The sequence below is a fragment of the Furipterus horrens genome, unplaced genomic scaffold (genome assembly GCF_987537825.1).
Source record: "Furipterus horrens unplaced genomic scaffold, mFurHor1.1.pri manual_scaffold_3, whole genome shotgun sequence".
NCBI classification, from domain to species: domain Eukaryota; kingdom Metazoa; phylum Chordata; class Mammalia; order Chiroptera; family Furipteridae; genus Furipterus; species Furipterus horrens.
The window spans coordinates 203,968,367-204,251,209 of record NW_028327173.1 but is presented as its reverse complement, the minus strand read 5'-3'; the positions used below and the strand labels follow the sequence as shown (position 1 = coordinate 204,251,209).

The 282,843-nt window shown below is 49.8% G+C and overlaps 6 protein-coding genes and 2 pseudogenes across 11 annotated transcripts; 6 read left to right on the top strand and 2 right to left on the bottom strand.

The window, feature by feature from the left end:
• Positions 1–4,700: 4,700 nt before the first annotated feature.
• On the top strand, positions 4,701–64,409 carry BTBD7 (BTB domain containing 7). 2 transcript variants are annotated; one of them, XM_090271340.1, is made up of 11 exons: positions 4,701–4,930; positions 24,596–24,783; positions 25,136–26,215; positions 46,323–46,531; positions 48,023–48,098; positions 50,696–50,856; positions 53,056–53,199; positions 54,714–54,903; positions 57,771–57,949; positions 60,457–60,894; positions 62,412–64,409. In XM_090271340.1, the coding sequence occupies exons 2-11, from the start codon at positions 24,702–24,704 to the stop codon at positions 63,225–63,227; spliced, it is 3,375 nt and encodes a 1,124-aa protein (XP_090127466.1). In that variant the 5' UTR covers positions 4,701–4,930; positions 24,596–24,701; the 3' UTR covers positions 63,228–64,409. The 2 variants fall into 2 exon arrangements, with proteins under 2 accessions (XP_090127466.1, XP_090127467.1); XM_090271341.1 differs by lacking the exon at positions 53,056–53,199.
• A 7,646-nt stretch (positions 64,410–72,055) lies between these two features.
• UBR7 (ubiquitin protein ligase E3 component n-recognin 7) lies at positions 72,056–86,491 on the bottom strand. The gene is made up of 11 exons (XM_090271339.1): positions 86,277–86,491; positions 83,999–84,132; positions 83,482–83,542; positions 82,512–82,607; positions 80,455–80,508; positions 80,132–80,237; positions 78,683–78,891; positions 78,363–78,512; positions 77,676–77,838; positions 76,584–76,645; positions 72,056–72,208 (listed from the first exon to the last, which is right to left on the bottom strand). Exons 1-11 carry the CDS (start codon positions 86,424–86,426, stop codon positions 72,116–72,118), a joined length of 1,278 nt encoding a protein of 425 aa, XP_090127465.1. The 5' UTR covers positions 86,427–86,491; the 3' UTR covers positions 72,056–72,115.
• LOC150017197 (nascent polypeptide-associated complex subunit alpha pseudogene) lies at positions 74,790–75,507 on the top strand (annotated as a pseudogene).
• A 131-nt stretch (positions 86,492–86,622) lies between the features above and the next one.
• On the top strand, positions 86,623–95,574 carry GON7 (GON7 subunit of KEOPS complex). 2 transcript variants are annotated; one of them, XM_090271337.1, is made up of 2 exons: positions 86,623–86,894; positions 95,471–95,574. In XM_090271337.1, the coding sequence occupies exons 1-2, from the start codon at positions 86,687–86,689 to the stop codon at positions 95,572–95,574; spliced, it is 312 nt and encodes a 103-aa protein (XP_090127463.1). In that variant the 5' UTR covers positions 86,623–86,686. The 2 variants fall into 2 exon arrangements, with proteins under 2 accessions (XP_090127463.1, XP_090127464.1); XM_090271338.1 differs by lacking the exon at positions 95,471–95,574 and adding an exon at positions 89,172–89,507 and having other exon boundaries at positions 86,626–86,894.
• Positions 89,302–89,398, top strand: LOC150017195 (U6 spliceosomal RNA; annotated as a pseudogene).
• On the top strand, positions 95,560–96,477 carry LOC150017193 (four and a half LIM domains protein 1-like). Of its 2 annotated transcripts, XM_090271335.1 has the most exons (2): positions 95,560–96,110; positions 96,277–96,431. In XM_090271335.1, exons 1-2 carry the CDS (start codon positions 95,602–95,604, stop codon positions 96,371–96,373), a joined length of 606 nt encoding a protein of 201 aa, XP_090127461.1. In that variant the 5' UTR covers positions 95,560–95,601; the 3' UTR covers positions 96,374–96,431. The 2 variants fall into 2 exon arrangements, with proteins under 2 accessions (XP_090127461.1, XP_090127460.1); XM_090271334.1 differs by having other exon boundaries at positions 95,602–96,477.
• A 5,434-nt stretch (positions 96,478–101,911) lies between these two features.
• LYSET (lysosomal enzyme trafficking factor) lies at positions 101,912–103,533 on the bottom strand. Of its 2 annotated transcripts, none has more exons than XM_090271333.1 (2): positions 103,459–103,533; positions 101,912–102,582 (listed from the first exon to the last, which is right to left on the bottom strand). In XM_090271333.1, exon 2 carries the CDS (start codon positions 102,564–102,566, stop codon positions 102,171–102,173), a length of 396 nt encoding a protein of 131 aa, XP_090127459.1. In that variant the 5' UTR covers positions 102,567–102,582; positions 103,459–103,533; the 3' UTR covers positions 101,912–102,170. The 2 variants fall into 2 exon arrangements, with proteins under 2 accessions (XP_090127459.1, XP_090127458.1); XM_090271332.1 differs by lacking the exon at positions 103,459–103,533 and adding an exon at positions 103,023–103,452.
• Positions 103,534–146,259: 42,726 nt separating this feature from the next.
• On the top strand, positions 146,260–282,575 carry ITPK1 (inositol-tetrakisphosphate 1-kinase). 2 transcript variants are annotated; one of them, XM_090271330.1, is made up of 11 exons: positions 146,260–147,056; positions 180,389–180,413; positions 228,247–228,372; positions 244,935–245,052; positions 266,045–266,143; positions 266,565–266,605; positions 269,593–269,758; positions 273,546–273,659; positions 274,846–274,913; positions 279,302–279,464; positions 282,074–282,575. In XM_090271330.1, exons 1-11 carry the CDS (start codon positions 146,962–146,964, stop codon positions 282,409–282,411), a joined length of 1,353 nt encoding a protein of 450 aa, XP_090127456.1. In that variant the 5' UTR covers positions 146,260–146,961; the 3' UTR covers positions 282,412–282,575. The 2 variants fall into 2 exon arrangements, with proteins under 2 accessions (XP_090127456.1, XP_090127457.1); XM_090271331.1 differs by lacking the exon at positions 273,546–273,659 and having other exon boundaries at positions 146,788–147,056.
• The last annotated feature ends 268 nt before the right edge of the window (positions 282,576–282,843 follow it).

The window sequence follows — 282,843 nt, the reverse complement described above, 5'->3', positions numbered from 1 at the left end:
TTTTGTTTCTTAATAAACATCTTGAAATCAATTTCCAAAAAAGCAACTTCAGGGTAGCATAATTTTGGTCCCTTCACTATTAAAACTGAGAGCGGTTTTATTTTCTGACATCACTTTTTCATTTTTAACTTTGACATTTCTCTTCCTCTCTTAAACTATTACACATCCAAAAATTCTTCAGTGGATTTCTGTTATGCGGGAGTGAAAAGAGCTTGGCAGTAAAGCAAAAAGATCAAAGCTCAGACCTCAGCACTATTATTTACTAGCTGTAGAGGCTCACATGAATAAAGTAAGTATAATATTTCTCTTCAAATGTTGAAATGGAGATTAAATGAGATAGTACATGTATCTATTAAAGTTAATTGGATGAATGTTAAGAAAACCTAATGATAAATGAAGTTGATTGGCTCACATCATTGGAAAGGCCAGAGGTGGGGCTAATTTCACGTGAAGCTTATTTAAGCACTGATTTTAAAAATTCTGAAATGCTCTAAATTAAGTAACACTGGCCAGAAAATGAAGGAGAACTGTTAGTCTGTTAATAGATGCTGACCAACTAGCAAAAGACTTCTCACTTCCTGTTTTGCCTGTTGGAATTTCAGGTGGCAATTTTGTAGATTGTTTGAGCCAGGCACATTCTCACTCCATCAGCCTCCACTTGTTTACTGGTGGGATTTCCAGACTGCTGCCCGTCTAGTCCACAGGAGTGACCTTTTCTTGAGGCCGACTCTGCTGTCCCAGAGCTGCCCCTGCTTCACCTTTTCCATCCTCATTGCATATAGCTCATGTGAATCCTTTTGAGACTACCTCATTCTTCCTCCTCCCCCCTACTTGATGTACAAAAATGCTTGCAAAACTCTGGGGTGACAGAAATGCTATCTTTTCTACCTAGCCATGTTGCTGGTGATTTCCACGTGCCATAGCATTTTTGGCTATATAAAACCTTACCAACAAAAAGACTTTCAACTTTGGAAGTTAAACATTTTGTGCTTAACAGCATCTCTAATGATGTCATCAGGGACATGGTTTTTCTTAGGGTATAAGTTACCTGTACCTTAAGGTAGGCTCCCCTCAGGTAGCAAGATGGTTGGCCAAGAGCTCCTGGGGCTACATCCTTTTTCAATCATATTCAACAGAGGTGGAGGAGACTCTTCCAGCATCTTCTGTACAGGGATATGTTCTTTTCCAGAAGTCCTAGCAAACATTTTACCACATCCTGGTTCTTGATGGAGTTACATTTCCTCCCCCGAATCTATCTTTAAAGCGAGGTGAGTAGCATTTGCTGAGAATCTTAACCAAATCAGAAAACTTAGTGGGGTCCCCAAGAATTCCCCAGAGCCTGTGGTTTGGGGATGGATGATGGGGCTCAGTGGAGCATAGCCATTTTTCTAAGAAATACCTAGTTTCTTAATGTGTAAATAGCTACGATGATGAGTAAATGGAGGTATATTCCATCTCTGCGTTTCAAAGGATTAAGGATTGGCTGGTGCCTCGATGATTGTGCTGCAGCTGCCTGCATTTTCCAATGGATGGTATTTTGTATGGGAAGAAATTCTGGGCACAGCCTAGGATTGGACTGGCCTGGCAGAAGGGGGCAGGTTTATCCTTTCTTTGGGTATTCTAGAGGGGACAACCTCTGAGGCAGAAGCCTGCCATTCTTCTAAAATTGTGTAGCTTTTGTTTATTATGTTTGTTTTAGTTTGTAAACTAAACCTACAGGACCCCAAAGTGCTGTTTGGTAACAGAATTACTTAGAATGCTATTGTTGTATTGTTTTAATTTTGTTTTTGAAGTTGTTTCTAGGTAACAGAACCAAAGTCAAGCAATGAAGGTTAGGAATAAATGAGATTGTATGACTAGTGGAGACTGATCTTACATAACTTTTAATAAATTATCAAGAGTTGGTATGTGTCAGGGCAGCCTTGCTCTGAGAAATCACCCGGAGACCACTGTGAGATCAGACAGTGGGTTTATTGAGGGAAAAGGGGGGAGGGGGAAGGATGGGAGAGGCAGCTCCTGGACCAACTCAAGGGCCCCTAAGAGCAAGGGGAATAGGGAGCAAGGGACCAGGGAACGGGGAATGGGGACTCCCAGTCCTCGTCATGGGCCCGTAGTAGTACCACTGCACTGCTGCAGGCACCTTTTTTATACTTGTCAACCACACATTTGGGTTAGGGTGAGTTTGCTCGTCAACATATTCAGTAGGTCATTTACAACTCATTGCTACCTCCCCCCATACACACACCAGGTTAGTTAACATATCTGGCTAGGTCCATTACCATTTCCCCTGGGAATGGTTTCAGTCCATCAGCATATCCTTTGGGAACGACTAAGTCCAAGGCCAGGTTGATCAGCATATACCAAAAGTCCAGGTGTGCATTCTAGTTGCCTCCATGTTCGGATAGTATGGATAACGGAATTTTTAGTTTCCAAATAACAACTCTTTCAGTTAATGCAATATTTGGCTGATGAGGACAAAGACAAAATAATGGAAAATAATGGTAGGTGGCTTTAATTTAGATAAGATTCAATTATGCTTTTAGGAGAAGTATAACAACATAAGGGAATAGGAGGTGGGCATCTAGAGCCAATTCTTTGCTCTAATTAAATGGGTCAATTTCCCTTGTATTTTCTCACTTGGAAACCGAAAAAGTCAGTGTTCAAGCTGCCTGTCACCACCAGAACCAATAAGCAGAGACAGGGATTGAATATTTATGGACACTTTATTCAGATGGACGGTGATCTGGGTGAAGGCGGGTTATGTACCCCAACAGACTGTCTTACATTTCCTTTCAAGCCAGCCTTTTTTATAAGAAGGAAGAAATGTAGGTAAGAGATTTGGAATTCAAGGGGCAAAAAGCATGGATAAGGGACTTGGAATTAAGGAAGGAGTTTAATCAGATAAAAGCTGCAGTCTGGCAATTTCCCTAACATTCTTTCATCTGATGATGGGTGATTTTCTATCTGTGTCCTGTGTCCTGTTGTCCTGTATGATTTTATCTGTGTCCTGGGCAGTGGGACATCTCTCCCTGGAACACAATGGCTCATCCTATTTTGATTGCTTATGGTCTTTTCTGGAACACAAAGGTCGAATTGCTTATGGTCTCCTGGAGTCAGGGTGGATAGTACCTTCAGTTCCTGAAACAATAGCTTTTTACATGTGTTAACTACTAGGCTTATTAACTAGTACCTAAACTAAAGTTTTCCAACTCTTGAGTTCCCCCATCACCTTTCCCATGCACTCTTCTTGTCTGTTGTCTACATCTGTGTACTCAGTTGGAGAGGACTGTCCCAGCTAGAGGGGATTCTTTTTCAGACAAGGGAATACCAGTCTCTGCTCATAATATCCAAACTTTCAAGGACTGTCATAAGCGGAAATGCATGCGGTGAAAGAGGAAAAAAATGAATTCAAATTGGAAAGAGATCTCTTCTCTAGGAAGTAGAGAGGCGATGAATGAGCACAAGAAAGATACAACAAATCTGAAAAAAAGTATAGACAGAAGCAACAATCATATTCAAAGAGATAAAGTGCTCCCATTGAAGGCTGTCAAAAAACATACCCGCCAACGAGATATGAAATGTATAAAAAATATCAGCCCAAGAGATAGTTAAATACACATCACAAAATTTGAAATTGCTCTTATCCTTTGGAGTTTAGAGGTGGTTTGAGAACAAAAAAAATACCGAGTGTGATTTAAAAAACTTGTTTCCCAAAGGGTGAGTGAAGTTGAGAATGCAAATACTTAAAAAAGGGTTTTAAGTGAATTCCCAGAGAACAAATACATACTGTATTGCTAAGGCCTATCAGAGAACTGTGAGGGGGAATGGCCACGTGACCAAGGTCAAAATGTCTGGGTTCTCGTCTTGGCTTGCCTGCTTGTTAACGCTATATATATGCCCCCGGGCGGAGGACTGGATATTTCCAGGCCCGTCCCAACTACCTCAAAGGGTAGTTTCGGTGTTCAAACCAAGAGTTGTATTTAACGGTGTTTTGAAAACTGTAAGATGCTACATAAATATAAGATGTTTTCATTATTGCATCGCTTTAGTTTTTGTAAACTTCCAAACAAGGGGCACCTGGGTTAGTGCAATCTGGCTCTTCCACGTGCGTCTGGGTGCTTTCGTATATTCTTGTCCCTCGTTTATGAGTGTCTTAAGAAAAACTTTTCAGTGTCTTCCAGATTTAACTAGCAAGGGGGTGCCTATAAAAAAAGTACCATGCAGGCAGCGCTTCAGGTAAACTGCCAAACACCAAGAACGTCTGAAAGAACTTGGCGGGAGCGCAGCGTCCCCTTCGAGGCTGATGCATTGTGTGCGATCAATCAGGACGCTGGCCGCCAAATAAGAACATGGCATGGTTGAAATAGTGGTCCTGTGGCATAGCAGTTATCACTGCATTCTGATATCTTTTGTCACCGTTTCCTGGAATAAGCAGGACGCTCCAACCAACTTCAGACTCAGCGCGCCCAGCGCCCCAATCCCAGGCAGGGAGGAGGAATAACGCTCGCGCACGCGGATCCCACGGCTCCCACGGCTCCCGAGCGCAGCGAACGCGCCACCCCAGCCGACGGGTGCGCGCGCCGCCGCCAGCCCACGTGATCGCGGGCGCGTCGACGACAGCGGCGGCGGGAGAAGGCGGGTGCTCGGCTCTGCAGCGCTGCGCAGGCGCGCCAGGGCCGCGCCGAGCCCCTCCTGCTCCCTCTAGGAGTCAAAATGGCGGCGAGGGGAACCTGGAGCAGTCCGGGAGCCTGAGCCACTGACAGGAGCGGAGAGGGCGGCGGCCGCGGCGGCAGGAGGAGGAGGAGGATGGCTGGGGGTGCTGGCGCCGGTGCGGACGGAGGTGCTGGTGGCGGCGGCAGCGGGGGCGACGGCCGCGGTCCCAGCGGCGGCAGCGGCAGCAGCAGCAGCAGCGGCGGGAGGAGCTTCCAGGGTGAGTGTCCCTTGGTGTTTCAGAGGCTGTGAGCTGAGGCTGTGCCCTGCGGCGTGGGGCCGTCCCGAAAAGGAAGGGGCTGTGCTTGGGCGGAGAAGCGTCCGTTTTGGGGCTGGGCCGCCGGCAAGGAAGGGACAGTCGACCGTCTGGGGCTGAGGCGGGGACTACGGCGTCGGCGGACTGGCCGGTCCCCGTGCACTCCGAGGGCGGGCTTGGCCGTGCGCCGCTGTCCCAGGGGCAGAGGCTCGAGGCGTGGCGCTCCGGAGGGGAGAGCAGCCCTGGGTGGCTGCGGCGGTGGCCCGGGCCAGCTCCGGGCTCCGGACTCCGGACTCCACACTCAAGGGGCTCCGAGGGGCGGACCCGCCGCCTCCCAGGACGCCAGGAAGCAGCTCCCGAGACTCGGGCGCGCGTTTACCGGGGCTGCGGGGCTGCGACCGCCCCGGGGTGGACGTGAGAGCCGCTGGCCCGAATTGGAGAGCGGGCAGGCCTGCCCGCGGCTGCTCCCAGGGGGAGAAGTTGGAGAGCTCGGGTAAGTTTGCGTTGCGCGATCGGACTGGATCTGCGCTTTGACAGGTTGGAAGGGAGACAATACCGAGTGTCTGATAAAGGAGTCTGTGCCGGGAGGGCTTGAATGGCTAAAAGCGTGCCTTTTTCAGTGTTGCCATTTACACTGTTTACTGTCCTTACCCCGGCGTGAGAACTTTCTCACCATTTTTTTTTTTAAAGGCATCTTTGAGTGTCGCTTCTGCTTTGAACCACACTTAGAACGTCTTCACACACCAGCACGGATAGCAAGTACTCCGGATCAGGCCCGATGAAACCTCTTACTGTAACGCGGACGTAGGCATTTCACAGAATCGCCTTGTTGTTTCAACTAACGAAATCTTTCGTCTTTGAATAGCATCCATTTCTTTTAGATTGCGGAAATCAATTCCTTCCTTCCGGAAATGTGGAAGGAAGATTGGAAATGGTAAGACTCCTGCGTGTTGATGGCAGCTGTGGTTAAACCTGTCCTGGGTTTTGGAGGCAGAAAAACCTTTAGAGATGCGGTCTGACTTGCTTTGGGGCTGGGGAACTGGGCACAGGGGTTAAGTGACCTGGTCAGGGATTGGACCAAAACTAGGATCTAGGCCTCTCGACCCCCATTTATAGAGAGCCCTTTTCACTACACCCCTAATCCTCTTATTCATTGATGGCACCCCTTTACCCTCAGTGCCAGTCCCTGGGTCTCTGTGTAGTAAAGTTGAAAGCAGAAATGAGAGAACCTTGCTCTGGTGCTGACAGCTACCATCAAGTTGCCATCAGTCACTGATGAGTTTTTTTTTCCTAACCTGAATTTAATGAAAACTGACATTTAAAGTTTTCATAGGCCTGTGGCTACATTTTTGCCCAGTTATAGCATGCATGGCTCGTTCTTGCATCCAGTAGAACTGAAAGGTCAACATTCTGGCCCGCAGCTTAACTGCTGTATGATTCCGTGTCCCAACACCAGCGTTTAAACAAGTTTTTTTTGTATCAGAATCTAATTTTAGGATTTAAAACGTCTGTTTTGTGTTTGCCGAGTTTTAACACCTAGTTTCCCTGTGTCTTGTTGAGTCACAGCAGGTTTCTTTGTTGTGTCACAGGTTAGCCTTTAGAAATGCAATCAGGTTGAATGATTCTGGTTTCATAACCTAGTCAATGAAACGCACAGATCCGAAGTTGTACATTGTGTTCAGTGAAACGGGATCTGCTCCGTGTTTTGCGTTGCGCTACAGGAAAAAAGGAAAAAGTAGAATCTACAGACTTTACCCCCCAGAAAATAAGATGTGCCTCTATGAGTCTAGAAGACAGTCTAGTAAGTTCTCCCAGTGCAGAGAATGCTGCGGGCACCCTGGTTAGAGGGAGATGATGGAGGCCACCTCGTCAGTTGTCCCCGTGCAGAGAATGCTGCGGGCACCCTGGTTAGAGGGAGATGACGGAGACATCTCGTCAGTTGTCCCCGTGCAGAGAATGCTGCGGGCACCCTGGTTAGAGGGGGATGACGGAGGCCACCTCGTCAGTTGTCCCCGTGCAGAGAATGCTGCGGGCACCCTGGTTAGAGGGGGTGACGGAGACATCTCGTCAGTTGTCCCCATGCAGAGAATGCTGCGGGCACCCTGGTTAGAGGGAGATGACGGAGGTGTCAGGAGTCTAAAGAACTTCCTGGAACACTTGGGACTTGAGCTGGCCTGTGAGGGTTTAGATTTACAAAGAGATTGGAGCAGTTACTCTGTGAGGTAAAAGCAAGAGAATATGTGGAGATTAGCGTTGGGGGAGGGGTACAAAGGGAAACTAGGATGAACTGACAACTGAATTTCTTTGGGGGACTAAAAGGACAACAGTGGATGGTTTGAAGATACCTCTCTGCATAAGAGGTTGCGTACCGGATTGAGAAGATTTAGATTTTTCTAAATTGAATTTATGGGGGTGACATTATTTAATAAAATTGTATAGGTTTAAGGTGTACAGTTCTAGGGCACATCAACTGTATATTGTTTTGTGTGTTCGCCACCCCGAGTCAAGTCTCCTTGCATCACCATTTATCCCCCCTTTACCCCTTGCCTCCGCTCATGACCAGACTGTTGTCTGTCGGTGAGGGCGGCTTGGTCGGTTTGATCTGCTGGACGCCCTTCCCTGTTTGACGCAGCGCTCCTACCCCTCCCCTCTGACACGTCCGAGGCCGTGTCCGTCTTGTCTGTTAGTTAGTTTTGTTCACTAGATTCCGTATACAACTGAAATCATGGCATTTGCTTTGTTTGCCTGGCTTACTTCGCAGGAGGGCTCGATTCTGGTCCTCGTTAGCTGGATGCGGGGAGCCTCTGAAGGTTCAGAGGCCACGCGTCCATGTGATACACCAGCGAGCTGGGCCTGCCAGGTATCCGCAGATGGAGTGGGAATGAGACGAGACTGCGATGAAGCAGGGCCCACGGCAGCTGTTAGTTACCTGGGTGGGAGAGATGAGATCTCAGGCTAGGATGGCGTCAACAGGAAGGACACATAACAGGTGCTATTTTTATTGTAGTAAATGTAACATAAAATCCCCTTTTAACCCGCTTTAAGCCTGTAGTTGGGCAGCGTTGAAGATTGTTGTGCAGCACCACCGCCATCCATCTCCAGGGCTCCCTTCACCTTCCCCGGCAGAAGCGCTCTGCGCATTACACGGTAGCTCGCCTTTCCCTTTCCCCACAGCCCCTGACAGCCACCATTCTACTTTCTGTCTCTTAATTTACCTGCCCTGGGAACCTCATATGAGTGGAATTATGCAGTATTTATGCTTGTGTGACTAGCCTCTGTCACTTAGCATAATGTCTTTAAGGTTCATCCGTCTTGTAGCATTTGTCAGAATTTCCTTCATTTTTAAGGCTGAATAATATTCCACTGTATGTGTGTACTGCATTTTGTTAGTGCATTTATCAGTAGATACTTGGTTTGCTTTCATTTCTCGGCTGTTGTGAATAATGTTGCTATGAGCCTGGGTGTACAAATATCTGAGTATGTGCTTTCGTTTCTTTTTGGCATATGCCCATAAAACTTTACATTCCTACCAGCACTGTATAAGGGTTCCCCTTCAGCACGTGTTTTATTTTAATAATAATCATCCTGATGGATGTGAAGTGTCCGTTTTGGGGAGTGTTTTGTTTGTTTGCTTGCTTTTATTGATTTGAGAGTGAGCGAGGAATGGGGAGTGGGAAAGAGAGAGAGAAACATCAGTTTGTTGTTCCACTTATTTATACATTCATTGGTTGATTCTTGATATGCTCTGACATGGGATCGAACCCGCAACCTTGGTGTATCAGGATGCTCTTAACCAACTGAGCTACCTGATGATTAGTGATGTTCACATCTCTTATGCTTATTAGCTCTTTGTATGTCTTCTTTGGAGAAATAGCTATGTAAATTATTTGCCCATATTTAAATCAAATTAGTTGTTTTGCTGTTGGTAGTTCTTTATATGCCCTGGATATCAGTCCCTTATCAGATACATGATTTGCAGATATTTTCTGCCATTCTGTGTATTGTCTTTTCACTCTGTTGAGTGTCCTTTGATGCATATAAGTTTTTAATTTTAATGAAGTCCAACTTATCAAAGTTCCCCACTCTAAAAAGAAATAGACAAGTGAGTTTTTTAAAACGAGGTATTTTTTAAGGAAATGAGGTAACATTTTTCTTTTTAAGTTGATACTAGGGCAGTGGTTCCCAACCTTCCTCATGCCGCGACCCTTTAATACAGTTCCTCATGTTGTGGTGACCCCCAACCATAAAATTATTTTCGTTGCTACTTCATAACTGTAATTTTGCTACTGTTATGAACTGTAGTGCAAATATCTGATATGCAGGATGTATTTTCATTGTTACAAATGGAACATAAAGCGTAGTGATTAATCACAAAACAATAGGTAATTATATATGTGTTTTCTGATGGTCTTAGGCGACCCCTGTGAAAGGGTCGTTCGACCCCCAAAGGGGTTGCGACCCACAGGTTGAGAACTGCTGTACCTAGTGGAAGGAAGTTATCACAGTCCAAAATTTCAGAGAAGCATAATTTACTTAAAATTTATAATGAAATTCAAACATCCAGTACCTAGTTTATTTGTGAAACAAGTTCAAAAAACTAATGAAATCTGGAAGATTTTAAGTTTTTTTATTTATTAAAATTTTGACAGTGTAAATCTGGCATTACAAATTGAATTTTTCACAACATCCCGACTATCTTAAGTAACATAGAAACTTTAAAAACATACCAGGTAAAGTTTTATAACTAGCATTAAATTCATGTAGTGAACATTATGTTAAGGTTGGGATAAATAGGAATCATCTTAATCCAGTACATATAACATCCTTTAAATCACAGAATTCAAAAAAGTTCCCTTTTTTGACCATTGTTGGGAATATTTATAGTTGCAGTGTAATAAATAGAACACTGGACTGGGATTCAAGCCTTCATTCAGAATCTGTTGTTTGTGAAGTTGAGCCATTTAATCTGTCTGAGGCTTACTTTTCCTGATCTTTAAAGCTAACTGACGAAGTAAGTAAAACATATGTATGTGTAAGCTGTGCCTTACATAGAAGCCTTGCCACCTTGTAAGTATTTATTCCATCCTTTTCCTCCCTGTTACCACTTCCTTGCTAGTCCGGACTATTCATTGAACACCCCAACGAGCAGGTCTCTGCCAGTTGGTCCCCCACTCTCCCTCTTTCTCAGGCTATTCTTTGTTGCTGCCATACTTACCATATTGGAACATGTCACTTCCCCACTTAAACCTGTGTTAACTTTCCATTTGTCTGTAGGATGAAGGCCAGATTCACAGGAGTTTGAGACTGTGTCCAGCCTTAGATTTCCCCTCACTCCAGGCATACCAAACTGCTCAGCGTCTTCTGTGCTTCTGTTTTTCATGTTTATCCCAGTGTTTGTCATCCAGGAGACTGAGAAGATGATTCATCACCCACCCCAGGGCTAGATTTTGATTACTCCAAGCCAATCAGCTCAAGGCATTTCCCTGTGAATTGTTTCTTGTCCCAGTCAGATTGAAGGGAAGGAGATAATCTTATTTCTGAGGGAGGGGATTTTTTCCTTTTTCATATATGAGCAAGAGAACGCGTGACCCTAGTTGTCACTGGGATGATGAAGCATGCCCTAAGGATGGCAGAGCAGCAAGGTAGAATGCACTTGGGTCCATGATAACATTATTTTGGGCATACATTGTAGTGGGCCTGGGGCTTTTTCTACCATGGGCCTTCTCCTTGTGACAGATAAATTCCTTATTGTTTAAGCCAATTCTTTGAAGTTACTTGCCATCAAAAAATCTCCTAATTGTTAGAGTCATCTTTATTCTTCTAGACCCAGTTCAAACATTACCTTTACCAGTAGTTCTACACTCACTCCCTTAGAACTTCGGACCTCTCTTCCAGCTCTCACTGCATGCACTGTAATCATTGGCTTGTAGGTCGGCTTCTCCACATCTCGCTGTGTGCTTTGGGCCAAAGCCTCCAGTATTTAGCAGTGTCTGGTACATTATAGATACTCAGTGGACGAGTTGTTAGGATGAACCGTCGGCAGCAGCCGTCCGTCTCGAGAGACGATGGTGTAGCTTCTTAAGAGTCTTATCTGCACCGCCGAGAATGGCTGTGCAGTCCGACTCGGGAGTGACACGGTATCTGTCTCCTCCCGTGTTGAATCGACATCTTGCGATGACGCTGGAGTGTCCTCTCCAGTGAAGCTGAAGCTACAGAGCCTGGGCAGGGTGATATGGAGGGTCTGCTGTTGCCCATGCAGCAGACCCCCCCTCTCTTCACAGCTGAAGGGTCCAAGGGAAAGACGGAGTCAATACAGCTTGGCTTCAGGTGCGCCGCAGGAGTTGCCGGTGTTGACTACAACGTCAAACCGCCTTAGGGACTCCGGCTCCGGATTTTCTGTCGGGGTTTACTCCCTTAGCCTTTCCCCTGAAGAGGTATGCCGCAAGGCAGCGGAGGTTTTTTGGAGTCAGAGTTTTCCTTCTCTGATGTGCCCTGACTGGAAGATCGAACCAGCGACACTTAGCTCGCAGGCCGACGCTCAGTCCACTGAGCCAAACCAGCCAAGGGCCATAGGATGAACCAGTAACGTGAAAAAGTGATTTATAAACAGTTTCTTAATAAATATGACTTATGGTATTGTCTTTAAATTGACATGAAAAAATCAGTTAGACCAGACATGCAAAGTGGTTGCTTTCCCTTAATTATTTTTTAAAAGTGTTCAATTAGATCAAAAGTTTGACAGTCCCTTAAATGTTATGAAATATAAGTCTTACCTACTGAAGAGAAATCCTGGAAGGAGCAGTGAATGAATTGTGTTGTTGCTGTGTAATTCCCTCTTGCCCTCCCCCCTCCCTCTTTTTCTTCCTTCTTTCTTTAGAGGGAGACTTGAATGCCAGAACTAACGTCAAGTATAGTATGTGCCTTTTTCCTCTATATTGTGAACTTATATTAAACCTGTTTTATTTGGGATTTACTTGTGAATTGTTATTTAGAGGAAAATTCCATAATTTGCTTCATAAGGCCTAGTTATTCTTGTCTTCAGGCTTTCCCAAAATATTTTTTGCTTGCTTGAGACTAGACGTGAAAATTTTCTGGTAAGCAAAAAAACTTTGTGGCAAAACAAGATGGATGAGTTTGAAGCCAATGTTAGTAATCACTTATGACAGAGAAGTCTCTTTAGCCTTTATTTACTAAGTCAGACTTCCGTCACGTGCTTCAACAATAAAGCCTGACAAAGGAAATTTAAAATTCCCAATTGGAGTGATTGAAATCCATCAAATATGGTTAGCTCATGAATCTATAAAATTGTATTTAAAAAGCTTGCTGATGGCCCTGGCCTGTGTGACTCAGGTGGTGATGTGTCTTCTGGCAGACCGAAAGGTCCTGGATTCCATTTCCAGTCAGGGTACATGCCTAGGTTGCAGGTTCGGTCCTTCGAGGTATGTAAGGGAACCAGCCATTCGATTTCTCTCTCTCTCTTTCTCCCCCCCCACCTCTTCCTCTTCCCTCATTCCCCTTCTCTCCCCCTTCTCCCCCATCTCCCCCCCCAACGTGCTTTAAAAGCTATGAAGAAAATGTCATCGGGTGAGGAAATAAAGACACATGTACATACATACATACGTTCTTGCTGATCATCTTTAGAGGATGCTGGGAAGTTAATTGTTTTGAAAATCAGTAAATAGAGGTAAAGAATCATTCATTCATTCTGCCTTTTCTGTACAAATTGTACATCAAACAATTGAGTAAGTTGACCTTCTCTTACAGAAGTATTCCAGATAATGAATAAAGAAGAAATAATAGAGGGACTTCCAGCTAAGATGGAGGCGTAGGTAGACATGCTTCACTCCCTCAACAACCATAAGAAGAAATACAACTACCTCAAAACTAAAACCAACCAGAACTACCAGAAAACTGAACTGCATGGAAGTCCAACAAACAAAGATATAAAGAAATAATACTCATCTAGGCAGGGAGGAGGGGTGGAGCCAGGGCAGAGAGGATTCAGTGTGGAAAGCACAGTCACACATAAAAGTCAGGAGGGAAACCTGGGGAGCGATTCCAGCCCCAGATCAGACTGCACAGCCCAGAGTTCCAGTGCAAGGGAAAATAAAGCCTCATTGCTTCTAACTGTGAAAGCCAGTGGGGGTTGAGGCAGCAGAAGAAACTGCTGGTCTCTCAGCAAAGTCTGTTTGTTTAAAGGCCCCCACGGTCCTAGAACGTTTGCAAACCCTCCCACTCCAGGAACCACAACCAGGGCAACAGCTAGAGGTTTTGCCAGTCCCATACGGAAGTGGGAGAAGTGCCTGGGAAAGGGGTGAGGGCTGAGCAAGCGGCATTGTTCCTTCTTGGACCCCTCCCCCACATACAGCGGCACATTGTGGTGAAATGGGTCGCCTTGTACTGATGAATACCCAAGGCTCTGCCCCTTATAACAGGTGTGACAGCTCTACCTAAGACATAGAGGCAAACACAGGAACCTGAAAAATTGAGAAGGTGGAGAAGTGTGGTCCCCAAAGAGGGAACAGATCAAGGTTCCAGTGGGAGGTCTAAGCAACAAGGAGATAGCCAACCTAATGAATACAGAGTTCAAAACACTGATGATAATGATGCTCAGAGACTTGACATACATGATTGAGTACAGCAAACGCATAAGGGAAAAAGTGAAGGCTATGCTAAGTGAAATGAAGAAAAATCCAAATGAAACTAATGATGAAGGGAAGAAAGCTGGGGTTCAAAGCAATGATATCGAACATAAGAAAGAAACAGTCAACCAGTACAGAATAATGAAACAATTGAAAAAAATGATGTGCTTAGGAACCTCTGAGACAACTTTTAAACGTGGCAACGCCAGAAGGAGAAGAGGAAGAACAAGAAATGGAAAACCTACTTGAAAATTAATGAAGGAAAACTACCCTAATTTGGTGAAGGAAATAGACATACAAGTTCTGGAAACACAGAGAGTCCCAGACAAGCTAGACCCAAAGACATATCATAATTAAAATACCAAAAGTTAAAGATAAAGAGAGAATCTTAAAAGCAGCAAGAGAAAAGAGAGTTATCTACAAAGAGATTCCTGTAAGACTAGCAACTGATTTCTCAGAAGAAACTTTACAGGCGAGAAGGGACTGTCAAGAAGTATTCAATGTGATGAAAAGCAAGGACCTACAACCAAGATTACTCTATCCAGCAAAGCTGTCATTTAGAATGGAAGGGCAGATAAAGTGCTTCCCAGACAAGGTAAAGCTGAAGGAGTTCATCATCACCAAGCCATTGTTAATGCAATGTTAAAGGGACTTACTTAAGAAAAAGAAGATAAAACTATGAACATTAAAATGACAACACACAACTATCAACAACAGAGTAAAAAATAAAAACAAAAACAAATTAAGCAAACAACCAGAATAGGAACCAAATCATAGGTATGGTGATCATATGGAGGGTTAGCAGCTGAGAGGGGGAAGGCGGAGAAATGGGGAAATGGCACAGGGACTAAGAAGCATAACTGGTAGGTACAAAATAGGGGGATGTTAAGATTAGCATAGGAAAGGGTGAAGCCAAAGAACTTACATGACGACCCATGGACATGAACTAATTGGGGTGGGATTGCCGGAGTGAAGGGAGGTACTGGATGGAGGAGGGCAAAGGAAAAAAATATTGTGACAACTGTAACAGCATAATCAATAAAGTATACTTTAAAAAAGAAGAAATAATAGAATGTATCCATGTTGCAACCTTTAGTGGATTAATGACTAGTTGGTAATCATTGCTAATTCTCATTATCACAGACTGAGAAGTAAACATTTCGTACCTGTTGGGAGTATACACCACCACCTGTGAAGTCATCTCGGCAAAATAAACTTTAAAAAATACAACAATGATCCCGAATCTAATAAAGTCACTAAGTCTGATGATCAATTACAGGAAATAACGGGGGTTAGAGGAACATATTAAACGATTGTGGCGATTCATTTGCCAAAATCCGGACTATGAGGAAACTACAAATAACCTGACTTCAACAAAATCACAAGAGGGAAAAGGAGGGACATGGGGAGGAACCTGTTAAAGGAAACTTAAACATATTCATCATCCAGAATACATGAATTTTATTTGGGTTCTGATTAAAAAAATAATAAGAAAATGAAATAATTGGGGAAATGTGAACCCTCTTGGGAAGTTCTTATTAAGATATTATTCATTATTTTAGATGTGATAATGGTATTGTAGTTCTTTTTACATCCTTTCTTCTGGAGATGCATAAGGAACTATTGACAGATGGACTAATAGGCTATCTAGGACTTTCTTCAAAATAATCCACAGGTGCCCTGGTTTGTGTGGCTCAGTTGGTTGGGTGTCCTCCTGCCTAGTGAAAAGTTGCCAGCCTGATTCCTGGTGGGCACATGCCTAGGTTGTAGGTTCGGTCCCCAATTGGAGCACAGACAAGAGACAACTGATCAGTGTTTCTCTCTCATGTCGATGTTTCTCTCTTTTCCCCTCTCTAAAAAATAAATAATCCAGAGGGATTGGATGGAGAGTGAATTGGGATGTAGAGATACAATACTGCCACAAGTTGCTAATTGTTGAAATTTGGTGATGGGCAAAGGTTTGTTTTACTGTTCTCTTTACATTTTTTTTTCTTTATTAACAGAAATTGCAAAGTGTCTCCTGCCAAGGAGGAAAAAACAATAGGAAGGAGTGAAAATAGAGAAGCATAGTCATAATTGTCTTTGCTATTTACATGCTAGGAGGTTAAATGTAGTTCACAATCTAGAAACTTTATTGTTCACCAGCAATGCAGAACACTAGAGATTATTTAAGGTCTGTCCTTTAATTTAGATGGGGGTGATGGAGTGGAACTTCAGCAGTTTAAGACTTGAGTAACAAATTGGCAGTGCTGTAAACATATAGAGGACCAGAGGGAAGACATGGCTGTTCTCTTCAGAAAGGTTGGTATAAGACTAGATACTTCTGAGATATTTTCTTGTTTAGGGGAGAAAACACTAAACTAGGGATCAAAAAGCCTGGGATCTAGTTTGAAGCTTTACCATTTTACCATATATATTTTACTATATATGTTTTATTTTGGTTAAGTCACTTCACCTTCTGCTATAACTGCCTCATTCAGAGATATGAGAATGAAGCCTGTTCTGTTTACATTGAAGACTTAATGTGAGAATAAAATGACGTAAAGTGTGACAAAGCGCTTGTAAACTATATATCCCTGTTATGAGATACTTGCCTTGCAATTATTAAAAGAATGTAAAAAAGCCCTGGCTCATGTGGTTCAAGTGGATTGAGAGCTGGCCTGTGAACCAAAGGGTCACCAGTTCGGTTCCCAGTCAGGGCACGTGCCTGGGTTGTGGGCCAGGTCCCCACTTGGGGGTATGTGAGAGGCAACCGTGCATTGATGTTTCTCTCCCTCCCGTCCACTCTCTAAAAATAAATAAATAAAATCTTTTTAAAAAAATGTAAAAAAGGAATGACGTATTATTTGCTTTCCCGCCTGTTTTAGTGAGGTTTTAAAATTATGGTTAAAAACATATAACATAAAATTTACCATTTTGGCCAGTTTTAAGTGCTCTGTGGCTTTAATTTTGTTGTGCAACCATCACTACCATCTGTCCCCAGAACTTTTTTCTCTTCCCATCTGAAACTCTGTCCATTTAATACTCATTGCCCAGCCCCTAGCAGTCGTCATTCTACGTTCTGTCTCTGATTCTAACTGCTCTGGGTACCGCATGTAAATCAGCTCACGTGTTTGTCCCTCTGTGACTTGCTTTTTTTCACTTAACATAATGACTTTAAGACTTATCCATGTCGTAGCATGTATCAGAATTTCCTTCCTTTTTTTTTAGATTTTACTTATTTTTACAGGGAGGGGAAGGAGGGAGAAAGTGAAGGAGGGAAACTTCAATGTGTGCGACAACTGCGCGCCCCCAACTGGGGACCTGGCCCACAACCCAGGCATGTGCCCTGACTGGGAACCGAACCGGTGACCTTCCCGTTCTCAGGCTGGCACTCAGTCTACTGAGTGACACCAGCCAGGGCTCCTTCCTCTTTTTAAGGCCTAAAAATACACCAGTGTTTATTTCACATTGTGTTCATCATTTATCTGTTGATGGACACTTAGTTGTTTTTACCTTTTAGCTATTGTGAATAATGTTGCTATGAACATGTGTGTTCAAATATCTATTTAATCCTTGTTTTTATTTTTGGGGGGTTTGTAGTCAGAAGTAGAATTGCTGGATAGGGTGTTGTGTTTAAATTTTTTAAAGAATTAGTGGTGGTGTTGTTTTTAAAATAATTACTCTACTGCAACCCAGGCATGTGCCCTGACCAGGGATTGAACCAGCAACCTTTTGCTTTGTGGAATGGTGCCCAACTAACTGATCCATACCTGTCAGTGCTGCCCTTGTACGTTTTTTAACATCTGCATCCGAAAATGTGATTTTTTTGTTTTGAATGAAGTTGATGAGAAATTTCGTTTTTTTCTTTTAAATTCAGCTTCTGTTGCCCTGACTACTGTGGCTCAGTGGATTAAGTGCTGGCCTGCGAACCAAAGGGTCACTGGTTCGATTCCCAGTGAGGACACATGCCTGGGCTGCAGGCCAGGTTCCCAGTTAGGGGCATGTGAGAGGCAACGACACATTAATGTTTCCCTCCCTCCTTCTCCCTCCCTTTCCCTTTCTCTAAAAATAAATAACTAAAATCTTTTAAAAATAAATAAATAAATTCAGTTTCTGTTCATGTGTTCCCTGGTTTTAGCTCTTTCTCTCTTCAAATCTTCTGTAAATGCAAATCTAGACTCAGATTTCTCATTGCCTTCTCTGAAACACCCAGAGTCACTTTTCTACATTCCTCTAAACCAACAGTAAAAACAGTTGTCCCAGTTAGAACAGTGATTTCATTTATTCACTCAAATATTGTGTGCCTGGCTTAAAACTAGTCTTCCTGTCGTGAACCAAATGGCAGTTCCCTGGGTAGGTTCTATGGTCTCTTGGAGAGCCTCATCATCGTCTCCGCCCTCTGCTTGCAGGCCCTTTTTCTCAGTTGCTGGAGAAAACGTGTTTGATCCTCCCAGAGCTGCCCTGGTTTGCGGGGATCCAGCTGCTAGGAGAAGGCAACGGAAGCGTTGGTGTTGGGAGTGGCAGGGCCCCGCAGCCCCTGTTCTGGCCCGGGCTTCCCCGTCAGGTCTCAGCACTGCCAGAGGCTCCGACCGGGGACAGGCAAGGCCCAGCACTGAGAGTCAGGCTCCTGGACCTTTTCACGTCTCTGTTCCCTTTTTTTTTTTTTTTTTTAACTGTTACTTAAGGAGGGTCTTATTCTGAGGTCTTCAGTCTGGTGCAGCATTTTGAGTGTGAGCTCTGAGGTAGAAGTGGCAGAGTGAGAGGTCTGATTCTGTCTTTGTAATATAGCTGCGTAGGTCCTTTATCCACTTCTAAGTGTCTAGAAACCGAGTTTTTCAAAATACCTGAATATCTGATATGTTCCATCCAGGCCAGGTCAGACCTGGCACAAGATGTGTTCCTCCTGAAATCCATTCTCTTGTGATGAGGTACTTCTGCTTCCCACTGTCAGTCCGTGTTTATTATCTTATTTAACTCTTAGAAGAACCTTGTAAGTAGGTGATATTCTCATTTTAGAGATAAGGAAAGTCATCCTTGTTAACACTTTCCTGGACTACGGTAAGAATCCTTGGATTGGTCTTCTTGCATCAAGTATCTTCTGCCTTGAGGCCATTTAATAATCTTTCTGCAACACAAGTACAGTATTGCTTCTCTCCTGTTCTGCGCTTTGCTCCAGTAGTTCCTCCATGTGTTCTTTTTTTAAAAATTTTTATTGAATTTATTGGGATGACATTGGTTAATGAAATTATATAGGTTTCAAGTGTATAACTGTGTAATACATCGTCTGTATATTGTATTATGTGTTCATTCCATTGTGTTCGGAATAAAGGCCTAACACTGTGGTATGGGATTTGAGGCTTTTTAATCCAGGTCCTACCTATATTTTCAAACATATGTACTCCTTAGGCCTTAGACACATTATTTATCAACATTCATGTTACTCAAATAATTGTGTGTCTACTTTGTGTTCTGTGGTGGATGGTAAGGATTCTAAGATAAATAAACTGAGTACCTACCCTTGGGAAACTTAATAGTTCAGCATATGTGTAATGATGCTGCAATATTAGCAGACAATAGAGAAGGTATAGCTTTAGAAGAACCGGGAGTGGGACGTTGACTAGGATGGGAGTTATTCCTATTTATTCATTGTGTGTCTGATACCTTAAATGACCTTTTCTTTTTCACTCAGTGCTGTCCTATTCTTGAAGATCTGGCTCTAAACTAGGAAGCCAGAACAGTAGTCTTTTTTTTTTTTTTTTTTTTTTTAATTCCGTAAGATATCTCATTCAGGGTATAATCACTGCTGTATTGCCAGAGCCTGTCTTAACTGCCTAGCAGATGATAAATGCTCAGAATTGGATGGATAGTAGGTGGAGGGGTGGGTGGGTGGATGATTAAGCATGAAAAAGTGTCACTTTTGCTTTGATTTCATGAGCTGTCCTTTCAGTTAAGTCATTTTGCTTAATGTGAAAGACCCTTTTAAGTAACAAAAGTCACACTGTTAGGTGTGTACTCACTTCCCATTTCTGGAATGGAACTATATTTTTCTGCTCCAGAAATTTTTCTTCAAATATTTAGGAGGAAAAGAAATTGCGAAGATAACGTTGTTTATAAGAGCCTGAATGCCAGAGTGGTTTTGCAATTTACCAGCTATGTGACCTTGGTTAAGTAAGTAAGCCTTCCATGCTTCATTTTCCTAACCTCCCCAGTCTCTGTTTGTGTAAAATGCAGATAAACCCTGGCCAGGTAGTGCAGTTGGTTAGTGTTGTCTCGAAATGCCAAGATTGTAGGTTCAGTACCTGGTCAGGGTACATAAAAGAAGCAACCAGTGAATAAATAAGTGGAACAGCAAATTTATGTTTCTCTCTCCCTCCCCCCCTTTCTCAAAAATCAATTAAAAAATAAATATAGTGGGAAAGTGGGGATAATAATAGACCTACACCTCACATTATTGAGAAAATTAAAGGACTTAATTCATGTAAACTGCTTAAGAATGGCTGGCTCATAGTACTCAACTTATGGGTGTTATAATTATAGTATTGTAATCACAGTAGATATATCTCTAGATTTTTCTTTCTGTGAGAAGTTGATAGTAAACATTTAAATGCTAGCTATAAGCTTTACACATCAAATTTAAGCATTTAACTATAAGCCAAAACAATTTTGATGATTCTGAAATCTGGGTAGTGGAGGTTTGGTGGCTCAGTATACTATTTTTTTTTTTTTTTTTTTTTTTTTTTTACTGTGTGGTTGCCTCTCACTTGTGCCCCCAACTGGAGACCTGACGTGCAACCTAGTAATGTGCCCTGACTGGGAATCAAACCAGCGACACTTGGCTCGCAGGCCAATGTTCAGTCCACTGAGCCACAGCAGCCAGGGGCTCAGTATACTATTAATCTCTTGTGTATTTTTGAAATTTTTCATGATACAATTTAAAATCAGAAATGTGGGGCAAAGGTGGGGGCACCTTTAGATCATGCTAAGTACTTGCTTTTGAAGATTCATAATGATTTGAAAGATAATGCTAAACAGTCCTGAAGTAAAGACACCTATTTGGCTCTATTTAATTCTGCATTTTTCAAAATTTCGGGAAGATTCTTTGGAAATGCTGGTCCGGGGTTTTTTTGAGGGGAGATGTTGTTTTTTCTATTTTATTTTGTTTGTTTGTTTTTTATAGGGTTGTTATTTCTCTCTGATGCATTCAACATGATTTTCCCCTCAGTTAGGTCTGCTACAGTCACTTTAAGCCAGTTAGGTCATCTGACTGAGAATGGTGAATCTAGAAAAGAGTTTACCAGCTTTCTAGGGCCATTGCGTCCTGTGGGCTTTTCCTGGTCCCATAGGCCCTCTTTCCCTTTCCTTTCCTATCGTATCATCCAAAATTTGGATTTCTTACTGTTTTGCTTAGGAGACAGGCAAAGCTTGCCTGGAATAAAAACTTTCCTAGAGAGATTAGACTGTGATTAACTCTCATTTCCAGAATGTAAAGGCAGTGAATTAGATTAATAAATAAATAACATAATACTGTGCTCTGTTTGGTGGCATAGGGTTTTTGTTGCCTAAGAAAGAAATGAATTTGTTCCCTGAAAATTTTGAGAAATACAGCTTTAATATTAGAACTGCATCAAGATTACGCCCAGGATTTGGAACTAGGGACCCAGGGTATACTTATTGGTTATATCTGATCCAGAAAAATCCCTCCTACCAAGTCTTTCCAAGGCCTTTGTTTATTTTGGTGTTAGAGCTCCAGTAGGAGAAATGAACATCACCCAGACCAGTTCGTCTTGAAGGGAATTCATTCCCATTGACCAGGAGCTACCGGAAAGAGACTCAGTCCCTAAGTCCCAAAGCCTCCCCTCCATGACAAGACCCTGGCTGTCCAGTGGTGCTCATTATGGGGGTAAATGGCCAAATCATCCTTATCGGAACCTGTGACTTCCCTAGTGCTTGCTAGCTGTTCTCGTGTCTCCGGCAGGACGGATGACGTCTTAGAACCCGTATGTGATTGCTTTAGATTTAATTGAGCTCATCATAACATTGAGGGAGGTTTTTGAAGGCATTTTTAATGAGTTTGAAATCTGAAATGGACCAATGTAAAAGTGTTTTGTGTCCCTACAAATCTTAGCATATTCCGATGAGAACAATTCTCGTGGGTGTGTGCACGTGCACTTACAGCGTAGTGAAGTGGGAGTGAGGAAGTGCTGCAGTAGACACTGGCTTTACTTCATCTGGGAGCAAGGCTCCCTTCTTCCTTGTTCTGTTTCAACAGCATCCTTTGTGCTACATCAGTGAGTTTTTTCCTGCAGTCATTAGAAATTACAGGGAAAAAAAGGAAGAGGATTGCCATAGGAGTGACACTTTAGAACACTTCACCAGCACTTTTCACAGTCCACCGTCACTTCCGGAGTCAAAGCTCATTTTTTAAATATTTTTTTCTCAATCTTCGTAAAGACTTTTATTTTTCCTAATGTTTTTATTCTGAATTATTTTAAATATATTTCAAATCTGAGAAGAGATTGTCTTTGCCATTTTTGTGATTTAAGTACAAATCTTTAGTAACTGAGAATAGGATTTGACTTGTAAATGAGGCCACAGACTGGGCTTCCCAGGACCCTAATTTCTTTTAAAGAACCACTAAAAATGCTTGAATGAACCTTGAAACTTTTAAGGAGCTGAATTTGAAAATGAAGATTTATTAACTTTTTAAAAAAGTTTGAATTGAAATTAACACAGGCAGATTTAGTTTTTGTTTTACAAGATTTGACAACAATAAAAGTGAATTACAAAAGAAGGCAGCCCTTTCTATGTTTCTAATACAGTACTTCCTCACTTATCACGGGTATTACGTTCTAGACCCCCCAACCCCCGCAATAGGTGAAAATCCGCGAAGTAGGAACCTGACATTTCTTTTACTATTTATATATATTTTAAGGCTTTATAAACCCTTCCCACACACTTATAAACCGTTCCCAGTCCCTTATTAACCTTTCCCACTCCCTTATTAATCTTTTCCACACTTTTATAAACACTACTTACATTCTTAAACATATTCTACACTCTTAAACCTACGTAACTAACAACATACATATACAGTACCGCAAAATCCCACGATATAGCGAAAAATTCGTGATAAATAATTAAATATAATATTTTTACAAATCCCATGATACAGTGAGGACATGATAAGTGAACCGCGATATAGAGAGGGACTACTGTATTTAAAAATAGAAGACTGAATTTACTTACAGTAAGCATCACACTTTAAGAAAACTGATTTTGCTGGAAGAAGTAGTTTTCTTGACCATTTAACATTTACAAAACAGTCAGTATATTAAACTCCCAGATTCCTTACTGGGTAGTTCTTACAGAATGCACTGCCACATCTCTGACTGCCCTTGTAGCCTTTCTGACTTCAGTAGCAAGCACTAAAGTACAAAATCTAATGTGCTCTGTTTTCCTCGGTGGGCAGCTAAATTTCAAATAGGAAATTTGCTTGTATAAGTATGTGATTTGATTGAAGTTACTGCTACTTTACATAGTTATCTAATTAGTGGAAAGTTTCCCAGCCTTTTCTTGGACACTATGGATAGATATGTCTATGCTTAAATAAATAAATTTTCCTATATATGGTGGAAAAGGAATGAAGGAAAGCACAATGTTAATACTGATTTTTTTAAACTTAAATTCCTAAGGTTATGTGTCAGTAACAGAGGGGAAACTTAAGTTTCAAGAATCTTGGCACAATTCTGTTTTCCAGCAGGTGTTTTGTTATTGTGTGTTTGTGTTTAACTGTATTTGTTAAAGCATTTCATCCTTTCTTATGAAGCTAGATTAACTGCCTCCTTGTTGGTTTCCTAACAATTCCAATAATAGATTTTAAATTGTGTTTCCTCTTTAACCATTAACCTTTTTAGTCAGATAAAATTTATACATCCAGATGCAGTAAAGATTTAGAAGTATTCATTCCTATTAACCCTGTTCTCTCTTAGGGTTTCTGCTCTGTACAAATGTAGACCTCCTGCTGGCGCTTCTGAAAGTTAGGGTTCTAGAGTGTGGAATTTATTTTATAATTGTTAAAATGATCTCTTACTGGTACTTCCCTGTCCGTGTTAAGTCAAAATGTCAGGTAATTGAAAGCAATGTTTTTATTTCAGGGCTCTATGGGGAGGATAGGTTAAAGTTTTTGTTTTTTATTCTTGTGTCTCACTGTATTTATAATAATTTCCTTAAATGACGAACAAGTAACCTAAAGATACAGTGGTACCTAGGTACTCGACCAGTGCCGAAACTGACGAGTGCCAGACGATGAAGCATTTTGCCTTGCCCGGTGGCATCCTGACTCACAAGTTCTAGCAAGTATGACAAGCCTGAGCAAGCACCCAGTGCCGAAACATTTTTTTTCTTATCAAAACAAGATGAGTACAGGGTTTGATGAGTTCTGAAGCCAGTGGGTACCAAGGTGTGACTGTGCTTAGTTTCAACTGCTCATTATTCCTTCCCCCTCTTTCAGTAAAATGCCCAATTTTACACATTAAAAAATAAATTTAAGTAGTAAAACAAACCAGTCACTTAATTAAATCTGCTTTGTATGTCCGTACTGGTATTGGTCTCCTAAGGGTTTGAAAATTGTTTCAAATATTACATTAAAATAACTAGTGGCTGTGTCTGAGGATTTTAAAAATACAAGTTTTTTCTAGTCTAAATACTTTTCCCTGTGATTTGAATTACTTTCTATAACTATATTTGCATTAGTCTGATGTGTTGCTTTTTACTGTCATAGAAAGTATATAATTGGTGTATTTTATGGCGCAGAATTGCAGCTAACACTGATTCATAATTCATGTTTATTTGTTTACATTTTCTGAAATTTTTACATGTGAACTTGACAGCATGTCATTATTTGCAAATAAAAGCAGTTTTCAGTAGCTTGCTTTTTTTTTTTTTAATTGTGCAATTTGAGATACATCTGAAAATAGGGATAAAATTATTTTTGTTTCATATCAAGAAACGGATGAGAAGAGGCTGCTGGATCCAGAGTTGAAAGTTCGGAAAGGCCTCTGGGATTACACTCTGAAGAGCCGGCAGATGGAATGCCTGAGTGACTGAAGAAAATGGGTGCTAATGCATCTAACTATCCTCATTCATGTTCCCCGAGGGTAGGGGGAAATTCTCAAGCCCAACAGACTTTTATAGGTAACTGTTTTCGTTTTTCTAACTTTATTTTGTGAATATAAAATAAAATTGTGTTTTCAGTGGTCTTTTTCAATGGAAAGAGACTTGAGCTGTGAAGAGGTTATTATAGCTAATTCTGCAGCATCCAGGATTTTTTCCCAACACATGTGAATTTGCTGTTTGTCCTATTCCTTATCTAATATAAAAATGAGTTATTTGAATTTGCCTCTTTATAAAAACAAAATTAGGGTTGTTTTTTTTTAATGGTTCAGAAATATCTATGAAATTTTTTAGCTTGACACATGTGTTAAAGTGAATGTTGAAAATGAATGTTTTAAAAAACACATTTTCATTTGTTTTATTTCCTTCTTAGGAACATCATCCTATTCTCAGCAAGGCTATGGTTGTGAATCAAAATTATATAGCCTTGACCATGGCCATGAGAAACCACAAGACAAAAAAAAGAGAACCTCTGGCCTTGCCACCCTCAAAAAGAAGTTTATCAAGCGTCGGAAATCTCACAGGTCTGCGGATCACACCAAGCAGATGCGAGAGCTGCTCTCTGGGTGGGACGTGAGAGACGTCAATGCGTTAGTGGAGGAGTATGAGGGAACTTCAGCCTTAAAGGAGCTTTCTCTACAGGCCAGTTTGGCTCGACCGGAAGCTCGGACATTGCAGAAAGATATGGCCGATCTTTATGAGTATAAGTATTGTACTGATGTAGACTTAATATTTCAAGAAACTTGTTTTCCCGTTCATCGTGCCATTTTGGCGGCAAGGTGTCCGTTTTTTAAAACACTGCTTTCTTCCTCACCCGAGTATGGGGCAGAGATCATAATGGACATCAATACAGCTGGTATAGATATGCCTATGTTTTCTGCGCTGTTACACTACCTTTATACTGGAGAGTTTGGGATGGAGGACTCAAGGTTTCAGAACGTCGATATCCTGGTTCAGCTTAGTGAAGAATTTGGAACACCAAATTCCCTTGATGTAGATATGCGTGGACTTTTTGATTACATGTGTTATTATGACGTTGTCCTTAGTTTTTCTTCAGACTCTGAACTGGTTGAAGCTTTTGGTGGCAATCAGAGCTGTTTAGATGAAGAGCTCAAAGCTCACAAGGCTGTTATTTCAGCACGGTCCCCATTTTTTCGAAATTTGTTACAAAGGAGGATACGGACTGGTGAAGAAATCACAGACCGAACTTTGAGGACTCCCACAAGAATTATATTAGATGAGTCCATTATACCAAAAAAATATGCAAAAGTTATATTACACTGTATGTATACCGACGTGGTGGACCTCTCTGTTTTGCACTGTAGCCCCTCTGTGGGGAGTCTCAGTGAAGTTCAAGCTCTAGTCACCGGGAAACCAAACATGGCCAGGGCAGAAGAAGCCATGGAACTTTACCACATAGCACTCTTCTTGGAATTTAACATGCTGGCACAAGGTATGACATTCTGATTTTTAATTTTGATATCTAAAATTACACGTTTGTCTTCCAGATTGAAAACACAACCAGTACATTCCATGATTTCAGTGTTTCAGATGTGAAAGGGTCAGTTTATTTTGAATGTGTAGTTACAACATCTGAGACAGAATTAAGGGTTAGTATTAATGTGGCACTTCGTTTAGTATTAAAATCAAGCGTTCAAAACTAGTGACTAAGAGCAGTAGATGGGGCTTAAGGTTCTTTCTTTCCTAATGTAAGACGATAGGTATGGGAATATATAATTACCCAGCTAACACCCACTTACACCCTGTCTGCACCCAAGCTTTGAACTAGCCGTGTTTCTGGATTTCAAGGTTATACTTGATCTAGGACTTCTTATATTCTCTTATTTACACTCAGTGCCTTGTTGATGCTCAAGTGTATAGACTGAGAATTAAAGTTCATAATAACGATGAATAGAGTCACATTTGGGTACAAATTTATTTGAATCAAAGAATTAGGGTTTCTCATTTAAATTCTAAAATATTCATTATCTTTCCAAGCTCAACTTGCACACCAGGCAACAGCCTACAACATGTAAGACACGTAAGGCATAGTTAGTGCTAGATTCGTGTGCCTTCTTCATTTAATTAAAAAATTTTAAGTTAGGGCAGCACTTTTTCTTATTATGGCCAAATTAATACATGGAAGTTACATTAAAATAGGTGTATCTGTTGGTAAACATTAGAGTTTTAACATTTCAGAGCTGAAAAGAGATCTTCCGTGGGAGAGCAAAGGGTAATTACTATCTTGGCAGAGTGCATTCTTGGCTTTCTCTGGCCATATAGTAAAAGAAAACAAGTTATATGATATGAAATTACTTGAAAAGTTTTGCTAATGAATATTCGCTAAAAGAACATTAAAAGTTGCCAATTAGAATGTTAATGATTTGAGTAAATGACATAAATTTAAAAAGGAAAGCTAAGCACATTTTCCTAATTGAAAATAATGTGTATTGTATGGCTAAGTCAACAAATTAATAGGACTTTGAGAAAGAAAAAAATAAAATAAAAGCCCCAGTTAAATAACAAATGTCAGGAATAAAATGAGAAGAATTACATGGAAGAAGACATTTGATAAAGATGAGTGAAAAAGTTGAGATTTCTACTGCATAAAGAATTTTTTTAAATCTATTTCACCATGATCTTTTTAGTAATGGTACTGATTTTGTTTTAGTACAACAGTCAAAATGTCATTAAAATATTTTCCTACTAATCATTATACTAATAATAGTAGACCATTTAGATGTCAGACTGTAAGAAAATATGTTATTAAAAATAACCTAGCAGCAGCCCTAGCTGAGTAGCTCAGTTGGTTAGAGCATTTTCCCAATATGCCAACGTTGCAGGTTCGATCCCTGGTCAGGGCCCATATAAGGTCAGCCAGTGGAGGCATAAACAGGTTCAACAACAAATTGATGTTTCTTTCTCTCTCTTTCTCTTCCTCCATCTCTCTCTAAAAATCAATTTAAACAAAATTTCCTTAACATAAAAGCAAAGTATTAAAAAACAACAACCTAGCAGCTCGACCTTTTATTCTTTTATTCTATAACGCTGAGTTTGTCAGAAAGCCCCTCCACCGAAAAAGTTGATGGTTGCAACATTACTGAAAAGGTATAAATAATATGGTTTTATTTTTGACATGTTTAAAAAATAAGAAACTAAAGTGTATTTTTATATTTTTCTGTTTTAAAAAATGGGAAAGCATTTTTAAATATAGATATTTATTGTTTTAAATTTTAAATGAAAAGTAAAACTGTGAGCCAGCTCTTAGATCTTAAGTATTGCTTGATCTAGAGTTATTTTATATTAAATGAGAATTTTTTAATCACTGAGCTAGAAATTGAGTTGGGGGGGGGTTGGGTTTTTTTTTTTTTTTTTTTTTTTTTTTGGTATATTTAAGACAGAAAATACCCTGACCCGTTTGGCTCAGTTGGTTGGAGCATCATACCATAAACCAAAAGGTCACAGTTCAGTTCCCAGGCAGGACACATGCCTAGGTTGTGGGTTCCATCCTGGTTGGGGTGTGTACGAGAGTCAGCCAATCAGTGTTTCTCGTGTGGATGTTTCCCTCTTTCTCCCTCCCCTCCCCTCTCTCTAAAATCAATATGCATGTCCTTGGATAAGGGTTGAAGAAAAAAAAAAGATATAAAACAACATTGCTTCATTACCTTAGTCTTGATTATGTATTTAAAAATTCCCATAAGCGTGGGCGTATATGGCTCTCTGTTTCCATTCATTATTTAAAATACAGAGTTGAGGTTACATGGTCTTTTGTTTTCAGTACTCTGTGTAGCCCTTTTCTCCGTAGTAGGGGACTATTCATACTGAGGTTTATAACAGACGGTACCTTCAACGTAATTCTTTCCTCATTTCCATGGGAAGGAGAATATTTAGTCACTTAGAGAGGGATTTTTATGCCAGAAAGCTTAAGAGCTCAGGTGCTGGAACCAGGCAAACTGGATTGCAGCCCTTCAGTACCATGTTTTAACTTGTATAAAACTCTGAGGCATCTATTGTGTGCTGTGAATTAGCATCTCTCCCATGCGTCTAGCACAATACTTACTACTTATGTGCCCTTTTGGAATAAATTAAGGAAATAGTCACCAACATTTTCTGTGAAGAAAGGCTATGAGACCAGCCTCTTTGGCAACTTGAGGGTGGAACCATATTCTCATCTTTGCATTCCCAAGACCTGGCACATAGTAGGCACTCAGTAAGTGGTTTTGAATAATTTAATGAGTTAAAGCCCAGTTTTGAAAAGACAAAGTCTATAAAGGGAGGCTGGGACTTTGAGACTGATATGCCCTTCGTGGTGGAGAGGTGGTTTAGTAGTTTCAAGAGCATCAGAAAAAGAGGCATTATAGGCAGACAGCAAGAGTGGTTTGGCAAGTGGATTAAAGGGGGGAGGATCCCTGGCTGGCTCTGGGAACGCATTTTATTGGGATAGGTAAGCAGTCACTACTAGGGAGGCGAACTAACAGGTAATGGGGCTTCAACTTACTTGTATTTGATTTCCTACATAACAGATGGGACATAAGGTTATTTTTTTCCCTCCAAAGCCCTAATATTATAGTAAAAGGAATAAAAATATAAACCCTCAAGGACAAAGATACCTTAGAAGAAAACAACAGTGGGAAAAAGGGATATTGAAATTTTTGGAAGGTGCAAAGCACATAAAGAACTGATGACTCGCGTAACGAAGGAGAGAGCTCTATAACTCTATAGCCTTTAAAGGGTCCACTGAGAAGAAGGGAGGCTCCGAGGGCACTAATACTCTGGAAAGCAGGGATAAGCACAGTGCAGAGCTAGAGGTTCAGGTTTAACTCCTTATCCTGAATAGTGGAACCTTTTCCCGACCCTGGAAATCACCGTCATGTGTGGTGTCAGGAAGGGGTGAGGTTTTGTTTTACTCCATATAAAGATTTGGATTCTGAGTACCCCCCAGTACATGATCCATTTCCCCTCCCTAATTTGTACTTTAATTTTGTTTTAGTGGTCCATTTGTTGTTACATCAATATCACTTGCCAGCCAGGTGGCCAATCCTGACCTGTCCCTTCAGTTCTCTTCGCCGCCACCCCCATAACTAAACACGAGACCTGAGATTTACTTTCTAAAGAAATCAAACTAGAAATATTGCAAATCTGGAAATAGCCCCATCTTAGCTGGTAGGCACTGTATCATCAAACATCACAAAAAGGGTGAGTATAGTGTAGGCTATTTTGAGAGAGACCACATTCGCATAACTTTTATTATAGTATATTGTTACAATTGTTCTGTATTATTATTAGTTATTGTTGTTAATCTCTTACAGTGCCTCACTTATTTATTAAATTTTATCACAGGGATTATGTGTAGGAAAAAAAATAGTGTATATATAGTGTTCCATACTGTCTTTGGTTTCAGATGTCTACTGGGGGTCTTGGAACGTATCGCCCGTGGATGAGGGGGGCACTGCTGTAGTCAGCAAGCCTGCTTGGGCAGCAGAGCTTCCAAGCAGCTTGTTACTGCCTCACTCTTAAATACGAAAACCCGTCTAAGGCTCACTGGACATTTGAGAAAACCTTCCTAATTGAGACAGATCAGAACAGAAAGAGCACTAGAACTAAGAAACAGTGAGGGAAGGAGAGAAACTTCAGTAGAATAAAAATATCTTTATAGAAAAGAACATTTTATTGAATCAAGACATAAACTGAGTGCTATAAAAGTAAAAACAGGAGCTCTTGGAGATGAGGTAGCACAAACGAAATATGTAACAGAATGATTGAAAAGTAAGATGAAAGGAATTAGGAAAGTAAAACCAGAAACAGGTGGACAGTGGTGGAGACAAGTAAAACTACAGTGTTCATCTAGAACGGCGGTTCTCAACCTGTGAATCGTGACCCCTTTGGGGGTCAGACGACCCTTTCACAGGGGTCGCCTAAGACCATCGAAAAACATATAATTGCATATTGTTTCTGTGATTAATCACTATGCTTATTATGTTCAATTTTGTAACAATGAAAATCCATCCTGCATATCAGATATTTACATTACGATTCATAACAGTAGCAAAATTACAGTTATGAAGTAGCAATGCAAATAACTTTATGGTTGGGGGTCACCACCACATGAGGAGCTGTATGAAAGGGTCGCGGCATGAGGAAGGCTGAGAACCACTGGTCTAGGAGGAGTAATATCTTAGCAGGTAGTGGTTTCAGAGACATATCCCAAAGAAAATGGAAGAGAAGACAGTATGTTGTCTGAAGAGTAATACAAGAAATATTGCCAAAACTAAAAGATTATCTATATTAAAAAGTTTCATCCCTCTCACTTGGGAACACCAGGAAAAAGAGAAGTTTCTGAAATACTGCACAGAGTGAAAACTTAGGTTCCATACAAAGAAACAGGAATCAGAACGGCACTGCAGTGTTCAGTGGCAAGTACTGAACCCTACAGTACAGTGGCGTCGTGCCTTCCAAAAGCTGGTGGGAAAGTCTGTGAAGCAGTTCTGTGCTCAGCATAAAGACCCTCTTCCTACTTCTAATTCCTCACTGTACAGGTCTTGATAGAAGGCAGAGCTCAAGTCCTGGTATAAAAATCTGAAAGGTCAGATACTTGCTTATTCAGCCTTCTCTGGATTAAGCACATGACCTAGACTTTTTGATGCTGGCGCTGAAAGCAGGAACTATAGAGAATGTTTTCTACAAGGGAAGGAGCAGCAGCATGTGGTGGAAAACGAGAAATCAGCGGTAGTGGTGCCGGCGTGGGCACTTGTTGTGCAGGGCCAGGGCAGGGGCTGCAGTGGCCGGGGTCCCGGGGCAGCACAGGGGCTCACTGGGCTCTGCCTGTGACGGAATCCTCACTCCGCAGCCTTTCGTTGCTGTTCTTGGTATCCTGAGCCTGATCCCCAGCTTTCTCAGCGACTCTGGGCTAACAGTATCCTTTCAACGAAATCCCTTTTTGTGTAAGCCATCAGAGTTGTGTTCTGCGGTTGCAGCTTCGGAGCCTGGTTGCTAACAGTACTTGTGTTAGAAGGACTAGTGTGTAGAATTCCAAAATGGGCGACTGGCCTAGAAGGGCCTCAAACGAAGGGTCAGGTGTTTGCCCACTGACTTTTCACAGTGACCTCAGCATACACTGAGTACACAGCGCTGAGAAGGTAAGAATATACCATGATTCTATAGTTCTCTGAGTAAAAACCCACTCTTTAAGAGAACCATAGGTTTTCTTATGAACTTGAACAGTCCATGGACCTGCCGTAAGAATTTGTTTTCTTGTCATGAATACTGTTGACCTCAAAACAAAATAGCCCAGAAATAGCACCAGGATCTATGTGCATATTCCAGTACAGGGCATTTTACAGTAGTAGTAGTACCCTTTAAACTGCAGCTTTTATTTTTTCATCTTAATCAAAAGTTTTCTTCCAGGGGGTCAGGGGGTGGAGGTGAAAGAGGATATGGGGGGAATAAATGGTGATGGAAAAATAAACTTAAAAAAGGAAAGAAAAAAGTAGTTTTTAGTCTTTGGAATATGAAATTTATAACTTTAGTTCCAAAATGGACTCTGTAATGCATTGCCCTTATTTTTAGTCGTCATGCATGTGATATATTTTATTGAATTAAAAATCTAACAGAAACAACTGAAAGCAGTGACCTAATATTTTCCCTTAGCAGCTTGGTGAGATTCCAAGAGTGTGTGACTTGAAACAACGAGCTAAGACTAACTGTCCTCGCTCACTGATCAGTTGCCCCAGCCCGCCATCCTCTCCATTGTTCCTGTGTTGACACTCTTCCTTCTGTCTCAGTTATTTGTGCTGGCAGTTCATTTGAGCTCTGTCTATAATTGTTTCCTCTTCAGCGAATTATTCCGACTATACTTCCTAGAGGATAATGGAGCTAAGTTAAAGGCCATTATCAGCAGATCAGAGTAGTAAATGAAGGTTTCCGTTAAACATGCAACATGGATGAAGAATTAATCCCAGTTTCAGGAATGGCAGTTCAAGTGACTCTCAAGTTATACATCTGAAATAATGAAACTGAGAACTTAGTATCTTTTTACACAAAACTACTACTGGAGTTGTAACATGTAGTATTTAGTTACATGTTTTTATTTTACAACTTAAGCCATTTTTCATATAGACTACAAACGCTCCGCCGCTCGCCTTCTGCTCACACTTTTCTTTTGTCTTGGAATAGCTTTGCCTTTGATCACTAAATGTCCAAGTTCTACCCTAAACTTTAAAACCGAACTCAGGACTTCCCTTGTGTTGTCTTAGGCATTCCAGATTATCTTCTTCTTCCTGAAAACTTCTGAAACACTTAATTTATTTTATTTTTAGGTTTTTACATCCTCTCACTTGCTTTGGAATTGCCTGTGTACCTGTCTCATTTCTTCTCAACTAGTGTATTGTATACTCTTGAGGAGAAGACCAAACTTTTGGTCACGTTTGAATTGCCGTGAGAACCTAATAGTGTTTTGCTTAGTAGAGTCTCAGTTACATATTTTGAATGATCTTTAATACCTGTGGAAACCAAGCAAGTTTTCTTTTTAAAAAAGGGGGGGGATTTAATCATTGTTTAATCTTAGAAGTTGAAAATAAAAGGAAAGCACTAAACCTCAATCTAGGAGATAAAATACGAAGTATTACTTGTGAAAGTATGTTTAGATATGGTCTAAGTGGTGTATAACTCTACCATTAAATTTGGTTTCTTAAGTTTCAAATAAAACTGTGTCATCAACTCTTTACTTTTTTGGTCCATTGATATAAAATAGAATGTCAGTTGGTTTTAAAATATTCATTGAAGCCAGTCAATGCTATTAATCTTTGAAGCCCAAGATTAATTGAGCAAAAGAGAAAAAAAGAGAAAACTCATGGACATGGACAGCAGCTTGCCGTCTCCAGTCGCCATGAAGATAGCGTAACAGAACCCACGGGCTGTTCAGTTAGGAGGGGCCCGACCGCCCACCGCCAGAAGCATAACTCTCAACACCAGTTTGGGGAAAAGAAAAAGGATTGTTTATTTAAAGATTATGTGGATTTAGATCTGTGGAGTTCCCAGCTTCCTTGCAGAGAAAGCATGGGTCTCCCCTCTACCTCTCTGCAATACCGCGGGATTCTCTTTGTGAACTGCCCAATTCTCCTCCTCTGCCAGCCACATGGAACTCCCCACTTTCCTTCATCTCCTCTTTTCTTCCTTCCCCAAAGCCTGCTGCCCTCTCCTTAAATCCCTGACTGTGGCCTGTGACGCAGTAGGCGTGGTAACTGGTTCTGACCACTCACAGAACCTTCCACAGGCCTTGCTTATTCCCTGCTCATTATTTCTTGGAGCTGTGGAAGAACCGAAGCTATTTACATAAGCAAGACCGTAGCTACCAGCCGTAGACATGCAAAGGCATCCTGAAAGCTGTTTCCCTTCCCCCATCCTCCAAACCACAGGCGCTGGGGTTTTCTGGGGACCCCCCTCTGTAATAGTAGCAGGTAACATCTCCAGTGGTGCTGCTCAGTGCAGCACGTTCTGAAATAGAGAAAGGCTCATAAACTTAGGGTATCACACTTTGTCTTGAATGATTGAGATTCCTGTTTTTTGCTATAATTTGCATGTATCACCATTTATATGTGACTTTTACAGTAAAACAATAATTATGTGAACTGATCCAAACTTTTGATGTCAGTAGGCCTAAAATAAGACACATAGTTCTTTCAAGACCTTAAAAGCTGATTTTTTAAATTTCAGGTTAGCCCTGGCCATTACGTCTCGATTGGAGCCCTTGGGTGAGGATTAAAAATATTAATAAAATTTTGGGTTAGCCGATGTTTCTGTGCAAGATGCAGTACCTGGGAGAAGAGCATTAGAGTTTTGGGTTTTTTTTAAATCCCACTGTGTGCCTAAAGTTCATGACAGGCACTTGACATACGTTGTTTGTTTTATCCTGATAACCCTGTGAAGCTTGGAGAATGCGTTTCCAACTTGCACAGAAAACTTCAGGGCTAAATAACGGTGCCCAAATTTAATGGTGTTTTATAAATACGAGCTTCCAGTCCTGGCTCTGCCACATGCTAACCATATACATTCTGCCTGGGTTCCTCAACTTGAGCTCATTTCTTCTTCATGGAAATGCAAGCAGCACACATCATGCCTGGCTTGTAGTTGGCAGTGCCTTAATAATGCTTTAAAAACTGAATTGTGATAAGTCCTTAGAAAATTTATATAAAGGTAAGAATTGAGTTATTTTCCTTACACATCATTTGAAAACATAGTTTCCAACTTTCCAAAGTAAAAAAAAAAAAAAACAGATTCAGAGTTTTTAAAAACTGATAAACATGATTATAATTTTAGGAAGCTTTCACTCTTAGCTGGCAACACAAGGCCATAAGAAATGGCCCAGAGAGCTTTCCTGTGGCGGTGGGCTATTTGGTCTAAATTCCCACTTGGGCCCATTGATAGCAGTCCCATTTCTCTTAGAGACACTGGCAGATGGCTTGATTGCTGCCTTTTCCTAAAGTCCCAACTTATTTTTAATTTTCTAATTTTCTGACTCTACTGTAGTTGAACTTTGAATGTTCTTTTATCTTTCATTGCCAAGAAATATAAACAATGTGCAATCCAAGAAGCAGGTGGTCTGGTGTAAGGAAGGTAGGATCGGGGGAGGGCGTTGGTGACTGAGGGGGGGAGGTGATGGGAGGGAAGACCCTCTGCACTGCACAAATATCCAGGCTTTTCAGACTCAGTATTGAGATGCATAGAGTTAAGTTTCTGCCTTAAAAACAAATACTGCACTTACCTCCTAAAATATCCAAAGGACTCCGGCCAGACAAAAGCATTCTGTCTACTTTTGGTTTTAAGAGGTGGCTAGAATAAACTATTCTAAGAATTTAGATAGATTAGTAATGATATTATTTAGCTATTGCTATGTGCAAAACGGGGCTAAGCTCTTTCTGTGGAATACCTCACTTAATCTTTACAGTAACATACATGGTAACTACTGTCATTTTTCCCGCATTGGAGATGAGGAAATAAAATCCTCAAATTGTTAACTTCCCCAAGGTGACGTCTAGTGATCAAAAGACAGACTTCAGGAATTTACATTCAGTGGCTAAGTTTCCTATATACTTTGCATTCATAAATAAACCATCTCGCATCTCTCGTAGCAATTTGGATGAATTTATTTCAAAAGCAGTTCGTGTGTGTTGTTGGAAAGGATGTGATACAGACACACAGCCTAAGGTGTGTCTTCTCCCACACCACTCCTCTCCCCAAATCCTTATTGATGACATACTTTGGACAGTTAAAATCTCCTTACAAACCTTTATATGTGCCAGGAATATGTGTCTGTGTTTCACGTGCATATCTTTTTAAAATATATGTATTTTATTGCTGTTCAATTACAGTTGTCCCAGTTTGTCCCTGTTGCTCTCCCCTGCCCCACCCACCCTTCCATCTTCCATATTAAAATGGCTACACAAAAATTCACCAATTTCGACACTTTTTTTAAATTCATCCTGTCACAATACAAACAAGCAAAATTGTTTCGAATAAAGTTCAAGACAACTAAGTGGTACTAGGACCATCTTATGGGAAAAAACCAAACAAACTTTTTGGCCAACCCAGTATAAAGAGCACCATGCTATACACTTTATTCTGTGTTGCTTTTCCTTTTGTAAATTTCTCCTGAGGACTGGGTCATAGTTTGGAGTCTATTTATGGAACCACTGAAACAGTGAATATAAGCTGTCTTGAAAGTTCCTTGCCTCCAACTATTTTTTCATATATTTTAATGAAAAGGAGTACCAGTGTCTGTTATAAATTAACACAGGCTAACCTCACTATGTGTCTGCAAAGGGGATGACAGATATACTAAAAGATTTTGAGCTGTTTCGGTACTTTCCACTAAAACATTTTCATATGCCTCATATCAGCATTGACGTGTCTATAAAACTTCTGATAAATGCTTTATATGTCATGTCGCTTAAAGTTGAAATATCCATGCATGTGAAAACAGTGCCAGAAAATGGGAAACAGTTTGCACACTTGAACATTTTTGTTTCTAACCGTATTCCTCTTCACACATAATAGAGTTGGACCTATTCGAAGTGGATTGGTTTTAAATGTACATTCCCACTGTCTGTGTTCTTCCTAAGTGAAATTTTCATTCAAGAACATTGCTGAATTTTGACACTGGTTCACGAAAATATTTCTAGAAAATACTGGGTTTTCCAAACCTGCTGATGTCAGAGCGTGTGTCTCGGGCTCAGAAAATGTTCTAAGCGAAATTGTGTGCTTAGTAGTTTCTTTGTCATTCTTACACCTCATCTTAAATTCTAGATGGATAGTTTTTAAAATATAAACAATAAAAATACTGTATTTAAAGTCTACGGTGGTATGAACTGCACTCCTAAACTACATTTTGATATGAGATGCATTGTTTTTAAGGGAGCACATGATCATATTTAAGAGGTAACTAACCATTGGTATCAAAAAATTTCCTGAAAGTCATAACATGTTTCTACCCACAAAAGCTTTGGATTTTCCTTTTATTATAATGGAATTAAGGATGCTAGCTTATGTTTTGTCCCTAGTGGGAAAATGGTTTTAGGGTAGTAAACAGGTACAGGTGTAAATGGATATATTTTGTTTTTCAGTAAAGAGCTGTGAATCTCTTGAGTTTTTCACGTGCTGAGTACTAGAATTGTTTTTATTTAACAATGTAATAAATGATCTTTGAGAGGAAAGTGCTCGGTACATTTAGGTTGTCACTGTTTCCTTTATGACCTTTGACTTGCTCTACTTCCTTGAGACGGCTCCCTTCTTCACCTCTCCCGTCCCCTGCAAATCCCAGGGCTTGCACCCGAGTTGGAATGCGCCAGTACAGTGGGTACCTCATTGAGGAAAGAATTAGAGCAACAGCTGTTTATTTAATGTTTACCTGAATTTAAAATAGCGTACTAATGTTATGAGTATATTATTTTATTTGACCCTCAAAATAATCCAATAAGTAAATTTTGAGGATGGGAAAACATTTTTCAGATGAGGAAATGGGCAGTTTTACACCTCACCCAGCTGAAGGGAACTGGGATCGGCCCTGGTCAGCCCGAGTCCCGAGGTGCATTTTGCATCTCACCTCCAGCAAGGTGCCTGCCACGTAAGAACTTGTGTTCACTTTCAAGGGGTCCAGGCATCCTGTAGGTTGCGGATAGACCCCCTGAATTATACTGGAGCAGAGGCTTACTTGTGCTGCCTTTGCCAGAGAAATGACGTCCCACGAATGCCTTTCCTTTTCCTTATGCTGTTCTCACTGCCCTCCCAACACTGAAACATAAGTATTCAGCTGTGTCAGGGAACCTTATAAAGTAAACATTAAGGAGGTGATCTGTATTCAGTTAAACTCTTAAAGTCTTTTTGTTTGTGTCATGGCTTAACAAGAAATCTTCACTCTCTATGAATGGTTGTCTGTGTGCTTTGGCCTCCTCCTCTATTTACTAAGTTAAAAGTTATTCCCGAGAAGTTTCCAGCTTCTTTCCCCTCTTTGCTTTTCCCTGTCACACAGCTCAGTGTACATTTTCGCACATGAGCAGCACGAATCTCACTGATCACCCCATTCCCAACAGAGGGAGGAATGTCCTCAAAGGAGAGACAATTCTCATTTCCTTTACAGCATTTACTAGATTTTGAGCTCAGTGATTGATTTTATACTGAACCCTGAGGGAAGGAGCACCCAACAACGTTCATAGTCTGATGGTTTTGAGTTTTGTTTTTTTTAATAATTTGACTTCTTGAACAGGTACGTTCACATGAAACAGAATTCAAAAGGTAAAAAAGGGAACTCACTGAAGAGTCTCCTGTCCTTCCAGCTGTTTGTCCCCCAACCACTCAGACTCCCTTTGCGGAGGCAACAGTGTTATCAGTTTCTTGTCTATTCATCCTTTCAGAGACTGTCTCAGAAGAGAACCTTTAAAATACATTGCAAAGGAGTATAGAAAGATATTTGGGATAGGTCTATAATATTAGTGATGACTTCTGGCATCTAGCTATTGCAAGGAAATCTTGTAACTTATTAAAAGGGGCAGAAACTTAGAAGATACACTTCCATGTGGATAAGTATGTTACACTTTGACTCTGCTTCTACATTGTACCTCTCTACCCAACAGGGACAACCAAACTGTGAACATTAGCCAAAAGGGAATGAGAAACAAAACCCAGAAAAACTCAGCCTACTGTGGTTTTTTTTTTTTTTTTTGTAATGGAAATAGATTTAATCTAGATTTTTCCTTTTTTTCCAGCCCTATTGAGATACAATTAATATAATATGTAAGTTTACTGGTCTACAGTGTAATGATTTGATACATGTATGGATTGCAAAATGTTTATCATAAGGTTAAAACATCCTATACCTCACATAATTAGCATTTTGTTAATGTGAGAACAGTAAAGCTGTATGTTCATAGCAACTGTCAAGTCTGCAATACAGTTTCGTTAACTATAGTTACCATGCTATACATGAGGTCCCTGGACTTGATTCACCTTATAACTGCAAGTTTGGAGCCTTTGAACAATGTCCCCGCTGTCCCCACCCTCAGCTCCTGTAAACCACCATTGTACTCTGTTTCGGAACTTGAGGTTTTTAGGCTTCACATGTATGTGAGATCGTGCAGTGTTTGTCTTGCTCTGTCTGACCCATTTCTCTTAAAATAATGCAGTCACGGCTCATCCATGTTGCCACTAATGGCAGGATTTTCTTTTTATGGCTGGATAATATTCCACTGTATACAGACAGGGTGGGGCAAAAGTAGGTTTACAGTTACTTCTATGGAAACTAATACAATAATTAATAATAATACAAGAATAAATCATGTTTTGCATACTCACAACTGTAAACCTACTTTTGCCCCACCCTGTATAAACACATTTTCTTTGTCCATTCATCTATTGATGGACACTTGCATTGTTTCCATGTATTGGCTACTGAGAATAATGCTCTGATGAACATGGGAGTGCAGGCATCTCTTTGAGATGGTGGTTTCATCATCTTCAGATACATGTAACTGGTAGTGGGATTGCTCGGTCATAGGGGAGTCCTATTTTAATTTTTTTGAGGCACCTCCATACTGTTTTCTGTAGTGGCTGTATCAATTTATATTTTCACTACCGGTGCACCAAGGTTCCTTTTTCTTCACATCCTCACCAACACCATCTCTTGCCTTTTTGATAATAGCCATTCTAACAGGTGAGATTATATCTCATTGTAGTTTTGATTTACATTTCTGTAATGATTAGTGATATTGAGCACCTTTTCATGGACTCGGCCATTTGTATGCTTTTGGAAAAATGTCTTTTCAAGTCCTTTGTCCATGTTTTAATCAGATTGTTTGCTGTTGAGTTGTATCTGTTTTTTTATATTTTTGAATATTAACCCCTTATTGGGTACATGATTTGCAAATATTTTCTCCCATTCTGTAAGTTGCCTTTCATTTTTCTGATTGTTTCTTTTTCTGTACAGAAGGTTTTTAGTTTGATGTGGTCCCACTGGTTGCTTTTTGCTTTTAGTGTCATATCCAAAAAGTCATCGCAAGACCAATGTCAGAAAGCTTTTTTCTGCCATTTTCTCCTAAGAGTTTTACAGTTTCGGGTCTTGCATTTCAGTTCTTACTTCATTTTGAGTTAATTTTTATGAGTGATTTTAAATAGTGGTCCAGTTTCAGTGCAGGAGATGAATTTAAAATAAAAAGAGTGATCCGCAATTGATGGAATCTTGGATCTGAGCTTTGGGAGAAGGAATCAATAATAGTACTCAGGTTTCTGGCTTTTGGTGACTGGGGAGATGAGATATCCTTTAAAATGGATTAAAAATGGGGTAATAGATTTCTCAGAGAAAATGAATGACATCTGAATTTAAGATGTCTGCAGAATATCTGTGCAGACCTCTCCAATGGGAAGTTTAAGAAGTGAGTCAGGAGAGAGCTTCGGGCTGGAACCATAGGCTTGAAGTGCATGAGAGTGCAGTGAGAGTGAAGGGCATAGAGACGGACGACATCGCCCGGGACCGCGCCGCAGGAGGGGCTGCGTGCTCACGGCACTGGCAAGCAGGTGCTCCACAGCGTGGGAATGAACGCAGGGTTTCAAAGGTGCAGGCTCATTTCAGCCTCCAAACCACCCGGAGACAGGAGTTTAATCCCAGCTTTACAAACGAGAACATTCGAGCTCAGAGAGGTTAAATGATTCGCCCAAAGTGGCTTTGCTGCTAAGTGGTCAAAGTGGGATCTCAAGTCCAATCTGTATGGTTTCAAAGCCCATTTCTCTTCTTACCGTGTCTTACTTCTTTGTAAACCTCAAGCTTAAATAATATGATGATGTCATTAATTATCTTTCTTTACATCTGCCAATATTCTGGTTTAGTAGGATTGTGATACCTCCTTTTAAATAACCATTTTTTCTCTCATTTTCCCTGCTCCATTCCCAAACACATCTATCAGATTGCCTTTTCTGTGAGATTGACTCATCATGCTCAACTCTAGTCCAATGCCCACTTTAAAGTCTTGATTTCCGGGTAAGATGGCAGCATAGGCAGACGTGGCTTGTCTCTTCACACAACCACATCAAAGTTACAACTAAAATGTAGAATAACCATCACACAGAACTGTCAGAAATCAAATTGAATGCAAGTCTGACAACCATGGAATTAAAGAAAACACATCCATCCAGACTGGTAGGAGGAGTACAGATGCAGAACAGGCTGGTCCCTCACATATGTGAGGTGGATAAAAATTTGGGAGGTATGTCTCGGGAGCGAGGAGTCCCACTCCACACCAGGCCCCCCCAGTCCAGGGTTCCAGTGCCAGGAAGATAAATCCCCACAACCTCTGGCTGCAAAAATCAGTGGGCATTGAGTCAGTGGAAGAAATTTCTGGAGCCCCAAGCAGTTCCTCTTAAAGACCCACACAGAGACTCACCTACCCAGACTCACTCCCTCTGAGCTCCAGCACCTTGAAAGGCACCAGGTACACAGGGAGGACCTGAAGTGTCTGACATCAAGACGAGCAGAGGCCATTGTTCCTTTTCTGAACCTTCCCCCACAGAGCTGGGAAGCTGGTGCCGTATCTGAGACTCCATCAACCTGGCTAACAGTTTGACCCGTCTTGGAGATCCCTAGAGACTCCAACCCACCCAACTTACAGGCCCACCCAAGCTGCTTTCCATATGAATGGCTGGTCTTGGCTCATTTTCACAACTTCCTAAACCCTCTCAAATAAGCAACAACTGACCTCAGTGAGCCCCAGGCCCCGCACTAGCAGCAGCCAGCCTAGATTCATGGCTTGGCTTCACCTGGGAATCTCCAAGCCCAGCACAAGCAGCAGCCATTGCTTTATAGCTCAGGCAGGGTGCCACGGGCAAAAAACACAGGTGGGGGCTGACCTTGGCCTGCACCACCCAGGAAACCCCAGGGCCAGCACACCCAGTGGACAGCTACAGACCACGTCAGAGCACTACCACCCTGCCCCTGCACAGCTGATCCTCCATGGAAAGTAGAGGTTGGTAGTCAGTGGTCACAGCCACTCCTTACAGCTGACTGTCCTGGGTAAATCCCTCCCATTGACCTGCCAACAGCAATCAAGGCTCAACTATAACAGGAGGGTGCACTGAGCCCACATGGAAGGCACACCTGAGCACCCAGCTTGGATGATAGGGGACGCTGTACCACTGGACTGTATAGGATATCTACTACACTAGGCCACACTACCAAGACACAGAGTCAAAGCAGCTCTACCTAATACATACAAACAAACTCAGGGCGGCTGAGAAAATGAGGAGACAAAGAAACATGGCCCAAATGAAAGAACAGATCAAAACTCTAGAAAAAGAGCTAAATGAAATGGAGATAAGCAATCTGCCAGAAACAGAGTTCAAAACACTGGTTATAAGGATGCTCAAGGAACTTAGGACTTTAAGAGCGTAAAAAAGATCCAGTCAGAAATGAAGGATTCACTAATTGAAACAAAGAATATTCAGGGAAACAAAAATAGAGCAGATGAAGCTGAGAATTAAATCAGTGATTTGGAACATAAGGAAGCAAAAACAAAACAAAACAAAAGAAGAAACCTATCAGAACAACAAAAAGAAAAAGGAATTTTTAAAAATGAGGATAAGCTAGGCAGCTTCTGAGACAACTCAAGAGGTCCAATGTTTGTATGATAAGGATACCAGGAGGAGAAGAAAAAGAGCAAGAAGTTGGAAATCTATTTGAAAAAAATAATGAAAGGAAACCTCCCTAATTTGGTGAAGGAAATAGATGTTCAAGTCCAGGAAGCACAGAGAGTCCCAAACAAGATGAATGCAGAGAGGCCCACTCCAAGACACATCATAATGAAAATGCCAAAGGTTTAAGATAAAGAACGAATCTTAAAAGTAGCAAGAGAAAAGAAGTTAGTTACCTACAGGGGAATATAAGACTGCCCCCTGATTTCTCAAAAGAAGCTTTGCAGGCTAGAAGGGACTGGCAAGAAATATTCAAAGTCATGAAAAGCAAGGACCTACAACCAAGGTTGCTCTACCCGGCAAAGCTATCATTTAGAATCAAAGGGCAGATAAAGAGCTTCCCAGACAAAAACTAAAGGAGATCATCATCACCAAACCATTACTATATGAAATGTAAAAGGGACTTTTTAAAGAAAAAGATCAAAACTATGAACACTAAAATGGCAAAAAAATACAAATCCAGCAACAATTGAATCTGAAAAACAAACTAAGCAACCAAGAACAGAGACAGAATCATGGATACAGAGCGCGTTTTGATTGTTGCCAGATGGGTGGGGTGGGGTGGGGGATGGGGGAAGAGGTGAGGGGACTAAGAAGCACAAACAGGTAGTTACAGAATAGCCATGGGGGGTGTAAGTACAGCATAGGAAATGGAGAAGCCAAAGAACTTATACTAATGATCTATGGACATGATCAATGGTGGGGGGATTGCCTGAGGGAATAAGGGGTGCTGGGTGGAGGGGGGTCAAAGGGGGAAAATCAGGACAATGTAATAGCATAATCAGTAAAATACAATTAAAAGTCAAAATAAACATAAATAAAACGACAGCCTGGACAGAAGTCCTCCACTGGCTACTGAGAGAGGCCTGTCCTCAGCTTGGCGTTCAAGGCTCACCATAAAATCACTAGAACTGTTCAGAACGTTTCCATATGTCCTGGTTCTCATCGGCAGGTAGTCATATATTTGGATGTTTACATGCTGATTTCATTGTGGTGATCTCGGTGTTCTTTATAAAGATTTCATTTAAATGTTTAAATTTTAATCTTTAGATTAAATTACTCATGTTTACAGTGTTATCATTTTTCTAAAAATGACTGCCTCTGTGCTGGAAGCAGCTAAAATGTCATCTGACCTTAGCTCTGTATCCAGTGTAGGGGTTTTCTGTCCTGTATGACTAATGTGATGAGCCAGCCTTTTGCTCCTGTACTTTTCTAGAGGGATCCCTTTTTTTGTTTGTTTTTGAGAGGAGGGGAGGAGAACAATTTAATAGTTAGAAGCTTGAAATTAGAAATATATATGTATATATATATTTTTTTAGATTTCAAAGAATTGTCTTATTTAGGGAAAAAAGGGATTTTAACACTTGGGGGACTAGAAATATTCTTAATATTGAGTCAAAATCCTCCTTTTAACATGTTTGTTTCCCAGAACCTGCCCTGGGGACAACGGAGAAGTTGGTCCTTCCTCCTTGGCCTCCTGAAGGTTCATCAGACTTTTAAAGATAGCTCTTAGTCTCTCCCCAGAGACATAAGGCAAATAGTCTGTTTGCTTGGACCTTTTCTCCTCTGACAGGTCGTAAACTTTCTCCTGAGGATTCTGGAGTTCTACTGGGGCTCCGTCTTAAAACCCAGGGCCCGGAACCCAGCACCCCACAGGAGAGGAGCAGGCAACGCTGTTCCTTTGATTAGGGCTCTGTGCTTGCATCTTAAAAGCCCGAGATTGCTTCAGCTCCCTAGCAGCCGTGTTACATTTTACATTCATTCACCTAAAATACCCAGGTGTTACTTTTACATGGGAGGTGGTTGTGCTCACTCTCCCCTCTCATCTACAGTGCAGTTGGTTTCTTTAATCTCAATATAGAACTTTCTGACTTTCCTGGTTCATCTTCATTTTGACCCATCATTTTAGCCAGTTATGATCATGTTATCCAGTGTGGTGTTAACTTGTTAACCGTGTTTTCCCAGTTTTAGGGCATCTGGAAGTTTTGAAGCATACTTTCCATGTCTTCAGGTTCTTAATAAACATCGCAAAAACAGTAACTCTCCAGTCTGTCCCCCAAGTTAATCAGTGCTACTTACAAATGATTCCGTTAACCATTTTTCTGTCATCCACATACATCTCTTCATCGTATCTGCAAAGATCTCATTTGTACATTCAACAAAATTTCATTCTGTACCTTCCACATGCAAAGAGGTGAAGAAGACAGCAGCCCCTGTTTTGTGGAGCTGACAATTTAGAGAGAGCAGGAAGCATTCTGCGAAGTGTTCTGCAGAACTTGGATTACACAATTCTCCATGATGTTCTCTATTTGGTACCATATCAGGAAAGGGAATAATGAATCATTACTTTTTGCAGACTTGATATTGGCTACTAATGACCTGCCACCTGAAAATGGGATTCATTACCTTTCTCTCGTCGCCTTCCATGGTTTCCTGATTTGGATGGAGCTCTGGAAGTCTTTGGAGTTTGGCTGTATCTTGCGAAGCTCCGAGCTCATTAGAGAGCAGCCTGTTTAGCCACATTCTTGTTGTGGGTTGTATAAACATCTCCTTTTTTTCTCCCCACATTATCAGGATCCTTTTTATTTTTTAGTACACTTAGTTATGAAGAATTTCTGTTCACCTTTAGTCATTTCCTCTTCCGCAATCTTTGTCGCTCAGATTTTATATTTCACCTTCATATTTTGAAATGATCTTTCAGAGGGAGATGAATGGAGTAGCCTCAGATTTTTTTTTTTCTTTGAGCTCTTAAAGTACCATAGTCACTTTCTTCGGGATCCCTTTTCACTTAAACTGCTTATTTCTTTTTAATTCACCAGAATTAACCCCAGATGAGTTTAACACTGCAAAGTTTTATCTGTATTCTGAAAGATTAATCTATCAAGTGCAAGTCGTTTTTTATTAGAATGCTACAAAGAGCAGATGTCCTCATAGTCCACAGGTAGTAGCCCACCGTCTTCTTCGCAAGTGTGGGTTCTCCGTATCAGTCAGGTGTCGTCCATAGTCTCCCTCTGGCCAGTTCCCACAGCCGGATCATTTCTCCCTGCTCTTTCCCCTTTGGTCCAGTGTCCTCCCCTGTAGGGTCTTGCTCAGAGTGGGAGGATTTCCTGCCTTTTTCTGTGGATCTGTCTGTGGAACAGCCGATTTCCTATAGAGGTCATAGTCCATTGTTACTTATTACCCATCCCTCCAGGTCTTGGTGATTTCCATGAGATTTTATTTTATCTCCTTGTTCTTTTTTACTGTTGCTGCTTTTAAGTATAGTGTCTAACACACTAATGTTCAATAAGGTATATTTGTGATTAACCTCAAGAAGTATTTGCCTTCTCTTTTAGGCTGTGAGGATATCATTGCCGAGAGCATCTCATTAGATACCTTAATTGCCATCCTCAAGTGGAGCTCTCATCCATATGGCTCTAAGTGGGTGCACCGGCAAGCTTTACATTTCCTCTGTGAGGAATTTTCCCAGGTCATGACTTCGGATGTTTTTTATGAACTCAACAAAGACCATCTGCTTACTGCTATCCAGTCTGACTACCTGCAGGTAATCATTTATACACCTCTCAAATTCATCGTCATTCACATATGCACCACGAATCCCATCTGACCTCCATTCTCACGACTAGGGAGATCAGCCCACCTAGGAATGTCCCTTTCACATCTGTACAACAAAGCCTTCTAGCGCTCTGGCCCTTCGTGCGCTCTGCTGCTACGGCTCAGCACTGTGAACCATACTGTGTCCTGACCAACCACGCCAGAGGGGTTGAAACAGTAGGCAGGGTCAGAAGCACATCCCAGCAGGGATTAGTGGCTTCCACTAATAGTTAATTCACCTTATTAGTTTCTTATTTGTGGTGGAGTGTTAGATACTTAGACTGTAGATAGTAGCTTAAGCAGCACAAAGTAAGAATAATTTCTAATCTACTCTAATGCTCATTAAAACCCTGTATATGTGTACCGTCAAAGTAAAATAATGTTTTCAACTACTTATTTTTAATCAGAAGCAGTTTTTAGCAAATTCTGTGTTCTTGACTTACAGATCCATCTAATTTAGTAATTAAAACTAACAGTGCGTTTAAAATATTGCAAAAATATTTTCAGGTAAGGTATGTTCAACCGTAATTTCCTTTTGCATCGGTTGTATAAATTCTATGCTGAAAATTGTACAACAGTTTTAGCGTTTTGAAGACACAAAAACCCAGTGGTAAGCCATTCCTTATTTTTTTATAGTTGTACTAGAGAAGTTACAAAATACTTCCATCTCAGTCAGAAATGCAGTAAAGAGGTAAAGAATCCACTTAGCATTTGTGCTTCGGTTGCAGTACAAATGTTGTCATCTTGGGATTTGATTTATTTAGGATCTGTGTTTATTAACCCTGTTTTTCTGTCCTGATCCAGACTACGTGCATTTGGGGAATTAGGATTTGTCAGTTTTCTCAGACCATTGGCTTCAGTAGCTCTTTGTTCCCTCTTAGAAAGTAAAAACCACGGAGAGCAGCTTAGATTTGCTTTAAATTTTTAGATAAAATACAAAGAAGTGAGGGGCGCAGCGCTGTCTCACGGGGCATGCTTAGCAGGCCTCTCCCGGGTCAGTAGGGGAGTGCGTGGGGGTGGTCCCTGGGGGGGGGGGGCAGGGGCCGCTCTGCGTCCGTACACTTTGGCTTCTGTTTGTTTATCCATCTTATTCCAAAAAGAATTCAGGGCAGCTGTGTAAAGACCATATAGTAAGATAAAATAAAGTTAAAATAGGTGAAGAGATAAGATAAAAATAAAATAAGGATGGAAATAAGAATAAAAATTTAGTTGAAGCCAAGAGTGAAGTTACTGGACGAAACTCATGTAGTACATACAGTCTTATGTGTTTGCTGTTGATGGACCACAGGCGTAACTCGAACATCTCAGCCAGTGTAAAGAATGAAATGGGGTAGGTAAGTGGCCTGCTGTGTTTACTTTATGACCTAGGAGAAGTCATTAATGAAATTAACCATTTACCTAATTTCACCAGAATTAAGTATAAACCATTTTTTTATTTTAGGCAAGTGAACAAGATATCCTTAAATATCTGATTAAGTGGGGTGAGCACCAGCTGATGAAAAGAATAGCAGACAGAGGTAAGCTCGGAAAATTAGCTTGCACTATTCTTCCCAAAGCTCACATCATGCTACATGTCAGTCTTGACGATAACCGCTATTGCCTGGCGAAAGTAAAAATTTGTACAAGTCACTAAATTTCTTTAGTGGAGAGGGTGTGCTTTGTTGGAGATAAATATACCAAAATTATATGTTATAATTTTAAAACGATACTTTGAATGTTATCTTTCTATGTGCTTAATATGAAATGTTGACTGATTTACAGAAGTAGGATGGAATTTTCCATTTAATGATTAAAGTATTACAGTGCATATTGTTGATGAAACGGTCTGGAACTAGGTAGTGGTGATACTGTAGCTACCCAACACTGTAAATGTACTAAAAGCCGTGGACTTTGTGTACTCTTTAAAATGGTGAGTTTTATGTTATACGAACTTTACCTAAATAAAAAAAAGTATGTATGACTACCCCCAGAAGGCATATTTGCTGTTTATTTTTAAATTTTGTGGAAAGTAAAGGAGAAATAATTTTGAGTGGCCTCCAACTAGGGTTACTCCAGAAAAGATGGTGGCATCCTAAGTGAGGAGGAGGGCCTTCAACTTCAGTAGTCTATGGTTCTTTTGTTTCTGTCTAGGGTTGGTCCATCCCCTTGCACGCCTTCCCTCGTGGAAAATTTTATTGCTGTATAATGAACACAAAACAAAAAACTTTAATTTGAAAAATTAAATACAGGTTTTCCTTCCCGGTCATTTTTCAACAGCTTTATGTGTTTTTGTGATTGTTGTTTGTTTTTTAGAGTTTGAAGTGGAAGAGTTTATTAGGGAAGCAGTGATCAGAGAGGGACTGTTCCCCAGGCAGGGCAGCTCGGCAGCTTTAGGTGTAACTTACCAGAGGATTCGACTCTTTCCAGTATTCCCGTCAGTGGTTTCAGTAGTAAGTTTATAGAATTGCTCTGCTGCTGTGTGTTTAAATATATGAAGATATCAAGCTAAACTGCCTGTAGACTTTTTTATGTATTCCCGTAATACGCTACTTCCCAAGTACTAAGGAGCAAAAGCAGTCTCCCCGCCAGATCTCTCCCAGTGTGCCTCTGTCCTGCAGAGGCCTTTAGCGGTTCTCAGATTTGAAAGTGGCGGTCAGTGTACAGTCTGTCCCCCTTACCCACAGGTTGTGTATTTGCAAATCCACCTACTTGCTAAAATTTATTTGTAACACCCTAATCAGTACTGTGGCACCTCCATGCGTATTTGCAGGCGTGTGCAGTATCAGAACATTTGAATCCCTTGGTGCACATGTTCGCAGCTTAAGGTGAAACAAGGTGATACTCTGCCTTCCGGTTTCCATTCTCATAGTGTAAGCGTGTCCTTCCACAGTGTATTTAGTGTATTTAGTGCTGTGTTCTTCACATTCTTACGAGGCTTGGGGGGTTATCTCAATGTTTAAAATGGCCTCCGGGTGTAATGCTTAGTGCTGTCTAGCGCCCAAGAAGCCTGTCATGTACCTCAGGAAGAAGACGTGTTACATAAGCTTTGTTTAGGTACGAGTGTCAGTGCTGTTGGCCATGAGTTCAGTGCTAATAAGTCAACATATGTATTAATAAGGTGTCATTAAACAGCAGCACACATAAAACAAAGTTATGTCTTGACCAGTTATCAAAAATGTGGTGACCAGAGGCTCCCAGGAATCTAACCCCTGTGTTTAACTTAGGAGCAGTGGTTCAGTATGTGCTAGTTAATTGTTCTTGGTGACTTTGTAGAACAGAACTACTCCAAATAGTAAGAACTGGGTGTACGTAATGTTACATAATCACTATAGGCCATAGGTTTTTTCCATTGACATAAGGTTGGTAATGTCATATTTATTTTGGGCAGATGATGAGCATCCTCGATAAAACTCCCCTGGGTTAGAAAGTCAGGCTCTTCCCCAGGAACGAGGAAGCCAGTCGCCTTCGTAGATCAGGGCTCTGCCCTTACTTGTCACATATTTGGGGGTTGAATGTCAGATTTCGATGGAAAACAGGACACTGCTAGTGAAAAAAAATGTTTGAAAAGCAGTGCCTTGTGTAAGTATGAAGCCAGATCATAGCAAGGGGAGGACAAAACCATTTTTTACATACTTGCAGCAGTTTAATTTCAGACGGCTCCAGTAAAAGCTTAGATACCAGGAGATTAATATCTTGTTAAGTTGCTGTTAAACAAATGGCAGCCTGATGAGTATACCTTTAACCTGCAGCGACCAGGAATAGCACTTGCCTTGCGACGTCCTAAAAACTGGTCACAAAAGTGAGGCAGCTTAAGAAAAAGCCCTGGGTCAACTTAGTTTTAATAGATTGTCATATTTTTTTCCCCTTTGAGTTAGTATATGGAAAAGAACCCTTTATTCCTTAGTGCAGAACAATCATAAAAGACTGTTGCACTGTTGACACCATGCTTTTTCTCTGTCCAAGAACATCTTTGTTAACTAAACTTTATAAAACATAATTTATAACCCTTTTTAAAGCATATGTACTAGATGTACTTACGGACAAAGAATGGTCCTGAAAGTGTACTAGAGAAGAAGGAGAGCCTTTCTCTGAAAATCTGGATTTGGTTGGAGACTTTTCGTTTTCTGCCTCTTAGAGCCAAATGTGCTGAGTGGCACTGCTCACAGTGTGAACAAAAGGGGTGTCAAGCGACGGGACCTGGACGTGGAAGAGCTCCGAGAGGTTCTTTCTCCGCTCTTGCCTTTTGTGCGAATTGAACACATCTTACCAATAAACAGTGAAGTCCTCAGTGATGCAGTAAGTCTCCATCTTCATTCATCCCTTCCTGAAAAGAAAATGCACTAAAACATACAGGCTTATCTTTGTTTATCATTGAAAATAATTTCTGCTACTACCAGAGTGTTGTGAGACTGTAAAGTTCATGAGGTCAGAGACAGGTGTCTGTTTTGTACTGTATTGTATCCTCTGTGTCTAGCACTGAAAAAGGAAAGGGGAGAAATTACCTTTGGAGACTCTTCAAGAACAGCAGTAAATAAGCAAACAGGAGGAAAGGAGAATAGTTCCGTGTAAAAAGGATGAGTAAATCTTACAATGGCATTTCATTTAAAAATTAATGGAGCTGATCATGTTAATTTTATAAGTTTTAAGTGACTTTTTAAACTAATAGAATTTTTTAAATTAATGGGAAACTAAATATTATAAATGTTCCTCATGCATTGATTTATAACTTTAATGTAATGCTGTAAACATAATAGTTTTTAAAAGTTCTCTAAAAAGAACATAGGACTAACTCTTCCCAAATGTAAAATATATGTTAAAACTCTTTTTTTTTTTTTTTTGAGCCCTCCCCCCACCTAAAACTCTTAATACAATATTTAATCTGTGGTGCTAGCATAACAGGCAAGGCAAGATAGTCTAGAAAAATATCCAAATTGATAAAAGAATTAAGCATAAATGACCTATCACAAATCAGTGTGGTGCTAGACTAACTGATGAGTGGCGAAGAGAGGAAATGTGTTTAAAGTTAAATCCTAATTTTATATGCACACAAAATTAATCCTTGTTAGATTGAAAAAATAAATATTAAATTAAAACAGAAAAGTAGAAAAAAACAAATATTTATAGAATCTGATTAGAAAAATGTTCAGTCTCACTAATAATCACATACCCCAAAGAAAGCGAAATAAAACAATGTTACATTTTTTCACCTCTATTAGGTCAGTAATTCTTGAAATAATATTACTATCCCATAGGAGAAGTAGAACTGGTACATTGGTATCATTGTCATTAAATATTTGGATATAATCTAAATATATAAGAACAGGGAAAATTAGTAAATTATACTGCAACTACTCAACAGAATATTTTCCTGCCCTGAACAATGGTTATAACAACTAATATAGCAACATGGAAAATGCTGATAATGGAACATAATTTTAGAAATAAGGATATAAAATGTGTATTTTATGTATTCTAGAATGCAGTTATGTTAAAATTCATTTGAAAAGAAGGAAATGTAGCAACATTATTATAGTTATTACAGATTAGAATTATGAGTTTTCCCTCTCGTAAACACTATCTAATGCTACATTTTATTAAAAATAATTTTAACTAATACAGCAATTAGACATTTATTACGTTTAACAAAAACAGTATTGGAAAAACAATGTTTGGTTTTGTTTAAAATCTGGGATTCGAACCAAGTTGAACCCTGAATTTGGTTTAGAAAAATATTTTAGAACTTTGGTTTAGAAGACTTAGGAAAAATGCATCGCGCGCTTAATTCCATGGCTACCACATAATAAGTCCCCAGTACAAGTTTGCTAATAATAGCCGTTAACCGGAGGTGCTGAGCACTGCCAGACTTCATTTAGTCCTCACAGCCACCTCGTGGTCTGGGGGAACTTGATTGATATTCTCCTAGCGTGGATGAGGAGGCAACAGGGCCACCGCGTTGAGTCAGCTGTGCGGTGCCTCATCTGCAGGGCCGTTTAGGAGCCCTTAAAGTGAGACCCCGGTGAAAGATGTCCACGGTCACCAGGCTGTTGAGTGGGGCGTTAAGGTTTGACCAGGTCCGCCTCCCCGTAAAGTCCCTGCTCTGTGTCCTTGCGCTGCAGATAGAAGGCCTCTAGGTCTTGTTTCGTCTTGGGGGGGCGGGGGGTTGAGAATAGAATCAGTTCCTAGATGAGTATGAAAAAAATTGATTTTCATTAAGAATTCTGAAAGTTCATGCAGTTTGTTGCATTTTTTATTAAGATAGCTCATTTTTAAAACATCTTTCCTCTGTGTGGAGAAAAATGGGAAATTGTACAACCTTTTATTACTGAGTCCTTCAAATATTATTAAACACTTGAAGTATTCTTAAATTTCACATATATTCCTAAATTTTTATACAAATGGTGAAGTTTGAATATTTTGACTTCTAGGTATAATTACTTTTATCTTAGTATGTAGTGCTCCACAAATCTTTATGTAAAAAAAATTTTTTTTTCCAAGATGAAAAGAGGCTTGATTAGTACTCCTCCATCAGACATGCTTCCTACGTCAGAGGGTGGAAAGTCCAATGCCTGGTTACGGCAAAAAAATGCTGGAATATATGTTCGTCCGCGACTCTTCTCTCCCTATGTTGAGGAAGCAAAGGTAAAGACATTTTCAGACATTAGAACACTTCCTTACAGACTACAGGCACAAAGGCATCCACTGCGGATTATACAAGTATTCGGAAATGGCCCGATTATTCAGTAATTGGGAACGTGAACACAAGTTCTAGTTTGACTGCTCAGCAAATACTTTTCTGAAATGTTTAATTATCGAGCATGTTTTTATAACTTAGGTCATGTTAAATTGCATTTTATATTTTTTTCATCTTAGTTGTCTTGAAAAATGTTAACTTGAAAAGGAAGTTTTATTTTATTGAAGCGATTGTCTGTATTTTGTGGTCTTCAGGATGGGAAAAATGTCCTAAAAGCAGACTGCACACATTTTTATCTTCCTTCATAAACTGAAGAAATGCCATAATTTCTTGTAACATATTTCTGTGATGGCTAATTGTTGGAAATTGTGTTTCGTCTTCGAATAACTGCACGCACTAAGAAAAAAAAATTTAGGTCTATTAAGTAAATAGTTGGCATTATGTATATTATAACAGTTCTAGAAAATATGGTAATGTAAAAATGAAATACTGTAGTTTTTATTAAATGTATTTCAGGCGTAAGAACTCTGGGGTGGCTTTTTGAGGAACAGACAATCTTTGAAAGTTAGAAATCACCATTAAGCGTTATGAAATAAATTAACAGGCAAAATAATGTATATTTGGATATAGAATTGATTTATCTTAATTTTTTTCTTGGCTTTTATTATAAGGGTTTCTAGTTTAAGATACATGAAAGGATTTGTGAGAAGTTTATTTTGTTGACTAGATTCACTAGATTATAATCTACCTCTTATTGACTGGTTGACGTTATAGTGGTTCTAAAACAGGGAAAAAGCAGAATGGTTGCACCTGGTCTGAAATAAATTCAGTACTTAAACTCACTAGAGTAGCTGAGGCCTTTACAGAAGGTTGACTGTGGTGATAAAAGGTCTGTAGTAGCCTGGACCCACCCTCCATTCTACTCTCTCTCATCCGTAGTCCTCCATGCTGCTCAGGTGGCTGTACCTGCACACAGGGAATTGCCCCAGCAAGTGTGGAAATGTTTACGCATTATGTGATTTTGACCATTCTGCAGTTTAGTGAAATAGGTTCACCTGAAACTGATACTAACATTGGGTTTATTGGTAGGTCTGTTGAATTTTATGTCAGTCTGTAATATCTTGTCTTTTGAGCATTTGCTTTTGGATCTGATAATTAGCCCATGTGTGCGTGTTTTCTTTATAGTAACTATATCTGTAATTTACTTCCGTCCTTCAAATTTCAAATACTTCAATTAAAAGAAACTTTACAGAAGATAATTTATTTTTTTTCCCCAAAGATACTCCAAAAGATCATTTAAACATTAAAGAGGTAGGGGCAGTACTTTCTCCTCTCACCACTAATTATAAATTTCATACCCTGGAAAGAGTGAAGTAATCCCCTTTTAACACTTTTTCTCTAAATGTGATTTAACAGAGATGAAACATTGACTGCTTCTGTTAATACTGAATTGTTGTTTCAGTCAGTGCTAGACGAGATGATGGTGGAGCAAACAGATCTGGTGCGGCTGCGCATGGTCAGAATGTCCAATGTGCCAGACACACTGTACATGGTCAGCAATGCCGTGCCACAGTGCTGTCACATGATCAGCCACCAGCAGATCAGCAGTAACCAGTCAAGCCCTCCTTCGGTGGTAGCCAATGAAATTCCAGGTAAGGCAGTAACCTTGTTTTAGGCATTTAGACTTAAATAAATAATCTGATCATTTTGTAATCCCTTTCTATATGCTAATTATCTCCCTGTTCCAATACCCAGTATGCATTGTTCTCCTCAAAGAATAAATCCTTACAAGCTATGTTTTTTGTTTTGAATTTTATTTTATAGTAACAGATATATACAAATTTCAGTTTTGCCCAAGGTTGACAGGGCTGGATAATTCTTTGTTGTGGGGACCGTCCTGTGCATCGTAGGGTGTTCAGCAGCGTTCCTGGCCTGGACTTACTAGATGCCGGTAGCGTACATGCGCACATCCCTGTTTATAACCTTTTGGAAACATTTTATGTTTCTAGTTCTAGACATTGCCGAATGTACATGGCGGGCAAAATTGCCTCCTGTAGAGAACCACTGGTTTAGAGGAATTCACATATTTTATCACATAGGGTATTCCTTATATTAAAAGACCCATTGGGAAGAGTATTGTAAACTTATATCTTTGAGTCTACATATGCCCCCCCAAAATGTGACCATCATTGGTGTTCTGGAGATCCAGTTTCCCAAGATCTGGTCTGTGAATTTTATTGTAATGCAGTCTTACGTCTTACGACTCTGAGGAGAGTGGCCATAGGTGCAGGTTTAGCCGTGAATGTCCAAAAACTTCTCAACGTCGGTTAACGTTTCCTTTAACCAACGAGCTCGAATGTCATTTTCTAAGGTATGGAAATCAATAGCACAAATCGGGTCAGACATTTTTAAAAATTCAGCAAACTATAGCATTATTGGAAATGGCACCCTTCATTTTCTGCTCATAAATGTCTGTTTCAAATAAGGTTAATAAAAGACGTGATGACAACTTTTAATTGAACACATACATTTTGCTCTGGGACTGATATCTGACCAGTTGTTGCTTTATGAGATTTGTGTGCTGCACGTTATTTAAAGTAACATTGGATGACATATGAAGAGAAATATTTCTGTAGCTGATTTGTAGAGATCTTGAAGCTTTTGTAATTAGCATTGTTTTTATCATCTTGAGTTAATACTTGAATAGCAACATAATTTAATCCTAGAACTGAATGTGGAAGGCCCAGATGTTCACAATTAGGTGTGCCCAGAAAAAGAAGACTTGTCCTTCTGCTGTCTGACCCTGTTCTGGTGTCGTCCGGGCTCTCACTTGCTCACCACACTCTAATGAAAGGCGCTCTGACTTCTTGGAGAAGGCCTGTGGGCTCATATCCTGGCTCTGCTCCTTCGTTTGTGTGACTTTGGACAAGCTGTCTGCGCCCCTGCACGTTAATTTCCTTGTCTGCAGAATGGGGCTAAACACTTAAGGAGGCACCATGGGTAATATGCTTAGGAGTTTGCCTGGCACAAAGCAAGTCCTCCGTAATGGCTTCGTTTTCCCCAAAATAATAGTTTGGCTCATCATGTTCATAGACTTGGTCCCTTCTTTCCCAGCCCTCTGCTGCAGCGTCACTCCAGGTCCCTGACCCGTGTTCCTGCCTCTCACCTCACTCGCTCCCCTTAAGGACTGGACCCCAGGGCTCAGCAAAGTTTTTCTGTGACGTGCCAGAGAGGAAACACTGTAGGCTTGTGGGTTATGCAGTTTCTGTCCCAGCTACTCAGCTCTGTTCAGTTCTGCCGCTGTAGGCCAGAAGCAGCCAGTGACGGCACCTAAGCAGGCGGTGTGGCCGTGGGCCAGGGAAACTGTGCTTGAGAACAGGCGGCAGGCCTGGTGCGGCCTCCGGGCCGGAGTGCGCCAGCCCTTGCTGGGCACTGCTCTCAGAGGGCACTTACCACGTCACGGCTCTGGTGCGGTCCTCCCTGTGCAGGCGACGACCTGTCACACATACGATACGAATTCCCTTACTGTGACACGCAGGGTCGTTCGTGATCTGCGCCACCCATCTTTCTAGTCTTCTCTCCTCGTGCTCTCCTTGCTTACACAGCAGGCCCTTTCTATATCGCGGTTCACTTACCGCGGCCTCACTGTATCGCGGGGTTTGAAAAATGTTATATTTAATTATTTATCGCTGATTCTTTTTGCTGTATTGTGGGATTTTGCGGTCCTGTATATGTATGTTGTAAAAGTTACATAAGTTTAAGAGTGTAGAATAAATGTAAGGTTCCTACTTTGCGCGGTGGGGGGGGGTCTGGAACATAATACCTGTGATAAGTGAGGGAACACTGTACTTTTGAACCCTAAGTTCTAGCCATGCCAGGCCCGCGCGCCACACTCTCACTTGCCTACTTTACACATGCCTGGTCCTGCTGCTCGCGTTCTCCACCTGCCTGCTTTTTGCCCGTTCTTCAAGGTTGCGCTCAGGGCTCACCCTCTCTGGCAAGCCTTGGCCGCCTGCCCCCAGTCTAGGCTGGGGACCCCTTCCTCCACATCCCTTCCATACCCTGTGCATGTTTCTCGCCATGACTGCACTCTACTGGTTTGTTTGGTTTCCTTCACTGAAACCAGGTTCTGTGAGGACAGGGATGATGTCTTTGTTCTGCGCACCCTAATGCGTAAGGCCGGTCCCTGGTGCATAGAGTGAATACACTTTCAAAACTTAGTAAATATCCTAAGATTCAGAAGAGAATGTATGCAAGTAAAATTTTATTTAGTCTGGGGACTAATAATACAGCTCAGGAGCTGTTTGGTATTATCAAGAGCCTTTTGGGTACAGTGAAATTTTAGAACCTTAAAAAGTAATTGGACATATGTATAGTACTAAGTTGCTAGGAAATTAAAATATTATCAAAAAATTATAAGAAGATTCTGATGTAAAACACATGCTTTTATCCTGGTGCTGAATGGGTGGTCGTGTGTGTAGCTCGGGTGTTTGCTTACAGACAGTTTTCCCTCTTCCAGTGCCCCGGCTCCTCACCCTGAAAGACATGGTCCGGCGCCTGCAGGAGCTCCGGCACACGGAGCAGGTGCAGAGAGCCTACGCGCTGAACTGCGGGGAGGGCGCCACGGTCAGCTACGAGATCCAGATCCGCGTGCTGAGGGAGTTCGGGCTCGCCGACGCGGCTGCGGAGCTCTTGCAGGTGGGGCTGCCTTTGGATCGGGGAGCCTGGCCCCTCCTGCAGGCGATGCCGGAGCCGGCGCGGGCCTTGGCGGGGTCCGCACGCTCACTGCTCCTCGCGTCTCGGCCGACCTTGGGCAGCCGCGTGGGAGCGGGCCGCGCTCAGGCTCGGGGTGGGGCGGTCGCGGAGCTGGGTGTGTGCCCTGGCGCTGCTGCTCACCACCGCCTCCCTGGAGCAGCCCCGTAGCCGCTCTGAGTGCCAGCGGCCTCGCGTGTCACGGTCGTCGCGAGGGTGAGAGACGCGGGGTCCCGGAGCAGCCGTGTCTCTTGCACGTAATAACCATGCACGCGGCCGCTGCTGGAAGTTGGCAGTGCGCGCTCCGCAGGGCAGGGCAGGGCCGGGCCGGAAGACGGGGGAGGGGACTCGGGCCTTCCGCCGCGCTCCCTGCCTGGGCGGGCCGCTGCCGGACTCTCACTGCTTCCAGGTGCCCCTCTTCCCTCTCCGCCCCCTGGTTACAAGAAGTGTTTTGTATGACGGGTTCAGACCCTAAAAACACTGGAATCAAGAAATGAGGTTTTTTGTAACTAGCGGGAAAAACTCATTTCTAGCACTTAATTGGGTACAAAAGCAATGGCATTGGTTTTTCAATGAAAATAGAACTTGTAAAGTGTAGTCGCTCACCTTCCACAGGGAATGCATTGCAAGACCTTTAGTGGGTGCGCAAACCTGCAGATAGGTACCAAATGAGCCCTTGATGTTCTGTGCTTTTTCCTGGGCATACAGCGCTGTGATGAAGTTAAATTTATAAATTAGGCACAGTAAGACATTGAAACAGTAATACAATAAAGCGTAACAGTATACAGTACTGTAATACAAGTTACGTGAATGGGTCTCAAAATATCTTACTGTACTGTGCGTACAGCAGTGGGATGCTGGAGAAGGGGATGGTTCATTTCCCAGGTGGGACAGGGTGGGCGATGCAAGACTTCATCATTCTACTCAGCACAGCTCCCAGTGTAAAACTTAACAATTTGTTTATCTCTGGAATTTTCTGTGTACTGTTTTTGGACCTTGATTTGCCTGTGGATAATTGGAACCACAGAAAACAAAACCTCTGACAAGAGGACACCACTGTACTTTGTTCACGGCCACTAAATCAGAGCCTAAGACAAAACCTAATTTCATCTGATCAAGTGATTGTTTTCTTGCCACAGACTGCAGACCCCTGTAGCCCGAGTTGTCAAAGGGGAGCGCAGTGCGGTGTTCTCGGGCAAGAGAGCAGGCCGTCTCAGGGCCCAGATGTTCCTTTGTTTGTTAGTTTTATGTCTTAAATTATATAAAAGTTTTATTAAGCATTCCCTTACAATGTTTATCAAAATATTAATTCAGCCTATCCCTGTATAATAGGAAAAGAGTAGTATTTTGTAGTTATTATTTCAGACTGAGAGCACAGCTGTCAGAAAGTTCTAGCAGGATCCTCACTTGTGCCTTTTCTTTTTTTGGTGTTTACTGGTGATTATTTTTCTTATTTTTAATCTTCACCCAAGAATATGTTTATTGATTTGAGAGAGAGGAGCAGAAATATCAATGTGAGAGGCAAACATTGATCAGTGGCCTCCCAAATGCACCCCAACGAGGGATTGAGTCCACAACTTCGATATGTGCCCTGACCAACGATCAAACCTGCAACCTTTTAGCATGTGGGATGGTGCTCCAACCAACTGAGCTACCTGGCCAGGGCAGTGATTTTATTTTCTTACAGACACTTTTAAAAATTTTTTAATTTATTGATTTTTTTTTTTTTTTAGAGCTAGAAACATGAATTTGTTGTTTCACTTATTTATGCATTGTTGTTGGTTTTTTTAATCCTCACCCAAGAACATTTTTGTTTTTCATTGCTTTTAGAGGGAGAGAGAAACATCGATGTGAGAGAGAAGCATATATTAGTTGCTTCCCATACAAACCCGGACCGGGGTCGTAGTCACCCAGACCGGGGATTGGACTCACAATCTAGGTCTTTGCCCTGACAGGGAATCGAACCCGCAACCCTTTGGTTACGGGACAGTGCTCCAACCCACAGAGCCACACCAGCCAGGGCTGTGCATTCATTGTTTGATTCTTGTATGTGCCCTGACCAGTGATCGAACCCACAACCTTGGTGTATTGGGATGACGCTCTAACCACTGAGCTACCTGGCCAGAGCGCCAAAGATGTATTTGAATTAGGTTTTACTTCCTGTTTGTTTTCATTATCGCAGAATCTCGCCAAGAGATTACTGCCCTGCATGCTGGAATAATCAGTCAAGCAGCTCTTTTTGATAGCTGTAAGACGTCTACGGAGGCTGCCCTCTCCTCTCCCTTTGTGCTGTTAAGGTCGTTTTTTCTTGGAAGCTTCAGGCCTAGAAGAGTATTTATGCCTTTTATTCTTGCTGAGTGTGATATTTTAAGTCATCACTTAACTCTCAGTCTGTGAGTTTTCATCTATGAAATCTGCTAATCTCTTTTTTTTTCTTCTTTTTAATCTCTTAGAATCCTCACAAGTTCTTTCCTGATGAACGTTTTGGGGATGAAAGTCCGCTCTTGACAGTGAGACCGTCTGGGAGGTGTCGCGTTAACAGCACCCCCACCGCAGAAACCATGTTTACAGACCTGGACTCTTTCGTGGCCTTCCGTCCACCCCTGCCGCCGCCACCACCTCCGTACCAGCCCCCAGCTACCCCCATTCACAGCCAGCCCAAAGCGGGCTGGAAGCCAAGGCCGTCCAGCCAGCACCCTTCACGTTCCTTTTCGTACCCCTGTAACCACGCGCTGTTTCACTCCAGAACGGCTTCTAAAGCGGGCCCGCCTCCAGTCTACCTGCCGGGTGTCAAAGCCACCGCCCCGGACTGCACCAGCGCCGCGGGGCTGGGGAGACAGATGGTCGCTGCCGCCACCGCGTCCGCAGCGGCAGCGTCGGAGAAACCGGCGGTAAGTCAGCACTCCAGAAACTTCCCTGAAATGACAAGTGCGTGGGTTATTAGAAGCAGTTGCCCTGGCCCCAGGAGCCCTTCCGGAACTCAGCAGTGCCTAGAGCTGTTCCTGACGAGCTGAAGGCACAGACCTGAGTGGTTGGGGGGGGGGGCGTGGGGGAGGGAGAGAGGGCAGGAAGGGGCGGGGGGGTGTGCGTGGGGCGTAGTCAGGAGGCTGCCTCACCTGTTTTCCTTTGGGAAGGGCTGGGCTCCGGGGCAGCCCAGGCGGCTCCTGCCAGCCTCCCAGTGCTCTCCCCGGGCCCTGTCTAGGATCTGTCACTAACCTTTCTGTTCTGTAGAACCTCCTGTTCTGCCAGGTGCTTTGATGGGGCAGGAAGCAGCCGGTCAGGAACCATGTGGCAGAGGACTTCCCATTTAAAAAAGCAGTCCTCCTGCCTGTCTCTCCCTCTGGCAAGCTGTTCGTCAGAGAACCCGCATCTGGGAGCCTTCGTAGCCAGTAAAGCGAGAATTCTTTGCTTGATTTTACCCTGTTTCCGAGGTTGAATTTGTTTTATATAATACATTTAGGAAAAAACAGTAATGCTTTTAAAGTCTTCCTGCTCCGTCACATACTGTCAGTAGTGCTCAGTAGAGAGAGAACAAGAGCCACGTGGGTTAGTTCAGAGACTCGTCATTAAAATGGGACGTTTTGGAATCTGAGGACTAGTGTACGCCGTGGGTCAAATTGTGATCCTTCCTCGATTTATAACCCTTCCCCCACCCCCTGCTGGGCCTCCCAGCCCCCTTCCAAAAGAAGGAACAACCGAGGTTGGCAGTATTTGTAAGCCAAATCCCCGTCCTCTTGGCTTGGCCCTAGTTCCACAATTACAGAACTTCTGCTGCTTTGTATTTTACATAAAACTCGCATAAAGGTACCTTATTGTGTGTTCATTACAGTTTTAATTATAATAATTAAGAATTGGCCTTGGCCTTGGAGCATCATCCTGTGCACCAAGAGGTCGCAGGTTTGATCCCCAGTCAGGGTACGTGTGGGAGGCAACCGATCGATGTTTGTCTCACACCGACGTTTCTGCTCTCTCCCCTCCCCCATCAAAATCAATAAAGCATATTTTCTAGTGAGGATTTGAAAAAAAAAAAGAATTGGAAACAGCCTTAATGTCCAACAGTGGGAGAATGGCTAAGTCAGTCATCAACACATGGAATGTTTTGCAGTAATTTAAATAGTCATAGCAAAGAAAATTTGGTGACAGAATTTATATATACACTGAATTTTGTGATAATTAATATATGTGCAAAGAAAAAAATGTGAGAGAAATACCCCAAAATGCTAGCAAGTGGTTACCTCAGGGAAGGTTAGAATTTTTTTTTTTTTTTTACCTTTAGTTTTCTGTATTTTTATCTTTCTTAAAAGTAAGCATGCATTTTATCATAAGAAAGCAAAGTCAGTGCACATCGTTTGTACGAAGGCGTCCTGGGCCGCTTTCTTTAACCGTCCCCTTCTTTATCTGTTCGCAGTGCATACAGCCCGTGCTAAATGACCTAATGCCAGACATCGCCATGGGTGTGTCCACACTGTCCCTCAAGGACAGGAGGCTTCCAGAGCTTGCTGTAGACACAGAACTAAGCCAGTCAGTTTCTGAAGTAGGACCAGGGCCTCCCCAGCATCTGTCATGTGTTCCACAGAGACACACACACACGTCTCGAAAGAAACACACACTAGAGCAAAAAACAGATGCTCGAGAAAATCAGCAGGAATATCCAGATTTCTATGACTTCTCAAATGCCGCTTGCAGACCTTCTACTCCCGCTCCTGGCAGACGCACCCCCTCCCCCTCGCAAGGTGGATATTTGGGTCCTGATTTGTATAGCCACAATAAGGCACCACCAAGTGGCTTAAAGTCTGCCTGCCTACCTGGCCAGCCCTCTCCTCAGAAGCAGGAAGAAGCTAGGAGAGAATATCCACTTTCCCCTGACGGGCACCTGCACAAACAAAAGAATGAGCCGATACACCTCGATGTGGTTGCGCCGCCTGCCCAGCGGGCAGACCTCCCTCTGGCGGCCCCTGAGAGCGCTGGCGGCGGCCCGGCGCATGTCAGGGGACGGGCAGCAGTAGAAACTGACTTGACTTTTGGGCTTACTCCTAACAGACCTTCACATTCTGCATGTAACTCTGAAGCTCCAGAAGAGAGATCCAGCAGAAGACTGGCAGACAGCGAGTCCCTGGGGCACGGAGCCCAGCGAAATGCAGACTTGGAAAGGGAAGATTCCGTGAGCAGAGGAAGGCGGTCGCCCAGCAAGCCGGACTTCCTCTACCGGAAGTCTGCGCTCTGAGCAGCAGCCTCCCAGTCGTCCGTGCCTGCGATGGGAAACGTCCCGCTTCACGATGTGACCCACTAACTTAAGAGACCAGTTCATTGATGCCAGCTGATAGCTCAGTTCCACATTACTTTATTCTGGGTTCTGTACATACATGTTTATTAGACGTGGCATGCTAAGAGGGTTGTTTTGAATGCTGCATTTGTCTGTTTTATGTTTGAACAGTTGTGTGGGGAAGCATTTTTAAGAGCAAGCAAGCTGGCACTTTTTTTTCCTCTTTACAAATGATGGGATTTTTTTGCACTTGTACATTTATTTTATCTGTATTGATTTTATATCAGTATGTTAAACTTTATTGCCACATTTAAAGGACTGTATTTTCATACTTTTTGCATTTTACCGTTCATCTACCAGTTTCCACGTGCATTGGATTGCACACTGAGATGTATTTTCTTATGAAATAGTTCTGTTTATTTTTTAATTATAGAAATTCCAAAGAACAGCACATCAAAATGCTCCTCTCTTCTCAGCAATTGTTTTGATTCAGAAATCTTCCTGCTCAGTCTCTATATACTCTTGTCATTCTTTTTTAATGAGTCTTGGGAGCTGGTCTTGGTCCCTCCAGTGGGAGTCCAGTCAGGATCCTGGAGTTCCCTGGTTCCGTGGAGAACAGGAAGGAGAAAGGCCGTTGGCGCCCAGGCTGGGACGCTGGCGCTGCGCTCACAGCGGGGCCGCTGTCGGCCCGCTGCAGGTGCTGGCGGTGTGGGTTAGAGAATCTCGAGGTGGGAGTCTAACGGATTCTTTTTCCTTATGATCAGAATCAAAGCCTGGCCATAGCGAAGCAACTTACAGTTCGCGCTGCGGGGTGTCTGGCTCTGGCGTCGCCAGCGCTCCTGCTGAGAGGGGGAGGCGCCTGCCTGCTGCCTTCAGTTGTCCTGCTCTCTATGGGGGGGAACACACACACACACAAAGGGCTTCAGACTTACGGATGTCACTTGGTGTTTATAAGCGTATGTTTTCTTGTAAATGTTTTTAAAGTGTGTCCGAATTTTGGTGTCCTACAAAAAGTTGTATAATGCATAATGCTTCATCACCAAAAGAGAAAACCCCCCTTTTTCCCCCAGTGAAACACACTACATGCCCTACTTGAACTTCACTCGGGATGCTGGTTTAGGGTTTTACCGAACCGTTGAGCACGTGGGACCCTTTAAGGTCCTCGCCCTTGGAAGGGCGGTGTGTGAGCTAAGGACTTTCTCTTACTCTCCAATGTAAATACATTAGCATTTGAGTTTGTAAATCACGTCAGCATTATTTGAGCTTTCACTTTGTATTTTTACAGAAACATACACACACAGCCCTAGCACTTAGAAGAAAAGAGACTTTCTGCACATTCCATCACGCAAAGGATGCTTGGGAGCCTCTTTTCTGTGTATGTGTATATATATATATATATATATATTTAAAATACTATGAATCACTGACGCTCTAAAACTATGCAGGGCTAGGGAGCCTTTACAAGCTACCATATAAATTAATTACATGCACTTTTAAGTCAATAGGTTTCTATTGGGTGTCATCAACTCTGATTTCTCCCGAAACTGTAGATTCTTACAGTCTTTTTGTATGTTACCCTGTGGATATACACTCAGGAATAATCTGACATTTTTAAAAACCCTAACAGTAGATCGTCTCAAAGATGGGAAACACATCAGTGTATCTGTACACGGCCCGCGGCTGCCTCTCGTTCTGCCACCTGGCTCGTTAGCTGCTGCTGGCGCATCTGTCCCCGTTGGTGGCGTTGCGTACTGAGCGCCAGAGTTGACACTAACCTACTGTAAGGTCGGCTGCGCATCGCCTTTGAAGCTCCCGTTTTTAAAGCAAGAAAAACATAGGACTCTGTTCTCATTTTTAGGAGTCTTGACCCTGAGATGATGGTGTCTTTTTGAAGCCAATCTCCGTCTGTCCCTCAGATTGTTAATCCCGTTATATTCTTTAATGTGTGTTTATATACCAGTGTTGACGTGAATTATTTTGATGTAGTTTTAAATGTCTGTTCTGATTCAGACTGTACTGTGCTGGTACTGCACGTTAGGGTGGAAAAAGCTTTCTTATTGCAGACCTTTAAAAAATACATACACGTTAGATAAGAGCTATTGATGCTGCACATCCGTTTTTCTGAAAATATTAAATATTCTTTCATATCCCGAAAGTGTAATTGTACAAACAAGTGGCCACCGTTCATGATCTTGTTTAATTTATGAATTTTGCTTTTAATAACCTAGTAGCTTAGCTGGCTAAACCATGTGTATAAAGAGAAGCTTGCTTTAACCTAAGGGGTTGCCGGAGGTGAGCAGGTCGGAGGGGGCTGTTCGGTGGGTGTTAGCAGACTGTCGGGGTGTCTTGGGAAGTGTGCTGGTCTAAGGGCAGGTTGAAGAGCTCTGCGCCTCTGGCTTCTGAACCCACCCAGTCGGTCTTTTTTCACGCGTCCCGAGAATTCACGCCCCCTGAGGCTGTGCTAAGATGAATGTGAAGGCTGAGCAGCACTGCTCTCCGGAACGCAAACCTACGTGTAATAAAGTTTGGCCACAGGACCGGGCGTTTTGCTTGGTGGAGAGATTTCATGAGAATCCCATTTCGGAAAACCAGCTCTTATCTTGAGGCCCCCGGACAATCAGGCCGTCAGACAATCGCCACCTTGGGTGCCCGCCTTGTTGAGGTTAGAGAACTGCCCTTTAGATCGTGGATCGCAAAAACATCGACGTTTCTTCAAGATGCTGCTGGCCTTTTTCTACTTCCTTTCGTTATGTGATTTTGATAATTTTAAGTTCAGAGTCACCTGTGACTCCTAAGGGAAGGAAGTAGCATGAAAGGCAAAAAGTATCCCTGGAAAGTGGTTGCACGGCTTCCCCACGCACCGCACGTTCTCGCACGCCCTTTCAGCCTTTCCTAGGCTCGGGGCGCTGGACCTGATGAGCGCTCCTGGCAGTTTGATAACCAGTTAGATTTTAAGGGCTTTTAACTCGGTCCTTTTATTTTAGTCTTTCTGTAGAACTCTCTGAAACTTGACCTAATTCTTGTTTTTGCTTCCTCAGAAACTCTTGAGTTTACTACAGTTGCCATCCTTTATTGGGTTTTCTTTTGTTGTTCAGGTTCTAGCAACAGGCAGTCCTTGTCCCTTTGAATTACGGTGACGACGATGACACGGAGCGTGAGGGGAACAGCGTGCGGCACAAGGCCTGCTTGTCTCTCTAGAGGAGAGTTAGCATTTCTCAGTAACTGTCAGCAAAATACGTCTTCTTGTAATGTTTGACCCACTTTTCGGGGAAAATGGGTTTCCCTTGTAAGATACTGATCTAGCAGTTTGAAGGCATTCATGTTTTTATCGTAGGACTGAACTCAAAGGAAAATGTTTATTGGGCTTTTAAAAAATTATTTGATTGACTTTCCACTTCCTATTGAAAGTTCCTATTAAAGCAGCAGTGATGGGTGCTATTCCCAATTCTGCAATGGTTTACTTTGTCTACTAAGTAATTTACTTTCAAACCTCATTACAGATAACCTTACCAAAAGAGGTACCATCACACGCTGAAAGGTATTTTACTATTTTCCATAAACACTATTGTATCGACCTTTTATGACTATTTAGTTGTCTTTTTGTCTGATAAATTGCAATAGCTGTTATATAATTGTTATATTGGCAAGTCTTTTTTTTAATCTTCCTTTAGGAAACTCAGAACGTGTGTCAATCTTCCATATTCTAAACATTATTATGCTGTGGCCATTTCTGAAGAAAGATGGCTTGCGAGTGTTGTGTCTTAAAAATAACCTCTTGTGTCTGTGTGTTTACGTGGGTTCTGAGAGATGAGATAAGCTCTGGAAGCTTTCTCGTGTACCTGCACATGACTGTGTTCCCAGGGCAGGTGGTCTGGAATCCTGCTTAGGTGGGGTCGGCTGAAAGGTCAAGATTCCTGAACCCCACTTGCTGTGAACGTGCCACGTCTGTGCTTCAGCGAGGTGGCACTTCTCCGACACTGCATCTCTTGTGCTTGTGCTGTTACCGGTATAAAGTCAAGTGCCTTCAATGCTAAAGGCTCAGAAATTTTTCTTAAACTGATTTCATGTCCTATGCAAGTGTTTTCTACGACCTGCATAACCAGTACTTTGTAAAACTTGTTTACGCTTCAATTGTACATAGTGTTTTTTAAGGAAATATATAGTATTTTTATTTAGGTACCTCCAAACTTGAATTTGTCTGTGTGAAGCATTGTAAAACGATACATTTCTCTTTTGAGTATCATTACAGTTGTACAAAGGTTTTCACTGGTTCTATTTTTCTACTGTTACTGATAAGCATGTAACACTGACTTTATCCTACATATAGTTGGCATTTCAAATAAATGGCTTGTATAGAACTTGCTGCGTTGATACGGTCTGTTAAACAGCAGTGTGGCCTGCACTCATCCACCCCAGAAGCGACGGTGGAATCATGACGTTTCCTTTTATTTTTAAGATTTTATTTATCTTTTTAGAGGGGAAGAGAGGGAGAAAAACAAGGAGAGAAACATCAATCGGCTGCCTCTTGTACTCCCCCGACCAGGGACCGGGCCACAACCCAGGCATGTGGCCTGACTGGGAATCAAACCAGCAACTATTTGGTTCATAGGCTGGTGCTCAACCCAATGAGCCACACCAGCCAGGGCAGAATCATGAGGTTTTCTACATGAACTTCCCCTCTTGTTTCCAGGGTTTCATTTTCCAGAGACTTTTTTATTTTTTTAATTACTGTGTTTTTCTTGGAAATACGTTTTCATCTAAATCAAGGTCATTATATTTTCTATTTTTTCATTGGGGCATTTCTGAGAAGTTTTATTTTACAAATCTGAGCAAAAGGTTAGTTGCACAGGGGTCTCCAGAGGAAGCTCAACATTCCACCCACGTGGATCCAGCACCTGGAAAGTGCCAGGCGCCATGGTCAGTCAGAGACCCAGGCATACCCCGAGGTACACAGAGCTCCAGGTGTCAGAGACCTGGCTTAGATTCTGAGCTTTTTTTCTTTTTCAAACTCAGGCTTACTAATACTTCTCAATTTGAAAGGGAAGTGGAGTCGTGATCTAGAATCCACATTTCTGAAATAATGTACAAAATAGTTCTCTAATTTTCATTTTTTAATTGCTATAAAATAGCTATTTAATCATTTTACTAAGTTCCATCCTTGCACCCTTCATGCCTCACGAAGGCCATTCTTTATATTTTGTAACCATCTTAGATCCAACTGGGCAGGAAGGAGCAAGATGAGTGAACATATTAAAAACCTAAAAGGAAAATTAAGTCCACTTTCCTGTCTACTTGAGGCTAACCCTGGAAAAGGGAGTTCAGGCTGGCTTCCCTCGCCACCTTAGCCCTGAGTCCTCCTCAGTGCATCAGGGAACGTTTGAGTCCATTCCTGCCAGTCTCCACAGCAGACAGGACACCTTTCCGAAATGACTTCTGAGAAACAATCAGAACAGTACCTAGCAGTAGGAGGCTTATGGCTGAGGGGGAGGCTGGCTTGACATGGCCCAGGAATGAATGGGGAGAAATATGCTGGTCTCAGTACTGTGTTCTTTAATCCTTGGTTAGTTACACACTCCTTTTAGGGCCATTTTGCAAATGAGAAAACGGAAGCATGGAGATAGCAAGTAATTTGTCCAAGGTCATACAGCTAGTTCGTTGGCCAAGACTGGGCTCAAACCCTGAAGATGTGGTGACCTAGGCAGAGGGGACAAGCACAATGTGCAGGGTGGAAGTGGGTACAGTTGTGGCATTCATGTCTTCAGCAAACATTCATTCATCAAGTAACCAACTTCTGTCAGACACGGCTAGATCCTGAAATGACAGTAATGAACAAGACAGTCACAGTCCCACCCATTACAATTTCAGGGTCTCGGGGAGAAAAAGAAGTAATGCCCAGTGGTTCAGGGGAACAGATGAGGTACCGGCACAGCTTTGGCCCAGCGCCCAGTGCTGGGTGCCCAGTCAGACCAAGGCTGGTGTCTGGCAGCTGTTTTGAGGTGACCTGACTGGGAGGCAGCCGCACTGGCTCCTGGGAGCTCTGCTGGGTTGGTTTCCGGCATGTTCCACATTCCCCAGAACACACTCATCTTCCACAGGGAGCTGAACCGGGCCACTGCCAAGGTCCAACACTCACATGGGTTGCTTTCAATTTTCTTAAGTTGCACTAGGAACCTTCAAGGGAGCCAGGAGAAATGCAGCTTTCCTGGCAGTGATCACTACACAGCCTGCATTTTCAGGTATTTGCACTTCCTTCACCAGAGCGTAACTCGGGGGCGACGAGTCTGAACAATTTCCAACGAAGCAGGAGCTGGGGAAGGCCAGGGATGAGCCTCTCCATTGGCTTTTTGGTTCCACATTTGCTTTTGAAGTAAAGGCTACCATGTGGGCTCCTAGCTCCTAGCTCTTCTGCACACAGCAGCACCTGAACAAACCGAGATCACTCACAGCCCATTTCTTTGTTCTACTGTTCCCCTAGGTCCCAAAGGATTACGGAGCCTCCCTCCCAGGTGGTGTAAACCCAGGGCCCTCAGGTCAGCCCACAGTTATGGAACAGCAGGGGATATGAATCAGTGCCCCCTACTTGAACAGGACCCCAGGGCAGTAACCGCTGTTGGAGCATACTCATCCTCATCTTCTGATAACCAGTACAGGGACGCTTGTGTATGTTTAAATGACCACAAACCATCTGAAAAGCTTCTACTGTGAATTGGTTTTATTTAATTTTACAGAAACCTGATTGGAGTTTAGTATGTAATTACAAGTCCAGCTACAATTCTACAAAAATGGACATACAATGCTGGAATTCCTTAAAAGCAACTATCATACTCTTCTTTTGCATAAAACATGCATTAACTGCCACATGTTGGCCAAAATCAGTCTCTACAAGAAGAGACAGTCCAATACAGTCAGTAAGAAAACCAGTTGTGAACAAAAGGGTAAAAAAGAGGTTTCCTGGTTAATGTAAAAGAAGGAATAGTACCTTTCATAAAACGGGCCCTTCAGCACTGGGAGATCTGTACCTGTGTGCTGGACAGTAATGCATCACCTCTGAGACCTGGTCCTGTCCTGACCTGTCATGGAAGGGACTTCCTGGTAGTTAAACACTTGAGAAGATACAAACTTTCAGGCCACAACAATCTCCTACTTGTGCAACCTCGCAGAGCGGGTGCCAAAATCCTGACTTGGAAGAGTTCCCAAGCTGGGAACTGTCAACGTCAAAGACGCCCTGACCTTTCCAACCTAGCCTGTTGACATTTCTCTACAAGGCCAGCCCATGGCACGCAAGCTTCTCCTGTGGCCATAAGACCTTCCAGCTCCACACATTACTCTTCCTGACCTGTGATTAGGTGCGATGCGGAAAAAAGATGGGATGGACCACTCCTTGAGGCCTTGACTTTCTGTAGTTCTCGTTCATCTCACTCAAGGATCAGTGGGTATTTGTCTAAGTGGCTGCTGAACGCACAAAGCAATATTAATATTAACATCTGTGGCCCCAGAGCCTCAAATACTCGTTGTCACATACCTCAAAGCATGTCATCTACTGTCAGGAAAGACCTCATTCCTCCAATGAGCAACTGTTTATCAAAAGGTGTTTTCCACATAGACTGAGGGGCTTTAGAGATTTCAAGCCAACTGAAAGGACTTCCCTTCAAATATGGGATTTTATACAACATTCGTTAAGGTTTTTTATAAGATTTCACAGTCATGAGAGCCGGCTATAGGCGTGAACTCTTCTGTACATAAAGCTCATCACTCGCGCAACCTAGGATCTCATTTGGAATCTCCACACATCCTGCCTTTCCAAAACGGGGGGGGGGTGGGGGAGGGGGGGCACACTGCCCTGCTCACTACAAGTAAGCTAAGGCAGTATCTCTTTCTTCAGCACAATTTGAAGGTGAAAATAATTTACTGGGGTACTAGTAACATTTTCTTAACAATATCAAAATAGGCTTGTTTTTAATATCTGCTTATGAATATCCCTGATAATACAAAGAGATCCAGAGGGCTCCGTAAACCGCCACGGCTGGTTTCACAGGGTAGCGCCGGTCTAGCTTCTAGGCAGAGAAGGGGCGCGGTGCTGGCACGTTTTCTCAGGGAGCCCTGCGAGCGCCACAGGACTGCCCTTGGCCATGGGACTGGGAATGAGACGGTCACTTTAAATGTATTAGTAAAACTTGTACCCGAGGTTGGCTTCCTCGGTCCTGCCTCCTGCCGTCAGCCAGTCTCTGCCTGTGACAGACACCCAGGCGCCAAAGCCCTCAGTCCTAGCTGCTCCAGAGGCCGGGCCCAGAGGAAACAAGTTTCAAGATCCCTTCTAGGCCGTGACCAAACCTCAGAAAGGAGGCATGTGAGAGAAGTAGCAGATCAGGCTTGGGGAAGCTTTGACCCAAGGCACCACGATCATGGGGGTGAGGGGACCAGAGAGGTTCTAGCTGACAGGAAGACGCCCCCAAAGCAGGTCCCGGAAGAGAATAGCTCTGTGGCAGAGTGGACACGTTCAGAAGTTAAACATGAAAAAATTAGAAAAGAAACTAGTTTACTTTCTCAAAACCAAATCAAACTTCTTAAAACTTATAAGCAAACAACCCTGGGGAGACTGGGGGCATGGTGGGGGCTGACGGCTGTGGAATGAGTTGCTTTCAGCTGAGTCAGAAAGAAGAATGCTGGTTGTGAAATCGGCATGAACGCTGTGGCTACTGGCGTTAAGGAGAGGGAAGGAAGCTCAAGGTCAGAGGAGGAGCCCCTCCAAGGCGAGGGTGGAAGAGGACCAGATGGGAAGCACACCCTTAATTCCTGGAACGGCAAGTGGCGCCTCCGCCAGCCCGCGTGAGAGGGAGCCACGCTCCCCTCTAGCTGCAGTAGTACTGCATCCCGTCCATTCGCCTTCTCTTTTTTGACTGAAACTCTTCAAAGAACTGCTGGATGTCCTCTCTCTTTACAACCTGTTGATGAAGAGCAAAGATTAGGAAAGAAAACGACATCACAGAACGGCAATAACCAGTCACAACGTTCACAAACAAGTCAAACGATACTGCTGCTAAAAACTTTTAATGGGTAATTAATTATCCTCTCCCCATTTTACGGAGCTCATCCAGGCTCAGAGAGCCTGAGCAGGGTAGACACGCAGCTCAACAGAGCAGCCGATGGAGCCAAGCAGAGGTTCCACCATCTCACTCGGCTTCCTCATACAAAACAAGATAAACGCGGCACCTATGTGACAGGGTCATTTGACAAGCAGACAAGACACAATGCCTGTGGAACACTCTTGGCACATAGTAAGTTCTCAGTAAATATTAGCGAGAAGAGAACCCTGGCTAGTGTGGCTGTGGGCTGGGCATCGTCCCACAAACTGAAAGGTCTCCCAGTCAGGGCACATGCCTGGGTCATAGGCCAGGTCCCCAGTTGGGGACGTGTGACAGGCAACCGATCAAGGTCTCTCTCCCTCTCTTCCTCCCTCCCTTCCCCCTCTCTAAAAATAAATAAAATATTTTTTAAAAAAATAGCCAGCACAAAACCTGAGAACCCAAAGGTCTTGTAGACCACTGCCGCCTCTCATTCCACAGCTGTCTTTTGGGAATGTCCCTTAGCTCTGCATGAGCGCATGCGCGCGCGCGCGCACACACACACACACGCGCGCGCACACACACACACGCACGCACACACACACACACACAGGGGTTTTATTTTGAGATTTGTGCTTGTTTCTTTCCTGACAAAAAGGAACCTAAAAACTTTTTCCTCTTCAAGAGTCCAAAATTAAAGATGCCTGTATATAAACAAAAATATAATTGGCAAAAACTACAGAAGCACTACTCTTAGTAAATGAATACCCATTTTATGTGATAAATGAGAAGCTTATCTTCCATTTTACTGGACAAACAGACTGGAGCAGGACACAAAGGTGTTTATGACAGAGCAAAATAAAATACTACGAGTAAGAAAATAAGACAAAGGGAAAATATGGACAAAAAGTAAACTGGGACAGCCCAGGAGTCCCTGCTCATGCCAAGAGCCAGTCTTGCCAGTGAGCCGATCTAAAGCTGTCTAACGGCCACTAGGGACAGGTTTGTTAATTATTTTTAATTATAAAGGTCAGACATGCTTATTGTTGTAAAGAAATTAAGGCGGGCAGGGAAGACAGGAAGTAGTGAATGTACTGTGAGCAAGGGGGAGAAAGGTAAGGAGGAAATGAACTCCTGAGCAAAATGCAGAGCCCCCTCTCTCACTCCCCAGGGGTACGTGCTGCTACCATGCAAACGGCATGCCATCTTGAAGGGCTTTCTTGGGTAAGATACGTATTTAATCCTCTAAGTGAAAGAGGCTAAGATTTTGCCAGTGCTCTGCCCCAGACCAGCGGCTCACATGCCAGTTTCACAACCACTAAGAGTAAAAGTGCTGGTCAGCCAGCGAGGAACGAGAGCCCCGAACCGATTCCAGATCTGGGCGGCTCCCACGCTCTGAAATACCTGAGGCCACTGGCTAAATGGCTTGGAAGCTTACACTTATAAAATGCTAGTAAACAGGATACCTGGGAGTTCCGCTAGCAAGGATTTATCCTTACCTGGGATCACAAACATTCAACGCTGAAAGGTAATAAAAGGAAAACGTGTCTCCTGCAAGATATTGCGGGAGGAGACCTAAAAGCGCACAAATCAGTGTGTGCCATTTTTAGTTTCTAGACATACGCAAATGGTCACAGCTAACATGCAGAGTGGAAATCTTAAAGAAAAAATTCTTGGTTCAATAATAAATCGATTGATTTGTCACAGAAAATCTGTGGTTTCTAAGTGGTTTCTATAATAATCAGACACAAAAGCTAGAGAGGCAGCGTAGAAGTTCTTTAGCATTACCTTCTGTGGACAAATAAAACCAAAGAAGATAACTCTTACGTCAGCTTAAGGATGTTGTGTGTTTGGTAAAGATCTGGTTAGCAATGTCATGGAACAAATAATATAAAAATAATATTTTCTGTCCTTCGAAATAATCACGTCAGATTTTAAAATTCCCTTTTACGAAGACTCATAAAGAGCAACTCTAGTGTTAACGAAGATATATATGTTAAGGATGCACGTGAAGACTTTGGATAAAACTGTTTCAAATGTGAATGGAAAAAGGCAACATGTCTTTTTCTCTCTCACGCGAGTGTAAGTGTGTACATGTCAAATAAAAGCATCAAAGAGCTCTGTGACCACAAAAGCACGAGAGCACAGGCTCACAGCTGACTTAAGAGCCCACGGCAGGACACCCCTGAAAGGCTTCCAACGACCACTACAGGTGCAGTTTAACAGTTTCACCCATGAACATACTTATCCTTAGTCCTAGCAAGAGAAGCATGTGTCTACATTAACCAGAGGACAGTCACTACAACAGAAATAAGAATAACTCCAGAAAACTCAATTACAACACAGAATACCCTTTTTAATGCTACATGCAAAGTTGGTTCTCCAATTCTTCCCAATTATATATATTTTAAGATCAACATGAATGGTTGTTAATGAAATTCAGTATCCGAAAAAGGAATAAATGAAACTAACAAGCAAAAAGAAGAATAACTCTAGTCTCTGCCGCCATCTTGGTTCTCCATTCCCTGCACAAAATACCCGGGAAGCCACAGAAACCGTCCCTGCTACAGAGCAGGGGCTGCCACAGCCCCAGGCTGAGACGGGGTCTGGAACAGAATCCGACAGTGAGGAATCAGTCCCAGAGCTCGAGGAACAAGATTCCACACAGGCAGCCACACAAGAAGCCCAGCTGGCGGTGGCAGCTGAAATCGAGAAGAACCAGTCGGGAAAGCAGAGCTGGAGGGAAAAGGAGGCCGGGTGGCCATGTCCAAACTGGGTCTTCAACAGGTCGCAGGCGTTACTAGGATCACCACCCAGAAATCTAAGAATATCGTCTGTCATCACAAAACCAGATGTCTACAAGAGCCCAGCTTCAGATGCCTACACCGTTTTGGGGGAGGCCAAGACCGAGGAATTCTCTCAGCAGGCACAGCTGGCAGCCGCTGAGAAATTCGAAGTTCAAGGTCACGTTGTCGCAAACATTCAAGAAAACACTGTATTCCAACTGTACAAGAGGAGAGTGAAGAGAAAGAGGCTGATGAAACTGGTGTGGAAGTTAAGGACATAGAACTGGTCCTGTCACAAGTGAATGTCTCAAGAGCAAAGGCAGTCCGAACCCTGAAGACCTGAAGAACAGCGGTAATGACAGTGTAAATGCTATTATGGAATCAACAATGTAACCATCTAAAAAGAAGGACCTTTTTCTTTTTGGTTTTTGAAAAGATTAACTGCAGCGTGGTTTGAAATTTGTACTATTTCTATCAATAAAATCATGGCTTCTTGTGGGATGAAGGAAGAAAGAATAACTCTAGGTTAAGAACTGCCGGGAGGCAGGACGATGCTTTCAGTGACAGTGAAGAACATACTCTAAGAAACAAGAGAACTATTTAAGAGAGGGCTCTTTTAACTTCTGAGTTTAAGATTCATTTTGCAGAAAGGCAGCAAGCACTGTGACCCTGTCCAGAAGTCTAGGCAGCTACAAGTTCTTCTCCCATTTGTGAAAAAAAAGAAAATGACCTAAAGTAGGCTAGCAGAGACTTCTCCCAAGAGTATCCGTCAGACCCTGCCTGACTGGATTTGCACTCTGCCTGTAACAGAGTAAAACATACACTGTCTGTGAGGATAAACCTTAGGCCATGAAAAGAAAAGTTAAATTTTGTTTTATATCTGCCTTAGGAAGATAGGAAAGTATTTTAGGAAAAATTCATCACAAACATGACTAGTGAAGGGCTAGCAAGTATTTATAAGTTCATCTGGAACGCTATTTAAAATATTTCACATTATAGACTCAGTGTCCCCCTTACGAGTATACAGATTTTCTTGCAGGTAAGAGAAATGTTTTAGCTTCAAATTATGAAGTTCTTTTACTTTTTAGAACCCAGAATCCCCAAAACGGGGTCTGGCTTTACATTTTTCCTGCCTGGTCAGTTTTCCTTCCTCTTCCAAGGCTCCCTACTTGAAGGTCAGGTCCACGGAATGGAGGTGGCTGGTCCAGGGGCCTTCTCCTAAGCTACACCTCCACTCTTCAGATCCTGTGGAACCGCCCCATCCCTCATTCCTTCTGGCCGAGGGCTGGGAAGGACGCCCAGTGGGACTAGTCTGTGGGTGTTTCAGCAGCTCCTACTGATTTCCACTAGCTCTGCCAGCCTTACATTCTCAAGTATCCAGTTTAAGATGCCCGTTTTGTTTCAACAAGGAAAATAAAGTTCATGCAAAACATACAAGGCCGCAATTAAAAGTCTTTAACTCAACTTACCGTGCCTTCATCAGCAAATCTCTTGAGATAGTCTTTCAGTTCAGTCTTCAAGTCATTATATTCTAAAGCAAAACAACAAAATAGATAAGCTATTTGCTTTAAGAAACAAAATATTTCTTTACCACTGACTTTTGAGTATATAGTTTAAATTTTACTTAACTTCTTTAGTTAATAGTTTCAATTTTTATTTAAATGAAACTTGCGTAAGAATCTTATCCTGTTTCTCCCAAATTCCTTCATTTTGATATCAAAAATAAGACTTTTCTTATTAAAAAAAATAATTCAAAAACCAGAGAAAGCCTCGCCCCATAAAAGATTAGGTAAGGATTTTTAAAAGGCTTTCCTATCTCTCTGGAATTATAATATTTGAAATCACTTCAGATTTGCCCAATACTAAGTTTTAAAACTTGTTCAGTCACTCAACAGTGTGTATTATTTATGAAGCATCTTAAGGGCTACAAAAAATCATTTATATGCAGCCTCCATCTTCAAAAACTTTTTAGTCTAATAAAGACAAAAGGAAATTAATCAAATAGTTATCAGTAAGGTAGAAATGATCAATGCCATAAGAGAGACACAAGGGGGTGGCAGCCTCGTAGGAACTGGTGGGGACAGAAGTCACTAAAACAAGTTGGACATGCTAGGGGGATGTAAAAGCCTGCAATCAAGAATGTGGGGACATTTTTTCCTCTAGTAGGTTGCTGTGAACCACTGAAGCAACCTCACGACCTGTCAAAAAGATGACATGTCATACTCAGAGAAAACTATTTTTCCTTGAATGAAAAAAGAAATGCATTCTCTAATATTCTTAACTCACACATCTATCCTTCATCAAAAAATAGCACATGCTGTGGTTTCTTAAGCATGTAATTATTCTAGCACGTAACTGACTCAAAGATAATAGCAATTAAATACCCAGCAACATTACCCTCAAGCAAGTATAGCTGAGGTCTACTGTGCAATTCCAAATGTAAAGTTTCTTTGTATGAAATTAAAACAATAGGTAACACACGTCCTCCTTATAGATGTGTATTTTCAACAGCAGAGGAAACTTCTGAACTTCGTGAACTCTCACACTCAAACAGTATTTACCACAAATAAGCTCCACTTGCTGGACCCTGTTCATGCTGTTGAGCGTGTCCATTAAAGGGTCCGTCCTGTCAGCTGCCTGGGCGACCTTGCCCTTGTTTTCATAAGCCAGAACGGTGTCGTACTCATCCGTCAGGAACAGGACATCAAGATCGCCATACATTTTCTTTAAAAAAATAAAACCAGGTTCCCCATTAGAACAGCATGTTATTCTCAGAAAGTCAACCTCACGAGAATCACTAAAAATTGAGGGGTTTTTTAGATTAACTGCAGAAAACCTGAGCCTTTTACTCGAGTTGCTTGAGTGACTTATTCTTTTTGCACATATCTCTTTTAGAAATCTCTGAACTTCCTAGTAGATATTATATAGTCTAAGAGATCTTTATTTAAAAACCAATGACTTACTGTAACTCTTGAGCAATTTGTGTTTTCAAGCAATTCTACAATATAAAAAAGCTAAGAATTGCTATTTTTCCACTAAAATGAAGATAAGTAAATAAAAATAATGCACAATTCATTTCTTCCACAAGCATTTAGACTGCAAATACTATTTCATAAACCTGCTTAATACAAGAATTTTAAACTTCTCTACACTCCTAACATCAATTTCATAAATATACTTTTCAGATGTTCTTATTTTAGGCATCAATCCACAAAACACAGTAACACTGAATTTAATCAGGTCCTTACCATGCAGTCTTTGCAGGTACATAGCTTGCTACGCCAGTTCAGGGGCCAATAGGTGGCAGTGTCTTTCTTTATAAAATGCTTCGTTTTAAGCTCCTGAAGTTTGCAGCCAGACTGTGATTCTGCATTGAGACTCTGATTCTTAAACACTGTCTGAAATAAAATTAAGTTTTGAAATGTGATTTTTAAACTATCAGTTTTCATAGTTTATATTCGTAAGAGGATCTCTTTAGGCAAAGTATATAACTGAAATCCAAGGCTATAGAGCTTAAAGAACTAATTTTGCTTAAGTTTTCGTTCTTTTATGGCTCCTACTTCATTACCTGGAGACCAGATTCAGAACCAGAGCTGGTACATGGTTCATTAGTCTGTTCTGTTTTAACTTCCTTGACGGCATCCTTTGCATGTTCTGGAACATCCTCTTTCAGGGTACTATCTTGATGATCACCATTTTCAGGTTTGGTAACTTCTTGATCACCTATTCCATCGACATTCAGAGCCAACCCATCATCCTCAGCAGATAGTTTGGTTACTGTAGGTTCAATGGAAAAAAAACACACACACACATGCACATATCCACAAATGAAGTCACTTCACCTGACTAAAAAATATTTCAAATTCTGGAAAAGGAGAGAGTTAATATTAATCTTTGAAATAATGAATAAGAAAAAAACATCAATTTTTTTAGGTTAGACCTGCCAATCCAAGAGTTCAAAAAACTGAATGGTTCATTTAAAAATATAATCACTTCTTACGTACTTTTTATGTAAAGGAGGAAGAAAAATACCGCAGATGTTACAGAGATAGGATACCTCAAGCAGCAAGAGGCAGTAGGAAGAGATTTAACTGCAAACACAGATAACAGGGTGGTTTTGAAAAAACAAGTTTTCTTTTTCTTTAATTAATTTATTTATTTGAGGGAGAGAGAGAGAAACAACTATTTGTTGTTCCACTTATTTATGCATCATTGGCTGATCCTGTTTGTGCGCTGCCTGGGATCAAACCCGCAACCTTGGCGTATTGGGATGATGGTCTAACCAACTGAGCCACACAGCCAGGGCCCAACCAACTTTTCTTTATGAAGAAGAAATCAAAAAGGATGGGTTCGGAGGCAGAAATCCTGTGAAGGAGCACAAGGTATATGCTGGCATGTCAGTTTAATAGGAGATGAAGCCATTGCTGACAAGGAAGGAAATGAAGTGGTGGGGGAATCAATTAAGAAAACCCAATGAATGGGAAACACATGCAGGTGCAGTGGAAAGTGAGCGCGAGACCTGAGAAGGGCATGAACAGAAAGAGGGAGCGCCAAGCTCAAGAACTCTGAGACAAATCAAAGCGCAGGGTGAGCTCTTAGTTACGGCTACGCTGTTTGTGGTTTACAGGTGAAACGTTCCCGAAGGGGGAGAAGAGCAAGAAATTAAGAGGCCAGAGCAGCAGACACTATGAGAAACTGCCACTTAAAAAATTAGGTAATAGCCCTGGCTCGTGTGGCTCAGTGGATTGAGCGCTGGCCTACAGGCCAAAAGGTTACCCGTTAGATTCCCAGTCAGGGCACGTGCCCGGGTTGCGGGCCAGGTCCCCAACTGGGGGCATCTGGGAGGCAACTGATCAATGTATCTCTCACACATAGACGTTTCTCTCCCTCTCTTTTTCCCTCCCTTCCCATCCCACAAAAATAAATAAATAAAATCTTTAAAACAAAAACTCTGGCCTGAACATGCAAACTCCACGGGAGCAAGCTGGGAGCACACCAACCCCACGGAGACACCCACCAGCCAGCTGCGCAGCGTAAGCCCACAGGAAAGAGCAGCGCTCCATGCAGGCCTGGCACACCATCTCTTGGAAGTCCCCGCTCTCCGGGGGAACGGCGCCAAGATGCTGTGAACACAGAAAGCCGAGTTATTTTCCCTGTGACCTCCAGTGGTCCGAATGCTCGTTATTTTATAAACAAATACTGCAAAAGGACGCTGACCATGTCTTTATTGTATATTTTTGGAAGAGTAACTATAATATAAAATGAAACACAGTTCAGAAAGAAAAGACCTTTTTTGCTTTTGTAAAGACAACGGCTTTGAAAGAGGAAAGCTCTCCTTACCCTTCCGTGGAACCAGTCTTCACAGACTACACACTGGATCATCTCGTCCGGGACCTACCGTGGAAGAAGTCTGTATGTGAATGATTACACCGAATTCTGGGACGTGGAAGTACACCTGGCACACAGGAGGGCTGGCTAGTAACTAATTCTCCCCCAGATCCGTGAGACCACTGCCCATCCGCGGAGACAGGAAAAGCCACAGACCGAGGGGCCAGAGAGCTCACGCTATCCGAGCCGGCGCCACGGAAGGGTTGTAGCGCATGCAACAAGCAGCCTGCAAACAACCGCCAAAGCTCTTTCACATGAGTTACTTAACATCTGATTCTCAGAGAACTTTATAAATGCGTAGCGTATCCTCATTGTATACATAAACCCAGGCCCGGGGAGGTAGTACGAATTAACCAATGTAGAACGTGACAACTGGGACTTTTTACCACATCATGCTGCCAAGTAACTGCAAAATAAGTTACAATCTCTTGATAAACTGGACAGCAACAACTTCCCTAATTTAAATAAACTAAACAATTAAATTCTAGCCTAAGAAAATTATATACCATAGGGCATCAAATATTTTCACAATGATTTTCCTTTCATTCCCAGGTTTTCACAGCTAGTGATTAACACTCCAATATTATTCTGTCCCTTCTCTACTGTGGTATATTACGGGAAAAAACCATACATACATCAACTTTATTCTTTCTTCTGCCTTTGTTAACTTATAGATCTTTAATTTTTTCCTCTAAATAATTTGGCTTAATAATTAAAATTCCAAGACAAAAGGAAGACAACTAATTTGTCTAAATTAAAAAGATACCTTTCAAATCAGTAAATACATAAACAAAATTCAACCCAATGACAATATGGGCCAAAGATATGAAAGAACAATTCAGATAGATGGTTATTACAAATTTCCAATAAACTCAGGAAAAGATGCATAATCTTACTCATGACCAAGGAAAGGAAAGTTTTTAAAAGATACTGTTCTTCACATATTAGAATGGCAAAATTTTAAAAGACTGATAATATGTAAGGATGGCAAGATTGTTGGAGAAAAAACAGGATCCTTTGACAGTAACCCTTTCACAGACATGATCACAATTTTAAACACAAATATTCTCTGACCCATCAATTCTGCCTCTAGGTACCCATTCTACATAAGTCCTCCAGGAGTTCACTCAGTTGTAATACTGTGTAAGTGTGTTCACTACGGCTTTCTACATAATACTGAAAAAACAAACAGAAAATGCTGTTCTGCTAAAGAATATTTAGTAACTTATGGCTTATTAAAGATATACTGACAGTGAGAAAAGCAAGTTGCAAAAGTGAATGTACAGAACTTTCACTTTTGTTAACAGGAAACTGTAAACTGACACATACTCACTGACTTGCATAGGGACACGTCTAAAACATGTGCACCAAAGTGTTAACAGTGGCTACGCCTGGGAGAAAGAAGGTACAGGAATGAGGAAGAATTCTTTTAAAATTTTGTGTATATATTTCTTTGGTTTTTTTTGATTATAGAGAGAGAGGAAGGAAGGGAGAGAGAAACACTGTCTTGCTGCCCCACCTACTTATGCGCGCATTGGTTGCTTCTCCCACGTGTCCTGCGGACTGCACCGCAACTTGGGTGTGTTGGAATGATGCTCTAACCAACTGAGCTACACAGCCAGGGCAAATTTTGTGTGTATTTCTAACCAAAAAAGTTTAAAGGATCATTTATATACGCTATTTCTTTCCTTCCAGGGAGGCAAGAAATTTAAGGTAATGTTTTGGAAAGTTTTGGGGGGAGCAGAGCAGGCAGGCAGGCAAAGAGGAACAGGATAGAGTAAAGTCCTGGCTTTGGGAAAGTTCTATTCAGTATTTCATTCTCATGATGTAAGAATAAAAACAATTGAGATCAATACCAGTTATAAATCCAGCTCAGATTCGTCAAAAGGGATAAATCTAGAATCCTTCACAATCCCCAAATTTCCCCTGAACAGTTACAGAGGCCCAGACATGACAAGAGGCTGAGGAGTGAAGGTTAGAGATTATATAATTAACCCCAATTCTCTTACCTCATCTTCAGGATCAGGATAAGGTCTCTTGCAAATGCAATACAATCCAAAAAAGTTGTCATTATACTTATTGCCAGAATTTATCTTTGCTTTGTCCTGAAAGATATTAATTTCAATATAATATGTTCTAATGTTAACTATAATTTCATACATCATGACATTTCTGCACTCAACAAGTTTCAGCATTAAATATACAAAGAAAAAGAATTCATTCCTATTAAAGGGATACTTTTTCCAGGACACAGGCAAAAAAGAAAATTCAGTTTTTGTACCTTCTTTGTAGCAATTAGGGGAAAATGAATATACTCATTTAATAAAATAGTAATGAAAGTTAATCACAAGTATTAATTATCAATCTATGTGAACAGACATTGGCCTATGATTTCAAAATACTTCTTAACAGCCAGCTGTATGCTATAGAGCTAAAGCCCCCAGGTTACTAGGAGGTAAAAACAAAAAGCAGACAATTATCTAAAAATAACTTTCAAAAGAGAAAAGCCTAATAGTTTTAGCAATTATGATCGAACAATGTAAAATCCCTTACTTTCATTTCTGCTATTTCACTAAGTTATTGTGTAAGCGTAGTTTTTATTAGCCAAAAAGCTGTGAAAACCTCTTGCGTGCATCCAGCCCACCCTCATTATTACCAACTTTTATTCACCCAGTTGTTAGTCATACCCTTTGCTTTTAAAAGCCTCAGAGCATGAGCACAATCAACATAATTTAACCTGAATCACGGCGAAGGACATTTGCCCAAAACCTTCCACGTTAATTACAACATATACTGTAGGCTCTGGACAGGTTACTTAGTTTTCCAATAGAATAAAAAGTAAAGTCTAATAATGATTTGCCCATTTGCAAAGAATAAGCACAAGAACCCCCTTTTTGAAAAATGTTCAGTTTTTATCCACTCTGTCAAATATAAATTTCAGCTATTTTCAGTTTATGTATAGTTATAGTGCTTACTTACAGGAAATAGTTTGCATTCCAAATTTTTAAACTTGCTGTTTCCACAATCACAACAAAAATTTCTGAAACAAAGGAGGAAGAGCCTATTTTAATTTTTCTTTTAAATCTAATGACTTTTTAAAGTTTGTATCATAGCCTCCTCCCTTTCAAATCATTTTTAGGATCTAAAAACTGCCCTTGGTTGCTGCTCAGGTGTCCAATTCAGAATTTCTCCAAACACATAACAGTAAAAGATTTAATAATTCTGGAAATTAACATGCAGAGGTAAATATCTATATAACACCCAGAGACATGAGTAAATTAATGGCAGAGAATGAGTAGTTTGAGTTTATACCAAAATTATATTTTAAAAGGCCCTCTAGAAAAACTATGTCTTGAATCATATTATATAAAACAACTAAAACACATTTTACCAGTGCATAGCTACTCTGAATGGAAGAGCAAAATTAAGAAAAAAGTGTAGCTGGGAAAGTATCTAAAATGTAAAAAACACCCAGCCCCAGTCTGACTGTCTTTACCTCTTTGTGTATAGCTCAAATAGTTTATGACTTCCGTGGCATTCGTAACTGCAAGCTAGGCAAATTCCAGCCGGTTCTTCTCCCTCTGGGGTACAGGTACTACAGGCATACAGTGCTTGTCTCTTCACAGAACCCTAAAGACAGCCCCAGAATTGAAGAGGAGAATTAATGAGCATGGCATAATTATCTGATACCCATACTACGATCTGAGAAGTAAGCGAAACCATATTATCTGTGGTTACGATCTTCCTGTAAAAACCACGAAGACTAATTAAAAAGCTCACCCGAGAGAGTGCCAAAACACTGTTCAATGTTTTGTATCACTGTGTATGTTTTCCTTCCCTTTTTATTTACTGATTTACAGAGAGGAAAGCCAGGAGGGAGAGGGGGAGGCAGGGAGGGAGAGAGAGGAGAGAGAGAGAAACACTGATTCTGTTTCGCAGGCATCACTGGCTGGTTCTCATGTGTGCCCTGACTGGGATCCAGCTGCCACAATGGCGCATGGGGACAAACTGATCAACTGAGTTACCTGGCCAGGGCCTTACTAGTGCGTGTTGTCACAGAATTTTTCTTAAAATGACAGAAAGTTTTGCTCTGGCTGCTGTGGCTCAGTGGACTGAGCGCGCCGGCCTGCAAACTGAATGGTCACCGGTTTGATTCCCAGTCAGGGCACACGCCTGGGCTGTGGGCCGGGTCCCATTGACGTTTCTCTCCCTCTCTATAAACAAACAAATAAATAAAATGATAGAAAGTTTAATATTTTCAATCAGCTGTGAATAAGCCGGTCTGCTTAATCATTTTAACACATGAGAACACAGGAGAATGTGTGCAAGTTTATGTAACATCGCACTTTAAATGTGGAAAACGCTTGCGATTCCACCGAAGAGAAAACCACCGCATTAGGAGACTCCGCTGTAACATTTAGAGGCGCAGTGTCGCGACATCGGCAACTCCTTTTCAAGTGGAGAAAGGTAAATGTAAAACGTTAAAAAAGGAATATCTGTAAGAGAAATTCAAGTCTATTACTCTTTCAACTGATTTGTAGATTTAAAAAGGCTCACTATAAAAGCTGGTAGAGAAAAACGGGCAAAACTTCTACAAATCCCGCTGCTCGCCCTCCTCCAGGAAGGAGGGGAACATGGGGAGCTCCCGGAGCCCGGGGGGATGTCCTACTTCCTGATCCGGCCGGTTCGGGCTGGCCCTTGTGGGTTTGTTTGCAAGCCCTACACGTGACTTGTGCAAGTTTCCATTTATTTTACCACAATGAAAAGAAAAATTTACGTAAGTCTATTTTATAAAGCTGACTACATTTCAAAAATAGTTTTATGCACTTTTTTTTAATAAAAAAAAAGGAAAGCAGAGGAAAAGTTGTCCCAGTGGGAACCAAAGGTTTTAAAATCCCAGCCAACATCTGGGCCGGTCTCCGGACCCCAGGGTTGGAAGTCCAACCACGTCGCGGCGTAAACGCCAACAGCCGGCATTATGAACTCAGTCCACGCGTAACCCCCGAGGCTCGTCCCTCCTTCCCCAGCGTCCCCGCCCTCCCCCGTGGGAGCCACTTATCCATCCTCCCAGTCCGCACCCTTTGTTAGCTCTCTTCTCCCCACCTCCATCCGTTTTTGTACCCAGAAATAAACAGGATGAGTCAGGCAACACCGCATCACACCCCCTTCCGTCCTCCACAGCGGCTTCCCAACGCCCCCTTTCCCCTTCGAGCAGCTCCTTCTCGCCCCTCCTTCCCCCTCTGCAGTGCCATCTGGCGATCGGGTCCCCGTCCCCACGCGGGGGTAGGCTGCAGAACGACACGGTACTTGTTCGGTCTCGCCAAAAAACTACCAGCGAACCGGCTGTCAAGGAGCCCAAACCCGTCCGGGGAGACGTTCAAATCCAGGGCTCTCTCCTTGAACTCTGCGTCGTCTCTCCCATTCGGTTCCTAATAAATGCCCTCGCATGGGAAGCGTAGGGACAAACGTAGGAGAGGTCACGGGAACGGTTCCGTGAAAAGCAGCCGGGCCCCGAGAAGAGGCAGGCAGGAAGGCGAGAGCAGCTGCTCCGGGGCCAAAGCCTGGGGAACCCCGAGCGGCCGGAGGGGGCCCGTGATGGACACTGGCTCAAGGCAAAAGGGCACCTGGGCCCGGGATGGGGAAGCCTACGAAGAACGGCGGCCCGGCCCAGCACGGGGAAGACGGCCGCGGCGGGCGGAAACAGGGCAAGCCCTGCGGGGAAGAGAAGGTTCCGCGGGAGCCCGAGGGGAGCGAGGCCCCCGCCGCGCGCCCACCTGCGAGTAGGAGCACTTCTCGGAGTCGCTGCCGCCCAGCACGGCGCACGCCTCATTCTCCAACTCCTCATCCTCCTCAAGGACGTCGACCAGCGACACCACGGGCTCCAGCTCCGACTGCCGCCCGCCGGACTCCTCGGCTCCAGCCATCCTCAACTGTCACAGGACCAGTGCTTTGCCCTGACGGAGGCGGGAAAAGCGGCCCCGAGAGGCGTGGCCGGAGGAGGCGGGTCCCGAGTGCGAGGAACCAATCCCAAAGAAAGAAAGCTAAGAAAGGGGGAGGAGCGACTTCCGTTTGTCGGACAACGGAAGTCGCTCCTCTCCTTTCTCCCGCCTATGCCAGCGGCGGGCTGGCTTCCGCTTCCGGGTGGTAGTTCCTCGTGGCGCGTTCTTGAAGTTCAGTGGTTGCCATGGAGGTGTTGGGCGAGTACGTCGGGCCGGACGGACAGTGGCAGCAGCTGCGGGTACCCTGTGATGCGCCGGGCGACGCTGACGCTTTCCAGGGCCTATTGTCAGGGGTGGCCCAGATGAGGGAGCTGGTGGCCGAGCTCTTGGGTCCCCAGACACAGCGGGAAGCACAGGAGCGGCTGGCGGCGCCTCCAAACGAGGCCCTGGACGGTGAGCTCTGAAACGGTGGAAGGCGGGGAAGAGGAGCCCGGGAAAGAGCTGTTCCCGGGAGCCCGTGTAGAGTAGCGGACCTGAAGAAAGTGAGCTTCAGGGGAAGAAGAATTCCACCTAAAAATTGTTCATACCGCCTCCCTCCCACCCTTCTGGGCGGGATCGGGGCTGATTTATTAGGGCTGCTTCTACCTAAACCTTTTAACAACTCTATTTCTTTTCACATATATATATATTTTTTAAAGTGCTGAACGCCTGCTTTGTACCAGGCACTGGGCTGAGTTCTGGAGCAAGAATGAGGTGAACGCGACTCAGTTACTCTCCTTGTGGACCTCAGGGTGATGCGGGGTTAGGCAATAAAGAGTGTAAGTAGGACCCCAGGATCATCTCTACCTGCAAATAGAGAGGCCCCAGGAAGGCTTCAGAGAGGGCATGACTTGAACTGGGTGTTGAAGGATAAAAAGGAGTTTTACAAGGTGTAAAATTACCAAGGTGTGCAAGATTGCCAGCTATCAAAGAACAACAGGTTCTGAAGATTGGGACAGATTTCAGTTTAATTAACAAGCCTAAAGACGTCCAGGCACTGCTCTCCCGTATCCCAGTTTTGTAGGTGCCGCTTGAAAGTAGACGCGTGAAATTTAACTGATTTAATATTTTCAGAATCTTATCTTGAATACAAAAATAGGTGGGTACATTTGGACTGCCTGGAACTGAAGAACCTAAGAACTAAATATTGGAGTCAGGGCTTAATTCCCCTGTAGAATAGCTTAAACTCTGTACTTTCCTTTTTCATCTTGATTTGTTTTTGATAGTTCAGATAATGTGAAGGAGATATTTTGGAACACTACATTTGAGTTCAGAAAATAGATTGTTTCTGGTTCACATATATCTAGAGTAAAGTCCTGTTTTTTGGCTCCAGAAGTACCTCTCTAATCTGTTGAAAAATGTTATCATTGGCAGAAGGACAAGAGTATAGCTAGAGTCATTTCTTAAAAATCTGTCATTACTTATTGGAAAAATAACTGCCACCTTTTCTACTAATGGTGCATCAGTAATATCTTTGCATAGGTGGACATGTTTTTCTATTATTTGCTTAATGAAATCTCTATAAAGCTTAGGTTTGAATTATCTTTGTTAAAAATGATAAAGATAAAATGGTGAATTTTATGTCTTATGAATTATTATGTCTCAACAAGTAATTACAAAATAAAAAATTATAAGTACTAAAGAAAAGTGATAGAACTTAACACTAAAAGTACAAATAATCCAATTACCAAATATACAAAGGATTCAAGTAGACAATTCTTCCAGTATGCGGGGCAAATAAGCACATGAAAAGGTGTTCAGCATCGCTGGCAATCATGGGAATGCAAGTCAGAACTGCAGTGAGATACCACAACACACCCACTAGAATGGCTATAATCAAAAAAGAGCAGAAACAAATGTTGGCTGGGATATGAAGAAATTGGAGCCCTTGTCCATTGCTGGTGAAAATGTAAAACGGCCTACTTCTTTGGAAAAGAGCTTGGCAGTTCCTCAAAAGGTTAAACATAAAGTTACCATCTAACCCAGCAATTCCACTCCTAGTTCAGCCAACTGAATTGGAAACATATGTTCACACAATAACTACACAGTAATGTCCGTAACGGCATTGTTCGTAATAGCTAAACAGTGGAAACAACATGGATGCTCACCAGCTGATGGGTGGTTAATCAAACTTGATACATCCAAATAGTGGAACATTGTTCAGCAGTTAAAAGGAATGACGTACAGATACATGCTACAACATGAATGAATGAACCTCGAAAACATGCTAAGTGAAAGAAGCCAATTCAAAAGGACACATATTGTATGATTCCATTTATACGAAATGTCCAGAATGGACAAATCTGTAGAGGTAGAAAGTACATAATGGTTGCCAAGGACTCGGTATGGAAGAGACTGCTGGTGAGTATGGGATTTCTTCTAGGGTGATGGAAGTGTTCTAGCATTAGGTAGTGGTGGTTATGCAACCGTGTGGATATACTAAAAATCAATAAGCTGTGGACTTTAAAAGAGTGAATTTTATGGTTATATGAATTATGTCTTCAAAAAAAAGTGATAGGAAAGGTTTTAAACACCAGAATTACTGAAATCTTTGTAATGGGACATACTTCAAATCTGGAATATGCATGGTTCTATTAATCCTAAAGTGAAGTGGTCTCATTTTCAACTGTTTTAATTAATTTCTCTCAACCACAGAACATATTGTCATACAACAAATATTTATTTTAAAAGGTGATGATGAAGATGATGCAGAAGATGAAAATAACATTGATAACAGAACTGATTCAGATGGACCATCTGCAAAACGGCCAAAACCACCATCTTAACAGTAGCTTTCTTGAAATTTAAAAGACTGCTTGCCATGCTCGCTTCGACAGCACGTATACTAAAATTGGAACGATACAGAGAAGATTAGCATGGCCCCTGCGCACACAAATCATGAAGCGTTCAAAAAAAAAAGGAAAGAAAGACTGCAACCATGTCTTAGTTATCACACACTGACATTTAAGGAAGACTTCTACTCTTAATTTGTTTTGTTTTCCTGGGACAGTCTTGTCAGGGAAAAGCAAACTTCTGTTTTCAAGAAAGATAAAATAAATGTTTAGAAATTAATGTATTTTCTTGAATAAGAAATTTCAGGCTGTGGAAATAACAGAGAACACTTGATAATGTATAAAATCCTCTAAGTTGGTAACTGAATTTTTATTATCTTCTACTTTTAAAATAATCATTGAATTAATTTGTGTGATATCTACTTCGTTTAACTTCGACTTCTGTTATAAAAAGTATTGTCATGGTTCATGGCCAAAAATATTTCAAAGAATTGACGTGAACAAGTGATGAAGCTGGGCATTGAGTAAAAGAATGGCAATCTTGTCTGAGGGACTGAGGCATTTTTTATTTACTGTGCATGTTTCCTGATTCATTTAGATAACAAATGCAGAGAGATCAAGTGCACTTGAAACCTATGTAATTTTATTACCCAGTGTCACCCCAGTACATTTATTTTTTTTCAAAAAAGAATGGCAGTCTGTTTAAGTAGCAGGAAAACAGGAATAGAGAGAAGTACTGAATGAAAAAAGAAGAGCCCCTGAAGGAAACCTTGAGTCCATGCTCACACCCAATATACAGACATCCAGAGATGATACCATTCAGTGAATATACCTCTAGATTAGGACGAAGTATGTTTGCTGTTGTGAGTACGCAAAACAGAGTTTGTTCTTGTATTATTATTTATTAATTGTATTTTCCATACATAAAACTGTAAGTCTACTTTTGCCCCACCCTGTATGCTTAACTTGTACCTTAAGAGAGCTAAATGAGGTGTTCTTTTATGCCATGGTATGTTATATATATAGGCATAAGTATAACCTGTAAATAAATCTATGTTGGCTATAACTTATATATTTCCTGTCAGTCTGTAGCCGTACTGATTTTGCTTAACAAAAAAACTACCTTAAATCCTTGAAGTGTGTGTATCCCTTCTTGTCAGTGGGACTAAAGCATTTTTTGTTTACTGTGCATGTTTCCTAACTCATTTAGATAACTAAAATGCAGACAGATCAAGTAGCATGTACCTAATAAAATATAGTCATAGCTTTTTAGAGTTGGGAGTAACCTCATGTAAGTATTATATGATTTATTTTAAAGATAAATTGAATCTTAGAACATGTGTTTGCCCTGAGTTACGGAACTATTCACAGAGCTGGGTTATATACGTAGCTTTAAAAAGATTACCATTCCTGGCTGGTGTGGCTCGGTGGATTGAGTACCGGCCTGCAAACCAAAGGGTCACTGGTTTGATTCCCGGTCAGAGCACATGCCTGGGTTGCAGGCCAGGTTTCCCAGTTGGGGGCACATGAGAGGCAACCACACATTGATGATTCTTTCCCTCTTTTTCTCCCTTCCCCTCTCAATATAAATAAATCTTAAAATATATATATATATTTTTTAAAAGATTACCATAGTACTATCAATTACATATTCTGAAATCTATAGCTTACAAAGTAAATGCTATTAAAGAAACGATTTACATAGCTTTTCATATTTTTAAGATATTGTTTTAGTTGGAACATCAGCCTTCTACTAAGTACTCTTATGTAATCAAACATTTCCAACTAGCCCTAGCTGGTGTAGCTCAGTGGATTGAGCACCAGCCTGTGAACCAAAGGGTCACTGGTTCGATTCCCAGCCAGGACACAGGCCTGGGTTGCGGGCCAGGTCCCCAGTTGGGGGTGCACGAGAAGCAACCACACACTGATGTTTCTTTCCCTCTCTTTCTCCCTCCCTTCCCCTCTCTCTAAAACAAACAAACAAAAAAAAAACTTAAAAAACATTACCAACTAAAAAAAGTTTTGTCTTTTTTTAAAGATTTTATTTTTTTATTTTTAGAAAGGGGAAGGGAGGAGGAAAGTGAGAGAAATGTCAATGTGCGGTCGCCTCTCATGAGGCTGCATCTAGGGACCTGGCCTGCAAGCCAAGCATGTACCCTGGCCAGGAATCAAACCAGTGACCCCTTGGTTCTCAGGCTGGTACTCAATCCACTAAGCCACACCAGCCAGAGCTAGAAAAAGTTTTATATAGATGCTCTTTGACTTGCAATGGGGTTTACATCCCAATAAACCCACTATAAATTGAAAATATGTTGAAATGCATTTAATCCACTTAATTTAGCAAATACCATAGCTTAGTTTGGCTTACCTTAAACATGCTCAGAACACTTACATGAGCCTATAGTTGGGCAAAATCATCTCATTTCCACTGCCCAGCACAAAAAGGAATGTACCACATATTGCTAGCCCAGGAAAAGATCAAAATTAAAAATTTGAAGTAGGATTTCTACTGAAAGCACATTGCTTGCATATAATCATAAAATCAAAAAATCATAAGTTGAACCATCGTAAGTCAGGAACTGTGTAAATGATCAGAAATACCACGTTTGTTTAGTTTGTTATGTCTTAATATTGGGACCTAAACTTAGTGACTTTTAATGCTCTTTTATCTTCATATAACCTGTAAAAGCAACATACCTGTGTAGTTAAAAATAGTTCATATTTTTAAATTAATAGCTAAACTTCACTCCTGAATATTTTGCTTCCTTCTTTGTTTAGTAACTATGTTTAGAAAGAAGAAATTTCAAGATACTTGCACTTCTGATTCAGTGTTTTATGGCCTGGGTTATAGGTTTTATTGATATTTTCCTTAACTTTAATACTGATTTTAACTCTTAATACTGTCTTCTTCATAAGTGAGCCATTTGTTTGGCAAAAAAAGATCAGTGTGAAGGACCAGTATAGAAAAAATGCCTTGCCTGGTTTTCTAATCTGCCTCGTAAGGGTACAAACAGCCACAAACAAACGGAACACAATCTAGGCGCTTTTCAAACCCTGGGCCAAGGGACCTCCTTTGCCTGCCTAGCTCTTCTCATCCTTTAGGTTTCAGTGTAAACATTTCCTCCAGTAGGCTGCCCTGGCTTTCTAGACAATGCGAGGTCCTTGTGCTGTGCGATTCTGAGTCAGCAGTGCCCTCCACTTCCCCCTCATAATATGAAGTGTTCTATATAAGCATATTGCTTCCGCTACTCAGATTTTTTTAACTTTATTAAGAAGGCCTGGACTTTTCAAGGAAATAAAATTTATGGTTCCTTCCAAATGAGAAAATCAGTTAAGAGACATCTGTGGCCCTTAATTTATTATGTCCTCTTTATCTAATTCCTGTTTAACCTATTAAAAATACACCTATCAGTGGCATCGTTCAATCTGTACAAGTATGGACTATTCCTTTTTTTTTTAATTAGTTTATTTTTATTGATTTAAGAAAGAGAACATTGATTTGTTGTTTCACTTACTTATGCATTCATTGGCTGATTTCTTGTAGGTGCCCTGACCAGGGATCGAACCCGCAACCTTGGTGTATGGAGATGACACTAACCAACTGAGCTACCCAGCCAGGGCTAAATTTTTATGAGAGTTTATTTGAGCCAAACTGATGACGTGCTGGGAAACACAATCTTAAGTGCTCCAGAATATCATTTCTTATATGGCAATAAGAGTCATACCTAAGATATCCTGAAAACCTAGGCTTTTTAACTCAATTGTCAGCCACCACGTGGTAATAAAATGTTTACAAGAAATTCCTGTTTGAACTGATTGTGGTTGAACACTGCAAAGTTCAAAGCTGTATATTACCTTAAATGCAGCTAGTGATAGTTTGAAATAAAATTAGCATGTTAATTATACTACAGTCATTCCTGTGATAATTATTTCTTAGATATCTAATATAGTAGGTACAGTGTAAAATTCTTATCAAAACTGAATACAGGGGTAGGCAAAAGTAGGTTTACAGTTGAGCCCTGACTGGCATAGCTCAGGGTTGGGCATCACCTCGCAGATCAAAAGGTCACCGGTTCGATTCCCAGTCAGGGCACATACCTGGGTTGCAGGCCAGGTCCTCAGTTGGAGGCATACTAGGGGCATTCAAGAGGCAACTGACCAATGTTTCTCTCCCTCTCTTTCTCCCTCTCTTCCCCTCTCTTTAAAAATAAATCAATAAAATTGTTTGTTTTTTTTAAGTAGGTTTACAGTTGAGTATGCAAAGTGCAGTTTATTCTCATTTATTGTATTATTTCTGTAACCGTAAACCTACTTTTGCCCCCCCACCCCCATATTTGTAAAATAACATTCAGTTTTATTTTAACAAATGAGAAAGAAATTGGTTTTTGTGGTGAAGTTGGGTTCTTTTCTCACTACTTAGAACATAATATTGGGTTGGGCAAAAAGTGCATTACATTTTTCTGTAAAATAAATGACATTTTTCATTTTTACCAATAACTTGATTTGGATATTTTGAGCATGTCAGCTGTCTCCCACTATTGGCTTCTAGTGGGTAGAGGCCAGGGCTGCTGATAAACATCTTCCAGTGCATAAGACAGCCCCACAGCAAAGAATTATTTGGCCAAAATGTCAATAGTACCAAGAAAGTTCACAAACCACTTTGACACATTGGATCGATCAGTCATAGCAGCTTCTCCAGGCACTGCAGAGATTTATTTATTTTTTGCATTTCAGATGTGTTTTTACCTTCCTTGAAATAATAAAGCATAACACACCAAAAATGTTGCATATCTTCTTCCATCTTCAATATTAAAATGGATGCACAAAATTTCACCAAATTTGATAAGTTTTTTTAAATGCATGCTGATATGATAGCTGTCACAATACAATCTAACAAAATGTTTCAAATGAAGTTAAAGACAACTAAACAGCTACTAAAGCCATCTACAGAAAAAATGTAATGGACTTTTGGGGCAACCCAATAAATTTCAGGTTGATTCAAGAATTTTAATGTAAAGAGGAAAACCATAAAATAAAATGGATTAGTTTTTGTAATTCCAGAGTGAGAAAGGTTTCCTAGAGTTTTTTTGAAAAGCAAAAGCCATAATCAAAAAGATTAGTAAATATGATTACATAGTGAAGTTTCTGAACATTCTGTGAATAAGGTTAAAAAAAGGAAAAAGGCCCCAGCTGGTGTGGCTCAGTGGATTGAGTGCCAGCCAGTGAACCAAAAGGTTGCCAGTTTGATTCCCAGTCAGGGCACATGCCTGGGTTGCGGGCCAGGTCCCCAGTTGAGGGCATGTGAGAAGCAATCACACATCACTGTTTCTCTCGTACATCATGTTCCTCTCCCTCTTTCTGTCTCCTTTCCCCTCTCTAAAAACAAATAAACTTTTTTTAAGAAAAGAGAAAAGGTATTTTGTATTTTCAGCACAAATGACTAAGAATTAATTTCTTTTATGGACCTCATGTGTACCTGTCAGAAAGAATGGAAATGGGCAAGAGAAAGAAACAGCAAGAGCATAAGAAATACACATGACTTTTAAATGAAAATTAAAACCATAATGCAGTATCATTTTTCAGACTGAAAGATCAAAAGTTGTGATGCAATATTGAGCTGGAAAGGATGTGAGGTCTGTAATATATATTGATGGTGTTAGCGTAAACTGGTATAAGCTCTTGGAAAGTTAAGGTGAGAATTCTATTCAAATCTTAAATGTATGTGCTCTTTGATTCAGCAGTTTCACTTACAAATTTATCCTATAGGTAATAGCATCACGTGCCCAGATCTGTTTACAAAACTATTGACTGCAGCGTTATTCTTCATAACAAAAGGCGGTGCACAAACTAAATATCCATCAGAAGACCCTAGTTAAATAAAAACAGTATATTGGTCATATTAGAACATTTGTGCGGGCATTACGTGACCAAGGTATAGCTCTGTGTGTTGTTAAGGATCAGTCTCTAGGCTGTGGTGTTAAGTGAAAACGAGCAAACCACAGAAACAGTGTTTAGAACGCTACTTACTGCTGGAGACTGCTGGCTGGGTGGGTATGCCTGTAATTTCTCTGAAAGGGTAGTCAGACTGCTTCTAGAGAGAGCAGGGGTCGGGGCTGAGAGGGAGGTTTTTCATCCTATACCCTTTTGTTGTCTTTGCATTTGAAAAAACGTGTTACGTGTTTTTATACACAAATGCAGAAAAAGTCGTGGAGCCCGCCGTGCCACCGCAGCTGCTGCAGCCCCCCAGGACAGCTGGGCTGACGGCCCTATCCAGCGTCTCGTTGTCCACACAGCCCCTGTGAGACCCCTCCAGGCACGAGGTGGGCGCCATGGCTGAGAATGCTGCCTGCCCCCACTGCAAGGGCCCGCTGCAGGGGAGGAAGTACGTGGAGAAGGACGGCCACCGCTGCTGCCTGGACTGCTTTGACAGGCACTGCGCCAACGTGTGCGTGGAATGCCGCGAGCCCATTGGCGCAGACTCCAAGGAGGCGTGCTATAAGAACCGCTACTGGCACAGCGGCTGCTTCCGCTGCGCCACGTGCCTGCACTCCTTGGTCAGCGAGACCTTTGTGGCCAAGGACGACAAGATCCTGTGCAACAAGTGCGCCACGCAGGAGGGCTCGCCCACATGCAAGGGCTGCCTAAAGCCCATCGTGGCGGGAGACGAGAGCGTGGAGTACCAGGAGTCCATCTGGCACAAAGAGTGCTTCACCTGCAGCCACTGCAAGGGGGTCATCGGGACTGGGAGCTTCTTCCCGAGAGGGGAGGACTTCTACTGTGTGGCTTGCCATGAGGCCAGGTTTGCCAAGCGTTGCGTGAAGTGCAGCAAGGCCATCACGTGTGGGGGAATCATGTACCAGGATCAGCCCTGGCACGTGGACTGCTTTGTGTGTGTTAACTGCTCTACGAAGCTGGCTGGGCAGCGTTTCACCACCGTGGAGGACCAGTATTACTGCGTGAACTGCTACAAGAACTTTGTGGCCAAGAAGTGTGCTGGATGCCAGAACCCCATCACTGGGTTTGGTAAAGGCTCCAGTGTGGTGTCCTATGAGGGACAATCCTGGCACGACTACTGCTTCCACTGCAAAAATTGCTCCATGAATCTGGCCAACAAGCGCTTTGTTTTCTATCAGGAGCAAGTGTATTGTCCTGACTGTGCCAAAAAAGTTGTAAAGTGACAGGGGCTCCGGTCCTGTAAAATGGAACTGAGTCTTGTTCTTTGTGTGCTCACCCTCTGCCCCGCACCATCCATGGGGAGAGAGCAGCCTTTCACACCTCTTCAGAGTTGTTCCTCTGTCTTTTCTCCCATTTTACAGTATTGCTCAAATAAGGGCACAATGATCAGTCATACTAGGATTTAGCAAAAAACAACTCTGCAGCAAAGTTAGTTTTGTGATGGCTGCAGTTAAGAAACAAACACTTCAATAGATTGACTCCTCTGCATGTCTGTCATAGAGCAGAAAAGTGCTCACCATTTAGGTGCTTAGTGATGTGAGCAAGAAGCCCTTAGAGATAAGGCCCCGCCGAGACGCCCTTCCTGGCTCGTCTGGGCCGTGTGTTCACATGACACAGCAGTTGCAGCACCTGCTCCAGTTCACCGCTCACCCTGCTCTGTAGTGGAAAGAAAACTTACCGAAAAGCATGGTCTGACTTCCTCATCAAAACCTTCCTTCTGCTCTTTTGTGCTCTTGATTCACTAATACAAATTTCCATTTGTATTAGCTGGGATTCTAATATTTTTATTTTATTTTTTTTAGAGAGAGAGGGGAAGGGAGGAAGATGTGAGAAACACCAACCGGTTGCTTCTCATACCCGCCCCGAACAGGGACTGAACCCACAACCCAGGTATGTGCCCCAAGTGACCTTCTTTCACTTTGTGGGACCACAGCCAGCCAACCAGCTGAGCCACCCCAGCCAGGGCCTGAGCCATGACCCTAAGCGGGCCTTTGCCCCGTACTAATGTTTGAGGTCCCCACGTGCCATGTTTTCTGAACGTTCTACTTTCGAACGTGGAACATCAGGCCATTTGGGAAGTGTGAACAGGTCTGAGAGAGAGGGCCTGTTTCAGAGGAACATCGTCCCAGTGAATACCTCTGGAAACGTAACAAAACTAACCCACCTGTCTTTGTTTTTGCACTGATATTTTTGTTGTAACTAACAGCATAGTTTACAGGTTTGGAGACTTGCATGGAAACATTTTAGGGCCCTCGCATGTTCCTAGTTTTGAGATCATCCCACAGAAGCAACCATAACACTGGAGGGGTGGCTGAGCCGGCACCAAAACTGTCACCGACGTGGATGTGGCGAGGTGACTCCCTTGTAACATAGTTGTCTGCTCTTTGTCCCTGTTGTTAAAGAGGCCCTCCAGCGTCGCTTCTCTTGTGATCGCTAGGACCGTTTGTTCTCAGGATCTTAGCTGCGCCTGTGGTAGAGGGGCACGTCACCATCCTCCCAGGCAGATGTCCAGGCAGTGCTGACCTGAGCGGCAGGACCCCCTGCTTACCGTGTGCCAGCTACACTGTCATATCACATAAGAGAAGGGGACGAAATCAGCGTGCGCGTGCAATGGCAGTACCTATTAACATTCCCATGGTGGTGGTTAGAGAAGCCAGTGCTTCACTCCCACAGTTTGTCATTAGCTGTTACCTGTTAAGGTTTCAGTGTGTCCTTACACAAAAGAAGCAGCATATAAAGAGAAGGTTTCTTGAAACTTCCAAACACTTTTTACTTTTCAAAAGTCATGCTTTATTTATTTATCCTTACCCGAGAATATTTTCACTGATTTGAGAGACAGACAGACAGACATTGACATGAGAGAGAAACATTGATCAGTTGCCTCCCATCCACTCCCCAACCGGGGATCAAACCCACAACCTAGCTATGTGCCCTGACCAGGAATTGAATGCACAGCCTTTTGGTGTACGGGATGATGCTCCAATCAACTGAGCCACCTGGCCAGGCTCAAAAGCCATACTTTAAATAAGGACAGAAAAGCCATATTAACAGTTTAAAGTGTCACTAAGTAATTCAGGGCAAAAATGAATCAACTCAGACTTAAAAAAAACAAAAAAACTCCACATTTCCCATCTGACTACTACTTTGCCAGAATAGATAATAGGGTGTGACTTATAAAGAGGTGAGAAAAACTGGACTAAATAGGAGGTAGGATACCGGTAAAAAAAAGGTGGGAGGTGTTTCTAAAACTGATGTGCCCAGCGGTAACCATGAAAATATTGCCTTCTGCCAGCGCATTATTCACAAACTATTAAGCAGATTTCAGTGTTGCTGCAACTATTCCATTCTCAGGTGAACTTTGGGGTCAGAATTGCTCTATTTAAAGACATGGCCCAGGAAACAGTGAGTGCTAGACAGTAAGCATCTATTTAAATCTCTTAGAAGTACCAGTTCACAGTGGAGCCATTGGGGTACAGTTTTAAATGGAAATTTACTCTGGTGCCAGAAATTCTGCTGGCGATAGAAGCAACTTGTAGAAAAAAATTACTAGTGTAAACAAGTGCCTTAGGGCCCAGGCGTGGCATTGAGCACCAGCAGACTGAAAGTGTTGCAGCTCTGAGGCCGCCACGGTGCTTGGTGCACACATTCAGTGGTCTAGGAACCAGCATCACGATTGTAAGGAGAATCTCCCAAGGCTCTGACCACCACTTAAAATATACCACTTGTTGGTGAATGTGGCGTATGTTTTCTCTGCATCAGTAAGGAAAATCCCAAGACAACCAACACAACAAGAATTGTCAGAAATAAATTGGGACACTCATTTTAAACCTTGGCCTTGAATATATCCGTACATGCTGCAACCTGAAAGTTTAATAACCAAGCTTACCTAGCACAGCCTAACACATGTGACAGTTTATGCTCTGCACGTAGTGGGAAATGTTAACTTGAACCTACTATGTTCCAGGCACTGTTCTCAGCATGGGGCATATAGCAATGAACAAACACACAAAACCCCTCCCCTTGTGGAGCTTAGATTCTGACAAAACATATGTCTTGTGATTAGTCAGGTGGTGAGCACTGTGGAGAAAACAGGGAGGGGAGGAACGCAGAATCTTTAATAGGGTGGCTAGAAGCAACCTCATTAAGCTGACAATTCAGCAAAGGTCTGAAGAAGGTGATGGAGCAGGCCAGGGCCAAGCACCCAGGCAAAAAATACAGAGTGCAGAGGCCCTGAAACAGGTTTTTCTGGTATGTTCTAGAATCAACAAAAAAGCCATTGTGGCTGAAGTGGAGTCAGGGGTTGAGTATTAGAAAATGAACTAAAGGTCAAGGTCCACTTACTTATGACTGTATGTTATGTTAAGGACTTTGGCTTTGATTCTGAGGATTTTTGAGAGGAGTAGCATTTTTTGGAGAGTATTTCAATTAAAGTGAATTACTACTTTACAAGACAGGTGACAAATTCACAAGCCTTGCATTACATCAAATATTTGTAAAGAAAAAAATAATTTTCTTAAATCATTTCCAAACTATCACTGCTTCAAGACTAGGCAAATAAGAAACTGCTCAATGATCTTCCTCAGGTCACCCTTTTTGTGAGAAGCAGTCTAGTGAAATGATAAGAGCTGGGGATCTGAAGCCAGGCATCTGGAGTTCAAGTCCTGGCTCTTCCACTTGTGGTATGACCATAGGCAAGTCATTAATTCCTATGTGGTCAGGTTTCCTCATTTTCCTCTCTCTAAAATGACACTAGTACCAGTACATGCCTGCCTCATAGGGCTATTGTGAAGAATGAATGTAAATCACTCAGAGCAGTGCCTGCAGCATGCATACTACATACGGCTCCTTGACTCATGTTCCCATCATGAATTGAAAATATAAATCGAAAAGGCATTTAACACACCTACTGAACCTCAGAGCTTAGCCTAGCCTACCTTAAACGTGCTCCGCACGCGTCAGCTTACCATTGGGCAAAATCATCTCGCTGCCTGCTGCCCAATGTCACAAGAATCATACCACGTAACGCTAGCCCAGGAAAAGATCAAAACTCAAAGTACGGTCTCTATTGATCATACTGCGTTCACACCATCATAAAGGAAAAATCCTGTCAAACCATGGTAAGTCAGGAACCGTCCGTAATTGGTACTCAAAAGATGCTAGGGATTGGGCTGCCTGACCCTCACAGAAACACGAGTATTTCAAACCTCCACTTATCTGGAAGATTCCATGTACTGTAGCAGAAGGTACGTCATTTCAGAAACTAGACCTATGAAGGTAGTAAAAGAAAGGAGGCTAATTAGAGAAGAATCTGATCTCGCTGCTTTTGAATTGTGAAGTTGCCTGCTTTATCTTTCAAGTAAAAGATTGCTGTGGAACACGCAGCCTCCCACTATGGTCAGAGCAGGCTAATCTAAAGTTTGAGGTTGCTAGGAACTTTCAGGTGTTCAATAGCTCATACAAACTGAGGAAAGCCTTGGGTGGCTCAGTTAGTTGGGCGCTGGCCCACGAAGCAAAAGGTCGTCACTTGATTCCCAGTCAGGGCACGAGTCTGGGTTACAGGTTCTTCCGGGTTGGGGTATATACAAGAGGCAACCGATGGATGTTTCTCTCCCTCCATTCCCCTCTAAAAATAAATAAAATATTTGTAAAAAATAAGTTTAAAAATTTTTTTCTCAATAACACTTTCATTATTTAGCACAGCGAGGCAGACAGTACCCAGTGCTGACACAGCCATCATGTGAGAAGCACTACAGCTGTGGTCGGAAACAAAGGCATCGGATGCCTGGTTATACCTCTGGCTTTGCCACCTACCAGCTGCGTGACCTCTGGCAAGTTACTTAACTTCTCCAGCTCAGTGTCCTCATCTGTAAAACCTAGATAATTGTTAGCTCATAGGGTTGTTGCGTTAAGTGAGTTAATTCATGTTAAGGTTCTCAGCACAGGGCCCAGCTGACTAAGCACCAAGAAATGTTGATAATTAAAATCTGTCAGTGTGAAACACTTCTCTGGTATTAATGACATAACTGTAAAAATATTTCTTGATCTCACCCCAAAAAGAAAGAAATCCTAAAATCTCGTATTTCCATCTTTTTAGTTATTCGTATTCATACCAGACATGAGGTAGTAAGTACAAATGCACAGGAGGAAGTACAAGGATTACATCTTCATGCAACTAACCTTTCGCCTGAGGACCAGCTCATAGGCTAGAGAGTATCAGGATGACGACTGGGCAGCCCCGTTTAGGGAGCTATCTACCACACATCTGACAGGCACTGGGCCAAATATTTTCACTGAACCCCTTGTTCCCATATTCTTTGTGTACGTTAGCCTTCTCAACATTCAAACATTTAGTCTCTTCTCCAGATTTTTTTTTAAGTCTGTACCATTAATAATGGTAGTTAAGTAATAATGCCAGCAGCATTACCAAAAGGAGGAATAAATTCTGCATATCAAGACAGCAATCACTTCAATAATTTTATACCGATTTCTCACAAGCATAAATAGTTGGCTCACTCACAGAAGGATGAACTGGTGTTTCAGTTTGAAGAATTTTAAAGCAAGCCAAGTAACTGTATAAAATTTAAATTTCATGACCATGTTTGGACCTTCATACATGTTAAACACAATGGAAATGTTCATAGTCATTTTCCCCCCCAAGAAAAAAATTTCTGAACCATCACTATGTTTCACAGTAGAATAAAAATAACAGACACGATTTTACTTCCAAAATCTGAAGTCATCAACATGATTTTGTAGTATTGTATCTCAGGCTTTAGCTAAAAATTCATTATTATTCAGATAAAGATAGCCGCCTAGTCACATTTTTTTAAAAAGCCTCTGCCCCACCACAACTTCCTGAGATCTGTGAAAAACTGCAGTCTTGTGATAAGGTTCCATTTGTACCAGCAGTTTTGTAATCATATGGAAAAAATGGTGACTGATTTTATGTGTCAATCAATTGCAGTCTGCTGATCTGATTAGAAGCCTTGACAAATGCCTGGTGGCGATTGCAAATAACTGCCACGCATATGGGAATAATACAGTAGCCCACCGTTTTGGGGTCAGCTCTTGTACAAGAATATAGGAACAAAAACATCTGTAGGTAAGGTATCAGAAAAATAATTGTCCAAAACCAAAATGGCAAGGAGAGCAACCGAGCTTTCAAGGAGTGTGTCCATGTGGTTCCTTCAAGGGGCTCATCCGGGTGCTGCTGGATGTGCTCCAAGGCCAGTCTGTTGTAAGTCTCATTGATTTCAAAAACGTAGTAAAACGCTGCTGCACTTGCCAACAGGTACAATCCCACTCCAATCCATCCCATCCGCTGGCGGAAATTCATCATTCTCCATGCTCTGTGCCTTCAAATTCAAAAAGTTAAAAAATACATTTAGGGTCTAGTAATGCTGCAAGGGCAACTATTCCAAAAGTACTTCCTTTATTTCTAATGAGTTCTAAAATACCCTACTGCTGCATTTACGGTTTAAGATAAAATTACATTTATTAAGACGTAAACAACTTACAGGTTGCTGTTTCATGTAAGTTACGAGAAAGTATAAAAAGTTTCAGTATATATTGACTCTGCTTTAATGTGAATCCCACTGAATAAATCACTCTAATCTGGCTTAAATAGGTCCAGGATGCCTCCCGTTAAGAGACTAGAATTAAAGTGGTTTCCTACGGAACATTTCACTTTCACAGTTAAAATACTTCTGACTTAATAGTATTGCTTCAGACGTGAACACTTGGTCCTACAAGCCAAACCAATATCGGGGCCCCCCAGTAACTCTTAAACACTTACAATGGTCCCGAGAATCTTCCTGTTCCCACAGCAAGCGTTAAAGAGTCACTCAGTTCTGAATAATCGGGTAGCTTTGGCATGTCAGAGAAAGCCACCATAAAAGAAATCGCCGGAGTCACCGGCTGGGAGAATGGTGAACGCGATCAGCCCGGAGCATGAGCTAGTTGTGATTAAGCACGGCGTGAGTGCGGAGGGTCACGCGGCCGCTCGGCCCCAGTTGCCGCTCCCGGAGCCCCCAACCTATGTCACCCGGCCCAGCCGGGAGATTCCCTAGCTGACCCCGCCCCCTGTCACGCTGCAGCGCCCGCGGGCCGCGACCAGGGCTGCGCGCGGGCGGCCCCAGGCCCGGGCCTCTCCGCCTTGCAGCACCGGGATTCCAGCGCCGGGCAGCGGCCACCGGCCGAGCCTGCCGAGATGGGCAGGCCCCGGATCTCACCTTCCTGTCCGGGTTGGCCCGCCCGCTCGCCGTCCCGGATGCAGCCACAGTCGGGGCTTCCGGCTCGGCCCGGAAGCACGGTCGCCCCGCCCCGAAAGGTCCTCCCTCGTGACGTCAGAGAGGCCTGCCCCCCCCCACGCGGCACCGCCCCCTCGGGCACGCCCCCAACAGCTCCAGCTGGGACGGGGCTGGCGCGTGCGTGCAGGTGGGCGGATGTCTGGGCCTGGCCACCTGTGAGCCTCTCCGGCCTTGGCACCCGTGCCTGGCTCGCGACTCTGATCGCCCAATCGCTCCTCGCCGGAGAGAGAACCGCGGCGACCAGGCGGTCCGCTAGTCCTCCGTCGCGCCTCTGCAGAGCTCCGGGTTGCCCTCTCCTGTTCTTGTCCGAGTGGAAGAGTGGCCACCCTCCCGCTCCTCGGGCCTGGCCTCCTGGGAAGCGTCGGGAGCTGTCCCTGGCGCTGCAGCCACTGGCGGCGGACACAGACATGGGCAGCTAGATAACGACGGGGCGCCCGAGGCTGAGGAGGGGGTTAAGATGGGTGCTTTGCCGCGGTGGGGCGCCCTGGCATCGCCGGCCGGTTAGGGTACGAGGGGCTTACCGAGCCCTGGGTCCTCGCTTGACACCTACAACCGACCTGACCGCTTTGTCCTCGCAGGACCTGGAACTCGGGACGTTGAGGGGACTTATCTGGGGGACTTCGAAAGAATACTATGAGTTGCGATGGATGCCCCCAACAAACTGGAAGTTAAATAGATTGTTTTGGGCATCATGACGCTGAGGCTGTTAGAAGCCGGGTGTAGGGGGGTGGATAGGAATCCTCGGAAAGCGCTGTGGATTGCCAGCATCCCCCAGCCCTGAAATGTGGCAGAAATCGAGGAGACTGTGCGGTAGGCTTAGCTCCCTTAGGCGAGTAGACTCCTCTGGAGGAGGTTCTAGAGCAGCGGTTCTCAACCTGCGGGTCGCGACCCTTTGGGGGTCGAACGACCCTTTCACAGGGGTCACCTAAGACCATCGGAAAACACATATATAATTACCTATTGTTTTTGTGATTAATCACTATGCTTTAATTATGTTCAATTTGTAACAATGAAAATACATCCTGCATATCAGATATTTACATTATGATTCAAAACAGCAGCAAAATTACAGTTACGAAGTAGAAACAAAAATAATTTTATGGTTGGGGGTCCCCACAACACGAGGAACTGTATTCAAGGGTCGCGGCAATAGGAAGGTTGAGAACCACTGGTCTAGAGGGAGGGGAACAGAAATGTAGCTTTAATAGGGCTCACCCGGGAGACACACGGAAAAAGGGGCTTCTGGACAGTGACCTTTAAGCCCCCTGACCCAGATAATGAATTATTAAGCAGATTAACAGAATTTTTAGGAGAGGACGTGACATTGGTTGAGTTGACATGAGCTTTTGGGTGTGGAAACGACCCTTTTGACCTAGACCAGGACATGATCCCAGAAATAAGGGCCCACATGTTGGCATAAGCATTAGATGAGGCTCTTCAGCCTGCCCTGCAATACTTGAAATACAGAAAGCTGAGGGTATTCTCGGGCAGCGGTCCTCCAGAACCTGAAGAAGAATTATTTAAATCCCGCCTGTTTCACACTACTCGATGACGAAGCCATGGCAGGTGTCAGATGCAGAGAACAGAAGGTGATTGCCAGAGAGACTTAGAGGCCCAGCATATGATGTTAGTTGTGTCCTCAAGATAAACAATCTTTTCATCACAGTCCCTAAGTGCCTGCAGACTCTTCAGCAGGTTTTTGGGGTTATTGATAATCCTGGGGAGTTGCAGATGAAATACCTGACCACTTAGCAGGATGAAGAAAAACTGCTTACATACCAAGGCAGGTAGAACAAGGAGCAATTGAGAGAGAGGTTGTGAACCAGGCCCACCTGGACTAAATCATTGCTGGAGCGTCAACATTTGCAGGAAGCCTGCTCTACCAGAGGACCAGCGGCCCCTGGCTTATTGGAGGTACTGGCACTGATAAGGGATGAAGAGGCAGCTGAGAGGGCCCTTCCGAGGCAGGATTAGAGAGGCATTTCAGCTGAATGTTAGGAACCCAGAATCATGACCATGAGCAGAGCAAGGAGGTAGAACAATACATATACTCCTGTGACAGACATCAACCAAGCCCTACCTTGTGATGCTAAGCAGGTAACTAATTTTTGTACAGTTCTCAGTGGAAATCCCTCACCATTTTTGTGCCTATTTAATACAGCAGTCCCGCTCTATATCTCAGTTCACTTATCGCGGCCTCACTGTATCGCGGGATTTTTTAAATATTATATTTAATTACCGCGGATTTTTCTCTATATCATGGGATTTTGCGGTACTGTATACGTATGTTAAAGTTACATAGGTTTAAGAGTGTAGAATATGTTTAAGAACATAAGTAGTGTTTATAAAAGTGTGGGAAAGGTTAATAAGGGAGTGGGAAAGGTTAATAAGGGGCTGGGAACGGTTTATAAGTGTGTGGGAAGGGTTTATAAAGCCTTAAAATATATATGAATACTAAAATAAATGTAAGGTTCCTACTTCGAGGATGTTCACCTACCGCGGGGGGGGGGGGGGGCGGGGGGCCTAGAACGTACTACCCGCGGTAAGTGAGGGAACACTGTATCTCCAAGTGTGTCATTGACTAGGAAGGCTGTATGTGGCTCTGCGCTGGCATTTATGTATTTAAACTCACTTGTGAAGTTTTTAGCGTACAAAATTGCACAGACGGCCTGTCACTGCGTATGTGTAGTGCTCTGAGGAGAATCAAGGGGGCAGGTGCCTCTGCTGACCTGACCTTGTGGAGATGTCCGCTTGTGCGGTAACAGGTGCAGGTGCAGCACGTCAGATGGGATAACGTATCATAATTTTTAGGTGTGTATTGCCCTCCATTTATGATGAAGATTGTGAGCAGTGGTTAAGGTATTTTCTGTATGAGCCAGAATTTTACTGATTCTGTGCAGTCAAAACGAGAGGCAGAGCTAACTGCTCAGGTTAACTTTGCAGCTGCCGTGTCCAGCCCGAGGTTCCTGATGTGTGGCATCGGAACATCTAGGGCTCAATGTCACTTTACTGGGTGTGATAAAATTATAGGTATGGACTTATAAATAAAGGAATGCTGATGAAATGGCCTCTTTTGTCTGTTTGGTTTATATCAAATTTCCAAAAGAGATTTTATCGGAACAAAGGGTTCCAAAAGCTTGAATCTGAAAAGCACTGGATTTACACAATCTTAGTCCCTAAGCGAGATTGCTGGAGGGAGCTACTGAAGGACGGGGAATGAAAAGACAGAACACAAATTAACACACGTAGTAGGTGAGTACATTGATGCATCAGTGCGTTGCTTTGAAGGGTTTCCCAGCTAATAAGTGCAGGGCCTGGATTTACACTCAGGCAGTCTATTTCCAGAGTCCTTGTTCTTAATCTGTTCTATGATTTAGTTCTTACAGAAACCTGTGAGAAACACTGTCATTGCTCCTGTTTTACAGATGAAAGCCTTGAGGCTCAGGAAACCTGAGCCAGGTGCAAGGGCACATGCCTGACGTGTGTCTGATAAGAGCTCTTCTCAAGGTGTTCTGACATGTGTACTTGATAAACACTACATCATTGTCAACATGGCAGTTATGTTTACGAAGTCATGTGAATAACCTCTGTTCTTTAAAAGCTATGTTCCAACATGAACAATGAAACCCAAAAATACTATAACTAGTTGTGTTGGGATGATAAGGATGATTTAGGGTTTTGTTTGTTTCCTAAATGTGTTTTTAAAAATAAATATGCAAAGGAAGTGCTCAAAAAGCTAAAGGAAGTTGGCATTTCAAAAGCACACAGGAACGAGCCTGAAAGAGCTCCCACTGGCGAAATCTACAATTAGAGCAACAAAATTGGATTATAATCCAAAAAATAAAATAAATGTCTACAAGTTCATGCTGATAAAAAGAAATGAATAAATAAATATGAGAGAAGAGTCAAATTTTACTTACAGAATAATTTTAAATCACTTATGTGGATCCTGCCCCCTTCAGAAGATACAATTTATTCCCTGCCACCCTTACGTGTGGGCCGAATTTAAAAATAATGGATGGGCTTGGCACGGGCGGCTGGGAACCGGAAGTCATGGAGGATGAACTGCTGGGCACCCGTGCACTCGTTTGTCTCTCGTGGACCTTGTGGCGGTTGGGCCGTGGCAGGAGGGCCCAGCCCAGACCTTTTGCATGCCCTGGGGGGTGGAGGGGCTCCTGGCCATGTTCCCTGTCCTGGGAGCCACAGGGGTGGCCAGTAGGTCGCACCAGTTGTTAGTCTGTGACTGGAGTGGAGAGGGTGTTAGCCTAAGTCAAAAAGAAAAAGAATTGGGGTGAATAGGAATAGCGTGTGGAAAGGAAAAATAGTAACTTTTCAGTGAAGAAACCGGCAAGGGCTAAGCATGGCTAGGTGATCAGGGTTAATTTAACATGAGTGCTTCATCATGTGGACAGCATCTATCCCTCATACCGTATGATGACAAGGACTCTTCACCTCTGGCGTTCTTCCTCAAAACCCACAACCCAGTCTAATCATGAGGAAAACACCAGACAAGCCCAGATTGAGGGATGGTCTACACAATACCTGATTGACACTCCTTAAAACTGTCCAGATCATGAAAAACAAGGAAAGACTGAAAAACTATCCCAGACCAGAGGAGACTACGGAGAGAAGGCAACTAAATGTGACGTGGTATTCTGGAAGGAATTTTGGAACAGATAAAAGACATTAGTGAAAAGTGGCATCAAGTATAGTCTGAACTTTAGTTGACAGTAATATATCAATGTTGTTTTCTTGAAGGTGACAAATATACCATGGTAATCTAAGAGGTTAAGGGTAAACTAGGTGAGTATACAACAACTCTATTATCTTTGGAACTTTTCTGTAAGTCTAAAACTATTCTAAAATAAGATACTCGTTGAAATACATGCATAGATACATACATACATATGGACGCCAGCCAGTGAAGTAAGTGAGTAGGAAGTTAAATGGGCCCCCCACTCCCGCTTTCCTAAATGTGGTTATTCATCTAAACACCTCTAGGTGGCCGTAAGCACCCAAGTTAGGTCTCGGCCAGGCCGAAGCAAGGAAAAGGATTATTTCTTACATAGGTGGCATCCTACCTGACCCCCGTGAAAGACTGGAAAAAAATTTTAAGCGTTTATGTGGAAAAAAGTACTCACTCAATGAAGGACAGTGATTTCCTCTCTAGATCTGTGACACTGCTAGAATCTCAGCTTGTCAGAAAGGCCCCCCTTGGCAAATGGACTGATCTGTCTATGCGAGTGAGAACATTCTTAGCAATTCTGCCTCACTCCCAGCCAGAGCATTTCCTAACACTGGAAACTGGATGGCTTTAGAGATTAACTTCTGCAGGTCTGTTATTTCAAAGAGAATGACATTTAGGTCAAAAGTATTCTTTAGCCATCATGGGTTTCTTACTCACCCTCCTGTCTCTGCTACCAGCAAGCCTTGCTATGCTTTTAGAGGTGTTCATTTTCTTTCTTTCTTTATTTTTTAATTTATGTTTAGAGAGAAGGGAAGGGAGGGAGAAAGAGGGGGAGAGTAACATAGATGTGAGAAATGTTAATCGGTGGCCTCTCGCATGCCGCCAACCCGGGACCTGGCCTGCAACCCAGGCATGTGCCCTGACTGGGAATCAAACCAGCACCTTTCCGTTTGTGGGACGACGCCCAGCCCACTGAGCCAGACCAGCCAGGGCAGAGGTGTTCATTTTCTTGTCCACATTTGGGTTACCATTTAAACCAGACCAGTTTATTAAATAACTTAATTCAGTGTAAAGCAGGGTTTTTAGTCACAACCCTGAGAGGTAAGTTGGGAGTCAGAAGGATGCTCTAAATTAATAGAATATTGCGAAGGAGCCAACTGAGGCTCAGAGAAGGTGAGTTGCTTGCTCAAGGACACACAGCCGGTTAGTGACAGAGTCATACCTGAACCCAAATCTGAGCCTGCCTCTGGATTGCTCTGTGACCTGAAGTAAAGGCACTTATTCCTCTTAGACTGAAGCTTACTTATCTACAAAATCTATGGTCCCTTTTAGCTTTAAAACTGTGTGACTCAAAAGATCTGTCTTGCCGGCCAAGATGGAGGCATAGGTAGACATGCTTTCCCTCCTCTACAACCATAAAAAATACTACATCTACCTCAAAACAAAAACAATCAGAACTACTAGAAAATTAGATTGCATGGAAGTCCAACAAAGATCTAAAGAAGCAATACTCATCCAGACAGATAAGAGGGGCAGCACCGGGCTGGAGAGGACACGGTATGGCGGCGGTGGCAATGGCAGCAGCAAGGCAGTGGCTGTGGCCAGCCATCAGAAAGAGCAGTCACACATTATAAAAGCCAGGAGGAACACCTGGAGAGCAATTCCAGTCCCAGGCCAGACTGCGCCATTCACAGTGCCACTGCTGGGAAAATAAAGCTGTATTGCTTCTGACTGTGAAAACCAGTGAGGACTGGAGCGATGGAAGAAACTGCCTGTTTCTCATGAGTCTGTTTAAAGGCCCCCCATCCTGTCCTAGAACATCTGCAAACTCACCCACTCTGGGAACCATCACCAAGGCAACAGCTAGAGGGGTGCCAATTGTATATATGGGAAGTGGATGAAGTGATAGGAAAAGGGGTGAGTGCTGAGCAAGCGACATTATTCCCTGTCTGACCCCTCCCCCACATACAGCACCACAAAGTGGTGAAACAGGTCACGCCACACTGATGATACCTAAGGCTCTGCCCCTTACAATGTAACAGGTGCAACAGCTCTACCTAAGACACAGAGGCAAACACAGGAGCCTGTCAAGATGAGGAGACAGAGAAGTATGACCCAAAAGAGGGAAGAGATCAAGGTTCGGTGAAACAGGTCACGCCACACTGATGATACCTAAGGCTCTGCCCCTTACAATGTAACAGGTGCAACAGCTCTACCTAAGACACAGAGGCAAACACAGGAGCCTGTCAAGATGAGGAGACAGAGAAGTATGACCCAAAAGAGGGAAGAGATCAAGGTTCCAGTGGGAGAACTAAGTAACAAGGAGATAGCCAACCTAACAGACACTGAGTTCAAAATACTGGTGACAGTGATGCTTACAGACTTGATAGACATGGTGGAGTACAGCAAATGCATAAGGGAAGAAGTGAAGGCTATGCTAAGTGAAATGAAGGAAAATCCACACAAAACCAATGGTGAAGGGAAAAAAAACAGGGTTCAAACCAATGATTTGGAACATAAGGAAGAAATAAACATTCAACCGGTACAGAATGAAGAGACAAGAATTGAAAAATCCGGGGAGAGGCTTAGGAACCTCTGGGACAACTTGAAATGTACCAACATCCAAATCATATGGGTGCCAGAAGGAGAAGAGGAAGAGCAAGAAATTGAAAGCTTATGTGAAAAAATAATGAAGGAAAACTTCCCAAATTCAGTGAAGGAAATAGACATACAAGTGTAGGAAGCACAGAGAGTCCAAAACAAGCTAGGCCCAAAGAGGGCCACACCAAGACACATCATAACTAAAACGCCAAAGGTTAAAGATAAAGAGAATATTAAACACAGCAAGAGGAAAGAAGAGAGTTACCTACAAAGGAGTTCCTATAAGACTAGCAGCTAATTTCTCAAAAGAAACTTTGCAGGCAAGACGAGACTGGCAAGAAGTAGTCAAAGTGGTGGAAAGCGAGGGCCTACAACCAAGATTAACTCTACCCAGCAAAGCTATCATTTAGAACAGAAGGGCAGATAAAGTGCTTCCCTGACAAGGTAAAGCTAAAGGAGTTCATCATCACCAAGCCATTATTTTATGAAATGTTAAAGGGGTTTATTTACTATGAACAGTAAAATGACAACAAACTCATAACTATCAACAAATGAATCTTTAAAAAAATAAATAAGCAAACAACTAGAACAGGAACAGAACCATAGATATGGAGATCATATGGAGGGTTGTCAGTGGCCGGGGGGTGGGGGGAAGAATGGGGAGAAAGAAGCATAACTAGTAGGTACAAAATAGACAGGGGATGTTAAGAATAGTATAGGACCCTGGCTGCTGTGGCTCAGTGGATTGAGTGTCAGCCTGCAAGCCAAGTGTCACTGGTTCGATTCCCAGTCAGGGCACATGACTAGGTTGCAGGTCAGGTCCCCAGCTGGGGGTGCAAGTGAGAGGTAACCACACAGTGATGTTTCTCTCTCTCTCTTTCTCCTTTCCCCTCTCTCTAAAAATAAATAAATAAACAAACAAATAAATAAAAAGAAAAAGTAAAAAAAAAAAAAAAGAATAGTATAGGAGATGGAGAAGCCAAAGAACTTCTATTCGTGACCCATAGACATGAACTAAGTGTGTGTGTGTGTGGAGGGGGGGGGATTGCTGGAGGGAAGGGAGGTACTGGGCAGAAGGGGGCAAAGGGGAAAAAATTGTGACAACTGTAATAGCATAATCAATAAAACATACTTTAAAAAAAGAAAAAAAATATTTACAGACCTGGGAAAAAAATCTCTATTTGAATATCCTTAATTTAAAAACTGACTCTAAATTCTTAACATTCCTATATTTGTCACTTAACATGTGTTCCCAAATATTATCAGAATATCTTTTGATGAGTGTGCTTTCTAACTCCCTAACTAGATTCTGTTCCCCTCGATAACAAGGTGTATTATATCCCCATATAAGCCCAACATGGTGTTCTACACTTTAAAGATAGTACATATTTCTTAACTAATTAGTAGTGCTCCGGTGTGCCTTATGTATTATAATAATCATGGCTATCATTTGTTAAGCTCTTCCTATGTGCCAGGCATGTTGCTAAATGCTTTACATATATTACCTCATTTAATTTTAACTACAAACCTTGCGGGTATATTACTATTCCTAATCTCAAGTACGGAAACAGACCTTCGGATAGGTGAAGTGGCTTGCCCAGAGTCACACAGCTAGAGGTGACAGGCTTTGAACAAACCACTTCAAGGGTGGGTCTGAGTATGTGGAATACGGTCACTGGTAAGCCAGTTTCTGACCATATAACCTGAAATCCTATCTCTCACTGCTCCCAGCTGTCTCCTTCCAAAAATAAATAATACAACCCAGATTATGCTGCCCTAGAGACCACACTGTTAGCCCCCCGACCTAGCAACCATAGCCCTCTTCCTCCTTTGTGTCTACAGCCAGATTTGTTCACCCACTTTACAGAACTGTGAATTTCATGGGAAACCCAGTCTCTGCCGGAAGTGAGGGTGGTAAATCTTGATTAGTTTAAGATGATTCTGTACCCTTTGCTTGTCTGAAGCATGGGCAAAGTATGCAGTTCTATCCAGTGAAATATGAGCAGCAGTTTTTTAAAATCTTTATTTATGTGAACATGGTCCAGCCCCACCATTTTCTAACTCTGACTTCCCACAAGTTTATTAATACTTGCTGGGCTTTGGTTTCTTAAAGTGAAAATGGAGGTAATAATGGCACTTCCTTGCAGAGTCATTGTGAAAACCGAATGAATGAATAACGTAAAGTTCAGAGAACTGTACCTGCTACCCACTAAATACTCAACAAACAGCGGTTGTATTTCATCTCTATTGCCGTACAGCGAATTACCCCCCAAACGTAGTGGCTGAAAACTAATAGTCATTTTCCCTCAGCTTCTTTGAATCAAAACCCGGAGAGCAGCTTAGCTGGGAGGTTCTGGCTCTCTGACAGGCTGCAACAGAGGTGTGCGCCAGGACTGTGGCCATCTCTTGGAGATCGTCCAAGCTCCCCACGAGGCCTCCCCACCAGCTGCCCCATGACAGGGAGCTGACTTCCACCGGAAACCAGCAGTCCAAGAGAAGGTGAGAGAACACCCAAGCCAGAAGCCACAGTCTTTTTATAATCTTATCTCAAGGGTGACATCCCATTACTTCTATCATGTTCTGCTCATTAGAAGCCAGTCAATAAATCCAGCCCAAGGGAAGGAGATTACACCAGGATGTGAAGTCCAGGTGAGAATCTTGGGGGGCTGAGAATCTTCGGAGGCCATCTGGGAGGCTGGCCACACCAGCTATTTTGTGTGTATATATATATATATTTGTATATGTGTGTTTGTGTGTGTGTGAACAGATCTATAGTTTTGTTACTTCTACTTGATATTAAGTAAAATTCTTCTATTAGATCCAAGTTAAAAGAAAAAAAAAACCCTCCATGTATCAGAGTAATAAACACCGGGTTGTTCTGTCCGCAGGCTGCCATGGGCCCTCGTAGATTTTACAACCGACATGCGTTCAGCTTTTTAGAGTACTACAGGCATAATTACCTCCTCAGTCTCCCTCTCCTCCAAGCAGTAAATGCCCAGCTGCCTCTCAGTTTCCAGCTCCCTTCTGATCTCACCCCCCTTCCCTTGGAGTGCCCTTTAAGGAGAAGCAATGACCTCCAAGCCCCTGACACACCCGTCCTCCTGGGGGTGGGAGAAGACTTACCTTTTACCAACCAGCTCTGGCTTCTCAGAAGCTGCCCTCACTCGGCAACAAAAGCCTTTAAAATGTGCCTTTCTTTTATCTAATGTATGCCATTTATAAAAACGTATTCTAAGAAACTAAGTAAGAGTGTTCGCAAAGAATGGGCTAAAAGAGGTTCCCTTGCAATACTTTTTACCACTGTGGGAACAAATGGTCATCTTATAAATGCCTAATAATATGTGAGAAGTGGAGTGAATGGTGCCTGCCCAAAGGACTATCTAGACACTTTAAAGCCATTGAAACAAAATTGTATTGGGTGAAACAATATGTACTTGCCATTTTTTATAGGTCGAACTAGGTGCATTTTGGTAATTTTATATGGTTCAACCTAATAGAAGGATATCTGTTGGCATATAAATAGGCTTACAACAATATTTATGGACTGATCTCATTTTCGTGTTCACTAACACCCATAAGCATATCTGTGAAGAAAAATGTCTGGAAGAACATACACCAAATGTTAACAGTAGTTATCTCTGGGTGGCAGAATTATGAGTAATTTTATCCTTTTTCTTTTTCTTTTTTTAAATGAAGTTTCTGCTCTTTTCCAGTGAATACTTCCTACTGCTATAATGTTTACAGATTCTTAAATAAAACAAAACGAACCATAAGAGATAAATTCCAAGAGGCAAACCCTACTCTCGTATATGTTATTAGTAATTTATAATTCCGTAAGCAAAGCGGGGGCTGAACAACTTCTCCAAAGAGAGTCCATGTCCCCGTGGGAGCCAGTGGGAGGGGATTCATCCTAGACGAGGAGAATGGCCCAGCCTGGAACGCTCAAAAGACAGACTTTTTCTCTAAGTGACCGATCCCCATTTGTGATTGGTTGAGACCAGAGCAGCTGAAGAAGTGTGCACACGCTACAAGCTGTCTGACTAGACTCTTGCTTTTCTCTCCAGCGTCCATTCTGCCTTCTTCCAGCAATACCCGCTTCTTACTGGGGGATCCTCTCCCCCATAGCTCAGCCAGAGTTTGGAATGGGTCGACGGCCTAGGCCTAAAGAATCGGTGAGTCCCGAAGTGGGCGTAACACAGGATCAGAGCTGCTGAAGCTCAAACCCCATTCCTGAGCTTCCTCTCTCAGCCTTTCTGTTGAATTTGAATTATTATTTTTTATTTTTTTATTTATTGATTAGTTTAGAGAGAAAGAGGGGGAAAGAGAGAGAGAGAGAAACACATCAATTTGTTGTTCCACTTATGCATTCATTGGTTGATTCTTGTATGTGCCCTGACCAGGGATTGAACCCACAACTTTGGCGTATCGGGATGACGCTCTAACCAACTGAGTTACCTGGCCAGGTCCTGTGTTGAATTTCAAATTGTTCTGAGCACTCATTTTTATTGTGTGATTATTCCATTTTTATTAGTTTTCACTCTTGGCTGTATTGCTATTACTACCTAGTAACTATTACTGCTTAACTAATCACCCCACAACTTAGTGGTTTATAACAACAATAATCATTTATTATCTCTCACGATTTCTTTGGGTCAGGAGTTCAGACAAGGCTTCGTGGGGATGCGTCCTCTGTGACATGCTCTCTGGGGCCTCAGCTAGAAGACTCCAAGGCAGTGGGGCTAGAACCGCCTGAAGCCTAGGCACTCACTTGTTTGCCCATCGGCGCTGGGGTCAGCTCAGGGCCGAGCTGGGGGACCACCGCCTGCCAGAGTGCAGCATTTTGCCTGCCAGGCCTTTCCTGTGGCCTGGACTTCCTTGCAACATAGCAGTTGGGTTCCGAGGGCAAACCTGCCAAGAGTCTGGATCCTTGTTTACGGCCCAGCTCCAGAAGTCACAGAGCATCACTCTGCTGCTCTCACGTCCCCGGTCAGGCCCCTGCCCCACCCAGACTTAAGGGAAGGGCAGAGATCCCACTGCTGTGACCGGGAGTAATTGGAAAAGGCAGCCTGTCTCAATGGCTCATTATCCTTTATCACCACTCTTAGAATAGCGGTTCCAGTTTTTTTGTCTGTTTGATTTTACTTTACTGTTTCAGTGTTCCACTGTTTCCTCCCTTCCTGGGGCTGTTGCCCCCAGTCAGATTCATCCCTTGGGCGAGGCAGCTGGAGGGTTGTCTGAGCCCCTCACCTGGAGGCAAGCCATAGGGTCTGTATCTTACGATGTTCATGTCCCATCGATAGGTAGCCCCACATCCGAGTTTCCTTTCTGTTTGTTTGTTCTTTCCTGTTGAAAACTTTTCTAAATTGAGTCTGAGAAAATGTGTTGTGGATTCTCAAAACTGTGAGGCTCCTTAGCTATCAATTCCCATCATTTGTTTGTTTGTTTTAATAGAGAGGGAAAGTGAGGGGGAGGGAGAGAAGGAGAGAAACATCAATGTGAGAGAGAGGCATCAATCGGTTGCCTGTTACATGTGTGACCGGGGACCAAACCTGCAACCCAGTCATGTGCCCTGACCAGGAATTGAACTGGCAACCCTTTGGTTTGTGAGAGGATGTCCAGCTCCCTGAGTCATACCTGGCAGGGCTCTATTCTCACTCAATGTGGGGCATGAAATAGCTGATGGTACTCGAGTTTTCACGAGTGGGGCTGTAGGCCTCACCACCAGATGACAGAACAGCACTCAGCCCTGACTGTCGGTAGCTAAGGTCTTCCTTCTCAAAGTCACTTTCTCCGGGCAATGACCCTTAGATCTCCTTCCCTCCTGCCATTTGAGAAGCCAGATGGGAAAAAGGCCCCTGGCAGCTCTTGGAAGGCAGACTCTCCTTCCTTGTCAGGAGCCTCACCTGCATCCTACCCCATATCTCACATCCCTGAGTCAGGAGCGTCTCTGGTTCAAGGTCAACTTGTCTCGAGACTAAACCTGCCATCTCCTGCCAAGGTAGGTAGCTCAGGCTGGGGTGGAGCTCTGGATGTCCTACAGTTCCTTATATCTGACTTTCAGTCAAACTGTCTGCATGCTCCCTGTGGCCGCTATAACAAATTACCATAAACTTGGTGGCTTAAAACAATAAATATGTATTCTCTTACAAGTCTGGGGGCTCCAAGTCCAAAACCAGTTTCACTGGTCCCAAATCCAAGTGTGGGCAGGGTCACGCTCTCTCTGGAGGCTCTGAGGGAATATCCATTCCTCGCCTCCTCAGCTTGGTGGCCGCTGGCATTCCTTGGCTTGCGGTCTCATCCGCGCAATCTTTAAGGCCATTTATTAATCTCTCTCTGCCCCATTTTCTCTCAGCCTTTTCCTCTGTGTCTGAGTCAAATCCCCCTCTGCCTTCCTTTTCTAAGGACACGTGATTACATTTATGACCCACCTGGGTAATCCAGGATAATCTCTCCTCAGGATTCTTAATCACACCTGCAAAGTCCCTTTTTTTCAAGGAAGGTAACATTCACAGGTTCCAGGGATTAGTAGGACCTGACATCTTTGGAGTCACTGCACAACCTATTACACCTGCTCTCTTTAGTCCCAGGTCCTGGCCACACCTGTTCTGTCTCCAGTACCTTGCATGCTTTTTGGAAATTCTGTGAAGGGTGCAGATTTACCTTCAGTTGCCCCTGTCTTCGGGGACTTACAGTGCAGCTGCCTCTCTGCTCTCCTGGGGTCAGTTACCATTCCTTCAAAACTGCCCCATAGTCCAAAAATGTGTGAACACCTTGCAATCATCTGAATGTTTATCCCCCCTCCACCAAAAATGTATATATGTTGAAGTCCTAACCCCCAAAGCTGGTGGTGTCAGGAAGTGGGGCCTTTGGGAAACACCTAGACCAGAAGGGTAGCACCCTCAGGAGTGGAATTAGTGCCCTTGTCAAAGCGGCCCCAGAGAGATCCTAGCCCTTCCCTCCACATAAGGATATGGGAAGTCTTTGCCCCAGAAGAGGTTGCTTCCCCAATCACTGTGACACCCTTATCTTGGACTCCAGTCTCTGGAACAATGAGAAATAACTTTCTGTTGTTTCTCAGCCACCCAATCCTACGCTGCCTGCACAGACTACGACATGTCTCTCTTCAACGGCAGTCACAGTCCCCTTCTCCTTCTGGTGGGCTTACATCTGTTTCAGTTCTTGACTGTCATTTTGGATGAGTTTCAGGTGGAGAGAGAGATAAACATATGTGTTTAACAGACAGTGTTTAACCAAATATCTCTCCATGGCTTTTAAATATTTTTACAAATAGTTTTATTGCTTCTTCCATTTATTACAATATTATATGCAAAATTTAAAAATAGTCCCATACTCAGGGCAAGCAGACAGGCCAGTAGAAATCACACTGCTTACCTAAAAGCAATGGTCAAAATTCGAGTCTACCATTATAATATATCTTTTTTAATGCGTGGACAGGTTTTTGTTTTTTGTTTTTTTTTTTCTTTTATTGATTCTAGGGAGGGGGGAAGAGATGGAGAAAGAGAAGGAGAGAAACATTGATGTGAGAGAGAAACATCAATTTGTTGCCTCTTGTGCACACACCGACCAGGAACCAAACCCACAACCCAGGCATGTGCCTTAACAGGGAATCAAACTGGCAACCTTTCCAGTTGCAGGATGACACCCAACCAACTGAGCCGCACAAGCCAGGGAACCCTTATAATATTTTAAAAGCATATCCCAAACATTATGGCATTCATTTCTACATACTTCAGTACCTACCTCTTAAAAGTAGCCCTGTTCTGAGACAGAATCATGGAGACAGAGTGTGTTTTGATGATTGCCAGATGGGAGGGGGTTGTGGGGGAATGGGTGAGGGGACTAAGAAGTACAAATAGGCAGTTACAGAATAGCCATGGGGGTGTAAGTACAGTACAGGAAATGGAGAAGCCAAACAACTTATATGTATGACCCACGGACATGAACAATGGTGGGGGCATTGCCTGTGGGATGCTGGGTGGAGGGGGGCAAAGGGGGAAAATCAGGGCAACTGTAACAGCATAAGCAATAAAATATAATTTAAAAATAAAATGTCTACTTACCCTTAAACAATAAAAATAAAAATAACCCTGTTCACCCTAGCTGGGCCGCTCAGTTGGTTGGGCCCGGCGGCTGGCGGACCACCCCTCTACCTGCTCTGCGACTGGGACTTTGAAAACCACATTCCAGATTCCTTGGCCACAGCCCATCTAGAGAAAGACAGGGAGGAAGAGGGAGGGGACATCTGCCCTGCTGCTTGACCCTCCTGTCCTTGTCCTCTCACAACAGTGGGCAGTTCCAGCCCCCAGACCCCTTCAGCACCTAGAAACATGCTCCCTTGCTCCGTCTCCCGTGGGCCAGCAGCAGTGTCTTCCTGATGGGCTGATTGGTGACTGGGTCATCTCCAATGATTGTCCCGGGTTAGGAGCCTCTGGCTGTGAGACCCCCTCCCATCCTAGCGTGCGCTTTGGCCCTCAGGGGCCCTGGAGCAGTTCAGGGAGGCACCTACAGAGAGCAGCCACAGCGGGACAGAACAATCTTGTGGCATCGCTGGGTGTTGTCCCTGCTGGGCAGTCCCTGGGGAGTCCCTGACTCCTTCCTGGGTGCAGAGGACTGAGGCGTCTGTATTTAGAGTTTCCAGGCGGAAGCTGCGGAGGCTCCAGCACCACCCCAGGCTCTCCTTGTCTCACACACAGCCCCCCACCCCAGTCCCTCTGCATAAAAGCCCTACTCTTTCTTTCCCTGGTGGACACTAATGGGCCAGTAAAACCGGCCACTAAGTCATAACCCATTGAACAACCGGCTTCTTTGTCTCTGAGGGCCGGATGGACTCACTCCCCATCTGCTACAGGAAAGAGAAGGGAAATGTTTGGGAATATTTGCTCAGGGGTACGTGTTCTCTTTCTGGGTTGGGTTGAATCTTTCCAAGGCAGGAAAAAAGGGAGAAAAACAAAGCTGTTAAATTTCCATATTTAAAAAGCTCATACGCTGCCTCAGCTTTTAGCTAAAATAAACTAGAAACAGCAAACAGAAAGTCATGAACTTCAAATTTCCACCTTTAATCAACCTGATAATTGATGAATCTGAATCCCTGGGAGTCACTGGTGTGTGGCTTAATGAGGGAAAGATGTAGTTTCTACTTTGGGGGGGGGGGTTTGGGGGAGGAGATGGCAATAATGGACCATTATTTGTGTCACCGACATTATCATTGTTAACTTTTATTTTGAATAATAAAATCCTTTTTAAGCATCTGTCCATTTTTTAATGAGCCAAATAATTTAATTATGCACCCCCCAAATATAATACAGAAAACACTTAAATAGAGTTTAATGCAACTTCTTTATTGTTTCTTTAGACCACACTCTCTGCTAACGCACACTTTCACAAGTTGGATGGCAGGAGGCGAGAGCTGTGAAATCCATCCCTCCTAGGATGTGCAGTTCCGTTGCCGCCATTCTCTGTTTGAACTCCCGGGACGTGTTTGCCTCTGATGAAACGGCACACCGATTCATCTGCCATGAATACGACCTTAATCCACATGGAAAAGCAGGGTTTAAAATTGTGAAACAGCACTTGGTTCTAGGGATGGCCACCCAGATGATCCAAAAATGAAAACACAGCAGTTAAAACTTTTGATCAAACTCACAGACCCCCTGGAATCTGCCCACATACCCAACCTGAAAATTACCCCCTGAGTTACGTGGAGGGAGGATTAGAAAGAAAAAGAGATTGTGCAGTGGCCACATGCAGGGGCCTGGAGGTATCCATCCACTGCCGACCTGCAGAAACAGCATAGGAAGACTCCAGCGGATGGAAAGAAGGAGGGGTGAGCTTCCAAGGACAAGTGGAGACACCTCCTACATGTTTGCAAAACAGGTGGCCTCTTCCAGGAAGCCTGGTACAATCCTGGTCAGAGTGGGACTCCTGGAAGTTAACAACATAAGATTGCCTTTCCACAGTGCTCCCTTGAAACTTGAGCTGCAAATTTATCAAAAAAAGTTAAAAACGAGTGCAGTGTGAAAAACCAAACAAACAAACAAAAAACAATTAACAATGCTTTCCTCTCAAGAGTAGGAAGGAAGCAGTCAAGGAACTTCTTTCCACCCTAGTATACTTTGTGGGTTGTTAACATAAGCATGTATCGTTTATTTTAGAATTCATTTTGTTAAATAATAAAGAGCACCTCAACCTTCTCAGGCCAATACTGCGCAGAGCGAATGGCAGCTCCACATCCTGGATTTTCCGGCTCAGCACCAAAGTCTGTAGAATAGCCGTGACCGGTGTGGCTCAGCTGGTTGGGCATCACCCAGCAGAGTGAAAGGTTTGATTGCTGGTCAGGGTACATGCCTGGGTTGCGTGTTCTGTCTGCAGTAGGGATGCGTACCAGAGGCAACCCACTGATGTTTCTCTCTCTCACATGGATGTTTCTTTCTCTCCCTCTCTTCCTCCCTCCCTTCCTCTCTCTCTAAAAATAAATAAAATCTTTAAAACAGAATAGCCTTAGTACTTAAAGTATTTTTCACAGTAATGATACAAACATCTTAATTTCTGTAGATCTTTGACTATTTAATATCTTTTTGTTTTTAACCTTTCAGTTACAGTTTACATTCAATATTATTCTGTATTAATTTCAGCTGTACTGGATAGTGGTTACCCAATCATGTGCCTTCACCATGAACTTCTGGATTTCTCTGCCCTTCTTTGACACATACATTTCCTTTCATGGACTAGAGTTGTAAGCACGCTTTGAGTGCAGCTCAGTAGTTCTTTTTTTCTTCAAGCGCATTAGGACATAAGCATTTCCCTCTCATTCAATAAAGAGCAGGTAAGCACCAACGTTTGAAAATATATTTTGGGGGGAGGTAGAAAAGGGTCAAGGGGGTCAATTATATGGTAATGGAGGGAGGCTTGACTTTGGATGATGAATACCAGTGCAATATACAGGTGCTGTATTATAGAATTGTACACTTGAAACTTACGTAAGCTTATTAACAAATGTCACCTCAGTAAATTTAATAAAATAAAAAATAAATTGCAAAAAAAATATAATGTAACATTTATGCCATTAACTTTTAAGAAGGAAGAGGTAATGAATTTACAGTAAATGTAAACACATTTTAATCACTTAGTTATCTTTTTGGGTGTGTTCTGTGAATAAGTACCTCATCTAATTAGGAGAATAGATCTTTAAAAAAAGAGAAGAAAATAGATTTTGGAGATGTTCTTTATCAATACATTACCTAAATTTTTCAAAATCTTCTTGTTTGAAAATCATCGGTCTCACAGGAAGTTGCAAACATAGCACAGAGCACCCTGTGTACTCTTAACCAGCTTCCCCTGATGGTGACATCTTACATAATAAAACACCATATCACAACCAGGAAACTGACATGGGGACAATCTACAGACCTTATTCCGATTTCACCAGGGTTTTTTTTTTTTTTTTGTGCACTTGTATGTCTGATGACCTCAATTTTATTGGAAAAGGTAGAGAAACCTACTTATCCCTGCTCTCCTGGTGAAGCTGGCAAAGAAACCCAGGTCTGTCTGTGTTGAAGCCTGCAGGAGCAGCGGGACATAAAAATTAAGAAATGACAGCTGAAACATTGAAAATTTAAACTTCAGCATTGTCGGAGGATTGGTTTTAGTAACCAGGAGATCCAGGCTTAGTTCTGACACTAACCATAGCAGGTTGGGCAAACTGTTAAATTTCTATCAGCTTCTGAGTGCTAGTCATAAAATAGGGGTGACCCGCACAGCACCCCCCCAACCCCAGCCAAGGCTATTTGTAATGTAGACACAATACCCACAGAAAGAAAAGTTTCTCTCTCTCTCTCTCATCTACACACACACTTGCGCGTGTGGGAGCACGCACGCACGCATACACACACACACACACACACACACACACACACACACACACACACATTATTTTAACCCCAGCCTTTAGCAGCCCTCCTAAAACTGTTCTGGTTGGGAAAACGAATAGAAACATCTGAATCTGGAGCTCAAAGGTTTAAGTTAATCAAGAATAGTGCAGTTACATTTTATGTCAACTTGAATTGTGGAAATCTGAAGTAATGTACAAATATGAATAAGGTCTCATTTTATGCCCCATAATTAAAAGAGAGAACCCCACCCAATTAAAAAATTAGTCAAGAATCCCTCCCTGTCAAAACCGGTGGACTGAGGATTTGTACACCGTTCATAACGTTGCCACAGGGTGGCGCCGGCGGCGTGGAGACCGCTGGTTGTTTAGTGCGGGTATCGTGTAACGGGACTTCCTGAGTTCATGTGGTCTTAGAAGCGCTGGGGCTGAAGAACGCATCGATTTGGTATAATCCCTCTTGCGGGAAGGTGAGCTGAGCTAAAGCGCTGGAAGAAAGCCAGGCACTGTGATTGCAGTTTTATCAATTTACGGGTGAGCCTTCTGCAAAATAACAGAGATGGTGCGGTCACAGTTCCATGGCAGCACAGCACTGCAATGGTTGTACGTTGTGCTCTGGGAAGCGTGCCTCCAGCCTTAGAGTCATTCTTATGGGTAAGTTATTCTTGAGTGATTGAATTTGAAATGATGCAAGTTTCTAGAAATCCATCCTCCTTAAATGTGAGCAATCAGATTCTGATCCCCAGTAGATCAGCTCTGCTGGAAAGGAAGACCGGCCCTCCCAGCCTGTCCCCGGAAACCCAATTTGCTCCAGGATGCAAGAGAAGAAACAGTTTTTTAAAGCTCCACTATGTGCTAGGCTATGGTTATCTGCCTTCTCTCGTTTCATCCTCACAGCTCTGCCTGGTTCTGTTACTCAGCCACCCACTCCCACAGCTGATCTTTTATCACTGTCTTTTACTTCCTGCAACAGATGAGGAAACTGAGGCTCAGAGAAGTTAAGTAATTTGCCCAACACCCCACAGCTGGCAGTCTGTAGAGCTGGGATTTGAACCTAGGTCATCTAGACACCGAAGCTTGCGTTGTTCCTGTGTACCCGGCGCCCCTAAGCTATGCTTGTGCTGTTACCTCTGCCATCAGAAGCTCGGCAGGAACGAGCAGATGTCCGTCGGTGATGAGGGTGGAGGGAAGGTATGTGTCAATGAGGTATCACTGCTCTTTCATAAATGGCTTCAATATTTGGAGAGGATGACTCTGAAGCTGGTTTTGGTGGAAGTAGTCGCACCCCCTCTCCAGACGCAATGTCACCATCCGCGCTTAGTGGTGTGTCTGTCAGTGTCTCAACCCGTGATTCACCTGTGAGATTCTGTTTCCGTTGAGTCAGCAGCCTTTTAATTTCATGGAGTCAAGGAGAGGCTGACGTAGGCAGGGCAGAAAGGGCAGGAATGGCAAATGCTTCCCGGTTTTCTTTGGGAAATTGTAACGCCATTCACTCACCCAATCTCCAAACACAGCTGACCAGGAGCGTGAGATCCTGGACGATGCGCCCGTTGCCAGAAAACAGGCCAGCACCTGATTGCCTTGTAAAACGGCATCATTCCGAAAGTAGGGTGGCTGCGTTCTTGATTAGAACGAAAGTAGAAACGCAATTCAACTTCCTATGTATGATTTTACGGGACATACACGCCATGGTTTTCTTTTCAAAATGTTTTGATATCTGTTATCTTAATTTCTCTGTGCACAACCTCCTTGTCTTGAACAAACTTTTATTATAGCACTCAGGCCCCGTAGTTAATGTTTAGTGTGTATGTCCATCTCTCCTGCCGGTTTATGACTCTCTTCAGGAAAGAGACCCTGCTATATTTTATGCATCTATAAAACCCTAGCACTTAACAAGGTATTGGCTAGGGCTTGTTTCGTTGCAAAAGACAGAAACCCACTGGATGCAATTTAAGCGAAAAGGGGGCTTTGTTTCTAGGAGACCCAGGGCAGGGGTGCAGCCACGTCTTGGAGGAACAGAAATCAAGTTCTCTTGCGGCTCCTCATCTCTCGCATCAGTCACATCAACCTCCTTTCCGCAGAGTGTCTTCCACTGCTTCCTGGTCCTCTAGGCTGAAAACCTGGCTGTCGGCACCGCCTAATAGACGTGCGACTTCTCCAGCCCTGCGCTGAAAGCTTTATCACACTCTCGGTCCCAATTTGCCAAGTCTCCAGGGATCGAGACTCTGATTGGTCCAGCCTCCGTGAGATGTTCACCTCTCGTCCAACCAGCTGTGGCCTGAGGGGTGAGCTCCAATCGTAGAGTGGACGCTGTTCCTATGGTAACTACAAGGCGTAGGCTGGAAGGAAGCAGGCAGAGTTCCCGAGAAAAGGAGGAAGGGGCGGGGCAACCAATGTCACTGGGGCTGTGTCCTTGTATATACTTGGTGCTCCATAAGTGCTTACTGATCTGGCTTGCTTTAAATGCTGCAGGATGCTGGCCTTCCTGTAGTTCCCCAGACACACTGCCATCTACTGTCTTCTCTTCCTGGGGGTTTTCCCCACCTGCACCCCCTCAGCCTGGCCAACTCCTGTTCTTTCTTTGGATCTTCATTTGGATTTGCTGCCTTTTCCAATGGTCTTTCCTGTCCCCCTTCCAAATGTCCTGCTCTGCTTCTGCCAAACATCCACTGCCTAGCAGTTATTTGTTTGATTCTGGTCTTCTTCCCCAAATACTGTAAGCTCCAGGGTTCCCAAAATCTCCATAAGCCATGGGGAACAACTTGGGGTTGGGGGACAGTTGGGAGTTTATCCCCCTTACGCAAACCTTTAAGCAATGGGAGACATAAGAAGTGGATCATTTCTTACCCTCTTTCCCTCCATGGATTTTCTTGAGATGAAATTGATGTGGCTTTTGAGAGGAGGGCCCTCCAAGGTGGAACATCCTCCCCATTGACAGTGACTCCTTCTCCTCCACCCTCATTTCTGCTCTTAGGGATCAGGTCCTAAAAGCCCACAACTCTTGGCTTTGGGGATGGGGGAAGAAGATAATACAGCTTTTAAGGATGGGGAAACAAGATAATACAGCTTTTAAGGTACTTTGTATCTCTATGGTAGGCTGGTAGCTAGACAATAGCTGTGCTACTGCCCAGGTAAAATGTTGGTAAAAGGCAGATGATAAAGTTTAAGATACTTTGCATATCAATGACAGGCCTTTCCTGCAGGGAAGCTGTGCCAGGGTACGCTTAAGATACTTCTCATAACAATGAGGTATGGTGCCCTGGGTCAGCATTTAAAATTAGGGTGGAGCCATAGGAAGGGGGCCATGCTGTTTTAAAGGCTGAAGAATGGCCCACTGGCCACCATGAAGTCTGATGTGAAAGAAGGGGATGCTGTTTGAAAGGCTGAAGAAGACCCCCGTCCGCCATGAGAAGAAGTGCGATGGAAGGGGCATGATAGAGGAGGGTGACGGAGCAGCAGGTTGTAGCAGCCGTGTGACAAGGAGCAGCTGTGCAGTTTGTAGTCCGGATCCGGCCGCACGGCCTGGGCCGGTAAGAAAGCAGGCGTGATGCTGCTTTGGTTGTGCCAGCTCTAGCTGACTCCGAAGCCACCGAGGACTCCGGCTTGCAGTCCTGGACTCTATCTGGACTCTTGGAACTCAGGACATGTGGAAAGGACACTCTCTTAGGACGTGTGCCTTTCCTGGACTCCACCATGATCCAGTGCAACATGGCACATGCATTTCTGGACTGTTACATGGAGGCTGAAGACAACGTACCCCAGATCCTGAAGGAGAGAGCTGACAGATAAGGGATGGGGAGCCATTGGGCTTGGTTTTGGCTTCTAGCCTTTTGGGGAGAAAGGGATGTGCTGGGTCCCGTGGGAAAACAGGGTTCTGGGCAGGAGTGCTCCCAGGCCCCCCCAGGTTGGAATATTGTAAATAAAGACCTGCTTTTCTCAACACTAATTGTTGGGTCATACACCAAGGCACCACGTGAACGGGCGACACTTTTCTCGGGAACAGTCACACTCCCTTATAAACGAGTAGCAAATAGGTCCTCGCCCCAGGCTCTGCTTTCTGGGGGGCCTCAGGTAAGTGTCCAGCTAGCTGGCGTACATAAAAAAATCAAGTGTGTTGACTTTTCTGGAATCACCGTGTTTAAACAATGTCAGAAAGCCCACCTCCCTCCAACTCCAGGCTCTGCTTTCCTTCTTTGTCTTTCTCCTTATTCAGGCTTTTGCTGAATGAAGGCAAGTTGCCCCCGGCAGCTCCAGGATGCCTTTGTGGGTGGTTTCCGCCTCAGTCCAGCTGTAGTGTGTGAGTTCTTGCTTTCACGTAGGAAAGACGTCACAACACGCATCCAGGTGACTATGAGGGTACGTTTATTGAAGCTGGGGACAGTGAAACAAGGAAGGGCTTAGCATAGAAGCAACAGAAGAGCCTAGGCTGGGCTGTCTTACCTCCCTGGAAAGTCAGAGGAAAGGGAGCCTTGGGGACAGGTTCAGGGGATCAGCCAGCGAAGAGCTGCCAACTGCCCATTGCCTTAGTGTTTAGGAGGCTCATGCCTGTGAAGAAAGGAGTGTGTGGGGGGGGGGGGAAGGGAATGCCTCACGCTGCTCCCCAAGGGACAGCACATGTGGCGGGTCCTTCGTCTCGAGGCTTTTATCTCTTTCTTGCAAGTGGGAGTCTTAGGGGAGGTCTCAGGGGAGGGTATGGGCAGCACAGCCATCGGTTCCCCAGGTGTGCCCTTTTAGGGTCATGTTCTCCTCTGATTGGTCAGCGCCCAGGCAGGGGTCAGAGCGGTCGTTGTGTTTGGTTCTGGCTTCACCTACCTGGTTTTGCTGCTTTTCTGGGCCTGGAACTGAGATACTACTGAGGCCTAGATGTTATCTCCAGGGAGGAAAGGCCAGGGGAGAAGAGGTTACCCTGGCGGTAAGGTCCTTACTTTCTTGGTTTTGCCCCCTGCCAGGTCTTCTAGCCGCCTTGGGGACCAACTGCACCTGGCTGTAAATTACTGCTCAGCCACTGTGCTCTGCTATCTTAGTTTCCCTGTTCTACTTGCCAAGGAATTTCCCTAACTTTTCACTGTCCTGGCTAAACAAAACTAACAGTATCCTCAGCCCTTCTCCTGCCTGGCCCATCTTTACAGCCATATATTCTCTCTCCTCCCAACCAGCTCAAGTTCCAGCCACACCAAGCTCCCGTTCCCCATTCATGTCCTGCACTTCCTTGTCTACAGTTTTGTACAGGACACTGCTAGAGTGACCTGCTTTGTTCGCCTTTCTTTGTTTCTGCTTGGTGAATTCATCTTTTGAGATCCACCTTGAATATCACCTCCCGTGTCAGTCATCTCTGGCTGTGTAACAAATTACCCCAAAACTTTGCAGGTTAAAACAACACGTCTTTATGATCGCCCATGTTTGTGAGGGTCGGCGATCTGAGTGTGGCCCCAGCGGGTGGTTCTGGCTCAGGGTCTCCCGTGCGGTTGCCCTCGAGCTATTGCCGGGCCCGCAGTCTGTCTCATCTGAAGGCTTGACTAGGGCTGGGGGGTGCATTTTCAGGCTCACTCACATGGCTGTTGGCAGGAGGCTTCAGATCTTGGCCACGTGGACCTTTGCCCATGCCATGGCAGCCGGCCTCCTCCAGAGGGTGTGGTTCAAGAGGATAAACCACAACCACCCCACGGCTACCACCACCATTAAAAAAGGAAAAGAGAGAGAATGAGCACACCCCAGACGGAAGCTGCAGTTTTTCATGCCCTAATCTCAGAACTTGTGTATCATCACTTCTTTATTCTATTATCCACACAAACCAACTCTGTGCAGTGTGGGAGGGGACTTCACAGGGCTGTGAACACCAACAGGTAAGGATCCCTGGGGCTGTCTCGGAGGCTGTGGCCACATGTCCCCATGGCAGTCCTCAGGGGATCGGTACTCTGTACACATGTCTTGCAAAGCTTTTCCTTTTTGCAGTATGGATACTTTGTGTCAGTCCCAGATTACAAACTCTGTGAGGGCAGTAACTAACTCTTATTCATCTTTTCCTTTATTTTAACCCTATACGGTGTCTAATACAGACTGTATATTCAATAAGTGTCAAATTAAGACTTGGGGTGATGACCACACAATACAATATACAGACGATGTATTATAGAATTGTACACCTGAATCCTATGTAATTGTATTAACCAATGTCACCCCAATAAATTCCATAAAAAAGAAAAAATACTGAATGCATGACTGAATGAATAAACACATGAATGAATTTGTGACTAATTCAGTGAATCGATGGATAGTTCCAAAGACTAGAGAAGATAACATGAACTGTTCTATGATTCATTTCCCTGATTTTCTGCTGGTTAGGATACCTAAGGAGTTGGTTGCTCAGATCTTGCTTCCTTTTTCCTCTGGTTACTTCTCCTTCCCCACCACCCTGTGGTTATAGCCTCAGAGACTGTGGTTATAGCCTCAGAGAGCTTGGTTGTTATCTTGGTATAACAAAACCTTACTTCCCTGTCACAGCTGATTGGACCAGGGCTAAGCACCTGACCCGAGCTGGGCCAAGAGACTTTTCCAGGGAATCTGAAATTGGCACTAAGAGAGGCCAAGCTTGAGTCTGACTGCTTCCTTGTCGAGAGAGAGATCAACAACTGGAACCTGTTGGCATGAGCAGTTCTTTGCTCAATGGACTGGGGAGCAGAAGAGGCCAATCTGCCACAACAGAAGAAGAGAACGCAGAAGAATGAATGAAGAAAGAGAGGAAGGGCAGGTTGCAAAAACGTGATCCGAGGGCCAGCTGCGTCTCCAGCTAGGTCCCTTTATGTTCTGATGATAGTTTAAGCAATGGTGTGTGGGAGCTGTCTCACCCTAGTTCATGAAAACCAACTGTATATATTTCGTCAATGACATCACATTTCTAGTCTGAAATAGGCCATGGCGGCAGTATTTACATCACAGAAACTGGCCAATGCTGCAAACCAGGGATCCCCACTAGGAGCTAGTTATTAAGACATTTACAAGACTGAGGCATCTGCTGAGCAAACTCCCAGAGTAGCCTCTGCGGGTGTTTGCAGGAAGTTAGTTTCCTGTGTACTCACTGTGCCTAGGCGACCGTATGAGACAGTCCCGAACTCTGAGGGTTACATGACATAAACCAAGGGTAAAAGAGACACCCCAGCTAGACAACCCCTACTGCCCCTGGAGCGAAGTCCATACTCCTTGGCATGGAGGCTGGCCCTCCTTACATCTCCAGGCTCTTTCCTGCCAGCTCCTCCCCTCAACTCTCCCCACCCCCTCCATCCCCACACCCTGACCTCCTCACCCTCCAGGCCAGAGACTCTATCTTCCTTATGAGCTGTCGCTCATATGGAGAGTCTTTCCCCCCCCCCCAACCATTAAAGAGCTCATAGCATCCAAAGAAGAACCAGCCAAATGTTTAGACTGTTTTGACTTTGATAATTGAGAGCTTACTTGGTTCGCTCTCGTGTTATTTTGATATACACACATGATTTTGCTTTGTTTTTAATTGTTTAAATTGATTTTAGAGAGAGTATGGGGGAGAGAGACATCGATCTGTTGTTCCACTTACCTGTGCATTCACTGCTCCATTCGTGCGTTGCCCTGACCACAGGTCAAACCCACAACCTTGGTGTATCAGGATGGCGCTCTAACTAACAGAACCACCTGGCCAGGCCCATCATTTTGGTTTTTTATTATTTCCGTACACTTAGCACAAATGTTCCAGGCTCATCTGGTCATTTCCATGGCCCAGCCTTGGAATCAGCCACTTCAATAATGAGTTTTGTTTTAGTGGAGAAAGGTCATTAGAAGCCATGACCCGTGTGCTAGGTGTGCTTATTGCTACTGAGCTGCCACTACTTCTAGGCTTCCCAGCCGATAGAACTAGGAAATGTATGTGTGTGTATGAATATAGGAGTTTGTGTACATAGATAAGCTATACATGTAATATCAAGTTTTATATCTCTATATATCTAAACACCAAGAGTTTATACCAGCATCTCTAATTCCAATTCAATGCATAGGGTTCACTCCAGTCTTTCCCCTTCGCATAGGAAGTTACTCTTCTCTGGCATCGAGAAACCAGATCCCATTGTCTACACCATTTCCATGTTTGTTCAGTCTCAGGTCCCTCCTTGGGGCTGACCCTGCCACATCCTCAGTCTGACCAAGGGAAGGGGGAGACCAGAGGTAATATCAACCCCTTTGCTTTCCCCTGCTCACTAAACAGCCCCTCCTTACAATCTGACTTTCCATTAATTGTGCTTACAGGCACAGGATGGTAACTGAACTCCTGGAGGAGGTCTCCCCACCCCATCCTGGGCCACAGGGAATCAGGGATGGATTTGCCTTCTGCTTGAAGAAAGAAGGTACGGATCAAAGGGGCTGGACTACAGGACACCCTGGAAAGACGACGCTGGAGGCACGAACCTGGATGCCTGTTCAGCACTAGCTCTGGGTGAGGGGTCCGATGTCTGCCATGGAGCCCGACGTCAGCTAGCTGCTCTTCAAGAGCGTCCAGCTAACCAACCCCCTTTTCGTCCTCTGGTCCATCGTCCAGTACAGCTGAACCGCAGCAACGAGAGCCGCCTCTGTGCGGGGGTGGTGCTGGGGGCTGTGCGTATATTCTCTCTCCTCAGTCTCCATGGCTGTGCTAGCAAGGCAGTATTATGGTTCCTGTTTGACAGAGGAGAATTCAGGTGCTTGGAGAAGGGACCGCGCCTGCCTAAGGCCACGTGACAAGCACCAAGGCCACAACTTCAACCCTGGCCGACCAGCTGCCCTGTCCTGCTTCGAGCCCTTGGCCGCTCTTGTCAGTGTTCTGTTGACCTTCACCTGTCAGTCTGAGGCTGCTGCCCATGCTCCGGCTGGTTCCGGTTTTGCCCAGGAAATAGCGTCCTGGGCTCCCAAGAGATGTCGGTGCCAAGCTTTTTAAAAAAAATTACTGTTATGTGATATTTAACACATACAAAAGAAAATATGTAACGTACACATGCAAGTTACAAAGTACTGGGTTGACCAAAAAGTCTGTTCAACTTTTTCCATAAAATAAAAGACGTATTTTTCATTTTCACCAATAACTTTAATTGGTTTGGGTATTTTGAGTATGTTGGCTGTTTCCCACTATTGGCTCCTAGTGGGGAGAGGCCAGAGGGACTCCTAAACGCCTTCCAATGCGTAAGCCCCGCAGCAAATAATTATTTGGCCAAAATGTATTAAAATAGCTACACAAAAATTCACCAATTTTTATGTTTTATAAGAAAGATTTTTTAAAATTTATTTACTTTTAGAGAGAGGGGAAGGGAGGGAAAGAGAGGGAGAGAAACATTGATGTGAGAGAGAAACATTAGTCAATCAGTTCCCTCTCAAATGCCCCCAACTGGGGGCCTGGCCTACAACCCAGGCATGTGCCCTGACTGGGAATTGAACCCATGACCTTTCAAATCGCAGGCCAGCGCTCAATCCACTGAGCCACACCCGCCGGTGCAAATTTTTTTAAATGCACACTGATACAACAGCTGTCACAATACAATCTAACAAAAATTGTTTCGAATGAAGTTAAAAGACAACTAAGTGCTACTAGAGTCGTACAGAAAAAAACTAAACAAACTTTTAGGCCAATGCAATATAATAAATAATAAAACAACACACATACCTCCCATTTTAAAAATACAATAACACATTTTTTAAATTAGGCTTAATCTTTTATATTTTTAGAGATTTGTTGTGTTTCCAAAATGCAAAACCTTTCTCAATCCAGCCTCCTAACCAGAAACCTGAATACTCCCTGTGGGTGAGCCAGTTGGCTCCCTCTGTCATCCTTTCTCTAAGGGTCATGTCCTTGACTACTCTGTGTGTGTGTGTGTGTGTGTGTGTGTTTACTCACACTTACATCAGCAAATCCTGTGGGTTTCACCCCCAAAATACCTCACACATCTAATCGTCTCATTGCCCCTCCGCTAATCCAAGCCACGGCCATGCTGGACTATTGCAGCAACACCCTAGCTATTCTCCATCAGGAAACCAAAATGAGCTTGGAAAGGGGGGTGGGGAGGGGGCGAGGAGAGCAGATGGTCAGATTATCTTCCTTCCCGGCTTGATCCTGGCCCTAGGGACATGCTTGTCCTGCTGCCTGAGACCTGAATCTTCAGCTATGACCAAGGGGCAGGGCTAGAGTCTGTGGTGTTTGCCACGGCTGACATGCCCTATGGCTGCTTTCCCTGGGTCCCCCTCCACGCCTATGTCTTCACACTCCCTGTTCCTTCTGCCTGGAACACTCTACCCCAGATAGGCTCTGGCTCCTTCCTTCCCCCAGCAGGACCTCTACCCGTTAGCACATTTGCCCAAATGCCTCCTTGTATAACGTTTTACAAGCGTGAAGTAAATTCACAGATAATACAACTTACCTAAGTTCCTACTTTTAAAATCTCAATAGGATGTATTAACTTTAAAAGAGGAACAAAAGAAATTTAATGTTAAATAATTTAGAACGTATGTTCACATATAACTGTTCTGGCAGCGGTCTGCATTTATACCTAGAGTTCCTATAAGGGCAACAGTAACAAAGATGGGATGTGTTGACTGAAATTCCACTACTGTGTGAGTTCCTAAGACAGTAAACATCTCTTGGTGGAATCCCAAACCAAGCAAAGTATAACTTTCTTCCTGTGTACATAGTTCTTGAATTCCTGAAAATACAGTGAGTGATAAGAGATAAATCTGTGTACAAAATACCTTGTGTTTGATCATAAAACAAAGTTAGATTTCAGGCTCCTATCATTATAAGCAGATTTTTCACTTACATGGATGTTTGCTGGGACATTCCACACTTGCGCGACAGGCGTCAGTCTTCAACCCGTCATCGCTTCGTCTGTCTTGTGCATGGCAGGAAGTCTGGCGTCCCTGACACCGGCCAGCGAAACACTCGGTGTGCCCCCGATCGATGCGACACCCGGAAAAAAGCCCCCGGAAATTTCAAAACTGTCCGTTAGGCGGCGCTGCCGTCCAGGGCGAGAACTCGAGCGGCGCCCTCGGTGTGTCTTTCTGTTTCGCACCCAGCCCTCCCAGACACCGGCGTCTGTGTTTTCTGTTGTGTGTGGCTTGCGTGCGGACTCGAATGTGAGCTGCAGGAGGGCAGGGTTCGTTCCACGATGCATCCTCAAAGCCTAGATCACGTGGGCCCGCAGCGAGGGGTGGATGAATGAGTGGAGCCCCGGATGGGCCTAATTTACCTCCTGGGACCCTTCATTACAGTGCGTTCAGAATCATCTCCAAGAGGATGCAAGGCTGGCAAGTCCAAGCTGACTTACATCCAACTCCCAACTTTATACAGCGCTGATATTTTTGACCAACGATCTGGTTTTGGTTTCTGTTTTTTGTTTTTTTCCCCCCTCAAATCACCTTTTAAGCAGCTCTTACAATAACAGCACTGGGACAAGGAGTGCTCTCTTTTGATCCTCTGGGAAATCTCTTGAGTGAGGTGCCATCATAATCCCCATTTTACAGATGAGGAAACTGAGGTGCAGTAGAGAGGCTAAGAAACATGCTCTACGCCACATGCACACCAAGTACAAGGCCGGGGATTTGAATACCAGCTGCTCACCATCCACACGCAGAGCCACCGATCCATACAGCCCTCTTGGTACCCTCTGGAGCCCTGGCCCTGGGGTCACAGTATTGTTTGGCCACCAACTTGCTGTGTGACATTGGGCAGGCCACGTAGCCTCAGCCTCCTTATCTATGACATGAAGGATCAGAACCCGTTTAAAAAGCTAATTTGACCTGAAGCTACATAAAGATACATATTACTGTCTACTTCAAGAGAAGAGAGATTCGACACTGCCTGGAAGTGGCCAGGTGGGCCCAGGGCCTGGGGGGGGGGGGGCGGGGGGGGCACCCTGCTGGAAAACAAAGCTGTTCTGGCCTGGAGATAGAAGACCAGCAAATGGGTAAGGGTGGGTTGACAATTTTCTCCTCTCGAGAGCCATCAGAGGGAAGAAGAGTTTTGCTGGGTTTCCGTGTGCCAGTGATTCCTGGCACTCCTGCCCAGTGGTTACAGACCAGAAAGGAGGTCAGTGTTCCCGCCACAGAGGTCAGAAGGGGAAGGCTCCTCAGGGTGACCTCAGTCTTAAGTTAGATTCTACCCTGAGGGAGTGTGAGATTGGGCTCACAAGAGACAGAAGAACTTTCTGGAACTCAGGGTGCTGATGCAAGATGGGCTGCCCTGGGTGAGCAGAGACCAGTGGGTAAAAATTGTCCATTGAGCTCCCAGCAGGTCTTGAGTCAGTCATTGCACACCAAGATGTTGGGGAGATGGTCTCTGAGGTCACTTTCAGCTTGACTCACTCCCACCCATGGCCCCCAACTGTAAGATTCTTCCATTCTTTTTCTTTTTTTAGATTTTATTTATTTAATTTTTTAGAGAGAGAGGAAGGGAAGGAGAAAGAGAGGGAGAAAAACGTCAATGTGTGGTTGCCTTTCACACACCCCCAAGTGGGGACCTGGCCCACAACCCAGGCATGTGCCCTGACTGGGAATCGAACTGGTGACCCTTTGGTTTACAGGCCGGCGTTCAATCCACTGAGCTACACCAGCCAGGGCTAGCTTCTTTCATTCTTTTTTTTTTTTTCTTTACCTTAAAATTGACTTGAGAAAGAAAGAGAGATCAGTTTGTTGTTCTACTTATTTATTCATTCATTGGTTGCTTCACGTATGTGCCCTGACTGGGGCTAGAACCTGCAACCTTGGCGTACTGGGACTATGCTGTAACCAACTGAACTATCCGGCCAGGGTAACTGTCTCCTCCTTAAGGCTAAGATGCTCTTTTCTCTTCCCACTGAAAATCCTTGACGGGCTTTCATCTGCGATGACATTGGAGGAAGCTGCTCTGACCTATGCCACCAACCCTTCTGGGCCCAGGGCTGCCTGGATATTTCTGGCTTTCCCAAAAGAAAACAAACCTTTTCCCACTAATATAAGCAGGCAAAATCTTTACCCAACAAAACAAACAACCCTAGCTCTTCCAGGACAAACCCCGTTTGCCTAATACGGCATTAGGGATTACACCCTTGGCATCCAATCAGCGCACTAGTCCCACTCCCAGGAGAAGAGGAGGGACTAATCCCAGGTGGCAAGTAAAGGTCACATCCACACAGAGGTGGCTTCAAATGTTGGATGGGGGCGCGCTCTCCCTCCGGGGAGCACACCCGCACCTTTCCCTTCCCCCTCTCTTTCCCCCGAGGCACTTTACCTTTGCTTTTCTTCCTGCTAAGCTCCAGGGGCCCCCACTTCTGCCTCTATAATGTGCTTCCTGAGCCCACGCAGCCCCGCTGGCTCAGCTCTGCTGCCTCTGTAACTTTCTAAACAAACTTTCTCTTATAATTTGAAAAAAGAACAGAAACAAAAACAAATGTTGGATAGGGCTCTTCAGGGATAGGATTGCCAGATAAAACACAGGTGTCCCAGTTCAATCTGAATCTCCCATAAACAACTAGTACTTTTTAAAAAATTAAGTATATCCCTCTGCTCATTTGGGATATACTTACACTAAAAAAAAAAAAAAAAAAAAAAAAAAAAAACGGTTCATTTTTGTATTGGAGGTTCAAATTGAACTGGACTCTCGTATTTTTATTTGTTCAATCAGGCAGCATTTTGGGCTGCATATAAATACAGTAAACAACTGTTGGGGGGGGGGCTCCCCAGTGTCCCTAAAGGCAGTGCACCCCTGTCAAGGAAGGGCAGCACTGGAGGAGGCTTGATTTCATTTATAAGTGAAAACTCAGCCCCATTTGTACTAAAAACAAGTGAATCTGACGTGGCTGCTGCTGAGTAGGCATTACATTTAAAAAGCTACCGGGAGGTTGAAGTCTGTTTCAGCCTTTGGGAAACACCTCTGATTTTTTTGTTACCGAGGAAGTTTGAGCCCATAATTCCCCTCCAAGGAGACATTTGCAAGGACAAAACTGTATGTAAGCTTTAGGGATGAAGACGTTCATTCAGCACTACCTGTAATAACTGCTCTCTCTCGAGACAGAGATATAGAGAACTGTATCTGTAATAATTGCTAAGACTCACACAGCAGTGCTGTAAGGAGATTGCCGAGTTCTCACAACAAGACTGAAAACCAGAGAATTAACTCTGTCCAGGATCAGGGGACTAGTTCAGTGAGCTGATGATCTATCACCAGGTAAGATATTAGGCTGTCATTACAACTAATGACTATTAAGGCTATTACAACCGACAAGATACTTAAGGTAGGCTGTGAGATGGGGAAAAGCAGGATATGCAATTAAAATAAAATATCTTACTTATTTATAGAAAGCATACCGGCAGAAAATAAAAGCTGTGAATGTTAGGTAATTTTTTTTTTCTTCCATGGTTTCTTTTTTTTCTAGAAATTCTTTAATGAGTGTATATTAATTTTATCATAAAAATAAAACCAAATTGAAAAGTCATCCAGAATCTTTCCTTTCTTCCCAGGTATAAAAATAATATTTAATAAATGCCTCCTGAGTGCCAGGCACAGGCCCATAGCAAAGCAGTTGGAATACAGAGTTGAGAAACACACAAAGCCCATCCTCCAGGGTCTAGAGCCACAGCACTTTTATGTAGTACCTGCTAATTAGCCATTCTAGACACACCTCCTCCAGGATGTCTTCCAGGACACCTTCATCTTATGGTCCTATACAGCTCTATATCCACTTACCTAATTTTCCTACTAGATCATGAGCTCTTTAAGGACAAAAACTGTGACTCTTGCCTCTAACTCCTCAGAGCGTGTAATTAGCCTCAAGAGATATTTTCTAGCTTGACTGGTGTGGCTCAATTGGTTGGGCTTGTTCCGCAAAGCAAAAGGTCAGCAGTTTGATTCCCAGTCAGGGCATATGCCTGGGTTGCAGGCCAGGTCCCAGGTTGGGGATATGTGTGAGAGGCACCTGATCTGTTTTTTATATGTTTCGCTCCCTCTTTCTCTCTCCCTTTCCCGCTCTCTAAAAATAAATAAATAAAATCTTTTTCAAGCCACGTTTGCTAAGTGAATGCGTCCTACAAATGCATGGGGATAACTTGGAGGGTTCATCCCTCATCCTCTTTGGTTTGTCATTTTGATTTTCTTTCCTTTCTTTCTCATCTTTTCCAGGTCTGGCCAGCCCCCAGGAGATGGACAGTTGCCACATACACAGATAAGTGAACGGTGAGACGGACGGCCTCACACACCTGACCTCTCACTACGCTGGCATTCAGGGACTTGAAATGATCCACCAGAAATCATGAACAAGCAACCACAAGTTTATCGTAAAGCAACCCGATAAAAGTAACTTGATACATGCTGTAATTTAGCAGTTTGGGGGTAAAAGCAGGACTCACCTAAGGGTTTAAAAAAGAGAAAAGTGGAGAATTAGAGTAGGGATCGGCAAACTTTTTCTGGAAAGGGCCAGATGTAAACGTTTCAGGCTCTGCCGGCCACACGGTCTCTGTCACAATGACTAGTCTGTCCTTGAGCAGGAGAGCAGCCTCAGACAAGATGGGAATGGGTGGGTGTGGCTGGGTGCCCATAAAACTTGATTTGTGGGTGCCGGAATCTGAATCTCATGGAATGTTCACATGACGTGAGTGATTATTCTTTGGATTCACCCCCCACCCTCACCCCCACCCCAACCATTTAAAAATGGAAGAACTATTCTTAGCTTACTGGCTGCTCAAAAACCAGTGACGTGTAGGATTTGGTCTGGTTGTAGTCTGCTAATTCCCCATTTACAGCATGGGCTGGGGGGTAGGGGGGCGGTCACCTGCCTGGGTTCAGCTGCAGCCTCGCCAGCCACTCACTGGGACCTTGGGGGAGTTCCTTAACCTCTCATTCAGTTTCGTCAGGTGTGAAATGGGACACAATGCCTGTGGCCTCAGCATTGGGTGTAGGAGAAGCGAGTGTGGTGCTGAGTGCACACTGTAGGAGCCTTATAAGTGCAAGTGTGCTCATGATGGTTTTTATACTGTAGAGAATATTAAGAACCTAGCCCTGGCTGCTGTGGCTCAGTGGATTGAGCGTCGGCCGGGAGCCAAGTGTCGCTGGTTCGATTCCCAGTCAGGGCACATGACTAGGTTGCACTTCAGGTCCCCAGTTGGGGGCGCGAGTGAGAGGCAACCACACAGTGATGTTTCTCTCCCTCTCTTTCTCCTTTCCCCTCTCTCTAAAAACAAACAAACAAATAAATAATTAAAAAAGAATATTAAGAACCTGATTATAAACGCTGACGGTAATTTTGTGATTCATTCCTCGCCATGTATTGTACAATGCAATAGCTCTTCATCTCCACGTGCTCCCAATACCTTGAATCAGGACATACACTCACAGAGCCCAAGTGACCTGTGTGCTCGTTTGAGCTGCAGAAGCACACAGTTCCTGTGCTTGGAAGTGTGCTAGGAAGTGACGTCTGAGACCCACGACTGCTGATGGCATCTTGTTTTAAACACAAGGGTGTGGGGCTGAAAGAGAATCAACTGCTGAGACCCTGACTGGCGTGGCTCAGGCAGTTGGGCATTGTTCCACAAAGCCAAAGGCTGCCAGCTCGATGCCTGGACAGGGCACATGCCTGGGTCGTGGGTTCGATTCTCCGTTGGGGCACATACAAGAGGCAGTCGATCGGTGTGTCTCTCTCACATTGATGTTTCTGCTCTTTCTCCCTCTGTTCCCCTCGCTCTAAAAATAAATAAAATCTTTTTTAAAAATCAACCGCTGAGGCGCATGTGCTGGGAGCTTGCTCTTTCTTTTTAAATCCAGGGTTCTCATGAAGAGAGCACCAGGGTTGCTCTGCAGCCCTCTGTCTGGCACGGCCTGACAGAGGGCCGGACTGTGCCAGGAAAAACAATTTAGGACCTGAGAGGCCACCCGGGGCCTCTTTCCCCATGACCCCAGAGGGTGGACGTCACTGGGGCTCATGGGGCTGCCAGGGGTGGGCTGTGGATGGCATTTCTTAATATAGTTAGTCAATAGCTTTGTTTTGTAAGTGACGCAGAGGACTAAAGGAATGTCACTAAATATTTGGAATGGAGGGAACTGATGGCTTTGAGAAGGACATTTCCCAGGCCTTGGGAGGAGAACAACTGTTAGAGAAAGGGACTGACATGGAGACAAGTCCCCACGCACAGGCCTGGTCAAGCCTTTCGCACGGCTTTGGCCTTGGGCATGAATATAATGGCGTGAGCAGAGAGCCAGCATTGCCCAAGGAGGGAGGCTCTGGCCTTGCCGTCCTAGGGGCCTGTTCTTGCTCAGGCCGCAGGCAGAGCTTGCCGCTGCTGGCTTCTGCCTCCTGCCTTGGTTTACTGGCCTCTGCAAAGGGCGCGTGGCTGCAGCTAGCTGCGTTTCGAAACTCAATTGCCCTGCCTTGTTTCTCAGAGCGTTTCCTTCCTTCTTTCCTCTGGAGGTTCGAAAAGGGCACTCCTGTCCTCTACCCTCCTCCCCCAACCCCCCTACCCCCGCCCTGGTCTCTTCCCACAGAAACAGGGAACGGTGGGAAAGCCCAGAATGAGGAGTCAGGCCCACTCAGCCACCACCACGTGGCCTTCAGCTGGCATTTCACCCATCAGGGCCCTCAGCCAGTAAAACGGGGAGCACGCACCCTTCTTTGCAGGGTGGCTGTAGAAATCCTTACAGCAACGTGTTAAGGAATTCTTTGAATACCGGGGTTCAGGGGCTCAGTTGTTGTGTATACTCTAAATGAGTATCTCTTGAATTGAATCATCTCTCTCCCCCTAAATCTGCAATGTCCATTTAAAGCTCTTCTGTCCCACTTTTTCTGGGGATGACAGTGACTTCAGTCTGACCAGCTTCACAGCCTCCAAGGAAATCATGAATTCAGGCAAGATGATCAATTAGTGTTAAAACCAAAGGCGGTCTATCGTCATATTCACCTAATGAAATAAGACAATAATGGGGGAAAACCTTGATACACACAACAGTATGTTTGCATCACTGATAATACTGAATGAAAGAGATCTTCTTTTAAAACTACAGCTAGCCCTGGCTGGGTAGCTCAGCTGGTTAGAGCTTTATCCAGATATGCCAACGTTGTGGGTTCAATCCCCTGCCTGGGCACATACAAGGATCAAGCAATGAATGCATAAATTAGTAAAGCAACAAATCAATCTCTCTCTCTCTCTTTCTTCTTTGCGCTCTAAAAAAGAAATCATTAAACATATCCTCAGGTGAGGATTAAAAAACGTTCTCAAATGACCCATGGACCTGGACAACAGGGTGGGGAATGACTGTGGGAGGGGGGGAAGGGGGGAGGGGGGCAGAGGGGTGGGACACGGGAGAGAAATGGAGGGGGAAATGGGACAATTGTAATAGAAAAAAAGACAAAAAGAAATTCTCTACAGGTTTAGATGTTCTTATGTCAATACAGCCTACCATTCATACCGTAGTTTCTGGTAAGCTATTTACTTATTTATTTTTAATGTAATCTTTACTGTATTTCTTTTCCATTACCCTTTCGCCCCTCAAACTCCCCTCCTCCCGCTCATACTGCATTGCACTTGATCGTTTTGACTTAATATACCTGACTTCCATATTTGCTCTTCTGAAGGCCACCAATGATCTTCCTGGTTGTCAGATCCAAGGCCACCTGTCAGCCCTCCTCTTCCTTGATCAGCTGATCGCTCCTTCCCCCTGGAACCCTCCCTGGGTTCTCCCCCGCCTCCTCAGCTGGCTTGCTGGTTCCTCCACCCCTCCCTAACCTCTGGACCTTGTCATGCCGCTGGGACCCATCCTTGAACTTTACTCTGACTACACTCGCACCCTTGCTGACCTCATGCCATCGCGTAGTTCTAAGTTCTGTCTCTACGCTGACTACTCCTGGTTTTACGTCTCTAGATTCCTGCCCCTCAACTCCAGAGTCTGAGCTCCACCTGCCTACTTGACGCTCCGCTCAGGTGGCAGGTGTCTCCGTTTTAACCCGTCCCAAATAGGATTCCTGACTTCAGCTCGCAAGCCTTTACCTCCTGCCCCCTTCCCGTTTCAGTCGCGGGTAGCAGCTCCTTTTTCCCAGCTGCCCAGGCACAAAGCCTCTGCCGGCCCGGGATTCTCTCTGTCTCTCAAACCCTGCATCCCACCCAACAGCAAATCCTGTTGACTCTCCCTTCAAGCTGTCCCCAGAACCTGACCCCTTCTTGCCACCTTCACTACTACCCGGCTCTGGGCTCCCTCCTCTCCCACTCTTCCCTCCTGAGCTCATTCTGCTCCAGCCAGACTGGCTTCCTCACTGTCTCTGGTCAACGCCAGGCTGGCACCTACCTTAGGGTACTCACTGCTCTCTGCTCCAGAGCTCTTAAACCACATATCTATCTGCAGGATTTGCTTACTCATCTGTGCCACCTTTTTACTCAAATGCCACCTTCCAGTAGGATCTGCTCTGAGCACTGGATTAAGACATGACCCCAGGGTCAAATATATGGTGATGGAAGGAGACTTGACTTTGGGTGGTGAAAACACAATGCCGTATACCAATGATGGATTATAGAATTGTACACTAGAAACATATCTTATTGATCAATGTCACCCCAATAAATGTAATAAAAATTTTTTAAAGTTATGCCAAAGAAAGATGGCCGCCCGTTTCCTGTCTCTCTTCGTATGCTTGATTTTTTTGAGCATGTATCACTTACTAATATGCTATAGAATTGATTCACTTATTTTGTATATTTTTGTCTACCTTGTCAATGTAAGAAACATCCAAACCTGTGGAGAATTTTTTAGTTTGTTTGTGCCAAACAGAGGATACATCTGGAAGCAAGAGCTCAACAGACTGAGAGAAATGCTTTCAAGAAATGCGCTTGCAGCTGCCTTTATGCATTTGGGATTAAGGGGAGAAGTAAGGAAGATTACAAGGAGGGAGAAAGCAAGACGGGTCGGGTTGGATCACATGGTTGTTAAGGAGATTGTGTGCTCCCTGGAAGGGGGTCAGGCTGTGGAAGGAGGAGCCTGAAAAGTAATTTCAAAGGTGTGTTAACCTAGACGCACAGAAACAATGGACAGGGTTTACTTTAGGCAAAGATTAACCTTTTACTAAAGAAGTTACATGCCTGGGATATGACTACCCACCGTGACCTTCCCAGTGAGGAATTTATGATCAGATTACTTTCCATAAAACCTCTTTCTTTTTTTAATCCACAGCCCCATGAGAAAATAAATTCCAAGAGGACAGAGATTTTTCAGTATCCTAGTGCCCAGAATACTGCCTGGCACACAGTAGGTGTTTCATGACTATTTTTAGTGAATGAATGAATGAACAGATATCATCAGATTGATCATTTTAAAGGCAGGCAGGGGTTCATGTAATAACAGTGGTGCCTAACACTCATTAGGCATGTCTGATACAGCCCTTCAGGAATTTAGTTCCTTCACAAATCTACAGTCCTTTATGAATTTACACTCATTTAAACTTCTCAACAATCTTATGCACTGGGTTTGAGAGTCACTTCCATTTAATAGATGATAAAACCATGATTCATATAGATTTATTAACTCTCCCACAGTCACACAGATAACAAGGCCATGCCCATCTGGCTGCATCTTGAACTAGCACATTTAACTACTTGTGCCAAACTGGTGCAGGATGGTATATACCACAATTTACTTAATCAGTCTCCTACTAATAGACAACATCTTATGGTTCTCAGATGAGGCAGGTAAGGCTCAGAGAGGTTAAGACACTTGTTCAAAGTCACACAGCTAGAATTCAAGTCCATCAGCTGAATCTGATGTCTGAATTCTCAATCACTACATCGGCTCACCTGCCAAAGCCACCGCCATCTCTCCCAGGAGAAGGACTAGCATTAGCAGAGCTTTCCAGGTGGGCCCACTTCTGCCCCTTGGCAACATCCTTCCTCCCCAAGCCTCTCCCTCTGCCACAGTTCCTCTCCCAGCTCTGGAATCCTCTCCCAGGTGCCTCTAGCCATGGACATACAACAACCCACTTTGTCCCTTCATGGTTCACCCGTGTCCCAGAGCAAATGTAGGTGTCGCCGGGTTCTTGTTCTAGAGTTTACCACCTTTGCACCTCTTGAGTCAGAGAGCCCAGGGACTACCTGGGGGACTTATCTGACATTAATATATTCAGTCACTTTTATTGAGCACTTCCACCTGCTAGGCACCATTTGAGGGCATTTGGCTTCACCTAAACCCAGAAAGAACCTGCTGTGTTGAGGGATACAATGGTGAGCAGAGGAAAACACAGTCCCTGCCCTTGAAAGGCTGACAGTGTAGTGGGGGGACAAACATTGTCAAGTATTCAGCCTAAGAGTCCAGTGTGACTTCCACCGTCACTGAAGGTGCAGAGTGCTAGATGGCTGAGATGCCAGAAAGATACCCCTGGGCTGAGAGCTGGCAGATGGATTAATAAGCAAGGAAAGAAAAGAATTTTTTAGAAAAAGGGACTGCATATGTAAAGGCCCTGGGGATAGCAGGGACCACAGGAAGTCAGGATGGCTGGGGCAGAGTGAGCGTAACTTGGTGGGAGATGAGGCTGGGAGGTCTTGGCCTTGCCAAGTTTTGGTGTTATCTCAAGTACAGTGGGCTCTGTCTGTGCTGGAGTGGGGTGGAGGATGGTAGTGGTGCCTATGGGCCGGATCAAATCCCATTTACATTTGAAGACAGTTCTGGCTGAAAAGCAAAGAACAGGCTATCAGGGACTAAAGGGAACACACAAGTGGGAAAGGTCTATGGGCTTAGTAGCACTGAGGAAATGGAGGAAGTAGTAAATCTGAGAAATATTGGACCCAAGGCAATGCTCCTCTCTGTGGTCAGTCCATGTTCAAAGACCCGTTGATGGGCAAGGCTGGGGTAGGCAAGAAGGCCCACTTCACTGGTCAAGGCGGAATGCTCTAAAGGGTGCTTCTAGCCCTGGAGCTTCCTGTGGGATAACTAGGATCTTAAAAGACATAAAAATTTACAAGTTCCCATTCTCAATGGAGAAGCCTGAGGCCAGGACTTGCCCAAGGCTGGAGAACCGTAGGCTGAATCCCTGTCCCAACAGTGCCTGGGGAAGATGCTGCTCTACCCTGGGTAGGGGTCCCAGGGTTCAGAACCGGTTCTTTCACGTCCCTCTCACAACTCCAGAAGGAGGGGGAGCGTGAGTTTGGGGGGACCTCTTGGTTTGGGGATGCTGCTCCTAGCTTCCTCACCCACGTACTTGCTCTGTGACTTTGGCAAGTCTCCTTTCCTCTCTTACCACTTCTTACTGGTAACACAGGAAGTTGGAGTAATCAATGACTCTTAACCTTTGGAGATTAAAGAACCTTTATTGAAAGCTATGACCATTATGCACATAATTTCTGGCAGCTGCAGGGGTCCTGAAGCTCTGAGGTTGGGCATGGTGGCGACTTACCTGGGCCTCAGGTTAAGAGTCCTTGGTGAGGCAGAACGGGCACCATTTCTGAAGGCCTGCTTGAGGACCAGTGTACTAGCCTGTTCTAATCCTCACCAAGGTCCTTCTAAGGCAAGCATCCCTTTCCCCACCTGGAGACAGAACTTAGGCTGGAAGAATCTGAACTGGGACCCCACCACCACCCCATGCCGGGTCTTTGTGAAGCCAATGACCATTCTCTCCATTACAATGACAGACATCTCTACTCTCCTTTCCCCGCCCCCCACCACACCCCCAGAACACCATACAGTTTAGACTTCACAGCTGGAGCCCCGATAAGGCCTGAAATGTTCTCTGGAGGCAGGGCTTATTTGAGAGGTAAGGTGGAGAGGACCTGAGGCTCAGAGAGGCTAAGTGGCCTGCAAGGTCACACAGCAAGTGTGCAGTCTAGCGGAGAGGTGGAGATAGAGGACAGGTATCATCATTACTTCTTAAGTCCCAGAGTGGAAAAGCCTCACCTCGTTGGAACTTGGAAAACCAAGGGAAAGGGTGGGGAAGGTTGCAATCACGGGAAGAAGGCACGCCCCTAGGGCTTGGGCACGGTGGGCTGAGGCTGTGAATCAAAGGTGCTGAGGCTGACGCGGACCTCGCACCCCAAAAGGAAGGGGTCTCCTGAAAGTGTAGTACCCTTATCCTTTATGTTTTTAGTCCCGCTCCTTTCCCCCCTCGGTGGAAAGGGACCCGGAGTGTGAGTCAATGGCCTAAGCCTGAAAAGGGTCCTGGGTGTTCAAGTCCCCGCCCCGGGGACCAGTATCCTAGGCCTGAGTCTGTTGTCCTCGAGGGAAGAGAGGTGATCTCACTGGACGTCTGGATCTCCCACAGCCTGCTATGGCTCGCGATGAATTAACCTTGGGGGAGGGACTCAGTACAGAAACGCTTTTGATGAATGAAAACTCAGTGGCTCAATCACTCCTAAAAAGCAGGCAGAGAATGCTCACACCGCCGCTTTTAAGAGTAAAGCCATTTAGAAAAGGCCGCCCTAAATCCAGCCCTACGTCCCCCTGCCGCAAGCTCCGCAGCCTGAACCCCGACACAGACAGGCACCACGTTACTAGGCGGGGAAAGCGCGGCGCCTTTAAGAGGTGGCGGGCGGCACTGCCCCCTGGCGGTGGACGCGGCCCCGCTTCCTCCGCCCCGGCGGGTCCCGCGGGCCTGCCGGCTGGGTCAGCACGCCGCCGCCGCGGGGGCCGGATTCGGCGAGTGCGCGCCAAGACGAGGACAAGAACGTGGAGGAAGTGGCGGCGGCGGCGGGTGAGGACCGCATGCGGCCGCGTGCGCCCCGCCGGGGTCCGAGCTCCGGGAAGGGCACGCGCCCAGCTCGGAACGGCCGTATGCGCCGCCCGGGGCTGGGGGGTGGGCCCGCTGCACAGGCAGGGCAGGAGGAGGGCCTGGAGGCGGCGAGCAGTCCGAGCGCGGGGCCGAGTCTCCGCCGCCGCCGCCGGAGGGCGGGTTGCTCGGCTTTGGACGGCCGGAGGGACACGGGCTGGGCGGCGCCGGTGAGCCAGGGCCTCCCATTTCTCCTCCAGGCCCGGCCCCGGTGCGGCGCTCGCGAACTTGCGCGCCGGCGAGCCCCGCGGGCGAGCGCCAGGGGCGGCCCCGGAGCGGCTGCAGCCAGTAGCACGCCGCGCTGAGCGCCGCTCCCCCGCCCGGGCGTCCGCCCCGCCCCGGCCCGCCCCTCCCAGCAGGACTGCGCCGGGAGCCCCGTTCCGCGTCCCCGCCGTCGGGAGGAGGTGCCCGCACACTCGCGGCGCGCGCCGGGCCGCCAGACTTGGCCTGCGGAGCATTTCCTCCGGACCCGAGCTGCCCGCCCGAGGAGGAAGATGCAGACCTTTCTGAAAGGGAAGAGAGTTGGCTACTGGCTGAGCGAGAAGAAAATCAAGAAGCTCAATTTCCAGGCCTTCGCCGAGCTGTGCAGGTAAGGAGGGACAGGGCTCCGGTGCCCGGGGACCCCGGCCCGACTCCCGCTCAGCCCCGGCGGCTCTTCTGGGAGGTGAGAGCAAAACGGGAAGGAGCGGTGCGCGAGGACGCGAGTCCGAGGAGCCAGGTGGCTGTGCTGGCCGCCGGCTGCGATCGAGGGAAGCGGCGGCCAGTGTGGGCGGTGTGGCACGGACCAGGGCTCTCAGGTGCACTGTGACCCCGGTGGGGAGTCCTGCAGCCGCCCAGGGCGCGGTGGGAGCGCTGCTAAAGGTGGCAGAGGGACCTGAGAAACGGGGGGGACTCAAGCTCTCTGCCTGTGGCCGGAGGTTACTTTTGGGTTGGAGTGTTTTTCTTCCGTTGTTCCGTTCCCTTCTCATGGAGAAGAGCGCCAGTGGTCGTCTGTTCGCGGACCACCTACTACGTGCCCAGCGAGTGCGGCTCTCGAAGCTGTCATTGCATGTGGCTGGGTTAAGTCCACGGGAAGCGAGTAGCAGCCCTTGGCAGGTATCGTGGTGATTTGCTGTCTCATTAGAGCCTCACACCAGCCTTGAGAATTGGTGATGATTCTGGGCCACGTGTCCGAGAAGGGGGATCGACTGCAAAGAGGTGGGGGTGCCATGCCAGGGGCCCCGGAGCTAGACAGTGGCAGGTGCAGAGGAGGTGCTCAGCGGTATAGGATAGCCTTTCTCTGCTTGCCCCCCTCCCCACCCCCCATGCTGGTGCTCAATGGTGGAGGCTTAAGTGTTTGAATAAGATGGTATTCTTAATCCATTACAGGAGCAGCCAGTGTTGGGTCAGGTATAACTCACCTTGCCCAGCAACTGTGGCTTTGCCGTTGAGAAGCTGTGAGTTAAATCCTGTTCTCAGTGAAAGCCTAACAATTCCGGGTTCCACAAGCCTTTTGCAAACTCTAGGTGGAAACCTTTCGTCATGCTGGGTCTCCAGTTGGTAGATCTGAATCTTTTTTTTTTCCTTTTCTTTTTTGGGATCAGGCAGTGGGTTTATTGAAGGAAAAAGGGGGGAGGGGAAAGGGGAGAGGCAGCTCCCGGACCAACTCAAGGGCCAGTGGGAGCAAGGGGAATGGGGAATGGGGACTCCTGGTCCTCCTCGTGGGCTCGTAGGAGTCCCCTGTAGATCTGATTCTTGAAAATGGGCCCTGCTTGCATTTTCATCCCTGCTGGGTCCCCAGACATCATAAAGAATCAAACAATTGTGTTTCCTTATCTCCTGATGCGAGGAGCAGTGGCTGTTCTGAGCCAAACTGAGCTAGAGATGCTCACAGCACCTCGGTGCCCCTCCTGCCTGTCCCAAGGGCCTGGTGCTCCTGTGCCCTGTGCCAGCCCTGCAGGCAGAGGGGGTCCCCTTTGCATAGAGCAGCCCCTGGGTCTGCACCCTTGGTCTGTGGACGGAGTTGGCTGCCTTCTCTCGGCCCACTTCCTCTGGAGAAAGCAAGCTTTCCGTGGTCAGTAGGGCAGGATGAATACGTGAGGAAATCAGGAGGAACTCGAAGCCAGAGCTCTGAAAGTGGGTCTGAGGTCTTTTGGAACATGAGTAAAGTGTACTTGAACATGCCATGGGAAATACACTTGTAGAAAAGGCGTTCTAGACACTGAGGGATGTGGAGAAGCCCCCTGGTTGTGTTCTTGAAGTCTGGTTCTGGTGTGAGGTGTGGGAGCTCCCCCTGCAGTCATCTAAGCCTTGGGAAATTCCATTTAAGACCTTGCACCTCTTCCTGAGCTCTGGCTGTATTTGTGTCACCCGAGTCTGCAGCTAAACCAGGAGGCTTGTCATCTGGTTGGTATGTTTTGCTCGGTAATTAGGAGGCTCTCGTAAAAACAGTTCTAGCGGAGGCGGCTGGGTCCTCCTTCTAGACTTGCAGATTGGCTTTCCCTCCCGGTGGACCCCCTGCCTTTAAACAGGGAGTTCGTGGGAAGCTATGATGTCAACCCTCCTGGGGGAAATCCAGCCTGGAGTGTTAATTTCTCTAAAAGGGTTGTTGCCCTCAAAGTCGAATGGCCTTCTGGCCAAAGTAATGGCCTTGAGGGGAAGAAAGAGTCTTAAGTCATTCTAGAACCTCAGGAAGCCCACTTTGTGTTTTCATTGGGGAGGCTTTAGATATTTTGTTACTGAAGCTTAAGAAGGCAAAGAAAACACCAAAAAAAAATTTTTTTTTTTGTTTCTTCTCTCCTTTATTATTTTTGGAGCAGCGCCGCCTGGTGGTCACGTTTCTCTACTGGGTGCAAAATGCTGGCCCCCTGGAGAGGGTGGCCGGAGCCCTTGGCAGCCGCTGTGTTTGGTGGGAACGCTGGTGGGGTTTTACTGGCCCAAGAGGTGATGTGGACGGACAGTGTTACATTTTCGACATGCATGATGTGGGGGTACAGCGCTCCTCTTTTGATGGATGATGAATTGTCCGTGAGTTTCCCAATGAAAAAGTCCAGAGATGTTTGAAAATGACTTGAGGCCCTGTTCTGCTTGTTTGAGGCAGTGTCAGCGCCAGAGCGGCTGACCCGCGCAGACTGGGCTGAGTTGTTTAGTTGAATGTCAGGTCTTGTGAAAATCTCAGAGCAGGACGGGATGTTGGAGATCATCTCCTTCAGCCCTTTGTTTTACAGATGGGGAAACAGGTACAAGAGAGGGCAGGTCCTAGAATGGATCCAGTCTGGTGACCTTGAGACCCACACAGAAAGCCAGTCCTTTCTCTTTGAGCACCTCTGACAGTAAGGTGGGCCCCCTCATTATTTTCACTGGAGTCTCGCGGCTGCCATCTTGCCCTGGGGACACTTTCCCTTGCAAGGCTGAGCCGTGCCCTTAGCAGGTGTAATGCCTTGTTCTCCCAAGGGACATCACACATAGGTGGCATCAGACGCTCTTTGGAGCCTGGTGCTGCTGGGCCACCTTAGGTAGATATGTGGGCCCACCCTCCAAACCCTCGGTGCCCCCTGATAGGAGGGCCCTCTGACTAGTCAACAGATGAGCCTTTGACTCAGCTTGTTTTTTCTGATGCTGTGTGTTCCTGTGACACTCCTGTTTCTTCCCCACTCCCCGGGGACCTGGCTTGTTCCCTTCTCAGCCGTTTCCCCTTTTCCTAACACTGGAGCAGCCTTGCTGCCTCCTCATACCCACTCTGCGGCTTTTTCAGCTCGCCCAGAGGGAATTCGGGACGGCGAAGAAGTAAGCTGTTGGTGGGAAACACTGGGCGATCTCTGCTGTCGCACTGCACAGCGCCCGTTCGGAAATGCTGGCTGAACCCGATTTCCTTTGTGTTTCTCTGGGTCTCTCCTTCCCACTCTGCTCTTTCCTATGGTGGAGCCTGTGTTGCAGGAGGTGGTGAAAGGACGTGTGCCTTTATGGCACAATCTTTCTTTTTTTAAAACAGTTTTTATTTTATTTTTTTATTGTTTTGAGCTTTTATTTATTTTTAGAGAGAGGGGAAGGGAGGGAGAAAGAGGGGGAGAAACACTGATGTGTGATAGAAACATGTATCGGTTGCCTCCCGCATGTGCCCCAACCGGGGACCCTCACCCTGGGGACTGGGCCCCACAACCCAGGCATGTGCCCCAATCTGGGAACCGAACCGGCGACTCCTCGCCAAGCAGGACGACGCTCAACCAACTGAGCCCCAACAGTCAGGGCAGCTTTATGGAGCATTCTTGTATGAAACGGGAGTAAACCGCTGCCCTTTGTTGTAATATTCACTGACTTTTTAATGTGGTCCTTCCAGCTACCTTATCTTAATTGGTCCTGCCAGCAGCCCAGGGATGGAGGGGTAGGGAGACTGGAGATTGGGGAGTGTAAGGGACTTGCACAGCCCGCTGGGCTTCCCTGAGGCCGGTCCTGAGGCCTCTGCACCTGAGAACGGGGCCTCCTTGTAGAAGCGACTCCTCTTTGCCAAGGTTAGCTTGGGGCTTCCTGGAGGCTCCAAAAGCAGAAGAATGTCTAGGAGGTCCTTGTCCTTGAGAAACTCGGAGGCCAGCTGGGCTGGCTAAGTTTGCAGGAAATAATATGTTTATGGTGCAATCTCAGACCATGTTACTAATGCTGGCCTTCCCACAGGGGACCCTTGGTCCAGTTCCCCCAGAAGGAACAAGGCCGGGTGCCTGCTGTGGCCCCAGTTCACGGAGTGTCCTCTGGCGCCCCGGCCTGGTGTCAGGCAGTGGGGCGGAGCCCCTGCCCCCCCAGCTCTCATGAGTGTGGCGGTAAAGTATCCTGGCCTGGAAGGCATACCCGGGAGGTTGGGCTGCCCGGGTCCCTTCCTCTCAGGGCCTGCGTTTCTTCAGAAGGGGTTGCGGAAAGGTCCCTTTCTGCTGGGGTGGCCTACCATTCTAAGCTGGAAATCTGTGGGGAGGTTGGTAGGGGGGCGGAAGGAGGATCCTTTCCAGGATTAAGCGATGCTGGTCTGTTTGTCTTATTGTCTGGACAGGACACCACGGCGCAGTGTGGGGGTGCAAGTGGAAGAGGGAGGAGGACCTAGGCTTCCTTTGCCACAGGGCACGGGGACTGTTGTAGCGAGCCCGACGGATCAACACTTCCACCAGCCCCCGGCGTCAAGGGGACTCACAGTGGGAGAACATGGCCGTCTGGACGCTGATGTCTGTTGATGAGACAGCCTGGGTCCCAGGCCTGGCTCCACCTGTGACCCTGGGCATGTGACGGAACCTCTCTGTGCCTCAGTTTCCTAATTGTAAAGTGAGGATAGCAGTGCTCATTAGTTCAGGGATCCTGTGCGCAGTAAAGGAGTCAGTGAGGACATGCGAAGTGCCTGGAACTCTGAATGGTGGTCGCTGCTATTCTTTTTTCTGTTGCTGCTGCCCTTGGGGAGTGGGGGAGTGGGCTTCTGCCCACGGATGCCTCTCTCTCGGGATCCTTGGCATTTGCAGCTGCAGTGTTTTGGTTTGGGCAGTTTGTGAGCGACCCTGAAGTCCGTTATGGATGCTTACCGATCCTCCTGCTGGGGGTGGGGGGTTTGGGGCCGGCATGCTAAGGAGGGTCGTGCCCGATGTCTTCTCCTCTCACACGCTGCCCATCTGAATCTTCCAGCCTGCGGGGGCAGGGGGTTGTCCTCACCTCTTCAGTACACGGGGAACCACAGACAATTGGATGTTAATGTAAGATGCTACTTTCACTTTTTTTTTTGTTAAGTTTGACGATTCAAGAAGAGTTTGTTGGGTTTCCTGTAAATATGCCAAGAGTCTCCATGAGCAGTTGTGTTACTATTATTAGCTAACAGTTATTTTTTCTTTCTCTTGGAATATTTGATACATGTATATGTTTAAAAAATTCAGAGGACTCAAAGTACACAGTGAAAAGTCAGCTTCCTCCCTGTGCTTGATTCCGGTCACTCCGGGACAACGGCTTTTGGCCGTCTCTCTCCAGAGGTGTTTTGTGCAAACACAGGGGCACACGCGTGTGCAGGTCTCTGCATACGTACTGTTGTTTGTTCCCCAGAACACCATGACTTGGAGAAATTGCACATTGCTGCTTCCTTTGGAGAGCATTCTGTATTATTTGTCTTATTCCTTTAACGAGTGTGGGACCCCCCTCTTAAAACAACGGACCCTTTTTCTGGCCTGTGGCTGCTTCTGCCGGGGTGGCCAGTGGGCAGTGGGTGCCGGGTCCCACTGCCTGGTGCTCACTGCCAGGCGAGGGAGCGCTGAAACTGCTCAGGGACACAGCACTGCTCACACGTGATGGCGGATGGGAGGGTCTGCTGCCCACACCCTCCCCAGTGCTGCGGACAAGCGGTTGTGAGCCTGGCCGCACACACAGGTGAGAAAGGATACTTTTGATCTGCATTTCCCTTAGGACAGCGAGCCTGAGTTCACACAGTGGGGGCAGAATGCATGAGGCGGGCACTGCCCGGAGCTGGGCTCTCACTGGCACACAGGCTGCCCCCCCCCATTGGACCATCCTACCCCCCCCAGTTATTTCTTCCTTGTGATTTAGCAGGTTCGGGGCATTCAGTAAATGCTTAATGAGGTGCCTCATGAGTGCAATTCCTGAACAGTTGGTTGTAAATGGGGTTTTTGTTCCTACTCGTATTTTGAATTCAGCTGATACACTAGCCTTTTTTTTTTTTAAGGAATGTTCTGGTACCTCCTTTTAAAAAGTAAGACTCATTTTAGAAAGCATATCATTCTGGAGCTGTGTACCTCCTCCTTCCCTGGCAAAGGCACGGCCTTAAACACCCCAGCCTTTCCCCCTCCGCGGGTCCTCGGAAGGCCTACTGGGTGTGTGTGGCCTTGTTTTGGATACAGTGTTGGGCTGGATTCCCCAGAGGGAAACCCAGACTCAGGAGGGTGGGGTGGCTTGCCCAGGGTCACACAGTGGGGTGTGGCAGGAGGTTTGCCAGCCCGGAGACCAGCATCCCGTCCGGCAGCCAGCAGCCTGCTGAAGCCTCCTCTCAACCAGCACCCCCTCGGGGCTTGCGAGCCGAGTCTGTTAGGGCATCTAGGCCATTCCCGCTGGGCCGTTTGGATTCCGCCTGCTGCTTTGTCTTGCCTGCTCCAAGCTGCCCTCAGAGAGCAGCTGCCCCCGTGGCCTGTGCCTCTGGAGCTGGGCCCAAGGGCTGGATGGATTCTGTAGGCCCATCATGGTGCCTGGCTGAGGATTAAGACAGCTTCTGGGGGGTGCTCAGGTGGTGGATATGCCATTGGCTGTGGAGATTTGAGAAACATTCTCATGAGGGACCCCCAGCCTCCTGCCCGCCCCCCCCCCCCAGGTTCCTGGGTGCTGGGTGCCCATCCTCGGTGGCCAGAAACTGTCCTAGCTTATTCCCGGGAAGCCCTACTGTCACTGCCTAACCAGGTGGGTCCTTCTAGGGCACCAGCTGCCCCTGGAGAGAGGTCAGGACACACAGGGTGAAGTCCCTCCCAAAGACGGCTCTGGGAGACGCCTTTCCCCCCCTCACTCGGAACCCGGCCCCCTGTGCCCCCAGCGGCTGGCTCGTTTCCTCTCTGCGGGCTTGCTCGTGGTGTGTTCCTGCTCTGTCTCCCCTTTGACCAGTTGGCCCCGTGAAAGTAGAGACTTCGGCAGTTTTATTTGCTGCTGAAACCCCGGAGCCTGTACCAGTGCGCATAGCAGGAGCTCAAGAGCATACCCGTTAGTGGGTGAAGGAACTGATGGGGGGCTTTGGAAGCCTTTTCCACGTCCCTGTGGCTCAGCAGAAGCTGCCTGTGGCTCTGGAGCGCTCTGTGCCCGGAGGGTAACCCCGGGGTGAGGGGAGATGGGTGTGGGGGACGGTCAGGTGGTGGGTCCCAGGTCCGGAACTAGCTCAGTGGCTTCAGTCCTTTAGTCTTTTATTCACTCAGCAGACCCTGAGCACCCACCCCGCCGGGCCTGTGCGCACCCTCCGCCCCCTGCCCCGTGCACCTGGGTGCTTGGTAAGGAGAGGAGGGAGAGACCACACACAGGGGCATTTAGAATGCTGGGGGCTGTCGTTAGAGCGGTGGCAGGGGGGGCTGCAGCCACTTTAGCCCCGCGGTCAGAGACGGCCTCTCTGGGGGGTGACACGTAGTGAGGAGGTCTGAGCGCCTTTTCCTCTGGGGGCTAAAGAGCAACAGGGCCGCTGCTCTCAGCGCCCAGAGGGGCCCCCCCCCACCCCCCGGCCTGCCTCTGCCGTGGCCCTGGGTTCTGTGGACCTAGGGCAGCCGTCCAGGGAAGGGCGGCCGCTTTCCGCATTAGACGCGTGGTCCACAGAGGCAGCAGTGCGTCCTCTGTAGCCATGCTCCCTGACAGTGTGAGGGGGTCAGGCAGGGGTCCCGGGCTGGTCCTCCACCCGAGGCGGCCGCTGTCCTGTGGGGTCAGGACTGGAGGCCAGCCCAGGTCCAGCCTTTGTGTTCAGGAATGAACGGTCCTGGGCCTTGAGGGCCAGGGGAATGGATGGGGATCCCATGGCCGTGAATTGGAGGCCCTGGGCCATGAATTTGCTTAAAGCTCAGGTTAGGCCTCAGGTGCCCAAGGGCCCTGGATAGAGGCCACACCAGATGCCATTCCCTTGAATAGTCCTTGGCCTTTTTCCAGGCCAGCCTGCTCAACGAAAGAAGCTCCTGGGGCGCGCATGGAAAACACATCCCCAAGTCTCCTCCTCCCCGTAAACCTCGGGTCACGGGGCTGGGAGTCTCTTCTTAATAAGTGCCTCATGGTTCCTCTGGGAAGCTAGGCCTCACCCCCAAACTGTCAGGCATGTTTAACACCAAGTTAAACAGGCTGAAGTGGACTCTGTAGCAGGGCCTCGGGGGCACAGGGGCTCTCAGGAGGGCGTTTGGGGTGTAAACAGTCCCAGGCTGGGCAGTGCAGGGAGCCGCCGGCTGGGACTAGAGACTCCTGGAGGGTCCCGGAGCTCTGGCCGGCTGCTGCCTCCTCTGACCCTTGTCACAGGAGGGAGGCAGGGCAGGAGCCCCAGGTGGTCTGCCCAGCCCTGCCCTGCTGGCTGCCTTTCGGGCAGTCCTTGTTCCCTTTCAGAAATGTACTGCCTCTGGCTGCTGGTTTGCCCTGGAATGTCCTTAACGGTGGGTCCCGAGTCTGGACTGGAGCTGGGTCTTGCAAGGAGACATTCCTGGGGACCGGCCTGGCACGTGCAGATTGTCAGACCGGAGCTGGGAGCGGGGCGCTAGCACAGCCCGCGGCGCTGTCCTCTGCAGTTTGCCCTGCAGACCCAGCAGCTCCCCTCGGCACCTGCGTGCCTGGGTCTTGGAGCCCAAACCGTGAAAGCAGGACTGAGGCACGTCCAGGTGGCCTCTGCGCCCCAGAAGGCTCTGCTGAGGTTCCCCTCTGCTTTCTCCTAAGTCAGCGGCTTGCACCAGATTTCAGAGCATAGTGAGGCCAGGCCCTATTGCAGATGGAAATCTACAGGCCCGGTGGTGTGTCTCCCTTTGCGGGTGAGGTCTGCGAGGTTCAGGGAGGCGTGAGGTGACACCCCGGTCACACAGTGGGAGTGGCAAAGCTGGGACTCCCCCTCCGGCTGGTTGATGCCCGAAACCACGCTGTTTCTACCCTGCTAGGTTACCTCCTTGAACTTCACACCCAGGCGCTATTGTCTTGATAACCAGTTTCATAAGAAAACCAAAGCGGTTCTTCTCTGAGCCTCCTCCGCAGGCTGTTGTTGGGCCCTGAGGAGGGTGGGTGGGGTCTTGGCAGTGAACTTGGAGCACAGGCCTTGCCCAGCTGGCTGCGGATGACTGGGCAAACTACTCCATGTCTCAGGCCTCTGCTCCTCCATCTGTCAAGTGGGCGAGTATGGCGTGAGATTGGTAACAAATGATGGGATTTCCCGCTCCCCGCAGACTGCCACCTCCCACCAAGCTGGGGCCTGGGACCGTTGGCATGTTTTTGGTGGGAGCCCTCCCAGTGCACGCAGACTGGTAGCCTCCCTGCCCCCTTTCCCTGTCCTCTCCTGATGTGGGGGTCCTCCAGGGTCGGTGACCAGGCCAAGCCCCAGCATTGCAGCTCCCTGCTTCCTGGGACGGCCTGGAGGACGCAGGTGGGTACAGGGAGGACGCCCCTGTGGGAGTTTCGCTTTCATTTCTGCCTCACCCTGTTTCCATCCAGCAGATGAGGGCTGGGGTGTGGAGGCGAGGGGACATCCGCTCCCACCCTGGGGCGCTTGTCCTGGTGCACGTTCCCTGCGCCCCCCGCCCCCGCCCCCTGTGTTTGGGGTGGGCTCAGCCATCCCTGTAGAAAGCACCCTTGTGTTTCTTTGTGCTGTCCCAGGGTGTGCCAGGCTCTCTTGGTTTCTGGGGCTCCAGTGAGCCCTGCCGAGTCCCCACCGGCCCCGGGAACAGCCCGAGGCCACGAAGGTTCCCCCTGCAGTGCTCAAGGGTGCCCCCTGTGTGTGGGGCTCTTCTGTACATCCAGGGGGGATGGAGGGGCTCTTGGAGGGGAGAGAAGGGGGGCACATTGGCACGTGTGGGTGTTTGTGAGTTCCTGAGTGCTGGTTCTGGAAGGGCAGCTCTGCCCCTGGGATCCTGGACTCGGTGGGCATCTCTCTGAGGAATGTTCGGTGCTGGGAGACGGTTGGTTTCTCTCTGGATGGAATGTCTTCCTTTCTACACACCCAGCCTGCGTTAGAGGTGGGAAAACAAAGGCCCAGAAAAAAGACACAGACTTAGAGCTAGTTGTTGTAGAGCTAGTAGGTGGGGCAGCTTGGATTTGAACCTGGTTTGGCTGATGCTAGAGCTGCTTTTCTTTAAGGTTTTATTCCTCAGGTTCTAACATTCATTATGGGGTCCTTGGAAAGAAAAGTTCTGGCCGTTCTGTCAGATGTTTCTGCCTCCCTTGGGTGTGTCTGGGTAGGAGCTTCAGGTCCTGTTGGGAAGGAGTTGAGTTTCTGGCAGAATTGGTCCCCAAGTCCGTGACCCTCACCTTGACCTGGCTGCATCCCCGGCGAGGGCCTGTGCTTAAGGAGGGTTGAATGCTGGGTTCCTCGCTGCTGTGGGAGGAAGGTCCAGGCCTGAGCCTCCGGGCCTCCCGGAGGCCTCCCTGCTGCGGAGGAATGAGCTTTGTTCCCTTGGTGGGGGGACTGATGTGGCTGCCTTGGTGTGTGTTTGGTGGGGGTGTGGGGGGGCAGCGGCGTCCTCCTCCCAAAGTGCACGCTTTGCTTGAGATTGCAAAGTCGTCCCTGCAAGGCATTGTTTTCAGTGGCACGAGACCAGCTCAGCCCCAGAAACACCAGTCGCTCTCGCTCTCGTTGCTGGGGCTCCAGCTCTGGGCCTGACGCCGTGCTGGGAGGTTCTCCGTCGCTTTGCGGAAACTGAGGCTCCGGGAGCCGAAGTGACCTTCCCAGGGTTTCGTAGCTGGTCCCTCCTGGGGGTAGGGTTTGAACAGCTGTCTGTGTGGACTAAGCCCATATCTTGACCATTACAGAGTATGTTTTTCTTCGTAAATGAAGGCAGAGGACGAGAGGGTGGCTTTCCTTTCTTCTGAGCTCTTCTCCAGTGCCCCGTCCTTGGTGTTTCTTAGCTCCTAGCTTTTCTCCTTTTCCTTTTCAATTTCAGTCGGATGCCTTGCTTGCCTAGAGTCAGGAAACGTCAGCGCTGACTCAGTTGATACCCGCTCAGGCCAGCCACGGCCCTGCCCAGCCCCCAGCCCGCAGCCAGCAGCGTCACCATCCATCCTGTGGCTTCTGGGTTTGGGCCGCCCAGTCTGTGACGCGCTCTGTTCCAGATGGCCTGTCTGATTCCCAGGACCCTGCCATTCTCACCTCATCCTGCTCCTTCCTCGTAATGTTCTGAGCTGGTGTGGACAGGGCTGTGTAGCCCACTCTTCTGTGTCAGCTGCCTCTCATGTGCCTTCCTGGGGGTCACCTTGGGAACCTTGGAGCTTTACTGAAGCTAGAGGGTCTTGGAAGCTCCTTGGCAAGACTCCTAAAAGCCGGGGGCCTGACCCTCAGCTTCAGAAGGGGGGAATGCTTGCTGCATTCTGGCTGTGTGACTCTGGACCAAGTTTTTGTACCTGAAATGGGAATTTTCCTGCCAGCCTGCAGCAGGATAGTTTCGCACACTAGGTGAGCTATGGCAGCTGGAGTCCTTAGCACTGAGGTGGCCCTTGGTAAGTGCTCAGTAATCGGTGACTCAGTGGTTCGTGTCTGGAATCGGCCGTGAGAGGCTGATGGAGCTGTTTACCAGGAGCGTATGTGTGAGCATCCCTCACATCTGGGAAGAAGATGGGCAATGGAGGAGGAACGCAGTGCCAGAAGGCTCCTGGGTAGGCCAGCGCTGCGCTCCGTGGGATGTCTGGGGGACAGCATGTGGTTTGGTCAGGGGTGGGATTTGAACCCTGACTCAGCCTCTTACTGGACGGGTGGCTCTGAGTGTGTTTTGGCTCTTCTCTGGGCCTTAATTTCCTCCTTGGTAAGAGCTGGGCCCATGCTTGTGCATAGGAGTGGTTCAGCATGCACAAGGCCCCCTTTCTTGTGAGGGCCAGAGACGGTCTTGGTTCCTCACGCCCCCAACTTGTAGTCACGCTGTCATGACTACAGGTGATGACGCCGAGGTCCACGATCTTGGAGCTGAAAGGGGCCTTTGCAGGTGAGGGCTCGCAGCTCAGAGCTGCCGGCCTTGCTGGGCCGTGCACCCAGCTGTGCTGCCAGATGGCAGGGCCGTGGCTCATGAGCCCACCAGCACTGCTCCTTGGGCTTCCTAGGAACCTCAGATCAAGCACGGGGCCAGGGTCTCTGCTGTTCTGGGTCATTGCTGGCGCATGCTGCCCCTGGCTGGCCAGGATGAGCGATTTTGGTCCATGGGCTCAGGGGGTCAGGAACCCCTGACCTCGATCCCGGTGGTCTGTCCTGTCTTTCCTCCAGTTTTGCTGAAAGTGCTGAAGGGATGAGGTCTTTGCGTTTGAGACGTGCCCCTGGGAAGGGTGGGCAATTCTGGGGGTGCTGCTACACCAGCAATGAACTGGGACTCCCCTGGGAGAGATCTGTGGACTGGGCAGTGCACCTCCAAGTCTGCCCCCATTGCCTGAAGACACCAAGGGGCTGGCCGTGTCCTGGGGCTGTCTCTCAGCCAGCTGGCAGGTGCCGTAGGGGGTCAGGAGGAGGTGAATGTCTGCAAGGGAAAGCACTGTAGGTTGATTCCTGCAGGTCGCTGGGGTGTATTGGTTCTAACTGAAACTCAGGGCTGGCTGGGTTCAGTCATCAAGGGGCTTCTGCCAGTGACCTTGAAAAGGATGGATCCAGGGGTTCAGTCGCTGTCCTTAGGACCCAGGCTCCCTGCATTCCTGGTCTCTGCGAGTTGGCTTCATGTTCAGCCCGGGTGGTGGGAGGTGCGTCCTCACAGCTGAGCTTCATTCTGAGCAAGGCACACACTGAGGAGTTCCTCGTTGGTTATCTTCGTTGATCTTCGTTACGACCTGTCAGGGTGGGGCGTCGAGTGCCCCTGTTTTCTAACACAAGGAGGCACAGAGGGGTCCCAGATGACTGGCCTGTGGTCACACATGCAGTGGGTGGCAGAGCTGGAAGTCGGACCTGGGCAGGTTGGCTGTGCCTCAGGCTCAGCTCCTGAGGGGCCTGGGATTTATTCTAATTGCCTGATGGGTCAGCCTGAGCCACACACCTGTCCCTGAACCAGTGGCTAGGACTGGGAGTGCCCCATTCCCTACCACGTGGTCTGGGTGTGGACAAGGGGGACCCTGTGCAGGAATCTGGGGCCGTTCCCTGAAGACAGTGGGCTGGCTGTTGGGCAGCAAGGGGGAGGTGGGTGCCTTCTGCTGGCCTGAGGGTTTGCCCACAGTCTCCAGAGCCAGGGCGCTGTTTCCCAGAGGGGAGTGAAGAGTGCCCCCCGGCCCCCTGAATGTTGGAGCCCAGGGCTTTCTCCTCAGATAAATGTGAACCAGGGACGCAGGCAGATCTGAGGGCCCTGGATGGTGCTTGCCCTGGAGAAAGGACTCCTGTAATCCTGCCCCGAGGGTTGGGGACAGCTGAGGGGGGTCGGGGGGGGGGGGCACTGGCTGGAGCTCCCTGTGCGCGGTGCTGTGCTGAACCTCGATGTTTTGACACTGAGCGTTTTGGGTGAAACAGTCCTGCGTTACCATCACCTCTTGCTGCCTGTTCCTGTCCCGTGTGGGGCGCCTTTAGAAGGTGTTGATGCCCCTAACTGGGGACCTGGCCTGCCACCCACATGGGCCCTGACTGGGGATCGAATCAGTGACCTTTCAGTTTGTGGGGTGGCGCCCAACCCACTGAGCCACAGCGGTCAGGGTGCAGCTGTGGACTGTTTGTTTGGGGTTGTCAAGCTGGAGGGGAGCGTACGTGCAGGACGCCCAGCGCTCCTGTCCTGGTGCCCCGCACCCCACCCGAGCAGGCCTGCTTAGGGCTCCACCTGGAGGGGAGGAAGTGGACGGGGAGGGACTGCCCACACACCCAGGCCCTGCACACCTGAGGCCTCCGGGCGAAGGGGGTGGGCTAGGGGCTGGGAGAGGGCTCAGGGCGCCGGGGCCAGTGGGGAAGTGGGGACCCTCTGCCGTGCCAGGAGCCCGTGCCCCAGCTGCCAGCTGCCTCTGCTTGTGTGGCCCTTCAGTGGTGGGGCCTTTGGTGGCAGATTGAGGCAGTGCTGGTGGGCAGGCAGTGGGGAGAGGGCTCTCCTGGACCCTCCTCTTCGCTGTGGCAGCCACGGACAGGCTGCAGGGCTGGCCTGACCTTCGTCGGCCCCGAAGTGGCTTCCTGGGGCCTCCTGCGGCTGTACATCTGGGAGCTTAGGCCTCTCCCTGCTGTGTAGCTGTGCGGCCTCCATCAGAGTCCCAACTCTGAGGCCCTGGGGGGTGAAGTTGTGACCCACTGCCTCTGGCTGAGCTGGTGGGGCTGCTGTTAGGGCCCTTGCTGCCAGGTTGTTAGGTCTGTTACGTGAGGCTGCACGGAGGGGCCATTTTAGTTCATCAACTGATAAAAACAGAGCGCTCGAACGCACAGACCAGGCTCAAAAAGGTACGTCTGTGACGTGGCCGCGTGCAGCTCCGTAGTCTCTCCTGGGCAGGCTCACATCTGACTTGTGAATACCACTAAAAACTTTTGTTAAAAAGTAATAGCGTCCACAGTAACAAATTAAGCTGCGCCAAAGAGTGTGCAGCGAAAGTTCGTTTCCCTCACCCTCAGCCCCTGGTCCCCAGGGGCAGCCATGTGCCCATGGCCTTGGCGTGTGCTGAGGCCTTAGAAGCCGTGGGTGTGACATTCACAGGTGCACGCGGCCCGTTCCCCATGCTCTCCTGCTCTTCACCTTTTGTTGTTTAATGAAGCTTATTGATTACTAGATCTATACTGACTTCGAACCACCATTGTCTGGGAAGCAATATGTAATTATAGCTTCCTTTTCTGTTCTAGTACGACCGCGGGCTTGGGAAAGATCCCTTGTCAGTCTCTTGGCGTCCTAGGCTTGCCCCTGGGCTCCCGGTTCATCTGCGTGGGCTGCCATGACGAATACCCCACTGGACTTGGCCTTGTGTCTCTGGGCATCCAAAGCGAGGCTGTAATTAGAGTTGTCAGTAAGCCGTTGGGGAAGGCTGACCTTGGGTTGTCCTGCTCTGGAGGCTTTCAAAGCAGAGGGTGGGTGGTTGAGGGAGACCGTGTACAACCAGGGAAGTGTTATTTTATTATTTTTGAGAGAATGTAAGTGTTGTGAAATAGTAGTCATGTGGTTCAAGTCAAGACAAGAAAGAACTGAGTGAAAGGGTCACCTGGAATCGGTCCCCGCATGCATATGTATAACCACTTTTACATAACACACATGTGCATACACATGCATGTTTATTTGAATGTGGGTTTTTTTTTTTTGCAGTTTGATAATTCTAATTTATTTATTAAAAATTTTCTCTATGGGCATAAGGGAAGGGAGTATGACACACTGAGCAATCGTGACAAAGCTTTAGAGTCAAACCCCAGTTTGTTTGTTTTTTTAATTTTATTTATTTACTTTTAGAGAGGGCAGAGGGGAGGGAGAAAGAGAGGGAGAGAAACATCGATTGGTTGCCTCTCGCACGCCCGCAACTGGGGACCTGGCCCGCAACCCAGGCGTGAGCCCTGACTGGAAACTGACCTGGAGACCTCTTGGTTTGCAGGCAGGCGCTCAATCCACTGAGCCCCACCAGCCAGGGCAGCAGTTTTATAATTTTATTTGACAATCAGCAGTTAGTTCTCATTCACAGTAACTGTTGGTAGACTTTGAAAGTGGTGACAGGTACGGAGGTGACCGCTGCACAGAGCTTGTCCGGTGAACCGTCATCCTTACTGCGTTTCCTGGACAACCGCACCCGGCTCGGACGTTCCTTCCTCCTGGGGCGCAGACAGCTCTGTTGAGCCTGGTGCCCACGCACACACCTGGATTCCCAGCTCCTTCGTGGCTGATTTCCGGGTCTCTGGGTGCCCAAGGGGCCGCTCCTTGAAACCCAGCCCATGGACGTGCTTGTGAATGTTGGTGGTGTGTTTATTCTCTGGCCACTGCCTCACTGACGGCCGAATGGCCCTTCTTCCCCTCACCTCCTTCTTTGTGGGAACCATTATACTGGGCCCTGGACGTTTTGTTTTTTGAGCCAACGCAAAGCCCAGGCAGATCCAAATCCTTGTTCACATGTTCTCGTAGCTTGGGGTCCCTTGGCCCTGCCACTGTTGACATTTTGGGTGGGTCCGTCTGTCTTGTTAGGGGCTGTACCGTGTATGGCAGGATGTTAAACAGCATCCCTGGCCTCCAGCCACTCCTCGCCCAGTGTTGTCTCCAGGGATTGCCAGATGTCCCCCCAGGGCAGTCAGCCAGGACCACTGGAGCTGAAGGTTCTGGGACAGCTCCTGTCTGGTTCCCAGCCTGGCTTTGTTGCCACCCAGCTACCAGGTGTGGGTCTGGCCCACTTTGGCGGCTGGCTCACTGTCCTCACATGCCAGCTGAGGCTTGTGTGGCTGTGTGATCGTGGACACTCAGTGTGGCCTGTTCTCCAGCTTGGGGGTCGGGAGGCCTGGGTGGACAATCCTGCCTCTCCTGTTTCCTTGTTGGGGACTCTGAGCTTGTTCCTTTAGCTGAATTTTGATGTTCTCATCTCTAAAATGGGGCTGTAATAGCCCTTGATTTTGGGCCTGGTATGGATCGGGGACGCCAGTGTGTGGTGCCTCCCTAACCCCCAGTGCTGGCCTCGTCACATGTGCCTGGTGACTTTCCTAGTGACCTTAGGTCCCTCTCAGTCTGGATCTCGTTTCTTTGTATAAAATGTGGGGACCTTGGGAGGTGAAGGCCCCAGAACTGGAAGGCACCACCCATTGGGGGTAGAGTGAAGTGATGGAGGCCAGCCCCCACCTAGAGCCTGTGACATTTCAAAACCCAGAGAGCTGAAGAGGGTTGTGTGCCAAGGCTGGGAGGGCTGGGCTGCCCGCTGAGGTCAGGGTGCACCTGGCTCTCCCAGGAGAGGCGTAGGGAGAAGCTCAGAGTGGCGCCTTTCCCAGCCTCCCCTGAGCCCGGCTAGGACCCACTGTGGCAGGAGCGCGGAGCTTGGCCCCGGGCAGAGCTGGGTTTGCACCCCCACCCCTCCCGCTCTGAGCTTCAGGTCCCACGTCTGCACAGCCGGCCAGTGCTGTCCTGGGGCTTGCATGGGAGGGGGCTTGTGGCGATCCACACTGGCTGGATGCTTGCTGGGTGCTGGGCATCATCCTGTCCCCCTGCATGTCGTGAGTCACACACCACTGTCATGCCCATTTTACAGATGGGAGACCCGAGGCACAGGGTACGGGCACCTGGCCATGGGAGGCGTGCAGTAAGGGAAGCTGTCCTGCTGTCCTTGTTGTCATGAATTACGTGATGGACTTGGGATTTGAGTTTGAACATCAAAAACCCTGAGGATAAAGAGTAGAGAGAAGAAAGACGTGCCTCCTGCCTGCCTTCTTTGGGAAGGATTCTGAGCTAGATGTGGAGGGCAGCGAGGCTGGTCTTGAGCTGAGTTTCCGGGGCAGGTGCTTTCCCTGGGCAGCTGGAAGCCTTTGTTCTCCTGCCCCCCCCCTCCCCCCTGCAGGGATCTGAATGATAAAACATCGTGGGCCTGACGATGTAATCACATTGCAAAGGACACTTGAAATTATATCTGCGTTTGGGAAGCTAATTTTAAAGAATGTTTCCCTCTTCATAATTATGTGCAATCAGCCAGCCCTTGGGAAGGGGGGAGTTCCCTTTTCCCTCAGCTGAGTGGCATCTGCTTTTCTCTTCCCGCGTCTCTTCATTGTGCAGGGGGCCACCTCCCTGGCGCAGGGACTGCCAGCCCTTGGCTGCCTAGAGGCCCAGATGAAACATTTCTGTGGTGACCGAGGGGACAGGGACGAGGGAGAGGAGTAGGGGTGATGCTGGGCCTGGCTCCGGGATGGGTGGTGGCAGTGGCTTTCCAGACTGAGGTGCAGGCTGGTAGAGAAGGTGGCGGAGTGTGATGTTTTGGTTTGGATGTTGTGGCAGCCAGGGTTCTTGTGGATGCAAGTGAGGGAAGACCCAGATCAGACAAGCACAAGCAAAAAGAGAATTCCGTGGCCCAGGTTACCAAATGGCACAAGAATGGCCCCTCAGGGCCCAGAGACATGCCTCCTGCCTCTCTCACTCCCCACTGGGGCTCTGCCACCATGATCATTTCTCAGCTCTTCAACCCCTTCTCTTTCCTGCCTCCGGACCTTTGCATATGCTGCTGCTGCCACCTAGCAGGCTTTCCCCCTTGTAACTTTATTTTATTTTATTTTATTTTTAACTAAAATATTTTATTTTTGATTTTAGAGAGAGGGGAAGGGAGGGAGAAAGAGAGGGAAACATTGATGTGAGAGAGAAACATCGATTGGCTGCCTTCCATATGCAGAACCTGCAGCCCAGACGTGTGCTCAGACTGGGGAATTGAACCTGTGATCTTTCGGTTTGCAGGACTGTGCCCAACCCACCGAGCCACAGCTTTAGATCTCAGCATCGCGCCCCCCCCCCCCCGCCCCCCTTGTCTTGGCCTCTCGCATACTTCCGTTGTGTGCTTGTTCACCCTCCTCCCTCGGCGGTCAGCTCCTCCAGGACAGGTGCCCTCTCTGTCGCCTGCACAGCTGTGTGCCTGGCAGGGAGGCTGTGCTGGGCAGTTGCAGGTGCTCAGAAAGTGTGCATGAGATAAGTGAATGAACAGAAGGGTACCTGGGATGGAAAGGCGGTCCGTGGGAAAGTCAGTCATCAGGAGGAGTTTGGTTCAAGAAAACCTGGTAAAACAAAACAAACGCCCCCCCCCCCCGCCCCTGCCCGTCTGGTGGCAATTACAGTCGTTCCTGGGGAGTCTGTCCGTCTGTAGATTAACATCCTGAGTCAGGGAAGTGGGCTCGCCCTTTAGAGACCCCCTCCCCCAACACACAAGGGCTGGGACAGGGTGGGCCGTGGGCCTTGTCCTGGGTAAGGAGGAGTTTTGTTCAGGAGAAGGCATTGGTTGCTGGCCCTTCCAGCCTTTGCCCTGATCCTTGGGCTCCTCCGTGACTTGAGCTACCCACTGGCAGGGTCGTGCGAGGAAGAGGCCAGTGCGGTGGGTGATGGGTGAGGGGTGGGTGTTCCAGATAAGGTGGGCAGGTGTCCGAAAGTGTGACAGGACCAGCCTGTGAGGGGAGGGGGGGGAGCCAGGCGTGCGAGGAGCAGAGGAGGTGAAGATTGCCGGACAAGGAGGTGGCACGCTGTCGCGGAAGCCTTGGTGCCAGGGTGGGTGAGCAAAGACGCAGGGAGACTTCGGGGGGCAGTGCGGTTATGTAGAGATCAGATGTAGAGGGCCGCAGGCTGGAGGGGGTGTGCAGGGACAGCAGGGTGGTGACCTGGTGGCCTTCAGGGCAGAGGTCCATGTCTCGTGGGGCAGGGAGGCTCCCCTTTGCTGTGCTCAAGCGTTCTTCTCCTCTGGCTGGAACCACAGCTTCCTCCTCTTTCGGGCATTTCTCACTTCGGCCCGGGGCCTGGCTCTTGGCTTGAGGTTGGCTGCTGCTGGGACGCCCTATGTGGGGCTCTCGGAGGGATTCTGGAGCTGTTTGGCACCTGTTGCTATGGCTCCCAGCCGCAGAGGCTGGGCAGGAGGGAGGTGGAGGCGTGTGCCCGCCTGCCGGGAGCAGGCCTGGGGCCCTCTGAGGCCTGGGGCTCATTCTTGCCTCCTTGGGAGGCCAGCTGGCCTACACCTCGCAGGCCCGGCTGATGGCTCTCTCATTGGTGAGTTCTGAAATGGGGAGGGGCTCCTCAGACACCAGCCCAGCCGCCTTCCCCAGGTACTGGTCTCCCTTCCTGACAGCGGGCATCCTGCCTCAGCCTGCGTCCTGCCCTCCACCAGGCGGCTGCCACCTGCCCGACAGCCTCTCTTCGGGAGCAGGCACCCTCTTGCTGTGGTTGAGCTGAAATCGGCTTCCTTGCCTTTCTTCTTTGTAAGAAGGCTGCCTTCTGCTTGCAAAGAGGGCATTCGAGGTGACATTGTCAACCCTATGGGGAGGAGAAACAGGCCAGCTCCTCCTGCGTCTGGGCCTTCAGTGATCCAGGGTGTGTCTGGTCCCCACCCGAGGCTGAGGCCAGTCACAGCTCCTCAGGAAGTACCTTCTGGTCTCCAGGGGCCATGGCTCCCTTCCCCCAGCCTCCTGGGGGTCAAGGTCAGAGGCGGGAGTTCAGCCCACACTGGGGCCATGGGTGGGTGGGAAGGAACAGCAGCGCTGTCCAGGACAGTTTTTACCCAGAAACCCCAGAAACCTCACCCCCAGCAGACGTGGCTGGAGCCCCAACTCTCATAGGCAGGGTGGTCATATAGGGTCACGTTGTAACAGAACCCTTGGGCTGCTCCGATTGAAACAGAACCCACGGGCTGTTTAGTTAGGGGCCCGATTGCCCGCCGCCAGAATCATAACTCTCAATACCAGAGTTTGGTGAAAAGAAAAAGAATTGTTTATTTACACATAGTCCTGCCTCTCCCTCCCAGACCTGGCCAGTCTTAGGAAAGTCAGAAACACCGTTACTTCCTAGGCACAGTTCAGCTTTACCAGTAGCTGCCAATCACTCAGTTCTGATTGGGGAGGTCCTTTCTGTGCTGTGGTGCCCTCCAGCTCTCAATGCAGAACCGCCTGGATTCTCAGCCTCCTTGTAAACTGTCTCAGCCTCCTTGTAAACTGCCTTCTTCCTGTAAACCACGTGGATCTCCTCGACTGGCGAGAGCTTCTTCTTTAAGCAGCATGGAGACCCCTTCTCCAAGCCACATGGAGGGAGCCCACAAGAGCCAGAGAGTGAGGGCGTGAGGACCAGAGAGAGCCTGAGAGAGAGAGCCTCCTAGAGCCAGAGCCAGCCCAAAATCTCTGCAGCTGCTTCTCTCTTCCTCCCTGCCTCCTCTCTCCCCCTTCGTCCTCTCACGCAGTGGGTGTTACAAACCGTTATGACCATTCACAGAACCCTACATAGGCTCTGTCTGCCTGCTTCTTTGTACCAGCGCACAGTCCAAGATCCCTCCCATCTTCCTGAGTCTTGGAAGTAAAGCGGATCTTTGCAACAATGTTTCCAGCCACTAGCTCCAGGCATGGAAGGGCATCCTGAAAGCTGCTTCCTGCTCCCTATCTCCCAGCCGCAAACTCGGGGGTTTGTTTTTGGACTCCCGTTTCTGTAACAACGTGATGAGGGTGATCTTTCCTGACAGCAGACCTGACTTTAGATTATGGTTTTGCTGTGACTTACTTGCTGTGTCTTTGAGTGAGTTCATTTCTTTTATTTCTGTATGTGTATATATATTTTCCAGCTTTATGAAGGTATAACTGATAGAACAGCAAGCTATTAAAGTGTACGGTGTGATGATTTGATATACGTGGTCTGTCTGGAAAAAGTCCAACCATTATTAATGTGACAAGAACGGTTTGCATGACATCAGTGTAAACTGGCAGCCAAGGAGAGTGACTGGAATGCGCATGCGTGAACAATGACGACCTCACTGTACTAGTCAGTAGGGGCGGCAGATGCTGTTGAGTGAGCATGTGTGCTGTGTGGCTGTCGCATTCAAAGCGAGTGAGTAGAGCAACGAATCTGCATCCAACTTTGTGTTAAGCTTCAACGTTCCTCTGTGGAAACTATTCAGATGATTCCAAAGGTCACAGCTACGGGCAGCTGGTGATTGGCAGCTTCATCATTGTGAGAAACGCTCACAATGAAAACCGGGACACAGGACTTGAGCAGCAAAGCGAGGCATTTATTCACGAGTCCGCAGAGCTGGGGGCACCTTCACAGCCAGGAGAATGTGAACGCCAAGTAGACAAAGATGGCTGGTTTTATAGTCTTGGCTTCCCCACCCTGAAATTGCCACCCTAAAGTGAAATTGATTAGCTTCCTGCCCTAACGCAGTTAGCTCCCCTCTCCCCTCCTCCTTTCCCGTTTCTCCATTACTGGTTACTCCTGAGTTACAATCTAAGGCGATCATCTAAATGCCCCTTTTGTGATTTGTGAATATACTAATGCTGTCAACTCCCCTCTCAGAGACCCTTTAATTACATTTGCCCTTTGTTGTTACTGATCTTGTACTGGTTTGGGAGTCACTATTTCCTTGTTTCCTACACCATGACAGCATGTCCGCTCATGTATCACGTCTCATGCAGAGTTTTTTTTTGGCAAAACATCAAGTCGCCCAGGTGACTTTGCCCCCCTACAGCCCAGATCTGGTGCCCTGTGACTTCTGGCTTTTGCCCAAAATTAAAATTGCCTTTGAAAGGGAAGAGATTGTAGGCTGTTGATGAGACTCAGGAAAATACGATGGGCCAGCTGATGGCAATTGGGAGAACTGTGAGGTCCCAAGGTGCCTACTTTGAAGGGGACTGAAGGCATCATTGTCCTATGCACAATATTTCTTGTAAATTGTATCTTCTTCAATAAATGTCTCTTTTTCATAGTACATGGCTGGATACCTTCTGGACAGACCTTGTATGTACACAATGTGGAAGGAGTCTCACCATCAAGTTAATTAAAACACCCGTCCCCTCACATATTTATCTTTTTTATTTTTACTTTCTTGGTGAAACACCTCTTGGCAAATTTCAGTTCTATAATACAGTATTATCCACTAGGGTCACCATGGTTTTCATTAGCTCTCAAGGCCTTATTCATCTTATAGCTGAAAGTTTGTACCCTCATTTCCCCCACCCCAGTCCCTGACCACCACCATTCTACTGTTTCTAGGAGTTAATTATTATTATTTTTTTAAGGATTCCACATGTAAGTGTTACCATGCAGTATTTGTGTTTCTGTGTCTGGCTTATTTCATTTAGCATAAGGTTTGGGTGAGTCTCTTAATTTCTCTGAATTCCCTCACTTCCCTCAATGTACAGCCAAGTCTTCCAGACCTGGGGCCTCAGGCCTCCACCTCACAGGCCCCTCCTCCCTGGCCCTAGGCACCTCCTCCCATCAGGGATCCCTGTGTCAGTGTCTGGTTATATCCAGTGCACCTTCGGAACCCCATGGGCACTGTGGGGGCTGAGCTCCAGTCTTTTCCTTGTTGACGTGTTGAGTCACCCAGCAAACCCTCTGGATGAGTCCTCATCTGCCCACGTGGGGACACTGCAAGGGAGCATCTGAGACTGAGGGGATGGCCGATGGCGAGAGCCTTGGCTTCCAGGTAAATGGTACAGTGCCACCCCCCCCCCCCCAGTGCCCTTCCAACATGTCCTCAGAACCTGAATATGGAACCTTACACAGCAGAAAGGGCTTTGCAGATGTGATTAAGGTTAAGGATCTTTTAAAAAACTTTTTAAATTTTTATTATTTAATTTTTAAAAATTGTTGTTAAATGTTAATGATTTTGAGATGGGAGGTTATCCTGGACAATCTGAGAAGGCCCCGTGTAACCAGAAGGGTCCTTAGATGAGGCAGAAAGGAGGGTCCGAGTTAGAGAATATCTGACAATAGAAGCAGAGGTCCAAGTGATGTGGCCACAAGCCAAGGAGTGCAGGCAGCCCCTAGAACTGGAAAGGCAAAGGCACAATTTCTCCCCCAGGAAGGAACCAGTCCTGCTGACCTGTTACCATCTCCTCACCTCCAGAACTGTAAGAGAAACATGGTGTTGTTTTCAGCTAGCATGTTTGTGTTGATTTGTTAAAGGAGCAATACAGAATGAATACAGTACAGTGTTCATATACCATATGTACATGGGGCCTGAAAGGGGAGCGACTGGGTCAAGGTCAGAGCCAGGCTCCCTACCCTTAATTATAGACCAATGGATAAAGTTGTCACTTGACCCCTTGGACCTGCCTTCCCACTTGCTCTCCTGTAAATACAGGTGAGGTTGGCGAAATATTTGAATAAGGTGCTTCAGGGTTTAAGTTTTCTGGGAGTGGGGGTGGGGGTAACTCTACCTTTACTTTGATGTGACAGCAATCCTAATGCTTGGGGCAGAGGAGCCCAGGAAACTCCCAATGCCCAGAGGCCCTGGCTCTGCCCCAGCTGCTCTGGCACTGGGCAGGCCCTCTGCGGGTGCCCTGCGCCGGTGACCTCTTTCATGGTCACCCCCAGGACTCAGCTCGGAGCAGTCTTCTGTCACCTTCCCATGCTCCCTGCTGTCTACCAGATGTTGGCTGTGTTCAGGGGCCTGTGGCTCACACACCAGTGTGCTGACTCCGTCCTTGGCCACCTGCTTCTCTAGGCAGCGCTTGGCTTGGAGGTCCCCCTGTTCCTGGGCAGAGAAGCCCAGCGCGTATCTGATGGCAGTCAGACCGGGAACTCGGTGCCTGTGTGGTCGGAGCCCTCCCACCCCCGAACTGCAGGGTCTCAGAGAACCCTCGGGCCAGGAGGGAGTTTTCGGTCGTGAGGGAACGCTAGCAGCAGGCAGGGTGGATGGAGATGTTCCGTCTCCTGTGGCGCATGGCCTGCCCAAGTGCAGGCCGGACACGCGCCTGTGCAGTTATTATTTTCAGAGCTTGTGGTACCTTGAGGTCAGGCGCTAAAAGATGATTCGGACCTTCTTGGACAGGGTTCTCCCTCCCCCCTGGGTTCCAGGGAGGGAAATGTCAGCACCGGAATTCCTGTCATCCCCCTTTCTGCTGTAGCTTACCTTGCTTTTTAGGCTGATGGTAAATAACTGCATTCCTGGGAATAAGAAACCGGCTTGTGAAGGGAACAGACTGAATCATTAACGGGCTGAGTCATGGGCCCTGAGGCAGGAGCCTGACAGCTTGGAGGTGGTGGGAGGCTGGAGTCAGCCCTTCCTGCAGCCCCTGGGTCTCTCCTGCTCCTGGCACACCCCTCCCCTGCCCCTGCAATTTCCGGCTCATCCTTCATTAGGAGAAAGAAAAATTACAGTGCCTGCAAGAGGGTAGGAAAAGCCTTAAAAAGACGTCCAAGTGGAGGATTTTTATGTTAAAAGGTGAGGGTGTGTCGAGTGCCATTAAGTGGAATTTCGACATTAGCTTTTAGATGAAAATTTGGGTGATTTCCAGTCTGAAGGGGTGACGGGGGGTGCAGCAGAACGTGTCCGTGGGTAATCTCCAGCGCACCTCTGCCTCCGTGTCCCCATCCTGAATGTTGAGGGGGTGTTCAGGGTGCCTCTCCAGCAAAGGCCTCTCAGCCAGTCCTGGGGGTTCGCTTTCCTCCAGGAGGTGCTGGGAAGGTGAGTCACTTTCTCTGCCTTTTGCCCGCATCCTGGGTTCTTAGGAGAAGCCTCCTCCCAGGCCCCTGTGGACTTGATATGGGTCTGAAGGAACACACTGACTCAACACCATGGCTGCCCTGGGTACCCTGTGGCCCACCTGCCTCCTGCCTGCCCAGGTAGGGCACCTAGTGTAGGGGAATGTCTTCAGGCAGGGGATTTGGTGACTCTCCCATCAGGAAAAGGGTGCCAAAATCCTGTCCCCACCCCTCCAAATAAAAAGACATATGGCGGTTTCCAGTTTATCTGGTTCTTTCCTGGAGCTGTCCAAACAACTCAAATGTTTGTGCTGGCTTTAAGATTCTGTTCATATGTTTCCTTTATATTGGGTCACTTCAGTTTCTGACACTTAATAGGAGGAAAATCCAAATTATGAAACTTAACAGCAGGTGAAGCAGCCTGCCCAGGAAGCAGACCAGCAGGGACAGCTCAGGATGGGAGCCCTGGCCCGGGGAGGCTGGGACACTCCGGGAAGTGCTTGCAGACGCCGGCCAGATGGGGGGTGGTCTGTGGTGGGCACAGGACGCTTAGTGAAGAACACAGTCTCAGCCTCGGGCTCACGGTTGGAAGCAGGCCACAGAGCAGCCTTCAGTGTCGGGTGGCTGAATGGCTAAAGAGCCGACGTTGCTGCCCTGGGAAGGGACCCCGAGAGCCTCTCTGTGAGAATGGCCTGTGAGCTGTACTTGAAGGATGAGCAGGCGTTTGCCAGGGAGGAAGCACATTCTAGTAGCGGGAACAGCTTGGGCAAAGGCACAGAGTTGTGTCTGGCCTAGGGGTTTTAGAGAACAGGGTCCCTCATGGGAGGGTTTGATGAAAGGAGGGACTGGTACTACCTCCCACCGATGCCTTATGTACTGTACCTCCAAATGCCGTGTGTCAAGTATTATGATAAGAATTTGGGGTGTAGCCCTGGCCTTTGTGGCTCAGTTGATTGGAACGTAATCCCATAAACCAAAAGGTTGCGGGTTCAATTCTTGGTCAGGGCACATGCCTAGGTTGCAGGTTCGGTCCCCTGGTCAGGGTGCACATTGAGAGGCAACCGATCAATGTTTCTCTCTCACATCGATGTTTCTCTCCCTGTCCTCCCCTCCCCCTCTCTCTAAAATCAGTAAGCATGTCCTTGGGGTGATGATTAAAAAAAGCCCTGTTTGCTCAAGGAGCACTTATCAGTCAGGATAGGCCAGGTTAGGCTGCAGTAACAAGCAGCCCTGAGAGATTCGCAACAAAGGTTTATTTATAGCTCATTCAGAGTTCACTCTGGAGCTGGGCAACTCTCCAGGCAAGTGTCCTCCCTGCAGTGGTCTTCTGTATCCTGCACTTCTTAACCTTGGCACTATGGACAGTTCAGGCCAGGTAATTCTTTGTTTAGGGGGCTGTCCTGTGCATTATAGGGCCTTCACCTTCTGGATGCCAGTAGAACTTTTCCCTAGTTCTGACAAAAATGCCTTCGGGTGTTACTAAATATTTGCTGGGGGCAGAATTGCCCTGGGTAAGAACCATTGCCAGCTGAAGGTCCTCTTTTCTCCTTTAAAAAAAAAAAAAAGATTTTATTTATTTTTAGAGGAAGGGAAAGGGAGGGAGAAAGAGAGGTAAAGAAACAATGATGTAAGAGAGAAATATTGATCAGTTGCCTCTCATATGTGCCCTGACCTGGGATTGAACCTGCAACCCAGGCGTGTGACCCAACTGGGAATCGAACTGGCAGCCTTTCGCCTTGCTGAACCAACCCGGGTCCAGGCTGAAGGGCCTTTTAATAGTTCCTCTCTGGTTCCCAGCCTGGCTTCATTGCCACCCAGCCAGATTTCTTTGTAGGAAGCGGTCTGAACTGAGTTTGGGAATCATCTGTGTCCTCATGCTCCCTGTCTCTGAGGTCCAGGAGGACTGGCTGCATGTTGGGCACTGGCAGTTGAATGCTTCTACTTGGAAGTGACATTGGCCAAAGTAGGGCACATCAGTATACCTCACCTGGGGGTGGGGTGTCCAGGGCCATGGCCAGGAGGAGGAGAGCTGCCAGCACTGTGGCCACCGCTGATGTCCCTCATGGGGCTTTCCCAGGCAGCCTGCGTATCTGTGCTTAGTGCTGGGGTGCTGTGGCGTGGGGGCTCCGGGGGCGGGGGAGTGAAGGAAGGCTCCTAGGGAGCTGACCACGAGTGTGGGCTAGGTCGTGGTGCTGGGGTGGCACCCGAGGCAGCGGAAACAGTATGTCCCTCTGCATATGCAGGTGACAGAGGAGGCCTAGCCACTATTCAGGGAGTCCCAAGTCCTTTGCAGGGCAGGGAGAGATGGGAGGGGGATTGCCTGCAGGCCTTGTGGGTGCTGTAGGGACTTCGTATTGGGGCTTCAGAAATCTGGTGACTACCAAAGTGTGCTATAAATGGCTTGGGTGGGAATGCGCCTGGTCACCGCTGGCATAATTACACAGTTCCCTCTCTAAGTGGAATTTAGCTCCGGGTGCAGAGGCAGCTCCTTTCTCCTTGCCCATGGGAGGGAGCCTGCGTTTCCGGGTCGATTCCTTCTTGTGACCTTGTTCCTTGGAGGCCTGACCTGGCCTCCTCCACAGCCGGGTGGTCCTGTGGGCCCCCTTGCAGGGGTGACTTGCCTCTGCTGTGGCCAGCCCTCAGCTGTACCCGGGTGGGAGAAAGTGGCTGCAGCCTGGCCTCTTGCGGGAAAGCAGTCTGCACGCAGGGCCCTGTTTGTACAGACTTCACTCTCCTGTGATCGCTGCTCTGCCTTCTCTGACTCCTGGACGTCTCCCAGTTGTCACTGGACACGCTTTCCTCGTTGGTCGGAGGGGACCTCTGTCCTCGGCTTGGCTCTCTCCCCGGTACTGATGCACCGTGTCGCATGCTTCACTTGCCTGTAGCCGTGGGGTCTCATACCTGCCCAGGAAGGTCCTGTTGGTCTGGGAAAGTCATGCCCATTTAACAGAGGTGAGAGCTGAGACGCAGGGTGGCTCAGCGACGCGTCCTGTCCCCGCTGCTGGGTTTCATGGGGCCCTCCCGCAGACCTGCTGCTCGGTGGGGGTCCAGGATAACCTCCCTGATGTCATAGCCAGTGGCCTGTGTTGAGACCTCTTCATTGGGCTCCTTTGTCATCCCCTCTCTCTGCCTGCGTCAGGTCATCCAGGGTAACTTCTGTCATTTTCAGGAACTGGTAGCCGCTGTCACTTAAAGAGGATGTGCTGTGGTAAGCAAGATAGGCCGTGGCCAGTGACAGCAGCTCAGTGTAAACTGGCGGCAGCAAAACTTTGTGGCTGCAGGTCCAGAGAAGCCCGGCTCCAGGCCGGCTGGGTCAGGGCCTTGATCTCTGGCGAGAGAACGCTGCTGGCCTTTCCTCCTGGCACGACCTCAGGAGTCTGGCACACAGAGGCCGCGGTGGCTGTGCCCTTTGTGCTGCTGATGCTATAGCCCCCCAGGACCTGTCCTGGGAAGGATCAGGGCTGGCCTGGCTTGGGTCCCACACCCATCCCAGAACTGTGAGGTTCCAGGTCACCTACTCACCCTTGGAGGGGGTGTGGCCCCTCAGTCGTTTGATTGCCCATCAGAGTCACATGGGACAGAGGAGGGCAGAGCAAGAGTAACAGAAGCTCAGAGTCCTGGTGTGGGCCCAGCAGCCCTATGGGCTGGATTCACTCGATAGATAAGGAAACTGAGGCACAAGGTGCAGTTGGGTATGGTTCCATGTTCTCCTTTGGGGACGTATCTCATGTCTTCCATTTCTTCCTGTTGCTCAGACAGTCCTGAACTGTCTGCTCAGCTCAGTCCGGGGCCTCTAACCACCTCCTGGCACCACCACGGTTGAAAAAATGGAAAAGTGACGGGCTCACACCTGCACCCAGAGTGTGAGCATCACAGCCGTTCCTGGTTCTTTCGTGCCCTTTACTCCTGTCCCCAAGACCTGAAAGGACTGTCCCTGAATGAAACCCTTCCCCTTCCCCTTTCCTCCGGCAAATCTGGTCCTGCTGCCAGTAGCACCGGGAGTTGCCCCAGTGGACTAGCAGCTGTTCCCGTCCCTGGCTGCTCCTGAGCAACACCCGGGTGCTTGACAAACCCCAGACTCCCCTCCTGCCCCCCACCCTGCCCCTAGACCTCTGGAATCAAGAGTCTTCAGGACTGGACCTCAAATGAGTATTTTGACAAGCTCCAGTGGTGATTCTGAGTCATCTGCCCTGGCATTTGGGATCCACTAGCCCACGGGGTAAAGGCCAGACTGTGCTGTGACATTGCCGGCTCTGCAGCCTGCCTAACCTATGTCTTCGATCCCACTTCTCATCACCCTGCTGCCCTGTGGGGAGATTATGCTCCCACACCCCCAAACATCTTTTGGGAAGTGGGCACTCCTCATGTTATTCATCTTTAGCTTCTCCTCCCCTATGTCTGTCTGTAGTTTCTCTTCAGTTTTTGTCCAAATGGCAAATGCTGCCTCCTCCATGAAGCCTTCTCTGATTGCTCTCCTGAAAGGATAGTTTGTTTTATAAATGAGTATTTTATATTTCCCCTGGCTGTGCTCTCCTTGGACTTGGGGGGAGGAGCACAGTGGTTCTTTTGCAAAATAGATCCTCCCTTTGGTGGTTATCCAGTTTTTGGAAAAATAGGTTTATATTTATGAGTTGTGGGGTAGACCTCTTTTCTAAACTTACTGATATAATACTTAATCAAGAAAGCAAGAAAGAGTTTTAGAGCCTGTAAAATTCTCCAGGTGTAGGTTTTAAATACAATTTTTAAATCGTTTAAGTTTAAATTTTATTGTTACGTTTTCTTTTGTTTTGGGAGCAATATCTGTGCTTATAGAAAACTAGAAAATACAAGAGTATAAGGGGAAAAAACCCACACGTCCCCTGACTGCTGCAGCCACAGCTGATACTGCAGTGTGTTCCCGCCTGGTCTGTTTCCCAGGTACCTGAGCCTGTAAATGGGGCTTAGAATCCGACCCCAGTGTTCCCACGTGTGACAGCCCGATGGCCCTGGCCTGGGTGTTATTTCAGCTGCTCTTTGATACTTGGGAAGCTTTCCGAGATAAATCCCGAGCTCTCTGCTTCCCTTCATCAGCCAGTCGGTCTCCTCATGTCGTTATCAGGCATGTCCTTTATGCCAGGAACTGGGCGTGCTGGCAACTAGAGTTTTACCTGTCATTGAAAAGATAATTCAAAAGAAGTTACTCCTCTAGTTTTTGAGATTATATTAGAGGCCCATGGTGTAAAGGTCAAGTGATGCAGTAGGGTACAGTGAGAAGGAAGTCTCACCCCGGCCCCAGCCACTCTTGCCTTTGACAAGAGGCCACCCTGTGACCATTTCCTTGTAGTACTTTCAGATTCATTCTGTGGACTGGATCTTGCGCGTGACCCAAATAATCGTAGGGTGCACATGGGGTTTTACAGCTTGCATTTTCACATAGCAGTGTGTCAGGGACAGGTAATGCTTACATGTGCCCGGAGCACTGCCTTGGTCTCCTGAGGTGCTGCCTGGTCCTCTTTCAATGTGGGTGCCCCTTCTGGGGGGTTCAGGTCACTGCTGGTTTTCTGCTGTCACAGACAGTGTGGCAGTGAACAGCCGTAGCCGGAACACTTGGCACGTATTTTCGTGTCTGAGGGGGGGATCCTGGAGTTGGGGTTTCTAGGAGGAGCAATGAATCACTGGACAACCAGCTCCCTGGTTTCTCTTTCCTTCTCTCCCCTCCTGTTGGGAAATGAAGGCTGTGGATGTCCTGTGTCCTGCAGGATTCCTGATGAAGAAGGGAACCCCGCATGTTCACGTCGTGTTTTCCTGCCCCCTCCCCGTCACCCCATTACACGTGGCCCTGGAGTGTGGAGGGCAGGCTTGCCCCAGCTCGCTCAGCTTCCGTGCTGTGCAGGGCGTCAGTGCGGCGGGCACTCGGGGCGCCTTAGGTAGTTCACGTGGGGTGGCCTGGTGTGGACAGGAAGGGGAGCTCAGCCCTCCTTTGCTACCCGAGTTGCAGTTTCCGCTGTTCTTGGGGCTGTGAGCTACAGAGAAACTGCTCTCTCTCCTGGGAGCCCCGCGCCCCCTCAGGTTTTCAGCCTGTCCCCTCTCAGGATTACTTTGTTTCTTTCATGTTACAGGTTCCATCTGTGTTCAGAGTTAGAGACCTGTTTGCTTCTGGGTCTGGGGGAGGGAGCGCTGTCTCGGGGGGATGTCACACGTGGACGGAGTGGGATAACTGCTGTTGTCGGCTTCACAGGGAGAATGGCAGCACACGGGGTTAATCTGGGTGTCGCGGGCGTTAACTTGGAGGGGAGAATCAGGCCCTGGCGGGAGGCTGGTGGAAGCCCTCTGCCCCTGGCATGGGTCACGTAGACACACCCTCTGTCTCCTTCTGTGTCCTTGTCTTTCCCATCATGCGGTCCCAGTCTTGTCATTTGGAGCTTCCCCGGGGACTTCTCCCTCAACCGTTCAAGATTTCCGTCCAGAAGCAGCAGCAGAGGCAGGGGTGAGGGGTCCACTGATCGCAGCCTGGCGAGTTACGGTCACATGCCAGGTGACCGTGGCAGCACTGTCACGGGTGTTCCTGTGGGGCCAGGACAGCCTAGAGTGAGGCTGGGCTCAGGAACGGGGTGGTAGTGAGCAGTGACGGGGGTGGCACTGGCTCCTGGTGAGACTGCCTGTCCCCCTGCTCTGGGCTTTGGTGGCCCAAGGTTGCCCTGTTGTGTCCAGTTTGTCCCCTCGTGGAATCATGGAAGCAGATGGATGTGGGCCACCATTCCTTCCAGAACTGCAAAGAAGCTGCGTGACGGTGTGGACCTGTGGATTGACTGCTGTGATGTTCAAGTTGGGTTCCTTGGGGTTGGGGATTGGGGGGTGGGGGCTGGGCACCTCCAGAAGGATGACCTCATTCTTGGTGTCTCACGGAGTGGCTTCCTTGTGAGGTCCCTGTCCTTGCTGGCTCTCAGATGGCGCTGGGGAAGGAGCCACCCAACAAATGTCAGCTGTGCTGTGTGAGGCCAGGCCCAGAGGATTGCCCGGGAGCATCGGGAGCATCGGGCCGGCTCCTCCCTTAGCCTGGGAGCCCCCTCCCCCAAGGGCCCCCCAGAGTGCCAGCAGGCCGGGCCCAGGAACTGAGTGAGCCATGGCTCACGCGTTATGTTTGCAGAGCGTTGGTATGCCAGGAGGGCACTGTCTGCTCCAAGGAAGGAATGGGGGCAAGTCAGCTCAGTCCCTGACCTCTCCTGGTCACCGCCTGCCGGCGTCTGTGGGAGGCCCCGCCTTTTCCCCAGGAAAGTACACGTGGCACAGTGCTTGGCATGACGTCTGTCTGCCACATGGACCCCTGTGCCTTCTCCTGCACCCAGCCCAGTGGCAGCCCATCGATACTCTGGAACAAAGGGCTGAGATGGTGGTACCCCGAGTTCTCAGTGGCGTTCGGGCTCTGTGTGGATTGGGGGAAGGTGTTATGGGTCAGGACTGGCTTCTTGGGGGCGTTTGTGTCTGAGCTGAATTTTAAAGGCTGGGATGGAAGGTGGGGACCAAGGTCGGCAGATGTGACCCAGCCCTGTAGTCCTGTGTGCCTGGAATCTCAGTTGGAAGGTGGAGGGTGGGTCAAGGTGAGTGATTTGGCAAGGGAGCCTTGGTGTGCTCTGTGGGGACCCCCACCCCGCGACGCCCTGTGCTGGGGTCGGTCAGGGCACTGGTGGTGGGGACCAGAGGCCATGGGGCTTGCGGGGGACAGAGGGTGACAAGGCCCAGGCTTGGGTACTATTGGCGAGGGCTGAGAGCGTTGAACCAGGGACAGAGGGTAGCAGGGTGTCCGTGGGGGCAGCAGGGAAGGACTGAAGGTTTGGGGGCCTCCTGCATGAGGCAGGGGGTGGGCTGGAGTATGACCAGCTGGGGTGGACCTGCGGGGCCAGGCTGTGGGGTGTGACCCGCTGAGGGTGGTAAGTGGGGGGGGGGTGTCTTGGGCATTCAGGCTGGAGCTGCGCTGGCAGAGGCCTGCCCGGGGCTGGGGAGGCGGGTGGCTGACTGTGAGGACAGCAAGCGGGGGTCTCTGTAGGGCCGTCCAGGTCCTTCGAGGGAACCCACCCTCTCTCTGCCAGAGGGTAGCTTTGAGGACCAGCTCGGAATTCATAGACCTTCCCCATGGAACGGAGGCCGTTCGGGGGAGCATGGCCTGAGAGGTACAGCCGTTGGCGCTCCTCGCCTTCCTGCCTTCAGCTGGCTGTAGAGAACATTCTGGAAGGATGCTCCCTGCCTGCCAAGTAACCTGTGTTTTCTTTGTTTTCCTCCACAGGAAGCGAGGGATAGAAGTCGTGCAGGTGAGTACGACCTTGCCCTCACCATCTTTCAGGCCAGGGGCCCCTCAGCACTCTGCTGTCCCCTCTCCCTGGGGTCTAGGTGTCGGCCTCTCTTCATGCACATCTTGTCTTTAAGGTCTCCCCAGGGGAATCTCCACGATTTCCTCCCGGGCAGAGCCTGGGGTGGGGCTGGCTTTGTCCATGGAGGGAGCTGGCTGGGCGAGAGAGGGGGCTCTAGGTGGGGGTGAGGGTGGACAGGCATAGCCGCCCAGCAGATGCTGGGCCCTGATGCCCCCATGGTTTGTTGAGCCCCCTGCCTTGGCTGTCCAGCCCTCTGGGGATGCGCCCTCTTCTGTGGCAGACCTTCTCATGATTGGCATCATCTCTAAGACCACACGTGTTCCCTCTGCCCCAAGTCAGGGTACACACCTTCCCCAGTGATACCCTTTTTTGATGTCAGGCCACATCTTACCCTCCCTGTGGATCCCTGGCTCCTGGGTGGACTGAGTCAGTGGGGGTTCCTGACCCCCATGTTGCATCACCAGGGGTGGACTTGGGTCAGGTGCTCATTGGCTGGAGCAGGAAGGAAGGTGGTGAAACTGGAAAAGCCGGTGTTCATGCTGCCTGTCACCTGTCAGACCCAATCAGCAGAGACAGGGATTGAACCTTTATGGGCGCTTTATGCAGATGGTCGGCGATCTGAGAAGACAGCAGGTTTGTACCCTAACAGGCTGTCGTAAATTCCACTATAAACGGACCCTTTTTATAAGGAGAAGAGAAGTGTAGGTAAGGGGTTTGGAATTCAGGGGAAAAGTTAATCAGATAGAAGCTCCAGTGTTCTTTCATCTGTGTCCTGGGTGGTGGTCTTTATCTGTGTCCTGGGTACCCCTGGAGCACAGTGGCTCAGATACTGCCGTGCGTGCAGTCCTCCTGAGGTGGGACTGCTTATGGTCTCCTGGAGTCAGGTTGGGGCATAATGTCAGTCCCTGAAACAATGGCTTCTTACATGCATTGATTACTAAGCTTATTAGCTATTACCTTGAAATTAAGCTTTTTCCGTCATATGAGTCCCTCACTAGAGGGAGGAAGAAGGAAAGAACGGAGGGAGGGAGGGAGGGAGACAGGGAGGGAGGTAATGAAGGAAGGAGAGAAGCTCTCCTTGGCCTGGAGCTGGTGCTGTGGCCCTGAGGTAAATGCACAGGCCTGATAGCACCCATGGGTGGGGTGGGGTGGGGTGGGGTGGCGAAGTGGGATGAACTAACTCTAGCACCCTTGGGCACAGGCTGCTGAATTCTTCCGTCTGGCCGTCCTCTTCTGCAGCTTGTGGGTTGAACCTGCCACTCGGAGGCTGAGGTTTGTTTGTGGGGAGGAGGCAGTTCCCGGTAGCCTGCTCATCAGCTCAAGAGTTTTCATCCAGGCTCCCTTGTCTCTGCAAAGGTGCATGATCTGCCCTGAGCTTTTCTGTGGCCGTTAATTTCTCCATCCAGGGGGAAGTCAGAATTCCGGAGTGGCTAAGAAGTTTGCCTTCGGGGCCATTTCTGATTGATTGGTAGCGATTGCCCCTGGAGAATTCTAAATCTGTGAATGGCTGAGGGCAGGGATTGATTGATAATGCCTGTAGAGGGCAGAGGGGATTCGGTTGTATGTTTCTCATTCTGGGGCTAGGCGTCTCAGGTCGTTCCTGGCCCGGGATCCTTTGGCTAGTTTTTGTCTCTTAGTCCTTTCCAGTGGTTACTTTGGAGTCCCCGGACCCTTTGCAGATGCCCTGTACCCACCACCAAGGCCTGGACCCGTCCTTGGAGCTTAGCGTGCGAAGCACCAGGCGCTTCCCTGAGATTAGCTCCAGCTTCGAGATTAGCTCCAGCTTCGTGCCAGGGTCCACAAGGACATTTCTGTTGGGAGCCGTTTTTAGGGGAAGTGACTTTATATTTTTAAAGATTTTATTTTTAGGAAGGGGGAAGGCAGAGAGAGAGGGAGAGAAACACCGATGGGAGAGAGAAACATTGATCGGTTACCTCGCGCACGCCCCCAGCCAGGGGACCTGGCCCGTAACCCAGGTGTGTGCCCTGACCGGGAATCTAACTGGTGACCCTTGACTTTGCGGGATGATGCCCAACCCACTGAGCCACCCTTGGTTAGGGCTAGAAGTGACTTTACATGTTCACCAACAAACACTGCTTAAAAGGGGAAAAAATGTGGCCTTCCCGTAGTACCTGATTCCTGTCCTTGAAAGATCACAACGTGGCAGGTGGGGAAGGGAGGGACCTTGGCGCTTCGGGGTGTGAGGCAGGGTATGAGCAACACCTGGGGTCAGGGTTTAGACTAAAGCCCTTAACTCACTTAGTCTGCGGGTGGAACTGGGGACCGGAGCCATCGTTTTAGAATGTACCAGGCAGAAAGTTATGAAATCTTTATTGATGTATCTGCTGTTCATTTTGGTGATGCCTTGGGGGAGGAAGTGGTGGCTGGGGACCACAATGAAGCCAAATGGATGCTTTCCACACTGGCATCTAAAAATAAAACCCACCACGACACCTCTCTGTTTGCTCTTGCTGGCGTCCCTGAGTGTTTGGAGTATTTGAAATTTCAAGACAGAGAGAAAAGCTCTTTGCAAAAATTGGAAGCGAATCCACTCAGCTGGCTTTTCAAAGTCAGCCAGGCATCTGCGCCAGCTTCCCAGGCTGGTGGACCGCCGGATGCTGGAGATAGATGAGCATTGGGCCGGTCAGTAAATGTCAGCGACGGAAGAGGGGGAAACAGGCATGCCACCTGCCACCGCCCATTATTTCCTGTGTCAGGTGCCCTGATGGGCTCTCCCGTTTTGTGCAGTCCCCTGGCGACCTGGGCAGTGTTTTCATGTCTGTTCTAGAGATGAAGAAACAGGCTCAGCTGCTGTGGCTTCTCTGGGGGAACTCCTCTGGCAAGTGGTTAGAGTTGGGATGTGAATGCAGGTCTGTTTGTCCCCTAAGCCTGGTGGTAATAGACTGCCCCATGAACTAAATGCTGGCAGGCCTGTCAGTGCCTGGGAGTTGGCTGCTATTGAAAAAAGGGCGTTGGGGCCTCTGGTCAGGAATGTAAACTAAAACTGAATAGGCCTGCGGTGTTTGTCCCTGTCACGGGAGTTATTTCTCCTCCTGCTATATAGGGAATGGCAGGAGCGGCAGTATGAGTGTCTCACATTTGTTGGGTACTTTGGGATGCCAGGCATTGATGGCATTTACTTAAAAGAAGCGTGTATGTGTGACCTGTCCAAGGTGGCGGCGGGAGCACATGTAAGAAGTCACTTGTGCAGCTCCTCAGCCGCCTCGTGTTCATTCCCACGGCTGAGCTGCCGGGGAGGGAGCTTATACACCGTCCTCCCGGCTGCCCCTTTCGCATTGGTCCCCTTCCCACGTCCACATCCTCTACAAGACGCCTGGGGTCACGGTTCTGGCTGTGTGACCTCGGGCCAGTTGTCTGACCACTCGGTGCCTCAGTCTCCCCACCGGGGTCCTGGGGTTGTTGCTAGGACTAATGGAGTTAATTCGGGGAAAGTAGTAGGTACGGTGGCTGGCACACAGGAAGCTGCTTATCTACCAGAGAATGCATGCTGTCATCATCAGGTGTGAATCTGGCGTGTGACATGGGACACAGAACCTCTGGACGTCATTCCGCTGGATATTGTGATCTTGGGGCGTGTGAGGGACTTTGAGTTCTTTGTTTGCAGTGAAACTGAAAGAGCACTTGATTGAGTGGTCAGTGGATAGGACATCAGCTGGTAGGACATTAACAGTAATTTTTGATCATTACTATAATTCTTGGCATATAACTGAAAGAATTCAGAGGATGTGCTATGATAAATCTATTTAATCCTATTTGTTTATTTGAATGAGTGCTCTCAGCACTTATAGCTATAAAAATTGAAAAATAGAGATAGAACTGATAATAAACTCAGTCTTATTCTAACAATAGGTAATGTCCATCTGTGGGTGCATGAAGCAGTTAAAAAATTTTCCATTCATCTCTTCTAAGATGTGTTTCTAACTGCATTTAACATTTTTGTGTTTATTACTTACATAAATCTGTAATATATTTCTGTTGTATTGATCAGTTATATACTATTAGTAATTGTGATAACAAATATGTTGAGAAGAATACTTTTGACAGTTTTATACATGAAATTAAAAAAATTAAAATATTAATATACTTTATTATTATTACTATTTTTGCCTGGTAGTATAATAGAATATTCAGTAGAAGGCCTTCAAATGGAAAACACTGATGTGGATTGGAAATTGGAGAAGGCAGCAGGAACACTGCTAACTTTCCAGGTGTTTTTAAGAAGAGTCTGTTCTGTACTTTTAAGATGGATGATGGTTGATCTCAAATTGCTATGATATTTAGATTCCATTGGATCCATTTAAAAGAGAAATAGTAACAGTTTTATTTTGAAATGTTAATATTTACAATATGTTGGAAATTACATCCTCTACAAGTATTTAAACTTATGATGAGAAATCTTAGATGTCAACTTGAAAATGTGCAAATAGAAACATAGCTTTAAACATTTATTTCGGAGGTTTAGTTTGAAGGTCATTACCCTGTTTATGTCTCAAAATCAGGCTCTGAGGCAGGTGCCGCCTCAGAGAGGGACAGCGCCAGGCTCTGAGGCCATCAGGCAGGGCCCCATGGGGGCTGGGACACTCAGACTCTGGGGCCTATGTGTCTACAGAGACCCAGAAAGGCCTGGGCAGAGGGCTTGTCTGCCGGCCGACTGGCCTCCCTAACCTGGGTCTGTTAAGCCAAGTGATGCTTAATAGTCAGGAAGACGTGCTGGCCTCTGCTCCCGTACCGTGAGGCCCCCCAGGTGAGGCCGAGGCTGGCAGGGCCCAGACCAGTGGAAGTGCAGCTCTATGTCAGTGCTGGGGCTCAGGCTGGGGCACAGGACAGAGGGGACATGGGCTGTGGAACAAGATGTCCCTTACCCCCATGTCCTGAGAGGCTACCTGCCATCATGGTGATGGTGTAGGTACCTGTCCTGAAGGTGATAGTTTCCGACACGTGTCTTGGAAGTGGTAGTCTGCAGGTCTTCTTCCTCAGTTTCCTCCTCTGTACTGTTGTAATGAGGATGCTGACTCTGTCATAGCAGATGTTAATAGTAGGCCTCACTAAGCCTTTGGAGTAGGGCCCCTCCTAGCCGGCAGGTGTGGGTTGGCAGACTGGGCTCTCCTCGCATCAGTATTCAGCAGTCTTCCCTGGGTGTCTGCTCTGTACCAGGCTGCAGGGGTTGGGGATTCACATGGGTCAAGGCCAGGTCCCCTCAGCTCTGAAGTCTGCAGTCGGCAGCCAGAGGCCAGGGTGGGTGGGGATCACTGGCATAGGCCCAGAGGAGGGTCGTGACCCAGCCTGATAAGTCAGGAAGACTTCCTGGAGGAGGCAGGGAGAGCTTGGCTAGTGGCGATGAGCCTTGTCCCCCTGATAGAACCTCGTCGAGAGGCCGGTCCAGGCCCAGAGCCTGGACCAGGGCTTGACCTGCTCCCCAGGCTTTTGTGCTCCTCCTGCCCTGGAAACAGCTCGTTGCTAAAATGACCGGTTCCAAGCAGGGCACGGCCATCACTGCCCTCCACCAAGTGAGCCTTTATTAGAAGAAGAAAGCATTCTTTGGCTACTTGGGTCACGTGTGGCCTGGCAGGGCTCTGCTGAGAGCCTGCAGGAGGCCTGTGTCCGCCTCATAGGACATGTCCCCTAGGCGTGTTTTCCACTCTGACCTGATCTGTTGGGGAGGCTGTGAGGTTTCCTCAGCTCTGGTCTCCTTCGCCTCTTTCTAGCACAGCCCTGGACATGGTGAAAACCGTGGAAGAACATGTACGCACGGCCCTGCCCGCCCCCCGCCCCAGCTTGCTCTTCAGCTCATCTTTCCCCTGCTGTTTTCAAAGAGCAGGGGAGGGAGGGTGACTCTTAGCATCCGAGGGGTTGGTGCTTTATTCTAAAATGCAAATGAGCAAGCTGTAAGTGTGAGAAACGCTGTGGCTGATTATAGATTCGCTGTCCTCCTTCCATGCTCCTTGAGAATTCAGACATTACGAACCCCAGTCTTTGCAGCGGCCACTGCTCCCCAGGCTGCCCGGGCGCTCCCGTGGGCATGGGCCTTGCTTGGGGTCCCTCCAGAGCAAACTACTCAGGGAGGGGAGTTGGGTGGTGGATGATCAAGCAGGAGCGGAACATCAGGAAAGGACACACTGGGAGCAGGCCCAGGGCTGGCGGGCCGGGCCAGGCACTGGGGCTGGGGACGCGGGGATGGCTGTCCCCGGCTTATGGGCACGCCCAGAGGACGTGGGGGCCTGCGAGGACGTGGGGCCAGCACTTAAAGGGGGGAGTGGGCCAAGGGTGGGGAAGGCCTTATAGGGAAATTGATGCCTCTCGCTAGGGAATGAACTGGGTGCAGTTGTGGGTGGGGAGGTGAGGTAGTTGAATGTCATTTCAGGCAGGGAGTGCCGTGTGAACAAGGCCCCAGAGGCTGGGCAGGCGGGGAGGGCCTGTTGACCTGGAGTGGTTCAGAGGCTCTGTGGCCTTGGCCATGAGGGAGTTGGCAAGCGACCAGGCCATAGTGGGTGGCAGGGCCAGACCACAGGAGTGCCCGGTGAGTTGTTCATGGGGCCCTACGTCACGGGGCGTTGAGGGGCTTCCGTTGGGGAGAGGCGACTGCTCCAATTAGAGGCCACGGGTCAAGGTCCCGTTGGGGGGTCCCAGAGGAGGTGGTTGGACAAGGCTGGAGTGGGGGTCGAGGAGCTGGGTTTTCTGGTAGGAGGCTGGGGCCACAGCCAAGTGGGGGTGATGGGGTCTGGCAGGAATTCATGCTGAGGAGACAAAAGGCAGGGAGGTGCCTGGGTGGATGTGGGAGTGAGAGAGTGAGGGGTCCGTTCCCAGACTCGGGGTGCAGGAGGGGGAGCGGAGGGCGAGAAAGCTGGTGTAGGTAGGTGTGCTGAGTACAGCAAGGGAACTTCCGTCACTGCCCTCGTCCCTTGCGGCCAGAGGGCGAGCCACGTGGCTGCCAAGTGTGCTTCTTTCCAAGGATTATAGACGCTGAATTCTCTGTTAAGGGTTAAGGGACGAACTTGTTATTTAGGTAATATTTCACATGGTTCAAAAGTTGTTCTATGAGTTACGCAGTTAAAGGTGTCAAATGACTATCCGCAGCTGGCTTCCTTCTGCCTCCCGCATGCTCCCCAGGCTGCCCCAGGTCACTGGCCTCCGAGCCCTCCCTGGATTTTATTTCCACGTAATTGAAGTCCAGGTAGAGGTGAACATGCCTTCCTTCCATCTGCTCCCTCTGCCAGCTGCTCTGGAGCCAGGTGGAAGGGACTTTGGGAATATTCGTTGCTTTGGAGTTTATTGGGAGCCTGGCGTCCTTGTTGCTGAAAGAGCCCATGACCGCCATTCAGCCACTTCCTCATGGGCACCCAGGCGCGACGCGGATCCGCACCCCAACAGCAGACCCAGCACCTCCGGGAGGGTGACCCCAGGATGGGGAAGTTGGCTCTGCACAAACTTTACTGTGCGGTTGTTTGGGGCCGCTACTGAGGTCTGGGCTTCTGACTTGTGTGTGACCTCGTTTCCCTCATCTTTAAAACAAGGTGACACTCACCACACAGGACCTAAGACACCTACTCAGTGCTTAAGGAATGAGTTTACTTTTTTCGTATCTTCTGTCACGGACAGTGCGGCTTATGAGCGGGGGTGGCGGGGTGCATACAGCCTGGGAGTGAACCTGTGCTGTTTAGAAAGATCGTTGCTAGTGTAGAGAATGCCGCTCCCCGTTCCCCATAGGGCCACTTTGGGATTTCTATTGTGCGTTTTAGCTTCATTCCTTTTTTAAAGATAGATTTTATTTTGTTTAAAATTTGAAACACATTTTTAAAAAGCGCATTGGAAATTATTTTCATTCTCAGCCATTTACTTAGGCAGATATTTAACAAAGAAGTTTCTGCGTAAGCATGGCTGTCATAGTGTTTATAGTAATGATACGTGGGGCAGCAGGAGGACTCGCGTGCATTAGTTTCTCTCATTCAGATGTTCACAGCAGCCATTAACAGAGATCCCATTTTGGGGGACACGCCTTGGGAGCGTGCCTGTGAGACGGTGTTAAGTGCAGTCGACGTCCCTGAATGGTTTCAGTTCTGACCATTTCATTTTTATTCTCGAGCCTCCTGGGCTGCTGTTGCACAGACGCTGCCCCTGGCGTTTGTGCCGGTCTGCGTGCCCCAGAGGCCTGCGGGTCCCTGTTCTGGGTGTTCTTTCCCCACCTTGGACTGGCTGAGTCACATGAGCAAACCCCTAAAACAAAAAGAGCACTCCTGCCAGGGAAGCTGGGTGCCTGACCCCCAGGCACGTTGGGACCCCATCTCCCTGATGGCAGCGGCCTTTGGAGGGGAGCAAGCAAGCACTTGACGTAAACACCAGGGGGTGGAAGGGGCAGAGACTCTGCTCTGAAAGCAGCCGCCTTCTCTGGGGTTGGTCTGGGTGAGGCTGTCCAGAGGGGTGTTGCAGGGGTGTCGGCAGGGCCCCCGCCCGCAGCCGGCTACTGGGTAGAGAGTGCTGGCCCGTGGCCACTGGATCCAGACCCCCCGTTAAGTGGGGTGCACACTACAATAGCAGAGGCTCTGGTGCAAGGAGCGGGTGCTCATTTGCGTTGGGGGCCGCCTCCTGGGGCCCGCTCTGTTCCAGGGGCACGGGAAGGCCCTGGACCACACTCCGGGCCCGGCTGGTGCTGTGGAACGCAGGATGGGGACAGGCATTGCCCTCAGTTCCGCATGGCGGACCGTGAAGCCTCTCAATCCTTCGGTCGGCTGAGAAGCTGGCATCTCCCTCTCCGGGCCCCTCCCCATTCTCCTGTTTCTGTGTGTGCTGTTAGACCTGCTCAGGTGTCACCCTGCCCAACACCTTCCGGGCTCCCTCAGCAGTCCCGCCCCCTAAGCTGGGGCTGGCTGCCCGTTGACGTGTCCTGAGCCAGAACTTTCTTTTCTGTGTGAGGAGCGCAGGACGCAGCCCCGGTGTGAGCTCCATGCTTGCTGGGTGAGCACGCTGAGCCCTGTGCTGTTCTACGCAGGACAGGACAGGCTCTGAGGGCCGTGCGTGTTAAAAAGCCATGATTCTGCTTTCCTGATCAATTAGTATGTGCCCCTCATTGAAATCTTGGGAGATAAAAAGACAGGCCTAAAGATGAAAACGCGGAGATAATTATTAAAACAATTACTGTGGTATATTTTTCTCACTTTTTTTCTCATAAACTTACAAAAAATATAGGCTCTTCGTTACATAGTGCATGAATCCAGGCTGGGGTATTCTGTGTCTGCGGTTTTGTGACCTGCATTCAGGGGAAGGGCGGCCATCTGCTCGTACTGCGTAATCACCTCTGAGACGGGCACGTTTCCGCTGTCCCTGCGTCTCAGTGTCAGGAACCGCATCTCTGCTCTGGCGCCCCGAGTTTGGGAAGTTTCCGACTTGCTCTTTCTGACAGTGCTGCCCTGGGTGACTTTGGATGTCAGTGTTTGTTCCCATGTCAGTTGTCTCTTTGGACTGACGTCTGGAAGTGGCATTGCTGGGTCTAAGGCATCAGGGGCTCAGGACGTGGTGGGGCCCATGGCTTATAAGCTGCCTCCTTCCTACCTGCTCTGCGTGCACGGCTGTATCCTAGGCCGCTGACTCAGTGGTTGCTTCTTGCTGTGTCCCCATACCTGCCTGTGCTGGAGGCGGGGGGCTGGGGTGTGCAAGCAGCGTTGGCAGCAGTTGACGCCTCTGTAGGGGCGATTGTGAGGCCATCGCTCTGCCAAATGGCTCACAAGTATAGGGTTGGCCAAAACGTTGGTTTAGTTTTTTTTTTTAAATAAAAGACACATTTTTCATTTTCACCAAGAACTTTATTGATTTGAGTATTTTGAGCATGTCGGCTGTCTCCCGTTATTGGCTTCTGGTGGGTGGAGGCCAGAGGTGCTGCTAAACATCTTCCAGTGCATAAGACGGCCCCACAGCCAAGAATTATTTGGTCAAGATGTCCATAGTACCAGGAAACTCTGCAAACTAGTTTTGACACATTCAGTCACAGCACCTGCTCCATACACCGCACAAATCTTTTATTTTACTTTTCAGTTGCGTTTTTACCTTTCTTTAAATAATAAAGCGTAATATGCTGAAAATGTTGCACATCTTCTTCCACTTTCAATATTAAAATGGCTGCACAAAAATGCACCAGTTTTGATAAGTTTTTTAAAAAATGGGCACACTGACGTGACAGCTGTAACAATACAGTCTAACAAAATTGTTTCAAATGAAGTTCAAGACAACTAAGCACTACTACAGCCATCTTAAAGGAAAAAGACAAACGAACTTTTTGGCCAGCCATGTAATGGCTGATGTTGATTGAGCACCCACTTTGTGCCAGGCAAGATCAGAGGATTTACGTGTATTAGTTCATTTATTCCTTGCAGCAGCCTTGTGAGGTCCGTAGTGTTTTTGTCCCCATGTTGTAAACAAGGAAACCGAAACAGAGAGGTTAAGTAGTTTGGCCAACGTTGCACAGTAACCGAGACGAGGCGCTGGGATTGGAATCGAGCCTGGTTCCAGGAGGCTTATTTACTGTTACTAGTTTTACTTTCTATTACAGGAAAAAAAAATCTCATGACACACCAAACCAGAGAACATAGTTTGATGAGTCCCTGCATGCCTGTCCCTCAGCACGATGTACGTCAGCACGTGGTCAGTGCCCTTTCGTGCAGGCCCTGTTCCCCGCTGACGGTTTCCAGGCAGGTCTTCATTCTGTGGTCTCCCCTGTAAATGCTTCAGTGTGCGCTTCTGCGCAGTAAGGACCAGTGCTTGTTATTAACTCCTAAGTGGGCCATTCGTGGGGCCGGTAGGACCCTCCCAGGTGGTGAGACCGGCTTCCTGGGCCTGCCTCTGCACTGTGGGAGTTTCTGGCCTCTGGAGGTGCATGTGTTGTGTGGCACCATTTTGAAAGCTCAGGAAGTACACATGAACTGGGGAGTTTTCCTTATTCTTATGAAGGCTAATTTGCCATTGTAATTATTCTTAGAAGAGATGAGCTGCTTCTTTCATTAAGTTATTCAGACATGTACCTGGCTTCTAGGGTTCTGTATGCTTTTTTATACTCTCTTTCCCCAAAGGAGAGGTTAGTAAAATAGAAGTACACCAAGGCCGAGCTGCAGAGGAGGATGTAAAACTAATGGACAGGCCTGCTGCTGCTGGGAGGGAACGCCGCCGGGGTACTTCCGAGCTTCCCAGCGGCCAGTGCGTAAGGGGAAATGAGATTGGCTACCACAGAGGAAAACTCTTTAAGTTGTTAGGAGGGAGAGTCAACATATGCAGAAGATTGAATCTTCTTTCTGAAAATGTTGAGGAACCTTGTCAGTGCCACAAATAGGAAATCTTTGTCTGGACCTGGATGAAAAGGGAGAATTATAAGAAGCAGATGCAGGGCAGTCATGAGTCTCTCAGGCAAGGACATTGTACTTCGTAGGGGCCACTCCTGGACCCTAGCCCCCAGCCCCTTCTGCCTCACCAGCTCCTATTCTCCGATACCCTGTCCACCCGTAGCTTTTATGCTGGAGCCATCAGGACTTGCATTCCGCAGCCAGTAGCCTAAATAAAATAGTACATTTATGTCTGGCTGTGTCAAAGCAGCCAGTGCCTGCAGCCCCGGGCTGATGCGGGGGCTCGGTAGTGTTGTTCCGAACCCTTTCTCTGTGCTTGTGCCACAGTGTCCTCCATGCGGCGGCCTGGCTCAAAGCCACCTCCTCGCTGAGGATGGCTGCTGAGGCTTTAGGAAGAAGGAAGGTGGTGAGGGAGCGGAGCACCCCCTCGTCTGTTCTCATTAGGTGGCCTCCTTAGAAGTCCCAGCTTCCATGGCTGCCTGCACGGCCTTAGTCAGAACCGAGCATCCTGACATCTGGCGGCCTGCAAGCTGGCAAGTGTTGTCCCTTTACTGGACACATTGTCACCTCACATGAACTTGGGGTTCTGTTACTAAAGAGGAGGATGGGGAGTGGGCGTTGGGCTACATCCAGCTGTGTCCAGCACACTCGGGCTCTGGACTTTAATTTGGACAAACTACATGAGTCTAAGTGGGGTGTTGTGTAGTTGACTGACTGGGTAGGTAGATGAGCCAAAATGAAAGGAATCTCTCTTGTTCGGTTGATTGTCACCGGCAACGAGAAAGTCAAGAAACCAGAACTGTCTGCAGAAAAAATGCCATCCATCTGGAGAGCAGGGCTGACAGGGCTGCTTGTCCTGCTGGGGTGCAGTGAGGTCCTAGCTCAGGTGTCCTCGGGTGTCCCCTCCTGAACTTGGCACCCCGAGGCAGTGTCCGCTGGGCTTGGAGCAGAGCAGAGTTTGCCCTGGCTGGGTGCATTTGAGGTCACAGGCTGATTGACATCCTCCCGCTTTCTGGGTCTCCCTGGGTCCAGCCAGAATTGAGTCAAGGCATCGCCTCCAACGGGTGCAGACCCCCGACCCTGGCCACCAAAGGCTCCCTGCTCGCCATTGGCTGGGGGAGGCCCTGGGAGTCCTGTGTGCAGCTGAGATTTCATGGCTTTTCCAGAAGTCTGTGAACTCAGAGCTGTCACTTGGCTCCGTCTTTCTGCCCATTTAGCCACCTGACCTGCAGAATCCCCCGGCAGCCACTACGGCCCCCATCTTTCTCCGAGCTCTTTGATGTCCTGTGCAAGAGGCAGGCAGGGGCAGCCCAGTGGCTCCCCTTCCGCACGGGCCTGTTTCCCAGCACAACTGTCAGGCTGAGTATTTCTTTTCGAACTTTCTGTGGTGGCCTCAGAGCAGGCCCTATAAGGAGATCCCGGCTTGCACTGAGTCCGAGAACTTGGCCGTGGAGCAGGGCCCAGCCACCGCCGCCACAGAAGCCCCTTGGGAGGTGCTCCGCGGTCCGATGGGAATGGGGCGGGGGCGGGGGCCTTTGGTCAGGTGTCCTGGGGGAGCATTCAGGGTTCTCGGGTTCTCAAGAACGCTGGGCAGTAATCACCTACTAAGATCTCATCGGCGCTCTGAAGTGCCCACGTGACAGTTCCAATGCTGTGGTGTCTTCGGGCTGGGCTTCTGCGGACCAGCCCAGGTGACTGTGTCTGTGCCTTGTTTGCACCCTCACTTGTTGGGTGGGGTCCCTGAGGTCTGCCCTGGGCCGCCTGGCCAGCGAGCTGTGGAGCGAGGGCTGGGTTCCAGGGTGCACAGCGGCAAAGCCAGTGCCTTCTCCCCTCAGGAGGCTGCCGTCCTGGACCCGAGGCTGGTGACCTGGCCCCTCTGTAGCTGTGCCACCCTGGGCAAGCGGCAAAACCTCTCCCAGGCTCACCTCCCAGAAAGCGCTGACGAGGGAGGCGAGGGTGGAGGGAAGGCCTCCCTGGGGGCAGATGTGGGGCGGGAGGGCCCTCCCAGCAGCTCTCTGGTTTTCTTCCTCCTGAGATCACGTTAGGGGTCTTGGGGAGCCCACCCCTTGCTTGGTCTCATTTGGCAAAAATTTGGCCTCTGAGCCTCTTCTATCCCTGGTGGGTGGGTTTCCTGGCATGTGGCAGCCTCGGCTTACTCCCTTCTCCCCGCCTGGGCAGTACTTTTGCCACAGGGCCTGCCAAGAGGATATAAGTTATTTGCAGTGTTTTGACAGGATCATCAAAAGCCTGGATGGGAACGGATGCCTTTGGGACTGAGCTAATGGCCTAGGTTGGGGGCAGGGGAGCCTGGCCCAGGAGAGAGAGGGGACCTCCCGGGTGGGGGCTGGGGCACGTTTACTGAACTTTATAAAGGGGGCCCGGCCCTCCCCTCAGTGCAGGGCTTGATAAGATTGGGTGCCGACTGAGTGTCCCATGGTGACCATTTCAGGCTCGCCTTCATTAGAAACGCAGGCGTCCCTAGGCCAGCTCTGGGTCTCTCTTTTGTCTCCTTACTTTGTTGTCTGAGGCTGTAGTGCCCTCCTTTGTCTCATGGGAACGATGACCCATGACGGGGAGAAGATGAAAATCCCTGAGATGTGATGGCAGCCGGGCCTTGGCCTTGACTGTGAGCCAGTCTGTTCCCAGCATAGCCCAGGGACCCTCCAGCGGGGCCACAAGGGACTGTGCGCTGCCGCCAGCTGCGTGGAGCTGCCCAGAGGCCAGGGTCCCTGGCCAGAGCTCACCTCAGGCCTGTGCGATTCCCTGACCCTCCTGAAGGGAGTAAAGATGCCTTTCCAGAAGGTCCAGAAGGGCCTCCTCCACTGCTGGTGAGAGCGGGCATTTCCCCGCAGCCCAGAGATGACCGGCAGGACACATCACGGTGTCCTTTGGGTTTCTCTCTGTGCGTAGAAATAGAACACATTTATAGCTTTTAAACAAAACTGTTATCCTTTGTAATCTGCCGCCCACAAACACACTGAGCATATTGGTTGCGTTTCCCCTGCTGTAAAGACACCCTCCTTAGGCCTGTTTTCTGAGTGGCTGTGTGATAGTCCCTCTGTGGCTGAGGCTGGTGAATTCTCCTGGAGGGTATCGGCCACGGCGCTGGTGGTGCTGTGATGAGTATCCGGCTCTGCTCTCGTTGGGGCAAGCTTGTGATTATTTTGTTGAGCTATGTAAATAATAAAGCATTTATATTGTCTTTGACATTTATAAAAGTAATATGCGCTTCTTTGGGGAAAAAACACAAAGGGAATTGTGGAAAGGGACCATCGCTTTGCAGTTCTGCAGATAGAGCATCAAGCCGCTTCCTCCAGAGCTTGTCACAAGGTCCAAGTTCAGTGGTGTAGCTGCTGGTGTGGGCGGCGGCATCCCTGCCCTCTGGTCGCCAGTGCGTGTTCAGGGACTCGAGGGCTGGGACTGAGTGTTCAATGTCAAATGCCAGCTTTCGGGGTGGGGGCGTTGGGTGCAGCCCTGAGTTGGTCCCTGTAGCGCTTCCCTGGTGGAGGGGTCCCAGCCGGCTTTACAGGAGAAGTTTCTGTGTGGATGTGGGTCACGGTCCAGGGAATCCTGACCCCGTGACCAACTCCTTGTCATCGCCAAACCTGTGTCCCCATCTTTCTTGGCCATTTTCACTTTGATCTTGTCAGTCCTCAGAACATCTCTGTGAGAGGTGCAGATGGGAAGCTGATTCTCGTATCTGAGAGCACAGAGCTAGCAAGTACCAGCCACTGTGGTGTTTGAACCCAGATGGTGAGGGTGGTAGGAGGCTCTTTCTCATCAGCTCTAACCAGATCTCCCTGGTTCCCATAGAAACCTACTGTCCCTCCCTGAGGTTTCCAAGGTTGCCACGAATCCGGCCCCAATATGGTGCATGGGCCTTTGCCAGCAGAGCAGCATCACCCTCATTCCCAAGATCTGTTCCCTCCCCCAACAAGCTGCTGCTCCCCTGTTCCAGCCTGTGACCCCTCCGTCTGCCCTCCCTGCTGATGAGAAGGTCCCTATCCTGCCTGCTCAGCACGGCACAGGTGTCTGTCCCACTCAGGTTTGTTCCTGATGCTCTGATCCTGGAATGTTTCATGACCTGGACCTGTCCCTCTTCCTCTCAGCCAGGGACCCTGGTGGGAAGCAGAACTTCCCCAGGTGGTGTGGATGAAGTGACTTTAATGTGGGGACTGTTCACAGAGCTGGGGGCAACGTGAAGGGACCTGCTGGGGCTGGAGTGGCACTGAGAGCTGAGCTGTGGGAAGCTGTTACTGCTCCTGGGGCCCATGGGGTGGGGCCTGCCCTTGGGGGTCCCCCAAGCCCCTGCCCAAGGCGTGTTGCTGAAGCAGGGGGAGGCTTCGGCATACCAGTCTCTTGTCCCACTGCCCTCTCATTTTACCCCAGGGGCCCCTGTTGGCCAAATGGAGCTGGACACGTGGGATCCTGAGTGATTTAGTCCTCAGAGGTCAGTCTCCCGGACACAACAGGGGAGAAGGGTGGAGGTCAGCAGGGAGAGACCAGTACCCCGCTCCCCTCTGCTCTGTGACTCTGGACCTCAGGGCACGGCAGCATTGTTTCTTGTGCTCCCTCAAGGTGCCATCCTTGAGCAGTCGGGTGGGGAACCCACGGTTCTCTGTCCCTACCCAGACTCCAGCAGGGCAGCCCAACTCCAACTTTCTGTTTGGCTGTTATTTATTGCACGGGCCCATTTTCTGGTTGTGATTGATTCTTGGAGGAAGCTGATAATACTCGCAGGACCGAGGCTGGTCCCTTCATTTTTCCTGTCACTGGATATTCACCCAGGTCCCCAGCAGCAGGCCCTCTCCTGTCCTCTGGGGACACTGAGATGACCAAGCCTCTGACCACCTTGGTGTCAGTCTCAGGGAGACAGACAACCCTAGGTCTGCCTCAGAAGAGCCAGAGTAGGTGGGGGCTGCCCACCTGGAAGCTGGGGCCCAGAGCTGGTGAACTTTTCCCACCTGTTTGTAGTCACTTCAGAGACCATTAGTGGTTGCTCAACCGGAAACTTGGGCCCTGGAGCCTGCAAGCCTGCAGAGAATGACCAGGTGGGCACCTAGAGGTGTTGCCGAGGTGTGGGACACTCATGGGAGGTGAGGGCATTGAGTCAAGGCCGCTGACGCCGGAGGCCCCAGGCCTGGGCAGCAGGAGCCCCGGCATCTGGGCCCGGCTCCAGTTCCTCCTCTGTGAAATGGGCTGGGGTTCCTGCAAATCTGACTCTTCAGAAAACAGGGGGAAACCTCCCAGCATTCTCTCTGTCGCTGTCTCCTTGTGGCGTCGCTTTTCATCCTGATGACGGCCTGGTGAAGTTGCCACGCTCACACTGATGAGCCCTCCTGTCCCCTTGGGTGGTGAGGGGGTGTGTATGTGCATGAGAATTCGTCGATCCGTTTGAAGGAGGCCCCTTTGATGCTTTTTAGACACGGCAGATTTCTAGAGAATTCAGCCAGCTCCCCACATCATACACTTCATTCGGAGCAATTTTTGTGTGTCTGGCAAATGCACACGTGGTTGCCTGTGTGTGCACAGTGGTGCCCGGTGTTTTTGTGGGTCTGCATCCTGTCTCTGACCTTGACCAGCTGTGTGACCTTGGGTGAGTCCCTGTGCTTCAGTCCAACTGCAAGGCTCGTAGTCACAGTGGCGTTGATCATACTGGCCCCACCTTCTCCCAGATGGCGTTTGGGACGACCTGGTGGGGGGCACAGGTGCGGGTGCTTCGGACAGTGGCGCGCACACCGTGAGGCGGGCAGACCACGTGCGGATGCGCTCTGCCCGGCAGCCCCGGAGGCCCGGGAAGCATTCCTGGCCGCCCCGTCCGTAGCCTTGGAGCATCATGCTGAAAAAATGCTCGCGTACGGTTTATTTAACGTTAAGTGGGGCACATTCTGAAATGTGTTTGTTTATTGTCCAAGTTGAAATTTTAATTTCTCATAAATTCCCCACAAATTGCTGTAGTACATTTGTATTTATTGAATCCGTCAGGGTTGTTTATGGCACTGAGGCCTGGGCTCCTGTGTTTGTGAGCTGTTGCCACGGTGATGCAGGGCCTGGGGTGCTGGAGGAGAGGCCCTTCTCCAAGGCGTTGTGGAAGCTTCTGGAACAGGCTGGTGGTGTGAAGTGGAGCTGTGGTTGCTGTACTGAGGTCTGGCCTTGGAGAGCTGTTTAAGACTCAGTGGGACCGGAGGCGGTGTGGTTGCCTTTTGGGAACGGGTGCTGGGTGCTGGGGTCCTGCAGGGTGCTCTTCTTGTTTGGCTGTTGGGTGCCAGTTTGTGACTATTCATCAGGTCACTCACTTAGGGTTTGTGCTTTTTCTCTTATTGTATATTACACTCCAATAAAAGGCTTGTGAAACATAAACAAAAGGTAAAAAAAAGAAAAAAGAAAGCCTTGGGAGGCAGAGGATGTGCTATTTCCGGTGGTATGTGCCCTTGGGTTCCCTCTAGAACACTGGTGCACAAGCAGCAGTGCCTGTCGGGAGGTGGTGGCCCCTCCTGCGGCTCCCCTCTGGGGGAAGGCTCCCCTTGCCATGGGTGACCCAGACTCCACAGAGAGGCCACCCTGGCAGGAAGCCAGCACCCCAGGGACGTCCTTCTTGCCCTCCCAGGGCTGGAGTCTCCCCGTAACCAAAGGTTTGCAAGTTCCTCACTCCCAGCTCCTGGCCTGGAAGAGGCCCTGGGTTAACACTGGTGGGGTGAAGGGTGCTTCTGTCCAGGTTCCAGCCTGTCTGTGGGAGCGTGGGCGTGGAGGATCTCTCTGGTGTCCTCTTCTCTAACCCCATCTCCAAGCCCGAGAGGAGGTGCCGGCAGGACACGCAAGCATCTGTTGTCTGGAGGCGTGTCCTGCGCAGCAGACATGGGCTCCAGGCTGCACCAGCCAGTCTGCCTGGCTTGCGTTTGCTGTGTGCTTACCCTGCGCCAGGCCCCGTGTCCCCTCCAAGATGCTCGATGCCCTCCGTTTGCAGGTGGGGAAGCCAAGGTCAAAGCAGGTACAGGCAGTGACTTGCTCAAGTTCACCTGCTAGGAAGTGGGGACTGTGGTTGACTATGTGGAGTGACTCCTTAGGCCAGGAGGTGAGTGGGGGGAGGGCGGATGTGGGGAAGGTGTTGAAGCAGAGCTGGAGTGAAGGAATGGTTGGGTGGGCTACAAGCAAGTGCTTTTAAAGAAAGCCCTCCTGCCCCACTTCCTTCCCCAGCCCATCTCTTCCTCCTTCAAGAGTCATGGATAGGACTCCCCTCCTTCTAGCATCTTCTCTCACGGCTCCAGCCCTGTGTGGTCTTCCCTGCTGACTGTGAAGCCTGGCTGTCCCGCTTGCCTGGCCCCCGGGCCATCAGCCCAGGCCCCATAGACCACCTGAATTACAGTCACCGGGGAGCTTTGTTTTTCTTTCACAGACTGTCATTTAGAGCGGTTTTAGGTTCACAGCCAGATTCAATGGAAGGAGCAGAGGCCCATGGGCTCCCTGCCCACAAAGCACAGCCTCACTCTTTGTCAGCACCCCTCACCCCGTGGGGCACTTGTTACAGTCGATGAACGTCCACTGACCCATCAGGGGTTCGCTCTGGGTGTTGTCCCTTCTGTGGGTATTGACACACACAGTGACATGTGTGCATCGTTGTGGTATCACATCACAGCATCATATCTTAGCACCATACACCTTCAGGTATCATCCGGTATCACTGCCCTGAAAATCCTTGGTGCCCCTTGTATTCTTTCTGATGTACTTAAAACAACCACCCACGGGCAGGCAGCATTAACCAAGTCAGTATCGGGGTGGGGGGGTCCCTGAGCATTGGTTTACATTGATGTTCCCCCGGCGATGCCACCGTGCACCAGGGCGGGGCTCGTTGGATTAAAGCCTTGGTTCCCAAACTTAAGTGTAGTGTGACCAGAGTCCCCGGGAGGGCGTCTTCAGCCAGGGGAGGCCTCCCTCCAGAGTCTGAGCCATTAGGTCTGAGGGGCTGAGAATTTGCGCCTCTGGCAACTTTCCTGGTGCCCTGTTGCAGGTAGGCTCCTGCTTCTAAACAGCGGTGGCGAAGTGGGGTCTGCAGCACCCCCTCAGCCAGCCGTCGACGCCCTCTCCAGGTGTTTGTGGGCGTCTGGGGGACGGTCTTGCTCCTTTTCCTAGAGGGCCCTGCTTGCTCTCTGTGTGGGGCTCTGGGCCCAGGTATGGGAGACAAAGGCAGTTTCCTCTGCACCTTGGGGATCCTGGGCGTGGGGGCAGGGCGGTGGTGCAGGCTGGTGTTGTCTTGAAAGCAGGGTGGGCCTGGTGAGGTACGTGGGTCGGTCAGCAGCCAGAGGCCAGGTGAACTCTCCGCCCCCTGAATTCCTCTCAGGCAGTCTCAGGAGTTCCCTTAGTACTCCTGCCAGGACACACTGAGCCCCTTCCCTGGGTGGGGGTGTCAGCCAGGTCTGACATCAAGGCTTGAACCCAGAACCCTGGGGTCCTGGTGGGAGAAGCAGGCTGCCCGAGGTACCTGGCCTCTGTATCAGAAGACCTTCAGTGGAAACCAAATCTGCTAATGTTTGCCTTCTAGAACCCCAGTAATAAAGTGAGTGTAAGTAAATACAGCTAATAATTGGGAGTGTTTTATAAGGCACTTGAAAGATTCCTCAGATAAACCCCAAGACAGCGCTCTGGGCTGTAGGGATGATTAATTATTCTGCCTTTTAATGTGGGAATTTTAGCGGCACAGCTACTAATTGGCAAGACTGGGATTTGAACCCAGGGTGCTTTCTGCTCTGCCAACCCCCAGGCAGAGACCGTGGCTCCTCCCAAGCAAGCTCTGGCTGGTGCTCTCAGGAGTGGAATGTGCTAGAATTTCTCATGACAGAGTTGTTCCTGAAGTAGGTGGTGGTTTCTGACATTCCTCAGCCAAAGGTGTGGAAATGGCCACAGCGCACCTGGACCGGTGGCGGGCACCGGTGGTTACGCAGCTCTCAGACCGAGCTCCCCGTTCCCCACGCTGAGGCGCAGGCTGCTTCTCCAAGCTCATGGGGTTGGCGCGGGCCAGAAGGGTGCACAGTGTCCTGACTGGGCTCTGTGAGGAAGCTGGGGGTCTTTAGGAGGGGTGTCATTTATTTAGGGGGGTGGTTGCTGATCCCCACACACCCTAGGCTATAGCAGCAACTTTTATCTGTTTTTGATTGGGGGGGGTTCTCCATGTTAATTTCCTTCCAAGCAAGACATCAGAGGTCAGACAGAGAATGTTTGAAAACCACTGGTGTGGGGGGCAGAGCCAGGACCCCAGAGCCCGGGCGACACCCCTCCTCTGGGCCTCTGTCATTGAGGTGCTGCGTATGCCGAGTGCTGGTGAGCTCTGGGAGAGCAGGGGGAGCTTGGGGAGCAGAGCCCCGCCACGACGGGCCTGCTAGATTCATGGTCTGTTTGTTCGTCTGGCGCTTGACTGGCTGTGTGTCGGTCCAGCCGGGTCCTATGCTGAGAGCAAAACTCTCCCAGTCCTCAGTGGGCACTGTTGTCAAAGAGCTGACCCAGCACATCAATCTGCCCAGGTGCTTCTGCAGGTCTCATTTCTGCTGACTGGCCAGCATCCTTCCATCCCTCCCAAGACCTGGAGGGCCTGCCACCTGCTGAACACTACCTGTCATGGTGGGCTCTGCAGCAGGGTCCTTGGCTCCCTGGGTCTCTGACTGGTCCCTCTCTGACCCCATCTTTCAAGAATTATGCTGGCTGGACCTCTCGCCCTCCAGGACTTTTGACTGACCACCTTTCCGAGTGGGTGAAGGGAATAAAAGGGGGGAATGTGACTCATGCGAGGAGAGGCAGAGGAGCCAGGTAGGCCCTCACAGCATGGGTGGGGTGCCTGCAAAGGCCAGCTGCAGGAGACTGACCCCTGACCTCCGGTGTCAGCCTTTGTTCCTTTCTCTTTCGGTGGACAGGGCCGAAGTTGCCACTTACCGTCTGGAATGCATGGAGCTCCAAAGGGAAAGGCATCCATGTGCAGGACAGGGACAAACAGACACCTGACGTTTTACAGGGGGTGCGGGGAGCGGAAGTACCTGTCTCCCATCCCCTCTACACGGAGGTGGTTGAGATAAGAAGGGCCATAGCCTGCCCACTGGAGGCTCTTGGAAGACAAGGCTTTTACGAATGGAAGCTCAGTTCCGATTGCACAGACTATTGTCTGCACAGATGCGAGAGTGATCATAACCGGCCGGCAGGGCACCCCTCCTTGTGTAAACTCTCGCAGACCATCGGAGCAGTTTGCTTCTATTTAAGGCAGTGAGTGATAAGGTCTCCTCCGGCCTCCTGCCCCTGGCCCTTGTTTTGCCCCAGAAAGGTTGTTCCTCACGTGGTCTTCTGCATTGGGGGTGGGGGGTGGGGGGGGACGGAACAGGAGGGCTTGTCTGCCCCCACCCCCGGCAGGCCCACACGTGTGGGAAGCACCCTGTTCTGTAACTTGACTCACCACCCTCCCTTGCAAACCGCTTCTGCTCCTGATTTCTTGGATCAGAATGAAGGCACTGCCCCATCTCCACCCAGGCAACCAGCGCGGGTTGCCAATCCTCCACATCCCCGTCGAATTGGTTTCTGGGTCCTGCCGATTTTCCCTTTGGACGCTGCCCTGACACTTCGCGCCTACATCCTTTGTCATAGGTCCCTGTCCTCCCTTGCCTAGTATTGCCAGCCCTTCGGCTGCCGTCCCTGCCTCGTGAGTCACTCCCCTGCTTTCTGTTGTCTGTTGGTGAAAGTCTGGGCTCTGCAGAGAGGTTTACCACGCTCTTCCCAGTTTTGTCCTGCCAGCCTGGCCACCTGGTCCCTGCCCCTCTGCAAGTCAAACACCAGCAAACTCCTAGCTGCCCCCTCTCTGTGCTTCTGCACATGCTTTCGTGACCCACCTCGGACACCTGCCTTCATCCTTCAGACACCGTCAGGTGTTACTTCTTCCGGGAAACATTCTCGGCTCCCCCTTTGTTCCTTGTTTTTGAGCCGCCGCTAGGCTGTGCCCAGGCCCCTGGCTCTCCCCTGGGGTCCTCAGCTGTCTCAGGGTGACCGTTCTCCCTCCCATGACCTCTGAGGTCGCCAGGGCTCTCATCTCAGTACCCAGCCCAGAACCTGGGACATGAGAGGCCCTTGATAAACGATTCTTCCGTATGTGTTGACTTCACCCTAAAGGTCAGCTTTTAAGCCACAGAGGCGGTTTTTTAGGACTTGTAAGGGGCGCATGAACTCCATTATTCTTTAGTATCTGGACAGGTGCCTTCCCAGCATATCGCTGCTCCAGCTTCCACACAGTCCCATTCCGCTCTGAGTGGCGCTGTTGACGGACCCAGGCCTGCCATGGAGACCCAGTTTCCTCTGCCAGAGACTTGTATCCCGGCGCTCCCTTGTGGCTGCGGGCGCCCAGGTTGTGCAGTGCTGGGCAGTAATGTGCGAGGAGACGGAGTATTTCCTCTGTCACCAGAGGCAGCTGTTTGCCGCTGTCCTCTCTGTCCTGCCTTCCACATCCCCTCTGGGGACGTGGGACCTGGACCTGTGACAGCTGTTTTTGGACTGTGAGGTGACAGGCATGAGGACAAAAATCTATCATAGTGAGCAAAGAAGACTAAAAACTGGAGAAGAGCCCGGGCTCCGACCTGAAGCTGTTGAAACATCCCAGGGACACACGTCTTTCCACACTTTCTGTGGCTTGAGGCCATTGTCAGTCAGGATTTGTTATAAACAGACGGCATCTTCGCTATTATTTTGAGCTTGGCTGAACTGTTTTTGTTGTTAAAAGATCAAGTACACCTTTGGGACACGGACTGGCCGTCCTTGAGTCATAACTTTGAAGGCTAAAGGCATGTGCCTGGGAGGCGTGTGCCAGTGCTTTGTGTTGTTACCGCTGGTATTAAAAGTTCAGGTGGCCAAGAGGATGGCTGCAGGGGATCATGTTCATATGGACGTATGTCATGTTAAAATAACAAATGGTACCTGTGTATAATAAACCTAAATGTTCTTTAGGTTGTAAGCAACAGATCTTCCACATGAAAAGAAATGACTTAAGGAGATATGAATAAATAGAATTTATGAGCCTGTATGTCTCAACAAGTCCAGAGGTGGGTGTGACAGTGACAGGCCATCAAGGGCTCCACTTTACATCATGGGAACTGTTTCTTCACTTTGCAGATTCCTTGTGTCGGTTACTTCGGGGCAGGCTCTGGCAGGTCACTTGGAAATGGTCTCCCACACCTCCCTTCCACCGGCCTGACCTCCTCACAGGAAGCGGGAGTGGCTGTCCATTTGTACCCAGTTCCATCCAGCAAAAGTCTCGGGTCAGGTGCTTGTTGGTTCTGAGCGGTCCGGCTTGCTTATAGACCTGCTGTATTGGTTTCCTAGGCTGCCACAGTAGAAATTTGTTCTCAGTCCTGCGGGCCGGGAGTTGGAAATCAAGGTGTCACCAGGGCCGTGCTCTCTCTGATCCTTCTTCCAGCTCCTGGTGGCCCCTGGTGTTCCCTGCCTGTGGCAGCATCGTGCCAGGCTCTGCCTTCATCTTCATGTGGCCACCCTCTTCCTCTGTGTCCATGTCTTTGTAGGGCGTTTTTCTCTGAGAGCACTGGTCATGTTGGGTCAGGGCCGCTCTGATGACCTCACATCTCAGCTTGATTACAAACAAGGCCACATTCGCAGGGAGGGGCAGTAGGACATCAGCCTGTTCTGTTGGGGGTCACAGTTCAACCCCTAGCAAGTATTCTTGCACCAGTCCCTTAGGTCTGGATGACGTGATGTTCTAACTGGCCAGGCCTGAGTCACCTGTCCACCCCAAAAGAGAGTAGGGGGTCAATCCTCTGGAATTATGTGTCTTTAAAAGCGCAGGTGTTGAATGCAATGCTGGCAGAAACGGGCAGCGGAGCTCACCGCAGCCCAGCTCGCTGCAAGGCCCCAACTTTTAGGTTATGAGGGGTCTGACTGATCCTTCTGTCCCAGTTCAGCAACCCCCCCCCCCAACTTCCATTCTTGGGCGTAGCGGAGGAGCCGTTGGTTCAGTTGGGAGGTGGCTGGAGAGCCAGTGGAGCACAGCGGCCTCTGTGATTCACCTGCCCACTGTTCACCCTGGGCCAAGGCTGACAATGGACTTGACGCCAGGTTGCATGTCCCATTCTTTCCTGTTTATCCTTCAGGTGGTTCCATTGACAAGAGGTTATTTAGTAACTGAGTTTTGATGATAATGAACAGTCTGTTTGCCCTTTTGTCGGGAGGCAGCAATAATCGTCATGGTGGCAGGAAGGTTCTTGGAGTTTTCAGCCCACAGGGCAACGGAAAAATGCCAAATTTCTGTTCCTGCCCCTTTCCAGGTGGCCAGTCATTTGGAGATTGTTTTGTTTGTGCTGCCTCTCCCCGGCCCCACCCCTGCTGGTCCGTGGGGGTGTCCCTCCCTCCCTGGCCCTTCCCCATGTGTCCTGAAGCCCCAGGGCCCTTGGGAGCCCCTGAGGGCATTTCCTGTGTGCTGGTCTGACCTCTTTTATGACAGGGACACAGTTTATTGTTTTCTTTTATCAAGAGCACATGGGGGACAGGTGGGAGAGGAGATTTTGGCCAGGGAGACACACAGCACAGATCCCTGGGGCCCTGGGTTAGTGCTAGTTCTCGGAGCTCGGGTCCCTCCTCTGCAGAACAGAAAATGGAACTAGCCTGTGACCTGCTTCATGGTGTGGCTTTCCTGTACACGATTTCCTGTAAGTAGGTTTGTGCGTGTCTGAGACCCCGAGGACAGCCACAAAAATGTCTTACGGCGGCCTGGGAGGTGAGATCAAGGTGCTCTGGAGTGCGGTGAGCCTCAGACCGTGCGGGGGGGCGGGGCTCTGTGTGCGCCGGCTGCTGACCGAGGGCCTGGGGCCGGTCCCAGGACCACGGTGGGCCAGTTCAACCAGCGTAGTGAGCCGCTTTGCGAGGCAGTGCGCGCCAGTGTGGAAAGCACGCTGGAGACTGTGCGTGTCCTTGTCTAGGAGCAATGGGGAGCCATCGAAGGTTTTTGAGTGGGTGAGGAGGGTGTTTTTAGGAAAGTCCTCTGGTAGCTGTGGCTCAGGATGGACTGGGTTTTGCTCAGGCTAGAGACTGGGCCTGGAAATTAGTTCTGAAGCAGGATGAGAATTTTAAAGTAGTAAAGATACAGTTTTAATTTCCATTACTGGTCCTTGTAGTCAGTTCTCTGATTTACATGCAAACCAAGGTCTCTGCCTGGCTTCTAAGTGCTGTATTGTCTTCTGAGTACACACACCATCTCCTTCCCTCTACTCTTCCCCTCTTGAAGAGCCTTTGTTATGGAGGGAGGCAAGCCTGCTTCAGGCCTCCCGCAGAGGTGCGCTGTGGGGTCATTAGAGGAGGAGAATAAAAGGCTGCCCTGACCTGCTCCCCCGCAGCTTCCTGGCTGGCCGAGTGGCACAGCCCAGGGCTGCACAGGAGGCTGCTTATTTGCCCCGGGGGCACTGGCCTCTGCTCATTCTGAGAAGCGAGGCCTGCGCATGTACCGGCGAGGACAGCTGGGCCGCGGGAAGTATCTGCAGACCTAGAACTTGAGAGGCAGGCTTTCTTTTCAGGCTGAAAGGGCTGAAGTCAGGGTTGGGGGCCTTACATGCCCCTTTTTCCACCACCTGCCTGGCCCTGGAGCCCACCCCGGCCGTGGTCCCTGGGCAGTCCCATGTCATTGGATTTTCTTGCTTCTTCCTCCTTAACCAACATGGGTGCTTGTGGTGGCCCCTCCATCTGGGCCTGTACCTAGAGACGACACCCCTGTGCCCACCTCACAGTGTTGTGGACGACTCCTGCGGGATCTGAGCCCCCCTCCTCCCCCACGGAGTTGGGGGATGGTTGGCATTGGTCAGTTACTGCCTGAGACTCAGTCCCAGGCTCATGTGTGGGCAGCTCTCAGCCCTTCATCTGGAGGGCCCTGTGGATCATCCACGTCCCGAGTTCACATCTGTGGCGCCTCACGCAGCAGCACTCACTGGGCCTCAGCTCGGCAGGTGACGGCAAGGGCTTAATTAGCACTGGCTGAATTGTGTCCTGGACTTACTCACTAATTACCCGTGAGACTTGGGTCATGTTCCCCTTCCTCCTGACTGGGCCTCCACTGCCCCTTCTGTGCGGAGGGGCATGGACCAGGTCACAAACTGGTGACTTGGACCGTGTCTGCCCTGTAAGTGCCTTGCTTGGCCCACATAGGACTTCTGCACTCCTTCCTTTGAATTATTGCTGATCTTTACACCAGTTGCCCACAGTCCCTACCGTTCCCTATTGCCCCACACCAGCCTCCTCAATGTGATGTTTACATTTCTTCTATGAGCATTTCTTCTGTGCTTCTCAATTTGTCCCTGGCCCCTCCCCACAGGAATTCCCCTGCGGCTACCATCTCTGGCCTCCCTGGGTGACTAGCTGAAGAGGAGAGAGGCCAGAGGCTGGTCATTTCACAGGCTGGATTCTAGAATGGCAGGAATTGAGGATTCTGGGGAAGGAGATGATTTTCCCTGTGCTCAGAAGTCAGGGTGGGGACAGCGCTCAAATAGTGGACTTTGAGGTTGTAAATGTCCCGGGGACAAAGTTGAAACCAGATCTGTAGAAAGATGTGGGTGGGCCATCAGGTGGTCGGGGCGTGTGGTATGGGGAGAGCTGGGGGCAGGATGCCAAGTCTGCTGCAGACAAGACAAGAAAAGATTGTGGTTAAGCATGCCCTCTGGAACCCTGATGTGCTCCGGTGACAGGTACCTGGTCACAGCAGCCTTAGCCTTGGTAGTGGAGCCTGGCTTTTATCGGGCCCCAGATAAGAATTCACCTCCTAGCTAGGCCTGGCTGGCTGAGTCCCAGGTGCACATTCTTGATGGGCGTACTTTGTTCTGACAAGTGGGCAGGGCTGGGTGAGGTGGGATGCCCTGCCAGTCTGGACCAGCATGGCATTTTCCTGCTTGGTGGGGTCGCATGGAATTTCCTGTTGGTAATCGCCCGAAGTAAATAATGGTTATGACCCATGCCTGCATTATTGCAGTGACCTGGAGAGCAAGCACGCGGACTTCTGCAATTTCCATCCCTGCCTCTCCTGCTTTTCTCCCTCTGTTCCTGCCTGCAGGAGTCAGCCCGGCTTCCCTTTCCACCTGCCTCCCCCCGCACTGCTCTTCTCCGCACCCACGGGTGGGATTGAGCCCTGGCGTCCCTTAGCTGCATGGTCTCCGGCGAGTGGTTTAACCTGTCTGAGCCCCCAGCTTTCCATCTGTGTGTGCTGCGAACCCACCTGGGGCCCAGGGGTCCAACCTGGGTCCATGTTTGGTGCCAATGCTCAGAGATTCCTAAGACTTTCTTCAAAGTGTGGGTCTTGCTGGGCAGCCTTGTTTTCTTCTCCTGGCAGTAGATAGGCGTGAAAGGGTTTGGACTCCAAATCAATGTAATGATACGTTTGAAACTTATAATTTTTCGTTTGTCTGAGGGTTCTCTCTTCTTCTCTGGTCACTAGCATGTCCCTCTGTTCCTGAGCCCCAGCCCGCCTCCTGAAGCCAGTACCTGGGTCACCCATAGTCCCAGTTCCCCCAGAAATGCAGACGAGAGCACAGGCCGTGTGTCAGAACTTTTCTTCAAGTTAGAAAAGGGCCCAGTTCGGCCCTGGCCCGGGTCCCAGCCCTGTCCGTAGTGAGAGGGTTTGCTCAACACGCTCAAAACAGGGGAGGGTCGCAGCCTCAAGCAAACCCTTTTGCCAGTTGGCTACATGTCAGGGGGTTCCAGTGACCTGCAAAAGTACCGGCCATTTCCCAAAGCCCCTAGCACCCAGGCTTAGCCACACACTGGGATGGAAGCTGCCTGGCTGAGGAGGGACAGGCTGTTTTTGTTCTTAGCAGCTCTTCATTGGTGGCTGTCATGCATTTGGGGAATATTTATTAGCATATTGGGGCAGCTGAGAAGGCAAAGACGTGTTTCAGGTGTGTCCCACCCGTGTTTGAATCCTGGATCCGTTGCTGTGAGACCCAGGACGTTTATGCCGTTTCAGCTGGAGAAGGGGAATGCACTTAACTTGCAAGATGACCTTGAGTTGCTCCCACTGTGGTGCCTGTCGTGAGAAATGAGACAGGATGTAAAGGTACCTGCACGTGGCAGGTGTGTGACAGGCGGTCACTGCCGTTGTCATTTTGTAGGTTCACGGCCAAGGATGCTAGGCTCAGGAATCAAGCCTTGCTTTGTGAAGCCCCAGCGATGGGCCCCAGGCTCGCTGCTCTTTGCCCTCACGCAGCCCTCCGTCTTTTGATCTCTGGTCTGTAAAAAAGGGGTGAAAGCATCTGATCGTTGCCTCCTCCCAGGGAAACGGTGAGGATGAAGAGCCTGCTGGGTTTTAAAATTAAGACTGTTTTCCTAAAAAGGAAAAAATGTTGCTTGAATCAATAGAAGATGCACTGGGCCTGCTTTTGGTAGTTTGCGTTGGAGGTGGGGAAGTTGGCGACGCGGGGACATTGTTATATGCTCTGACCTCATCAAGAGAGCGTTTGGAGGGTACAGAGGAGCAGGGCTGACCCGGGCTTGTGGGGAAGTGCGAGTGCCCCACGCTCCGCTCCCGCCCTGGGCTTGGTAGACCGCACCTGTGCAAGCTCAGGAGCTCTGGGGTCAGCACAGCAAGGGGCATCGGGGCTGCACACCCACCTGCCACACTGCAGCTGGCGGGCAGGGTCAGACCACATCTGTCAGGAGTGACTCACAGCCACCCTCTGGTGGGTGGTCGGTGCCTCCTCTCTCCCCATTCGGTGGCAACTGAAGCACAGTGGGGTTAAGTGGCCGCCTAGGAACGGTCTGTGGGTTGGACCCCAGTGTTGCAGGTTCATGAAGACGCAGGCCCGCCCTGACTGGTGTGGCTCTGTGGTGTCTTGATTCCTGGTCAGGGCACATGCCTGGATTGGAGGCCAGGTCCCTAGTCAGGGACATGTGAGAGGCGACCGATCGATGTTTCTCTCATACATTGATGTTCCTCTGCCTCTCTTCCTCCCTCCCTTCCACCCTCTCTAAGAATGAATAAATAAAATCTTAAAAATAGATAAAAGAAGGAGATGCAGGGCCAGAGTGAAGGAGAAGGATTCTTGCAGAAGTCGATAGATCCTGGAAAGCCTGTCTGAAACAAGGAGGTGGTGGTGAATGCAATATACAGACGATGTGTTACAGATTGTACACCTGAAACTTAATATAATTTTATTAACCAATGTCACCCTAATAAATTCAGTTTAAAAAGAAACAAGGAGGTGGAGACACAGGGCATATCTGGGAAGCAGGGGTCTTGCTTGGCTGGCAGGTGCACGGAGTGAGAGGGGGGAGGCAAAGGCAGGGGCTGGGTACCCTGAGAGGTGGTACCCAGGGACCCTGGGCTTCATTTGGTGGGCCCAGGGGAGTTGGTGTCGGGCTTTGCTATGACAGCGCCCCAATGAGAGCTGGGGGCAGAGGGGGCCTCCAGATCAGTGGCAGTAGCACAGGGGACGTACTCTGGAACTAGGGGGACATCATCTTTGGGGGCTCAGGTCAAAGAGGAATTGAGCAAGAAACAGATCATGGGTTTTTGGAATAGTTATTGAGCATCTTATTTTCAATGAGGTGGTCCACTAACTGCATTGTTAGGTAGTTGTTTGGAACTTACCTCTTTGTGTTTAGAAAAATAATTTTCTAGGTTTAAATATTATCCCACTCTTCTTTCTCTTTTCTCTTTTACTTTTTTATGACTGAATTTATTGGGGTTAAATTGGTCAATGAAATTATATAGGTTTCAAGAATACAACTCTATAACATATCATCTGTATAATTATATTGTGTGTTCACTACCCCAAAGTCAAGTCTCCTTCCATCACCATTTATCCCCCCTCTTCTTTCCCTTAAAAAAAAAGAATATATGGGACACAATTTAATCCTTTTTTCTATGTTGCAGAACAATTAGAAACAGCCAAACGTTAAATGATAGGAAGTTGGTTAAGTAAATTATGCTTTATTGATCTTTAAATGACAGTGATTTAGAAGAATTTGCAATGCTGTAGGAAAATATTTTCATTATAGCATGTTTAATTAAAAAGTAGGATCCAAATCTGTTTAGTATGATTTCAATTTTGGGGAAAATACATCCATAAACACTGGAGGGACGTATAGCAAAACATCATTGGTTGTCTCGGAGATTTGAGGCATCGCCCATTGTGCATAAGTAACTTGGAATTTAGACATCTCTTACAATGAATGAGCAGATATCAGTTTGATCGGGGTTATTTTTAAGGGGCATTACTTTATAGCTTCATCTGGTATCTCTCCAGGCAGCCCGATTTTCAGTGTCTGCACTGTGGATGCTGCGTACTATGAGCTGCTGGTGAGCAGAGGCAGCCCTGGCCCGTGCGGGGTTTGTGGGGTGTCAGGTAGAGTCCCCTCGTCTGGGGTTTTCAGACTGCCCCCTCTGGAAGTGAGGCGTTTGTCCCAGCCTTGCGATCTCCATTTGGGTGCTCTTGAGTCCCAGGCCGGGCCCCCCTATGTGAAGAGGAGCCTGCAGATGTCTGTAAGCTTTGGGCTCCTCTGATCTGGACGCAGACCGGAGCCTGGCTGGGCCTTCACTAGCCGTAGCCATTCCGTTCCAGCAGCGAGACCCACCCTTCTTGTATCTTGAAATGTCTGATAGTCCTTATTAACATGTGAATTTCTGTTTGAAATCAGTGTGAATGTGACCCATGGCTGGGTCTGAAATACAGGCAGGTGCCCCCTCCCTGCCCTTGGCAAAGCAGGCGGGTGGGGTCTGGCCTCCTCTGGGAGGAAGTGCTTTCCTTTCTGCTGACTGTTCGAGGGACCCAGAGGTGGCCTTGCCCTGGGGTCGGAGACTGGCGTGAGGTTTGTTCAGGTCTGGGGGATCCTGTGTGGCCCCCAGGGATTGGCATTGCCCCCTCTGGGCTGTGCCCCTGAGCAGGAGTTCACCCAGGGAGTGGAACACAGCCATTGGGGCTGGCCTTGTCTCCAAACAGCCCTGACAAGTGGGGTCAGTGTCCCAGAAACAAGGACCAGTGTCTGGTGGGGGTGGGGGTGGGAGGACAGCAGGGTCTGCACTGGTGGGGGGGCTCAGTTCTGTGGCTTCCCCAGCTCTCCAGCCACCAAGGGACACTGTGATCTGGGGGCTGCACCCCGGCAGGTAGGTCCCTGTTCTTCCTTCAGGGTCGCCTTTCCTGGGGCAGGCGCCAGTCTCACCCAGCTCCTCCTTGTGCTGCTTCTGCGAGATTTTCCTCAGCACGCCCCAGTTCTTGGAGCCATGCCCCCCCGCCCCCTCCTGCCCTGGGTATTGAGATGAGAGGGAGCGGAGGCAGCAGGCAGCACGTGGTCTCGGTCGTGATCCCGGCGCTGAGAGAATAGGGGCGCTGTTCTTTCTGGTGCGGGGCTGCCCTCCAAAAGGAATGATCATAGCTGGAAGGGAGAGCCCTCTGCCCGGCCTGGGGGCTGAGACCAGGGAGCCACACTTCTCCTTCTCCGGGCGGCTAGGGGTTTAGAAAGCTGCTGGGACTTGTCAGGGAGCAGTGGGGGATGCAGCCAGCAAGGAGAACCCTTGAGGATCGATCACATGAGCCATGTGCCCCGGCTAATGCTCAGAGGCAGTGGCGCCTCTTCACTGTTGGAGGTGTCAGCAGAATGTGAAATCAGCTGTGTACCTTGAGAGGCGTAAGTCTGTGGCTTTGCTTTTCCCTTAAACCTCAGTGAGGCTGGCCACTGTGGCCTTGATCACGTGCCCTTGGGACATTTCAGGCACCCAGCAGGATGGGCAGTGTTTGTCTGGTTGTCCTCTCTCTCCCTGGCCCTCCAGGTTGCTGATGGTGGGCTCCCTGCGGAGGGGGCAGGTTTCACTGACCTCAAAATTGATGCTTTTAGCCAGGCCTGTATCTTGGGAAGGGGTGGCCATGATGACCCCCGCCCACCTGTTCCCATCTTCTCTGAGGATGCTCCTTAGGAGCGAAAAAGCCATGTGTCAGTCCTAAGTGCCCATGTCAAGGCTGGGGAGGGGACCACCAGGCACCACACACACACACACCCCTCCCGCCAAGTCTTTGTCTGGACCATCCAGGTCCCCGGTCCAAAGCCCTGGGCCCCAGACCTTTGTGGACCCTTGGCCAAGCCACACGCAGAGTCCTGGCTTTTAGGTCCCAGGCTGGCCCGGAGTCAGTTGAATCCTGGCCCTGCACTCCCCTAGTACTGACATGTAGGACGGTACTGCCAGGCCACCGGTCACTGGTCACCATGGGTGATGTCTGTGGTCCCCGCAGACCACTTTTTCCCATCTGCTGGGGGTGGGGGCAGCCATGTGGGTTTCCGCTGTCCTGAGTCACCGTGCCCCCCCCCCCCCCAAAGAGTCGTCCTCTCCAAACCTTGTTCCAGGGCCGCGCTGCCTCCTAGTCCATCAGGTCACCTCCCAGTCCCCCTGGACTCAAGCTGCAGGATCTCCATCGTGCCGTGTCTGCGAGGTTGATTCGGGACGTCCTGGCATATGTTTGCAGATATGCACACCCACCATCTTCACAGCAAGCTTGCTGGCCACCGCCTCTGAGTCAGTCCCCTTCCTGACCCCTCGTCTGAGTACCCGCACCTTCCTCTGTGCCCCCACTGCACCCGCTTCGGCCATCCTGGAAGAGCTCCCTTCTCCTTTGCCTCATTCGATGGTTACAGTGACGGTGTCTGCCTCGAGAGGGCCCCCCTTGGCCGTGGTGGGGGGCTAGGTACACACGAGAGCTCTGTTTCTGTGTGATGACTGAGTGACTGTGAAATGGGGTGACCAGGATCCCAGAGGCTATCAGCCACAGTCAAGATGTGTGTTTGAAAGGGGGCAGTGAGCAGGGCAGGACAGGGTATTGTCCTGGGAGACAGCAAAGCCCGTGGAGAGAGGGAGGGACCTAGGAGAGAGGTGTGTGCTCACCGAGGGCTGGCTTATAGGCTGTGGGTGCTGGAGTATGAGCCACCCATGCTGCCTGCAGTGGGCTGGGGGAGAGAAGGCCACCAGGGGGACAGCAGGAGGACCAGGACACAGCGGTGCAACCGCTGATGCCTGGGTCCAAGGTGAAGGGGTGCAGGGCTGGGCCCCGTGTGTGGGCACCGCCTGTGTGCCAGAGCCAGGCCAGCCTCCGCTCTGCCCACTTGCGGTTCTCATCTCAGCTGCAGAGCTGGCCGAGTCCCCACCTCATACAGGTTCAAGGTCTCAAGGTGACAAGGACACTCCCTGCCCTCTTCCTGGGGTGGGCGGGTGTGTGTGTGTGTGAGCACAACAGACAGATCATCCCAACCCACAATGGTCAGAGCTGTGGCAGAACCCACCTCGCATTTCCATTCCTTGTGGAAGGTTCTAGAAAGGCACACAAATGAGTAAAGGCATGGCTGGGCAGAGGGACTGGAGTCCCCTTCTGAGGAGACCTGCAGAATCCCCAGAGGGAAGGAGAGTTTTCTGGGTCAGAATCAAGGAGCTCAAGCGCCTCTTTGCATACCAATAAACCCAGTGGTGTTGCCGTTTGTTGGTGTGGGTTTTCCAGTCTCCCCTCCCCCTCCTGCAGAGAGAGGGAGGGTGGTTGCCATAGGGACCGCTGGCTGCTGCTTGCGCCCTTGTGTGGGAAGCTACCTCCCAAGTCAGCCAGCCTGTGGGGAAGGCTGGGGCAGGATGCTGAGGGAGGGCACCTGGGGGCAAGGTGCCATCTCAGGGCTTAGGAGAGACCCGTCTGGAAAACATTCAACTGCTTTCAGGCACTCTTATCCCCGATCCTGGCTTTGGAGGAAGGAGGCCAGCACCCCTTACCCGGCCCCGGTGGGGTTCTGTCCTGGATGCGGAGTCCACCCCATCTTTGGTCCCCGCCACTCAGTCGCTCTGTGTCTGCCTCTTTCCCTTCCCCCACTTCGCTGCCCTTGTTCTAGACCTTTCTGTTGGCCCCATTTGCCCCCGTGCTGCTTAGGAGCCCTCCTGTGCCCTGGCCCCTCCTACTGCACACACACCAGCCCTTGCTCCCATCACAAAGCCTCCCTGGCTCCTGGGGATCGTGGGATCTTCTTCCCCGCTGGTCTTCTACCCTCCCGTGTGACCTGAGCCTCTTTACACGTGGACCCGTCCCCCCTCCTGCCCTGGCCACCCCAGCGGTCGCTGTTTGCTGATGACTGGTCGGTTTCTCCCGGTGTCCAGCTCTGGTTCTCATGCCTGGGCCCAGCACGGGGCCTGGCCCAGAGCAGGTGCTGGGAGGTTGGATGGGACAGAGGAGGGCTGGCCATGCCATGGGACATGCTAAAGGCTCCTGCTGAGATGACAGAAAGTCACTGCGTTAGGCAAGGCCTCCCTGCCAGCTGACACAATGGCTGTCTCTTCGAGCTCCTCTGGGGTGCCAGGTGCGGTGGCACAGTGAGTTCAGACTCGCCATCATGCACTCCAGGAAGCCGTCCTTGACCCCGGGCCCCCCCCACCTAAAGGATCGCAGCGAAACGCAAATCACGCTCCTCGCAAATCACACTCGTCGCAGGCCTCTGAGCAGGAGCTCGGATAACAGCAGCTTTGAATTTGCTGACGGAATCTGTAGACCCTGGGAAAAACCCACTGGGTTTCCTTCCTCCACCTGCTTTCACACACAGCACCTCTCACACTCCAGGTGTGTGTTCTCACGTGTCTGCTTTTGCTCTGAGTCTCCTGGGCGTCTCTGTGTCCAGGCTGCTGAGCGTCTTCTGAACAGCTGCTGCCCCAGTGACGTGAAGCTGACCAGGTTTGCAGGAGACCCAGGGAGAGGGGCTGGCTTCACGGGGCCCATGAGTGTCAGGCCCATTGGCCTAACTTAAAAGCAGCTGCTCAAAGGTGTGGGGTGCACCACGGCCTGTAGCACATGTTCTCCCCATCACAAGACTTAGCATCTCGCCAAAGTCACTGTTCGCTGCCCCAGGACGTTGCTAAAGTGAAGATGTCTGAGGGCCTCAGCTGCCCCTTCCTGGTGTGGTGTGTGCATGATCTCTGGGACCTCCTCCTGTCACAGGCGGCACAGGTGGGTCGCGCACATTGTCTAGGGTCACCCATGCTGATTCTCTCGTCTCCAAATTTCTGACACCTGGCATGATTCTCTATAGATTTCTCCCAGTCGAGTTGGGAACGGTTTCAATGTCAACTCTTAATGCCTTTGGGGGAGGGAGGGAAGGGCAAAGAGGGGATAAATGGTGACGGAAGGAGACTTAACTTGGGGTAGCGAGCACACAGTATATTAAAAAGCAAACAAACTTGTAACGCCTTGTCAGTCTCCAGCGTACACATGCATTTTAAAGTACCTGAGAAGCCCTGTACTAAAGGCGCCTGTTTAATTGGACACAACCCGTTGCTTTTTCAAGGGATTTGGAGGACTGAACTTCTCTTTTTCCTGGAATGTGTTTGATTAAAAACAAACAAAAAAACTCCTTTAGATCAAATACCAGTTTGGAAACTGCCCCAAGGAATGCTGTCTTAGCACTGGAAAGAAATGAATAGAGAAAGAGTATTGCTTTGGGGCTTAAATATAATCTGCGCAGGCTTTGTAGACATTTGACTCACCGTGTCCCTTCCTTATTGTTAAGGGGGATGCACAGAGGGTGTGTATTTTTGGTTTGGAGAATTCTTAGCCACCCTGGCCTCGGCTGCCCGTTGCCTTTCTGGGAGCAACGTGGAGATAAAGGAAACATTGAGATGTGTTTTCCGTTGTCAGCAGGAAAAAAAAAACCCTCCCGGGCTGGAGCCAGGGCGCAGCGGGGGAGAAGGAAGCCTGCTTTGGGGCCTGAAGTGGGCATCCCGGCTGGGGGCGGACTCTGCCCTCATCCCAGCAGCTCTCGGCGCCAGACCCCGGGCCTCAGCGGTCTGAGGTCCTCATGCTGAAGACTGGGTAGACCCCCAGGCTGCAGACGGGGAGAATGATGGCCCCCCCGACCCAGGGTGTCAGAACCAGGCCCCCCACCCACTGCCCCCTACTCTCTAAAGAGCATCATTGTTTTGAAGTTCTGAGGAGCCATAAAAACGACAGAAGCCATAAAAACGAAAGCCGCCAGGTGTTAAGTGCTTACGGCATGTTCCAGGCAGGGTGTCGGCATGTTCCAGGCAGGGTGTCGATGCTTCAGAGTGTTCGCTCCCAGAGTGGTCTCTTCAAAGGGATCGGAAGCCTAACTCCCTGCCCGACGCGCCCCCTCCCCCCACCCCCCCTCCGCGGCCGGACGTGTTCCCAACTCCTGAGCTGGCCCTTGGAGGCTCTGCACGGCCTGCCCGGCTCTGAGTACCTCTCGCCCCGACACCCACTAAATGCCACCTCTGCCCGGGGTCCCTCTCTGGCTTTTCTCGTGCCTCAGAACTGTCTTCCCCCAGATTGTTCGGGATCCTCCTCCTTCAGGTCTCAGCTCAGGTGGCTCCCTTAGGAGGCCTTGCGTTAGCTCCCCTGGCTGCCGGCACTCTCCCATAGACGGGCCTCATCGCTGTGGGGGCTGCAGCCCAAGATGAAGGTGTGGCTGTGAGGGACAATCGGGCCCCTCCCCAGGCTCCCAGTGTTGCCGGCAAACTTAGGGGTTCCTTGGCTTGTAGCTGCATCACCTCAGTCTCTGCCTTCATCTTTGGGTGACATTCTCCCTGAGTGCGTGTCTTGCCCCAATTCCCCCTTCTTATAAGGGCATCAGTCATACTGGAGTCGGAGCCCACCTTGCTCCAGTCAGTATGATCTCATCCTAACTAATTGCCTTGGCAGTGACTCTGGTCCCAAATAAGGACACCTTCTGAGGTACCGGGGTTTCAGATGCCAGTATGTTTTTGGGGATCACAACTCCCCCCATAATAGGCCTTCTATGATCGGTGCCCCCACCCTTCCCATCATGCTCTCTGTACTGATTTTTATTGATATTATAATGCTTGATAGCCATCTGTAATTATATTTACTTATTGTCCATCTTCTTCTACCAGAGTGCGAGGTCTCCAGAACAGGGGTCTCGGCTGTCTTGTCCCCTGCGGTACCGTCAGTGCTTAAGCAGGGCCAGGCACACAGCATTCAGTTACGGGAGTGGGTGAACGAGTGAGCGCATGGCTGAAGCCCAGCCCTGTTAAGCAGGGACCTCTGTCATCCTCGTTAGCACCCGCACCAAGGTTCAGGGAGACCAGAACAGAGGGCGGTCTGTTGTGTGGGGTCTGTGAAGTGGGAGCGGCTTCTCCCTTAGTTAAATGTGAGAGACCAGAGGCAAGGGTGCCGTTCCCAGATTCTTGACGTTGTGAGAGGTCATCCGATGGGTCACATCTCACTTCGTGTTAGCACATTGTCCAGTCCGTTTCTGCTGTCTGCAGACGTCCACCCTGTAGCCTTCGGGTGCTCCTCTTTCCATGTCTCCACGTGGCGAGTGTGTGGCTTCTGCGATGCAGGGGTGGGTCAGGTGGAGGATGCAACGTGCATTGGGTGCCAGCTTCGAGTTGACCGTCTAGGCGGGGAGTCAGGATCCAGGCCAGGCAGTGCTCCTTCCTCTGTCCCTGGGTGCCGAGGCTGCAGCCAGCACCCCTGGCCCCAGAGCTTGCGGCCTGCTGGCCTGGCTGCGGTGACAGCTGCTGTAAAGCCTCCAGGCCTCCCTCAAGGTGCCTGTCCTGGGGTGGGACCTGGGGCACCCACGTCTCCTTGCCTGTCTGTGGGCGTGCGTGTCCCTGCTTCGTCCGTGGCCCGGAGGCTCCCTTGATTTTCTCACCCTGTCAGGCTCAGTGTGTCTGCGGCTTGTTTCTGGGGCCGGTTGGAACTTCTGCAGAAGTCTTTGGCTGGGTGCTTCTCCGGTGGGCTCCGTGGGGTGCGCCCACTCGGAGCCCAGCATAGGTGTACTAAGCTTGGAAGCCTTAGGGTCCAGTCTGGGTGGGTGGATGGGGCAGTTTGCTGAAGACGAGTGAGGTGCTGGGGAAAGGAGCAGGTATGAGATGGGTCTGAAATTCCTTGGGGCTGCCCCCGACTGGCAGTGACGTTGACTGAGTTACTGAATCTGCCTTTGTTTTCTTAATGAAGAATGTGGGTAGCATTTGCTTGGGGGCGGTGGTGATGTCGGTGCTCAGGCAGAACCGGGCGAATGAATGGGAGAGTGGGTGGGCGGGCGGGTGGTTCGTATGAGGCTCCAGGTTCAGGGAACGCATTCAGTGCCTGTGTGCTGGTCCTCGGCACAGTGCGCAGCTGTGCCAGGCCCTCATGGGTCACAGGGAGGAACAGGGCACAAGCCCCGATCTTGGTGAGGGTACACAGGCCAAGGGGAATTCTTCGTCTGCAGCTCCACAGTGGTGTAAGCATCGTGCCTGGGACCGGGCTGTTCAGAAAAGTCCAGTCTGAACCCGAATGGCAGTTCCTAGTTGGCATCGGAGGTGGAGGAACTGTGAGGGATGAGACTCTGGAGGGACCAAGGGCAGAGGAGGCTCCAAAAAGTGGCCTCTGCTGGGGGCTTGCTGGGGGCCAGCTGGGGGCCTGCAGGCGCTGAGGTTTGACCGACACAGTCTCATCAAGAGCTGGAGGCGGGTGTCCTTGGCCCCATTTTACAGATGCAGAAACAGGCCCCTGACTGCAGGCCCAGGCTCTGTCCACAGCTCTGCCCCCCTCCCTTTGCGCCAGTGCCGGAGGCCTGGCGTTGGGCACAGAGTGACAGATGCCCTGCGCAAAATTTCCTGGCTGGGTGTGTTCATCAGCACAGGCTGAGCTAAGCCTCTGGGACAAACAACCCCAGTACCTTGGAGACTTTCCTTCTTGTTCCTGTCACATTCTGATGGGGTCTGGTGGCCTCTCCGGCTTACTGTTTATACACTCTGGCTTACTGTTTCTCCCTCCCCCGGCCCCGCCGCTCCCCTGGCATTCCGCCTCCCGGGGACAGTCTGAGGATTAGACGAGACAAGGTATGGAATGTGCCCAGCACGGCGCCTGGGGACGCCCTACCCATCTTGGTTGTGTGGGTGGAGGGGAGTGTTTGGATCGTGCTGGCAGGGAGCCAAACGGGGCTTAAACGTTGCGCTAGAAAAAGCCAGCCTCTCATGAGGAAGAAAATCCGACCTGCTGATGTCTGTGCCGTGCGCACGGCTCCGTTCACGTGGGGACCTGGTGCCTGCCCCCCCAACTGCGTGCCGATGTGACTGTAGGAAGGATGTCTCGTGGCCCTCACTCTGCAGGTGAGGAAACAGGCCTAGCGAGGTGAGGGAAGTGCCCTCCCTAGGGCTGGAGATGCTGCCCTGCCCTTTGCGCCTTTCTGCCTGCAGAGGGGTAATGCTGGGCCCTGGGTGGCTCAGGAAGAGCGGGGGCTGCCGGGCAGGAGGGCTCTGCGGCTCTTCCTCTGCTAGCCGGGGGACAGGACAGGAACATCAGGCACAGCGCGGCCCACCTTCCTGCGTGGCCTCTGACTCTCCCCCATGTGGTTCTCGGCCTGCCAGGCCTTCCCGTGTCCCTTCTGGTTTTTTCCAAGCCTGGGGTCGGTGCTTCTCCCTCAGAATAGGACCAGACTGGTGCCTGGTGTCTGACTCCGGCTGCAGGCACCACTGTGAACAGTGACAGGTGGGAAGTAGCCCATGTGGCCAAGCCACACAGGGTCAAGGACCTCATCCTACAGAAGGGCCTCATCCTGCAGATTCTGGGGTGGGCTTTTCTGGGGTGGGTGGTGGGTAGCAGCCTCCTTGATAGCGTGGCTTTGTTCGAGGTTTCTGCCTTCTGATCTGGGATTGGTTAAGTAATCTTTCCCTTACAGGATAAATCCCTAGCATCATATTTCACCCAAACACTGAGTTAAAACTAAAAATATAATCCCAGCAAAAGCCCAGCCTTAACCTGGCTAGTTACCTGCTGAGGCCTGTTGGCTCCCTTTCCCGGCTTCACTTCCTTCGTTTGAACGCATGGGAAAAGAAACCCCCAGGCTGGCTGTGGTGTGTTAACCACCCCTGAGTCGTAGCAGGTTAAAACTGCACTCTTAGGTCTCGCTCATGCCACCTGCCCACTGCGGGTCAGCTGGGGCCTTGGCTCATCACAGTTGCTCAGAGAGCCACCGTGAGGCTGCCGGTCCTGCCAGCAGGCCAGGAGAGGGCTCTGGAGGCCCTGGCACCTGCAGTTAGCTGCTCTGCCCAAGAAGCGACCAGCTTCGCTGTTTCTCACAGCTCATTGGCCAGGACTAGTCATGTGATGGCACCGGTTTCAAGAGAACCAGGAAAAGAGTCCTGCTGTGTGTCCTGAAAGGCGCTCCTGTACCCCAGGGACTGGTGTGCCATTTTCAGGGCTGTGGTTCTTTCCCAGCGTCGTCCACAGTCATGTGGTTGATACAGGCCCCCCCGCTTGTCTCCGCAAGATGTCTTCGTTGTCACCCTGGTGGCTCTTTAACATCCTCTGGTGTAGGTGCACCCGTCGTTACTTAGCCAGTCCCCTGTTTTGGGACGTGTATCCTGTGTCTTTCCTCTTGTTGATGGGCCGCAGTGAACCTGTCCGGACCAGGCGTAGTTTTTGCCTGTTGACTTTTGCTCAGGCCAGGAGCCCAGGAGTGGACTTACTGGATTAAAGCGTGTGGCCGTGTTTACCCTTTTAACCCACCCTTGAACCTGGCTCTCTAGCATTGGGTGCAGCCCAGGGTTTCCTTAGCTCCTTGGAATTGAGGGTGAATCCTGTTCTTCAGGAGCTGCGCTTGCTGAGCGGGTATAACTTTTCTGACTCTTTGAAGCCAAGTTGGCTTGCAAACGGCCAGAAGTTAAGTACCTTCATCATGAGACCATTCAGTCTACTTGGCCCCTCATCTTCTAGGGGAGAAAGGTTACTCACTCTTCTGCCTAAACCAGATGGCTGTTCACACTCACTACCCCAGTCATTAGACACCGGTTACTGAGAAATCAGTGACCTGGGTGAGGGAGCATTGGCGATAGCTTCCTCCCCAGCCTGGGGCGGAGGCTGCTGGGTGGCCAGTCCCATGTGACCCCTCCGCTCCTGACCTCTCTGAGGGCCACTTTGAAGTCCTGCAGGTATGAGAATTGCTCTCGCCAGGGCAAAGCCTCCGGGAGCCGGGAGCCGGCTGCTGTTTCTGCCTCCTGCGAACCCAGGCTCCCTTTTGAAGTCTGCCCCCGAGGCAGCAGCCCTGACTTGTCAACAGAGACCTGCTTCTGCTTGGCGAGGCCTTTAAACACGGGAGGTGTCAGTTCTGTCTTGTCCTCAGATCCATAGAGAGCGCAGGGGAATATATCACACCTACGCCACTCACCTTTCATCTGGGCCATTGTGTCTGGACCTTGGTTGAGATGAGACTTTTGATCTAGTGACTCCCACTTGAAGTCACAGCTGAGAACACACCACTCTGCGGGTGTGAACCGAGGGAGAAGGGGTTGGAAAGAAAGCCCCAGATGCCGGGGACACCTTTTGGTTTAGAAGTTAATTGTGTGGCTTTGGCAGGAGAGGGGCACAGGTTCCCATGCGTGACTCTCTGTGACCCTGGGCAAGTTACTTAACTTCTCTGTGACTTAGTGTCCTTCATCTGCACCTCCTGAGCTTGTTAAAGTTGTAGTTGTACATGGACCGAACTGAGAATGAGTTTTAAAATGTCAATCCTCATTAACAGTGATGATACATTTTATTGTGGCAACATACTGTGGAGGAGTCTAATGTGAGCCGGTGCAAGTGATCTCGCTTTGCAAACTTCACATTCTGGCCTGCACTCGAGCTCTTGAAAGAAAGTCAGGAGAATTTCCGCCGGTCAGTACTAATGTGAGTGGTAAGAATAGGGAAATGGAGGGGCTGGCCTTCAGTGAGTGCGCTCTTAAGTAGGCAGTCTGCCCGTGCTTCTCCTTTATTCCTTTCCACAGTCAACACTGCTGACACCGGATGATGGGAGTGTTTTCCATTCCAAGCAATTCTGCGACACTGGCTGGTTGTCCTGCGGTGTATCGATGCTGACACTGCCTATGGAGAGCGTCAGACCCCAGAGGTTAAAAGGCTCATCCCACGAAACTGCCTTCCCCGCCCCCCAGCCCCCTTCAGATGCCAACCTCAGATTCAGGTTGTTACCTGCGCTCCTGACCAGTTGGCTCAAAATTCGAGGTGCCCACAACCGCATCCGTGGTTTGGTTAATTTGCTAGCGCGGCTCGCCGAACTCAGGAAACCAGTTCACTTATTGTTTACCGGCTTATTAGGAAAGGATATGAGAAAGGATCTAGTTGAACATCCGGACGGCAGAGGTGCCTGGGGCCAGGTACATGGGAAAGGAGCACAGGCTTCCGTGCTCTTCCAGAGCAAGCTGCGTGCCAGCCCCTCCATGTGCTCCGCAGCCCAGAAGTTCCCCAAACGCTGTACCTTTGGGATTTTTTTTTTTTAATTTTGGATGCTTTTTATTACTTTTTCAAAAATAAAATTTGTTTGCTTATTTATTTGTAGAGAGAGGGGAAAGGAGAAAGAGGGAGAGAAACATCACTGTGCAGTTGCCTCTCACTCGTGCCCCCAACTGGGGACCTGACATGCAGCCTAGTCATGTGCCCTGACTGGGAATCGAACCAGTGACACTTGGTTTGCAGGCCGACGCTCAATCCACTGAGCCACAGCAGCCAGGGGCACCCTTGGGATTTTTAAGGAGGCTTCGTCACATGGGCATGATCCATCAATTAACTTAATTTCCGTCCCCTCTGCCCTTCCTGGAGGATGGAGGACAGAGCCGAAAGCTTCTAGTCATGTCTTGTTCTTTCTGGTGACCAGTTCTCATCCAGAGCCCACCCAGCTTTGCTTCACTGGAACGAAAACCTCTCCTGGGTTCTGCCACCAGGAAATTCCAAGGGGTGGCTATTTCACAGCTCTGCTCAGTGGCTGGCTTTTGTTGAGAGCAGCTATGAGGAGTGAGACCTCGGCAGGCCGTTTAACCTCGGTGCCTCTTTCATGGGTCCCCACCCCAGGGTGCTGCGAGAATTTAACGAGTTAGCGCATGTAAAGTGTGAAGGGCAGAGCCCAGCACCGAGCGGGTGTGCGAGAGCTGAGCATTAGTGCCAGGGCTAAAGTGGAGGCTCCGAGAGACGGGAGCCCACGCAGGCCTGGCCAGCACCTGCCTGACTGCCATGCTGGCTTCTCTGGCTGCCTTCTGAGCCCGGCTGTGAAGTGCAGGCTGCTTTCACATCATACAGCACATTGAGTTTTGCATCCAGAGAGGATAAGCAGTCCGCACGTGGGGGTCAGAGCCAGGTTTCCTGAGTCCCCAACACCCCTGATGAACCCAGGGACGGTTGTCTGTGTCTTTCCTGTCTAGCTGGTTGTTGATCTCGTCTGAGAAGCACGTGGGAGAGTTTGGGAGAGAAGGGAGAGCTGGGAATACAGCCTAGAGAACCCCCTGCCTTTGATCTCATTTTGACCTCCCTCCCAAACCCCCACGTTCTCCCCTTTGGGGACTGTATCAGACAGATCTCAGCCAAAGTCATTGGGGATCTCAGGGTCTGGTAGAGGAGTCAGTGTTAAAGAAATGACTTTAGAATTGGAAGTAATGGTACAGTCCTGGGGGCTCTGCCAAGGGTACTGGGGACATGGAGGGGACCAGGGAGCCATTCATTGATTCTTCTTGCTTGGGGTGGGCTGAGTTGAAAAGCCTGGAAAAGGATTGAACTTTTGAGCTGGGACTTGGAAAACAAGAGCTCACTCTGTGGATAAAGGGCTCTGGGAGGCGAGGGGGCCATTCCAGGCAGAGGGGCCTGTCTCCCTGTAGGATGTGGAGCAGCGTGTGGCCGCGTCCGTCACCAGTCTGCTTCCAGAGTGGACCCACGTGCTCCTATGACTGCCTGGGAGCCCTGAGAGGAGAGGGCAGGGGCCTGGCACACGGGAGGTGCCCAGAAGATGCTTGTCACAGTAGTGAACGAGGAAGCAGGAGCGGTGTCCTGAGCACTGAGCGGTGGTAACGCCCTGCGTGTGCGGAACGCCACCCCGTGCCACAGCCATGAACGGACTGTTCTCACCCATCAGAACAGCCCTGCGTGGCACAGGGAAGCTGGATCGCATCCTCGGTTTGTGGATGGGGAGCCTGCGGCCCGGAGCAGTTAAGTGGCGTGCCCCAGCCCAGGAGCCTCTGCCGTGCCTGCTGCCCTCCCATCCGGGCAGTGGGAAATGGGGGAGAGTCACAGCCTGGCTGCCGTGGTGGCCGTGGCTCCCGGGCTGGGCACGTCCAGTTGCCTGTTTCGAAGTTAGAGGTGACTTTGCATCCGCGGGGGTTGCAGGCCTTTGTTCCTCTCCTCCCAGCCCTCCCCCACGCCTGGGCCGCCTCGCTGCCTTGCCGCCGCCGAGGGAACACTGGGCCCTTGTTTGCCCGGATTCCGAGCGCCACACAGGCAGCGTCCACCACTGGCCTCCCAGGGTGGCGTGACTTGGAAGCGTGGTGCCCGCAGACCTCCTCTGGCCACCGGGCGGCCTTGTCATTGAGACGCGTTATTTGCTGAGGGGGAACCAACCAGACCCCTTGCTCTGAACAGAACAAGAAGTTCCCGGGACAGTTCCTTTCTCTGGGGGCAGAGTGTGGTCAGAAAGGCAAACCGACACAATTGAAATGCATTTACTTCCTCCGAGCCCCTGTTCCCATCCCATCGGGGAAGATAGCAGAGCCTGTGAGGTGTGCCTCCCCCCCCCCCGTGAGAATCCCCTCTGTGGCATCCCCCTACCCCAAGGTCCCCCCTCTGATGCATCCTGTCCTCTGAGGGTCTCTTCTGAGGATCCCGCCATGAGGGGGCAGCCTGTCTTGTCCTTCCCAGTCAGTAGGAAGAGACCAAAGCCTCCAGGAGGCATTTTCAGGGGGATCGAGGCTTGTCTGGCCACCTGAGTAAAGACGTGCTGGAGAGCGAGCCTTTGAGAGACCCCGACAGCTTCGCTGAGACCTCAGCAAGGATGCCGCAGCGAGCGATGGCCGAGCAGAGACCAGACGGGCCTGATGTGTGTCCCAGATTGCTATTATCGTGGCAGGGTTATACTGGCATAAAAATGCTTGGAAAAAACACAAAGGAAGGTGGCCGGTGTCCAGGACTCAACTGTTTACCTTCCGTGGACTAGCCAGGACCACGGAGAGCTTGTTTTCCAAACAGCCACGGTTGTCAGGTCTACAGGCCTCGCCTGGTGCCAGGCGCGGATGAGCTGGGCTCATCTCATTTGCCATCTTCCCCAGGCCCACTGGGGCCCCACGACTCCGCTTGGGCTGGTTTCGGTCCCTCATGCTGCACAGGAGACCTGGGAGGTTCTTGTGGACATGGTTTCTGACCAGCCCTGGGGTGCCGTGTCTAGCCTCCCTCGTGGGACCTGGGTCTCTACCGTGTGTGGCTTGGTCTGGAAATGTTAGCCCTTTGTTCTGTGGTGCCTGTCACAGTGGAGCCACAGGGTACAGCAGCAGCAGGTTTGTGTCTGGCACCTTCTGAGAAGTCGCTGTCTTTGCTCATGTTACCGCTTCCTACTGAACTTCTCTGCCTTCCTTCAAACTTTGCTTTTTCTCTGGGGTGTGGGGTTGAGTGGGAATGCAGGAGCACATCAGCAGACAGAACTGGGAAGGCCCTGGCAGTTTCCTGTTTTGCATGATGAGCTGGGCTTTTGCACAGGTTCAGGAGGCCTGGCAGCCTGTCTGGGGCCTGAGCCCGTGGTGCTGCTGTGTGACTCTGTCCAGACCTCAGCTGGACCACTTCTCAACTGCCTGGCCTTGCCCAGTCATTTTTCCTTCTGGGCCCTTGGTGTCCTGGTATGTGAAGCGGGGAGGGGAATGTCATGCTCAGTTTCTGGGCTTGCTGTGAGGACAAGTACCTCGTCCCCATCCTGGAGCCCTGGATGATGCGGTTGGCTTTTCAGCTGGTCTGCATTTTGTTTTGTACGCATGCTAGTCACCTTGGGGTGGGGAATCTTCATTACTTTCTTATTGTGAGGTCCATAGAATTTTTTTTTTTTTTTTAAATAGGGGAAATCCCTTAACATCTTTTCTGGCAGACAGTAAAGAAGAGGCATTAAGGATATTGGCGTGGAAGAGCTGGCACAATATGAAGGTTTAACTGAGAAGTTTAAATAAGGGAGGATGACAGGGTCTGGACAGGGTCGCAGGAACCAGCAGGAGTGATGAGGCACCCCGGAGACAGTGGGCTGTCACCACACCAGGCCTGAGGGGACAGTGGGAGGGAGGGTAGTATGGGAGCCCTAGAAACAGCAGTGGTCTTGGAGAGGGGCTGCTCTGCCTGCGGGGACTGTGGCTGCTTCCAGAAATACGGCAGGGGTGTGAGGGCAGTTAGCAGACACCCGGACTCCTCTCTTTCCCCTTCTCATCTTGTGTTGGTGCCTGCAGTTGGCCGGACTTGGCCAGAAGCCGGAGGATAAGGGAGCCAGGCGGTTGTGGCTCTGGAGGACAGCTTCCCATGGCACAGCGTGGGCACCGGCCAGGGGGCACTGCATGGGCAGCAAGGCTCCGATCTGGGTTTGCCTCGTGGCCCCATCACTGTGTCGCCGGGTGATCCTGGGCAGCTTTCAGAAGTCTGTGTTCTCCGTCCATGCGTGAAATCGCTTCTCATCACACGGCCGGGAAATGAAATGAATGCACAGTTCAGTTTTTAGCTTGGTGCCTCCTAGAGCTATCATTTGTAGCTGTCACTGTGATTTCTTTACTAATGACTTTGAAACAGTCGGCCTTGAATCCCGGAGGGAGCCCCACTGGAGGTGGGGCTGAGGACAGGGGTGGGGCTGGTGGCCTCATCTGGCTTCTCCTGAGGCCATCCAGGGGGTCAGTCAGGTGCCGGGCTGGCTGCCTCCAAAGAACACGGCCTTGCAGGTGGTGGGTGGTGTCCGTGTGCCAGGCAGCAGACATCTGGCGGGTCAGGTAGCACAGTGTCAGGCTGCCCTGGCTGTTGGCAGGTGTCTTGCCTTGGGGTCAGGTGGTACCTACTGTCTCTCAGCCAGCAGCTCTGCTCCCTCGGGGCCCATCTTTGTCACCTTGTGCTCTTGAAAAAATAAACAGGTTGCTGGTGGAGCAGGGCAAACAGTGCCCCGTGGGTCACAGGCAGCCTGCGCTCCTTCACTTCGTCCTGATTAGGCCCAATTCCAGCAGGACGTGGAACCGGCTGGTCTCTCAGGTTTATGGAGATCACAGCTTTGCTGAGACTTGGTGTCGCTGCGTGGAGCATCCTTGGATCTCAGCACCCATCTGGTTGTGTGACTTCTGTGGTGTGACCTCACTGAGCTCTTCCCGAAAAGTCTAGGTTGTTGGGCAGATGGGAGTGGCTCAGTAAATGCTCTTTCCATAAAGCGATTTCACAGTGACGTTCATGCGACCTGTAGATTCTTCATCATCTGGATTCCGTGTGTGTGTCTTCTGTACCCTGGGTAGGATGGGGCTCGGGGACAGCAGTACAAACACGGGGCCTGACCTGGGGGAGTTCTAGGGTCCTGGCGGGTTCACCCCGTTGGTCCTATTGTCCATGAGTGCCAGCCCTCGGGCCCCCCGTTTCAATGCTGCGGGGACGGGCAGTGCACTCAGGTGCTGAAGTTCTTCTCTGTGTCCTCCCCCCTCACAGCTGAACCTCAGCCGGCCGATAGAGGAGCAGGGCCCCCTGGATGTCATCATCCACAAGCTGACTGATGTCATTCTCGAAGCTGACCAGAACGACAGCCAGTCCCTGGAGCTGGTGCACAGGTTCCAGGTGAGAGAGCGTGGCGAGGTGGGAAACTGGGACTGGCTCTGGCATTCCTGAAGTCACCACAGCTGTCCGGCTGTGTGCTTCCCAGAAGTGGCTTTGCCGTTGCCAAGACATGGGCTTGCGGTCAGGCACTTCCCTGCCAGGGCCTCCGTCTGGCTGGGTGTGAAGTGGGATCGAACCAGGCATGGCTGGCAACCCCCTCCGCCCTCTACCTTTGTGGACATGATTTACTGATCAGAGTAGTGCAGAGTCCAGATGTGGCCTGCGCACGGATGCGCGCACACACAGCCCCCCCCCCCCACAAGCCACACACGTGCGCACACACAGCCACATATGCACACACAGGCAGCCGCATGTGCACGCACACACGCACACAGCCACAGGAGGTGGTTCTGAGTTGGCGCAAGGTGTGGAACCTCCCGCTGTGCTTGAAGAAAGGGGCCCCTGAGGTCTTAGACCTGAAATAGTCACACTCGGCCCCCAAGTCCTGCCTTGGTGGAAACCCCCTGTCTGTGCTCATCACCTTGTCTCTGAGCACAGACCACACATCCTCTTGGCTGGTCCCTCCTCCCTGCCCCATGTCCCCAGCAGCTGGGGCCTGACCCCATGGTGACCTACCCACCACCTTGGGAGGTGTTGCCTTTGCCCCCACTGACTTGTCTTGCATTTTCTCTGTTGTGGACAAGAACTTGATTCATTCCTCCAGGAAGTGGCTCGCAGGTCATGAAAAACAAGGACATATCATCAGTGAAAAGGCAGCTCAAATAGGAGGCCTCCTCCCTCGTGGGCGGGAGCGCTTGAGCCAGCAGTTCCAGCCCCTGATAATTGGAGCTCTGGCCTCCTGTCTCCCTTTATCAGGACAAAGGGGACTCTCACTGCCACACAGTAGCCCTGTTGCTGATAGCGTGTTCTTTTTCCCCAGGGTTCAGGGTCTGTGAACTCAGCCTCCCTCCGCTCCCCGCGGCTCTCTCCCCCTCCCCAGCTGACTCAGCCACAGATTCCTGCTTCCTGCGTGCAAGTGGCCCAGAAGCAGTTGTGGCCTGGTTGTGGCCCTGTTGGTGGCCCCCTGCCTTGGGGCAGGGGCAGGTGTGCTGTCACCAGGTGGTGCCCTCCAGGGCCTTTGCCTTGCCTGTGGCCTGAAATGTTTCCCGAGGGCCGGAGACGTGTCCAGGCACCTCCATGACCTCGCTGAGCCTGTGTTCTTATAAAATGGTGTTACTACCAGGAAAGCCTCCCATGGCGTTGGGAGGAGTGAGTGACACAGTGCACATCAGGTGCTTCACACAGTGCTCAGGCCCCGGCCAGGGCAGGTCGATGCCATTTTGATCCCATGACCTCCCCGAGCCTTAGTTTCCTCCTCTGTAAAATGGGGGTGCCGATCATTCCTACTTCCCACGGTGGGCAGGTTGCTGTGAGGAGTGACGTTCATGTGCATTACAGTGGCTGGTGTTTGCTGAATGCTTCCTCTACTGCCCTCCAAGGTGAAGGACTGCAGCCCCCAGCCTGTCCTATGCTCTGGAAGTTAGAGGACAACCACCCCTGGGGGCCTCGCATCCCCTGCTTCCCCCAAACACACAGCCTGCAGCTCAGGGCAGGAGATCGCCAGCAGTGAAGGAGAACAGGGCCCCCTGTGTTCCTGGTCTTGATAGAAGAGAAAGTTGGAGAGAGTACAAGTCAGGGGGAGGTGGGGACGTGCAGCTTAAGGGTTTCAGACACTGGGTGCATTTCCCGGGGAGGTCTTGCTGGGTCTCTGGGGTCTGCCTGCCCCTCCAGGGCGCACACACCCTACTTTCCCTCCCGTGACTAAGGTGGCCTCAGGATAACCTCCAGCCTGGGAGTTCTGGGATAAATTTTCATGCAGTCTGTTCTTCTGCATGGAGCCGGATATCTGATAAGGCCAGGACGTTTCCTCCTTTGTGAAGAGAACAATCCTTTGGGGAAAAGGGTGACAGGCACTTCCCAGAGACCCCAGGAAGAGGGAGGCAGGCGACTGGCGTAGACGAGGGTGCAGAGGAGCTGGGGAGGCTGGGGAAGAGGCGGGCTCAGCAGCCGAGGCCTCTTGGGCCACCAGACTCGTGGCTGTCAGTGTTGACCTGTCATCTGCTCTGCATGGGGTCCGAGAGGGTCAAGTCCAGAGCCAGACCAGATCGACTGACACTTGATCGTGACCACATGCTGTTTCCAGATTCTTGTTTTAATGTTTCTGAGATATTAGCAGGGAGGTGTTGGCTTAAGAGGGAAGAGGAGGCAGGGTCCAAGGAGGCAGGGGGGAATTGATTTCAGAGGAGGAGCAGAGCCCAGGGCCTGGGTTTGCAGAGTTGGCCTATCCCCACTTTGCTGTAAGAAAACAGAGTAAGATGGTTTGGCCCAGAGGGGGCTCACCTTGAAGGGCCTTTTTCAGAGGCCTGATCAGGCCCCCGGGGAGGCGGTGTGCGGTGCAGGGCAGGACAGGTGAGTGTCTGAGACGTTCCGACAGCCCTAGGGCGCTCTGCCCGTGGCTGCTCCCATCAGGCCTGCAGGGCCCTGGAGGGGTGGCTGGAATTCTCAGAGCTGAGAGCTTATGCTTTTTCTCTGGCTGGCCTTCGAGGACAGGTTGGAGAGTGTGGGCCTGGGGCTGACTGCAGCTCCCGAAAGCTGGTTGCCATAGAAACCACCCCTAAGCTTTAAAAAAAATACTGACCTCCAGGGCTTGGCTTGGAGAACCATCAGGATGATTTAGTTGCTTTTTGGTGCCAGGCTCACGTGGAGCCAAGCAGCCTGGTGCCGCCAAGGCTCTGCCTGAGATGCAGCTACCGGGGAACAGACCTGGGCAAAGGTGCCCCAGGAGCTGGGCCCTCGTGGCCAGTGTGCCAGGGCTCGGGCGCCTCCTGGCCTTCGCAGAGCAAGGAGAACTTTCTTCTCCCAGTGGCATCCAGGGCTGCCCGTGAGGTGTGGCTGGGGAGGGGTACTCCTGCCGCCCCTCCCAGCCCCACCATTGCTCAGAAGGGTTTTGGAGATCCTGTTCCATGAGGCATGTGGAGCTGTCTGTGTGGATCTTCGTGGAATTTTCCCTGGATGAGCTTAGCTGGAAGGATATTAAGTGTCTCCTGAATGGTCCCTGGATCCCTAGTCTGAGCACGAGGACAACTTCCTCTGCAGTGGCACGCTGTTGGCTGGGCCGCCAGCCCAAGGGGAGGCTGAGAGGGACCCCAGGAACAGCCCTCACAGCCCCAGAGTAATGGGTTAGGAGAGCCACAGAGCTGATCACTGCAGCGCCTGGCTTACAGTGTTCCACGCTTGTTGAGGGGACAGCTAAGGTTACAGTAATCTCTAACGTGGCCTGTGGGGCCTCGCGGTGTGGTCCCTGTCTTCCTCCCAGGCTCACCTTGTCCCACCTGTCCCTTCTGTGCCCCTCTGGCCCTCCCACAGCAGCTGCTCAAGCTCTGAGCTCTTGCCCACCTCAGTGCCTTTGCACAAGCCATTCCCTTGCTTGGGATTCGTGCCCATGCCAGCTCAGCTCGGGGGCCCCTTCCACAGGGACATCGCCCTGATTATCCGACTAAGGACCTATCCCTCATCCTAGACTCTGATAGCTCTGCTCTTTCTTTCCCTCCTTTTGGAAAGTTGTAATTCTTTATCAGTCACTACTACTGTCTCTCCATTCGGCGGTTAAGTCCACAGGGGCTGGGGTTGCAAACGCGCCCCTGGCATCCCCACCGCCGCGCACGGGCCTCAATGTTTGTGGAGTGAAAGACCCTCGTGGGTGCTGGCCTTGTGCAGGGCACCCTGGCAGGTCAGCAGAGGAGAAGTAAGGGCTCCAGTGGGGTCAGGAGGGTCCTGAGGCCATAGTGCTGCCTGTTGCGTGTGGGTGGCGTGCCTCCAGTGTCAGGACGGCCTGGTGATAAGGTTGGAGAGAGGCCTTTTCATTCCAGGCCCTGGAACTTGGACTTTATCCTGCAGGTTGGGGGAGGGGGCGCAGTGGGGGGTGGCGATAAGATCAGTTTAAATTGGAATGAGAGAGGCCCTGCTGGGGGGGCGGGATTGCCAGTGCCCGTGAACTCTGAGCAGCCATTGGAGCCTGGCAGTTTCTGAGATGAAGAGGGAACCGCTCCTCACCCTTGGGCCCCATGAGCCTGAGCACCCCCTCTCTCAGCTGTGACAGGCCAGCCTTTGAGCAGCCTGGGCCAGTCCTGGCGTGAAAAGGCCCAGACAGGACAGCGCCCTAGCCGGCTCCCGGGTCCCTGTCAGCTGTTGGGTCACACGAAGCGGGTCTGGGTAGGGAGCGCTTTCCTTACTGTCACGGATGCAGGCAGAGGGGGCTGCATGCTCTGCCTGTTCCCACGGTCTCACCTGAGAGGACACAGCGTGGAATCATCTTCACTAGCCCAGCCCCCACCAACTATTTAAAAATAGGTTTACTGACATATCACACTTAAAGTGTGCAATCCAGTGTTTTTCAGTGCATTCATAGAGACTTGCTGCCATTCCCACCGTCAGCTTTAGAGCATTTTCATCGCCTCGGAAATGCACCCTTTAACGACCGCTCCTGCTCCCAGCCCTCAGCGACCATGACGTTCTGCCTGTAGATTCCCTGTTCTGGACTTTCACGTGAATGGAATCACATAATACGTGACCTTTTGCTTCCAGGCTCTTTCACGGAGCCTGCCGTTGCAGGGTTCATCTGTGTGCCCGTGTGGAGCGGCGCTTCCTTTTTCTGCCGGAATGACCATTGTGTGGGTGCGTCGTGTGTTTATCCAGGCGCCGCCCGGTGGGCGTTGGGTGGTTTCCATCGTGGGCCGTTATGACTAGCACGGCTGTAAACATTCACACACACTGCGTGGACGTGTGTCTTCATTTCTCTTGGGTAGAGACCCAGGAGTGGAATGGCTGGGCCATGTGGCTGCTGAGGAACCACCAGCCTTTCCCCAGTGGCCGCACCATCTTAGGTTCTCACCGCAACGCCTAAGGGATCCTGTCTCCTCACATCCTTCCGACACTCGGGTATGACTTCGATTTCCGCCACCCGAGTGGGTATGAGGTGGTATCTTGTGCTGTTGACGTAAATGTCCTCAGTGGTTAACGATGTCCTGCACCTCTTTGCCTGCTTGTTAGCCGCTTGTCTGTCTCCCTTGGTGCCCTCCTTACACTTCATGGGCAAGTGTCACGCCCGCCGATTCGCCTCTTTCCTCCTGCAGACTCCTGCGCCCCCACAGCAGTGTGGCTGGGAGCCCTGAGTGTAGCCCATTGCCAGGCTCAGAGCCCTCCCACGGCGTCTCGCTGGCTGCCCTCTGGCCTTCCCCTTACCTCCCTCTGTGTTTCAATCCCTTACCTATAAAGCGTGGGCAGCTGTGATCCCTTCCGCCCACGGCCGTGGGAGGACTTAGCGTGTCGAGCGCCCGGGAGCACGCAGGCGTGGGGATCCTGGAGGAACGAGGCAGATGTCTGCCGGGCCTGGCCATGGGCAGGAGCAGGCCACGTGCGACCTGTCTCTCCCTGGGAGTATTGCTGCAGCTCCATTTCCTCTTGAGGAGGGTGGAGGGGTTGGCTTTCAAGGCCCTTCCTGTCTCATCTGTCGGGACAGGCCTGGCCATGCTGCAGTAACAAGCAGCTCCTGGAGCCCAGCCCCGGCTGAGTTCTGCTTTTGACCCACCTCATCGGAAGGTTGGCTGAGCTCTGTGGCCAAGCCTGGCACTTGGGATGATGGGGCAGCTGCTGACAGGTCATCATGGCAAAGGGAAGAAAACTCAGTGAAGCCCTTTCTGGCTCTTCTTTCTGCCCCAAAGTAACATGTGCCGTGGACTCTCACATTTTAGCGGCCTCATCGATCCTCAAGGCCACGACTGTCCACAGGGAGTCAGGGAAGTAGGATCCCCTGCAGGCCAGGGAGCCAAACATGTGAGCAAGGATACAGCAGCCCCACGGGGCTCTTTTCTTGTAAAAAACCGGAACAGATCATTAAATGCCCCAGGATGGTGTGAGGATTAAATGAATTAATGTGCACAGTGCCCTTGAAACGGTGCCGGTACCGAGTGTGCAAGCAGCTGCCGCCCTGGTAGTGCCTGGACGTGCTGACGCACGGGAGGCACTCAGCCCAGGAGTCGCACTGGTGACGCCCGGTTATGGCAGCTTCTGTCCTCACTGTTACGATGCTGTGACGGCAGGACTACTCGAGCAGCCTTATCTGCTGTCAGCCCCAGCCAGCTCGGGAGTTCTTGGTTGTAATTGGAGTCAATGAGGCAATGATTATAGAGGTGTCCCCAAGTGGGAGCTGCACTCTGCGACAGGGGAGAGGAAATGCGGACTGGTTTCAGCTTAGGAGGCAGGACAGGGTAGGTGTCAGGGGTCCCGGGTACCCCTCGCCCGGGCCTTGCTGGCCCCCATCTGCCGCTCAAGGAACACGCTGGGATGGCAACGTAAGACGGTGCGTTGGACTCAAGGCGGCTGCTGGGACTGGTGGCGATCACCTCCAAGGTCGTGGCTCCGCTTTGCTCCTGACCTCTAAGGCTCAGAAATGATTTCGCAGCTGTGCCGAACCCAACCCAGTCAGCCTCAGATGCTCACTGAGTAGCCGCCAGCCCACTAGCGTGCTGTAGGGATGGAGCAGAGGTAGAAGAAACAAGTTTTTCTTGTTCTAGACCTTCTAATCTGATTAGGAAGATAATGTCTAACCCATCAAATGTCAGTTTCCCTTTTGTTCTTTTTAATTTTAGATTTTATTTATTTTTTAGTGATGGGGGAGGGAAGGAGAAAAAGGGGGAGAGAAGCACTTATGTGTGGTTGCCACTTGTGCGCCCCCACCGGGGAACCTGGCCCGCAACCCAGGCATGTGCCCCGACTGGGAATCAAACCGGTGACCCTTTGGTTTGTAGGTCGTCACTCAATTCAGTGAACCACACCAGCCAAGGCAGTTTCTGTCCCTTTTGGGGGTAGAGCCTGGTGGCACGGGGTCCTCCTGGCAGGGGGGGTCAGAGCGAGAACCCGGAGTGCCAGTGAAGGATGCAGGTGGTCACCATGGAGCCACGGAGAGGCCGCTGTTTCCCGAGCGTGTCCCAGATGGCCCTCTTTGCTTTGCGCACTTCGGTCTCCCTCATTTGGTACTTGTATCAGTCCCTGGGAAGGTAGGATTCCTTCCTCGTTTTTCAGGCGAGGAACCTGAGGCCCGAGGAAGTGAGGTCACTTGCTGGGCTTGCTCAGTTAGAACTCTGCTTGTGCTTTTTTCCAGACGTGCCTGAGCGGGGCTTTTGGCCGGCAGCAGATGGACCTCTGGGGGCAGGTGGTGAGGGCCGGTGATTCAGGGTCACCTAAGGAAGAGGTCACCGTCTGGGACAGCCTCTGGCACAGCTGCTGCCACAGGATGCAACACTAGCTGGCCAATGCCAGGGAGGCAGAGCTGGCATATGCGGTGGTACTGGCCCCAGAGGACAGATCCTGTCCTGGGGCAGTTGTGAGGCCACCCTCTGCATGGCTGCTGTCCTGGGTCACAAGGCCACTCCTCCCACAGAGGCAGCGGTGCACAGTCTGTCCATTGTGCACCCAGGCCAGGCTGGCCGGGCGTCATGACTCCTTTCTGCCCTGGGAGGTTGGTGCCATTTAGGGCCATTAGCTGTCTGCAGGGCCTTTCCTGTGTGGATAGGAAGGCCGCCCCCGCTCTGCCTGCCCCTGGCAGACCCACAACTTTATGACCGAGTTACCAGCCCTGGAGCTGGACTTTGTTCAGCACTGGGTGGGGGCGGGGGCGGGGGCGCAGCCGCCGGGGAAGCCCGGGCTCTGACGCGGCCCGCTGGCTGTGGGCCCTCTGTGAGTGTGTAGCCGGTCTGTGTTTTACAGCACAGGGGTGAGGTGTGCTGGGCTTCAGCAATGCTGGTGTTTATTAACAATGCATTTTCCCAGAGTCATAGAGAGAATGTGTATGAACGTTATTTCAGGGTTCTTTGTCCCTGGCGCTGTTGACATGTTGGCTGGATCAGCCTGTGGTGTGGGGGACTGTCCCGTGCACGGTAGGGTGTTGAGCTAGATGCCAATAGCACAGCCCCCACTTGTGACAACCAAAACCCTCTCCAGACATTGCTGAATGTCCTCTGGGGGGAAGATCGCCCGTGGTCGAGACCCCCTTCATTTCTCAAGCTTCTCAGCTCTCAGCTTCATGGGGTCAGGGAAGCCATTGCGGTTTTGCAGGGTGGGCATGGAGGCCTCACCGTGCACGGTGCCTGGGGCCTGGGGCTGGACCTCTGACTATTCTCTTGGGTTCTTTACCTCAGTAACACCTGCAGCCCTGTCCCCTTCTCGTCCTGCCCTGTTTTGGGGCCACAACTGCCTGACGTGTGGGGGAGGGGTGCGGTGGGCATGGGGCAGGGTGATGCTAATAGAACACAAGTAAGTGGCGGAAAAAGTAGCACAATCTCCAATTATGTTAAATTCTAGGAAGAAGAAAATTCCAGGCCTGGGAAAATGGAATTGCTTCCCCATTTTTCAGGTCAGGAAACTGAGGCCTAGGACGTTAAGCCACTTGCCTGGGCTCACTCAGTTAGAATTCTGCCCATGTTTTCAACTGTGCCTCAGAGGGGCTTTGGCGGCAGCTGACGGCCCCCGGGGTGGGGCGAGGGCTGGTGATTTGGGGCCACCTGAGGAGGAGATCACCCTTGGTGATTGTGAACCAATGGGGAGTTCTCGCCACCTTATCCTACAGCCCCCCTGAGAAGCTGACACTTGACCTCAGAGGTTAAAAGTCCTGGTAAGCCAGGGATCTGTGGTGCCGCTGAGGGGACAGGAAGGACCTGCCCAGGCTGCTGGGCAGGGTGGTGCAGCGGAGGGCAGCGGCCGGGGAGCGTGCGCAGACTGAGCATGCACCAGGCCTCCGTGAGCGGGGCTGAGCTGTGTGGCAGGGCGGTGACCGTGGCCCAGGGCGCCTCTGACGGCAGAAGCTGGGGGTGCTGAGTGCGGAGGTGAGGGGCCCAGGTGACCTCTGACCAGAGCGACCCATGGTGGTCGCAGAGCTCGGCAGCTCACTGCCAACGCTGCTGTGCTTCCAGACGGCTCCCCTCGTGCTGTGGACAGCAGTGTGGGCGCCCCGAGTTCTGGCCATAACACTTAACACCCACTGAAGCGGGCGGGGAGCCGGTGAGGTCTCAGCTGGCTCTGGGAGCAGAGTGGGTCTCTGAGTCGGGGGTGGGGCAGGTAGAGCAGGCCTATTGCCTGGATACTGGGGAGCGCTCGGCAGGCCCACTTGAGCAGGAGTGGGAAGGGTCACAGGCGATAAGACAGGTGCTTTCGGAGTGAAGTCACTGCTGCTGAGCTGGAGTGGAACTGAGCTTTTGTGACCTGGGACCAGGCAGCCCCGTTCTGGTGCTCATTCTGCTCAGTGGTCAGCTGGGACAGTTGGGCCAGGTGACCACTGAGACCCCCTGTAGCCCCAACAGTGACCCCGGAGTGGAAATGTCAGGCTGTCCTGGTTTAGTGTCAGCCTGGGAGGAGATGCCTTCTCTTGACCAGCACCCAGCCTTGCACACCCCTTTCCCAGCTCAGGAGGCTGTGTGTGGCCTTGGTGTCTCTCTGTTTGCCCGAGGACCTGAGTAGCGGCATGGTCTTGTAACAGGGCAGGTGACATTTGTAAGATGAACAGCCTGATTGGGTACCTTGCCAGCCTCCAGTTGATGGGAGGTAGAAACGCTTAAAAGTTTGGGGACAGAAAGGGAGGCATTGTTTTCAGTGGGGAACCTGGCAAAGGGGAGAAAGAAAGTATTTGCTGTCTCGAGAAATGAAGTGTTCAGCTTCCCTCCCGCCCTCTCTTCTGCAGTGTTCTGGATTATATTTTGGCAGGAGCTCCAATTCTTTCCTGGACTTCGCTGTCACCTCTGTGAACAGCAGAGTTTCTCCCCCATTGGGACTGTGGTTTCTCCCGTCCTGCTCACGCTCCATGCCGCACGGCCGGGCGAGGTGGGTCACACCTCAGGTGGCCTCGGAAGATGACCCAGGTAGATGGAGAGTGGTGGGTGGTGCCCACCTTCAGGTGGGGGTGTCTCTGACCCAGAGGCCGCCAAAGGCACCCTGGGACGTGTGTGCAGACTGACATACCCTGGAGAATCTGTTGTCCTTCTGGTGCCCAGGCCCAACTCCGCCCCACATGGGAGCGCCCTTTGCACCTCCCTGCGTCTGCAAAGGGGTTTCCCTTGTGCCGCTGGTGGCATGTTTCCCGTGCAGTTCACTCTGGAGGCTGGGACCTGAGTGCTCCGACCTCGCCTTCCCCTTGCAGAGCCCCTCCTCCGTGACCCCTCTGCTCACCAGCAGTGACGGGTGGTAGTGGTATTGCTGGCGTTCTGCCCTCCCCAAATGCCCCGCCATTTCTCCCACCTCTGGCCAGCCTGGGTGAATGTTGCCAGTCTGCTTGTGGGCTGGGATTCTGGTGGGCCTTCCCCTGTGTGGTCTCTGTGTGGCTCCCAGCAGTCCCAAGTGACCTATTTTGGTAACAGGTAACGCGGGCATGTAGAACAAATTTGAGAACAGACTGCTCCTGGTCCTGTCTTGGGGCAGCCATTGGTTCCAGTGGCCTTGAACCTTTTCAGAGGGCGTCCCATGTATGTAACAGAGTTGGCCTTCCCTTCCCCACACCGACCCATCGTTCCATATGATAGACACATCTTGGGAAAGGTTTCATATTGGTCAGGCTGCTTTATTCTTTTGAGTGTCTACGTGGTATTCCATTAAATGACCTTAACATGCTTTTTTTTAGCCAGTTCTCTACTAACAGACATTTAGGACATTTCTGATCATGCTTTACGAACCTGCTACTGTGATTAAAATACCCTTGTGTGCATGTCTTTGTGTGCACATGTGGGGAATTCTGTGGCATAAATACCTAGAAAGCAAAACGCCGAGTGGATGCATCCTTAATTTTAGCTGTTGCCCAGTTTTTCTCCATAGAAGTAGTACTGGCTAAACTGCCACCGGCCGAGTGCTGTCCTTGTTCTGCCACTTCGGGAGGTGTTTGTGATCATTTCATTTGGCACGAGTTGCAGGGTGTGGGAGAGTGCCAGCATCCCAGCCATCAGCGCTCCGTCCGGGCCGTGGGAGGGGCGGGGTCTGTGCCAGGTGCTCACAGCCTGCTCAGACCTTGAACCTGGGCTACCCTGCTTCTGCCTGGGGCTCGAGTGCTCACACTTCCCCTTTGCCTCTTCCAGTCCGTGTGCTGTCAGGCCCTGACCCCCGCAGCCTGAGCTCATGGGTTCACTCAGTGGGTCTGAAGAGCGCATAGGGCAATGGGCAAAGTGCACTGTAATTTTCTTTACCCCGGCTCTGCAGAATCCTAGAGGTGGTGCTGTGCCGAGGTCTGGCAGAGCCTCAGTCCTTCCCGAACGGGGAGGTGCTGTGCACGTGCCGCTAGGCCAGCAGTGCGTCTCACACGCTGCTCAGGCCTTGATCTGTCCAAGCTCAGCCCCTGGGCCCTGCACACAGCTGGACAGGTCACACTGCAGCACTCACAGCTGACCCGTCCCTCCTCGGCTCAGGACCCTATTGCTTTAGGATCAAATCCAAACTCCTTGGCCGGTCTGTCTCCAGCTGTCTCTCTGCCCTCTGCCTTAATGTAACCTTCCCGTGAGGCCTCTGTCCACCCAGCCGTTCTGGGCTCCCTCCCCTGCCTTTGCTTCTGCTGTCCCCTCAGCAGGATGCCTTTCATCCTCTGTCCAGGCCTGTGACCCTTGGTGGCTCAGTGTCACTGGCCTCCAGAAGCCCTCTCTCTTCCCCCTTCCCAGCCGCACGCCTGTGGCTTCCCCTCTGGCGACACTCCTCACCCAGCAGCCCCCAGTGGGCAGAACGGGGCTGCTCCGCAGATGAAGGGGTGATGCCCACGCACACATACTTCTTAGGGGCTCTCCCTCTTCCTGCCCCAGGCCGGGAGGCCTCAGGCCGAGTGCTCAGACACTAGAAATCGCTCCAGAAGACAAGCGAAGGTTGACCAAGACCAGGGTGCCTGCCGTTGGGGAAGCCTGCTCTCCCGGGAGCGATTGCAGGGAAGTTAGAGAAGCAGGTGAGACGCCCTGTGCACGCCAGGGCTGCGTCTTCAAGACACGGAGGGTCCCACAGTACGGTCTTGCTCCCGAGAGTGTCTGTCTATTTTGGAGGAGTGCCCTCCGAGAAACGAGGGGCAGGAGATGTGAGTGGGCACCTCTTCTTCTTCTGCATAAGGAGCAGGTTGGCAGGCTGCAGCCGGCACTGGGGACGCTGTCGGGACCTGAGCTGTTTGCAGAAGGGCGCTCCCTGGAGCCTGAGCTGCCGTGCAGTGAAGGGTCTGTCCTGCTCCAGGCCTCAGCAGGAGGGTTAGCCCAGCCGCGACAGCCTAGGTGCTCATCCCAGCGCTGAGCTGGCGTGCCCCTTGCTGTCTGCTGCGTGGGCCAGGGCAGGACGAGCTCAGAGACCTTGGGTCGGGCCTGGCCCTGGGAGTCCACATGGTGCGGAATCCTGAGGAATCCTCTCATATTCGTGATCTCCTTGGTGCCCACAGCACCTCCCCGAGGTAGTTTTTATTCAAAACACACATTTTATATACAAGGAAACCATCACCGAGACCAGCTGCAGTTTCTTTTTCACATAGAGGAAGTGGCAGAAGCAGGATTTGAACTCGGGACTTCTGCTTGCATTTCCTGTTACATGAGAGCAAATCCTCGCTCATTTCCTGTCCATAACTGGAACTGCAGAGGAAAGAGTATCTCTGATGTTCATCCTAGTTCTCTCCTTGGGCTCCGATTCTCAGCAGGGAAACCTTGACTCCTTCTAGTACCACACAGAGACTGGCCTGCCACTTGGCACCATCATCCTGTAGTATCCTCCGGCCTGGGGTTGGGGCAGGGCATCTGGCTGGCATTCTCCAGACCTCCTTCTGGCCCTGCTGACCCAAGTCTGTATATTTCTGCTTTTCCAAACTCTTTTCAGTCTGCTTGGAGCCAGGCTGTGCCTTGTTACCTTCCAGGATCCCTTCCTAGGTGTTCTGCAGGCAGGCCCTCTAAGGCAGCAGTGTTTATCTTTTGCCACGGAGACCCTTGGGCCTTTTTTCCTCTGAGTGGTGATAAAATGGTCCAGGGTTTGTTTTGGTTATTCTAAGAGGCTTGTGAAGAATGCATGAGGCCCGGGATACAATAGATAAGCTAAAAAGCTTGGGAGAGACGCCACTTGTGGATAGTGGGTTGATTGGAAAAACTTTCTCTGCCCTCGTTGTCCTGGTCCCAAAAGAGATCAAGTTCAGGCACAGTTCCTCTCTGAACGTGGATGCTTTCATCCTGGGTCAGAGCTTGTCGGCGCCTGCTTGTCAGATAGTCTCCCTTTTCTTCTAGCATCTTCCCCTCCTGAGTTTGGCTTAAATCCCTGTCTTAATGATTCTGAGTTCCCTCTTTAAAGGTCACTGTCCTAATGCACAAAAGCGGAACCAGACCAGCCACTGTGCAGATACCCTTCTTGGGACTGGGGGGGATTTTTGAGGGGAGGACATTGGAGAGCTGTGTCTTACATGACTCAGTGGTTGGGGGAGAATTGGGCCAGCCCATTGAAGTGAGAAGGAGGGCAGCGAGGTTGGGTGTGTCCCTGCCCTTCCCTGGGATGCCCCTGGCAAGTGGCTGTGGGTCCTGTTCTGGAACAGCCCCCACATGTGGCCTTGGAGTCTGCCTCCATAAACACTGGTCCTCACTTTTCTCCAATTTAGACTCAAGTCAGGGATGAGAAAACCAAGACCCAGGTAAACCAAATGGCTTGCCCACAGTGACACCAGGTGACAGCAGTAGGGGAGCCTGCTTTCCTCGACTTCTGGTCCTTTCCTCTTCCCTCTCCACCAGGCTGCGGCCGGTGTGTCGGGGAGGGGGGAGCAGTTCAGTGCTCTTAGTTCATAACCCAGGATATGAATGCGTTGGCTAGGATTGTGGATCAGTAGAGCGAAGCCTAGGGGACTTTTGCTCAGCCATGTGTTTGCTGTGCTCCTCAGGATGCCCTGGGCACTGTCGCTGACATGAAGTCTGTTGCATGGATGGCCTTTCAACATGAGGATGTTAATGTGATGTCATACGTACATGTGACTCTTGGTGTCTCCCGAATGACATGCTCTTGTGGCAGCGTAGGCCTGGTTCAAAGGGACGGGATCTGACAAAGAACCGGTGCCCACAGGTAGCTGCAGACAGGGTGCCTGCAGTGGGGACAGCTGGCACTGAGTGAGGCCAAGATGTGGAACCAGGCATGGCCGCTTGACCCGAGAGAGAAACATTCCTTAAGGACACCTCCCACACAGCTCACCCTCTGTCCGCTGTGGGTGGCAGATGTGGGCCCGCCTGCATCGGCTGCCTGCTTGTTCTGACAGACCAGGGCAGTGGGCCAGTCACTGAGCTCTCTTGCCCACAGTCACGTCTCTCAGGCGGAGGAGGAGGCGAGGAAGCCATGCAGGTGGTTTCTGTTCTAGAGGCAGACCTCCAGAAAGCATTCAGGGAGAAGACCTCCTGAGGGGTGAGAGCGTGCAGGCCCCATAGAGTTCTGGGTTGGGGGATGGGATGCAGGCCTCCCCATGTGTGCGCATTGGCTACCCTTTAGGGACAGAGACTTTTTTTTAAACATTCAGAGAAAAAGACTCAAATGAGCCCATAACTAGATCCTCGGGTATGATACAGTGGGGAGCAGATTTCAGAGGCATAGATATGAATCTCTGGCTTTTATGCTTGAGAGCCCTTAAAAATGATTACTAGGAACCAAAATAGGTTCACTGAAAAGAATAATTCTAAATGGAGCTTTATTTTTGCTGATAAGGTTAACTAGAAAAGCAGTATGGCTTTTTCCCCTTGCCTCTGCTGAGCTCCCAGGCTGATCTTGCAGACTGGGCAGGGCAGGGTGACTTAAGCTGGTTTGTTCATTCCTTGGGTGGCCTTTGCAGAGCACCATGGACTGAGTGAGTGTCTTAAAATGCGAGCAGTTTCTCCTCTCACAGTTACGGTGGCTAGAAGTGTAAAACCAAGGCGTCTGCAGGGTGGGCTCCCTCCAGAGGCACCCAGGCATGGTCTGTGCCTGCCTGTCTTTTAGCTTCCGCTGGTGACCCGTAGCCCTTGCCTGTCCTTGCCCTGCAGCTCCGTGACTTCCCCTGCTGTCCTCACATGGCCTTCTCCCTGCATGTCTGTGTCCAAATTTTCCTAGTCTTAAAGACATCAGCCAGCAGATCAGAGCCCATCCTAGTCCAGTATGGACTCATCTGAACTTGATTACATGTCTAAAGACACTGTTTCCAAATAAGGTCACATTCACAGGGACCGGGTTTAGGACAGGAACAGATCGGTTGGGGGTTGAGGGTGGGGGCACACTTCAGCCCACAGTAGTAACAGCTGCCGAAGGGCCTGCCTGACACCCAGTTTTCTCTCTGAGCCCGTCTCCGGTTACCCAGCATTCCACATTTTTATCCTTGGAATCGTATTGTTTTAGAGCCCAAGGGAGGGTCTCGTTTACTGTGTCTGCCTGACAGGCCTCTCAGTAATGTGGCCTGTGGCTCCTGTAGTCCAGAGGTGACAAATAGCAGGGCCAGGATCCGGGGTTCTTTTCCTAGAAACATTTCCTCTTTCTTTCTTTCTTTCGTTCTTATTTTTTCAAGATTTTATTTATTTATTTTTAGAGAGAGAGGAAGGGAAAGAGAAAGAGAAGGAGAGAAACATCTCAATGTGTGGTTACCTCTCACATGCCCTCAACTGGGGACCTGGCCTGCAACCCAGGCCTGTGCCCTGACTGGGAATCGAACCAGCGACCCTTTGGTTCGCAGGTCAGCACTCAGTCCACTGAGCCACACCAGCCAGGGCTCCACTTTCTCTTGTTACAAAATTCTGTTATAGATAATAGTTTCTGGTTTCTCATGTATATTAGTGTTCTTTCCCCAGGAAGATGGCAACTTTCTTAAAGACCAACTTTGTCATGGTTCCTCCTGCATTTCCATAAGCCTACCAGGGAGTTAGTAGGTAATAAAGAAGCACTTGCTGGTGTGAGCACTTGAGGGCCAGGTGGTGGCCGGTGGCAGGTGTCTCCCTGCCAGGCCTCCCCGCAGACATCCTCATGAATCCCGGCATTTCAGTGCCCCCCTTGCCCTGCCGAAGAGTCCTTACCTGTGCAGGTGCAGCCCCATGGGGAGCAGGGCTGCTTTCAGGTGAGGCTTTATCCAGGAGCCCCGCGAGCTGACCAGACCTTCTTGCATGGCCTCTCTTGGCTCTGTTTTCTCACTTCGGGGTCCATTTTGAGTGTTGGCTCTATCACGCCTCTCCTTCAGATCCCAGCCACCCCGTTTCTGCGCTTCTTCTCAGTGAGGATGGTGTTCTTTTCCTAGAATTCGCAGCGAGAGCTCTGAACCTGCCTCTGATTGGACCGATGTGGGTCACCTGTCCTCCTGAGCCAGTGGCGCCGGGTGGCAGAATGCCCTGATTGGTTTAAACAGAGTTATGTGACCTGTGGGGCTGAGTGTGGGGGGGGGTCTCCAGAATGAGGTGAGGACAGGGCTGGATGTGGTGGGGTGTGTGGGATGGGGCCCTGCGTATCACTTGCCTTTTGGCACCAGCCTCCCTTCTAACCAGAAGGGTGTGTTTTCCTTTCAGGAGTACATCGATGCCCACCCTGAGACCATTGTCCTGGACCCCCTGCCTGCCATCAGGACCCTGCTTGACCGCTCCAAGTCCTACGAGCTCATCCGGAAGATCGAGGCCTACATGAAAGGTATGGGCTCCCAGGCGGGTGGCCCGCTTCTGTGGTCGCCAGGCAGAGGCGGGGGCTCTGGCCTTTGTAAGCACTTTGGGATGGGAAGCAGCTGAATCCCAGGGGCCACACATTCTGGGGAGGGCCCTTCCTTCTCCCCTGTGACCAGCAGAGTTGGGAAATAAAAGCCCCCAAGAGCTCTTTGGGAGAGTGGCTCCAGCCACTTCAAGATGGCTTTGTTTTCTTATCCTAAAGCCACGGAGTGGCAGTGAGGCGTCCCTGTAACACCGTGGTTAGAGAGCAGGAGCACGTGGGGAGCTCAGCAGCGGGCTCGCGTGCAGTTATGTAACCCGGCAGAGGAGGCAGACAGAGAAATTAAAGGGCCTTTAATCAAACACATGGCGGTATGTAATGTGGCGGTTAGAGCTCGCGGGGTACACCATGTTCTCACGGCAGGAGCCCCCCTCTCCACTGCAGGAGCTTCTGCTGCCAGCTACAGCCTCTGTCCCTGGGGCTCACCCTCCCCACCTCCCGGGCAGGGCAGCTCAGCCTGCCTTTCCAAGGTGTTTGTTTATGCTTTTTGGAAAGATTCATGTTAACAGTTCGAGCATTCCCTGCCGAGAGCCATGTTTAACTTCAAGGAGATGTGCATTGCCTGTGCCCTGGGGCTTCGTGGAGATTCATCTCAGGGGTAGGAGAGGCAGCCCCTGCCCTGCCACCCAGACCATGAGTGTGGCCTACACATGCTGCCTAGAACCCTGACCTGGGCAGTGACTTCGCCCCCGGCATCGTTTCCTGTGATGTCACGTGGGGATCCCGTGTAGCCTTGCTCACAGGACCATCATGGGACTAATGAGAGCGGCATTTGCTGGATGTGTGCCAGGGGCCTGGTATTGGGTTAAGCCTTCTCCTCGTATTCTCTCTTCCTGCGCTCATAAAGGAGGGCACGGTCTCCTCCCTGACTTTACAGACCAGTACTGGAGGCTCGCAGAGGTTAGCAGACCAGCTGGTGTCACACAGCCTGTAAGTGTCAGCGAGCCCTCAGCCAGGTCTCTGACCTGGGCTCCCTAGCTCCTCACCCCTGCACTTGCCTTTCATGCCCACGGCCAGAGGGCCCTGGGTGTAGCAAATGCCCAGGCTAAGAGAGTTGGCGAATTCTTGTTTCTTTAAGGAATATGCCCTGAGGAAGACCCGGTACCTGAACTGGCCATCTTGTAAGGGGTCTCAAGGCCTGTTTCCCTGGGTGCCTGGCATTCATCAGGTGGGGCAGAGCACGGACCTGACTACCGGGAGTTGGGGGACAAGTGGGTGGGCTTTTCCAGCACACCAGCGTCCTGTCCTCCTTGGATCTGGAGTGGTTGGTGATGATGTCAACTTTGTTTTCCTTCGTGTTCCTTTTCCGGATCCAGCTAGAGTCCCCAGGTGACAAGGAAGTACTAGAGCGATGTTTTGACTGCATGCCGCCTCTAGAATGGAAAGCTGGCTCTCCCCAGGAGGTGTGTGTGTGGGACACCCACTCTGTGTAGAGGGGCAGGAGATCGTGTTAACAGATGAGCGTTCCGATGAGTGGGAGGAGGTGCAGGCCAGCGGCCCCGGCTCACGCCCTTCACAAGTCCATTGGAAGTGATGCTTCCGGTGGGGTTAGGGAGGGCACCCTGAAGCACGCTTCCTCGGAGCAGAGAGCACGGGCTTTTGGAGGAGACAGACTGAGGCTGTGTCTGAATCTGGGCTTTTGCCGCTGTGTGGTCTTGGCCAAGTCCCTGCTGGTTTTCCATAAGATGTAGGTAGTGAGTGGTTTATCTGCGGCCTCTGGGGTCGGGATGAATGGATTGATGTCCCACTGGAACTCAGTATGGATCCCAGCCCATTGGGGTCACCCAGGAATGGCTATTGCTGCTCCCTTACGATGGAAGGGGGTGAGGCATCTTGGTTGGGTCTTGAGGTCTGTCTTGATTTTACGGGCAGGCAGTCAGGGCTGCTGGTCAAGGGGAGCCTGGGCCTGGACTACGAGTGTGCACCATCGGGGAGCAGGGTGACGGCGGGCTGGACTGCACTGCAGGTGCACAGGACACAGGGCTGTCCCTGGCAGGCAGTGAGGAGGGAGTGACGGCCTGGGCTCCCAGTCAGGGCAGGGCTGTGAGCAAAGCGGGGAGAGCTGAAGTATGGGGTGCTGGTGAGGGACTCGCAAACACTGGGTCAGAGAGGGGGGCTTGGGGCACCACGTGCAGTGGGGGCGGATTCCCCGGGTGGGCGGCCAGAGAAGGCATGCGAGCTGGTGAGGAGAGGAGAAGACCTTTTAGACACAGGGCCGACACAGTGCAGACACAGCCTGGCTCACTCCCTGTATCCTGTTGTGAGGGGGACATACACCCAGCCACAGGCCTGAGCGACTGGGGACTGGTCCCAGTGGGCAGGGGATCCAACCCCACTCTGCTGGGTCCAAGAAACTTCAAACCCAGCTTTCCTTAGCTTAGGAGCTGGCTAGGGAACGCCACCTCCTGCCCCAGCAAGAACTTGTGGACGGAACCCTGAAGACCGGCTTGGTCTAAGGCCAGCAGGAATTGTGTGGGTGGGCGGGCTGTGACCATTGCACCCTGGGTTTTCCTTATCGTGCACGCCACGCGGGCTGGCATTCTTCCAGGAGGGCGGTCAGAGGCTGGGACTTCCTAGAGCCTTTTCCTGGGGCTGTTCATGGGGAGGACTGCTGGCTCCTGTGCCCCCCACCCCACCCTGGAGGCCAGCTCCTTCCTCTGTGCAGACGGGAAGCTTCCCTGGGAAGCGTCCCCTTGGCGCTCCTCCACCCCACTCCCCCTGTGCCTGCAGGGACATGGCCCTGTTAGGAGTGCTGTGAACGGCCATAGTTACCCTTGTAGGTTCCCCAGTCAGTCATGGTGCTCCAAGGGACCGCTATTGTGTTGGGAGCAGTGGCTTCACAGAGACTTCCAGCCCCAATGCTGAAGCAGCTCTCCCTGTCCTTAGGAGCTTGGGCCACTGCAGAGCAGACGGGGCGGGAGGGAAGCTGCCCTGCGGAGGGCCGGGGCACCGGGGAGGCTCTTCCAGGAAGCGTAGCAGGGCCCTGGGGCTGGGGTCCACGCTCCGCGGCCAGCTTTCTCCGTGTAGAGCATCAGCTCTGGGAGGCAGGTGAGGCCTGCTGCCTGGAGCTCCCACCTCACCTCTCTGAGGACTGGGGCGGCCTCGGGGTGGTCAGTGCCATCGAAGTTCTACGTTTCGTCTGGAGGGGAAGCAGGGTCCTTTTTGTACCTGAGACCTGTCAGTCTCAAACCCACCTGTTCGGTTAATACTCACGTTACTGCAGCAGCAGAAACCTGAAGTCATGGTGGCTTAAGCGAGATAGAACGTCCCTTCTCTCTCGCTTACAAGCCCAGAGGAAGGTACCATTGGGGGCAGCAGGCACGCGGCTTCTTCCAGCTCTTTGTGTGGCAGTGTGGCCCTCCTGGTCCAAAGCGTTGCTCAAACTCCAGCCACCACCTCCATGATCTGGACTTTAGAGTGGGGAGGGGGAAGAGGGAAAGGGAAGCAAGGGGAGCAGCCCCGGGTATCTTTGGAAAAGGTCTGGGAGCTGCATGGTGCTCTGTGCGCACATCGCTGGCCAGGACTTAAAGAATGTACTGAGCTGCGGGGCCATGGGGGAACGAGCTCTTCATTCTGGGCAGCTGTGTGCCCAGCTGAACTTTAGGAGCTGTGTCACCATGGAAGAGGGGGGAGAATGAGCGTTGGGGTCACCTAGCAGTGTGCATGCCACTTTCTGAGGAATCCTTGGGTGAATGACTGAGAAGGACCAGTCCCCCTCTTTGCTGGCCAGGGGTGTGGCCCCAGCCTGTGACCACAGCTGTGAAGTCCTTCCACAAAGTGACTCAAAACAGGATGAGGTCAGTAGGCTTGCAGAGGGCCTCAGCCCAGAGCACCTGGGCACCAGGTTTCCCTAACAGGCCACCGCCTCTGGGTGGGGCTGCACCCACACCCCCTGGCCAGAGGCACAGATGCCACTGAACCTGAATCCATTTCAAACCAAGGGCAGGAGCCTTCCAGAAGTTAAACACTGCCTGGGGCAGGCATGGGCACAGAGGAGGGGGCCTTCGTGACGAGGCATGATTGCCATGCGCACACCTTTGCGGGCTTTGCTACATAGGCCAAGGACATGGTGACGGAAGCCCCAAGTCCAAAGCATGGCTCTGCCACCCCACGCCGAGCAGTTGCGGGCCAGGCTGTAGCCAGCTGCTGAGCCTGCTTGTGACAAAGCACCTGGGCTGTGATTGGACGGCACAGGTCTGTCCCCTGGGCCCTGGGGGCAGCGGCTGGGGAAGTGCCTCCGACCACAGGGCAGAGGGCTCAAGAGGCCCTTTTGAGCTGATGACAGCTGCGGGTAAGGGGTGACTTTCCCGGTCTCCCTTTTCCCGGAGCCTCCCACGCATGTGCTCTGGAGGTGACAGATGGCTGTTGGTCGCCAGGCCTCTCTGGGGAGGGCTCTGCACACCACAGACTGAGTGGTGCTGCCTGTGGTTTTATGGGAATTTAATCAGGGCTCATCTTGGAGGCTGGATTCAAATGGAGTAATCGAGACAGCGAGTGAAGAGAAACAACATTCCTCTCGTCCTGGGAGAAATAACTCCCCACAGAGCATCTGCGCGGGGGTGGGGAGGGCTGCTGGGGTGCAGGGTGTGTGGAGTCGGGGGCCTTTTCACTCAGAGGTGGGGGCCGGCGATCCTGCCCTCCCTTGGTGAGCTGCAAGGGGCTCCGGGTGGGAGAGGCAGGGGCGGGGGGAGCTTGGAGTCAAAGGCTGGGCGCAGGCCCACGCACGTCCTCTGCACGTGCGGCCTGTGCAGGCCACCGTTCCGCTCCGAGCCTGCTTTGTCAGCGGGTCAGGCCGGCACTGTTAGAATCGCTTTGCGCGTATCAGCTAATTTAATTCTCGCGATGACCCTGTGAGCAAGGTGCTACTGTCTCCCCATAGCAGTGGGGACACTCAAGGGCACTGAGCTTAGGTTGCTTGAGGCCACAGAGCTACTCGGGGGCCCAGACCTGGGGTTTGAAGCCACACCTCTGGCTGTCCCCTTAGCCAGTGTTTCCGGAATGCGGCTCCCAGTCCTCATGGGCACTGTGTCTCCCGTGAGCCTGGCAGGGTGTGGGGAACCGGGACTCTGAGGGGTACAGTGCACAGTGGTCCCATGGGGGCCAGTGATCCCCAGAGCCTCCTGGTGCCTTCCACACTGGCAGCCGGCACTGCTCCCGGGCGCCACCTGGTGTCCAGGCAATGACACTGAGCAGACAAGGTCCCTGGTGTCCACTAGACATCAGCAGCTCGGCCTCAAACGGTGACGGAGTCTCTGCCCCATATGGTTAAGGAGGAAACAGACCTGCCTGTTCTCGTTGAGGACAGCAATACATGGAGTGGAAAAGGACAGGGCTTTGGTGCTCACAGGCCTGGCCTCACACCGCCGACCCCCTCGTGTGGCCTGGGCGTCACCGCCTTCCCTGAGTTGTTTGCTCACCTGTAAGGCAAGGGGGTCATCACCTCCGGGGGAAGGTGTGCGGAAGGGCCGGTCCCGTTCTCTGCCACAAGCGCAGCCCGGAGTGAGGTGCTGCCAGCTCCCGCTCCGTGGTCCTGCCGGGAGCCCGGGTTCTGGGCCGAAGCTGCTGGCCGGCAGAGTCGAGGACAACGGAGGATGGGGTATATGCCCCCGAGGACCGCTGCTCCTGAGCCAGGGCCCGCGTCTAGCCTTGGTTTTGTGGAGGAGGCTGGAGTTTTGGATCAACTCGCTAGGAAAGTTCTTCACCCCTAGAGTGGGTTTCTGAGGAGCTGGCCCCTGTGATGCCTACCTGCCCGCACCTCTGCCCACGGGGTGAGGCTGAGGGGCCTGTGCCCCACCAAGGGGCCTGGTGGGAGGGAGGACTGGGCACCAGGCCAGGTCAAGCTCCTGGAGCAGGTGGCCATGGAGGCAGCTCGGGGCCCATGAACTGACGGGAGGTGGGGGCCTTTGGGGGGATGCGTGGCTCCTGGTTTCTCTCCCAGACTTGGGGAGTGTGGGAGAAACAGTCCTTGCTTTTACTTTGGCTGCTTCCAGTCACCCCGACCGCACATTCAGGTGGAGGAGGAGGGTCTGAAGAGTAGGGTTGTGCTTTGGGCTCCGCGGAACCCCCCCCCTGCCCGCCCCCCCGCCCCAGGGCAGGCTGGGCACCGGCCGTGATGCACCTCAACTTCAGCGATGGGGAGTCAAAAACACGTGTCTTGGAATCCATGAAATAGTGCAGTGTTTAGCCTTTTCCACCGAACTGGTTTTGGGGCCCCCAGCCCCCTTTTGCAGGGCTTCTGGGAGAGGGCCCCCACCCCCACCCCAGCACACCTTAGGAATCCCTGGGCTGTAGGCCTCCCGAGGGCTGCCCACCTCCAGTGCTCACAGTCCCGGCCCGGGCCCTGACTGCCAGTGACTCAGACCCGGTTCACCTCGGCCACAACTCCTGGAGACGGCCGCTCCTAGTGGTGTGGAACCCATCTTTCTAAACCCTTCTCATACACAAACAAATACATTTGTGCTTTAAAAATAAATAGAAACAGTGTCATATTACATTTGTTCTCATAAAACTTGTTTTCTTCTCATTTAATAGATGTCTTGGCTCCTTTTCATGTCAGCCCATAAAGATGATGGAGACCCGAGTGCCCTGTCCCCTTTGATGGCAACATAGCTCAGCACGGGAATGACAGAGTCGTAATTCACTCGGTCCTGTTGGGCTTGCGAGGTCATTCCAGTTTGATTTGGGTTTTTAAAAAATATATAAACTGGGCTCCAGTAAACACAGATCTTTGCATATTTCTGTAAAACGAGTCCCTAGAAGTGGAATTCCTCAGTCAAAGGTTATTATAAACGTTTCCCATGTTGGCAGATTGTGCTTGATTGGTCTTCAGAAGGTTTGAACAAATTTTACTCCTAATTGTGCCTGCCTGCCAGGGAAACGGCACCTATCTTTACTTGCTTTTCTTCCATTACTGGCAAAATCGAGCGTCTCTTCATGTGCTTATTAAGCCTTTTATATTTCTGTGTGAAAATCTTTTCGTGTCATTTGCCTGTTTTTTATCAGATTGTTGGTCTTTTTATTATTGATTGGTTAGAGCCCTTTCTGTATTAAGGAAGCTGCCTCATTGTTTCAGAGGATGGACGGTGTCGTTGAAGGCAGTTCCCTCCTGGCGCCGGGGCCGAGCTCACATTTTGTGCTCTGCTTTTAGAATACGTACGGCCGTACTGCCAGAGAGAGCACTTCAAACGTTATTTTTAAAATGTCTTGAAAACTAAAAAGGCTGCTGCGTTTGGGAGTTGGAGCCGAGTGGGGACAGCCAGCGTCTGCCTGGGTCCGGAAGGGGCCGTAAATCACCGGGAGCAGCTGCCACGGAGTTGATCCGTGTCTCCAGCAGCCGTTCGCACACGCTGGGACGGGGCCCAGGAATGTCCACCTGGGCCTGGGTCTGGCTCCTCTGCTCTGACACTCTGCGTGCAGCAGCGCTCTGTCCCCTCGAGATGAAACAGGTCACCAGCTGAGTCAGACAGGGGGAAACCTCACCAGCTGACCAGGGCAGTGTTAACCAGGACTGTCAGCTGGGATTATCGCAGGGTGTGCACAGCAGGGGATGGAGTCTTGGGCCATTTTAGGATTCTGCCTGTCCAGCTAAGCAAACAGTCATTTTTCCTTGCACACTTCTAAGTTGAATTTAATGGATATGAAGTATCTCTGTTTGTGTGGCCAGTTTAGAACATCTCAGGGTATGTGGCCCCTGCCCACCCCTCCCTGGGTGACATCTCTTGCCACATCAGCCCTCACTCCCCTTGCTGCAGCCACGCCAGACCGCTAGGGCAGCCCCCTCTTGACCCTTGATCTTTGTCTTTAGTTTCCTGTTCCTGGAATACCCTCACTATATTTAGCTTCTGGATTTGGCTCAGGCAACCTCTTCCAGGTAGTCCTCCTTGCTGCACACTTCCTTCCCTGTGTGGGCCTTAGTGCCCTCCCCCTCTGTTCCACAGACCCCTGCTGCCCTCGGTCACAGCACAGTCCCACTGTTTTGTCACATCTGCTCACTTCTCTCTTCCCCATCCAACTGAGGGCTGTAAGGACAGGAAGTGTGCCTTGGGGACCTTGAATCCCCATGGCAGTGCCTGGAGCGTAGTAGGTGTTCAATAAATGTGCAAACAAAGGAAGGGTATTTTCAAGAATCAGGTGCATAAGCAGACACACTGGGGGAACCTCTGAGGCGGAAGTTCCTGTATGAGAGCTGACGTGTGGCAGCTGGGATGATGGGCTCGGGGCCAGAGGAGGGGGTCCCTGGCCATCCGTGGTAACAGGCTGTGAGGGGGTGGTGTTTGAAGCTGTGGGCCTGCTGGAGAAAGGTGGCTGCCCTTCTGAGAGGGACAGGTGTTCAGGAGAGACCGGCCGTCGCCGCCGCTGGAGAGCCTCCCGCCGAGTCCGCGGGCCCTGCTGTGCCGGTCTGGACCTAGCCTACAGATGGAGCCAGGGAGGCCACTGCAGAGCTGGGGAGAGGTGCTGAGAACCTGGTGTGGTGCGGGTGGCGGCAGTGGGCTGGAGTAGAGGGGACAGAGCCCAGAGGGATTCGAGGGGTGGCACTGACAGGCATTGGTGATAGGCGTCACGTCTGGGGTGGGTGAAGGGTGGGGGGGAAGGAGAGGGAAATGCAGTACGAGTCACAGCCGTGGTGCCCATGGGCCAGAACGGCAGGGCAGGGCAGTGCCAAGGGCTCAGTGAGCGGATGTCTCCATGGTACTGAGAAAGGCCAGGGTGGTGGGTCTTGTGGCCAGCCAGTGCTAACAAGCCCCCCCGACTCTGGGCTTCAGCAGCAGAGGTGTGAAGGGAGGAAGGCCTTCCTGGGTACGGGTACAGCAGAGTCCGAGGCCAGGCAGGTAAGAGAGAGGTGGTGAGCAGCAGGAACAGGGAACCGTCCCTTCTGGGGAGAGCCTGGCTGGGGCTGGGCGCAGGGTTGGGGTCAGGCCCTCTCATCGGCCCTGCTGCCACACTGGGGAGTCTAGGACCTGGGTCAGAGTGCCCCCTCCCCTGTGCCCCTCCCCCAGGCTTTTGGAGAAGACTGCTGCCTCAGAGGGCTCAGCCCAGGGCCAAGCACAGTCCCTTTCTCTGTGTCGCTGGCCCTGCTGGGGACGACAGCCCAGACCCAACTTGCTATTCTAAGCACAGGGTGCTCCTCATAGTCATGCGTTCTGCCGCTGAGGGAGTGACGACCCTCTGGGCTGGCTGGGGCGTTTGCTGCTGACCTTCGAGTCTGAGTTCTGTCTTGGCGGACAGCTGGACACGCAGGCTCCGTCTCCCTCCCTCCTGTTTGCTTGATGTCAAGAGCATGGTCTCTGGGCAGGAAAGAGCACTCTTCCTTCCTCCTGTCTCCATGCAGAGAAGCTGGGCTCTCGAAGATGATTCTGGAGTTATTAAAATGGTGGGCCTTCGGTAATGACACAGTGATGGTGGTGACAGAGGTCGCAGTGGTGTTCTGTGTATTGACTCATTCGATCCTTATAGCAGGAACTGCCCACCCGGCAGGACTGTTCTTTTCCCATCTCACAGATCAGGGAGCTGAGGCACTGAGAGGGGAAGTGACTTTCTCCAGGTCGCCCAAGCCCAGGCGGCCCGGAGTGTCTGACCACCAGTGTTGGGAACACACAGCCAGCTCGATGCCCTTGCCTCCTGGTCTCTGAGGTGGGGACGCAAACTTCCCTAACCCCTGCAGGCCCAGATCTTCAGGGGGCAGTGAGAGTCGGAGAAGGCAGCTTCAGCCTCGTGGTCAAGGGCGTGGCTGTGGAGCCAGGTGCCTGTGCTCTTGCCACGCACTGGCTTTTACCCTTGAAGAATAACTTAAATTCCCAGCATGAGGTTCCCACCATGGATGAGCAGCGCCCAGTCCCGCCTTTGAGCCCAGCTTGCCCCAGGCTGTTTCAGGAGCCCAGGAGCCCAGTCCCCCGCGGGCTGTTCTGCTGGCCTTGGTGACAGACATTTCGCCCAGGCTCTGAGCTCCCCAGGCCTGAACAGCACAGGCCAGGCCTTCTCACCTCCCTTACCCCACAGGGGGCGCCTGACACAGACAGGTGTAGCTCCTGAGGAGCCCCCGACCCCATTGTGGGTTCAAAGTGCTGATGGGACCTCAGTGACTAAGAGTGAGCAGACCCACGTCTGACTGACAGCAGCACAGCCTTACCTACTGCTTATTACTGCGCGTCACGCACAGCCCCAGTGTACAGGTACTCACGATGACCCGGGCAGTGGGTGATGCTCTTACGCCCGTATCGCAGAGATGGAAAAGGGAGCACAGAGGCAGCTAGTCAGGCCCAGGCCCTGGACCCAGCACTTAGCCCCCAACCGGCCACGCCCATGGCTTCCAAAGGGTGAGGAGGGGAGGATCTGCTTCTCCTGGGACCCACCCAGAGCCCGGGCAGATTCCCCAGTGGTTTCCCCGAGTCAGTCTTCCCAAGCCCCGCGTCCCCAGGGCATGTGGCTGCAAGGGTTGGAACTCTTCTTAAACAAAACAAAATGTGTTGTTTGAATTTAATCTCATCCTGGGCTTTGAATGGGCATGAAGATACACAGACCTGTCATTCAATTGTTTTTACTGCCTTCTTCCCTCAAATTAATCCACCCAGCCTTCAGGGGCCCTTGGACTACAGGGAGACATGAATCACCTACTGTAATGGGAATGCAGAATGACTGGCAGCGGGTATTAGGGGACATGTGGGGACAGAGCAAGGGACAGTTTCTAAGTGTACCTGGGGGAATTAGCAACTGAGAGCAGATACTCTGACATACCTGAAGGAGGCTGAGGGAGGGTGGATGGAGACCTGGGCGGGGAGGGTGTCCCAGGAGAGGTTGTCTCCCAGGAACGAGAGAAGGTGGGGGTGGAGCATTGTGTGAGGCCAGGCATGTGGTTTGCTAGGATGGGATGCTTGGGCCCTCCCTGGCCAGGCCAGTGGACGGGACATTAAATTGGGCAGCGAGAGCAGAGAGGCGTGGTGAGGACAGGGGTGCCCTCTGCAGTCTCAGGCCTGGCTGGAGGTTAGAGACCGGTTCCAACTGCATTTCCTCTCCTCCATGGGCCTGTCACCCAGGTCCTTCCTGGCCTCCTCCTTCTGGCCCAGGCCTGTGGCTGCTTTCCCACCGCTGTTGATTATTCCGAATGATTGGGTGGCTGCCATTATCATGAGTCAAAGAGCCATTGGGGTTGTTCTCAAAGCTGCTGTCAGGAACTTGGTTCACCCGGAATACACAGGATGCCTTTTCCTGTCTAGAATTCAAGAGCACGTGGTTCCAGCCCCCTAACATGTAACAGCAGTGGGAAGGTGACTTTGGGCAATCAGGCACTAAAAGTGAGGCATGGACATTGGAGCCTGCTGATCAGTGGGCCAGACTCTCGGGGCTTTGTGGGTTCAAGTCTATGGCCTCAGGTGCAGGGCTGTGCCAGGCCAACAGTGCCACACGGTGGCTAGCTGCAGAGTTGCACACGCCCTTCCCCTCCCTGTGCCGCTTGGCGGTGCCATGCTTCCTTTCCCCCTCCTCTTGCTTCCAGTGCTTCCAGCTCTGGTCCTTGCTGACGCCTGCCTCCTCTGAGCAGTGCTGGGCAGCGGTAGGTCCCAGTCCCGACCCCAAGGAAGGTACGGTCTGGTTGCCGACTCAGGACCCAAATGTGGAAATTTAATAGGATACAAAACTGAGCCACCAAACAAGGTAGCAATGTGTGACAAAGAGGAACTAGAACAAATGAGGCCGCTGGTAGTAGGGGCCTGGTTAGGAGCCATTGTGGGGGGCGTTGTGGTAAGACCACTGTCCTCAGGGACGAGGGGGTTGTTGCGTGGGGGAGGGGCGCCACAGAGGTGTGCGCGGGGGATGGAGAGGAGACCTCCATGTGGAGCCCGCGTGAGGCTCGGAATGGCCTTGGGCTCTGCATTCTGAGGGGAGCTGGGGGGCGCATTGGTCTGCCTGGGCTGCCACGACAGAGCACCGCGGACTTGGGGCTTAAACAACAGAAGTTAACAACTTCCGGAGGCTGGAAGGCCAAGGTCAAGGCAGGACTTCTTTCTTCTAAGGTCTCTCTCCTTGGCTGGTAGGTGGCTGTCCCCTCCGTGTCTTCTCATGGTTGTCCCTCTCTGTATCGGTGCCCTAATGTCTTCTTGTAGGGACTCCAGTCCGACTGGATCAGGGCCACCCTAAAGCCTCATTTTAATGTAATCACCGCTGTAAAAGGCCCTGTCTCCAAATAGTCACGTTGTGAGGTGCTGGGGTTTGGGGCTTCAGCATATGGATTTGGGGGGCCGCAGGGCAGCCCCCGTAACAGAAGGTAATCAGGTCAGGTTGCAGAGGCCTGGCAAAGCTTTCACTCAAGACGTCTGTGGGCTTGGGCTGAGCTGCCGCATCGCACAGGTGGGAGCTTTAGAACGATGATCTGGATCCGGCAGCTGTGTGTGGTTAGGTTAGGTGGTGGCATGTGGTCGTTTGTGGGGGAGATGATGGTTAGGGGGTGAGGGTGCTGAAAGGGATTGCTTGCTTGAACTCCAGGAACGTTTAGTCTGGCTGCTGGAGGAAGGCCCAATGCTGGGCCGTGGCGCCTGTCCTGTCCGTGTCCCGGGGCCCAGGCTGAGGCGCCGGGTTGTGCTGGGCAGGCTGGGGCCACTGCAGCTGCCCAGACCCAGACCCTGGGGTGGAGCTGTACTTAGGAACTATTTCATAATTTAAAAATACATTTTCCAGATGTGGGGGAGGGGACAATCCTATGAAGTAGCTACTGGTGTTCTCATTTTCGAGCGAGGAAGCTGAGTCAGGTGGTTACTTGGCCGGGGTCACGCAGCTGATAGGAGGTGCAGCTGGGGTTCAAACCCAGGCAGCCTGAGTCCCCCGCAGCCCCTCCAGGGGTGCCCAGTCTGTGCAGAGGGGTCCCATCAATAGTCTCTGTGTAGGGCCCAAGGCGGGCCCTGCAGAAGGGGCCTCCTCCTGTATATGCGGGGAGGGCTTCGAGGAGGGAGGCAGCCTGACCCGAGCTTGGAGGAAAGCGGGTTTCCCAGGCCAAGGGGGCTGAAGAAAGGCCTGCAGGGCTGAGGGACCAGCTCCTCAAAGACTCAGGGCTTACCAATCAGGTTGTTTGTTTCTCCCTGAATCCTGCTGTTCCCCGCCCCCAGCCTCAGTGGCACAATGGTTCTCCTCACCCCTCCTGCACAGGGCTGCTTCCTGCCATAGAACACGGGGCCTTGGGAACGGGGAGCAGCCCAGGAAAGCAGGACCCACCCCAGCTCTGAGAGGCAGCGTCTGGGTGCCTCCGGCCAGGAGAGGTGGGAGTCCCAGTGCTCTTGGCTGTGAGCATAGTAGACAAGGCCGCTACTTCTTGGAGCCTACACTCTGCCTGAAAAGGAGGGGCTCAGGCCAGAGGGTTCGAATGGATTGACTTTCCCACCCCCACTGAAGACCACCAGGATGTCACCTCTTCCTTCGGAGTGCCCCCCCCTGCCCCGCCCCCGGTCTCTCCAGGATGCAGTTAGAAGTCTGCCCTCCTGAGCACACACTCCCTAGTGCCAGGGCTGGGGCTGCTGCCACCCAGCGTCCCAGCTGTCCTGGGGGTCACGAGCCCCTGTCTGTTGGCTAGAAATCTGAGCAACACGCTCTGTCCTGGTCCTCCTTCTGCACACCCAAGGTTGGGGTGCTCCCCTTGTCTCTGCTTCTGCCCCTTCTGGGTGCTGGGGGTGGCAAAGGGCCCCTTTCCACTGCCCGGTTCATGGTGGCACCTGGACCCCAAGCTTTCGCTCACCTTGCAAGGAGAGTGTGAGCAGACGGTGGCACCAGGAGGGGTGGCTGCTTTCTCTGCCATTTTGCAGATTCTGCAGCACTTTTTCCTTGTCCCTCACTCTTACTGCAACTCCAGCAAGTAGACTGGGCTGGCATATTAGGACCTGTGTTCTACTGGTCAGGAGCCCAAGGCCCCGAAAGGCCGCCTGGATTGCCTGGGGAGCTGCTGGAAATGTGTGATGGTCTTGGCCCGCATCCAGGGCTGAAGCTCACTGTGTCACGCATGTGCCTTGCCTCCTGCCCCCCAGGTCAGTCTTGGGGTCCTTGTGCCTCAGGGTCTTCGTGCCTCAGCTTGCTCTGCTGGGAGGCCCACAGGTGGCAGAGTGACCTCGTGTGCCGGATGGGGTCATTCACCATGTTGGGTGCCCTCCTCTCTCTCAATCCCATTGCTGCCGTGCGGAGAGGCTGAGGCTGGCAGCCGACACACGCCGGGAACTGGCCATGGACCAGCGGTCACGATTCAGTATCTGCCTGCTCTCCTGTGGGTGTCCCCAGCTGGCCTTGCCCAGTGTGGTACCAGAAATGGCAGCGGCCACTGCTGGGTGCCTCTTAGGTACCAGGCCTCCCAGCAGCCCCCCGAGGGAGGCCTGGCTCCTCATTTCCAGACGGGACAGCAAGACCCAGCAGAGCTCAGCCGTTTCCCAAAGCTTATAGCCGACGAGGCGTTAACCCCAGGTTCAAAGTCAGGCTTCAAAACTGCACCTTCCAAGTGCCCTCTGCCCACTCTCCCACCCCTAGCTGTCCTCTGGGAGCCACTGTGTCATTGGTTTTGTCTTCTTGCTAGTTCTGTTGCAGCTGCCACCAGTCAGATGAGAGTGCGGCCGCCTGGCAGAATACATGGGGCAGTGGTGTGTGACTCGGGACACCTGAGTTCTCACCCTGCACCTGCCAGTAACTGTGTGGCCTTGAACGACTCTCTCCCCCTCTGGACTCGCGGACACAGTTGGGACTTTCCCATCTCCAAAGGCCTCGGGCTTCACACTCGCCGATGACGGGGCTGTTTCCGTTTCCCAGGGGCTGATGTTTCAGCTCTTAATGGAACACAGCCCACCATCTCACCAAAAAAAGCCTCTTTCCAGCTCCCATCCAGAAATAAAGACAGTAAATAAATAAGCAATAGCAGCCTGTTTTGAGGAACCAGAAATAGCCTCCCGGGCTCCCAGTGCTGCCTGTAGAGAGTCTTTATTCTGCCTCTATTTGGGGCAAAGAGCTGCTGGCGATGTTGCGAGTTTCCCATGGTTGAGCTGCAGGGACCGCTGCTGCCATGGTTTGTCACGTGGGACGGGCTGGGCTGGTGTGTCTGCTGCCACCAAGGCGCTGCAGGGCCTGGTGCCTTCACTGCCCTTCCCTCCCTCAGCCAGGTACCCTGCCTTCTGTCCAAAAGCTAGACTGATGTCACCATCCTCGTCTCAGGCTGGGTGCAGTCTGTGCATCCAGACAGCACCGTGTCCTTAAGCAGGGCCTTCACATAGACTGTCCCTCTGCTGGGAACATGCCTGCCCCGGACGCATGGCCCGTTTCCTTCCTCCTCCCGTGTCTTTGCTCAGTGAGACGCTGCCCGATTGCACCCCCACTTCCCCTGGCGCCCCTTGGGCTCCCCGTTCCATGCGTTGTGTTCCTGCCCACTCTGTCCAGCTGTCCATTTTGCCTGTTAGTAAATCAGTGTGGTGTATGTATCGTCTGGTCCCCGCACCTGGAATGTGGGCTCCGAGGACAGGGGCACCTGTGCTCCTCCGCTGCTGTGCTTCCAGCCCCCAGGATTTAGCGGAGGCCCAGCGCACTTCCTTGCCGGGCGGTCGCTGAAACACAGCAGCAGCAGTGGGTGTTCCTAACGGACGGTGATTTCACGGGTGCGTCAGGCTGGTTTGGGCTGTAAGTCACCGGGAAGTGGCTCAAGCAGGAAACACATCACGGTTTGCTGTCCTGGGGTCTGGAGAGGCGGCAGGCCCAGCGAGGGTCACAGGTCCCTTCCAGCCTCTGCCATGGGCTCAGGACTGCCTTTGCCCGAGGCTGGGTGACTGAGCTTGGACTGTGGGCCCTTCCTGGCAGCACAACCGGGTGGCCTCAGTCTCAGGCCCACCCCTGGAGCAGGAGTGGGGTCTGCAGCCAGGGGTGCCCGCTCCTCGCGGTGGTCAGCAAGCTCCAAATGAGGACGAAGGAAGAGGATGTGACAGTGTGCACGTGCCCCTCTGTCTTGGTGTACTTGGGCCTTTGCCACCTTGCTGGGTCTGCCCACCGCCCAGGCTGCTGCCTCACACCCCAGAACCTAAGATTTCGGAACGGCGGTGGTGTCTGACCCAACGCTGGGTGTGGCCTTTCACTGGCTGTCTTGCCTCCACGTTTCACTGGGACCCCTAGCATTTCTAGGGGAGTGCTCCCTGGTCCTCCTCTGATTTCGCCCTGGATCTGGTGGGATAGTGGGCATAGGGGGTGGGATTCTGCAGGTTTACGTAGCCCGGTGTCCCATGGCATGGTTCCTTTTTTCTCTTTTTTTTATTGATATAATTCAAGTACCATAAAATCCACCTTTTACAAGTATACATACAATTCCTTAGTTTCGAATATATTCGCAAAGTGGTACAACCATCACCACCATCTAATTGTGAACATTTTCATCGCTCCAAACAGAAACATACCCATCAGCAGTCACTCCTCGTCCCCCTGACACCCCCAGTCCCTGGCAGCCACCAGATCTGTGCTGTCTGTGATTTGCCTGTCCTGGACATTTCTGGTCATTGAAGTCGTACATTATGTGGCTTTTGTGACTGGCTTCCTTCACTCAGCACGTTTCCAAGGTTCATCTGTGGTGTAGCGTGTATTAGTACTTCATTCCTTTTTGTGGCTGAATTATATCTCCTTGTATGGATGGACCACATTTTGTTGATCCATTCATTAGTTGGTAGACATTTGGGTTGTTGCTACCCTCTGACTGTTGTGAACAATGTTTCTACGAACATTCCTGAACAGGTTTTCCTGTGGACACGTTTCCATTCTCCTGGTTATATGTCTAGAAGTGGAATGGCTGGGTCACGGTGTAACTATGTTTAACTGAGGAGCTGCCAGACTGTTTCCCAAAGCAGCTGCAGCCTCTGACGTTCCCACCAGCAATATCAACCCTTGTTATGTATGGTCTGTCTTTTTGACTACAGCCGTCCTAGGAGAGGTAAAGTAATCTCTCCTGTGGTTCTGATGTGCGTCTCCCTGATGGCAAGTGTGTCTGAGCATCTTCTCGTGTGCTCTCTTTGGCCTTTCATAGGTCTTATTTTTAGAATTGTCTATTTGAATCCTTTGCCCATTTTCAGTTGCGGTTGTCTTTTTATTACTGCTTTATTAATAATTTTTGTATACTTTGGACACTACTCAGCTATGTGATTTGCAGATATTTTCTCCATTCTGTGGGTTCTCTTTTCACTTTCTTGGTAGTGTCCTTTGAAGTACAAAAGGTTTTCATTTTTGATGACGTCAGATTTGTCTGTTTTCACTGTCGTTGCTTGCGCTTTTACTGTATAAAAACCACTGCCTCATACACGATCGTGAAGATTTAGATCCTATGTTTTTCTCTGAGAGTTTTACTGTCTTAGGTCTTATATCTAGATCATGATCCATTTTGAATCGATGTTTGTATCTGGTGTGAGGTAGGATTCCAACTATTTGTTTATTTATTTACAGTAGTCCCTCTCTATATCGCGGCCTCACTGTATTGCGGGATTTTTTACAATATTATATTTAATTATTTATCGCAGATTTTTCGCTATACTGCCGGTTTTTGCGGTACTGTATATGTATGTTGTTTAAGTTACGTAGGTTTAAGAGTGTAGAATAAGTGTAAGGTTCCTACTTCGCGGGGGCATCTGGAACGTAATACCCGCGGTAAGTGGGGGAACACTGTATTCATTTTTGCATGTGGGTATCCACTTGCCTTTGCACCATTTGTCGAAAAGACTATTTGTCCCCTTGTCTTGGCATCCTTGTGACAGGTCAGTTGACTGTAGATGTGTGGTCTATTTTTGGACTCTGAATTCAATTCCATTGATCTATTTGTCTGTCCTTGTGCCAGTATCATACTCTCTTGATTGCTAGTAGCTTTGTAGTAAGTTTTGAAATTGGCAAGTGTGAGTCCTCCGACTTTGTTCTTCTTTTTCAAGGTTGTTTCAGCTGCCTGGGTCCATTGCTTTTTCATATGAATTTTAGGATCACCTTGTCAATTCCTACACCAAGAAAGCTGGGAATTTGATGCGGATTGCATTGTGGGAGTATTGCCAGTTTAGTAATCTTAAATTTTCTCTCCACGAACATAGCTTGTCCTGTCATTTATTGAGGTCTTCTTTAATTTCTTTCAACAGTTTGATTTTTTTCAGTGTTTAAATATTTGTTAAATTTATTTCTAAGTTTTTTTTTTTTATGCTCCTGAAGTGTAATTATTTTCTTAATATCACATTTGGATTGTTCATTGCTAGGGTATAGAAATGCTTTTCTTGAATATTTACCTTGTATTCTCCAATCTTGCTGAACTCGTTTGTTAATTTTAACTGTTTCTGGTTTTTATGTATGAATTCCTTGGGATTTTCTTGATGCAAGATTGTGTTATCTGCAAACAGAGGCAGTGTTGCTCCTTCCTTTCCAGCCTGGGTCCTTCTTATTTCGTTTTCTTGCCGAGTTGCCCTGGCCGACACCTCCAGGGCAGGGCTGAGTACAAGTGGTGGGAGCGGCCGTCCTTATCTTGTTCCTGATCTTGGGGGGAGGATCCAGTCTCTCACCACAAGGAGGATGTTTCTGTGGGTTTTTGTGGGCGCCCTTTAATCAGATGGAGGACATTCCCTTCCATTCCTAGTTTGTTGAATGTTTGTATCGTGAGGGGGTGTTAGATTTTGCCAAGTGCTTTTCCTGCATCTGCTGACAGGATCGTGGGGCTTCCCTTCCCTTCTGTTCACATGGGACGGGCACTTTTCATGCCAATACATGGTCAGCGGCGCAGACTCGGGAGCCGGCTGCCCAGCTGTGGGCCCTGCAGGTACAGCACTGGCGGCATGGGGGACTTTGCCCCTCTGTGCCCCGTTTTCCTCATCTGGCAAATGCAGCCACTGCCTCATGGGGTTCTTGTGAGAGTCATTGAGACGCTTTGTAGACTGTGGGGAACAGTGTCTGACACATAATACGTGCGGCCTATTGAGGTGCCGGCCATCAGCAGTGACGTTATGTGAAAGTTTTGATGGGCCGGTGGGAGAAGACGTTGGAGCAGCCATTGCAAGGCAGATCTCAAAGCCAGGCTGAGTCACCTGCTCTGAAAAATCTGGTGGTGGGAAGTCTGGAAATGGCATAGGAGACAGCCTGCTTGCCTCCAGCAATCTCTGAATCTTCCCACGTGAGGGATGGGCTGAGGCGGCCGCTGCCGGGCCGGTGAGCGCCTGTCCTAAGCCTGCCCTGCAGTGTCTTGGCCTGTTCAGGCCTGAGTCACATCCGTCCCTTAGGGCTGGACTGCCGGCGGCAGTGAGCCCTCTGCAGTCGGGGACAGGTCTGCCCGCCCCTCCCCAGGGTTCGCACCCCGTCTCTGAATCTGGGCTGGGTAACGGCCCCGTCTGAGAGCCAGGATGCGTCCCCGCCCTGATTTCCCTCACCTGTCTTCCCCTGGCCTGCCGCGTGAGCTGGCTCTTTCATCCTGGCTCTGCTGTTGACCTTGGGCAGAGACTGCCTTCTAGGCCTCTGTTTCCACGCCGGGACACTGTCACACCCTTGAGGACTCAGTGAGTGCTTTGTGCGGAGTGCCTGCAGCACTGTTGGCCAGGGCTTGGCCAGCTCTGACTCCAGGCCACCTGCCTGGGGTCCCTCAGAAGCTCTGCAACCCCGAAACCTGCCCACCCTCTTGCCTACTTGGAGTTTGGACGTTTTGGGGTGGGGGGACAAGGAGAGACGTTAAAACACTTCTAATGTGCTCTGTGTGATTCTTGGCCTTCGCTTTTATTGAGTTACGTGAGGCTGCACCTTAGCTTGGGTTAACACACTGACCTCCTAGCCAGACAAGTCGCTGGAAGCGGTGGGAAACTTTGGTTCGTTTCCCAAGTTTGTGTCTGGGGGGGTACCCCCGCCCCACTAACGCTCAGCTCTTCTCGGCCCCCGTGCCCAGAAGTACAGGGTGGTCTCGCCTCCTGAGGCGCTGGTGGTCTCATCCGGGAAGGGCACTGGACGAGAAGTAGTAATAACACACCGGCAGTGTAACTTAACACTCGGGACACAGAGCTGGAATACACTTGTTACGCCGCAGTTTGCCTTCACTCAGAGCCCGGCCCCGGCCGGAGGTGTCCTAGTGAACAGGGCAGGCTCCACTCCCAGAGCTTTGCCAAAAACCACGTGCCTAGAATCCACTGGGTTGGGTGTCCAGCTCAGGAGAGCCCAGGGGTCCCAGGTGAGAAGGGAGGCTGGGGGGGGGCAGGGCTGGGGGGCGCAGGGCGGGGTGGGGGCTGGAGGAGGGCGGCGGTGTGCTTGAGGCAGCTGGGAAGCAAGGCCGAGCAGGCCTCTCCTGGTGAGAGGGTCAGGAGCCCCGCCATGTCTTCTGCCTTCCGTTAGGCGGTGAGGGGCGGAGGGCTGGCCTCACGGGGTCGGGGGGTGGGCTGCGCAGGCCCGGGCACACCCGCCCATCTCCCGGCCCTGGCTTTATCCTCAGGGTTATTTTGTAGACGTTGTGCTAGGCGGTGCTGGGAGCTCAGTGTGCAGCCTCGGTCCTGTGATTATTGTTAAGCCGACGCAGCATGTGGTGGGGAAAACCCTTTAATGAGCCAGAAAACTGTTCGTAGTCGATGGAGTGAAAACTCGGGTGGTGCAGCAGCGTCTTGGTGTAGAAGCTCCACGTGTTCACGTCCGTGTGCCTGAGTTAGGGCTAAGGAGGTGGGGGCAGTGTGTGTCGTTTTTACTCTTCCTGGATCTCTGGTGGTACAATTAATTATGTTAGTTTTATAATGAAAGAAATGTTATTAGACGGTGTAATTTTGAAATATGCTGTTCTGTGTGTGTGTGTGTGTGTGTGTGTGTGTTCACACATGACTGGAGTTTGGGGCATCAGACTGGGAGAGCAGGGGCTTTGAGGGGGGCCCCTGAGGGGTGGGTCTGTTCCAGGAATCGGGCTCCGGGTGGCTAGCGGGGAGGCGTGCTGACTGGGTGTCCCTTCTGTCCACAGATGACAGGATCTGCTCGCCACCCTTCATGGAGCTCACGAGCCTGTGCGGGGACGACACCATGCGGCTCCTGGAGAAGAACGGCCTGGCCTTCCCATTCAGTGCGTGTCAGCCCCGGGGCTCCGCGGGTGGGCGGGTGGGGTGGGTTGTGGGCCTGATGGGGCTGTCTGTGGCCCCCTGGCTTTAAACTTTTAGAGGGCGGGTAAAGGCCTCTGCCAGAGAGGGCATGGCCCTGGGTATCCGTCATCCGTGTCACACGCCCACCCCGTGAGACACACACACAGTGGAAGTGGGTCCTCGGGTGGTGTGGACAGAAAAGGTGCCCTTTGGCCCAGGTCACTCTGAGTGCAGGCGCTGGCCACTGCTGAGTCAGCGTGTCGTCCCCCCCCGCCCCCCCCCATCTGCCCTCTCCCCCGAGGGCCCCGTGAGTTTGGAGGCTCTCCCTGCACCTGCCAGGTGGGGCTCTGTGGACAAACGCCCCGCTGATGCCTCTCTGCTTTTCTCTCCCCCCCCAACCCGCAGTTTGCAAAACCAGAGTGGCCCACGGCACCAACTCGCATGAGGTGAGTGGAAGGTTCGGTGGCGGACACCGTCCCCCAGGCCCTGCGAGGGGCTGTGGGCTGCGTCCCGCACCTGTTGCTCCCACTCCCTGTCCTGCTTCTGGTGGCTTCGTGTCCTCTCTCCAACCTTGCCCCTGTGCCTGTCCTTGTCGCCAAGGCCAGGATGGGTGTCCAGCCGCCGAGTGAGCCCGTGTGAGTCACACTCCAGTCTGACCCTGGCATTCCACCCTCCGGTCCGTCAGTGTCATCGCTCCCTGGCTGGCTGGTTGTGCCAGGCCCTGGGCTGGGCCCGCCTCATGCTGCGGACTGAAAAGATCTCATCGCTGCCCACAAGCATGGCCAGTCCTGCTAAATTAGAGAGGGAGACGGAGGAGGGAAGGGCACCCCACCTGCACCCTCTCACCCATTCCTTATTCCCCAGCGGTCATTCCTGACCCCATCTCTGGTGCCAGGGGAAGGGTGCTGAAGATGGGAGTCCCAGCCCCACGTGGGAGACAGAGTGCCCGAGGCAGACAGCCCCAGGGCATGCAGTGCAGGGGACATGTGAGGAGGCCTTTGGGGGCACGAGGAGTGGGGGCTCCAATGAGCCTTTGCTGCCCTCACCATCCTCAGGAGCCACCCCAGGATCATAGCCTCCAGCCCTCCCCGCTCCCTCGCATCTGGAACCCACAGGGGCCCAGTCTGGAGGCCTCTTTGTTAGGCGCAGGGAGGGGGGGGGTAGGGCGCTGGGCAGTAGGTGTTTGTGCCCCAGAGAAGACCCCCCGGGAGAGCCTGGCCCTGGTAACCCTGCCACAGAAACGCTTCCCGAGACCCTGTGGCTGACCACAGGTGACCCTGGCAGCAGTGCCCTTTCTCTCCGGCATGTATTTGTGGGGAAATGTCTATAAACAGAACCTTGGCTGTATGCGTGGTACGTGCCGTGATGGGGGCTGCGAGGCCACGGGGCACCTCTGCTCGTGGAAGGGAACGTGGGGGCAGGAAATAGTGGCCTGCTGCAAAGGGCAGCTGTCTCCGAAGGTCGGGAGCCCTCGCGGAGCCTCCCCCGTCCAAGCCTGCCTGGGCCCCGTGCCAGGCCCCGGGGTGGAGCAGGAAAGGCTCAGTGCAGCCAGATGGTGTCCCCAGAGCCCACGCTGTCCTCGGCCTGCCTGCCAGCCCCCCACCTGGCCCTTTCCACCACCGCGCGGCTCCTCCGCGTGTCAGGGGCGCGGGGATGGAAGGGTGCGCACGGTCCTGTGTGCTCAGACCGGCCCGATCAGCTCAGGTCGGCCTGCGGGGGGCAGGCACGCTGCCAGGCCCGGCCCTGGGCACGGCCAGCTCTCCGAGGTCTGTCCCACGCTTGTAACTGGGGCTCTGATGGCGATCGTGACGCACGGGACAGATGCTGCGTGTGCTGCTGGGGGCCCAGCACAGGAGGTGTTTGGTGCCCCTGCTGGGTCATCGCAGGAGGGGCCGTGGTTCGGGATCAGACCCTCAGGGATGGGGCCACTGCCTCCGGGGAGGCCCTCACCCCGCTCTAGCCCTCGGTGTGCTCTTCAGGCAGGGGCTCCTCTCCCCCTGGGTGGGTGGTCTGGTGTGTTGGAGACGCCACGGGGCTCAAGTGCCCTGTGGGCCGCCTGCCTCCTGGGAGGTTCTCGCCTTAGAGGGCGTCTCTGTCCTGGTGTCCTGTCCACAGCCTGAGCCTGGGGGCCGGGCGGGGCAGGCTCCTCGCCTCACCGGGGCGCCTGGGGATGTGGAGGCAGCGAGGAGGGCCCCCCGCTTGTGAACCCTCAGCCTCCGGAGGACCCCTCTGTGCACGTGATCGGTGTGTTCACAAGACTGTTTGGTTTTGGGTTTTGTGTTTCAGCCAAGGCAAGCACACAGGTTGGTTCCACAGTGGCATACCCCCCACTTGTTTTTAAACCACTGAGCCAAAAAGCTCAAAGTGCCCACCCCGCACCCCGAACCTGTCCCATGGTGGGTGATGCTGCCGTGCAGGTGACAAAAAAATGGAGCTTCAGTCGGGCAAGTCCTTGCCGGCACAGCACTGGGAGTGCGGGAGCCGGGACCGGAACCCACGCCGGGCCTGGATCTCCACTCTGGCCCCCTCCAACGGAGACCAGCACAACGGGTGGCGTCCCGTGACAGTTGCCGTGAGGGGTGGCGGCGGGGCAGGCGGCCAGCTGTCCGGGCTGGTATCCCCTCTCAGCAACCTCTGGCACCTGGCACCCCCTTCTGGGGCCTGAGGGATTAGCTGTGGCCCCGGCACTGGGCTGGCTCAAGCAGGCCCCGGGCAGACCGGGCCTCAGCCAAAGCAGAGTGGCTTTCTCTGGCTGTCCCTCTGCCCTCCCTCCCTCCCTGTCCCCTACCAGACCCTCCCCTCGGAGACCTTTGTCCCCAGAGGAGTCAGGGGTCGGGGGCAGCATGCTTCTGTTTCTTAAGCATCAGTGGGGCTTAGTACATCGGAGGGCAGGGCTGTGTATCGGGCAGACCCAGTCCCAGTCTAGGCTGTCGCTCTGCAACCAGACACTGAGCTTCTCTGCTTCCTCAGAGGCGCATTGTGAGGGTGACAGCAGGTGACTCACACAGTGTGAGGACGGGCCTGGTGTGCGTGCTCAGTAAGGGGCAGCCCTGGTCATTATCCGGGCTCTGACCCCGGGCCTCCTGACCCCCGTTCCGCAGCCTTCTGTGTGCTGCCTCCGCTCCCTGGCCTTTGTGGAGGATCCTCAAAGGACGTCATTAGCACGCGGCCGGGGTCCCCTTCCCTGGGCTGCAGTGTGAGCATGGAGTCCTGTGGTATAGCCGGCCCAGCCTGGCATGCAGGGTTTGCACACACCCCACCTCCCCGCCTGCAGTGGCTCGATCCCCAGGGGCTGGGTCCCACTCCACTCGCCCTGCTTGAGGCTCTTCCTGGGGAGTCCTCGCGCCGCAGGGCAGAGACAGGCCCTGGTGGCGGTGGCGGTGGCAGGCGAGGCACCCCTGTGTGCCGACAGCCCTGCCCCCTGTCTCCCCAGATGGCCATCGTGTTCAACCGGGAGGGCCTGAGCGCCATCCAGCCGCCCTGCGTGGTCCAGAACTTCATCAACCACAATGCCGTCCTGTACAAAGTGTTCGTGGTCGGCGAGTCCTACACGGTGGTCCAGAGGCCCTCACTCAAGAACTTCTCGGCGGGCACATCAGGTAACCAAACCTCGCACCTTCTCGGGAGGCCCCGTGCTCAGGCGCCCGCCTTGGGCAGCCCCAGCCCCTGGCCCTGAGCACTGACCCTGCGGCCTGTGTTGTCTCTGGAGGGGGGAGGTGATGATCGGAAGGTTGAGCGAACTGTACCCTGTGGGTAAGGGATCTGGCGCCTCTCAGGTGTCACCCGGCAGTGGCACTGGCAGGGTGCTACCATCATTTGGGGCATCTGAGGGGGCTTCTAGGGAGACTGGCGGCTGCACTCTTCTTCAGCTGCTCACCTGACACCCGCTGACCCTTGGCCATTTCAACAAGTGACACCAGGATAAGGATCTGGTGGCACTGGGGCAGCTCAAGAGACTGTCCCAGTGGTTCTGAAGGCACCTCCGAGGCAAGCTACGGAAACCTCTGGAACGGGGCAGCATCCGTGGAATAAGCGTGGCTTTCCAAGGGGCCCCTTGGAGGGCCTCGGACGGCCTTGGCATGGTTTGCTCAGGCATGCTGTGCGCGGGCCCCTGCCGGGGAAACCCGCCAGCACTCGTGCAGCGCCCAGGCTGCGTTCTCTCCGTCAGAGCAGACAGCTGGGTCTCCCTGAAACCCCTCTGCTGGTCCTGCCTGTCACAGCCCACTCGGTGGCTCCGGGCCAGTCTCTTGAATGAAGCCCAGCTGTTCTTGTTAGCCGTTCTTCCCGTTAGCGCAGCACAGAGAGCAGACACTTCGGAAAGGTCTCCCCAGTGCAGGTGCTTCCCAGCCTGGCCTGGGCTCCGGGGCTCGAGGCAGTTTTCAGGGTTCAGGACATCCTGGCCTCACCCTGGTCCCAGCCCCCACCCACTGGGATGGGATGACCTGGGTGTGGGCCGACAGGTGTGTGCAGCGGTCCTTTTGTATGGGACTGTATACACTCAAGAGGCATTCTTATAAATTGTGGGCTGCAGGGGCTGATATTTTTTGAAAATCCTCTTTATTATTTTTCTTTTTTAAAATATTTTTATTTATTTTTAGAGAAAGGAGAAGGGAGGGGGAGAGAAAGACCTAAGTGTTGTTGCCTCTCACGCGCCCCCAAACTGGGGACCCAGCCCACAACCCAGGCAGGTGCCCTGACTGGGAATCAAACCAGCGACCCTTTGGTTCACAAGCCAGTGCTCAATCCATTGAGCTACACCAGCCAGGGCTATTTTTCTTATTTTTAAAAAATACATGCTTTTAAGTTTTTGGAAACGGTATTATATTAAGAGTAATTATACCTTATGTAGTGTTCCCTCTTTTTCTTCTTTTGAACAAAATCACTCCATCTTTCAAAGAAGTTTATCACAATTGCCTTCCTTTCCACACAGAAAGTGTTCCCTGTTTTCTCCTGGTTGCGAAGCGCTGGGCCAGTGTCTGACGCGGTGCGGGCTCGGTGTCCCGTGTCCTAGGACGAGGGCTCCATGTCTGCGTGTCTCCGTGGCCACCTCCCAGTTGCCAGTGTGCCGTGAAAAGCAGGCTGGGCCAAATGGAGGAGCAGATGAATGCGCTGAGCTGGCGGAGAGGCAGGCGTTCGCTGTGCTGAGGCCACCTGAGTAACTTCCAGCATGTCCGTCATTGTCCCCAAAGCCGATTCTGGGTCCGCTGTCTTTGGGGCGTCGCCCAGGGAACTGGCGTGGACTTTGTTCTTTTCCACGCGTGTTGTCTTTCGGGAGCAGCTCAGCCTGATGACAGCCCTTTAAGCTGGACCGATTGACAGGGAGCCTTGGGCCTCTGGGCTCTTTGCTGCCCCCACTCCCGCTGTCTGGTTCCCGTTGCCCAGTGTGGTGGCCCCCGGCCTCCCCTGTGATGCTGGGAACAGTTGAGCAGGACTCTCCAGGACGTGGGGTGGAGGGGACACTGCCCTTCCCTCCATAGCTGTCCTGCTCTTGGATTCTCAGGTGCACTTTGGTGTTTACGTTGTAACGTCTCTGAAGTTGGTTGTGCCCCACAGCCAGTGGCACCTTGGGGGCTGCATTGGCTGGAACTGAAGTCAGGTTCTTACGCAGGGAGTTGACATTGGCTAGCGCCAGCCACCAGGAACACTTCCATTCTCTGCCTGTGGTTCACAGTCTTGGGGAGACTTCTCCCCCTCTCCACCTCTTCTGCTCTTCCTCCTGCGCAGAGAATGTATTTCCTGTTTCCCTGATTGTGGACACAGTGCCTTGATTATGCTGTCCATCCCGGGCCTTTTCCCTTGGCGGGGCGGTGGGGGCGGTAGAAAAGCAAGGTACCACTTAGCCCATAGAGGGGTCAGCAGGCTTTTTTCTGCAAAAGGGCAGCTCCATCATGGTTCTCGAACGATGCCGCTGAAGTGTGAAAGCACCGTAGACCCTCTGTAAATGAATGGTCATGTTCCATTAAACTTTATTCATAAATGCAGGTGGCCGGCCACGTTGGGCCTGCAGTCTGTAGTTTGCTCATCTCTCACCTAGAGTTTCTGAGGTTTGATTAACGCCATATTTCCTAGAACCTGCCGTGCACCCAGCCCTGGGCGAGGCACCCAGCAGGGAACTAGTCAGCCACGTGTCTTGTCCTCACGTACTTACATTTTAGTTAGAGAAACCGCACACTGGGAAAGAGAGAAAGAAAGGACTAATGGTGGCACCGGACGAGAGGGTCCCGGGACACCACTGGCTGAGGGGAGCTGCTTGGACAGGGCAGTCAGGGCTGGCCCCCCTGCAGAGGTGACAAGTACATGGGAACTGTAACAAGACCTGGGCCACCATCTGCAGCTCTGTGACATACCTCCACCCCGTCCCCCAGAGAAGGACATGAAGATGAAGCAAAAGGGGCTAAGAAAATGTGGCCGTAGGTCACAGCTGCACTGTTGAGTTACAGGATGTTTGAGAACTAATCTTGTCATTTACTCTTTCTTATTTTGTGACTTGGGGACAGAAACACCTGCATCCCTCTCATTGCCCCCCCCCGCCCCCGCAGGGAGGTGGGCTGGCTCTGCGCAGGGCTCTCTGTCTCGGGAACAGTGGATGGGGCCCCAGCTGTTGCTGCGATCGCAGTGCGAGGGCCTGGCCAGACCCATTTTTAGAGGGACTGGGTATCTTACAGCTGCCCAAAGAACTGGCGCCGAGGGTCACTGACCCCTTCTGGCCCGTCTCAGCTTCCCACAGTCTCCTCAGTTAGCAGCTTCCAGCCGTTCCCCTCCCCCCACCCCTGCTCAGGCTGCTCTCCGGGAGGACCTGAGCAGAGGGCCACTCTCCCTGCCCTGTTATGAATAGTCCTTGGGCCAGGGCCCCAGGACAAGTTAACCAGGAGGAGGAACATGTCCCGTTTGAAACTGACCACACTTTGGATCAGTCTACATGCCATAAGGAGCCGTTGGGTGACGTGGTCTGTCCAGTTGAATGGGCACTGGGCAGGCCCTCCAAGTGCTCCTCTCCTTCCCATCTTGGCGTAGCTAAGTGCCCATGACGTGCCTGTGGTCCCTGCCGGCTTGCCAGTCTCCCCAAACTTGTGTCCATCTGCTCTGGGTGGTCCTCTTCCCCCTCGGCCTGCTCTGCTGTCCTGCCTCCTGCCCTTGGACACCCATGGGGTGGGTGGGAGGTGCCCTGAGCTCAGTGGGGCTGGGCCAGGCTAGGGTGCAGGGTGAGCAGGTGGGCAGTGCCTGCAGAAGGCCGGATGCCCATCCCAGCAGCCCGAGCCCCACTCCAGCCTCTGGCCCATGGGACTGTCCATCCCCAAGGCTCCCTCTTCTCGACTGTCAGTGCGTAGGAGTAGAGATCAGGGGAGCCGCTTGGGACAAGTCCCGCAGGGTGTTTATTCTCCCCAGGACCATCTCTCATGCCCCTGGTCCGGACCGGCTCTGGTTGGAGCGACAGGAGGACTGTCGGGCACACCGGGGCGGCCAGGGGCCTGTGTACCTCGCTAGCAGGAAGGACGCCAGGTACCTCTCAGCGCCTGCCTGCTGGGCCTCCGTCCAGATCACTTCCTCATGCATGGTTGTGCATCGCCATAGTCCTGGAGCCGGTGGGAGCCGTGGGCAGCCTCAGTGGGGGCCCTCAGCCTGGGCCCTGGTACCCGATGGTGCTCAGCCTTCCTGTCCTGCGTTCAGGGCCTGGATCCTAGTGACACTGGGGCACAGAGGCCACATGGTGACTTGTGGCCCATGCCGTGCTTGGGGGTTCATGGGTGGTGATGGGCAGCCTTTTCCGGAACCTGGCCCAAGGCTCGTGGTTGTGCGATTCTGGTGTTCATGTGCCCCCTCTTCCAAGTGCTCAAGAACATGCTTCTGACTGGCCGACCGACCTTCCTTCCTTCTCCAAGGGATGAATAAAGATCCCACCTCGCCGCTCTTGGGATCGGTCTGCCAGTCTCGGTGCCCCCGTGGGATTGAAGGGCGTGGCGTGCAGTGGAGATGGGCGCAGATCGGGGGCATAAGGAGTGGTGGGAGTGGAGGGCATTTCAGGGGTCTGTGCCAGCTTCCCAAGCCAAACGGGGTGCCGTAGGGATGTTCCCTATGGAAATCCACGTTCTGAGTTCCTATTTTTTCCCAAATAGCTGGGAAACAGCAGAACCCATTGTATGTTAAACATTCACACGCCGATGGCAGCCTGGCTGTTTCTCAGGTGCTACCGGAAAAGGGGTTCCAGGGGCCGATCCCGGCAGGGGCTGGGGGGGCTGGTGAAATGGTGTTCCTGGACCTCTTCACCCCGGGCCTTTGATACGCAGGGACGCAGCCACAGCCGGGCCCCTCCCTGATGCCATGTCCAGAAGACACGCGACACACTCCGGGAAAGGGGCCTTAGACATTGGGGAAAACCAGGTCTAATGCTGGACAGTGGTGGCAGTGGCGGGCTCATTAAGGCACTCATTTTTATTATACGTGGGCAGGAAATTTGAAACAGGAGCCCCGAGTGGGCGTGTGTCTGTCTGTGGTGTAGTGTCTCCTTGGGGTGGAGGTGCCACGCTCGCTGGGGCCCCAGGTGGCTGCGGCGGGACGCTTAGCCTGAAGGCCCTTGAGACCACCGTCACTTGTGGATGGGGTGGTGCTGCCCCCTGGTGTCGGGCAGTGGCGTCACCATCCCTTCTTCCGGCTTCTAACTGGCTTCTCCCTGTGTTTGCTTCTTCAGACCGTGAGTCCATCTTCTTCAACAGCCACAACGTCTCCAAGCCGGAGTCGTCATCGGTCCTGACTGAGGTATGTCCCTCCCGCCGTGGGGGCCTGTGAGAGCCTGCTGTGGGTGTGCCCTTGGCTGTGGGTCCCAGGGCTGAGCTCTCCAATGGGGCTGGGTGGTTGGGACCCAAGGAGGTTGCAAAGGCCCCTCTTGCTTGCTTGCTGCCGGCCTTCGTACAGGTGACTTCCAGGCCATGCCTGCACACCACTGGGTTATTCCCGATGGAAGACCATCTGACTCTTCTCCCTGCATGAGGAGATCCCCCCAGTCAGGAGGAACTTAATAAAAGGGGTGGGAAGCAGGGCCACCTCCTGTTACCCCCTTGTGCATGTGAGTCCTGGAAGTGTGACGGGCCTGCTGTTACTGCTGGGCGCGCTGGGCTGCTTCGCGGCAGGTGGTGAGCTCGGGCTGCTCAGAGGGTGTCGCTGTGTATCCCAGTCCCTCTTGGGCACCCTGTGTCATCGCAGCCAGGCCCTGAACCAGCCTTGAAGGGGCGGGGTGACCCCGCTTCCCCGAGGGGCAAGGCTGTGCTCAGCGAGCCTGAGGAGCCTCTCTGAGCTCACAGGGCTGTTCACTCAGGGCAGGGCAGGCTGATCCCAGAGCTGGGTCTTCCGGGAGCTTAGGGCTGTTGATCTCACTGGAGACTGTGAAGCAGACATTTAAAAATTGCCACAGGGCCACCCTCTGCCATCCCTCCAAGTCCAGGAAGCCAAGAAGTCTCTGCCGCCACTTCCTTTGAACCGGGGGCCCTCTGTTGGGTCTCCTGCTCCCCTGAGTCCCTGCCATCCTGACTATTCTGGGAGGATTTGCCTGTGTCCCCTTCCCTGTCCTGGGCTGGCCCACCAACAAGATCCAGACCCACGCCTTTCTGTTCCCTGGCAGGGCCTGAGCGTGCCTTGCTGCTGCCGCCTGCCCCAGCCCGGCCGCCTGTCCATTTCTCATTTGTTTCTGGTTCCTTCGAGGAGCCAGCTGTGTGCTGAGGGTTTGACAGAGCACAGCTGTGGACAGGGTCCTGGAGGGGACACCAGCGTCCTTCAAGATGTTTATCGTTGTTCTCCCAGGAACAAGTTTCACTGAGGAGGCTTGCGGTAACAAGCAGGTTTTCAACAGTGCAGTACCTCTTGGTGCCTGGCTGTGCACATTGTAAGATGTAAATGGTCTGTGCAAGAAAGAGTTGTTTTATTTTTTTGTTTTTAAAGAAAAAGGGTTTTCTGGTTTCCTATGTTTCAGATCCCTGAGGCAAGCCCAGTTCCACAGGGCCCTTCCCTGTGAGGCTGGCCAACATTGCTCGGGCAGGGCGGAGGGCTTTCCACAGACCTCCGAGAGGCTGTCCCTGCTGATCCTTTACACCACGTATAGGACTAGTGGCCGCTGGGGCTGTTAACTGAGGCCAGAGGGTCCCTGTGAGGGCCATAAGCAGAGTGGTGACCCACCCAAAAGTGACCTCTGTCACTCAGCCTGTTTCTTGATCTGTAAAATGGGAGAGTCAGCCTAGAGATATTCCAGGGCCTGCCTGCCATTGTCTCCTCGTCCCCCAGCTTGTGACGGCCGTGCAGGAACCCCCAGGATGGCAAAGGGTGATGCAGTCGGCCGTCCCCTTTCCATTCAGAAGATAAGCCTCTCCTGCACTCTGCAGGCTGGTGGCACTGAGAGCTCTGTTCCCGACACGCCCCTGGCCCCGCTGCCCCCAGAGGCCCTCTACCCACTTCTCGGTCTCCTGCAGGGAGCCCTGCCCTGGCCTTGAAGCCCTGCTTCATCCACAGCTGGGTGCCCAAGGGTGGACCCAGCTCCCACCCCGAGCTTGCAGGCCCTGAATAGGGTGTCGGCTGAGAATGTAGACGCTGACTGGACTCTGCCTGGGGTCTGACCTGAGCTCCACTACATTCCAGCTGTGTGGTCCTGGGAGAGCCACGCTGCCTCTCTGAGCTCAGTGTCTCCATCCTGCTCTGCAAGGTGGCGGCGGGCTCAGGGGGCTCCAGGACGGTGCCAGGTGTGCAGTGGCGCCATGACAGACGCGCACATGACACCGCTCACGTCCTCCATCACGGCCTTGTTTGCCGGAAAGTCTCCCTACTGATCCTGCCCATCGACAGAATCTCCATGCCTTTAGCTTGTCCTGGGTGGACTTGATTTCAGATCATCAAAGGGCTGCAGAAGGATTTCTGAAATTCCTTAGCTGAGCCGAGAAAGTGCTTTTGTGAACAGTGTGTCATGAGACTTCGTACCCATGCAGCAGCGGAGCCCCCGTGGCTGCCGGGCCTGGGCTGTGAGCCTTGTCCGTTAGCTCCCTGGATCCCACCGCAGTCCCGCAGCGTGTCGGTGTCTCTGCCACCCCACTTGCTGGGGTGAGAAAGCGAGGCACGGGGGGTCCCTGATGGCTCAGAGCTGCAGCGGGCAGGACCAGCGGCCGAGCTGCCGCGTTGGGCTGAGCCCACCTCCTCCCTGGTGAGAGTGGCACGTGCCTGTCACAGCCCCCTAGAGAGAGTGTCCCCTGCAGTGTGCCAGGACAGCAGGGTCCGGGCGTGAAGGGCCCTGCCTTTTGTGCAGAGCCAGCAGAGGGAGGAGGTTCACCTGGAAGCGTAGATGCTGCCCTCGGGGGCGGTGTCCCCGCTCTGCACGAGTTTGGAAGTTTTGCGTGTGCGCTGCAGCTTCCTGTGCTGTCGACTGTTTGGCCTTGGTACCCAGGGCTCTGTCCCCAGCCCTCCTGACCCAGCCTCCCTTTTTTTTTTTTAAGATTGTATTTATTTATTTTTAGAGAGAAGGGAAGGGAGGGAGAGAGATACATCAATGTGTGAGAGAAACATCTATCAGTTGCCTCTTTCAGTCTGCCAGTGGGGACCTAACCTGAAACCCAGGCATGTGCCCTGATCGGGAATTGAACCGGTGACCTTTCAGTTTGTGGGATGACACTCAGCCCACTGAGCCACATCAGTCAGGGCCAGCCTCACTTTTTAAAGTTAACAAGTCAGTGGCATCAAGTACATTTACCGTGTTGTACGATCACCCCCTCTGTCTACTTCCAAACCGTTTTCATCGCCCTGAAAGGAAGCCCGGTCTCCATTTAGCAGCCCTTCCCTATGTCCCCTCCCCACTCCCCCTGGCAACCACATACCGGCTTCTTGTCTGTGAACTTACCTCTTCTGGACCTTTCGTATTAAGGGAATCACACGCTATGTGAGCTGCTGTGTCGGGCCTTTTCACTTCGCCTAACGTGTCAAGGTTCATCCACGGTGCAGCGTCGCGTGACTGAATAATAATCCTCCGTTGTGTGGCCGGCACAGCCTGTTTCTCTGTTCACCTGTTGATGGACATTTCGTTTGTGTCCACCTCTGGCTCTCTGCGTAATGCTGCTCTTAGAGTCGGCATACAAACACCTGCTTCCAGATCTTTTGGGGACACACATAGGAGTGGAATTGCTAGGTCACATGGTAATTCTGTGTTTAACATTTTGACCCAGCTTCGCTTTTTTTTCTGATAAATCAGTCCCCCTTCTTCCCCTTTGGCCCCTGAGCCCACAGTCCTTAGGATCCCAGCGTTTATTGAGCCCGTCCTGTGAGCCCTGTTGTGGCTTAGAGGTGACACAGGCCGTCCCTGCCCCCGAGCTCAGGTGAGCACCTCCTCTCAGCCAGGCTCATGCTGTCCCCACCACATCAGTGACCTCGTGGTTTCTCCCAGTGACTAGAGTGGAAGCCACACTGGCCCTGTTTCACAGATGATCAGCCTGAGGCCCCGAAAGGCCAAGTCCTTTTCCCTAAGACCACAGAGCTAGGAAGTGACTGTCGGGGTTCAAGTCCGGATCCCTCTGATCTGAATCCTCCCCAGTGCAGCCTTGCACCTCCCTGGAGGCCTGGGGCAGAAAAGTGGTAGTTGTGGGAGAGAGGACAGCCCATGAGCGCCATGGAAGCTTTACTGGGAGTGAACTCGGAGCCAAGGGTCTGGTGGGAGCAGCCTCTTTGGGGAAGCTTCAGCCTTTGCTTCCAGCGTGCCTTGCCTGGTGCCTTTCTCCTTCCCAAATCTTCCCCTGCTTGAAGGTCTAGTTCAGGCTTCCCACCTCATCAAGTCTTCCTGGTTCCACAGCGGACTATCTCCTTCTTCCTGCTAAGACGTCTGCACCTTAGTACAAATCCAGCCCTAGACACTTGTGGTGTGTGGCCCTGACCCTTTCTGAGCATCAGCTTCCCAGTGTGTAAGATGCTGGTAGTGACGCATACCCCCCTCCTCCCAGGTTGTTACAGGACAGACGGGTAACGGGCACCGGACCCCTGGGACCTGCCCAGCAGGCAGCATTTCAGAAATGGCCATGCTGGTGCTGACTGGGGCGGGGTCTGTCCTGCCTCCTGGGCCAAGGGCCTGTGTGGTGTGGCCTCCCACCCCTGGTCTGACCGCTGTGCGTGTGTGTATGTGTCGGCAGCTGGACAAGATTGAGGGCGTGTTCGGGCGGCCAAGTGACGAGGTCATCCGGGAGCTCTCGCGGGCCCTGCGGCAGGCGCTGGGCGTGTCGCTGTTCGGGATTGACATCATCATCAACAACCAGACGGGGCAGCACGCTGTCATCGACATCAACGCCTTCCCAGGTGAGCGGCAGGTGACGGCGGCCTCCGTGCCTCGCTGGCGGTGCGGCCTCGGGCGTGAATGCAGCCCCTGCTGGTGGGCTGCGGGGTGTGGCGAGGAGCAAGGTCAGCTGTGTGCATCCAGCCGGGGAGCGCGCGCAGTGGGCCTGCAGACACGTGTTCTGTCACCCTCCTCTCCTGACCCTGTGCCGTCAGTCAGTGTTAGCCGTCACCGGCCAGATCTCAGCCAGTCCCGGAGGCCCGTGTGGACTTAAAGAGCTAAAAGGACGGGGAGGGAACACAAGCCTCACAGGCTGCGTGTAGGGCACTGAGCCCCCAGAGAGGGAGACGCTGTCCCGGGTCACAGTGTAGCTGGTGGCAGGGCTGTGCTCCTTTTCCTCCCCACAGCTGCGGCGCGTGCCCTGCTGGCTGCTAGAGCCCTCGGGGTGCACGTGCTGAGCCCCTGGGCCTGCTGGGTGCCTCTTTGGCCCCACCTCAGCGAGGGGCTCGGCGGGACTGTGTGGGGGTGTTGCCAGGGCGCAAGGAAGCCCGTATGTGCAAGGAGGGCTCACTCCCGGGGCTTCAGGCCCTGGCTGGCTGCCTTGGGGGCCGTGGGGGTCCAGTAGCACCCCCATCTGTGGGGGGCCGATGCTTCAGGTGTTGTCGGCACCTGCCAGTCCAGCCTGCCCCGAGAGCTTGATTCACAGCACCGTCCTTACCAATGGGGACGTGAAGGCTGGGCGCTGGACGACTTGTCCAAAGTCACCTGGCAACCAAGTCACCTGTACTCCTGACCACAAGGGCTTCCTGCCTCTGAGCTCCTGGAGGGCGCTGTCTCCCGTGTTCACTTCTGCACGGCGGGAACAGCGTGCCCCTTGCAGAGACAGGAGATGGTGTTTGCACAGCCCTGCCCGAGCTGGGGCCTCGCGGTGCTGTTTCGCCTCTCAGCTGGCGCGCTGGGGGCCCAGAGCGGCCTGCGTGGCTTCAGGCCAGGTCTCCCAGACCTGTGGGCCTTCCTCGGCCTCCTGTCCGCCCTCAGGCCTCCGTCCCTGCTGGGCAGTGCGCACACCCTGCGCTGGGCTTCCAGGCCTCACCTGGGGACAGCAGCGCGGTTGCTGAGGGAACGGCCGACGTTCCCTGGTGTTGGCCTGACTTGGCTCCAGCTTTCCTCCCCATTTGTGTCCCTTCCGTGGAAACCCAGCAGCGCACCTGCTGGTGGCTCCCGAGGGGCCGAGTCCGCTCTGCCCTCCCCCACCAACCTCCAGGGCCGAGAGAAGCCCAGGCCTAGGGTGGGGTGCCCAGCACCACGTGGTATTCAAGGCACAGGTGCACCTAAAGGGTGTTGTGTCCTCGTCTGTGAAGTAGGCTCATCCTGGGCCCGGACTGGGGCTTCGAACCTGGATGAACAGCGGCTGAGCACGCCATCACCATCTTCATCTTCACGGTGAAGTCACACGTCAGCTCTTGATGGTTCTTTCTTTGGGGCCATCACTTAACTCTTGTTTCTGCCTCTGTGAAATGGGGACAGAACTGCGAAGTTCCGCGAGGGGGTGTGGGGCCCATGGAAGCACTGTGCGGGCCGGCTCCTTACCCGCTCTTATTCTTTCTGTGGGCGCCGCTGCTGCCCCCCCCCCGCCCCCCCAGTCTCGGGCTCCCTTGAAGCCACAGCAGCGCTGTCTGCTGAATGAGTGAGGCAGCCCCGCCCTCTCTGCGCTTGGCAGGCTCCTCTGCAAGGTCGCGCACCCTACCCCCCGCACCCCCCGTTCTCGCCGTGGCGGGGGGGGGCAGGCTGTGGGCCATGTGGGGGGCCCCTCTGAGCAGCACACTGGTCTTCAGGGACCCGCTTCCTGCCCTGACCCTTGTCCCTGCAGCCATGTGCCTGGCCTTATCCTGCCCGATCGGCTTAGGAAGCTGCAGGCCCCTGGCCCCTGTCGCATGTCTTTGGAAACAGTTTTAGGGAGTCAGCAAAATCCTCGCCCTGGATTCTCGTTCTGCTCGGCGGTGGCTCCCCAAGACTCACGTGCTGACCTTTGCATTTGCTTCTGTGGTGGGAGAGGCAGGCCTTGCGGTTTCTGTTCAGGAGACTGGGACCGGCTTTGTTAGGTGTCAGTCGGAAGTGCTCAGTCTTTGGCCCCTGGGCTTGGATGCTCAGAGTGTACGGCCCATGCAATAGCCCACAGATATTTGGGGGTGAGGACTCAGTTCTGGGAGCAGCTACTATGGATCAGGCACCACCCATGTTCCAGCGCCCAGGTCGTGCTCCCAGGAGCCTCCCAGGGGTCCTCAGCTGACATACGAGGATGCTGACGCCCCCGCGTGGTGGAAAGGGGTGTGAGGAGGGTGGGCCTTTGTGCTGCCACCTCCAGCTGTGCCGTGTGGTTAAATGAGTCCCTGAAGCCGGGCCCAGGAGGGACAGGGTTGCAGGGCGCTTTGTCCTCAGTTCCTGTTCTGCCACGTCGCACTCTGGGGCAGCAAGTTCAGGGGCCAGCCCCTTGTGGCCACGCACTCCTGGGTTGAGTCGGGCTGCCTAGCCCCGATCAGCCCCCTGATCTCCTGCGCCCCCCTCTCCCTCCATGCCTACGGCCGGTCCCCAGTCCCCCACGGCTAAGCGCCTCTGTCTCTCCCTCCCCCAGGCTACGAGGGCGTGAGCGAGTTCTTCACGGACCTCCTGAACCACATCGCCACCGTCCTGCAGGGCCAGAGCGCAGCCCCGGCCGCCGCGGGGGACGCGGCCCCGCTGAGGCACAGCAGGCTCCTGGCGGGCGAGCGGACGTGCAGCGCCAGCCCCGGCTGCTGCAGCAGCATGATGGGCCAGGACCCGCCCTGGACGGCGGAGGCCGATGCGGGCGGCGTGGGTGCGAGCGGTGCCGCCAAGCTGCCGCACCAGAGACTTGGCTGCACGGCCGCCGTGTCGCCCAGCTTCCAGCAGCATTGCGTGGCCTCCCTGGCCACCAAGGCTTCCTCCCAGTAGCCCCGGAGCCCGGGACCCAGGGGGCGACGGGGCGTCTGAGCACAGCCGCGGGGCACACGGCTCCCAGTGGTGACCTCCTACTAAGAATTCCCAACGGTCTGATTTTTTTTGTTCAAATTTTTAACCTGATTTTCTGATGTCATTATCTGAATGAAGGGTTGGGGGGGGGGCGATGGAAAAGAACCCCAGTCAGTGGTCCAGCCTCATGGGAAAGGGACGTCCTGCCTCACTCCTGCTGTGCAGATCTCACTGAGTTGACACACACGTGTGTTTTCAACACTAGGTCTGAGTGTGAGCAGTGGTGTGTGTATGTGTGTGTGCGCACCATGTCTTGGTCTTGATGGCTGCTGTGGACCAGGCCTTGGGGACCCTGGAGGGGGTCGCCCTTGCTGAGGCTGCTGGCGCTGACAGAGCAAGCGGACGCTTCCCCTT

Coding starts and splice junctions, on each gene's coding strand:
- BTBD7 (XM_090271340.1), top strand. CDS start 24,702: ATGGGTGCTAATGCATCTAACTATCCTCATTCATGTTCCCCGAGGGTA. Junction 48,099..50,695: donor GAAAAGAATAGCAGACAGAG/GTAAGCTCGGAA, acceptor TCTGCCTCTTAG/AGCCAAATGTGCTGAGTGGC. Junction 57,950..60,456: donor CGGCTGCGGAGCTCTTGCAG/GTGGGGCTGCCT, acceptor TTAATCTCTTAG/AATCCTCACAAGTTCTTTCC.
- UBR7 (XM_090271339.1), bottom strand. CDS start 86,426: ATGGCTGGAGCCGAGGAGTCCGGCGGGCGGCAGTCGGAGCTGGAGCCC. Junction 78,513..78,682: donor GTTCTGAATCTGGTCTCCAG/GTAATGAAGTAG, acceptor ATTTTATTTCAG/ACAGTGTTTAAGAATCAGAG. Junction 76,646..77,675: donor GCAAGTGGAGCTTATTTGTG/GTAAATACTGTT, acceptor GTTTTGCTTTAG/AATATAATGACTTGAAGACT.
- GON7 (XM_090271337.1), top strand. CDS start 86,687: ATGGAGGTGTTGGGCGAGTACGTCGGGCCGGACGGACAGTGGCAGCAG. Junction 86,895..95,470: donor TCCAAACGAGGCCCTGGACG/GTGAGCTCTGAA, acceptor ACACAAATGCAG/AAAAAGTCGTGGAGCCCGCC.
- LOC150017193 (XM_090271334.1), top strand. CDS start 95,602: ATGGCTGAGAATGCTGCCTGCCCCCACTGCAAGGGCCCGCTGCAGGGG.
- LYSET (XM_090271332.1), bottom strand. CDS start 103,120: ATGGTGGCTTTCTCTGACATGCCAAAGCTACCCGATTATTCAGAACTG. Junction 102,583..103,022: donor GGAAGATTCTCGGGACCATT/GTAAGTGTTTAA, acceptor TTGAATTTGAAG/GCACAGAGCATGGAGAATGA.
- ITPK1 (XM_090271330.1), top strand. CDS start 146,962: ATGCAGACCTTTCTGAAAGGGAAGAGAGTTGGCTACTGGCTGAGCGAG. Junction 266,144..266,564: donor CGGCCTGGCCTTCCCATTCA/GTGCGTGTCAGC, acceptor CCCAACCCGCAG/TTTGCAAAACCAGAGTGGCC. Junction 279,465..282,073: donor CGACATCAACGCCTTCCCAG/GTGAGCGGCAGG, acceptor TCCCTCCCCCAG/GCTACGAGGGCGTGAGCGAG.